Consider the following 288,358-nt stretch of genomic DNA (forward strand, 5'->3'; position numbering starts at 1 on the left):
AAAAGGAGCGTCGCGCTGGGAGGCAGTGAGGCGGCTTTCTGGCTCTGAGTCCAGCTCGTGTGCCTCCTTCTGACTGCTCCAAAGTCACGTCTCGCCTCTGGAGAGCGGGCACCTTGCAGTCGCTAGTCCTGTCAGGACAGGCAGCGCCAGCCGTGGTAAATTGTCCCAAGCAGATATCCCTCTCAGGGAGGCCTCTTGACAGGAGCCGGAGGACCCACCCCGGGCCACCCTCCTGCCAGTCATGTTCACGCCTGTGGCGTGATGGCCGCCCCGTGTTGCCACGTGGATTGACGAGAGGAGCCATTTATTTAGTGAAGTTTTGTGGGACAGTATTGGGGATTGAAGCCAGAAGCATTAAGCATTCTACCTGCAAGCTCTGTGTGTGTGTGTGTGTGTGTGTGTGTGTGTGTGTGTATGCGTGTTTACATTTGTGGTATTAGGGATTGAACCCAGGGCATTCTACCTCTGAGCTACACCCCCAGCCCTAGTTTTATTCTTTATTTTTGAAACAGGGTCTCACTGAGTTGCTAAGGGCCTCACTAAGTAGCTGAGGCTGTCCTCGAACTCGCAACCCTCCTGTCTCAGCCTCCTAAGTACAAGCATGTGCCCCCACGCCTGGCCTACGGCTCCTCTTGAAAGGTTTCTCTGGCTCTGTCCACCCTAGTCATCATTTCCGCCGCTGAATTTCCTGGGTCTGTAAACGCCTGGGCCTGGGCCAGCCTCCCCGTCTCCACCCAAGGCACATCATCCCCAGACGATCTGACCTGGCGCTCTTTCTCTCGCCTGGCGATTCCATCCTACAGACGTCCCACTCTGCCCTGCCCCTTCCCCCAGCCCCCAGCCTGGTCACCACCTCCTCCTGTTCCACACTCTTAAAATCCCTTCTGCAATGTGATCCAGCCGCCCTCCCGCCTGCAGCTCTCCAAGGTGACGCCCGCTGGACGTCAACCGGCCCCCAGCCCAGAGTCCCTGCCGCCTGCCTCAAGGCCGGCCTCGGCCCCTGCTGTGTCCAGCTGGCCTCCTCTGTGCCCGCCATCCCCAGCGGCCTTGACACAGCTGGCTCCTTCTCTGCACTGAGGTCCCCTCTAGTTTCTGCTGGGGTCCACAGGGCCTAGAGGAGAACAGGAAGCAGGTGCTCTTTGTGTAGGGAGGATGACTGAGCCGGCGCAGGGGCGTTACCTCCTGCTGCCCGGTACCTGTGACCGCCTCCGGGTTTGCCTCCACGCCCTGACCATGAGCAGCGCAGGCGAAGACCTGCTCTTCCTGGGCCGGAGCACCTGGGGCTCAAGAGTGAGTTCATGGATAATGGCTTCCCGGGTGTGTTTGGGTGGGAGCTGCCTGGCGCGTGGTCAGGCCCCGGGGTGCAGGGATGGAGGCAGGAAGGAGTGCTCGGGCCTCTGGTCACGACCGAGCACGCGGAAGGGTTGGCTCCGGTGCGCAGCCAGCCGTCCTTCCTCAGTTACACCTTTGCCTGTTCACAGATTCGTCATTCTGCCAAGAAAGTCACAGCTGAGGAGATATTTACAGTCTGGCAAACACTGCTGGTTGTGAAATCGCCAGCCATTGCTCTGTTCTTCCTATCTGTGGAACTTACCTTCAGGAACAGAACATTCCGGATACTTGCTTTCTGGGTTTCCTTTCTGTTCGAAGGTTTTGTGGCACCCAGTTCTGGCCAAGGACGCACGGGGGGACGCACGCCAAGGACTTCTGTTTGTTTTTTGTACATTTGCAGTGCTGGGGGTAGAGCCTGGCCTTCTGCAGGCTAGGAAGTGCGCTACCACTGAGCCACACCCCCAGCCCTGCCAGGGACTTTCTTTTTTTCTTTCTTAATTTTTGGGGTGCTGGGGCTTGAACCCAGAGGCATTCTACCTCTGACCTACACCCCCAGCCCTCCTTTATTTTGAAACAGGGCTTCACTAAGTTGCTGAGAGCCTCACTACACTGCTAAGGCTGTCATCAAACCTGCGATCCTCCTGTCTCAGCCTCCCAAGTACTGGGATTACAAGCATGTGGCACCACCCTGGCTTTTTTTTTTTTGGTGGGGGGCTGGAATTTGGGATTGAAACCAGGGTTGTTCTGCCTCTGAGCTACATCCCCAGCCCTTTTTATTTTGAAACAAATTCTCCCTAATTCAGCTGGCACTGGACTTGAACCTGTGATCCTCCAGTCTCAGCTTTCTGAGTACCAGGATTACAGGGCTGCACCACCGTGCCAGGCCCAATGAGTTCTCAAGTCAGTGCCTCTCTGCTCCTTTGTCTAAGTGAGGAAGAGCAACCCTGAGGCTTTCAGGAGGCATTTGAAGTTTTAATTCCATCTGACTCATGTAATTGAATAAATTTTCTCAGAAAATAGTAACCATAATATTGTCAGACCGGCTGAGGAAGTTATTTAGACAATTATTATTAAAAAAATATTTTGGCTGTCCTTAAAATAGGTTACTCAGTGTGCTGCGGAAACTAAGATTCCTAGAATGTGTCTGGAGTTAAAAGAGTGGTTCTGAGCTTCGTGGTGTGCATTCCAAAGGTAGGGAGATGAGTTGATAAAATGCATGCCTGTGTGTGTGTGTGTGTGTGTGTGTGTGTGTGTGTGTGTGTGTGTGAGTGTGTGTGTTATCAAGGATGGAACCCAGGGATCTTCTATCTCTATCTCCTGGGTATATCCCTAGCCCTGTTTTTTTTTTTGTTTGTTTGTTTGTTGTTTTTATGGTCCTGGAGATTGAATCCAGGGGCATTCTACCTCTGAACTAACACCCCCAGCCCTTTTTACTTTGAACCAAGGTCTCACTAAATTGTCAAGGGATCTCAAACCTGTAATCCTCCTGTCCCGGCCTCTCAAGTACTGGGATTACAGGTGTGCACCACCACGTCCAGGTATAATTCTATATGCGTCCTGTGCAGCACTTGGCAGAAAAGTAAATGGAACCATGCCGAGTAGATTCTTTTGGTTTTTGGTGGTGCTTTGGTTTTTGGGAGAGGGAATATTAGTTACTATCAAGGCCATAGTCAAGGCAGGTTTGGTGGTGTATGCCTGTAATCCCAGTACCTGGGAGGCTGAGACAGGAGGATCACCACGTAGTCAGACTCTCAGCAGCCTAGCAAGACCCTGTTTCTGAAAGAAAGAAAGAAAGAAAGAAAGAAAGAAAGAAAGAAAGAAAGAAAGAAAGAAAAAAAGCAAGCAAGCAAGCAAGCTAGGGGTGTAGCTCAGAGGTAGACTACCCCGGGATTCCATTTCCAGTACCACAAAAGAAGAAAAAAAAAAAACAGCGATAGTTATAGCAAAAAAAGTTACACACACTTGATTTCAACTCCACCTGTCTCCTCCCCGAGGTACTCCTGCACATTGCATTTCCACATATATACCATCTCGGCCAGGCAGGGGCGCACGCCTGTGAGCCCAGTATTCGGGAAGCTGAGACGGGAGGATTGCAGGTTTGAGGACAGCCTCAGCAAGTGGTGAGACTCATCGATCCAGTGAGACCGTTTCCAAATAAAAATAAAATTGAACTGGGTGTGTATCCCTGGGTTCAATTCCCAGTACCACATACACACAAATATATGTATATATATACACATACATACATGGATATATATATATATATACATACATATACATATACACAAACACATATGCACACACACATACATACCATCTCTTGAGTCATTAATTTCAGACTTTAGCTATTGACTTCTTGTGTCATTTCTCAGGTACCCCAGGGAAGCAGAACCAACAGGCTATACATGTGTATACCTATGTATATGTATATTTATATGCATAAACATATATGTATATGTGCTTATGTATGCATATACAAACACATATGTGTATATCTACGTACCTCTACATAGGCATACTGCCATGGTCTGTGTCCCCTCAAAGATCATTGGTCTCCAGGATGGTGGTTCTGGGGGATGGTGCAGACCTCGGGGTGGGGGCTCAGATCCTTGGGGGAATGCTCGTAGAGGTCCTTCTGGGGAGGGGGTTGTTCTGAGAGTCTGCGTTTGGCCCAGCCTTGCTCGCTAACCCTTTGCTTGCTGGCTCCCATACCCGGCCCCTGCCCCTGCTATCCACACCACGGAGCGGGGCAGCCAAGGGACGCCGGTGTCATGCAGCCTGCCTTACGCTGTCTGGACTGGGACCCTCCCAAACCGTGAGCCATATATACCTCTTGTTCTTAATAAGTGGCCTGCGTCCTGTATTTTGTTATAGTGATACCAACCTGACCAACACATACACACGCTGATTGACTTTAAGGAATCGGCTCACACAACTGGGCTGGCAAATCTAAAGTGTGCGGGGCAGGCTGGCAGGCTGGAGACCCAGGGAAGAGGGGATGAGCAGCCGGGGCCTGCAGGGAGTCCAGAGACAGAGGCCTTCTTCCTTGTGAGACCACAGTAAATTTTTTTTTTTTTTTTTTTTTTTTTTAGTACTGGCAATGGAACCCAGGGGCATTCTACCAGCTGCATTCCCAGTCCTATTTTTAACTTTTTATTTTGAAACAGGGTTCCAAAAAATTTTAAAAAATTTTGAAACTGAGCTGCAAAGAGCCTCACTAAGTAGCTGAGTCTAGCCAGGAACAGTGATCCTCCTGTCTCAGCCTCACCAATACTGGGATTACAAGCGTGTGCCCCCACGCCTGGCAGACCACAGGACCACAGTAATTTTTTCTCCCAAGGCCTTCAACGGATTCATGAACCTGCCACATTATGGAGGGTGTTATAGTTGGATAGAAACGTCCCCTAAGGCTCATTTATTAATATTCAGGGTCGATACAGTTGAGTCATGAGGGCTGTGGTCCCAGAAGTGGACGAATCCCTCGATGGACCTACCTGGGCGGTACCTGCAGGGCCGGGAGGGCGTGGCCAGAGGTGGTCCCTGGGGGTGCGTCCCCCCCCTCTTCCCTCCAGCCTCCATGGTGTGAGCATGCTCTCCCCTCTGTGCTCTCCCCTGCCTCCACCATTCCTGAGGCCCGGGGTCCCCGGCTCCACAGGACTGAGCCCGAACTGGAAGAAAAGAAATCTTTCCTCTAGGTTACTGGTCAGAGCTTTAGATTCCCGCTGCAGGGATGCTGATGGGACAGGGGTGATCTACTCTGTGTAAAATCTACTCATTTAAACATTAAGCTCATTGCCGGGCGTGGTGGCGCACGCTTGTAATCCCCGAGCTTGGGAGGCAGAGACAGGAGGATCGATCGCGCAGGTTCTAAGCCAGCCATGCTGGTTTAAGAAACCCTGTTTCCAAATAAAAAAAATAGGCCTGGGAGTGTAGCCCAGAGGTAGAAGGGCTTTCAGGAACCCCAGTACCATCAAAAAAAAAAAAAAGAAAGAAAGAAAGAAAGAAAGAAAGAAAGAAAGAAAGAAAGAAAGAAAGAAAAGTTAATCTCATTTAAGAAATGTCTTCTCGCCGGGCGTGGTGGCGCACACTTGTAATCCCCGCACTTGGGAGGCGGAGACAGGAGGATCGCGCAGGTTCGAAGCCAGCCGCGCGCTCTGGCTTAAGAGACCCTGTTTCCAAATAAAAAAAATGTAAAAATAGGTCTGGGAGTGTAGCCCGGAGGTAGAAGGGCTTCCAGAAACCCCAGGACCACCAAAAAAAAAAAAAAAAAGAAAGAAAGAAATGTCTTCTCAGAGATATCTAGACTGGCTTTGACCACATATCTGGGTATCGTGATTTAGTACGATCGGCATATAAAATGACCATAGTTATAACGATACCTCCTCTCCATTGCGGAGCCAGGAAGTGGGCCGCGCGGATTCTCTACAGATACCGCGCTTCCTTTTCCCTCATTTGCCTTTTCATTATTCACCCTTCTTTGAACCGGTTATTAAGTGTTACAGTTTGGGTTTAGCAGATCGTCCCAAAAGCTCCAGCGCGGGAAGGTGTGGAGTCGGGGTGAGGGTGGAGGAGGCAGGTCCCCGGATCAGGTCAGGGATAGAACAGTCCTTAAGACCAAGTCTCTCCCTCCATCCCCCAATAGGGCATCCAAGCACAGGGCCTGCGGATCCGAGGAAGTCGCAGACAGGGAGGGGGCAGGAGCCTCGCCCCCCATTCTTCAGAAGCCTCTGCCCTGCAGGTGCCTGGCGTGACAGCCTGACGAGCAGGGGCACGGCTTGCTGACAGCGCCTCAGTGCTGGCTTTGTCACCCGCGCGGAGTCGCTGCCACCCACACCCATTGTTACGGCTTGGCTGGAACCCAGTGACTTGGAATTTCCTCAAGACCAGCCAGTCTCGTTAAACTCACTAGCTGAGGTGGTGCTGGACGACAGAAGAGCCCGGGATTACCTGCCGGTAGATCGGGGTCAGCTTTAGTATTGCTGTACAAGTAGCAGGGATTCCGGGGAGGCAGAATCCACGCTCTACCTGGGTGTGGTGGCACATGCCTGTAATCCCAGTACTTGGGAGGCTGAGATAGGAGGCTTGCAGGTTTGAGGCCAGCCTCAGCTAGTGAGTGAGGCCCTCTGCCACTTAGTGAGAACTTGTTTCAAAATAAAAGTGAAATAGGGCTGTAAGTAGAGCTCAGAGGTAGAATGTTCCTGGGTTCAATTTCCAGTGCCATAAAAAAAAAAAAAAGAAAAAGAACCCCACACTCAGTGGGAGGTTAGCTGTCAGGCCCCCAAGACTCACTTTTTGGCCTCTGTAGCTGGCGTACTGGAGGCCCGTGAGGTCCTGCTTGAAGGCGTCCTCCAGGGAGGTTCGACGCCGCTGGAGACTGGCTCTTCTAGTGACCCCCGGAAAGGCCGCCTCGAAGCCCCAGCGAGGCCCTGCCTCTGCATTTGGGGCGCACGATTGTCCTCCTGGGTATGATATGCCGTGCTGACCATCTCGGGGTAGGTGGGCTGTCGGGAAGGGTCATCGCGTGTACCTTCCTGCCCCTGCACAGAATGGGGCTGGGGTCTGGGACATTCCCCACCAAGAGGCCTCCCGCCATGCTGGGCTCATCTCCTTGTTGGGGAAGATCTTTCCATTGCACACTAAGTCCTTGCTCTGCTTCGGCGCCCGCGGCAGTAGCTCCAGACCTCGCTGGGGAGGCCCGCGCTGCAGCGGGAGCGGCGCTGCCAGTCACGCTGCCCACGTGGGAGGCAGAGACCTGCTGGCCGCGGGGCCCCGGCGTCGCGAGGGCCGGATGGCGAGCGCTCTGTCCTCTGGCCGTAACACCATGGCCCTTAAGCCTGGTGTGTGTGTCTATCCCGAGTGACCCGAATCACACTGGTGTGTTAACCTGCCGCCAGCGCACGGCGGGACAGTGTCCACGCTTTGCACTTCTTCGGTTCCTGGGGTTTTGTAGCACGTTGGCTGGGTTCCCCTCGGTGGGCACTCCCGGGGCGGTTCTAGAGACTTACCCGTGCCACGCTTGGCTCTGCTCCGCCAGTTGCACGGACCCCTTGACCATGTTCACATTTTTTTTGGTACTGGGAATGGAACCCAGAGGCATTCTACCTCCAAGTTATAACCCAATTTTCTTTCTTACTTTGATACAGGGTCTCAACAAGCTGCAGGGGGCCTACGTTGCAGAGGTTAGCTTTGAACCTGTGATCCTCCTGTCTCAGCCTCAGAACTGAGATTAAAAGCATGCACCACCATGGCCGGCTGTCCACACATTTTGAGTCAAGGTTACAGGTATTTGGTCTTTTCTCAAGATTCAATCACTGTTATTGTGTCCCCAGCACCAGCCACAGCACCTGGTGCTTAGTAGGCACTCAAACAACTGCTGGAATTTGGAGTCAGGGGTTTTCTGGAAATTCCCTTCATGTTCATGGTTGGGTACGGGGCTAAGGTGTGGCAGAGATGGCCATCAAAGGTGACTGGAATTTGGGTGAGAATTCTAGCGGTTACTTCTAACCTGTCCGACCAGAGGTGATTCATTATCCGAGCCGCGTACGTTCTGTCCTGGGATTTCTTCTCTTCTGCACTCACTGGGCTCTCCGCGAGCACTCGGTCGTCAGCTGGCTGCGCCTCTTCGTGGCCACCTGCGCGTGGCTTTTCCATACACGTCACCTCACAGGGGCGAGCCAAACTCAAGTCATAAAGAAGGGACACTTGCCATGCACTGGACGCCCATGGGTGTCCAGAGTGAAGTCTTGAGCCGGGTGCAGTGGCGCACGCCTGAGATCTCAGCTACCAGGGAGGCCGAGGATCCAAGGAGCCCAGGAGTTTAGGGGTGGCCACACAGACCCCTCTCAAGACCGAGTCCCCGCAGTCACAGCAACCAGGGAGCGCTCGCGGCCATCTCCAGCCTCAAGTCCCCCGTCTGCTTCCCTCACGGCACTTGCTGGGCTGCCACACACTGTTCTTCAGTTATTATTTTGGCGCTGGGGTTCGAGCCCAGGCCTCCTCTGAGCTCTACCCCAGCTCCTCAGTACCCCTGCCTCCCCCACTCACTGCTTTCCTTCCTTTCTTTCTCTCTCCTTTCTGTGGTACTGGGGTCCGAACCCTGGGTTGCTCTCCCTTTGAGCTATACCCTCAGCCCTTTTAATTTTGAAACAGGGTCTCACTAAATTGCTGAGGCTGGCCTCCAACCTGTGACCCTCCTGTCTCAGCCTCCCAAGCACTAGGGTCCCAGACGTATGCCACTGCACCTGGCTTCAAATGTCTGATGAGTCTTTCTTTAGAATTTGAGCTCTGTGAGGCCAAGGCCCCTGTCTGTGCCCAGTACTCACAAGCACAGTGCTCACAGTACCAGAGCGGTGCCCACGACTATTTGTGGAATGAAACTCAGGCTGTTCAATGTATAAGCTGATGATTGGCACTTGTCTCCAGAGCGAGGAACTCTTACCGCCAGTTCATCTGATCTTACTGCCCAAGCGCCGGTGCCCTCTAACCAAATGACAAACCAGAAAGGACTGGATTCTGCGAGCTCTCCTCTGAGGTTGGCTCCTAAGTGGAAAAATGAGCACGTGACATGAAATTAACTTATAAATCAGTTTATTTACAGATTTTTACCTTTTCTTAAAGTACATTTTAGTTAACAAATCTATTTACACAGGTATACATGGGAATCCATCCCAGTTATTTTACAGATCATACTTACAAACCACACCCTTGAGTCTTCGGCGCAGAGCTGCACTGGATGTGACTATTGGCTGAAAATGGCCGCTGACGGGCTATTTACACACAGTAAACGGGTTTGTTTCCATGTCTGCACAGTACAGTACACAGGAGGAGCCTGGGCCCCAGAGAACGCTTTGCAGTGTGTTTGCCGAGAAGGCTTTGCAGAGTCCAGAAGGAAAAGCTCTTACCTAGGTTAATTAAAACGACAGTACCTCCTTTACATCAGTTTACATTTGTTCTTCACATTTTATAATACAAAGATAGTTTATTGAATCGCTGCACAACCAGTTTAAGATGATTTGTAAACATGTAAATTCCTACAATTTGCATTACACATCATTGTAGTTTCTACCATTTGCTCTTTGAGTTACTGTTGTATTCACTAGTATTCTTAAGGTAGTAAAAGAAAGATGTAGGTTTGAATTTCTTGCAGAAAAGTTACGAGTCTCTAATGCTGTGCTACAGAAACCCTTGAGCGAGTGCACACTTGGTTCAAGTATTGCAAAAAGCTAAGGCCACTTTTTTTCAAGACAAGAAAGTGAACAAAATTGTTTTTTTTTATCAATAGGCCACAACACTCCTATGAGCAATGAAATCTCTTTTGAAAGATAATTTCTCAGAGACCTGTAGTCACAGAAGGAATTTTCTTTTAGGTAAGAGAAAAATTACCTTCCTTATTAACTACTTTTGAGTTCTTCCCACTTTTCCCTAGAGTAAAAATTCCTGTTTAGACCTGAAGAGGGAATCTATACCCTGTACTTATTCAATCCAGAGTTATCTGCCCTGGATAGCACAATTGTTTTGGACTCAGAAGTAAATCTGAAGCCTACATGTTGGTTTACTACTAAATTCAGAGAGTGCTATTCTAAAAGATATTACTGCTGATGCAAAGATCTTTTTCTTAGAGGAATTATGAAGACTGAAAGAAGATGGGGCCTGGAGAGAAGGAGTAAAGATTAGAAAGAGGGGCTATTAGGTTCTTCGTTAAGAGGCAGTTTGATTAAAAAGATCCCAATATGGAACAAGTGGCTTGGGACCCACATTTATCATTCCTGATCCTAACAGTCGATCCATTTCAGTTAGATCCAAGTAGTTAAAATATTAAGAAATCTGTCAAGTGTAAATCCCTCTGTTCATGTCATTTTTAGCCAAGAGGACGCTGCTTCTGCTGCATCTGGACGCGGGGTCCTGGGCGGCAGAGTCAGCCAGGTAGGATGGCTGCCACCTCGCCCTTGCAGCGCCAGCCAGGCACTCGTGCCAGCTTGCTGACTCCGCGATGCGGATCAGTATTTTTTTTCCTTTTTATGGAATCATAATGTCATAAAGAGTAAAGATAAACTTTATTATTAAAAACGGATCTTAGGTCCAAATAATGAAGATGTAGAAAAACAACCTATATTCCTATTATAGTATTTTGATAATCATTTATAAAACTTTACAGCAGCTGTAAGGTTTCAGTATTATAAGGACAATGTGACTACAAGCAGCAAAGGGTGTGGACAAGATGCCTCTGTCTCCCGAGCAACCCAGACTGAGAAGTCTTCGCCCTCCCGGCCACGGGCCGCGCCGGTTTCCACGCGGCTGACCCCGAGAGCCTCTGCTTCTCGCTGTCAGTCTGCTCACGATGGCGACTCGTCAGCCGAGTCCCCGCCGGGCACCGCTGGCCGTGCTGCCTTGTGTCAAGAGCTCTCACACCAGTCATTGTGCAAAATGCAAGTATTCCCATGATCGCCTCGGGAGGTTTCTGACACTGACACGAATAAACCGAAGGGGAACAGAAGTGTGCGCAGTGAACACAAGATGTGAAGGTGAGTTTGGAGGGAAGACGCAGAAATGAGCAAATGTGCACAAAGATTATACAATCTTTGGGGTTTCTCTAACAGATTTTGAAGCTACAACATTCCAGGATACTGGGGACTGTGAATCCAGCGGATGTCTCACACCATGCTTCCAATCAGGGCCGTCAAGGTGAAGGCACTGACACTCGCGCCTAAGAGTCTACGCATTCTCCTCGAGCACGCGAAGCGGGGTGTGACTGAGTCGGAGCGGCCGGTCAGGAAGGCAGGTGCTGGGCCCCCGCAGAGCAGCACGCTCTCGGGGAGCAGCTGAGTCTGTCGGTTCAGGGACAGTAATAGTGAGCAGCAATGCCGAGGAGAGGCAGAATTAAACTTTACAGAGCCTGTAAATCATCCTGGCCCATTCCTGCTACTGCAAGTGATCTTGGAAAGCTCATCTTCTCACTGAATTTAACTGACTTCTTCCCAAAGAGGAGGACTTGCTAAAACCATTGGTTTCCTGTGCAAAGACTATGAACCATAGAAACTTTGAGATGGAGGCTTAACTAGTACAAGAAGAATCATTCACTTCTGAATAGGGACATACATTTCCAACTTAATAATTTATCTTAAAATAAATTAAAAAAGTTCCATAGCACAAAACAAGCACACAAACTACAGACAATGTTTGTCTTTGGTGCACACACTCGTTTCCTAAATCATTCAAGTAACAGCGTCTCTGACTTCTTGGGAGAGAGAGGAGGGGGAGGTTTGAAGGCCAAGTGAACTGTTTCCACTTCTGCCGTGCCTGGATGCCTGAGATGGTCCTGAGTGTCTGTGGTTCGGGGAGCAGCTGGCAGAGGCCCAGGACGCGTGAGAAAAGTGCAGGGTGAGCAGGGCAGGGCCAGCCCTGTCACAGTCCTTGGAGCCTGGGCTTCAGCGGGGCATTCCTGTGTCGTGCCCAGAAAGGGAAACTAAACACAATGCAAAGGTAAACAGTCCTCTAGGTGGTGCTCAGAAAGCAAGGCTACCGTGCAGTCTGCTTGGTGCTGCTCAACTGCAAGGATGGGAGAAAATGGTCTTCAGAGGGAAACCAACTCCACATTGGAAATAGGCAGGCATTGTTCAATGTGCCTTTCTTGGAGGTGGTTAAGGGTTTAATACTGTTAAGAGACCATGATGTCCATTCGTGACTTTCATGGTTGAGACCAGGATTACATTTCACGAGTGATATGATGACTGTCTAGAGAGCTCTCTTCTCTCACTTCAGACTCAGGAAACGAGAGAGCCAGTAAGCCCAGAGGTAAGCATGGTGTCCTCGGCCCCCAACTGAGACTAGTAAGGGTGTTAACAAGGGGTGCAAGATTACACTGTGTCTCAACATCCGCAGTGTAACCTTGCCCACCAAAAATAACCAAGTCATCCAGGGGCGGTCCTAAAGGCAAAGGCTGTAATGCCGGATGTACCGCACTGTCCCATGAACTCCAAACCAGCAGTCCACAGGAACAGGCACGAGGTCCGGAAGCACTCTTGCTACGGTGGAGACGGGGTGTCTGTCAGGAGCAGAAAGGCCCAGGACTCGTATTAGCACTCAGTGTTCAATTTATTTGCAAGATGTCACACAAGGAGCACTCTCCCCTGCTTCTCACTGATCTGATTCAGAACGTCAATAGTGTCTTTGATCAAGGTCTCGAAGATCCCGTCAGCCAGCTGCATCTTCACGCACAACTCATCTTCGTCGTAGTTCACCCACTGGGCCTCCTCCTCGTGGAGCTCCTGCACCTGCAAAGCACAAGACAGCGAGGTCGCGCTCAAGCCTGGAGCCAGGGCACGCTGCCTTCCTACCCAGCCACAGGGACACGCCCACGGCAAGTGGCAGGGCCCGCTCCTAAAATGCAAGCAGTCTGGAAAACCTCAATTGTAGAATAAAAGAAATGGCTTCAAGACTATTTTCGATTTAGCAGTATTTCAGTATATACTGTCTATGTAAATGTGAGGGAATATGCAAAGGAATTCAAGGGAGACAATACAAAATATTAGATTTATGGATTTTTAATAAAATGCACATATCCTAAAATGATATTGGTATGATTCTAAAATATTATAGGTGAATAACAATTAGCATTCATTAGGTGTTTTTTTTTTTTGCAGTACTGGAACCCAGGGGCATTTTACCTCTGAGCTATACCCCCTGCCCTACTTTTTATTCTTTATTTTGAAACAAGGTCTCACTAAGTAGCTGAGACCGGCAGCAAACCCAGGTCCTCCTGTCTCAGCCTCCCGAATGCTGGGATTACAAGTGTGCGCCACCACGCCCGGCTCTTTAGAATATTTTGAAAATGTAATACTGTTTAAATTTATTTTTTAAAATCACTGTTATAGCCGGGGGAACCCCAGTACCACTAAAAATAAATAAATAAATAAATAAATCCCTGTCATAAGTCATGCATGGTGGCGCACGCTCGTAATCTCAATACTTGAAGACAGGAGGGTCACAGGCTTGTGGCCAGTCACAGCAACTTAGGCCTCCATAACTTAGCGAGACCCTGTTTCAAAATAAAAAGACAAAAGCAGACAAAAGCAGAGCTAGGACTGTAGTTCAAGGCAAAATGTCCCTGGGTTCAATCCCCAGTCCAAAAAAAAAAAAAAAAAAAAAAAAACCCAACAACAAAACCCGCGGTTATATAATACTTTGCTTTTTGTGTTTTAGAATTTCAGGGTTCCTAGGCAAATGAAAACTAACCAGATTAGAAATAAATGCTCAAGATTTTTGCTTGCTTATAAACAAATTTTTTTAAAGATGACTTTATTAAAAAGAAACATGTTAGCCGGGCGTGGTGGTACACGCTTGTAATCCCCGTGCTTGGGAGGTGGAGACAGGAGGATCACACAGGTTCGAAGCCAGCCGCGCTGGCATAAGAGACCCTGTTTCAAAAATATAAAATAGGTCTAGGAGTGTAGCCCGGAGGTAGAAGGGCTTCCAGGAACCCCAGTACCACCAAAAAAAAAAAAAAAAAAAGAAACATGTTGAGCCGGGCATGGTGGCGCATACCTGTAATCCCAGTATTTAGGAGGCTGAGACAGGAGGATCACAGGCTCAAGGCCTGCCTCAGCAGCTTAGCGAGGCCGTTAGCAACTTAGTGAAACCATGATCGCAGGGGGCTCTGGAAGAATGGCCTGTGCTCCTGTGTTCAATCCCTAGCTATCCCCCACCCCCACACAACAGAAACCTGGGGCGCTCTCACATGTAACAACACTGAGTGGGCAGGAGGCCAGGGGACAGAGTAGACAGCGTGCCCTGAGCTGGTCACAAGTTCAGCAGGGCCAATGGTTATCACAGCGTCTCTAGTCAGCTTAACCACGCTGCCGAGCCACAACATGCTCTCGGCTTGACTCGATCATAGTTCATCTCAAAAGGGCAGCGCGAGCCAGGCAGGTGGCGCACACCGCTAATCTCCCACTTGGAAGGCTGAGACAGGAAGATCGTAGTTTTGAAGCCAGCCTCAGCAATTTAGCAAGATCCTGCTTCAAAATAAAAAATAAAATAGGGCTGGGGGTGTATCTCAGAGGTAGAATGCCTCTGGGTTCAATCCCTAGCACCACAGGGGAAAAAATGTGAACATAAACTGCATTAATAAAAGTATACTACGTAGGAAAAGGAGACTGCATGACTGTACTAACTGAACAGCATGTGGAACATAACATGGCCAGTTCTTGGCCCTGGGGTTTCTCTCCCCTCTGCAGCATTTGGCACTGAACCCAGGGCACTCTATCACCGACTACATCTCAGCCTTTTTCATTTCATGAGACGGAGTTTGCTAAGTTGCCTAGGCTGGCCTCACACCTGTGACCGTCCTCCTCGGCCTCTCAAGTGGTTGTAAGTACAGGTATGCACCACCATGCCTGCTCTGAGCACTCATGTGAAGGGGACACAGGCAGAATGGATGCTGCTGAAGGACTCAGAACCACGTCACACAGTGGGAGAAGATCCCAGAGGAATATTAGAACGGCTTCATTAGGGTGCAAGGAGGAATTAAGCTTGTTTAATTCCCAAAACTGTAGAAGCAAACTGTAATTAATTATGTGAAAACCAAGTTAGGCTTAATATAGGAAAAAGCTTATCAATAATAAGTAGCTATTTAGGAGCTGTCAAGTATCCTACCAGATAACAGGTTGTAAAAGAGATTCAATCATGAGCTACGTGGTTTTGCAGCAGGGATTTAAGTGCAATTCCACCTACAATAGGGAGATATTCCAGGCCACTACACACAAAGGACATACTACAGAAGTCACTGGTTACAAATTCCACAAATGTATAGCTTTGATGATGCACTCCTAAAACAGCTCCAATTCTTAGCTAACCTCAGATGTAGGTTCACAAAAGCCTCTGCGAAAGGGTAAAAGGACGGTGCATGAGAACTAGGGCAAAGAGGAAGAGTCCTTTTTTCTTTTTGGCTAAAAGGATTTATGCTCAAAAGAAATCATTCTTTGGCTGGGTTTGGTGGCAAGCGCTTGTAATCATAGTACTTGGGAGGCTGAGAAAGGAGGATTGCAGATTCGAAGCCAGCCTCAGCTACGTTGCCAGACCTTGTTTCCAAGTAAGAAATAAAACAGGTTGGGGATGAGGCCCAGAAGTAGAAGGCCCCTGGGTTCCATCCTCAGTAACACACACACACACACACACACACACACACACACACACACACACACACACACACTCTTTGTATTATTCTCACTTCAAATAATTCCTGAAGACACATATGTAGTTAGAGTGATTTGGGCCTTTCTCTGCCACAGCAACAGCCAAAATGCCCATTTTCTAATTTGAAAGAAGCAACTATTTATTCTAAAACCTTTTTGGTAACAGGGTCTCACTAAGTTGCAGAGGGCCTCACAAGTTGGTGAGGCTGTCCATGAACCTGAGATCTTCCTGTCTCAGCCTCCAGAGTACTGAGATTACAAGCATGCACTACCACACCTGGCTTTGAAACATTTTTATAAAAATTCATCACATTACAAGGAGTGTGTGTGTGTGTGTGTGTGTGTGTGTGTGTGTGTGTGTGTTACTGGGGGTGGGTGGAACCCAGGGGCTTTTCTACCTCTGAGCTATACTCCCAGACCTATTGTATACTTTATTTGGAAACAGGGTCTCACTAAGTTGCTGAAAGCCTCACTAAGTAGCTGAGGCTGGCTTTGAACCAGTGAGATCCTCCTGTCTCAGCCTCCCAAGCACTGGGATTACAAGCATGAGCCACCATGCCTGGTTACGTTACAGGATTTTATTTTTATTTCTTTTTTTTTTTTTGTGGTACTGGGGTGGAACCCAGGGGCTTTTCTACCTCTAGGCTGTACTCCCAGACCTATTTTCTTTTTTGTTTGGAAACAGGGTCTTACTAAGTTGCTGAGAGCCTCACTAAGTAGCTGAGGCTGGCTTTGAACCTGTGTGATCCTGTCTCAGCCTCTCAAGTGCTGGGATCACAAGCGTGCGCCACCACAACCAGTGTTACAAGGATTTTAAAAGTGCAATAAGGTTTGGTTTGATAAAAGAATCAAACACTACCATCCAGTGAGATTTATCCCTGTGTCTAAAGATGCTTTTACATATAAAAACCAATAACTATGACACACCACATTGGCAAAATGGAAGATAAAAATCACATGACCAAATATTAATGCAAAAGAAAAAGCATCTGGAATGAGCCAACACCCTTTCATGATAAAAACTTTCAAGGGATTAGATATGGAGCGAATGTACTCAGCACAAACACCGTATCTGACAAACCTAGATCTAACATCATTCATTCATTCTTTTTTGTGTGTGTGGTACTGGGGTTCCTGGAAACCCTTCTACCTCTGGCTACACTCCCAGACCTATTTTATATTTTTTATTTGGAAATAGGGTCTCTTAAGCCAGCGAGGCTTGCTCTGAACCAGGGAAATCCTCCTGTCTCCGCCTCCCAAGCATGGTGGGGTTACAAGCGTGAGACACCACACCCGGCTAACGTCATTCTTAAGAAAGACTGAAGCCGGGCGTGGTGGCACACGCTTGTAATCCCTACACTTGGGAGGCAGAGACTGGAGGATCTCGCAGGTTTGAAGCCAGCCGCGTGTTGGCTTAGGAGACCCTGTTTCCAAATTTAAAAAAATATAAAATAGGTCTGGGAGTGTAGCCTGGAGGTAGAAGGGCTTCCAGGAACCCCAGTACCACCAAAAAAAAAAAAAAAAAAAAAAAAAAAGAAAGACTGAAAAGTTCATCCCTAAGATCAGGGACAAGAAAGGATGGTCACTCTCACCACTGTGTGTGTGTGTGTGTGTGTGGTCACTCTCACCACTGTGTGTGTGTGTGTGTGTGTGTGCGTGTGTGTGTGTGTGTTACAGGTGATTAAGCCCAGGGGTTTACTACCTCTGATCTATACCTCCAGCCCGATTTTATGTTTCATTTTAAAACAGGGTCTTGCTAAGTTGCTGAGGCTGGCCTTGAATCTGTGATACTTCTGTCTCTGCCTCCTAAATACTGGGATTACAGCCATGTACCACCAAGCCGGCTAGATAATATTCTTTCCCTTAAAAAAAATTTCTTTCTTCTATAAAAAGGCTCAAATTCTTTACTTATTAAAATATTATGGGGTTATCTAAAGGTGAGATTATCATAATTATTTTTTCTTTTTTTGTGGAACTGGGGATGGAACCCCATCTACCTCTGAGTTATACCCCCAGCCCTATTCTTTATTCTTTATTTTGAAACAGGGTCTCACTGAGTTGCAAAGGGCCTCACTAAGTAGCTGAGGCTGTCCGTGAACTGTGATTCTCCTGTCTCAGCCTCCCAAATGCTGAGATTATAAGTGTGCACCATCACACCTAGCTAATTATTTTCTTTTGATTAATCAGAATTTCCTAATTTTTTAAAATGGGCATTAATTTTAAAATAATTTAAAAATACATTTAAAATACATTTTTAAAAAACTTAAAATAATTCAAAAAATGAGATCCTTTTCTTTTGTACTAAAGGAAAAATTTTCTCTGTATTATTAAAAAAAATTTTTAAATCTCGCTCCCTCTAAAATGCACAACATTAGAATTTGTAAATGCTAGGCTGGCCAATCCATCCATCCATCCATCCATCCATCCATCCATCCATCCATCCATCCACCTGCCTATTTATCTATCTGGTGTTGGGGCTTGAACCCTGGGGCATTCTATCTCCATGCTATACCCCCAGCTCTATTTTATTTTTTATTTTGAAACAGGGTCTTGCTAAGTTGCTGAGGCTGACTGTGAACCTGTGATCCTCCTGTCTTAGCTTCCCTAATTATTGGGATTACAAGCATGAACCACCATGCCTGGTGGACAAATCTAATAGTAAGAGAGGAGACTAGTTTACTTAGCATTTCCTGTAAATAATTAACCTAAGAGCCGGGCGTGCTGGCACAGGCTTGTAATCCCAGGTTTCGGGAAGCTGAGACAGGGGTATTGAGGGTTGAGGCCAGCCTCAGCTACTTAGTGAGGCCCTTTGCAACTTAGTGAGACCCTATTTCAAAATAAAGAATAAAAAACAGGGCTGGAGCCGGGTGTGGTGGCACACGCTTGTAATCCCAGCATTTGGGAGGCTGAGACAGGAGGATCTGGGTTTGTGGCTAGCCTCAGCTACTTAGTGAGGCCCTTTGCAACTCAGTGAGGCCCTGTTTCCAAATAAAAAATAAAAAAATAAGGCTAGGGGTGTAGCTCAGAGGCAGAATGCCCCTGGGTTCCATCCCCATTACTACACACACACACACACACACACACACACACACACACACACTGGCCTAACAAGTTAATATTACCATTTCAGTGGATATTAAGAAGAATGAGCATATAAAAGTCAATACGTATAGGTCAGGTCTCTGTTAAAAATTAAAAAAATATTTTATGAGATATTCATATGTTTTATTATTTACCAATTGCTAAATCTCAATTTTCATGCATATACCAGATCTCACTTTGCATATTTTAATATTTGAGAATTTTCTGATAACTTTTGGCGAGCTGACTCTGTTTACCTATTTGGCATTTGCTGGAAGCCTCTGTTGTTAAAGTACACATACCCTGTTTTTTTGTTATATTTAATAGAGACGCAGATCAATTTGCTTACTATTCATTTCTTAGGTGCATTACTTGTTATTTCTGATTGACAATTCAGGTCCAAATTGTTACTCCCCACTGTTTAATCCTTTCACTGATGAGAAGGTATTTTCATAACCATGTGAAGTAAAAGTCTGTGGCTAGCAAGAGTCCTGAGCCTTTGCTTGTGTGTCATTCTCAGTGGTGTACTACCCCTGAGTTTCCTCGTTTCCTCTGACATGGGCTCAGGCGAGTTTACTAAAGGCATTTTGCTTCAACACCTTTAAGCAGCCATCCTCACCACGCACCCTTCCAGCTGGCCTGATTCTCCACACTCTTGTTTCTTTTGAAACATTCCTCCATGGCTTTTTATAATTGTGAATCTAATCTTATAATTTTTCTTGCTTAAGCACCTAAAACCTTTAACATCACCTAAAAAGTATTCCCAGTATTGATTCTCCCGACCTTTCTAGCTTATCATTTGCCACTCCCCAACGCCTCTCCAGCTGCGCCGACACTTCAGGGCGGACCCATGCACCTCATCCCAGAGCCTTTGCCCGCATGGTTCACTTTCCCTGAGTTGTTCTTGTCTGTACCACAGAGCTCAGTTCATGCTTATTTATCTTTAAGATCTGAGTTCAAATGTCACTTGCTTAGGATGCCTGCCTTAGATCAGTTTCCTCTAGTTAAACTTTTACAATAGCTCCTTATTCTTCCTCCCCCCCCCCCCCCCCCAGTGGTACTGGGGGTAGAATCCAGGGGTTTTCTATCTCCGGGCTATACTACCAGATCTATTTTATATTTTATTTGGAAACAGGGTCTCACTAAGTTACTAAGTAGCCTAAGTAGTTGAGGCTGCCTTCGAACCTGTGGGATCCTCCTGTCTCAGCCTCTCAAGTGCTAGGATTATAAGTGTGTGCCACCATGCCTGGCTTCTTCCATTTTTTATTGTTTAATTTTTAATTACACACTTGTGTAAATTATGTACTCTGGGCTAGTTTCTGCAAGCAAACTTGAAATCAATGAAGGCAGGGTCTATACCTATCTTGCTTACCATTTAAACCTCAGTCTATAATTAGCACAATTCCTGACTGAATGTGTACACAGAGGTGATTTACAAGGGATATGATCAATTTAATGGATAAGTTAGATGAATATCTAATCTATGCTGTTTTTCTTTAATTCCTAAAAAGTAAAGGATGTCCCCCATGGAATCCATAACTCAAATTTTCACACATTGAAGAAACATGGAACAAATTCTTCTTTAGAGGCAAAGATCTATGAAAATTAATTGGTTAATACCTTGGTTATTTACTGAGAAAGTCACTTAATGTCTTTGAAACTAAATTTCCTCATTTGTAAACAGAGAATAACATAAGTCCTTCCTAACTCATGTAATTATTGGAAGGATCCAGTAATATATACGAAATAATGCTCAACTATAAAACACTAAGCACGTTATCTAGTATAGTTATTACTGAGTGAATGAAGTGCTAGAGAGGGCAGCGTAAGGACAGCTGGTAAATTTACGCATCATGCAGGGACATTTTCGAAGGGTCGCTACTACCAAGCATTCTTTGTAGGGGAGAGAGGTTAAAGACAATGTTTTCATTTCTTTTTTGATAAACATTTTTCTAACATTAGAGAAATATATTGCAAAACTGAATAAATCTTATGGAGTTGAGTTCTGGATACGATAACAATGAGACAGCACAAGTTTCTAGTACTAAGTCATGCCTGCATGGAGAACTGCCCTTAAGTGCTTGACATGTGTGATCGTGTGCTGTGTAAGGATATTTTGGTCAGTGACAGACCACATGTATGATGAAGCAATGCATGCCTGTCTATACACGCCCCTTTAGTCCTCGTAATTATTTGGTCAGATGCATCATCATACTCATTTTGCAGAAAGAGAAACGAGGCAAAAGAGACTGAATGAGGGTGGCACGGGGATTCAGACCGGGCAGCCTCCCGCATCCACGCTGGTCTCTAACCCACCGCATTCAACTTTGTTCCACTCAAGTTTTCATTTTTCAGTCTCCATAAAGTACTGGTAATTTTTTTAAGATTAAGCAGATTAAGCTGAATATTCATCTACCAAATACAAAAGAGGTCATTTCCAAATTTGAGGGTAGAAACACAGCACATGACAGCTTTGGGATTGCAATCTCAGACTTCAGGTCAGTTATATCTTCTTTCCTTTCAGAATCTCTCTACGTCCTGATTTTAGAAGATATGGTCAAAATAAAAAGCTTTTGGTTGTAAACACTGACCAGGATATGATCCACTCGGTCTCTTTTCTTCCTTCCAAATTTCATCATTTTCTGCCAATCTGTTTTGTGGTTTGGCTCCTTTTTAAGACTGAATAACTTGAGTACCTCAGTTGTTATGAAGTTCTGTAGAAATAAGAGAAATGAATGAAACACAATGAACTTTCTGAGATTTTTGCGCTTACAATGCAGCAGATTTATGTTAAGAATACAATATTAATTATTGATTTTTTGTGGTACTGGGAATGAAACCAAGGGGCATTCAATCGCTGAGCTACTACCCCAGCCTTATTTTATTTTTTATTTTAAAACAGGGTCTCACTGAGTTGAGGGGCCTTGCTAAATTGCCAAGGCTGGCTTCAAGCCTGTGATCTTCCTATCTCAGCCTCCCAAGTACTGGGATTATAGGTGTGCACCACCATGCCTGTCTAAGAATATAATATTTATAATAAGAGATCACACACATTTCTTCCACTTAAAATTCCACATGGCACTTTAAAGGGAAAATCATCTTAAATATTCAAATTTTTATTCACTTAAAGAATTCCTCTGAGCTGGGGATGGTGGTGCACACTTGTAATCCTAGTACTTGGGAGGCTGAGACAGGAGGATGGCAGGTTTGAAGGCAACCTCAGCAAGTACTGAGACTCTCATCAACCTACCTAGCAAGATCCGGTTTCAAAATTAAAAAAAAAAAAAAAAAAAAAGAACTAAAATAGGGCTGGGGATGTACTTCAGAGATAGTGCCATGAGTTTGTAGTTAGTTCCAGCTACTTGGGAGGCTGAAGTAGGAGGATCACTTGTGCTCAGGAGTTCAAGACCAGCCTGGGCAACACAGTGAAACCCCCTCTCCAGATAAAAACAAGAATAAAAAAAAAATTTGTTTTTTACACAAGATTTAAGAGTAAAACCTGATGAATATTTAAAAATAAAAAATCATAGCCAGGTGTAGTGGCGCATGCTTATAATCTCAGCACTTGGGAGGATGAGACAGGAGGATCGCACAGGTTCAAAGCCAGCCTCAGCTACTTAGTAAGGCTCTCATCAACTTAATGAGACCCTGTTTCAAAACAAAATATGAAATAGGTCGGGGGCATAGCCTGGAGGTAGAGTTCCCTGGGTTCCATCCCCAGGACCACAAAAATAAATAAATAAATAAATAATCACTGTAGAGTTCTCTTAACCCATGAATCACCATTAACTAACTTCCAGCTGGCAAAACCATTAAAGAGAACATAAAATGAATCTGAACTGGAGAAATTCCAAAGAAGTTTTTGGGAACAATGTCCTGTGAGCAAAGTGCAAAAAACTGTCAGGGATAGCTTATTTCAAAGCACCAGTATTCAAATATTTTACACTAAAAAAGTATTAATCAACACTTCAGCATGAGGAGCACTGTAATTTTACTGTGAACAAATATCTGAACTATAACTCTTAAAATGTTACTTTTAAGCTGGGCGTGGTGGCGCACGCTTGTCATCCCAGCATTTGGGAGGCTGAGATGGGAGGATTGTGGTTCACGGACAGCCTCAGCTACTTAGTGAGACCCTTTGTAATTGTGAGAGACTCTGTCTCAAAATAAAGAATAAAAAATAAGGCAGGGGGTGTAGCTCGGGGGCCGAAGCCTCTGGGTTCCATCCCCAGACCCACAAAACAAACAAACAAACAAAAAACAAGAAAAAAAACAAGCAAGCAAACAATGTTTCCAGCTGGGTGTGGCAGTGCATGCCTGGAATCCTGGTACTTGGGGGCTGGAGGAACATGAGTATTGCAGGTTCAAGATCAGCCTTAGCAACTTGGTGAGATCCTGTTTCAAAAAATATATATATACAGCTGGGTGTGGTGAGGCACGCTTGTAATCCCAGCATTCAGGAGGCTGAGACTGGAGGATCACAGTTTGCAGACAGCCTCAGCTACTTAGTGAGGTCCTCTGCAACTCAGTGAGAGGGCACCAAGCAGAGTCTAAATGTGTGTGTGTGTCTGTCTGTCTGTCTGTCTGTCTCTCTCTCTCTCTCTCTCTCTCTCTCTCTCTATATATATATATATATATATTTTTTTTTTTTTTTTTTTTTTTTTTTTTTTTTGCGGGTTTGGGGATGGAACCCAAGAGCATTTGACCTCCAAGCTACACCCCCTGCTCTATTTTTTTTATTCTTTATTTTTGAAACAGGGTCTCGCTAAGTTTCGGAGGGCCTCACTAAGTAGCTGAGGCTGTCTTTGAACCGCTATCCTCCGGTCTCAGCCTCCCAAATGCTGGGATTCAAGTGTGTGCCACCACGCCCGGCTCTACCATTTTTAATATGTTCCACATATAAAGAAAAATTTAAAAAGTAAAGAATAAAAAAATAAAAACAGAGCTGGGGGTGTAGCTTGGAGGTAGAATGCCCCTGGGTTCCATCTCATACTGAAAAATAAATAAATAAATAAACTAGAGGGACTCTGGATAACAGAAGAGAAACCTCAGGGGATCCAGGAAGGTGGTCTAAGGGAAGGGGAGGGGAAAGACTGAGTTCATTAATGGAAATACTACCATCAACTAAGTGTACATATGTGAATATACCAATAAAAAAATCTGAGTACTCTGTATTGGGAAGGGGGAAAACAGGGAGGTGGGGGGAGCCCACCAAGTGTTGTGTGCACATATGTCACTGTCAACATGATTTACATTATGGTGTTAGACTATAATGCACCAATAAAAACGTATTTCAAATAAATAAAAAATAAATAAATAAAATAGGCCTGCGTGTGTAGTTCAGAGGTAGAAAGCTCCTGGGGTTCAATCCCCAGCACCAAACAAACAAATCATCGAAAAAACCCCCACATATCTACAAGGACAGAGATTGGATAATTTCTGTTGTTGCAAAGAAGTCTGTCCCCCGTTTTTCTGAAGATGAGGACCCAGAGTTAAGAGAAGATGCCAGGTGGAACCCAGACCCCACATGCTCATCTGCACCACTGGAGCCCTGCAGCACTTCCTCACTTAGGTAATTCTGGGTGATGCTTTCTGCTAAAGTAGAGTTAGAGCTGTTTTTTCTTTTGATGTGCATCTGCACTGAGCATTAAAATTAAAATGTATGTATCAAGTATAATAAAAAACAAAATGTTCAGATTTCTTGCAGTTTCATGATGTATGAGGCAGTGCTGTTCTGGCCACTGTTAAAAGCTGGTGTTTGCCGGGCGTGGTGGCTCACGCTTGTAATCCCCGCGCTTGGGAGGCAGAGACAGGAGGATCGCGCAGGTTCGAAGCCAGCCATGCGCTGGCTTAGGAGACCCTGTTTCCAAAATGAAAATGTAAAAATAGGTCTGGGAGTGTAGCCCCGAGGTAGAAGGGCTTCCAGGAACCCCAGTACCACCAAAAAAAAAAAAAAAAAAAAAAAAAAGCTGGTGTTTGATTTTGATTAGGTAGCACACTCAGCCCTCAGGCCTTTTACATACCAATAAAAGAAGTTTGTATTCAAGGGGAGGTGCTGACACATCTCACTTGGCTGCATCTTAATAAACAGAAGCAAAACCAAAAACAAACAAACAAACAAACAAACAAACAAACAAAAACAAGCGCTGGGCATAGTGGCGCACGCTCGTAATCCCTGCACTTGGGAGGCTGAGGCAGGAGGATCGCACAGGTTCCAAGCCAGCCTCAGCTACTTAGTGAGGCTTTTAGCAACTTAGTGAGACCTTGTTTCCAAATAAAGTATAAAATAGGTCTGGAAGTACAGCCCAGAGGTAGAAAAGCCCCTGGGTTTTACCCCCAATACCCCCCCCCCACAAAACAAAACAAAAAACCCAAAATGTTCTCAATGGGGGAAAGGGACAGGGGCAGTCTACCTCCGAGCTACAACCCAGCCTATTTTATGTTTTCTTTTGAAATACGGCCTCATTAAGTAGTGAAGGGCCTCATTAATTTGCTGAGGCTGGCCAAGAACCTGTGATCCTCCTGTTTCAGATAAATACTGAGATTATAAGCATGTGCCACCACACGTGGCATGAGGACACATTTATAAATCAGAATCACCTGAGAAGATGAACATATCCAAGGATTTAAAGCTGTGGAAGGAATGGCATAGACAAGTGTGTTTTGATAAAACCATGTATTTAAAGCCAGAATCTGGCAAATTTTTTCTGTAAAGTATCATGTTATCAATATTCCAGGCTTTTTGTGGGCGGTACTATCTTTGTCACAACTAGTCAATTCCATTGTTATAGCAAGGAAGCAACAGCAGATAATATATAAACAAATGAGCATGGCTATGGCTAACAAACATTTATTTATTTATTTATTTATTTATTTATTTATTTATTTATTTATTTTTGTGTGTAGTGGTACTGGAGATTGAACTCGGGGCATTCTACCTCTGAGCTATAATCCAGCCCTATTTTATTTTTATTTTGAAACAGGGTCTCGTTAGGGTCATTAGAGTCTCATTATTTGCTGAGACTGTGCTCAACCCTGTGATCCTTCTGTCTTAGCCTCCCAAGTCCTGGGATTACAGATGTGCATCACCACACCCAGCTTCCAACAATGACTTATAAAAGGACGGTGGGCTGGATGTAGCCACTGAGCCACTGCTTGCCATCCCCTGAGGTGAGCAGATACTGTGTCTCATCAATATCTACTGGCTTCTGGTTTTCTATCGTGCCGGGCGTGGTGGCGCACGCTTGTAATCCCCGCGCTTGGGAGGCTGAGACAGGAGGATTGCATGGGTTCAAAGTCAGCCTCAGTTACTTAGTGAGGCTCTCAGCAACTTAGTGAGACCCTGTTTCCAAATAAAATATAAAAAAAGGTCTGGGAGTATAGCCCTGAGGTAGAAAGCCCCTGGGTTCCACCCCCAGTACCACCAAAAAAAAAAAAAAAAAAAAAAAGCTTTCTATGATAAAATAAGTTTGGAAGACACAACACAACCCATGCTAGTCTGGCTGGGGATGTAGCTCAGTGGTGGGTGCTTTGGTTGCACACTGAGACACACTGGGTTAATCCCCAGTACTACCAACAACAAAGAGCCTTGTTACTCAAGAGTGGAACTGGGAACAAGTGCAACATAATTTGAGAGATGATTCAAATGCAGAACTTCAGATTCTATCCCAGACCTACCAAACAAAAATCTCCATTTTAACCAGATCACAGGATGATTCATAGGCGTATTGGAGTTTGAGAAGTGCTGCTCTGGAAATAAAACCTTTGTCAAATTACAGACAAATGCAAATAGGCAGAGCACACTGTACCCAATGTGACTTCAAGTTCTGAAGTTCGGCCGGGTGTGGTAGCTCACACCTGTAATCCCAATACTTAGGAGACTGAAACAGGAAAAGTACAGGTTCAAGACCAGCCTCAGCAACTTAGCAAGACTCTCAACCTAGTGACACTCTGTTTCAAAACAAAAAATAAAATAGGACTGGGGTATGGCTTGGAAGTAGAATGCCCCTGGGCTCAATCCCCAGTACCACCAAAATAAATAAATAAATAAATAAATAATAACAAATAATAATAAATAAATAAAAATTGCAGTCCTTGTAGGTTCTGAGCACCTAATCTTTTCAAAGGTTTCTTAGCAACAAAATATTTATACATACATGTATATACATAATATACATCACATACATATAATATATAGAGTGTGTATATGTTAAGAGCCTACATATTTCAATACTACATTACCAATGTGAAAACTCCAAAATCAAAGATGGAGAGGTAACGTGCATGTTTCCAGGGCTGGCGTATAGAAATCTAGAACATTACACCTATATCTAAGTTCCAAAAAGTTCACCAAAAACTCCTATGAGCTGCAATGATTTATCTTCCTGAGTATTTCTCAATTTTTCTATAAAGGGATTCCATGAATTAAGTATATATAGAAAATGACTCCCAAGTTAAAAAAAACCCTGAGGACTCAGGCTCTCTTCCGTTCCTGGCCCTCTCTTGCTCGTGAATCACTGAGTCCGCAGTATTAATTGAGTACTCATTACAGGACAGACCTCAAGAACACAGGCTGAGTAACACAGAAGAGCCCCCGCTCCACGGCAGTTAAGATCTGTACTAAATAAAAAGCGAGACCAAAGGGGAGACACATGAGAGTCTGCAGCGTACCTTGATTTCATTAAGGTTATTTGGATTTTTCACTCGTCGGAAGTAACTAGAGTTGATTCTACATGGCTTCATCCAGACAGGTTGATTCAAGTTGGGATCCTCAGCAAATATTTCTTCAAAAATCTCTTTTGTTAAATCAAAAACCGCCTTGATAGAGAAAAGTGCAAACAAGGCTAAGAATCCAAACTTCAGACAATGGGTGAGAATTTCAAAACTCAAATTCACCTTTGCAAGGTGCATACCTGCTTATAGACCCTTTTGCTAGTGCTTTCTATATCTGGCCCCTTCCTGGCACAGCCGAGCAGCCTCGTGGGGACACGGATGCTACGAAGGTCCTGGCCCGACTCTTTCCATTTCCAGAGTTCTTCTGCTGCATCGCGTACAAGAATTTCCACCTCCTCCGTGGTATGTGGAACTGCCCACAGTGTTTCAAATGGCTTCTGGGGTGCTCGTTTAGGTTCTGCCATCAGAGTTACAATCGCTTCTTCTGCCTTATTCTTTTGGATCTTGTGAGAAGAGCTCAAACCAAAGTCTTCATCAAACCAGTCTTGATCATCTCCCAAGGTGCTCAGGAACTCCCGGCTGATCTCAAGTTCAGCAAGTCTCTTAGCAAGCTCTTCCTGCCCGCTGGCACCAAACACTGGGCTCTCCTACAGAAAGAGAATCATTCACATAGGGGACCATGTAGTGATTCAGATTACTTAACAAGAATTTTTTAAAAGAAAAAGTACATGTAGTATTTGTATCATTCATGTTTCTCTATAAATAAACAAAATTAAAACAATATGGTGGCTACTAATGAATAAGAAAAATTTGTCCTGTTCCCACTATCCTACTCATAAGAGTCTTACCATTCAACTTTCATAATAAAATGTTTGTCGATTACTTTTTTCTTTTTTGTATCATTCCATTTCTGAAGGACTATTTCTGAGATAATGGAAACGGGATATGAAATTTCTCACCTTTGGTGATTATCTGGGCTCAAGTTACTCAAAATCATTACTTTTACTCAACTGTCCATGGGCAACTTAAACAGGTTTATGGTCTGAGTATATGTCACAGTAGATAATTTCAGTTTTATCAGAATCAACATCATAACTGGCAATTTCTGCAAGGCAGTCATGACTGAGTAGATATATAAACAATTATCTCACAGGCAAAAAACAATGGGGCTGAGACCCACTAAAAAGTTCCATAGGATAAATTTTTCTCAGTGAATCTGGAAGGGCCCTAATTTGTGGATAGTATGCAGGGGCTGCAGCCCAGCAGCTTAAATGGGTGTTTCAGCAGTTCCTATAACCTGCCAGTGTTTGTGACACCCATCTAGTGACTGCTCATGACATAACAGAGGACAGCTGTACTTGAGACAGAAAATTAGATGCCTTTAAAAGCCAGAATAATACTGGGAGTAGTGGTGCACACCTATAATCCCAGTACTTGGGAGACTGAGACAGGAGGATCACAGGTTGGAGAACAGCTTAAGCAACTTAGTGAGACTTTCAGCAACCTAGCAAGACTCTGTTTCAAAACAGAAAAATAATAATAATTTTAAAAAGGGGATAAGGAAATCAGTAAGTGTCTAAGTAACCCCCAGAATCACCCCCACCCATGAGCAGCTAGCATAGTGAAATTTATCTAATGAATATTATGTCAGGACAAAGGCTATTAGGACCCACACAATTAATGTGCTGCATAGGCAAAGTAAACTGACACTTCTTATGGGTGAAATACTCACAGGTCTAGGACACATATCTGGAGAGGAGATCTCTTCCTTTTCATCTTCTAATTCAGACCCTAAGAAGCAACTTGGGATGCTGGGTGACTGCTCCTCCACATTCAGAGCCAGGTCTTGGGGTGGGGCTTTCTCTGGGTCATCGTCGTCACGCAACTCCTGGTTACTTAGCTGAATTTTCTCATTCCGGGCCTTCTTGATCTGCTGTATCTGACTGACCGTGTCCTTCACGAAGACCCTTAGTAAGCTCTCGGCCAGCAAGCTGGCTGTCTCCAGTGGCTGCTTGGGCTTTTTCTCCTCATCCAGTGATGGCTGCAGCTGGGCTTCTAACTGGGATTTTTCTCTTGCTAAAAGGTCCAGAAGTGGAGTAGAGAGCTTTTCTGAAAGTTCAGAACTTAGGTTCTCTTCCTTTTCTGTAAATTGCTGTTGCTTCTTCAATTCTTCAGAAAAAGTATTATTTAAAGTATCATCTTCTGCAGCACTGGAAACTTTTTCTGTGGCACTAGAAATAACATCTTTCTTTTCCTTGGAAGAAATCAGCAAGTCCGCTAAAGACTGCTGGTGGAAACGGGCCTCGCGTTCCCTAGAGACGTCCTGTACGTCGTCTACTACTTCAAGGCTTCTCTCTCTATCCACTGAGGCTTCTGTGCTGTGCACAGTATGTAAAGATTTCTCATAAAAATATTCACTTGCATCCTTTTCTCTCTCTTCTGGACCCTCCGCATCCTTTTGCTCTTGATTACCATGCTGACACTGTCCATCTGGGTAAGAGTCTTCCTCTTCATTTATGTCTATATAGTCATCAAAGTTTTCGAGAATATGAGATATTTTTTGAGGCGGAGCAAAAATACCATGCTTTTCTTTGCACACAAAATACACAATGCCATCATAGGTTCCATTGTTATTTCCTTCAGGTTTATCCAACTCCACTCCAGCCCAAAATCCTTTAGCAAAATTAGTCTGGCCTTTGAATCGAAGAGTTCCTGGCTGAACATTGCCAATCAACACCCTGTCACCAATGTGGAAATCGAGCAACTCCTCTGGCCCAGACACGGAGGGCAGGGGCGGGGACGGGACGGCCTCCAGTGCGTGCTCCACGTCGCTGCGCTCCTTGCTCTTCATCAGCTCCGTAGGGGACTTGAGCTCCAGCAGCCTTTCCGAGTGCACACCGCTGTGGATGGAGAGGCTCTTCTCGCTTAGACACTCACTGATTTCCTCGTCACTCCCAAAGCCAGAGGCTCGGCTTCGAGAAGTCCTTGCTGGCTGTGACTTATCTCTGCGAGACTCAGGGTCTTGCCCCAGCGACACGAAGGATGACACCTCAGAGTCATCTTTACACAGTTCAGCTGAAATTTCCTTCTTAAAAGTAGACATGTCAAAATCCTCAGAGTACGACAACTCCTTAGGAGCAAAGAGGCGTTCCGACAAGGATGAGTCCTTTTCCTTTCTGTTCGTTTGTTCATGAGCGTCTTCTCCTGACTGGATGTCTGGACTATGATATGAATCTTGGTGTGACTCTCTCTCTTTCAACATTTCCTCTTTCTTATGAAGATTTTCAATGGTTAATCTAATGAAATCTTTCTGAACACTTACAGAATCTAATGGAAGCTCTTTCTTTGAAAGAATTTCAGATGAGTCTCCCTGTTTCAGGTCTAGTTTCAGTAAGACATCGGATTTTCCAGATTGTTTAGAGTAGGAGTCTTCAATCATACCCCCATCCAATTTTGCACTGTCTACTTCTTTTACTTCTGATTTTTTACTAGATTCTTCAATCTTTGCATCAGACACATCAGAAGTTCTAGTTGGGGCATAACATTCCTTGAGAATGGATAATGAAAGTACATTTTCTGGAGAATCTCCAGATTCTGCCCTGGTTTTCCTTGATGATCTAAAAACTGGAGGTGGAGTCTGCAAGTATTCTTCAGTTCGAGTGTCCAATTCAATTATTCTCTTTGCATATGCAGATAAAGATCTTTCTGATATCGATCTCTCAGAACCTGACAATGAAGCATCTTAAAGAAAAAAACATTCCACATCAAAATTACTTAATCACAGTCTTTCAATCTCTAGGACTAAATAAAAAAATAAAAGCCAATCTCAGTGAAGAAAAACTCCGGTCAATAAATATAACCTGTGTTGGTTACCACGTAACTTTTTTTTAAGAGACGATATCTTACCAGTAATATATAGAACACTTAACAATTTCAAATTTGAAATAATTTCTTAAGTGTTGTCTTATTTATAAAGTGAAGAAAAATAAACCTGAGTTTGCCAGGTGTGGTGACGCACACTTGTAATTCCAGCATTCGGGAGGTAGAGACCAGAGGATCGCAGTTCACGGACAGCCTCAGCTACTTAGTGAGGACCTTCGCAACTCAGTGAGACCCGGTTTCAAAACTAAAAAGACTAGCCGGGCGTAGTGGCGCACGCTTGTAATCCCCGCACTTGGGAGGCGGAGACAGGAGGACTGTGCAGGTTCGAAGCCAGCCTTGCTGGCTTAAGAGACCCTGTTTCCAAATAAAAAAATATATATATATAAAATAGGTCTGGGAGTGTAGCCCAGAAGTAGAAGGGCTTCCAGGAACCCTAGTACCACCAAAAAAAAAAAAAAAAAAAAAAAAACTAAAAAGACTAAAAAATAGGGTTAGAGGTGTAGCTTACAGGTACAATACCCCTAGGTTCCATCCCCAGTACCGTAAAACAAAACAAAAACAAAAACCTAAGTTTATGTAGGCATTGTTTGGTTTGATCATTCTCAAATGTAAAAACAGAATTGTATGATGTATATTACACATATTCTTTGAACTGGAAAATGAGAAGGATATTTATAATTCTAAATTTTCCTGGAGACTTCAACTAAGCTCTCAAATTAACAACAACCACAAAACACACACACTCGTTTGCAAATAAGCACTTATTTTAAATAAGCACTTATTTTAGAACTTAATTTGCAAAATAAGAAGGTATGACACAGTATAACAAACCAAGAATTAAGTTTTTAATTCAAATCTCTCTTGTCATGGATGATAAGTATTATGCCTCAGTCTTACCTTTTCAATGAATTACATTTTATTTTCAAGAATTCTCATCTTGTAGTTAAAATGAAAAAGTGCAAATCAACATTTACTACATAATCATATACAAAATTTGGTGAAGGAGGGATTTCGAGCTGATGATCACTCGTGCAGCTATTTGATCTTCATATCTCAATTTTTATCATAAATTTGGGACAATAAAGACTGATTTAAAACAAAACAAAGGCTGGGCGTGGTGGCGCATGCTTGTAATCCCTGCGCTTGGGAGGCAGAGACAAGAGGATCGTGCAGGTTAAGAGACCATGTTTCCAAAGAAAAATATAAAATGGGTCTGGGAGTGTAGCCTGGAGGTAGAAGGGTTCTATCCCTAGTATCACCAAATAAATAAATAAATAAATGAATAAATAAATAACAAAACAAAGGAGGTGGGTGGGCATGGTGGTGCACACCTGCGGTCCGGCACTCAGGAGGCTAAGGTGGAGGACCACTTGAACCTTGGAGTTCAACACCAGACTGCAACATGGCATGACTCCATCAAAATAAATACATAAATATAATCTAAGAAATTCACTTTTTAATGAAAATGTTGTAGGGCAGATTCTGTAGGCCTTTTCACAATCCTTGGGCCATATAGCTACAACTTAATTATATTTGTTAGTAACGTACCAACATGCTCAGCAATAGACTCCAAAGATCCTCTGGAACGTTCTGACTCTGTTAATGATTTCCAGTTTTTTGCTGTTTCAGATCTGAAGTAGAAAAATAACCAGAAATAAATGTGCAGCTAACACTAAGGCAACTCCCAAGCAGCAGCAGCATTCTTTTTTGTTGTTGTTTTGGCGGGTCTGGGGATGAAACCCAGGGGCATTCAACCTCTGAGTTACACCCCCTGCCTTATTTTTTATTCTTTATTTTGAAACAGGGTCTCAGTGAGTTGCAGAGGGCCTCACTAAGTGAGGCTGTCCGTGAACCACAACCCTCCGGTCTCAGAACCACGCCCAGCTGGCAGCAGCACTCCTACACAGCACTTCTTCTTCTCCACAGAAGGGATTCTGACACTCTCAGCAGATGGTTTCGCCTCTTCCTCTACCTGAAACTTCTCTGTAGCATACCTGTCTCAACTGCCTCTCTTGTCTGCAGGGAGGAAAAGAAGAGTCTCTCATGTGTGCAGGGCCAACTTCTAAGACTCAATTTCTCTGCTCTCTGTACTACAATCTTTAGCCATCCATCTAGAGATCCCTCTCCAACCTAAAAAGCTGTCTCCAAACAAAAAGAAAACCACCCGGACGTGGTGGCACACGCTTTGTGATCCCAGCATTTGGGAGGCTGAGACAGGAGGATCACAGATCGCAGACAGCCTCACAGGATCACAGATCGCAGTGATGCCCTTTGCAACTCAGTGAGACCCTATTTCAAAATAAAGAACAAAAAATAGGGCTGAGGATGTAGCCTGGAGGTAGAATGTCCCTGAGTTCCATCCCTAGTACCAGAAAGAAAAAAAAAAAAGAAAGAAAGAAAACTTTCACAATTCCCCCTCAATTCCTATTCCACAAGGCATTCCGCCAGGCTCGGCTCAGAGTGTCTATTTAGCCCCCTTGCCCATTTTTTTTGATTAGATTTTTTGTTTTCTTTGTACTGACTTTCTTGAGTTCTCTGTCTAGTCTAGATATTAGTCCTCTATTGGAGGAGTAGCTGGCAAAAATCTCCCATTCTGTTGACTCTCGGCTGAGGTTCTTGATAGACAGGCAAAAACTTTCTCAACAAGACCCAAAGGCACAAGAAACTAAACGGTGGATCAGTATGTGGGATTGCATGAAACTGAAGAGCTGCTGTACAGCAAAGGAGACTGTCAAGAACTGGGATTAGTGCCATGCACCACACCTGGCTTGAAGGTCGTTTTAAAAAATTTGTGCCAGGCTTGGTGGCACACATTTGTAAATCCCAGCAATTGGGAGGCTGAGACCAGAGGATCACGGTTCGTGGACAACCTCAGCTATGTAGTGAGGCCTTTTACAACTCAGTAAAACCCTGTTTCCAAAAAAAAAAGAAAGACTAATGCACCAATAAAAGTTAAAAAAATAAAAAAATAAATAAAAATAAAAACTAAGCTAGGCATTGTGGCACACATCTGTAATCCCAGTACTTGGGAGGCTGAGACAGGAAAATCGCAGGTTCATGGCTAACCTCAGCAACTTAGGCCTTCCACAACCTGACTTTTTCATACACTATATTGTATATTCTAATGTTGCTATTTAGTATCCACTGTATTTGCTTACAGCTATATAATATTCTATCACCTGAACAGAACCATGGTGGAATAAGCTAGTCACCCATTTTTGTTCATAAAGATTGCTTCCAATGTTTTATGAAAATAAAGAATATTATGATAAACATATCTACACACATAGAGATTTTTTGGTACCCAATTTTTATCAAGCTAATTTCCCAGAAGCAGGATTATAGCGTCAACATTTAAGGATTATAGCCTTTTGAAACATTACCAAATTGTCCATCAAAAGATCTATACTTAGAGCCGGGCGTGGTGGCGCACGCTTGTAATCCCTGTGCTTGAGAGGCAGAGACAGGAGGATCGCACAGGTTCAAAGCCAGCAGCGCTGGCTTAAGAGACCCTGTTTCCAAATAAAAAGTATAAAGTTGGTCTGGGAGTGTAGCCCGGAGGTAAAAGGGCTTCCAGGAGCCCCAGTACCCCCCAAAAAAAGATCTATACTTAGAATGTGTTAAGTGCACTACTAGCTGAATAGCACTATTTTCATTGTTTCTACCAAACTAGAGAATTAAAAATACGTTTTTAGCCAGGTATGGTGGTGCATGCCTGTAATACCAGTGTTTGAGAGGTTTAAACCAGAGGATGGCAGGTTCAAGGTCAGCCTCAGCAAGTAGTGAGATTCGCATCAACCTAGCAAGACTATTTCAAAATAAAAAAATAAAATAGGGCTCAGAGATAGAATGACCCTGGATTTAATCCCCAGTACCACACACACACAAAATGTTTCTAAAATTTCTATAAGTTTAATTTGTATTTATCATATACAATAATGATACTAAAATTATTTTTACTTCTATAATTTCATAGTTGCTTAAAAGATAGATTTTATTTTAAAAAATCTTTCATCTCCAAGCCAGGTGTGGTGTCACATGCTTGTAATCCCAGTACTTTGGGAGGCTGAGACAGGAGGATCACGCAGGTTCAAAGCCAGCCTCGGCTACTTAGTGAGCATTACCAATTTAGTGAGACCCTGGTTTGCAAAAACAAAAATATGTCTGGGAGTGTAGCCCAGAGGTAGAAGGCCCCTGGGTTCCATCCCCAGTCTTGCGCGCGCGCACGCGCGCACACACACACACACACACACACACACACACACACACACACACACACACAGAAAACCCTGCCATTTTCTTTCTCAAAGCAGGCAGAAAATAGCTAAGTTATAAAGATCCCTACCTGTGTAGAGGAAGGGCTTTGATCTTGGGCTTCTCAGATGCTGACGAGAGCACTTTAATCTGAGGTTTGGCCGTTGGTGATGTTTCCAAGTCTCGGCTAAGCTCGGCTTCAGTTTTCTTAATGAATTCATCATATGACTAAGATTAGAAAAATAAGAGGAGTTACAGTGCAGAATTAAAACAAACATTTTAAATTGCAACAGTATATTTAAAAAATTTTAAATAGCATAATTTAAATAATCAACCAGTAAAGAAGATAAGATATAAAAACCTCCCTCCCAGCCCTCTGGGTCTGATCCTAAGCAACACAGGGGAAAAACAATGACAGTTACAATCTACAGAAGTTTAATATCAATGAAGCATTAATTTATACCCTGCTACATTAAAAAAAATTCTTTAACTATGACATTTAAGGAGAATCTTACATCTAGTATATCTTTCATTCTTTTTTTTTTTTTTTTTTTTTTGTGTGTGTGTGTATGGTACTACGGATTGAACTCAAGGGCATTCTACCTTCAAGCTATACTCCCAGCCCTTTTATTTTTGTATTTTGAGACAGGGTCCACTAAGTTGCTGAGTCTTGCTATATTGCTGAGGTTGGCTTCAAACCAGTGATCATCCTGTCTCAGCTGCCCAAGTACTGGGATTACAGACCTGTGACACCACGACTGATTTTAAATCCATACTGTATTTGAGACTATAGCTGATTTCCCCCCCCCCCCCAGGTCTGGGGATGGAACCCAGGAGAATTCAACCTCTGAGCTACACCCCTTGCCCTATTTTTTTATTCTTTATTTTGAAACAGGGTCTCACTAAGTTGCAGAGGGCCTCACTAAGTAGCTAAGGCTGTCCGTGAATCACAATCTTCCTGTCTCAGCCTCTTGAATGCTGGGATTACAAGCGTGCACCACCACACCCCAGCTAGCTGCTGTTGTGTTTTTTTTGGATTTTTTTTTTTTTTGGTAATGCTGTATGTATATCCAGTATCTGTTCACAGTATCTGGCCCAAACTAAGTTATCAATAAATATTTACAGAATGAATGAGTGGATGTTTGTTAATTGTTACAGATCCCTAAAATCTGGGCTAAAATTCCTAGTTTTATAATTCTTATCATCCGGGTTACCTTCACATGAATTCTTAATGTTTTGATAAAATAATTCCTGTTAAGCCGGGCGTGGTGGCGCATGCTTGTAATCCCCGCGCTTGGGAGGCTGAGACAGGAGGATCGCACAGGTTTGAAGCCAGCCTCATCTACTTAGTGAGGCTCTCAGCACTTAGTGAGACCCTGTTTCCAAATAAAATATAAAATAGGTCTAGGAGTATAGCCCGGATGTAGGAAGCCTCTGGGTTCCACCCCCAGTACCACCACCACAAAAAAAAAAAAAATTTCCTGTTATTAAACTTAGCTAGATGGCCTTAACTAGGTAAGGACTAGTTAGGTAGGACAAAAGGATTATAACTAAGATCTGAGAGCTATATTGATATAAGTACAGTCCATTTATTAAATCTGTTATCAAATAAAATTCAATAAAGTTTTCATATGAACTGCTATGCATATTTCTTTATCAGAGAACTGCTATGCATATTTCTTTATAATTTTAAAACTTAAACATGAATTTTTTTTTTTTTTCAGTACTGAGGATTGAACCCAGGGGCATTCTGCTTCTGAGGTACACCCCCATTCCTATTTTTTATTCTTTATTTTGAAACAGGGTCTCACCTAAGTTGCAGAGGGCCTCACTAAGTAGCTGAGGCTGGCCGCAAACCTGGATCCTCCTCCTGTCTCAGCCTTCCAAGTACTGGGATTACAAACTGCACCACCACGCCTGGCTTTCTTTTGCTTTTACTTATGCCATTTCATAAAAAGCTGAGAGTTGAGCATGGTGGCACACTTCTATAATCCCAGCTACTTGGAAGGCTGAGGCAGGAGGATTTCAAGTTTGAAGCCAACCTGACCAATTTAGTCAATTTAGTAAGACCCTTTTGTAAAAACAAAATTAAAAAAATGGCTGAGAGTGTAGTTCAGTGATAGGCACCCTGACTACTCTGCATGAGGACCTGGGTTTAATCCCCAGAAGCATAAAAAATTAAAAAAAAATAGCTGAATAAGACAGATGCTGTGGTTCATCTCTAAGGATCTCTTTCCTGTTAGTGAATATTTTGGGGCAACATTATTTACTCTAATCCTCTGACAGTACTCTATTTCCAATACTAGTCTACTATAATGGCTCCTAATTACTAGACCTATAGGATAAAGTCTCAACTTTTTGATTGGGCTTCTAAGGTTCTAAATATGATTATCTATCTATCTATCATGATAGGAATTAAACCCAGGCCTTGTACATGCTGGGCAAGCACTCTACCATAAAGCTGTATCACCAGTACAATTGATTTTGCGTTCTGGAACAGTCTCACTAAGTTGTCCAGGCTTGCTTGCCTTGAATTTTTTTTGGTCCTCCTTTCTCAGTCTTCTGAGTTTCTGGGATTACAGGTGTGCAAAACCATGCCTAGCTGATCACTATTTTAAAATTTTGTTTCTTACTAACTCAGTAACGTCTAATATGAATTCCTCAATATGTTTATTATATCTTAATTACTTTTCTACTTCTTAACATCTGTGTAAGTTATGCCTGTTCTCTGTATTGTGTACCCTTGCAAATGTTTATTTTCTCTAGTTAACAGGCCTGTTTTCTCTGTGAAGACAGTACAATGGTAAGGGCACAGAATCTGAAGTTAGAACTACATTAAAATCCTAACTTTACTACCTATGAGTTCAGTATCCTCGAATAAATCATTGGTTTTACTGATCCTTTCTTTACCTGTAAAACCATGATAATACCTAAACCTTGATGATACAAAGATTAAATACAATATGTATAATTAACTGAGTTCCTGGCACATAAATAGGCATTTTGATTTGATTCTTGAATGAACAAATGCCGGAAGATCAGGCACTACACAACAGACACTAACGGGCAGAGAGTAAAGACATTTGGCTAAGCACTACAAAGTCGTCTCCAACAGAGCACTCGGCGCTGAACAAGGAAATCAACTGCCTTGGCAATCTGTAACTTGGCATTTCTGGCAGTGTTGAGGCAGAAGCTGGGTGACCTTTCTGTGGTGGGGACGGAGAAGGGTTCTTGTGCTGGGCAGGAGGTCCACACTGATTCTGCAATGTGTACTGTGCCTTAGGACCAACTGGCCTGGCAGGGTGCATAAGGAAGAGCCAGCCAAGGCAGGGACATCTAAAAGGCTGCCGCCAACAGAGGCCAGAGGTCCTCAGGGCCCAAACAGGCTCGGGAGTGTGCTAGGAATGGGAAGGGACAGGGACTGGGGACAGAGGGTTGGGAGTGCAGGCTGAGGAGCGATAAGCCAGGCTTCTAGCATGGGCAGAGCTGCTGAGGCTGCCAGAGCTTATCGAGGAGCCGCCCAGCTTCAGTGTACACCAGAGCCAGGCAAATGACAAGGGGCTGGACTGACAGGCTGTGTGGCGAGGTCGGCATCAAGCACCATGCCGCTAAAGAATGCAGTAACAATTCCAATAGCTAGGATTAATTTATCCAGTGGTTCTTTGTTTAAGAAAGCATGGACGCCAATCTTTCTTTCATAAGCCCAATTATTCTTATTCAGAAAAATCTTGCCGGGTATGGTGGCAAAAAAAAAAGAAAAGAAAAGAAAGAAAAGAAGAGAAAAGAAAAAAAAAAGAAAGGAAAAAAGAAAAGAAAAAAAAAAGAAACTGGAGATTGAATCCAGGGACATTTTATCTCTGAGCTAGACCTCTAGTCCTACTTTATTTTTACTTTGAAACAAGGTCTTCCTACGTTCCTAAGTCTCACTACTTGCTGAGGCTGTCCTTAAATCTGCCATTCTTCTGTCTCAGCCTCCCAAATACTAGGATAACAAGCATGTGCTACCATGCCTGGTGAAAAATTTTATTTGAGAGCCACGCGTGGTGGCACACGCTTGTAAACCCAGCATTCAGGAGGCTGAGACAGGAGGATTGGGGTTTGAGGAAAGCCTCAGCTACTTAGTGAGGCCTTTTGCAACTCAGTGTGACTCTGTTTCAAAATAAAGAATAAGAAATAGGGCTAGGACTGTACCTCAGAGGTGAAATGCCCCGAGGTTCCATCCCTAGTACTGCAAAAAAAAAAAAAAAAAAAAAAGTATTTGAATATCTAAATTTAGTTTTATATTTCTTTATTGCATTTTTTTTTAATTAGGGACTAAGGCAGGGGTATTCTACCTCCAAGCTATTCCCCCAGTACTTTTTTTGTTATTGTTTTGAAATCTGGTCTTGCTAACTTGCTGAGATTATCCTTGAACCTGTGATCCTTCTGTCTCAGCCTCCTAAGTACTGAGATTACAGATCAGTGTCACCAGGCCTGGCTTAAGTTTATTTTAATACTAATTATTTTACTATTTTACACATGATCTTCCTTAGATATCCTCAGATTTTTCTTTTAAAGAAGATAAAGTATGGAACCACACCAATAATGAAAAATGAATCCATGATTTCATTAAAAATGTTTAAACATTTGGGGCTTCACAGACACACTGCCGCGGGTTCCCCCACGCCTAGCTGACCTCTAACTGTTTGATCAGACTGGCCTCTTGGGCTCTCAGCCGCTCCTTCTGCCTTCTCTTCTGCTCCTTCTTCAGCTGGTCCACCACAGACCTTCTCTTCCGCAGCTCGTCCTTTAAAGCTCTGATTCGACCTTCAATGTCACTCTGGTCAGACGTCGTTTCTGAAAGAGAAGCAAAATCTTAAATGTTAACTAACAAAGTTAACTTAGTAGCTAATGCAAAGCTCTACTGTAATACTTCATTTAAATAACATCCATCGAATACTTAAAATTTAGAAATTTTAAATTAAAAAAAAATGTATTAATGGAATGCATCTTTTGTTTTCCCCCCTTGGTTCCTCCTACTTATTTTTATTTTCACTGTGTGTGTGTGTGTGTGTGTGTGTGTGTGTGTGTGTGTGTGTGTGTGTGTGTGTGTGGTGTACTGGGGACTGCATTCTACTTTGAACATCGCCTCGCCCTTTTTACTTTTTATTTTGAAGCAGGGTCTCACTACGTTGCTGAGGGCCTTACTCAATTGCTGAGTGGGCCCCAAATCTATGACCCATTTGTCTTAGCCTTCCAAGGACTAGATTACAGGCATGGGCCATCACACCCAGCTATTTTCACTTTCTAACATACTGTTTGAAAGTGTAAGTAAATCTTGAAGGATTCTGTCTTGGTAAGATATGTAGCTTTAGTTGAAAGTTTGTATATCCTGCAAGAAATTATAAACACACTGAACTGTCTTCCTTAGTTAATATTCTTCATATTTTAAGTCATGTTAAAATAAAACTGGATTTTTTCATTTTAAATTGTGAGTCATTTGCCGATATATTAATATCACATAAAAGAAAGTGCAATTATTAAGAAATATATTCTGCTGTAACCTGTCTTCGAAAGCTCTTAAAATATTTAAAGTTACTGAGCAGAAGCTGGTTACATCTTGTTCTCTTCCCAAAGTTCATCCAGGCATGCAACGTCCAGTCACTGCGATATGTGAAGAGACACTTTATTCCAGTGCCATACACACTGCCATGAAAACCCAGGGAGTACTGAAAGACACTGCTTATTTCACTGTGCATGGAAATTACGTGGTGTAGACTGGACTGCTCCTCACACTCCCTGGAACCGTACAATGGTGCTGTTTCTACACATTAACCCTGAATGAGACATCTAATAACCATACAACAGAAATATTGAGAACTTAGAGGTGTACTATAACATTACATCATAAATCAGGTTTTATTTATTTATTATTTGGTACTGGGAATGGAACTCAGGGACATTCTACCTCAGAGCTAAACCTCCAGACATATTTATTTATTTATTTATTTATTTTGAAAAAGGATCTCAGTAGGTTGATGAATCTAAGTACTTGCCAAAGCTGTCCTTGAACCTACGATTCTCCTGTCTTGGCCTCCCAATACTGGGACTATAGGCATGTGGCACTATACCCTGCATTAAACAGGTTTTTAATAGGTACCTCAAATTAAGTTGTTTATAAACTACTTACAAAATTCATTTAAATAAAAAAAATGCTGTAGTCTCTTAAAAATAGTGTGATCTGAATATCTGGGCTAGAAATAACAAAATCCGAGTTCCTGTCACTTCTATGAAACAAACTTAAGGTTAGGGGGAAAAAGTATTTATTTATTTATTTATTTATTTATTTATTTATTTATTTATTTATTTATTTGTGGTACTGGGGTTCCTGGAAACCCTTCTACGTCCGGGCTACACTCCCAGATACCTATTTTACATATTTTTTTAAAATTTGGAAACAGGGTCTCTTAAGCCAGCGCAGCTGACTTTGAACCAGCGCGATCCTCCTGTCTCCGCCTCCCCAGCGCAGGGATTACAAGCGTGCCCACCACGCCCGGCGAGGTTAGGACCATTCTAACTTGCTTTTCCCAGCGGTGGCTTTAACCTGAGCCTCAGCATGGACAGAGCTCATTGCTTATTAGAATGAAGCAACAGCAAAGACCTTTTTTTTAAAAACTCTAGATCTACTACTTATGTGTTTGACCGTGATTAATTTCTAGAGCTAGTGTCAAGATTAAATAACATAAGGTAGGTAAAACATGTGCCACAATGCCTGGAATATTATAAATATTATAAAGCTCAAAAAAGAGAAAGAGGAATTTCCTAAGAGTGCATCTCAGATGAATAGATTAAAAAGGGGTATATACACAACGGAGTACTCTTCAGTTTATAACGATAAGGAAATCTTGCCATCTCCAGAAATGTAGATGTCCATGAAGGACATTAGATCAGGTGAAAAGGCCAGGCACAGAAAGATAAATACCACACGATCTCCTTTAGATGTGAAACCTAAAAAGCTGAACTCATAGAAGCAGAATGAAAATGGTGGTTACCAGCGCTGGGGTGGCGCTGAAGTGGGAACTGGGGAAATGTTCAAAGAAAACCAAATTCCAGTTAGATAAGGAAAAAAAGCTCAATAGATCTCTTGTACGTTGTAATGAATACAGTTAATAGCCCCTCGGAGTGGACTGTGTCTTCCTCACGACTACATGCGGCCAGGCACGTCATGCCAGTAGGTGGGGTGTAGCATTCTGCAATGCACGCGTTTTTCAAAGCACCACTTTGTTGAACATGAGTAAATATATATACTTCTGTCAATTAACATGCCGGAGCTAGTAGTAATATTAACTAAAACAGCATTTTCATATAACCATATTTTAGGTAGTATATTTTTTTGTTATAAAACTAAATAAGATGGTGATGAGGTAGAACAACTGAGTATATCTCCCTTGTGGCCATCTTTTAATTTCTCAAGGAAAATAATCAGCTGGTTTCAGGGAAAAAAATTTCTGAGTTCTTAGTGCTGGCTTTGTACTGATTCAACTGATGATTAGGGTGGGGTAATCTTTCTAAGATGAAGTATGAACTCACAATTATGCACCTTCTACTCTACAACTATGCACGTACTCCTTAGTGTGGTGAGAGCTGTGTGAGCCGAAAACTTAAGATGTTACTTTGTTACAGGTTACTGCACTCCCAATAATGTAGTTTCAACAATAAAGAAAGCCTATTAAATACGGATGTGAAAAAATTTTTTTGATTTACTATTGCCTGAAATATGGACAACAAAGGAGTATAGTTCAGGATCAAAGACCTTCCCTTTACTAAAAATTATTTTTTCACTTTTTATTAAATGTCTCAAAAGAAAACTAAAAATGTATCCAAAAGGCATGTTTATCCATATGGCAATATTCAATATAGTATTTTTTCTTTTGTGTGTGTGGTCCTGGGGATTAAACCCAGAGGCATTCTACTCTGAACTATACCCTATTTTAGCTTTTATTTGGAAATAGAGCCTCACTAAGTTGCTGGGGCTGAACTTAAACTTGGGATTCTTCTGTCCCAGCCTCTCAAGTACTGGAACTACAGGCATGCACAACCATGCCAGCTTTTAATATATTATTAATCTTATTTATAATTCTGTATAAATTGAACATAGTCTCTCTAGAATTGTTTTCCAAAGTCAGTAATTAAGTCTTTTACAGTAGAAGCTGTTCATTCTTTTTCTTTTCTTTTTTTTAATACTGGGAACTGAACCCAGGGGCATCTTAACTCTGAGCTATACTCTCAGTCCTATTTTATTTTTTATTTTGAAACAGGGCCTAAGTTCCTGAGGCTGGGGTAACCTGCCATCCTCCTGTCTTAGCTTTCCAAGTTCTAGAATTACAGGCACGCACCACCATGCTCAGCATGTTCATTCTTATTTATTTTTTGTGGCACTGGAGGTTGGACCCAGGGGCGTTCGACCTCTGAGTTACACCCCCAGACCTATTTTAATTTTGAAACAGGGTCTCACTAGGTTAATCATAGTCTCACTATTTGTTGGGGCTGCCTTGAACCTGTAATCCTCCTGTGTCAGCCTCCAAAGTACTGGGATTAAAAGCATGCACCACCACACCCAGCTCGTTCATTTTTTTTAATCTATATACTGCAGACACTTGTGGTAGGGTGGAGGTTGTAGGGAAACAGACAATGTTCCATTCATGTGCAATCGATCACGATGCTACTTTTTCTCCTTAAGACTTGTGCCATCTTTGTCCACTACCCTCTCTCTCCTCACAGTTATATTACAGCACTCAAATAGTTAACAGATACCTGACACACGCAATGCAATGTGCCTGCTAGGTCCTGGGCTACAACTGTTAAGAAACTCTCCTGTCCAAGAGTTTATGGTCTAGTCGGGAAGACCTGATGGGCAAAGTGTGGTTATATATATACTATAGAAACACTGACTCAATGCCTGACACACACACAAAAATTAAACAAATGTTTGGTAGAATAAATGCCCACTAACACATAAGAATAAAATACTTTGTCATGTTTTGTGAAATAAGGGATATAATTATCAATGACAAGCTAAGAATTATATGATTTAATCTTGACAAGAAAAAGCCTTTAAAAACGCAACAAAGGATAACACCTTACTAGCACATGGTTAGACAAAGCTTATTAAAGAGGAACTCAAACACAGTACAGAGAAAACAAACTCCTCATTGTCTGCCTTACCTGACTGCGTCATAGAAAGTGACTCATCTGACCAACTACAGCAATGCTGATGGGACTGTCCTCCAGGCCGGTGACCTCCTCTGCTGGACTCCGGCTTTGACACAGATGTGCAGCTTTTGGGAGGTGACTATTGATACAGAGAACAAAATGGAATCATTTTGTGATATCGCTTAAAATCTGAGATACTAGCCAATTAAAGTTAATATTTATGAAGAGTTTTAAATAATAAAATACAAGCCAGGCATGGTGGTATTGTACGCTTGTAATCCTGGTACTTGGAGGCTGATACAGGAGGACTGCACAGGTTCAAAGCCAGCCTCAGCTACTTAGTGAGGCTCTCGGCAACTTAGTGAGACCCTGTTTCAAAATAAAGTATAAAATAGGTCTGGGAGTATAGACCAGAGGTAGAAAAGGCCCTGGGTTCCACACCTCCAGTACCACACAAACACACACACAAAATAATAATAATATGACATAAAAAGTGAAAAGTTTACAAATTCTAAAAAGTATTAGACCTCAATTTTTCTAAAGCATTCTTTAAATAAATGGACTTCTACTCAGCCATAAGGACCAAAATTATGTCATTTGTATGAAAATGGGTGGAACTAGAGAAAATTATGCTAAGCGAGATCCTCCAGTTTCAGAAAATCAAGGGTTGTGTGTTTCTTTCAAATGTGGGTGCTAGAGAGAAAAGTGGAACCATGAGGAATTTTAGAAAATGTGAAGAGGACAGTAGAACAGTGGACGAGCACTGGAGGAGGGAGGTGGGAGGGGAAGGAGGACGGAGGAAGAGGACAGTTTAAAGAATGCCTTGGCAATATACACAGGCATTGCTGCCAGCTCACAACACGGTGAGGGGGGAGGGACGGAATACGAGGGAAGTGCTCCAAGAGCTGTGTTCGTGGATGTTCGTATTACACCGAACCAACAATGATGCTTAATTACAAGGCACTAATGACAGTATAAAAGTCACTGTCGGTGATATTTACCCCCACCCTTTTTGTGGCACTGGGAGTTGAACCCAGGGCATTTTTCCTCTGAGATACACCTCCAGATCTATTTTATTTTTTAGTTTGAAACAGGGTTTCATGAAGTTGCTGAGGTGACTTGAGCCTATGATCCTACTGTCTTAGCTCTTAAGTACTAGAATTAATAGGCATGCACCACCATGTCCAGATTCCTTATTCTTTCAATTAAAAAAACAGGAGGATCCCAGGTTTGCGGCCAGCCTCAGCGACTTAGTGAGTGAGGCCTTCCACAACTTAGTGAGACCTTGTTTCAAAGTAAAGGATAAAAAATAGGGCTTGGAGTGTACCTCAGAGGTAGAATGCCCCTGGGTTCCATCCCCAGTACCCCACCACCACACACACCACTTTAAAACAACACTAGTTTGAATTTCCTTGATTTATTTTCTTAGAAGAAAAAAACAACCTATTTTTAAAGTATCCAATCAGAATCAGCTTGTGGCTATCATGAACCTCAATAATGATGCTAGATATATTCTAATAAATTCATAGAAACTTAGAAAGTAACAAGATTATGTCAAAATGCAAAGTTTGGCTATAAGTTCCTAAAAGGTAGGAATTATGCTACAATTACTTAAGTAAGAAGCCTATTATTTTCATACAGTAAATTTAAAAATTCCCAACATGATAACTTACTTAGAAGCTTTTTATAAACTAAAAACAATTTTCTTTTCTTTCTTTCTTTTTTTGTGTATAATACTGAGGATTGAACCTAGGGGTATTCTACCTCCAAGCTACATCCCTGGCCCTATTGTATTTTTACTCTGAAACAGTATCTTGCTAGGTTGGTGAGAGTCTCATTACTTTCTGAGGCTGTCCTTGAACCTGCAATCCCCCTGTCTCAGACTGCAATACAGCCAGCCTGCCTGGCTGCCTGGCTGCCTGCCTTCCTATCTTCATTCTTTCTTCCTTCCTTCCTTTCTTTCGTGTGGTACTGGAGGTTGAACTCAGGGAAATTCTACCCCTGAGCTATACCTCCAGCCCAGTTTTTTCTTTATTTTGAAATGGGGCTTCTTAAGTATTGGGATTACAAGCATGTGTCACCACACCTGGCCCATAATACGGCGCTTCTAACATAGCATGGAATCAGCTCTGCATGGAATGAAACATGTTTTTCCTCTAAACCTTTTAGGAGCTGTAACACACTGGAATATGAACAATTTTTCAATGGAGCACATGCAGTTAATTCTTCACATCCATATCAAAACTGAAGATTCTAACAACTGTGTGTGTGTGCATGCGTGCATGTATGTGTATGCACACACGCACTTTTTTCCCCTTGGAAACAGAGTCTTGCTATGTTGATGAGAGCCTCACTAAGTTGCTGAGGCTGGTCTCAAACCTATAATCCTCCTCTCTCAGCCTCCCTATATTTGGATTACAGGCATGTGCCACCATGCCTGTCTTACCTTTTACTAGAAAAGAAGGTGTCACTAAATTTCTGAGGCTTTTACTAAGTTGCTGAGGCTGGCTTCAAATCTATGATCCTCCTGTTTCAGCCACGCAAGTACTGGGACACCACCAAACCCAGCTAGGATATTCTATTTTTTTAAGCATAAAAAGACTTCAACAATGTGTGTTCATTAAATATTTAATATTGTCATTCTAACCCATTGATTTTTTTAAAATAAAATCAAGGTAAAAAAAAAAAACAGGTAGGTTTCTATCTTGTCTATGAAGTATAGAACTAAGGGCAATGTAGAACATCTTATTATGATAATGACCATTTTTCTTTTTTTTTCTTTTTTCTTTTTTTGGTGGTACTGGGGTTTCTGGAAGCCCTTCTACCTCCGGGCTACACTCCCAGACCTATTTTTACATTTTTATTTGGAAACAGGGTCTCCTAAGCCAGTGGGCGCGGCTGGCTTCGAACCTGCGCGATCCTCCTGTCTCCGCCTCCCAAGTGCAGGGATTACAAGCGTGCACCACCATGCCCAGGTTCAAAGCCAGCAGCACTGACTTAAGAGACCCTGTTTCCAAATAAAAAGCATAAAATAGGTCTGAGAGTGTAGCCCGGAGGTAGAAGGGTTTCCAAGAACCCCAGTACCACCACCAAAAAAAAAAAAAAAAAAAAAAAAAAAATTTTTTATCATTTCAGATTTGCTTTAAAGAGATGAAGCTATTACTTTTATTCTGAGACAGAGTAGTTATTAACTAAATTATGGTAAATAACTATAGCACTCCAGTATGATTTAAGATCTTACTGTTTCCAAGACAAAAACAGATCTCAGAAAGAACTTGTGCTGTTCTCACAATTATCTTTATTGAAGATTTTAGAAATTCCTATCCTCTCAATATTAATACACTAGATAGCCTATAATTTGTAACTGCTCTTAAAGCTATGATTATGTATTTATAAATCTATGATAATTAATTAAAAGCTTTATTTTTATTCAAATGTTACAACCTGTATGCTAAAATTATGGGTAAGCCAGGTGTGGTGGCAAATGCTTATAATCTCAGTATTTGGAAGGTTAAAACAAGAGGGCTGCGGGGTCCACACAGCCTCAGCAACTTGGGAGGCTGAGACAGGAGGACTGCACGGGTTCAAAGCCAGCCTCAGCTACTTAGTGAGGCTCTCAGCAACTTAGTGAGACCCTGTTTTCAAATAAAGTATAAAATAGGTCTGGGAATATAGCCCGGAGGTAGAAAGCCTCTGGGTTCTACCCCCAGTACCACCAAAAAAAAAAAAAAAAAAAGTATATATATATACACACACATATATATACATACATACATACATACATATAGATAGATATAGATATAGGTAGCCGGGTGTGGTGGCACACGCTTGTAATCCCAGTATTCGGGAGGCTGAGACCAGAGGATCGCGGTTCTCAAACAGTCTCAGATACTTAGTGAGGCCCTCCGCAACTTAGTGAGACCCTGTTTCAAAATAAAGAATAAAAAATAGGGCAGGGAGTGTGGCTCGGAGGTCAAATGTTCCTGGGTTCCATCCCTAGACCCGCCAAAAAAAATAAATAAATAAATAACACATAGACACACACACACACACACACACACACACACACACACACACACACACACGTAAATGTCAATGTTGTCATTAATAGGAATAAGGTAACAGTATACCTTTTAGATAATTTTTTTCCTAAAGAAGCTTTAAGATATAAATACATACTACTTACATGTTTACTAGGAGAGGTAGAAGATTCTAGCTCCTGTGAAAATACCATTTCTTCAGTAAGTATGCTGTGGTCGGCACTCGGGGGCTGCTCCTGCACCATGGATTCAGAAGGTACATACATAGCAGCAGGGCTGCCCAGTTCTTCTGGAATGGAGCTCTCACTGTTTAGAGGAGCATAGGAAGGTACTGGAGATTCCCCCTCACTCATTATTTCTGGAAAGAGGGTGAAAACAAAGAAAAAAATTAATAATCTTGGTCAATGGAAAATTAAACTGCTAAACCTCACATTTGTTTTTAGCATAAAATCACTAGTTGTGTCAGATATAATTTCTCCATCATATCACTTAACATTTACTATAAAATCTGTTAATTTGATTAAGCATTTTGGCTGACACCAACTGAGAGATACTGATCACATAAAATTGGCGATGAGTAGATGTAGAGTAATGATGACTCTTACATTTTCTTTCAGTAGTGGAAACTGGTCCAACCATTCTGGAAAATAATTTTGTATTACTTGAAGAAAGATGAAAACACATTCTATGATCTAGAAAATTCACTCCTATGTATATATTCAAAAGAAATATTGCCGCCGGGCATGGTGGTGCATGCTTGTAATCCCTGCACTTGGGAGGCTGAGACAGGAGGATCGCACAGGTTCGAAGCCAGCCTCAGCTACTTAGTGAGGCTCTCGGCAACTTAGTGAGACACTGTTTCCAAATAAAATAAAATAAAAAAAAAATAGGTCTGGGAGTATAGCCCGGAGGGAGAAAGCCTTTGGGTTCCACCCCCAGTACCACCAAAAAAAAAAAAAAAAAAAAAAAAAGAAAGAAAGAAAGAAAGAAAGGAAGAAAGAAAGAAAGAAATCTTGTTTATATACAGCAAGATTTCTGCATGTTCATTGGCAGGACTGGTATGACAGTCAAAAACTGGAAGAAACTCAAATGTTTATTAACATTAAAATGAAGAAATTGTGATATATTTATATAATGGGATGCTACAAAGCACTAAAACTGAAGGAACTTAAGATGTAAGCATTGGTGGGATATGTTTTATTTAGCACTTTAAGACTTTCTCCAGAATTTCCTATTGTAGACTTTGCTCTTCCTAAGAAAACAAAAAGATGTTGGACAATAAATAATTCTTGCATTCTTTCATAATATTAAAAATAAACACTGTTTTCTTTCTTTGCCTTTACAGGTATAATGCCTCAAAAGGACTTGGTTGATATAGTGTTTGATATATTCAATTTTTGAAAATATATAGAAATTTTAAGGTTTGTAAAAGTTGTTCCTGCCCTGAATCCTATGTTTATTTAACATAAGGAATACCTGTACCCCAAATGATTTTTACTTTAGTAATAAACAAGGAGAACATGCTATTTATAAAAATTTCATTAAAAATTTTCAGTTTTTCTTTTTTGCATCACTGAGGATCCAGTATGGGACCTCATGCAGGATAGGTAAGTGTTCCTAAGTCATGTTCCCTTCAGCATGAACGGCGTTTCCTAAATACTGTGCGTGTACAGCACAACTGAGATGGCAGAGAATGAACAAAACCCAAGTATCATCAAGGATAACTCACCTATGCAAAGATGGTATGTGGAGAAAACTGGAAAGGCTATAATTTTTAGGTAGAAGGGAACAATCACTTTCACTTCCATTTAGAACTCATTTCATTTTGGTTTCATATAGTGACACATACTCATTTAAAAATACAAATCATAGCTGGGCATGGTGGCGCACACTTGTAAACGGAGCATTTGGGAGGCTGAGACAGGGAGATCACAGTTTGTGAACAGCCTTAGCTACTTAGTGAGGTTCTTTGCAACTCAGTGAGATCCTGTTTCAAAATTAAGAATAAAAAATAGGGCTGGGGGTGTAGCTCAGAGATAAAATGCCACTGGTCCCACCCAGCACCTAAAAAAAAAAAAAAAAATCAAACAATAAGCTGGGTGTGGTGTTGCACACTTGTAATCCCAGTACTTGGGAGGCTGAGACAGGAGGATAAAAGGTTCGCGGCCAGCCTCAGCTATTTAGTGAGGCCCTGTTTCAAAATAAAGAATTAAAAAATAGAGCTGGGTGTGGTGGTACATGCTTGTAATCCTAGTAGCTTGGAAGGCTGAGACAGGAGAGTTGCAGTTCAAGGACAGCCTCAGCTACTTAATGAGGCCCTCTTCAACTTAGTGAGATTTTGTTTCAAAATATAGAATTAAAAAAATAGGGCTGGGGTGTAGCTTGGAGGTAGAATGTCCCTAGGTTCCATCCCCAGTGCCGCAAAAAATAAATAAATAAAATCCATTGATGTTTTGTACTCTGAATGAATTTTTTACCCAGGTATAATTTTATAAATCATTATTGGTCACTTGGAAAATAGTGGTTTCCTGAGTTATGAAAACCTTCCAAATGGTGATATATTTCATTATACAATATGAAAGATTACTTTCACTAATATTACCATTCATCATATCAGAAAAATGTTTAAATATTGGGAAGCTATCAAGATCATAGAGAGAGAAACAGCACTTCCAAAATCCTATTTTTTACTTGAAATTTAATCATTGGAAATAACGACTATCAATTGTCTTCCTTAAAGAATTGAAATTACTTCACTTCTTTCTTCTTTTCCTTTTGCAGTACTGAGGATTCAAGACAGGGTACTTTACCACTGAGATACATCCCCAGCCTATTACTTATTTATGTATTTACCTTTATTGTTGTTGAGACAGGACCTTGCTAAGTTGCCTAGGCTGGCCTCAAACTTGCACTCCTCCTGCCTCAGTTTCCAGAGTTGCTGGGATTACAGATGTGTACCACCACATCAGACGTATTTCATTTATTTCTGAGAAACTACTTGCAGAATACCAAAGTAAGAATAAGCTTTGGTATATAAGTGAAAATGGTGCTCCATGAAAGAAAAGAAGGTTCTCATGTGAGTAAGCTTAGTAAGATACACTTTTTAGAAGAACTGACCCGTTTCTTCCATAATTTGAAGTTAGAATTATTGTAAAAAGTTATTCACCATTTTTTCTCAGCACCTGTAGTTGTAGTGTCTTCTCTGCCTTTAACTGTTCACATTTTAAAAGGCAATGCAGTAAATCTTTCAAGTATGTTAGGTGCTAGTTTGCAGCCTGGGCAGTTAGTGTGCATTACCTTTCCGTTCTGTTCTCTGGTCCTCCGCTTCTTTCTTAGGCGTTTTGGGTCTCATGAGCTCTTTGTCCCAGGCAGCCAGAGCCTGCTTCTCCATCTGACGGATCTCCGCTTCCTCTGCATCTAGCCGCCGCTTCCACTCCAGGAGCTCCTCCGCGTGCTGGCGCCGCTGCATTAGCTTCTGCTCGCGCTTTGTGAGAAACCTGCGGCCACACCATGGAGAACAGTGAGGGGAAGACTGTGGCCGGAGATCTCACTACCAAAGGCTGAGCGAAAGCAGAACGTTCACACTGCTCTCACTCTGAAAAAAGTTTGAAATAGTAGTTTTGATATCAACTTATTCAGAAAATGAGAGAATCTGTTTTATTTATAATGGTTTGTAATATTAGCAAAGAAAAGACTGGTAAATTCACACACAAAAAACCTTCAAAACAGCTGGACAATCATGACTGATGTTAATATTTACATATTCACTTTTAAAGATGGTACTTTTTTATAACAAAAGATGTAAGATATATATTCTGAAGGCTCAGACCAGAAAACACAAAAAACCAAAAAAACAAAGACCAAAACAATGAAAAACAAACTTCAAAGCCCCAAACAAGCAAGCAAACAAAAAACATGTTTATGTCCCTTTCTGACTTTATTTCAAGTTCTGTCTGGCTTTGCTTCAACTATAGTGAGTTTGGGTCCTACTGACTCAGAGGTGAAGTGTTAGGTGATAAATCTTTTTCATGTACAGAAAACTGAGTGCCAGTCAGATGTCTTGTGCCTATAAATAGAACTATTTGCTTAAATAAATGTATACGTCAAATGCCTCAAATTTCTCAAATTAACTTGATTTCTGAACTTAAGTAGCCGATTATATCTCAGGCCCAAAGGGTTAGGAGAAATTATAAATTTAGGAAAAATTAACTGATTGTTTCAAGCCTACTAATAAATCTCTTCAAATGTAGATGCCACAGCTAAATGAAAGGCGGGCTGCCCGTACTACAGGTGCTGGATCTGTAGTGGTGGCGAGCCAACCAAAAAGCATTCACACATCTAACAATCAAAAGCACAAGAACTGTCACTTCTGGAACTATTATGTCCAATTAATGTAAAAATGCAAGAGTAAAATATGTAAGACATTTGACAAGAGGTCTCCAAGCTGTTAAAAAAAAAAAGGGGAGGGCGGAGGAAAAAAGCAAACAAAACAAGCAAAAAGAACAGAGCATGCTCTATCAAAGAGTGCACTGAAAAAGGTGCAGTTACCTGACCAACTGGTTGTAGATATACAGCTGGAATTTGGGATGAAGGTTGGGAAAACAGACACTGAGAGAGGCCCAGTGGTGAGACGTAAAGACAGAGAAGAAGCAGTGAACAGGAGAGCAGTGTCTACAAAATAAGGAGGAAGATTTTAAACCAAGAGGTCAGAGGCAGGAAGAATGAGAAAAGGAAAGCATGAGAGTTGAGCCAAGACTTTCAATATTCTCCTGAACATCACAAGCTTCTCAGTTAAAGTAAGTGCTATCCTGCATGTGTCATAAAAACATGTACTTTAGATATTACCAATGATTTCTGAATAAACATGCCTTTCTTTTCAAATGTTGCTTTAAACATCATCTGTATTTTCAGTTAAATTTACTTGTTTGTGAGTAAAGTAATGAGAAGTGTGGGTCTAAGTAAGTTTCAAATAAGCTTTGAACCATGGAGCCAATATATCATACATATACAAGCGTAAACAACTGATTTTTACACCTGTACCTTGTCATGTACTTTAAACTTGAAACAAGATTAAAAAGTACTTTTGCCTTACTTAACCTTACCATCCTGATCTACCTTGAAGATAATAATTCATTAAACCAATTAAAAGAAAAATACTTCAGCCGGGCGTGGTGGCGCACACTTGTAATCCCAGCACTTGGGAGGCTGAGACGGGAGGATGGCACAGGTTCGAAGCCAGCCTCAGCTACTTAGTGAGGCCCTGTTTCCAAATGAAGTATAAAATAGGGCTGGGAGTGTAGCCCGGAGGTAGAAAGCCCCTGGGTTCCACCCACACACACAAAAATACTTCAACCTCTAAACATAAAACTGTTAGTAGGATCTACTGAAAGCAACTTGCTTTAAAACTAACAAAGGCCCACTTAAACAATAATATTGAAATTTAGTGTCCATATCACAAAGTGTCAGGATATATAAGAATGAAATGAGCTAACCTCAATAAATACCACCAATTAAAAACATGCTATGGACAGATCAATCGTAAAGCTAAAGGTCAGAAGCAGTGCTATGTTTTAAAGTTATGAGTAGGAAGAAACTACTTTTCCTTCCTTTGTAGCAGTAAATGGATCCTTACACGTGTACGTGAAAGGATAAGTCTGCTTAGTGGTTCGAGAAGGTCAATTCTCTTTGACAGAGCACGCTCTTGTTCACATGCACACGACAGTACCTTGTAGACAAGGCAACGTTGATTGCCTTGGAAGGGCAAGGAGCAGTATCACCACGCCACACAAGTGAGAAAACCCAGGTATAAATCCAGCCAGTCATTGGGATTTTAGAAAGCATTTATAATCATACCTAAGCATATCTTTAGATGACAGACTGATGTAATGTCTGTTTCTCACACACAGCATTTTATTTCCCTTTTATTTACTTACATACATACACACACATACACATACATGCACACCTGGATTACCTTGATTTTCTGCACTGAAAGTTCAAAGAAAAACATTTTTGCAAATTTCAGTAAGACAATGCAATTTTCCTTGCCATTCATTATGATTGTAAAATAAACTTATTTTGATGCCAATTATCAAAATATCATGAAAAAACAAATGTTCTTGGCAAAAAGTTAAAAAATCTACTTGTAATATTCAAATATCACCCACCCTCTTAAGTATATGGCTGCTAAATGCATGCATGACCTAGTACAAAGAGCAAAAAATTAATTGGAACATGTGAAATAAACTGTAAAACTATGTAAGTTTTTTTCCCAACCCAATATAGAAAACAATAATTTTCTCTATTAGAACAAGAACTGACTTTTTTTTTTCATTTATAAAGACTGAACAATATTCAAGCCAGGCGTGGTGGCGCACGCTTATAATCCCAGTACTTGGGAGGCTGAGACAGGAGGATCGTGAAGGTTCAAAGCCAGCCTCCGCTACTTAGTGAGGCTCTCAGCAGTCTAGTGAGACCCTGTTTCCAAATAAAATATTAAAAAGGTCTGGGTAGAAGGCCCCTGGGTTCCACCCCCCCCCAAAAAAAAAAGGATTGAACATATTCAAAAGCTCTTGTTTAGAAATGAGGAACAAAAAAATGGCTAATACAAAGTGAAAATAAGATAATTTGAGAAACAATCTAAGAAAGATTTAATTTAATTGTAAAGTCAGATTCTCCTTCCAGAAATCTCTTTTCTTATTTAATAAATATGCATTCTGGAACTAAAGTGTCTTTCAAAAGCTTGAATAAGATTGAGATAAAAGACGTGCTTTACACGAGAATGATGGTCCTTCAAGATGCAGCACAGGTAAAAAGCAGTTTGTGAATGATGAACACATGGAAGTCCTGGCATCACCCCAAAGGGCTCTTGTGATTAGACCAGTGGCCTGGCGTCAGATGCACAATGGGTCTACTAGTATGAAAATCACTGTGTCCTAGAGTGCTCGAACTTAAAGAATCGATGAGTAATTAATCTGCTTTGAAAGACACACTTTGACATAAACTGGTACTGTGCTACTATTCAACTCTAGTAATGAGCAATCTAGCATTTTTCCAGTTTCAGCAAATACTCTTTAGAAGAGTAAGTTTCTACTGAAGATAAGTGGAAGCCATTAATGTAATGAAAAGAAACGTTTAATTTGAGGACAAATATGCTAACGGAACTCAGCTTTAACTTGAGCTAGTGAAGTCCAGAGAGCAGGATTCTTTTATTTTTATTTTTTGAAGACTTAAAGAAGTTTATTAAAAAGATAGAAATAGAGAAAATAGAGAAAATAGTTACCGCCCCATGCCAAAATGGCATGAGGGGAGGGTGGCCTGGGCCAACTCACCCCCCAGAGCAGGGCTCCAGTTCTGACTGCTATGCCATTGTGTGTGGTCTGGGACAGGTTACTTAATCTTGGTGCGTCTCAAATTCTTCATGTAAAACAAAGATATTTCCTCAAAAGCTTTTTGAGTTCTACATTTTGCATTCTTTCTCCATTCAAGCACCTCCCATTTTTCTTCACTTACACTGCTAGACCATGTAGCATAAATGAGAACCTATATTTCCCCGCTGGGTCAATATAATAGCGGATACCATTACAATTGATTATAAAATCATGCTATAATTTGAATGAACAAAACTATCTAAATTTTAAATAAAATATCTACATTTAAAATCCTTCAGTTCTAAAATAAGTAAATAAAACAAACAAAAACATACCATAAATGACTTCAAAATTCCTTCTGTATCTACAGTTTGTTTTGTTTTGTTTTGTTTTGTTTCAGGTCTGGGGATGGAACCCAGGAGCATTCAACTTCCTAGCTATACCCCCTGCCCTGTTTTTCTTTTCTTTTCTTTCCTTTCCTTTCCTTTCCTTTCCCTTTCCCTCTTTCTTTCTTTCTTTCTTTCTTTCTTTCTTTCTTTCTTTCTTTCTTTCTTTCTTTCTTTCTTTCTTTCTTTCTGCCTTCCTGCCTTCCTGCCTTCCTGCCTTCCTTTCTTTCCTACCCTCCCTCCCTTCCTCCCTTCCTTCCTTCCTTCCTTCTGGTACTGGGGTGGAATCTAGGAGCTTTTCTACCTCCGGCCTATACTCTCAGACCTATTTTATGCTTTATTTGGAAACAGGATCTCACTAAGTTGCTGAGAGCCTCACTAAGTAGCTGAGGCTGGCTTCGAACCTGTGAGATCATCCTGTCTCAGCCTCCCAAGCGCAGGGATTACAAGCGTGCGCCACCACGCCCGGCTATTCTTTATTTCGAAAAAGGGTCTCACTGAGTTACAGAGGGCCTAAGTAGCTGAAGCTGTCTGTGAACCATGATCCCCTGGTCTCAGCCTCCCCAGATTACAAGCATGTACCACCACACCCAGCTTTACAGTTCTTTAATTCTATATTATTATAAGTAAAGATGACGCATATTTTAAACTTTAAAATAAATTCTTTCAAGTCTTCAAGCATCTTTAATACTATGCTAATAAGAAGCTAAATAAGGATATAGTAAAAGTGACCTAAAAGAAAAGTTTATTTTGCTCTAAAATTTATAGTAATTTGCTATATTTAAGCAAAATAGTAGATATTATTCCTGACCTAGAAACTATACAATACCACAGTATCATGTTATCAGAATTTATTAAAGTTGCTACCACATGTATGTATGTATGTATGTATGTATGTATGTATGTATTTATTTTTGTTGCACTGGGGTGGAACCCAGAGGCTTTCTACCTCCAGACTATACTCCCAGACCTATTTTATACTTTATTTGGAAACAGGGTCTCACTAAGTTGCTGAGAGCCTCACTAAGTAGCTGAGGCTGGCTTCGAACCTGTGCGATCCTCCTGTCTCAGCCTCCCAAGCGTGGGGATTACAAGCGTGCGCCACCACATTTAGATTAGAACTTTTTCTAAGACAATTAAATTTAACCTAAGGCAATGATATTTATTTATTTTTTTTATTTTTTTTGGTACTGGTGATGGAAACCAGGGGCATTCTACCTCCAAGCTACACCCCCAGCCCTATTTTTCATTCTCTATTTTGAAACAGGGTCTCACTAAGTTGCAGAGGGTCTCACTAAATATTAGCTGAAGCTGGCTGTGAACCTGTGATCCTCCTGTTTTCGCCTCCCAGGCAATGATATTTAAAATAATTTTCAAGTGCCGGGCGTGGTGGCACACACTTGTAATCCCCACGCTTGGGAGGCAGAGACAGAAGGATCGTGCAGGTTCAAAGCCAGCCGCGTGCGCTGGCTTAAGAGACCCTGTTTCCAAATAAAATATAAAATAGGTCTGGGAGTGTAGCCCGAAAGTAGAAGGGTTTCCAGGAACCCCAGTACCACCAAAAAAATAAAAAATAAAAAAATAAATAATAATAATTTTCAGATGTTTTCTTCTTACGTGTGTGTGCAGTGCTAGGAAAGGAACCCAGGGGCCTTCTACCTCCGGGCTACATCCCCAGACCTATTTTATTTTTTATTTGGAAACAGAGTGTAAGTATTGGGATTACAAGCATGTGCCACCATGCCTGGCTCTGAGATATTTTCTTTAATAGAATATCAAAAGCCTTGCTTTGAGAATCCTTATTTATTTATTTATTTATTTATTTATGATACTGGGAATTGAATTCAGGAGCAGTCTACCTCTGAGTTATACCCCCAGCCCTTTTTAAATTTTTATTTTGAAAAAGGGTCTAGTTAGGTTGATGAGAGTCTCACTACTTATTGAGGCTGTCCTCAAACTTGTGATCCTCCTGTCTCAGCCTCCCAAGTACTAGAATTATAAGTGAGCACCACCTCAGCTATCCTTAACTTTTTAACTCAGTAGATTAATAGCAAAGATTTCAAAACTGTTTAGACAAATCATAAATACTTTTGTTCAATTTATTTATTTTGGACAGGGTCTGGCTATGTTGCCCAAGCTGGCCTTGAACTTGTGATCCTCCTGCCTCAGCCTCCAGAGTAGCTGGGATTATAAGTGTGTGCCAATGTGTACAGCCCATAAATATGTTTAGACCAAATAATATCATAAATATTATCTGCTTAACTTTTTTTTTTTTTTTTTTTTTTTGCGGGCCTGGGGATGGAACCCAGGGGCATTTGACCTCTGAGCTACGTCCCCTGCCCTATTTTTTATTCTTTATTTTGAAACTGGGATTCACTGAGTTGCAGGGGGCCTCACTAAGTAGCTGAGTCTGTCCGCGAACCGCCATCCTCCGGTCTCAGCCTCCCGAATGCTGGGATTACAAGCGTGCGCCACCACGCCTGGCTTTTAACTTTTTGATTATTCAAAAGAAGTTAATTTTGTCCCTTAGTGGTTTTTTAAGGCAAACTGGGAAGTAGAGAAGGACTATTGACTCATTTTGGTCTACAATGAGTGGTAAAAACAAACAATAGTTATATGATGGGGTAAACCATCCATATACTATAAAGTATTCTCTAACTGAAAAACATTCTTAAATGTAAATACTTATCTACAAGAGCTCCCTGATAGGCTCCTGTCCGCGAAGACGACGCTTTACCTTTCTGATATCCTCAGGCCTACACACGTCCCCAAACGATCCTCCCGTACATCCTTTCTGCCACACAGACCATGGTCCCTGAATGCAGGATTTATACCTTTGTAGCCCTCAGAGTCTAGCATATTCGCACATTACTCAATAAATAACAAACTACTGTCAGCAAATGAAAGAAATCAGCCGAGCAAAGTGGCGAACACCTGTAATCCCAGTATTTGGGAAGCTGACAGGAGGATCGCAGGTTCGAAGCCAGCCTCAGCTACTTAGTGAGACTCTCTGTAACTTAGTGAGACCCTATTTCCAAATAAAAAATAAAACAGGGCTGGGGATATAACCTGGAAGTAGAAAGTCCCTGGGTTTGACTCCCAATACCATGAAAGGAAAAAAAAGGAAGGAAGGAAGGAAGGAAGGGAGGGAAGAAGAGAGAGAGGGGAGAGAGAGGGAGGGAGGGAGGGAGGGAAGGAGGAGTCTGGTATCCTCTTTGAAGTAATACAACTCTTTAGAGTTCCATTTGTTCATTTACAATTTTCCTGAAGTGAAACTGGAGTGATAGCAGAAAGAATCAATTGTGTGGTGTTTTGTTTTTCACGAATAGCTGTTTCATAATTTTTGGCAATCCACTTATCTTACAAATAAAATTTGTCATAGTAACAAACAAAATTCAGATTCCATTTACCAACAGGACCAAAAAACAGGACTTTTTCATCCCGTGGCTTAGATTTACAAGTCTTTTGAACAGTTTTCATTATTACTAATGTCTTTCACACTTTGAATTTTTTTTTTGCTTTTCCCTGTATTAGAAAATGGAAATTATTTATAAAATGTCAACTCCATAAAGAAGTCAGGAAAGCTATATATTGGAATTATAAATTTTAACAGAGACATCATCTCAGTGAAACACTAAAAAATAAAAATTTTCACTGTAGACAAAAATGGTATCATCACTTGTAGGGATGGACACACAGCTCAGATGCAGAATGCCCCTGGGTTCAATCCCCCGTAGCAGGAAAAAAAAAGTCATAAAAACCAGAGTTGTAAGGGAGCAATGATATATAGTAAGAAAGATCTTCCAACATATTAATTTACTGGTAAGTATGACCATTTTTTCACAGGTGTTTTATATTAAAAATAGTCTGTTTGCAAATCTACTGAAAAAATAATATGTCTAGTCACAACATAGTAAAGGTTCATATAATTTTGTTGCTAGTTATCTACTATAGTAAATGAGTGCAAAATTAAGTAACTTCATTTCTTGAGCTTTGAAAGAGCTCTAACTCTAAAGCTTTGGTAATATAAATGACATTAAAAGCTACTTTCTCAACCAAGTGCTTTGTGCATGTATGTCACTGTCAACATGATTTACATTTTGATGTGAGATTATAATGCACCATTAAAAGCATATTTTTAAAAAGCTACTTTTCAAGCTGGGCGTAGTGGCGCACGCTTGTAATCCTCGTGCATGGGAGGCTGAGACAGGAGGATTGCACAGGTTCAAAGCCAGCCTCAGCTACTTAGTGAGGTTCTCTGCAACTTAGTGAGACCCGGTTTCCAAATAAAATATAAAATAGGTCTGGGAGTATAGCCCAGAGGCAGAAAGCCTCTGAGTTCCACTTCCAGTACCACCAAAAAATAAAAAAATAAAAAGCTACTTTTCATATTACATTGTTCCAGAGAGTAAAAAATAGTTCATAGCTGAGTATGGTGGCGCACGCCTGTAATCCCAGTACTTGGAAGGCTGAGAGAAGAGGATCGCAGGTTCGAGGACAGCCTCAGCAAGTAGTGAGACTCTCATCAACCTAGCAAGATCCTGTTTAAAAATAAAAATAAGCCGGGCATGGTGGTGGAAGCTTGTAATCGCAGTATTTGGGAGGCTAAGACCAGAGGATCGTGGTTCATGGACAGCCTCAGCTACTTAGTGATGCCCTCCACAACTCAGTGAGACCCTGTTTCAAAATAAAGAATAAAAAATAGGGCAGGAGGTGTAGCTCAGAGGTCGAATGCCCCTGGGTTCCATCCCCAAACCCGCAAAAAAATAAAAATAAAAATAAAAATAAAATAGGGCTGGAGGTACAGAATGTTCCTGGCTTAATTCCCAGTACCAGAAAAAGGGAAAAAAAAAAAAAAAGTGCCTAACAATATGTTTGTATGGGGGAGGGATTAAACCTAGGAACATTTTACCTCTGAGCTATAATCCTAGCTCTACTTTATTTTTACTTTGGAACAGCATCTTGCTAGGTTGATGAGAGTGTCACTACATGCTAGGGCTGTCCTCCAAACTGGAATCCTCTTGTCTCAGCCTCCCCAGTACTGGGATTAAAGGTATGCACCACCACACCCGCTAACAATCTTCTTTATAACACACTGCCAATCTTGGAAAATACTCGATCTCATCCTTAAATTTTAGTCATCACCCAAACGTTTCTTTTTCACGATTGTACTGTCCTACTCCCACCCTACCTCAAATATCTGCACCGCACCAAACAGCAGACCGAAAAGCCACTGAGTGCCTCAAGACCTAGATCTTCCTAACACATTTCTCAAAGGTCTACTGCGGAAGTTAAGAGTGGAGGGAAGAGAACTAATACAAAAATTCTACGGGATTCATATTATGAGTTCTATGAAATTACTTAAGTAAACTTAGAACGAAGTCAGTAAACCCAACCTTAAATTTGTTACTTAGTATTTTTGAATCTATGACAAATAGAAAATGAACACCACGGAAACTAAAGGATTAGAGTATCATTCACAGATACTGGCAATGAAGACCTTACTGAACTATCAGAGCAAAAATCAATATAGAAATCACCCTCGCAACTGGATTACAACACTGACCTTTCAAAGATATCTGAAGGTAAATATAAAATGTCACATCAGTGACAAAAATGTGTAACAGAGATTTTCTAACTTTGAATTCAAAGACTCTTGGAGAAATATAGCATGCCTCTACAAATTACTGAAAAAATTAAGAAAGAAAGTAAGTAGTACAGTAGAAAGGAAGAAAGCTTCTTTAAAATCCCAAATTTCAATAAATTCTTATTTGAAGAAACCTTCCTTGCTCTATCCCGTGGAAATAATCCAAAAAGAATATTCACACATTAGTAATATTTGGTGTGTGTATTATACACACACATATTTCACCCTCAATAGGGTTGTGCCCCCAACCCTATGTTATTTTTTACTTGGAAACAGGGTTTTGGCCAGGTTTCTGAGAGCTTTGCTAAGTTGCTGAGGCTGGTCTCACACCAGCCATCCTCCTGCCTCAGCTTCCCAAGTACTGGACTTACTATTCTCATATTTTTAAATTTTGTCTTAAAAAAACGTAATTTATAATTTAGCATTCTTAAGTTATGAAGGGGTGTTCATACAATGAAAAACCAATGTGTAATTGCACATACAGGAAGTAAGGGTTTCACTTATAACTGCTTGACTATTTTAAAACTAAATCATAGGTTAGTGTCACATATAAATATAGAACATTACTAAATTTGGTGATGTGTGGCACACTACCAAAAATATAAATCTGAGGTTCAAACTGCTAACTTAAAATAGTAGTCAATAAAAAGTTCTAATGGTTCTTTTTCCCATATTTAGTGGGTTTCAAGGAAGCTAAACACTGGGTAGAGACTACTAAGGCACGGATAGAGTCTACAAGAGGCTAATTTATGCTGAGTGTGGTGGTGCACGCTTGTAATCCCAGTACTTGGGAGACTGAGACAGGAGGATCATAGGTTTGTGGCCAGCCTCAGCTACTTAGTGAGGCCCTTTTTCAAAATAAAAAATAAAAATAGGTCTGGGGGTGTATATCAGAGGTAGAATGTCCCTGTGTTAAATCCTCAATATTAGGGGAAAAAAAGGAAACTTATAATCATATGTAATTAAGCATATATCAAAATGATATGTCATTTTATATAGTCAAAGCTCATATGTAACTGACCTACATCTTAATAGGAGAAGTTTTCTTTAAAATATAATTCTACACTTGTAATCCCCGCACTTGGGAGGCGGAGACAGGAAGATTGTGCAGGTTGGAAGCCAGCCACACTGGCTTAAGAGACCCTGTTTCTAAATTTAAAAAATGTAAAAATAGGTCTGGGAGTGTAGCCTGGAGGTAGAAGGGTTCCATCCCCAGTACCACCAAAAAAAAAAAAAAAAAAAAGAAAAAGAAAAAGAAATTCTTAGAATGTGAGAAGAGTGCAGAATCATTCAACACCCCAGGAAAATCTCAGCCTTTCTGATTCAGCTGAGCAATTCATACCTACTCACAAGGTTAAAATTTCATTCTTTTACATGAATAAGCCTCAGAGCTGCCAGAAAGCCAAAGGATGAGATGCCATGTAAACATACAGTCAGATGTTCCCCAAGTTGGTAGACATGTGAAAATATTGCTGTTTTTTTTTTTTTAAATAGGAAACTTGTGTTAAAATGAGAAAAATCATTTTGTAAATAAGATCAGTTAATTCACTGTTAGGCTGGTCTAACAATTTTGCTAAAATGCCACTAAACCCATAAAATATTTTCTTGTCCCAACCTAGCGAAGTCTATTAGACTATCTGCTGCTACTACCGTCCACACGACTCAACAGGAGACACCATCACAGGGGGAATTACTTCTCGTCCATGCGGCTCCTCATCTTCTTCAGCTTCTGCATGATGCTGCTCGTCTCGCTGCTGGAGACCGAAATGGGAGAAGGACTGCGCGTCTCCACGTCTGTCGGCCCGGGGCTCGCTGCGTTGCTGTCCTTTGTAGCGTCGTCGCTGGGAGAGTCCTGCAACAAACAGGAGCAACCTCTCACTGAGCTTCAAGGGAATCGTGACGAGATCAGAAACACTGTCAACTCAAACAACGTTTACAGTAAGAGGTCAAAGTAAGATAGGATTACTCAAGGGGAAAATAAATCACACACTAAACATCGTTAAAATAGCAAATCTTATAAGAGAGACAGACTGAAAGACACTGACTATGTGGTTCATAATGATTAAAAAAAGAAAAACTCAAAGAACTCCAAGGGATAAAAAATACTTATGCCATTAGTAACCTAGTATCTAAATGTCCTGGATTTTTAAAGTTGAATCACTCAAAAGGTACACAAAATCAGACACTATAACTATGAAACATGTATGTACAGACACAAGAATAGACAGAAGACATAAAACTTTTGTTAAATATACTGGAGACAGTTTTTCCTTTAAATATTCCTTATGAAAATTATATTTTCACAAATTAAAAAAGGTTATAGTGAACAAGAAATCAAACTAATTGCTTAGTATACCTTTCCCATAAATAGTCATTTATACTCCTGAGCATTCTAGCTCTGAGCTACACCCCCAGCCCTATTTTATTTTTTATTTTGAAACAGTCTCACTAAATTGAGGAGTGTCTCACTAAATTGCTGAGGCTGGCTGCAAACTACGATTCTCCTCTGTCAACCTTCTAAGTACTGGGATCATATGCATGTGCCAGCACACCTAGCTTACTCGAAACTTTTTAGGAGATTGGGGTGTAGAAATAATCATTATTCTTTTTTTTTTTTTTTTTTTGGGTGGTGGTACTGGGAGTGGAACCCAGGAGCTTTTCTACCTCCGGGCTATACTCCCAGACCTATTTTATTTATTTATTTATTTTTTTTTTGGTGGTACTGGGGGTGGAGCCCAGAAGCTTTCTACCTCCGGGCTATACTCCCAGACCTTTTTTTTTATATATTTTATTTGGAAACAGGGTCTCACTAAGTTGCTGAGAGCCTCACTAAGTAGCTGAAGCTGGCTTCAAACCTGTGCGATCCTCCTGCCTCAGCCTCACAAGTGCTGGGATTACAAGCGTGTGCCACCTTGCCCAGCATCATTACTCTTTTGATTTTGTTAAAATCAAAAGACAGGTTCAATGACAGCCCCAGCAACTTAGCTGAAGCTCTCGGAAACTTAGTGAGATCATACTTCAAAATAAAAAAATAAAATATGAACGGGGCATGGTGGCATGTGCTTGTAATCCCAGTACTTGGGAGGCTGAGACAGAAGGATCACAGATTTGAAGCTAGCCTGTTACTTAGTGAGGCCCTCCATAACTTAGCAAGATCCTATTTCAAAATAAAAAATAAAAATAGGGCTGAGGGGTGTAGTTTGGAGGTAGAATGCCCTTGGCTTCAATTTCCAGTACTGCAAAAAAAAAAAAAAAAATAGGGCTGGAGGTATTGCTCAGAGGTAGAATGTACCTAGATTCAATCCCTAGTACCACACAATAATAAATGAGTGAAATAAAAACAAGGTAGAACCCTTTACTTCTCATTCTCATTTTGAACAATTTATCTAAAGCCATTAAATGGAGCAGAAAAGGCATGTGTCCATGTGTGGGTAGGGGAGACAAGAGTCAAGAGTCAGATATTAGCTAGGTGTGTTGGTGCGTGCCTGTAATCCCAGTACTTGGAAGGCTGAGACAGGAGGATTGTAGAAGGACTGTAGGTTTGGGGCCAGACTCAGTAACTTAGTGAGACCTTGTTTTTTTAAAATAAAAAATAAGTCAGGCATGGTGGCGCACGCTTGCAATCCCCACGCTTAGGAGGCGGAGACAGGAGGATCACTCAGGTTTGAAGCCAGCTGTGCTGGCTTAAGAGACCCTGTTTCCAAATTTTAAAAAAGTATAAAATAGGTCTGGGAGTGTAGCCCGGAGGTAGAAGGGTTTCTAGAAACCCCAGTACCACCAAAAAAATAAATAAATAAAAAATAAATAAAATAGGGCTGGGGGATGTAGCTCAGTACCAAAAAGAAAAAGTGTGGGTTGGAATCTGAGCAGGCTGTGGGGGAAGCAGAGCCGAGGTGGACGGCAGGGCGTGCAGTGAAGTCCTGTGCACAAAGGCAGTTAGGACAGCCTCCCATCCCACAGAGAGCTTCCTGGCACCCTTGTCAGAGTTCGAAGAGGGGAAGGATGGTGCAGAGAAGGAAGAAGAGATGGGGAAGGGATTGTAGTGGTTATGGGAGATGAGTTAGTTACACAGGAGAAATAATCAAATCATCGATTATATTAAGGAGGATATTAACTAGTTATCCGTGAGAGAAGGGAGTTTCAAAATAGAAAGAAATTAAAATGAATCCTCTGGTGCCAGCCTGGAATTGGAAGTACTTGTACATTGTAGATGCAACTGGCATGGAATCTTCTAATGTGTCGAGGTCATGAGAATTAAGGAATATTTGCAGAGTGGAGGAAACTAAGTTTCCTGAAAACTAAATGCAATATGTGATTTTGAACTTACTTTTTTCTTTCTCCTTCTTGTTTTCTTTTTTTGGTACTGGATATTGAACCCAGAGGCATTCTACCTCTGAGCTATACCCCCAGCCCTATTTTATTTCTTATTTGGAAACAGGGTCTCACTGGGTTGCTGAGAGCTCCGCTAAATTGTCAAAGCTGGCTTTACACCTGCACTCCTCCTGTCTCAGCCTCCCAAGTACTGGGATTACAAGTGTACCTACCACACCCGGCTTGAAGTTACTTTTGATATAAAGAACATTATTGTGGCAAGTGAAGAAATTTAAAGGGGACTTCCGGGATGATGGCGACCGAAGACTTAAGAGCCCCGCTAACAACAAACCTCCATTACCACAAAATCAGCGCCTTTCATAGCCAGAAAACACCATCACCAGTGAAACAAAAAATCACCAGGCTCCAGAGAGAAAGCGGACTGAGAACAGAGCCACAGAGGAGATAACCGGCCTATCGCCCGAGGACGCGGCAGACGCGGCGGCAGCAGCGCCATACTGCCGGCGAATTCACGGGACGGCTACAGCAAGCCGAGGTGAGCCACTGCGGAACAGCCAGGCGGGATTTCTCCACGCAGAGAGCATCTAAAGTTCCCAGTGGCCGAGCTCAGCACACGCTGCAGGGATTCAGAGTGGAAACCAAAACCAAGAAGAAAAACACCAGCCCCACAGCCGAGGGCGTAGCAGCGGCGCCATATTGCCACCAGCGGCAGCAGCACCGAATCCAGCGAGGCCAGTACAGCTACATCTGTGTACTCAAGAACAGTGAGTCAAATTGCGGGCCACAGAGGAGAAATCCCAGTACTGTACTCCCTGGGACTTGACCCAGTGGGGGAGGGGCGGTGGCAGAGATATCACACCATAGGAGAACGTGCAACCTGGCACCCCCCACAGTCTAAAGCAGCCTCTATCGACTCTCTGGGTCGGAGACTCTGTGATACAACCCAGTAAAGGAGTAGTGGGGTCTGAGATAATACAGACTCGAGATCCAGAACACCTTAAGTGAAGTCATAGTGACCCAAGGGAAGAACCCAGAGAAGGCACAAACATCCGAAATCATGGGAAAGAGGAATAATACTGGAGCAATAAATGCCCACAACCCCACAACATCAGAACCCGATAAAACTGAAAATCAGAGATTTCTAGAAGATCAAATCAGGAAAATAACTGTAGAAATAATAGAGGTGCTTCGAAAAGAACTCAGAGAGAGCCAAAAAGAGATAAAGGATGCAATTAATGAAGTAAAGGCCTCAATTCAAAGCACAAACAACCGATTAGAACACACGGAGAACAGAATCTCGCTCTTAGAAGATGATCATTCCAAAAATGAACGCATAGTTTCTAATCTAGGAAAAAATATCCGACAGCAGGAATCTGATATTGAAGAAATATGGGCCCATTTTAAGAGAGCTAACCTAAGAATAATTGGAATAGAGGAGGGAAAAGAAAGTGAAACCAAAGGGATCAACAGTCTCTTCAAGGAAGTAATAGCAGAAAATTTTTCAAACATAGAGCAAGAGGTTGATACACAGGTCCAGGAAACTTATAGAACTCCCTTTAGACAGGATCGGAGAAGAGGATCCCCACACCACATAATTGTCAAAATGACCAATGTGGAAGCCAAGCAGAGAATCTTGAAGGCAACAAAAGCAAAGGGCCAAGTGACATTCAGAGACAAACCAATTAGAATCACTCCAGACTTCCCAAACCAAGTTATGAGAGCCAGAAGGGCTTGGAGTAACATATTCCAAACTCTGAAAGAAAACAACTTCCAGCCAAAAATTTCCTACCCAGCAAAACTTTCTATCAAATTAGATGGAGAAATAAGAAGCTTCCATGACAAACAGAAACTGAAGGAATTTATGTCTTCAAAACCAGCACTAGAGAAAATACTCAAAGAGATTAACTACAAAGAAGAAATAGGTAACACACTCCAGAACTAGAGAAACAAGATTTTCCATCCAACAAACAACTAAGATTGGTTATCTGTGGAGATTCATTATTTATGTTAGTCTTTTACCTATCTCTAAAGGGTATTGTCTGCCTTTATTGTTGTTAATTTCTAGGATTCCTAGTTGGAATATTAATATACCTTCAGATATAGCATTTGGAAATATTTTATCCCATTCTATTAGTAACTGTTAACTCTGTTTACATTGTCTTTGGATATACAATTTTTTTTTTAGGGAGTTTGTATACTCCTCTGTTGCCTGTGCCTTTGAAATCATAACCAAGAAATCACTGCCAATTTCAATGTTGTGAGGTTTAATGACCCAGATTTTCTCCTAAAAGTTTATAGTCTTAAGATTTATATTTAGGTCTATTATCTATTTTGAGTTAATATTTGTATATGGGATTAGGTAAGGGTCCAATTTTATTCTTTTCCATGTAATTATTATTTTTTAACAATATTTAGTTAAAAGATTATTATTTCCACCACCAAATGTTCGTGGAAACCTTGTCAAAAATAACTTGACAATATAGGGAAGAATTTAGCTCTAGGCTTTTATTTAACTCCAATGGTTTATATATCTGCCTTTAGAATAGTACTACACTGTTTCAATTATTGTAGCTTTATATGGTTTGAAATCAGAAAATATATATCTTCTAGCTTTGTTCTTTTTCAAGATCGTTTTGGGTACCTAGAGTCCATATTCCATATTAGGATAGATTTTTTTCTGAAAAATAAATATATAAATATATGATAGTTTCACCTAAAAAATAGAAAAAAATATTCTCTGGTAAGAAAGAAAGCAAAAAGAAATATTGAAATGTTATCTTTAAGTCATCAAAAGCTTGGTATCAGACAAATGAAACTGTTATGTGAGATTATCATTTTTAATTTTAGATAAATTGCCATAATACTAGATGTCAACTACTAAGCCAAGCATGGGAGGGAGGGATAGGGAAAGAATGGGGTGGGGATTGGGTGGGGGCTGACTGGGAAAAGTGTGCATGTATGTCTACAAAAGTATGTATCCTACTATGATGTATGAATACAGTGCACCAATAAAAATAAATAAATTTAAAAAAAAAGAAATTTAAAGGGGCTAGACATCAAATAACAGAAACATATCTATGTTAATCTGTTGGCAACTCAGTGTCAAATAACTCTAGAAGATAGAATTCTTTGTACTATGCTTGAAAATTTCCTGTGAATTTGAGATTGTTTCAAAGTTTAAAGTATATTTTCAAAAATCAAAGTAGAGAATATTAGGGATTTAAAAAAGTGTAATGCTATATAGTCTGGGGTTTTCTTTTTTTTCTTTCTTTCTTTTTTTTTTTTTTTTTGGTGGCACTGGGGTTCCTGGAAGCCCTTCTACGTCTGGGCTACACTCCCAGACCTATTTTTATATTTTTATTTGGAAGCAGAGTCTCTTAAGCCAGCAAGGCTGGCTCTGAACCAGCGCGATCCTCCTGTCTCTGCTTCCCAAGCGCGGGGATTACAAGCGTGTGCCATCACACCTAGCTAGTCTGGGGGTTTCTGACATTATACCAACACTTTACAGGACCTTAGAACAGACCCAGATTCTGTTCTTAACCTCCTTTGACTCACCAGGCATGGCGGCGCACGCTTGTAATCCCCGCGCTTGGGAGGCAGAGACAGGAGGATCGCACAGGTTCGAAGCCAGCTGTGCGTGCTGGCTTAGGAGACCCTGTTTCCAAATAAAAATGTAAAAATAGGTCTGGGAGTATAGCCCGGAGGTATAAGGGCTTCCAGGAACCCCAGTACCACCAAAAAAAAAAAAAGAAACTCCTTTGACTCTTGAAAATCTGAAATATCATATATAGAGCAAAACAGTCTCTCTTATTAATTCTGAGGAATATATTTGGATTCACAAACAAAGCTATTTGTCCTAACTTAGTTCATAAGTATAAAACATGTTAAGTTTCTAAGAATCATATGCCCCTTTCAAAACAGGAATATTTCACAATGGAGGGGGTCTCACACTATACATAAAGGCACAAATATAGAACTTTCCTGGTTCACTATGTATTATATTACACCGTTGGAATGAATATAATCATCATACTAGAAAATAGGGTGTGATGAGGTATCAACAAATAACTAAGACAAAAAAGAACTAATAATAATTTCATGCAATTTACCAATTTATTCTCCCCTGCAGACTTCAACTTCTCCTGTAATTTTATGGTGGTCTGCCGGATCCTCTCTATTTCCTCCTGTTGCTTAAGAATCAGTTGTCTTTCCTTCCGAGCTGCCTTATTGGCTTCTTGAAGACGTTTTATTTCAGCCTACGGTTTAAAGAGTTAGGAGAGGGGTTGAGATTTGAAGGAGACAAGTTCAAAGTCATATTTTAAAAAGAAATATCCCAGAGGTAGAAGGGTCCAGGAACCCCAGTACCACAAAAAAATAAAATAAAATAGTAATAATAAAAAAGAAAAAAGAATAAGAAAAATTCAGGGGCCAGGTGTGGTGGCACACACTTTTAATCCCAGCATTCGGGAGGTGGAGACATGAGGATCGTGGTTACTTAGCAAGGCCCTTCACAACTCACTGAGACCGTTTCAAAAAATAAAAAGACTAAATAAAACTAGGGCTGGGGTGTAGCTCAGAGGCACAATGCCCCTGGGTTCCATCTCCAGCTCCACAAAAAAAAAAAAGAAAAGAAAAGAAAAGAAAAGAAATCCAATGATCATTTATAATATATACTATTTCAAGATAAGCATAGTAGCATTAAAAGTTTCAAAGTAGTGAAGGGTGAAGAGTTACACACAATTCTATAACTAAAATAATTTAATATGACCCCTTAGTTTAAATCATTGTAATTAAAATACACTAATAATTTCATAATCTTTTTTAGACTAACATATCTTTCACATTTCTTATAATGCTCCCTGGTCTTTACATTTACCTGTTTAATAGTTGTATATCAAGTAAACTAATTAGTATAACCATTACTCTGCTGCTTTGTATTTATTTACAAAGAAACACATACTGTTTGGTGTGTATGTTTTAAAATACTTTATAAGACATATCATATGCACATATTTACAGACCTCCTTTGGTGTCAGGATCTTGTACGTTGTAGGGAAACTTCTACCACTGAGTTACACCCCAGTTTAGATACCGCTTTTACTCACACCAGGTTAACTTACACCTCTAATGCGGCATGAGATTATACCAGATAAAAATATGTTTCATTTTTCCATTACAAATGGAGTTCGATTTTAAGGTTGTTTTCTATTTTTTACTACTATAAATAATGCTACAAAAAGAAATTTTATAATTTTTGTTTCCTTGGAAAGGCATATGAATTTCTTTGGAGATGTTTTTAAAAATGTGGCTCACAGACTCCTGGGGCTCCTTTGAGAGCCTTTCAGGGAACATTTTTGGGTCAAACTTTATTTATTTATTTATTTATTTATTTATTTATTTATGTGCAGTACTGGAGATGGAACCCAGGGGCATTCTGCCTCTGAGATACACCTCCAGATCTATTATTTTTTTATTCATTATTTTGAAACAGGGTCTCACTGAGTTGCAAAGGGCCTCACTAAGTAGTAGCTGAGGCTGTTTGCAAACCGCAATCCTCCTGTCTCAGCCTCCTAAATGCTGGAATTACAAGCGTGAGCCACCACACCCAGCAGGTCAGACTAATTTTATAATACTAAGATATTTGCTTTTTTCCATTCTCATTCTCTTATGTGTCTACAATGGCATTCTATGTTTTTTTTTTCTTTTTTGGGTACTGTAGATTACACCCAGGAGCATTCTACCTCTGAGCTGTACCTCCAGACTTTTTTATTTTGAAACAGGGTCTCACTAGGTTGCTGAGTCTTGCTACATTGGTGAGGCTGTCTTCAAAAGTACAATCTGTCTGTGTCAGCCTTCTAAATACTAGGATTACAGGCATGTGCCACCAAACCTGGCTTTTGAATGAAATAATGTTTTAATACCTGTTTCTGTTTCACACTATGGGTTAGTTCTTTAGGGGAGATTCCTGAAAATGGGATAAATAATTCCAAGATGACAAACCATTTTCAGGCCCTTAAAACCGTTTTTCTTTTGGGGGGGGTGGCGGGTCTGGGGATAGAACCCAGAGACATTTAATCTCTGAGTTACAACCCCTGCCCTATTTTTTATTCTTTATTTTGAAACAGGGTCTCACTAAGTTACGGAGGGCCTCACTAAGTAACTGAGACTGTCCACAAACTGTGATCCTCCGGTCTCAGCCTCCAGAATGCTGGGATTACAAGCGTGCGCCACCACGCCCGGCTTCCTTAAACCCATTTTAAAATTTGCACTCAGAAAAGAACTGTCCTGACTACATTGCAGCAATAAAAAATAAGAGAAAGAGCCGGGCATGGTGGCACGCGCTTGTAATCCCCGCACTTGGGAAGTGGAGATGGGAGGATCGCGCAGGTTCGAAGCCAGCTGGGCTGGCTTAGGAGACCCTGTTTCCAAATAAAAATATAAAAAAATAGGTCTGGGAGTGTAGCCCGGAGGTAGAAGGGCTTCCAGGAACCCCAGTATCACAAAAAATAAAATAAAATAACTAACTAACTAATAATAATAGAAAGAAAGAAAGAAAAGAACTGTCTACTTATAGTACCAGAAGCATTAAACTACATGCGTCAGAAGTGGTGGGGATTGCCTTCTAGGATCACAGCCTCCCAAGTATTGGGATTAAAAGTGCATGCTATCATGACCAGCTCTTAACTTCTTTAAAGAATGAAGTTCAAATTTTTTTAAATTCTTATAATTGGTGATGTTTTCTGGGAGAGAATCTTTAAAAAGTCATTTAAGTAATAATCTAATTATAACTCAAATAATCCAGCTTGTAAATCAACTAACAAAGTGGCTATTACCTGGCACCAGCAGGTCAACAAAGGAAAGGAAGCTGGAATCCATGGCGTGCCCTCTGGGAACTGTGAGGCACACTGGCCTCACCGCACTCAGTCCTCACAACCACCAGCAAGTACGGCCCAGTCCTGCAGATGAGGACGCTCCGAGTGTCACCTGAACTTGACCAGGATTACAGGTGCAAGTGACAGAGCTGGGCTTTGAACAGCACCAGGGAACACAGAGCGTTTACTACTGTGGACGAACACTGAGCAGTGAGCATGTGTCAAAGTCTACTCTGAGTTAACTGTATGGACTAACTCACGTATTTTTCCCAACAATCCTATAAAGTATGTTACTATTATTACTCTCAGTTTACAGACGAAGAAACTGAGACAGAGAAATTAAGTAATTTACTCAAGATTATGAAATTTAGTTAGGAGAGTTGGAATGCTAGCCTAGGCAATCTGACTCCGCAGCCTCAAGTCTTTGTGTGTGGTTCTGGGATTGAACCCAGGGACATTCTACCTCCAAGCTACACCCCCAGTCCTATTTTATTTTTATTTTGAAGCAGAGTATCACTATGTTGATGAGTCTCACTACTTGCTAAAGCTGTCCTTGAACCGGCATTCCTCTGAGCTACACCCCCAGACCGATTTTATTTATTTGGAAATGGTCTTGCTAGGTTGCTGAGAGCCTCAGTAAATTGCTAAGACTGGCCATGAACCTGCATTCCTCCTATCTCAGCCTCCCAAATTCTGGGATTACAAGTGTGTGTCACCACACCCGGCTCCATACCCACAATTCTTAATTAACATACTACCATGCTTCCTTTTTAGGATTCAAAACCAAAGTCTAAGCATAGTAAACTAAAATATTTGTCAATATGTAATTAATATGTCATTAAAATATATTTAGGAAAACAATGTCTAAAAAGTTAATCCAAATGGACTCTTTTACTCATCTTAGTTTTTTAAATATGCATTTCTTTCTTTCTTTCTTTCTTTCTTTCTTTCTTTTTTTTTTTTTTTTTTTTTTTAATGATACTGGAGGTGGAACCCAGGGGATTTCTACCTTCAGGCTACACTCCCAGCCCTATTTTATACTTTACTTGAAAACAGGGTCTCACTAAGTTGCTGAGAACCTAACTCAGTAGCTGAGGCTGGCTTCAAACCTGTGTGATCCTCCTGTCTCAGCCTCCCAAGCACTGGGATTACAAACTTGCGTCACCACGCCCAGCTTAAATATGCTTTTCAAAAGACAACTTTATGTATTACAAGAAGGCAGAAGATTTGACTATATTATCAGTGAAACACTTCTAATATAAGAGAAACATGGTAACTACCCAGTATACCATATAATTATACTACTCTAGGCATAAAAGTGTTAGGAATCAACTAAATTCGGTTAAAGGTGATAATAAAAGAGATTTGGCAAAGTAACAGATTCTACAGTTAATTTGCCTATGATCAGCTATTTTAAAGGAATGTTTTTCTTAACATACCTTTTCTTGCTGCAATCTTAAAAGTAAACCACGCTGTTTCTTCCGGAGTGGCGGCATTTTATCATCCTCTCCTTTGTCTCGTAAATGTCTGCAAATAATATTTTTATGGAGACAAGGACTAGATTAACTTCACATAATAATATTCTGGGTACTAAAAGGTGCTAAACCAATTTAACATTTTCTTAAGTTGAAAACAGTTGCTATATTCAGCAAATCATATGCCAGCAAGTACTATATTGAGCATATAATATGTGTCAACTCTAAACTATGTCCTTTGAAGGCTGAAGGACTGAGCAGTTAGGTATGAGATGACAGCATAAGACAATGTTTAGTTAAAGTGGTAAGAGAGAAATAAAAAGAACATGCTACGGGAGTAGGAGGGAGTTCTTCAAAGTAGCACAAATCAATGAATTCCACATTCCTAGCTTGAGAAACGAGGCTGATGAAATCAAGTGAGGAGGGGCCGGGGATAGAGCTGTCTGCTACTCAGCACACACTAGGTTCAATCCCCAGAATCACACAAAAGGAAGTGAAAGCATCTTAAAACATAAAGTATTTCCTTATTATGAAAGACACTGAAGCATGGAAATTAAGTTCACTGAAAGACCTTACTTTTTCTGATGCTCTAGCCAGGCTAACTCAGCCTTCGTTTTCTCCTTCAAGGCCTTTTCCCGGAGACGCAGCAATGAAGACTGGTGAGCCGCCCTCATCTCCTCTTCTTTCATATACTGTCGAACCATCTCCATAGTAAATTTAGAAAAGCTATCTTGACCCCCTGAGAACGGCATGCTCAGCTCCTAAAGGAGAGTTTATTTTCAAGTTTATTATCTTTTCGACCTATTGGTACTAACTTCATTAAAAGAGTTGTGTATTGGCCAGGGGTGGTGGTGCATGCTTGTCATCCCAGTACTTCGGAGGCTGAGACAGAAGGATCACAGGTTTGAGGACAGTTTCATCAAGTAGTGAGACTCATCAACCTAGCAATGCCCTGTTTCAAAGTAAAAATAAAATAGGGCTGGAGGTGTAGCTCTGAGGTAGAATGTCCCTGGGTTCAATCTCTAGTAGCACAAAAAACAAAAGAGGTGCCACTTATAAAAATCAATTATGAGCCGGGCATGGTGGCACACATCTGTAATCCCAGTACATGTAAGGCTGAGACGGGAGAATCACAGGTTCGAAGTCAGCCTCAGCAATTTAACAAGGCTCTCAGCAACTTAGTGAGACCCATTTTCCAAATAAGAATTAAAACGGAGTAGGGGTATAAATTGGAGTAGAATTACCCTCGGTTCAATTCCCAGGACCACAAATAAATAAGCCAGCCAGCCAGCCAGCCAGGAACGGCAGTGCATGCCTATAATCCCATCTTTTCAGGAGGCTGAAGCAAGAGGATCACTTGGGCACACTAGTTTAAGAACCTGGGCAAAGCTGGGCGTGGCTGCGCACGCTTGCAATCCCAGCATTTGGGAGGCTGAGACACAGGTTGGAAGCCAGCCTCGGCTACTTAGTGAGGTGCTTTGCAACTCAGTGAGACCTTGTTTCAAAATAAAGAATAAAAAATAGGGCTGAGGATGTCGCTCAGAGGTAGAATGCCCTGGGTTTCATCCCCAGTACTACAAAAAAGAAGAAGAAGAAGAGGAGGACGAGGACGAGGACGAGGACGAGGAGGACGAGAAGGAGGAGGAGGACAAGGAGAATGAGGAGGACAAGGAGGACGAGGAGGAGGACAAGGAGGAGGAGGAGCAGCAGCAGCAGCCTGGGCAACATAATAAGACCCCATTTCAAAAATAAGTAAGAAATAGCTGGGCGTAGTGGCTCACGCTTGTAGCCCCAGCACTCGGGAGGCTGAGACAGGAGGATCGCACAGGTTCGAAGCCAGCCTCAGCTATTTAGTGAGGCTCTCAGCTAAACAGGAGACCCTGTTTCCAAATGAAATACAAAAAATAGCTCTGGGAGTATAGCCCGGAGGTAGAAAGCTTCTGGGTTCCATCCCTAGTACCACCAAAAATAAATAAATAAGTATAAATAAACAAATTAAAATTAAAATTCATCTGCTCATTTATTTAACCAATAAAATCTTTGTGTGTGTGTGTGTGTGTGTGTGTGTGTGTGTGTGTGTGTGTGGTCCTAGGAATAGAATCCAGGGCCTCACATAGGCTAGGCAAGATCTCTGCTACTGAGTCACACACCCAACCCAGCCAGTAAAATTTTAATGAATAATTTCTGTAAGCCATGTACTGTCCCAGGGATATACGGTAAGGTAAGAATTTTTTCCTGATATCTAAAAGGCATACAATTAGGAAAGAAGAATAACTGACAATTTATTTACTTATTTATTTTGCAGTATGGGGGATGGAACCCAGGGCCACTGAACCTCCAGCTTACACCCCCTAGTCCTATTTTTTAATCTTTTTTTATTTTCTGAAACAGGGTCTCACTGAGTTGCGAAGAATTTCGCTAAGTAGCTGAGGCTGTCCACAAACTGCCTCCCAAATGCTGGGATTACAAGCATGTGCCACCATGCCTGGACTCTAGCCTTATTTTTAATTATTTTGAAACAGGGTCTCACTAAGTTACCAAGGGCTTCACTAAGTAGCTGAGGCTATCCACAAACCACAATCCTCCTGTCTAGGCCTCCCAAATGCTGGGATTACAAGCATGTGCCACCACACCCAGCTGATAATTGACAATTTGTAAATGGAATAAAGAAATAAGAGTAAAGCAAGTGAAAAAGTTATAGAGAAAATACTGACTCAGCTCCTCAAAGGTTTTGTCGTGTGTGTGTGTGTGTGTGTGTGTGTGTGTGTGTGTGTATGTGTGTGTTACTGGGGATTGAACCCTTGAACCCTGGGACATTCTACCTTTGAACTATATTTGCAGCTATGGAAGGCCTCACTAGCTGTGGAGGCTGGCAGTCAATCTGATTCTTCTATCTCAAGCTCAGCCCTTCAAGTACTGGCGTTATAGGCATGTACCACCACACCTACCTTCTTGTCTCATTTGAAGGAGTAAGTTTATATGCTTTTTTTTTTTTTTTTTGCAGGTCTAGGGATGGAACCCAGGGGAACCCAGGGGCATTTGCCCTCCAAGCACACCCCCTGCCCTATTTTTTATGCTTTATTTTGAGACAGGGTCTCACTACGTTGCAGAGGGCCTCATTAAGTAGCTGAGGCTGTCTGTGAACCACGATCCTCCAGTCTCAGCCTCCAGAATGCTGGGATTACAAGTGTGCGCCACCATGCCTGGCTATAAGTTTGTATTCTACTTTGTAAGAAGACTGAAACCAGATTTTAGAAGGAAAATAAAAACTGATTCTTTGAAAAACAATTCTGGTAACTGGCAACTTGTCTCAAATATAAAAATGCACTCTTGGTATCTTTAAGAGAGTGCATCTCCAACCTTTTGCCTCGACAAGCAAATGAAACACACCTTGGAAGAAGACAGTGCAGGCGCAGTCTTGTCTGGGGAAGCTTCCTCATCAGAGTCCTCATGATGGTCCTTTTTCTTTTCCATGTTGAATCTGCGGTGACTCTCAGAAGGCAGTAAAGATCGAAACGATTTTTCTTCTATTTCATCTTCTGTCATGGATTCATCAAATTTCAGGGAATACTCTGTTGCAATAGAAGTTGAATCTAAAAGAACAGGGAAAGGTAGTTGTTGTGGGGCTTTTTTGTTTTGTTTTTGGAGAGTGTGTGTGTGTGTGTGTGTGTGTGTGTGTGTGTGTATGTGTGTGTTTTACTGGGGGTTGAACCCAGGGGCATTCTACCTCCTCTGAGCTACACTCCTAGCCCTATTTTATTTTTTATTTTTGAAACAGGGTCTAAGTTGCGAGGAATGGCTGCAAACCTGTGATCCTCCTGTCTCAGCCTCCCAAGCACTGAGATTATAAGTGAACACCACCATATTCAGCTAGAAAGTAGATTTTATAACTACTCTCAGTAGGTATTTAATTACCAGCCCTTCTGCCTCTTTCTGGGACAATCCAACATAAATACAACTGCTCAGTAGCAATAACTAGGCACAGACTAAGAAAATTCACTTACCTTGCAAACAAGGAAAAGAATTGTATAATAACTAGGAATATTAGGATAAGAAATCTGGTGAGAGTGAATGTACTTCATTAAAGTGCTTTTACAAATCAGTTAAAAAACTACTAATATACCCCTTCTGAAAAATGAGAAAAGGTTATGATCAGACACTTCACACAGAAAATACAAACAAAAAGTGTTTAATGCTACTAGTAAAAAAAAGAAAATAAACTTCTTTTAAAGCAGTTCATTGGGTGTGGTAGCGCACACTTGTAATCCCAGCATTCGGGAGGCTGAGACTGGAGGATCGCGGTTCGCGAACAGCCTCAGCTACTTAGTGAGGCCCTCTGCAACTTAGTGAGACCTGGTTTCAAAATAAAAAATAGGGCAGGAGATGTAACTCAGAGGTCGAATGCCCCTGGGTTCCATCCGTAAACCCACAACCCCCCCCCCAAAAAAAAAAACAACCTGGTTCACTAATTCTGTGCTTAGAGACATAATAGCTCTTTCAGGTAGATTCCCATGTGCCTTTGACAGACTGCAGCCTTTGTCTTATTGAATAGTAACTTTCTACTATCAGCTCATCTGATGGCCTTTTTGAAAACACTAACCAGCTGGCTATTCATTCCAAACATATAACAAGCCAAAAAACATCCAACCGGTGCACTGTATGTGTGGACAATGTGATTAAGAATTCACTATTATGGCTGGGTGTGGTACTGAACTCTTAATCCTAGTACTTGGAAGGCTGTGACAGGAGGATCAAAGGTTTGAGGACAGCTTCAGCAAGCAGTGAGACTCTCATCAACCTAACAAGACCCTGTTCCCAAATAAAATAGGGCTGGGGTTGTAGTTCAGTCCCCAATGCCACACACACACAAAAATTCACTATGATTTGTAATCCCAGCATTCGGGAGGCTGAGACCCGAGGATCGCGGTTTGCGGACAGCCTCCGCTACTTAGGCCCTTGGCAACTCAGTGAGACCTGGTTTCAAAATAAAGAATAAAAAACAGGGCTAGGGGTGTAGCTCAAAGGTAGAATGCCCCTGGGTTCCATCCCCAGTAACACACACACACACACACACACACACACACACACACATTGTTTCAGTGAACAAATTTCAACTTCATAACAATTATAAATACACTAAATTTTTCTGGATAATGCCAGCATTTGGATTTTTTAAAAAACAAGTAAGCCTCGCATGGTGAACACACTTGTAATCCTAGTATTCAGGAGGCTGAGATTGGAGGATTGTGGTTTGCAGACAGCCTCAGCTATTTAGTGAGGCCCTCCACAACTTAGTGCGACCCTGTTTCAAAATAAAAAATAAAAAATAGGGCAGGGGGTATAGCCCAAAGGTTGAATGTCCCTGGGTTCCATCCCCAGACCTGTAAAATATAAACAAACAAACAAACAAGTAAATATCTTATTAATGGGCGCTGGAGAAAGAGGAAATGGCCTTACCCGCTGAACCTGAAAAAGACTAGACTTTTCATCAGGGCCTGTGGTGGCCGGGATAGCTCTGATGATCTCTAAACTGCCCTGGAAGCAAGGCAGGTGGAGCACACCTGTCATTTCAGTATTTGGGAGGCTAGGACAAGAGGATCACAGGTTCCAGGCCAGCCTCAGCAACTTAGTAAGACTCTCAGCAACTTAGTGAGACCCTAAAAGAAAAAAACATTGGGGGCCTGGGCTGTGTAGCTTGGAGATAAAATTGCTCTGGATTCAATCCTCCCTAAAAAGAAACTGGAAATTATTCTTTCATTTTCTTGAAGGATAAGGCATGTATTCAGCCAGAGAAGTTATACTGTCCATCCTATAAAATCCTAGAAGTCTGAATGTCCTCTTTTATTTCATTTTGACCTCCTGTATTCCAAACTGGCAGTGTCCCTGCTGGTAAAATTCTATTTCTGGCTTCTGCTGAGATGTGTGATCAAATCCAAGGGTATTCCTGGTGGAGTTATTACCAATCACATCCTCAGAACATTTTTTTTTTGGGGGGGCGTCTTTTTTTTGCAGTATGGAGAGAGGCTGGGAATTTCCTAAATCTTCACATTTTGGTTTCTTTTAGAATAAGTCCTTCACATCATTATAAGCTATAAAGAGAAACTAGACCAACCTTCAGTACTTTCCTTAGAACACTCTTTACTTAAAACTAAGACTATCACTTTCAAGGTACTTTCCACAAAACACAAGAACATACTTCAGTCAAGTTATCTGCTACTTTCTACCATAGATGACCTGTCCTCCAGTCTCTACACAAATGATTATGCATATGTGCAAGGAAAGTTACCTTTCTCATCAGGAAGCGATGGAATGCTATCGCTTCGTAAAGAAGCGTCTGCAGCAGTCTGAAGCTGTTCATCAATTGAAGTCTCCATCTTTTCACCATGAAGTTTCTTCTCATTTTCCTTACAAGATGGAACTGAAGGGCTTTCCTGATGGCTGCTACCACTACTGCTTCTGTTTATGGATATTATGGGAACAAGCAAAAAAGCAATTAGGTAAGGATCATAACGTGAAATACACTCTTTTGACCAGATGACTGTGCCTGATAACCAAGATACACAGTGAAGAAAGATGCAAAACACAAAACCTGAACAGACATAAACCTGAGAATCAGCTATTTTGAAGAAGATGAGTGTGCGGTAGTATGTTCACTTTGAAATTGTCCCGGAAGGCAACAACTACTCTTAGGTTGTCACTCCTTTTTCTTCCTTTGATTTCAAAGTCAAACTTCTGGCAAAGAGGGATTCTACTGCCGGGCATGGTGGCGCAGGCTTGTAATCCCCGCGCTTGGGAGGCTGAGACAGGAGGATCACACAGGTTTAAAGCCAGCCTCAGCTACTTAGTGAGGCTCTCAGCAACTTAGTGAGACCCTGTTTCCAAATAAAATATAAAATAAGTCTGAGAATATAGCTCGGAGGTAGAAAAGCCCCTGGGTTCCACTCCCAGTACCACCAAACAAATGTTAGTTTCCTTAACCTAGGGTTTTGTTTTGTTCCCATTCTTATTCATACAATCTCCTGCATCCCTGTAACTTCATCTACTGTGTGTGTGTGTGTGTGTGTGTGTGTGTGTGTGTGTGTGCGCGCGCGCACGCGCGCGCGTGTGTGTTGTTAGGCACTGACACCAGAAGTATTCTGCTTCTGAGCTACATATACTCCCAAGCCATCATTATTCTTGAAACAGGGTCTCACTGAGTCACCACACAGTGGCCCCAAATCTGCACTCTTTCTGCCTCGGACTCTCAAGTACTCAGATTACAGGCATGTGCCTCCATGCCCACTTGTGTAAACCACATGTGCATTGTTAGATTCTTCCTCCCCTACATTCAACCTCAAGTATCCAATGTCCACTGAATTTCTCATTTCGGCTCTCCTTTAGCCAGCCAACTAGACGTTTGCAGTAGCCTCCCGAATGCTTTCCTTCCTCCTTGTTTTATTTATTCATTTTTAAAAAACAGGATATAAGAAACCTATCCTGATTCAGGTTTTGAGATTCTCTGCTAATGCTATTTGCTTCTCTGAAATGCTCTACCTTTTGTTTGCTTAGTAATTACTAAATCAAGACATCTCTGAAGTCCTCATAGACTCCCCATCTCTCAAGGAATATCTGGTCACTTCTCTTCCTAAGTTCATACTGTTTTTTCTTTAACCAAAAGTTTACTGGAAATTCCTACTCAGAACACCCAAGTATGATTTTTACTGGACATTTATTAATTGCCAATTTATGTATAAGTTGCTTTTTATTTCCTTAAAAGATTACCCAACACATATCAGAAAAATCAATGTTTCATTTAGGTAGCATGATTAGAATTTAAAATACTGTGGTGAAACTATCTGATAGAATATAATGCAATTGGAATGCAAGCCAGATGGTACATAGTAGTTTTTGATATGTATTTATATGATAGTATCTATCAGAATATAATTGATCTGATTTAATATTCTAATAAAGTTATAAAGTAAAAGATAAAATATGGCAAATAGCAAGGACTTAAAAACAGAAGGACATAAAGTTGAAACCAAATTCTACCATTTAGTAGTTACATGCTAATCCTTTCCTCAATAAATACGTAGTAGATTGTCTACTGTGTGCTAGAAACTTTGCTGGGTTTGTAGGTTGCAGGTGTACATGATCCCTAGGTAGGATGGCTATAATAGTAAGACAGTAACAAGTATTGGCAAGGATGTGGGAAAGTTTTACACTCCTGGTAGGAATGTAAAATGGTTCAGATGCTTTGAAAGACACTTTGGTAACCCTTGAAAAAGTTGAAATTTTTCAAAGAGTTAAACATAGTATGTTACCAAATGGCCCAGTAATTTTATTCCTAAGTAAAAAAAAGAAATAAAAACATATGCCCACATAAAAACCTACATATAAATGGCCATAACAGCATTATTCATAATAGCCAAAGAGTAGACACAACCTAAATGCCCATCAACTGATAAATGGCACATCTACGCAACAGAATATGGCTTGGCCATAAAAATAGTCGTGACACATGCTGCAACATGAATGGACCCTGGAGACATGATGCTAAGTGAAAGAAATCAGTCATTTAGAACCATGTATTGTAAGATGCCACTTAAATAAAAAATTCACAACAGGAAAATCCATAGAGAATGGTGTAGTTGATTCATGGTTGCCATAGTCCATCACTGCTATGGTACTGGCTTTCTTTATAAGGTAATGAAATGAAGCCCTCAAAGAGTTTCTAGTCTACAGTACAAGTGACAAATAAAGGAACGAGGATATAGGTGTGGCCAGGACTATAAGAGGCCCACGCAGAATGCTTTGGGAGATGCTGAGGGGGCCCCTTAGGACAACAAGGGATAGCACTGACTCCTGAAGGACAAGTAAAAATAAACTATATAAGAATGGAGCAGGGATGACCTAGAAAGAAAGAATACACATCACATGTAATCAAACAGAAGACCAAGCCGGGCGTGGTGGTGCATGCTTATAATCCCAGCATTTGGAAGGCTGAGACAGGAAGATCACAGTTTGCGGACAGCCTCAGCTACTTAGTGATGCCCTCTGCAACTCAGTGAGACCGTTTCAAAATTTAAAATTAAAAAAAAAAAAATTGGGCAGGGGTGTAGCTCGGAAGTCGAATGCCCCTGGGTTCCATCTCCAGACCAGACCCGCAAAAAAAGAAAGAAAGAAAGAAAGAAGGAAAGAAAGAAAGAAAGAAAGAAAGAAAGAAAGAAAGAATAAAAATAGAGCTGGGTGTATGGCTTGGAGGTAGAATGCCCCTGGGTTCCATCCCCAGTAACACACACACACACACACACACACACACACACACACACACACACACACACACCAGAAGAAAAGAAAAACATAGCTTTTTTAAAAAAAACTGGATTAGAATTAGTGGGTTATGATAAAAGGAAAAATGCCAAAAGACAGTGCTGGAGATAGACCAAAGGCTCAATTGTAAAGGGACTTTTATGCTATGCTGAGTGCTTTGGATTTGTGTGTGTGTGTGGGGGGGGGGGGTACTGGGGTGGAACCCAGAGGCTTTCTACCTCCGGGCTATACTCCCAGACCTTTTCTATATTTTATTTGGAAACAGGGTCTCACTAAGTTGCTGAGAGCCTCACTCAGTAGCTGAGGCTGGCTTCGAACCTGTGCGATTCTCCTGTGTCAGCCTCCCAAGCGCGGAGATTACAAGCGTGTGCCCCCACGCCCGTAGTGCTTTGGATTTTATCTTGAATGACTTGAGACAATACCAACAGTTCCAAACAACTGAATAACCAAACTGGTTGCAAATGTTAGAAATCATTCTGCTTACCATGTGGTCGTGATTGGAGTGGAGAAGGTCAGAGGATGAGGAGACCTATTAGCAGTGACTACAGTAATCTAGTGTCCTAAATGATGTAAGTATCAGTGAAGGTAACTGTCAGGAAAGGTTACATAAAAGTCACGTAGTTTCAGCTGGGTGTGGTAGTGCATGCTTGTAATCACAGAATTTAGGAGGCTGATACTGGAGAATCGAAAGTTTGAGGCCAGCCTCAGCAACTTAACAAGACCTGGTTTTAAAATAAAAAACTAATTGTTTGGCAATTCTGAGTAATAAGAACCATGCAACTGAATGTATGCCATTTTCAATATGTTCCACATAAAAATTTAAAAAAGAACCATGCAGGAGGTATCAGAATACCCAACTTCAAATTATACTACAGAGCTAGAGTAACAAAAACTGTAGTACTAGCACAAAACCAGACACAGGGACCAAAGGAAAAGAATACAAAACACAGAAACAAATCCTTGCCCTTGTAGCCAGTTGATTTTTAACAAAAGAGTAAAAAATACACACAGATATGCCGGACGTGGTGGTGCACGCTTGTAATCCCCGCGCTTGGGAGGCAGAGACAGGAGGATCGCGCAGATTCAAAGCCAGCCGCGCTGGCTTAAGAGACCCTGTTTCAAAAATATTTTAAAATAGGTCTGGGAGTGTAGCCCGAAGGTAGAAGGGCTTCCAGGAAGCCCAGTACCACAAAAAAAAAAAAAAATACACACAGATAAAAGAACCTTTTCAATAAGAGGTGCGGGGAAAACTGTATATCCATATATAGAAGAATGAATTTATACACTCCTGCCTCACTCTACGTAAGAGTCAGCTCAGGGTAGATCAAAGACCTAAAAATTAGATCAAGACTTTGCAATTACCAGAAGAGGGCATAAGACCAACTATTCAACAGATATGCACTGGGAGACTTTCTCAATAAGATGCTGAAACCTCAGGAAATAAAATTGAGAATCAATAAATGGGACGGCATCAAATTGAAAAGCTTTTGCTTGGCAAAGGAAACAATCAAGAGTCTGACAAGAGAGCCTACAGAACGGGAGAAAATCTTTGACTAGAATATATAAATAATTTTTAAAACTTAATACTAAAAAGAAAAAATAATAACCTAATCAAAATTGAACTTAATAGGTACTTCCCAAGAAATACATAAGGCCAATAAACATATAAAAATGTTCAATAGCATTAGTAATCAAGGAAAAGCAAACCAAAACTACACTGAGAGTCCATCTAACTCTAAATAGAATGGCAGTCATCAAGAATACAAAGCTGTTTATTCTTTTTCATGTAATTATTATTTTTCAACAATATTTAGTTAAAAGATAATTATTTCCTCCACCAAATGTTCGTGGAAACCTTGTCAAAATAACTTAACAGTATACGGAAGAATTTATCTCTAGGCTCTTATTTAACTCCAATGGTTTATATATCTGCCTTTAGAACAGTACTACACTGCTTCAATTATTGTAGCTTTATATGTTTTGTTTTTTTTTTTTTTTTTTTTGGTGGTTCTGGGGTTCCTGGAAGCCCTTCTACCTCTGGGCTACACTCCCAGACCTATTTTTATATTTTTGAGACAGGGTCTCTTACGCCAACGCCAGCACGGCTGGCTTCGAACCTGCGCGATCCTCCTGTCTCCGCCTCCCAAGCGCGGGGATTACAAGCGTGCGCCACCACGCCCGGCGCTTTATATGGTTTGAAATAAAAAAATATACATCTTCTAGCTTTGTTCTTTTTCGAGGTCGTTTTGTGTATCTAGAGTCCATATTCCATATTAGGATAAATTTTTTGTGAAAAATAAATAAATATATGATAGTTTCACCTTAAAAAAGAGAAAGAAATATTCTCTGGTAAGAAAGAAAGCAAAAAGAAATATTGAAATGTTATCTTTAAGTCATCAAAAGCTTGGTATCAGACAAATGAAACTGTTATGTGAGATTATCAACATTAATACTGGATAAATTGCTATAATACTAGATGTCAACCACTAAGCCAAGCATGGGAAGGAGGGATGGGGAGGGAATGGGGTGGGGATCGGGTAGGGGCTAACTGGGCAATGTGTGCATGTATGTCTACAAAAGTATTATTTTTATCCCATTATGATGTATGAATACAGTGCACCAATAAAATAAATAAATTTTAAAAAAAAGAATACAAAGCTGGGCGTGGTGGTACAGACTTATAATACCAGCATTTGGGAGGCTGAGACAGGGGGATTGCAGTTTGTGGACAACCTCAGCTATTTAATGAGGCCCTTTGCAATTCGGTGTGACCCCGTTTCAAAATAAAGAAAAAGCCAGGAGTGGTGGTGCACACTTGTAATCCCAGCGCTTGGGAGGCTGAGACAGGAGGATCACACAGGTTCAAAGCCAGCCTTGACTACTGAGTGAGGCTCTCAGCAACTTAATGAGACCCTGTTTCCAAATAAAGTATAAAGTAGGTCTGGGAGTATAGCCCAGAGGTACAAAAGTCCCTGGGTTCCACCCTAGTCCCACAAAAAATAAAACATAAATTAAAGAATAAAAAATAGGACTGGGCGTATAGCTTGGAGACAGAATGCCTCTGAGTTCCATCTCCAGTACAGGGGAAAAAAAAAAAAAGAAAGAAAGAAAAATACAAACAAAAGTGGAGCATGGTGGCACAGGCATGTAATTCCATCATTTGGGAGGCTGAGACAGAAGAATCATGGTTCACAGACAGCCTCAGCTACTTAGGCCCTTCTGCAACTCAGTGAAACCCTGTTTCAAAATAAAAAATAAAAAATAGAGCTGGGGGTGTAGCTTGACAGTAGAATACCCCTGGGTTCAATCCCTAGTACCGCAAGGAGAAAAAAAAAAGAATACAAACAATAACAAATGCTGGAGGGTGTGGGGAAATAGAAACTCTTGCACACTGATGGTCACTCTGTGACCTAGCTATACCACTCCTCAGTATCTTTCCAAAACAATTAAAGTCAGAATACTATAGTGATAGATGCACATCCACAATTCTAGCAGCACAGTTCACAGCAGCCAAATTATGGAACCGACCTCGGTGTCCGTCAACAGATGAATGGGTAACAGATGAATGGGTATGTATATGTGGAATTTTACTCAGCCATAACTTGTCAAAAATATGGATGGAACTAGAGAATATTATGCTAAGTGAGTTCAGCCAGTCTCAGAAGGCCAAGCATCAGATGTTTTCTCATATGTGGAAACCAGAGAGAAAAGAGAAAACAAAGGGCAGACATTAGACAAGTGCGGGTGGCCAGGACAATAGTGGGAGGGGCAGGGAGAGGGAGGTGGAGGGAACAGGAAGAACTGACGAAGGAACAATTCAAGGATCCCAGTCTGATTCTATGTATAGGGAGCGGTGGGCAGTGGGTGGGACCTGAAGGGAAACACATCAAGACCTGTGTGCACGTTGGTCTGGATGACTCTGAAGCTCACGATGATGCATAATTACAATCACCAATAAAAATATAAACATAAATAAATAAAAAGGGCCAGGAGGATAGTGTGTAAGTAGAATGTTCCTGTGCTCAATCCCCAGTCAAATAAAAGTTACATAGTTTCCCACACATAACAGGTACCTAATACCTATTCCACATGACATTTCAGTTTTTTTATCTCATAAACTGAGTTTCATTACACTTGAGAATGTCAATATCCTACTTATACGAATGCTGGAAAGTAGCTTCTAAAACCTAGTACAAAAACAGAACCATAAATGAGAACTATGGATATTAATATTGTGCCAAATACCAATGACCAACTATTTAATATTTTTTTATAATGATCAAAATTAGTATATAGCTGGGTGTGGTGCTGCATGCTTATAATCCTGGTACTTAGGAGGCTAAGACAGGAGGATCTCAGACTTGTGGCCAGCCTCAGCTACTTAGTGAGGCCTTCTTCAACTTAGAGACACCCTGTTTTGAAATAGACTATAAAAATTAGGGCTGGGCCGGGCGTGGTGGTGCACGCTTGTAATCCCTGTGCTTGGGAGGCTGAGACAGGAGGATCGCACAGGCTCGAAGCCAGCCTCAGCTACTTAGTGAGGCTCTCAGCAACTTAGTGAGACCCTGTTTCAAAATAAAATGTAAAACAGGTCTGAGAGTATAGCCCGGAGGTAGAAAGCCCCTGGGTTCCACCTCCAGTACTACCAAAAAAAAAAAAAAAAATTAGGGCTGGGAGTGTAGCTCCTGAGTTCAACCCCCAGTACTGCAAATAAATAAATAAATAAATAAATAAATAAATAAATAAATAAATATTAGTGTATATGGAAATACCAATAAAAACACGTCCATAAGAAAAAGCCATAAACACAGATACTGGAGCCAGATGAATCGGGTTCCTTGTGTACCACTATCTACATAAAACTTGGATGAATTTCTCAACATCTTTCTGGGTCTCAGTTCCCTAATCTATGAAGACAACATTATTTGCCATGGATGAGTGTTGTGAAGATAGGAAGAGCAAATTATTATATGATTCTTATAAAACTAGGCTCTTAAGGAGTAGTATCTGTATTATTTGGATGAACTATTTTGTAAACTAGATAACTAAATAGGGAAAGCTAATACTTTAAAGAGCAGACATTGGTTCATTTATAGAAATAAGAAGTCAACGAAAAGCAATGTTTAAACCATTTGTCAGAGTCTACCAAACTGTATGAATAAAGAACAATTATCTTTACCTTCGATCATGATTCCTGTATCTTGAAGATTCAGAGTAACTATCATATGAAGCGGAGTACTTCTGACGCTTTGAGTCAAACGTGTCTTCTTTACTTTGTGAAAGTGAAGTAGACTGACTATTCCTACAAAGAAAATAAAAATTGATTAAACATCTAGTCTCCAATAAGACTACTTAATAGTAATATAAGAAAATCTTAGCCAGGCGTGGTGGTGCACGCCTGTAATCCCTGTTCTTGGGAAGCTGAGACAGGAGAATCAAAGGTTTGGGGACAGACTCAGCAAGTAGGGAGACTCTCATCAACCTAGCGAAACCTTGTTTCCAAATGAGAAATAAAATGAGGCTAGGGGTATAGCTCAAAAGTAGAATGACTCTGGGTTCAATCCACAGTAAAATAAAAAACTGAAAAAAAAGAAAAAAGGAAATCTTAACTGCAGAGAAATTATAAAGTAGCTGCTTCAAAATATCTGAGGAGCCAGGCATGGTGGCGCACACTTGGAATCCCCGCGCTTGGGAGGCGGAGACAGGAGGATCGCGCAGGTTCGAAGTCAGCCTTGCTGGCTTAAGAGACCCTGTTTCCAAATAAAAAGTATAAAATAGGTCTGGGAGTGTAGCCTGGAGGTAGAAGGGTTTCCAGGAACCCCACCAAAAAAAAAAAAAAAAAATTGAGGAAAAAAGGCATTAGGAAAGTATACCCAATACATAAATGCCTTCTGTTTAAAGAAAAATAAACATAACACTCCTACTATAAATGAATATAAATAGAGACTTAAAATCTAAGAATTTGATAGTTAAGATATGAGTAAAAAGCCAGGCGTGGTGGCGCACGCTTGTAATCCCAGCATTTGAGAGGCTGAGACCGGAGGATCACGGTTAGCAGACAGCCTCAGCTACTTAGCGAGGCCCTCTGCAACTCAGTGAAATCCAGTTTCAAAATAAAGAAATAAAAAATAGGACAGGGGCCGCGCTTGGGAGGTGGATACAGGAGGATCACACAGGTTCGAAGTCAGCCTCGCTGGCTTAAGAGACCCTGTTTCCAAATAAAAATAATATAAAAAATAGACCTGGGAGTGTAGCCCGGAGGTAGAAGGGTTTCCAGGAACCCCAGCACCACCAAAGGAAAAAAAAAAAAAAAAAAAAAAAGGGCAGGGGGTGTAGCTAGAAGGTCAAATACCCCTGGGTTCCAACCCCAGACCCGCCAAAAAAAAAAAAAAGATATGAGTAAAAAATTGACACAAGTAAGGCCAGGCGTGGTGGCACACACTTGTAAATCCCAACTGTGCTACTTGGGAAGCTGAGGCAGGAGGATCGCAGGTTCACAGCCAGCCTCAGCTACTTAGTGAGACCTTGTTTAAAAAAAAAAAAGAAGCCGGGCATGGTGGCGCACGCTTGTAATCCCCACGCTTGGGAGGCTGAGACAGAAGAATCACACAGGTTCAAAGGCAGCCTTGCTGGCTTAAGAGACCCTGTTTCCAAATAAAATATAAAATCGGTCTGGGAGTGTAGCCTGGAGGTAGAAGGGTTCCATCCCCAGTACCACACACACACACAAAAAAAAAAGAATACAAAATAAGGCTGGGGATGTAGCTCAGAGGTAGAACGCCCCTGGGTTCAATTTCCAGTACCACAGAAAAATTTTTAAATGACACAAATATGCTCATGTCCCCCAGCTCTATCTAAACCCTTTAATTGTTCCTATACTACCGGATCCTAAAGTCTGCAGAGTCCCACCAGGAAGCAGCATCTCCTCCCCTTCTCCATTTAGCTCTGCCTCCAGATGCACTGCTCTTTTCCTTTCTCGTGTTCCTTCTTCTTTCAGGGCTTCTGATCTGCCTATCCTTACCTTCTTCACATCCCTGACTTCTTTGTGTGTGTGTGGGTGGGGGTACTGCCCGTGGAACCCAGGGGCTTTCTATCTCCAGGCTATACTACCAGACCTATTTTATATTTATTTGAAAACTTGGTCTCACTAAGTTGCTGAGAGCCTAAGTAGCGAGGCTGGCTTCGAACCTGTGATCCTCCTGTCTCAGCCTCCCAAGCGCTGGGATTACAAGCATGCGCCACCACGCCTGGCTCATCCCTGACTTCTTAGCCACTAGATTCACACATGCCTCACGTCTTCAGAAACACCTTCTCTGACTTCCTTGCACCTCCAGGCTATTTAGACTTCAGGGTTACACGCCTCTGAGACAAGAGTTCCTTTTTCCTAGTGCTCATCTCAGTTACCTGTTCATTCATACCACTGAATGTCTGCCTATTATTTTATCTTCCACAATAGACTGCATGCCAATAAGTGCACTTCTGGTACACAGAATAGCGAGTGCCTAGGACGTAAAAGATTCTCATTACATATTTTGCGCATAAGCAAGTAATAACCTGTCTGTTTCCACTCTGGCCCTCAATTGTCTCATGAAGTCTGGGAGGTGCTGTCGCTGGTGGTCATACGGTGTTGACGGGGGAGCCCCTGAAGCAGCAATGGCATCTGAGATATGAGATCGCGTCAACTCTGCCATCTAAATACAAACAACAGAAACAAATGAAGGTATGAAAGCTAACATTACAGAAGAACTGAAAAAGAGCTGTGCCTTAGAAAGATCACTGGATTGAAAGCAAGCAAATTGTGCCAGTAAAAGATGGAATGTTTTAGGCAAAACATAGCTTCTTAAGTCCTAGCAGGTTCATCTGATAAAAATAAAGCCAGAATGCATTATTACTAAGGCTTCATCTAACCATAACAATCTAAAATCAGAGAGGAAACCTTTAAGTCATATAAAAACAGTAGTAAACCAAAGTTAAGTCTTCCATTTAAGAATAAATCCAATTACTACTTCCTAAGGCTTCCTTAACAATGTGAAGTACATGTGCCCTACCCTTAATCACTATTGTAACTGCTGTATGTATTATTTTGCATCTATTCAATAACACTTTGAGTTATTCCTTCTATTGATGATTTCAAAGTAGTTTTGAAATCTTGTGTTAATGTTTTCTATTACATTAAAATTTCCTTAAGGGCCGGGCGTGGTGGCACACACTTGTAATCCCCGCACTTGGGAGGCAGAGACAAGAGGATCACGCAGGTTTGAAGCCACCCGCGCTGGCTTAAGAGACCCTGTTTTCAAAAATAAAAAAGTATAAAATAGGTCTAGAAGTGTAGCCCAGAGGTAGAAGGGCTTCCAGGAACCCCAATACCACCAAAAAATAAATAAATAATAAATAAATAAAATTTAAAAAGATAAAATTTCCTTAAGGAAGGAGATTCAATTTTATGCTTAATTGTACACCCCACAATAAACAACATAAAATAAGTTCATAGACTGTGTGTGTGTGTGTGTGTGTGTGTGTGTGTGTGTGTGTGTGAGAGAGTGTTGCTGGGGATTGAACCCAGGAGCATTCTACCTCCGAGCTACACTCCTAGCCCGATTATTCTTTATTTTGAAACAATGTCTCACAAAATCGAGGAGGGCCTCACTAAGTAGCTGAGGCTGTCCGTGAAACCGGATCCTCCTGTCTCAGCCTCCCAAATACTGGGATTACAAGCATGCACCACCATGTCCAGCTGTTCATGTTTTTTTGTTTTTTTTTGGTGGTTTTTTTTTTTTTTTTTTTTTTTGGTGGTACTGGGGTTCCTGGAAACCCTTCTACCTCTGGGCTACACTCCCAGACCTATTTTATACTTTTTTATTTGGAAACAGGGTCTCTTAAGCCAGCAAGGCTGGCTTTGAACCTGTGCGATCCTCCTGTCTCCACCTCTCAAGTGTGGGGGATTACAAGCAAGCGCCACCATGCTCCACGCCTGGCTGTTCATGGACTTTTAATAACTGAGTCATTTCACAAACAGTACTTACTTTTGTTTAAAAAAAATTGTAACTGGCTGGGCATGGTGGTGAGTGCCTATCATCTCAGTACTTGGGAAGCTGAGAAAGGTTAATCTCAGGCTTGTACCCAGTCTCATCAACTCAGCAAGGCCCTCAGGCACTTAGCAATACCCTGTTTCAAAAACAAAAAGGGACAGGCGTGGTGGCACATGCTTGTAATCCCAGTACTTGGGAGGCTGAGACAGGAGGATTGTGGTTCGTGGCCAGCCTCCGCTACTTAGTGAGGCCCTTTGAAACTCAGTGAAACCCTGTTTCAAAATAAAAAATAGGGCTGGAGCCGGGCGTGGTGGCACACGCTTGTAATCCCCGCGCTTGGGAGGCAGAGACAGGAGGATTGCGCAGGTTCGAAGCCAGCTGCACGCGCTGGCTTAGGAGACCCTGTTTCCAAATAAAAATGTAAAAATAGGTCTGGGAGTGTAGCCTGGAGGTAGAAGGGCTTCCAGGAACCCCAGTACCACCAAAAAAAAAAAAATAGGGCTGGAGGTGTAGCTCAAATGTAGAATGCCCCTGGGTTCTACCCCCAGTACATAAAAAAAAAAAAAGGCTGGAGATGTAGCTTGGAGATAGAATACCCCTGGGGTTCAATTTCTAGTACGAAAAAAAAAAAAGGTAACTGCTAAAATAAAATGAAGCTGTTATGTATATATTATAATATAATTTATACAAAAAACAAAACTATTTCTGCCTTTACCTTATTAAGTGCCTTTACTTTATTAAGACACAGTAAAAGACACTAACATCATTCTGAATAAAAAATGAAATATTACCATATAAAGCAGACAGTGGCCAAGATTGAGCAGTGACTGCAAAATGGCATGTAGAAACTAGAAACTTCTTGGGTGACAGAAATATTTCATTCTTGGTTATGTTTTTTTTTTAATAGGGATATATTCTAAGATACCTGCATTTAACTTTTTGTAAATTATACATCAATAAAGTTGATATTTTTCTATCAAAGCTTGCCAGAGCGCAGAAATTTAGAGTTCTTCTCCATCTTTTCTTCTGCTTCTCCAACACTGATATGAATGACACTCATTATCTAATGGATGGTGTCTCTTATTTCAATAAGAACTCTCATGAGGAGTCACTAATTCAAGTTAAGCACTTGCTAGCTGGGCTAGATGGTAGAAGCCCATTACTGGGTGAGGCCAAAGTCAGTCCGATTGACTAGAACTAAAGCGCAAAGGCACGAGTGGCACTGACCTCGCAGATCTGGCGAGCGGCGTCTGTGGTCAGGCGAGCCGTCTCTGTCTGCTGAGCTGCTATCTTACAAGTTGCTTCCTGGAGGACTTCAGTTACTTCCCTTTGTGATTTCACCACCTGCTGTAATGATTCTGCATGGACCTACAAATAAAAAGGGATAAAAAAACAACGTGGGTTTCAGTTCCTCCTACCAAATTAGTTTTAACATGTCAGTTTGTTTTGTGGATTAAATGCTTTATGAAAACAACACTTGACTATAACCTGGATTTCACAGCTCAAGTCTCAACTCCACTGTCAGAGCTGATATGTCTGTGGACAAAATACTACTTCAGCTGCCACTTCTCCAAACTGGGAATAAGTCTTGACTGCTGTTTCATAAAGCTGCACATATATATGTACTAAATGTTGTTTATATCCTTTCTTACTCCATAAAGAATGCTACAGTGATTTGTAAGATACAAAGTTAGGTTCTGAGAAGCAGTACCTGCAGCAAAAAATGTTACCTGGGCTGCTTTGCTTCGGGTTTCTTCTAATTGTCTCTGACACTCTAGAGCCTCTTGTTCGGCCTTCAGTTTCAAAAGGGCCAAATCTCTCTCATGGCGTTGCTGCTGTGCCTTCAAAATAAAGAAATGGTCAATATTAATTGTAAGACATTGAACTCTCTCAATAAACACAGTGCTATGTTTCTTTCTTTCTTTTCTTTTAAATGAGGCCTTATTATGTTGCCCAAGCTGGCCTTGAACTCAGGATTCTCCTGCCTCAGTCTCCTGAGGAGCTGGGATTATAGGTACATGTCCCAGACGTGGCTCGCAACACTGTCTTTCTAATGCAAGTTATTTAAAGCAACCAATTAGAACCTAAAGGAAAGACAGTGAAAGGATAGTCAGTAGACATTTATTAAAAATATTTAGTGACCACCTACTATGTATCAAATAATAGAGAACTGTACAAAATATCAAAAGCTGGTTAGAAAGCAAAAACTAGCATTCTTTAAAAAAGATTTCAAAAGAATTAGGTCCTATATGTGAAAATAAATTGTAGCCTCACATTTCATAATTTTGACTGCCTTGTTTTGACTTTGAAAGAGAGTTTCATTAAAAATGTTGCCACCTAGCCGGGCGTGGTGGCACACGCTTATAATCCCTGCGCTTGGGAGGCTGAGACAGGAGGATCGCACAGGTTGGAAGCCAGCCTCAGCTACTGAGTGAGGCTCTCAGCAACTTAGTGAGACCCTGTTTCCATATAAAATAGGCCTGGGAGTATAGCCTGGAGGTAGAAAGCTCCTGGGTTCCACCCCCAGTACCACCAAAAAAAAAAAAAAAAATGCTGCCACCTGTCAGGCATGGTGGCACACGCCTACAATTCTAGTACTAGTTCTAAGATTACAGGTTTGTAGCCAGCCTCAGTAACTGAATGAGACTAAAATAAAAATAAAATAGGGCTGGGAGTATAGCTCAGAGGCAGAACATCCCCAGGTTCAATCCCCAGTAACACCGACCCCGACCCCCACACAAAAGGCACCCCCAAAAGGTATCCTTTTACCAGGGTCCTTTTTTGCCATACAATGCTAGCTATACATTTATACCTTTTCATCTTTTCTGAAAAGTGTGAAATAACAGGTTCACTAAGGGTGGTTAGGCTTTATATAAAGTCATATACCGTAAGGAAATCTGGAAATCCAGAATTATAATGTATCCTGAAAATGGTAGAAAATCTCAGCACTTATTCAGATTTCAAGCAATAAAGCCATTTCCTCAATCTGATGATTTTCAACAAAACTGACATTAGGCCAGATGTGTTGTGAGTTTGTAATCCCAGCATTTGGGAGGCTGAGACAGGAGGATCGTGATTCACAGCCAGCCTCAACTACTTAGTGAGGCTCTTTGAAACTCAGTAAGACCCTGTTTCAAAATAAAGAGTAAAAATAGGGCTGGGGGTAGAGCTCAGAGGTAGAATGCCCCTGGGTTCCATTCCCAGTACCAAAAAAAAAAAAAAACAACAACAACAAAAACGAACAAACCTTCACACGGAGCATCTGCAAATGTCTATGTAATGTCCACTGTCACAGTGACTGGACAGCACTACTGGTATTTACCAGAGGGGTTGAGATGGCTGAACTCCCTACAAAACATGGAACGGTCTCACACAAAGAACTGTCTTTAGGTATTCTGAGAAGAACAACTGAAAAATGAAACTAAAAAAATTTACAACAGCATCAAAACCATAAAATATTTAGGCATAAAATTTACAATATTTAAGACCTCTGATTGAAAATTATTCTACTAAAAAAATTAAAAGCTGGGCGTGGTGGCGCATGCTTGTAATCCCAGCATTTGGGAGGCTGAGACAGGAGGATTGCGGTTTGCGCACAGCCTCAGCTACTTAGTAAAGCCCCTTGCAACTCAGTAAGACCCTGTTTCAAAATAAAGAATAAAAAATAGGGCTAGGGATGTAGTTTGGAGGTAGAATGCCTCTGGGTTCCATCCCTAGTACTGCAAAAAAAATTTTTTTAATTAAAAACTTAAATAGGAAAATACATCATATTCATAAATTAGAAGATATAATATTGTTAAGATGTGTAGTCTTCCCAGATTAATCAATAGATTCAAGGTCATCCTTATCAAAATCCCATCAGGCTTGGGATGTTTTGGGGGTATAGAAACTGACAAATTGATTCTAAAAGTTATATGAAAATGCAAAATATTTAAGAGTAGCCAAACCATCTTTAAAAGGATGAATTAAGTTGGAGAAATTACAACCCGATTTCAACGCTCATCATAAAGCCATAGTAATAAAGACAATAGGTCCTGACATTAAGTAAACCTACATATAAGTGGTTACTTAATCACTGACAAAAACTCTAATGTACTTTTAAGTTTTTTTAAGACAATGATGAGTGAATATTCAATACCTAAATATTGATATGAAGGAAAAATGAGCCTAGACTTCTTTGCTCACAAAAGCACTAAAATTAGCTTCAGAAGGATCACACATTTAGCTATAAAAGCTAAAACTGAAAACCTTTTTGAGAGTATCTCAACCTTCTAGGGTAGGCAAAGATTTCTTAGAAAACAAAAGGCATTACAATAAAAGATAAGAATGTTAACAGGATTTCATCAAAATTAAAAACTCTGCTCTCAGAAGACAAGTTTAGAAATATAAACCAAGAACTAGAATTCTGTATTTTATTTTACTTTTATTTTATTTTATTTTTTGGTGGTACTGGGGTTCCTGGAAACTCTTCTACCTCCGGACTATACTCCCAGACCTATTTTATATTTTATTTGGAAACAGGGTCTCTTAAGCCATTGCGGCTGGCTTCGAACCTGCACGATCCTCCTATCTCTGCCTCCCAAGCGCGGGGATTACAAGCGTGCGCCACCACGCCCGGCTTAAAATACCGTATTTAAATACAACTGAATATGGCTTCTTTCCAGAATATATAAAAAATTTCTATAACCTTAGTATTAAAAGACAACTCAGGTTTGGGAACAACTGGAATTCTTACATACTATTGTAGAATTACAAAATATCATAGTCATTTTGGAAATGTTTATATTAGTCCAAAGCGGAAAATAAACCAAATGTACATTCACAGGAAAATGGATAAAACAAACTGTGACATACTAGTCAATGGAATTGTATCAGGGGAAAAAACATACCTACTTATATAATGGCATGAATCTTATATTTAGGCTGAATACAATAAACTAAACACAACAGAGTTTGAAGTATACTTTCATTTACATAAAGTTCTAAAGTAAGCAAAAATAGATATGGTACTAGAATTCAGGAGAGTAATGGCCTTGGAGAGTAACTTTCTGAAGTCACGGAAGTGTTCTCTCTTGACTGGTGGCTATAACATACCACCATACAACTCATCAGGACTCATCAAAAGTGCATGCTTAGCCGGGTGTGGTAGTGTACGCTTGTAATCCCAGTACTTGGAAGGATGAGACAGGAGGATTGCAGGTTTGAGGACAGTCTCAGCAAGTAGTGAGACTCTTAGCAACTTAGAGAGATCATGTTTCCAAATTAAAAAAAAAAAAAGAGGGGGCTGGCAATGTAGCCCAGAGGTTCAATCCCCAGTGCCACATAAAAAAAGAAAAGCTGGGGGTGGTGGCGCACACTTGTAATCCCAGCATTTGGGAGGCTGAGAAGAAGTATCACAGCTTCGTGGTCAGCCTCAGCTACTTAGTGAGGCCATCTGCAACTTAGTGAAACTCTTTTCAAAATAAAGAATAAAACATAGGGTTGAGGCTGGGCGTGGTGGCACACGCTTGTAATCCCCGTGCTTGGGAGGTGGAGACAGGAGGATCATCGCGCAGGTTTGAAGCCAGCCATGCTAGCTTAAGAGACCCTGTTTCCAAATAAAAAGTATAAAATGGGTCTGGGAATGTAGCCTAGAGGTAGAAGGTTTCCAGGAACCCCAGTACCACCCAAAAAAAAAAAAAACAAAAAAAAGGGTTGAGGGTGTGGCTCAGAGGTAGAATGCCCCTAGGTTCAATCCCCAGTACTGAAGAAGAAAAAAAAAAAGTTTATTTTGGGGCTTGGTGTGGGGCTTGGTATGTAGCCCAATGGTAAAGCACTTGCCTAGTATGTGCAAGGCCCTGGGTTCAATCCCCAGCACCACAGGAAAAAAAAAAAGTTTATTTTTTAAAAACTCAGCATTAATATTATTTTAAATAGCAAAGAAAAGGGAAAAAGTCCTGAAAGATAAAGAAAAGTGCACACAAACCTTTATGATCTGAGCTAGAGACACACTTTCCTGCTGAGCGAGGGAGATGCCTCTGACCCTTTCCACATCTGACAGCTGGCGTACTGACTCCTCAATGGCACTCAAGTAACTGAGCTCTGCGGCCATGCGATGCTGGAGGCCAGCGGGAGAAAAACGCTGTGGACCTAGAGGGCACAACAAGTAAGTATTAACTGGAAAAGCTTACATGAAATCTATTTCTCATTTTAAGACCCTAAAACAAACCTCCTTTCTTCTATAGGAAAGACAGTAACTTACTAGTACAATGTGTTTCATCAGCTGTTTCCCTTTATGTGTGCAAGCACATGTTTCCAGTGGACATGTACACCTATACACACTCTGGAATCCATATGTGGCATGCATTTTTAGGCGAGTTATGACTAATGCTGGCAACATGGGAAAGGTCATGACTATTGAATCTCTCATGCTTTTCAATATTAAGTGCTTACAGTTTTTGTCTAATACTACTTCAAACAGTAATCACATTTACTTGAAATGACATTTTCCTACGGCTCAACTAAAAGAGAAAAAGAAGGAATTTCCAGGGAAACAACAGAATCTCCTTTTTAGACTGGTAACTGCACAGATCCACTTACCTGGTGCTGACACCATCTCTGAGGCTGCTCTGCTGGTAGCCAGGTTCTCATCAGTGAAAGGCACACCTGGCTTCGATACTGTGGTTGGTGGTACCATTACTGAGGACTTAGATCTTTCTAATGTAGTCCCAGGAAGGTCAAACTGTAACAATTTCTGGGAACTTGGAGATAGAGGAGAAGTTGGAGTCTTCTGAGCTCTTCCTTTGTCTGATGAGACACTAGAAGTTTTGTTTCATAAAGTCATTACAGAAAATAAACTATTACAAATGAACAATTCATAAAAATAACATGCATTATTGTCTTTACCAATATTAACTTTAACAAGCTATGATTTAGGCATTTATTTGTTTACCAATAAAAATTCCATTAAAAATAGATCTCAGTATATTACACAAAGTACTAGAAAAAGTACAAAGTCACGTTAAGAAGAATAAATTGAAGCTGGGTGTGATAGTGCATGCTTGTAATCCCAGTACTTGGGAGGCTGAGACAAGAGGCTCTCGAGTTCAAAGTCAGCCTTGGCAACTAAGTGAAGCTCTTAGCAATTTAGTGAGACCCTGTTTCTAAAGAAAAAGAAAGAGTCTTGCTAAGTTTGGAGAGCCTTGAATTCAGGATTCTCCTATCTCAGTTTCCCAAGTACTGGGATTACAGGCATATTCCACCATGCCTGCTTGTAACTTTAATTCTGTATGAATTACAGTATAAAATATACATTACTTTACCTCACAGAATGCACAGAAAGTTCTTCCAAAGTGTTCTCAGTGTCAAGAGTCTGCTCATAATCTTTAAGGGAAAGTCTGCTGCTGGCCCCAGACTTCTTTCCTTGCTGGGAGCTGCGCTCTGAGCCAGACTGTACTTTTTCCTCATCAACATGTGAGTTTTGAACATCTCCAGTGAATGGATCCAACCCTGTAAAGTAAAGTTCTTATAAAGCGGATTCCAAATATCAGAGTTACTAAGAGATAACAACTGATAAATTATACTGTACCTAAATACTTAAAAAGTGACTTATGGCTGGATGTGGCGGCACACACTTGTAATCCCCGTGCTTGGGAGGCTGAGACAGGAGGATCGCATAGGTTCGAAGCCAGCCTAAGTAGCCCAGAGGTAGAAGGCCCTGGGTTCCATCCCCAGTACCACCAAAAAAAAAAAAAAAAAAAAAGTGACTTATGTTTAAAATTTGTTTTCTATATCTAAAATATAGAAGGTTATTTTTCTACCTCCATTTAAGGAAAATAAAAAATTTTCCATTAATATCCTCTACTTGCTACTAGTAAATTCTTCTTAGCTCAACTAGTAATAAAACATAATAATCATTTAAACAAAAGAGTTTTTTAAGGATAAAATCCAGAACTGGGAGAAAAATGGTTATCAACTACCAATTGAACTACATAACTCTTTTGAAAGAATATATGGCAAGAACTATGTAACTAGAGCCATAAAAATGTTCATATTCTCGGATTAAGACTGGCTTAGAAGCCGGGTATGGTGGCAAACTCTTGTAATCCCAGCACTTGGGAGGCTGAGACAAGAGGATTGCACAGGTTCAAAGCCAGCCTCAGCTACTTAGGCTCTCAGCAACTTAGTGAGACCCTGTTTCCAATGAAAGTATAAAATAGGCCAGGGAGTATAGCCTGGTAGTAGAAAAGTCCCTCGGCTCCACATCCAGTACCACAAAAAAAAAAAAAAAAAAAAAGAACCTATGCGATCCTCCTCTCAGTCTCCCAAGTATCAAGATTATAAGCGTGTGCCACCACGCCCAGCTTCAGATAAGAAAATTTGAGGATTATATTTAATGATACTCAGACTTCATTCTATATTATTTCTTAAAATTTTTTCTTGCAGTCCTGGGGATTAAACCCAGTGACATTCTGCCTCCTAGCCCTATTTTACTTTATATTTTGAAATAGTTTTTAAAAAGCACTTGCAAGCAGAGCATGGTGGTACACGCCTGTAATCCTAGTATGTGGGAGGCTGAGATAGGAAAACTGCAGGTTCATGGCCGGCCTCAGCAGCATATGCCCTCTGCAACCTAGTGAGACCCTGTTTCAAAATATATAAAAATAGAGCCGGGCGTGGTGGCACATGCTTATAATTCCAGTACATGGGAGGCTGAGACAAGATAGGAAGATCATGGTTCAAGGATAGCCTTAGCTACTACTTAGTGAGGCCATTTGCAACTCAGTGAGACCCTGTTTCAAAATAAAGAATAAAAAATAGGGCTGGAAGTGTAGCTTGGAGGTAGAATGGCCCTGGGTTCCATCCTCATACCAAAAAAAAAAAAAAAAAAATACATATGAACTGGGAATATAGCTTAGAGGTCGAATGTCTCCAGGTTTCATCCCCAGTGCCACATTTTAAAAAAGGAATTGATGCCAGGAGTGATGGCACATGCCTATAATACCAGGATTTGGGAAACTGAACCAGGAAGATCACAGGCTCAAGGTCAGTCTCAGATACCTAGCAAGACTCTTTCAAAATAAAAATAAAGCTGGGCATGGTGGCGCACGCTTGTAATCCCAGCACTTGGGAGGCTGAGACAGAAGGATCGTGCAGGTTCGACGCCAGCCTCAGCTGGATTAAGAGACTCTGTTTCCAAATAAAATATAAAAAATAGGTCTGGGAGTGTCTCCAGGAGTTAGAAGGTGCCTGGGTTCCATCCCCAGTACCACCAAAATAAAAATAAAAATAAAAAAGATTGGGGGTATAGCTCAGAGGTAGAATACTCCTGTATTTAATCCCCAGGACCCAAAACAATCAACAACAACAATAAAACCCAGCAATTACAAAGCAATATTATCTACATTTGTTTTTTTTTAAATAAAGTTTTATGTGTGTGGTTTTATGTGTATACTGAGAAAACAGGCAGCAAAAATGTTAATAATTATTATCTCAGAATGATCAATGCAGATTTATGTTTCTTGGATGAGTATTTATTTGTAATTTTAGTTTTTTATCATGTATTCCTTTTGTCTTACAAAGTTATAATGTTATCTATCAAAATACATAATCACAAAAATAAATTTGAAGGCTAATTACACTGTCATAAGTTCCTCTACCTGCTTACCGAATCAAGTCATAATTTTAGATCACTACCACAAAATCACTGGGAAGAGGAAAAGTTAGCATATAGAATTCCACTTACATTCTATCTTTTCCTTTTTTCCTTTCTTTCCTTTACAAGTAGATGAACGAGATGATGCAGCAGAGAGGGTTCCTGATGAATGTGAGGAGGCAGCGTCCAGGGAGGAAAGGTCATAGGCAGGCTTCCTGCTAGGATGGGCTTCCTGAACGCCTAAACTGCTCTCACCAAGACTGCCAACGAAAAAGTGACAAGTGGTGAAAGAAAATACAAAACATCAGAGGGAGCCTGCAAATTCCATTTCAAAGCAGCTCTGGGCCTATGGTGTAAATGCCATGAGGAAAGCTCACCTCTTGAGCTGAAAAAAGATATGGACAAGAAGTTATCAATGAAATTAAATGGTGGTAAACACAATCCCTATTAAGATACCAATTTCATTCTTTATAGAGCTAAATAAAATAAAAAGATAGTCCTAAAATTCATATGGAAACAAAAGACCCAGAATAGCCAAAGCAATCCTGAGCATGGGGCAGATGCCTGTTATTCCAGTACTTAGGAGGCTGAGACAGGAGGACTGCAGGCTCAAGACCAGTCTCAACAACTTAGCAAGGCTCTCAGCAGTTTAATGAGATCTTGTTTCAAAATAAAATATAAAAAGGACTGGGAGTGTAGCTCAGTTGCACAATGCCTCGTTCAATTCTCCAGTACCAAAATAAAAAAAAAAGAAAAGAAAGAAAAGAAAAGGAAAAGGAAAAGAATCATACAGGAGACATCACAATACCTGATTTCAAATTATACTACAGAGTAATAGTAACAAAAACAGATACCCAAAGCCAGGCGTGGTGGCGCACGCTTGTAATCCCCACGCTTGGGAGGCAGAGACAGGAGGATCACGCAGGTTCGAAGCCAGCAGCGCGCGCTGGCTTAGGAGACCCTGTTTCCAAATAAAAATGTAAGAATAGGTCTGGGAGTGTAGCCCGGAGGTAGAAGGGCTTCCAGGAACCCCAGTACCGCCAAAAAAAATATATGTATATATATAATACACAGACCAATGGATTAGAATAGAAGATACAGAGACAAAACCTCACATGGATAGCCAGCTGATTTTTGACAAAGGTGCCAAAACATATACAGGAGACAACAAATAATGTTGGGAAAACTGGAAGCCCCCACGTAGAAGAATGAGATTAGACCCCTCTCACTCTGTACAAAAGTCAAATCAAGATGGATCAAAGACCTAGAAGTTAGACCAGAAATGTTACAATACTAGAAGAAAACAAAGGAATCAACTCTCCAACATATAGGCACTGGTAAAATTTCCTGAACAAGATCCCTAAAGCTTAGGAAATAAAATTGAGAATCAATAAAAGAGATACCATCAAATTAACCCCTGAAAGAAATTTAGATTGTAATCAAAGATGGCATCTAACTGGCTGACATACAAGGATCACAAGTTAAAGGTCAGCCTCAGCAACTTAGTGAGACCCTATTTCAGAATTAGAAAGAAAATAGGGCTGGTGGTGTAGAACTCCCTGAATTTAATCCCCAGTACCACAAACAAACAAGCCAAAAAAAAAAAAAAGGCAACTTTTTTTTTTTTTAATGGTACTAAGGATGAAAGCCAGAAGCTTCCCTCCTTAGTAACATAAAATAATAACTACCTCCAGCTACACCCTCAGTCCAATGTTTTATTCTTTATTTTGAAACAGCATCTCACTAAGTTGCGGAGGGCCTCACAAGTTGCTGAGGCTGGACACAAACTTGTGATCCTACTGCCTCAGCCTCCCAAATGCTGGGATTACAAGTGTGAGCCACAACACGTGGCTTCTATTTTACTTTTTTTTTTTTTTCAGTACTAGGGGTGGAACTCAGGAGCATTCTAACTTCAAGCAACACCCCCAGCCCTATTTTTTATTCTTTACTTTAAAACAGGATTTCACTGAGTTGCAAAGGACCTTGCTAAGTCGCTGAGGCTGTCCACAAACTGTGATCCTCGTCTCAGACTCCCAAATGCTGAGATTACAAACTTGTGCCATCACGCCCAGCTGCTATTTTATTTTTTTAACTTATGACCATAGTCTGGATTCTTCTGGCTCAATTTCATATTGGGGGAAAAAAATCTCAGATGATTTGTTTACTGAAGTGAAACCAATAATTTCAGACATATAAGAGAAAAAATATATATAATGTTGAACACTAGAAAATGTGGTCTCAATTTCTATTTAAATGTGTAATTTTATACAGCATAACTACTTTCCCTCTGATAATCTTATAGAGAACAATAATAACTTTTTTTTGGTGGTGGTAGTACAGATTGAACTCAGGGGCATTCTATCTCTGAGCTACATCCACAGCCCTATTTTACTGTTTTTTGAAACAAGATTTGAGTATCTGAGAGCCTTCCTAAATTGCTAAGGATGGCTTTGGACCTGCGATCCTCCTGTCTCAGCCTCCCAAGTACTGGGATTACAGGTATGTACCACCATGCGTGGCTGAGAAAAATAATTTAATGTGTTCTGTATTAACCTGGAAACAAAACGAACCAAATCATATTGATGACGAGCTGAGAGAGAGAGAGAGAGAGAGAGAGAGAAAGAGAGAGAGACTGACTTTTATTTTATTTTTAAGTCTTTATTTTGAAACAGGCTCTCACTGAGTTACAAAGGGCCTCACTAAGTAGCTGAGGCTGTTCACGAATCTGGATCCTCCTGTCTCAGCTTCCAAATTCTGGGATTACAAGCCCTGTTCAAAATAAAGAATAAAAGAATAGGGCGGGGGTGTAGCTCGGAGGTAGAATGCCCTGGTTTCTACTTACCCCCAGTACCACACACAAAAAAAAAGAATGAAATGAAGCTGGGGGTGTAGCTCTGAGGTAGAATGTCCCTGGGACCTATCCTCAGTAACACACACACACACACACACACACACACACACACACACACACACACACAAATTATTACATGTGACCACGGAGTTCAGTATCTATCTTAAGTGCCTCAATTCTACCAAAGAAAACCACTCTTAAGCTTCTTATATTACTATATCACAGGACAGTTTCTCAATATTATCCTCTACTGTGGACTCAAAGATTGATCTGACGACCTAGACCTGACTTCTCGGATTTCTCGTAACAACTCTGTGAGGAAAGCAGGTACTATTATACCCCCATTTTAGACAAGAAGACTAAAGACGGGGAGGTTAGTAACATGCATAAATATGAGCAATGAGTACTGAAGAGAGCCAGCAGTCTGGATCCAGAGTCCTCTACATGGATCTTTAGGCAAGCAACATCTGACTGCTATTCAGACCACAGTTCTCATTTATACATCTTTTTCACTCTTCAGACTTTATTCCATACTGCTAACATATTCTTACTTAGGTTCGAGGGTTGATTTTCTTTCTGTTGAAGTCACACTCCCTGGTGAGGAGACAAAATCATCTTCATAGGAAACACTGCTTAGAGGGGTTACAACGGCATTCAGAGGCTGAGATGCTGATGCTCCTCTGTCCAATCTGTCTTCAAATCCTGTTAAAAGTAATAATTGACACATGGTTAAAAATAAAAATAAAAATATAAGTAAAATATTCCATAACATGGAGATTTGTAACATGAATTTACTGGCAGTTTAATTTGCTTTTATTACTGCTTCTTTTCAATTTACTTTTTTTATCTAACAATACATTTTAATTTATTAGAAAAAATTTCAAACATACATGAAAATAAAACAGCATAATAAAACTAATATATCTATCATCCAGCTTTAACAATGACCAACATATATGCAATCTAGTTTCAATTAAACCTTCTATTCTCAACTACCAAACCCTGCACACATTATTTTGAAGCAAATCCCAGATATCATTCCATTTCTAAATGTTTCAGTATAATCACAATATCATAATGAAAATCTAAAAATAAAAGTATTGATTAAAGTACTTTGCTTTCATCAAAAAAAATTTTAAGTTACCACCAATACAAGTAAGTGACTAAACAAAAGAGAAATAATTAAGAATCTGTACATGATCATAAAGAAATGTCTAAATAAGTCATATTTGCAGGATTTCAGAGATTAAAAAGGAACTTTAAAAGTTAACTGTCTTGCCAGGCGTGGTGGCACACGTTTGTAATCCCAGCATACGGAGGCTAAGACAAAAGGACTGCAGTTCATGGACAGCCTCAGCTACTTAGCGAGGCCCTTTGTAACTCAGTGAGACCCTGTTTCAAAAATAAAAAGACTAGCCGGGCGTGGTGGCGCATGCTTGTAATCCCAGCATTCGGGAGGCTGAGACTGGAGGATCGAGGTTCGAGGACAGCCTCAGCTACTTAGTGAGGCTCTTCGCAACTCAGTGAGACCCTGTCTCAAAATAAAGAATAAAAAATAAGGCTGGGTGTGTAGCTTGGAGATAGAATGCCCATGGGTCCCATCCCCAGTGTACCCCCCAAAAAATTCTGACTATTAAAGTTATTTTGACAAGTAGTAAGATAGTTGTTTTCATATTAGAAATTTTACTACATTGCCCCTCTCAATTCATGACAACTATATTCCAAGGATCCACAGTTACTGTGTTAAAAAGTTTATAGATTTAAGTATGTAACTATGGCCACAGAAAATCTAGTATATGATATATGCCAAATTCCAAACATCATATACGAATTTCTCTAAACAAGATAAAAATTTCTACAAGTCAACTATTGTTTTATGACAATAACAAGTAAAAACTAGAATTTTAAAGATTAAAAATTAATACTGTAGTTGACATTTGCAGGTAGTTCAGATGACTAATATGAATTATAAGTCTCAATTATTTTTATAATACACAATGAAAAGTATATACTTAATTATATCACCTTGTACAGAAATTATGAAATAATTTATCTTAAAGAAACATATAGCTGGTGTAAGCCTGTCCCATTTTTCTCACCTTTTCCATACAACTGATAGGATTTGGTAAAAATATTAATGACACTGTGTGGACTTCCCTTTGCCAGTTCTTCCCATGGTCCTTTGCTTTGTGTGCCACCTATATGCCCCAAAAGTGGCAAGAATTTCTCAGCTTCCTTCTGAAACTCTTTGATGGGTTCATAAGTATTTCTTTCTCCAGCACAAAATTCCTTTTCTTTTAAGATTTCTGCTACCTTCAAGAGGGGCCGTCCATTCCGGCCTCCCTCTTCCTCAGAGAGACTCCCCTCACTAAGAAGGGGTCCTTCACTGACAGAGTCTATGCTGGAACACAGAGACATTTTGGCTTTTTCTTGAGAACAGGCTTGCATATCAGAACTGGAAGAGTCAGTCTGCTTCTTACACAACTGTGCCAGCAGCCCTCCTGGTCTGGGACCAGCAGATCTCATTCTGAAGTTTGATATGGCACTCTGAGGTCTTATCGTCTCAGGAAGCTTTTTAAATTCACTAAGGTTGCCCACACCAGGAAGATCGTCGTCAAAAGTTGCATGAGATACACAGGTTCCCAGCATCTTTTGAATTTGGGCAGAGAAAACATCTTCAGTATCCTCTTTCACAGGTGGGCTTACAGCCTTGGTCCATGGTCCATCTTCTAGAGGTACTTGCTGCACATCGTACTCAGTGTTCCATACAGACCCATAGTTAATGTTGGCCCCAGCTAACTTTTTGGCTTCGTTTTCAATCCTGCTGGACAAAGAAGCAGCTGTTGCTTTCAAGGCTTCAATACGATCCAGCTTACTCTTATACTGGCTGGCACTAGGTTTTAACAAGGCATCTGGATGAGCGGCTGGTGAGGTCAGATATGTTTGAGGTGTAAAAGTTAATGGTCCTGAAGCCATATTATGATTCTTCCTGGATGGTAAAACAGATTCAAAATCCTTATGTAGAATCCCTACATGCTCTAGATTCAGGAGATGGGAGAGTAAATTTCCAGCTGTTCCAACAAGAGGTTGTGGTTGAGAATTATGAATTCGTGGGCTCAGTCTGTCGGGCTGCATCCACGTGGGTTCCATCAGGTCCTTTCTGGAAATGAAAGTCACATGTTAGTTAACCTGGCAACTCACCACCAAAATACCATTTTTCCCTCTTTTTGTGGTGCTAGGAATTGAACCCTGGCGTCATACACTCTAGACAAGCATGCTACCACTGAACTACAATCCTATCCCAAACCATCATTTTTTAAAACTTTGTGGTTTTTTCTGATTATAAGAGTAATGATCATAGCCTATCAACCAAAAAGAGCTATGTATTTTTACTGGTATTGTTTGCACAAAAATGGGATCCTACCATACACACTGTTTTGCAAACTGCTTCTTCAAACTAATTCAATACATTTTTAAACTATTAATTAGAGAAAAGGCAATAAACCCTTTAAAGTCTGTGGACAAATTCCTTAATAATGTTGGGTAAAAGGAAAATGCTTAAGATTACTAAATACTACTGCAGGCATGATACTGATTATAACAATCAAGATTTTTTTTTTTTTAACTAGGGATTGAACACAGGGGCATTCTAACCTCCAAGCTACACCACCTTTATACTTATTTTTATCTTTTTATTTTCTTGAAACAGGGTCTAAGTTGCTGAGGCAGGCCTCAAATCTGTGATTCTCCTGTTTCAACCTCCCAAAAATGGGATAACAGGCATTTGCCACTAAGCCTGGCTAAGAAATATTTACTAAATGCCTAAATACTAAATTACTAATATTTACTAAATGTCTGGGCGCAGAATGAAGATGCTGTCACCAACATTATGCGTTTTCACCTAGGTTCCCAGACTAGACACACCCTACACATTAGGGGTAATTAGGAGAGTTTATCGGAGGCTGATGCCAGCTACTAGGAAGACAGACATAGCACAAGATAATGTCTGTGTCTTGCACATTATTTTTGGAAGATGACATTAAGATATGCTTAACAAGGTAGACATGGTGGCCCAGGCCTGTAAACCCAGTACTTGGGAGCCTGAGAAAGGAGAGTCACAGGTGTAAGGTCCACTTAAACAACATAGCCAGACCCTCAGAAACTTAGTGAAACCCTGTTTCAAACTAAAAACCAGGATAGTACTGAGGGCACAGCTCAGAGGTGAGACATGCCTGGGTTCAATCCTCAGTACCACAGACACAGACACACACACACACAGAAAGAGAGATAAAGACAATGTATATACAGACTGAAGCATCACACTATGCCTCATAAATACCTATGATATTTATGTGTTAATTACAAATTTTTATTTTAAAAGGAAGAAAGAAAGGAGGGGAACTAGTGCAAAGTAGTAAAGTTCTAACAATAAATTTGTGTTTTATTTATTTTTAAGATTGAATAATCTATTTAGAATTAGAAACACTAGAAAAGGCAAAAATCGAAGACATGAACCCAGTAGACTGTATCTGATAATATTACCATGCATGAAGTCTAAAGTGTATTTACAACCTCCAGTAATCACCTCACTTCCTCCTTGGCTGGGAGGCAGTATGTAGAGTATTCAAAACTCAGGCTTCTGAAGTCAGATTGCCGACGTTCACACCCATCTCTACCACTAACCTTTGAGAAAGTTGATCAGATTCCAGGCCTTGGCCAGGCAAAATACCACACGCATATAATCCCAGTACTTGGGAGACTGAAACAGGAGGATGGCATGTTCGAAGCCAGCCTCAGCTACTTAGTGAGGCCCTCCACAATGTAGTGAGACCTTGTTTCAAAATAAAAGACTAATAGGGCTGGGGGCATAGCTTGAAGGTAGAATGGCCCTGGGTTCAATCCCCAGTACCACAAATAAATAAATAAATAAATAAATAAATAAATAAATAAATAAATCTTTCTCTTCCCCAAATGAATATTATTGCAAAGTATAATTTGGAGCCATGTTATCTTTCACTGTGATTTATCCAACCCAAACTCGCACTGTATGTTTGGCTCAATGAAGGCAAGAGTACTTCCAGTTGTAGAACTGACACTGACATTGGATTAAAGCACAGGCAAAATTTGAGCCACTTAGAGCAGGACATAAAGTAGGTACAGCTACATGCTATACAACTACCCACTAGAAGATATTAATCAATTTCCAAATAAACTTCTTTGTCCTCTTGCTCACAAAGACAATCAACAAAATTCATTGAGCACAGAACACTAGACTTTATAAGACAAAGAGAGTCAGGCATGGTGGCACACATCTATAAACGCAGTACTGGGGAGCATCATAGTTTCAAAGCCAAGCTCAGCAAATCAATGAGGCTCTTAGCAGCTTTTCAAGACCCTGTTTCCAAATTAAAAAAAAAAAAAAAAAAGGTCTGGGGGCTGCAGCCTAGAGGTAGGATGCCCCTGGGTTCCCTCGCCAGTATAACACACAAAAAAGACAAAACATAAAAATAGGGCTGAGGGTATAGCTTAAAGGTAGAATGTGCCTGAGTTCAATCCTCAGTACCACCAAAAGAAAGAGAATAAAGCCAGGCATGGTGGCGCATGCTTGTAATCCCCGTGCGTGGGAGGTGGAGACAGGAGGATCGCACTGGTTCAAAGCAAGCCGCGCTGGTGTAAGAGACCCTGTTTTCAAATAAAAATATAAAAATAGGTCTGGGAGTGTAGCCCGGAGGTAGAAGGGCTTCCAGGAACCCCAGTACCACCAAAAAAAAAAAAAAAAGAAAAAAGAAAGGAAGGAAGGAAGGAAGGAAGGATGGATGGATGGATGGATGGATGGATGGATGGATAAAAAAGATGAAAAGAACCATAATCTCTTTTATCCCCATTTTACCTTGCAAGAGGCTGTGGAGGTTCTGACAGGGACATGTCACTACTGGAAGATGCACTTGGGGGGCGCTCCTGTCCTTTGTTTTCTTTGTCAGATTCTCCAGATGGCTGATACCCTGGTCTGGCCTACAAGAAAAGGACATCAAATTCACCTGACACCTATCATAGAGAAATATTCAGAGAGCTCAGAAGATAAACACAAGTCACTCAGCTTTACACATATCATAAAACCACAAGACTGTTCCCCTCAAACATAAAAATACACATTTAGTTTGCCTTTTATAACCATTACACTCAATAGCAAAACATCATCTAAAATCTAACAAGGGGCCAGGCGTGGTGGCGCACACTTGTAATCCCAGCACTTGGGAGGTGGAGACGGGAGAATCGCAGTTCGCAGACATCCTCAGCTACTTAGTGAGGCCCTTTGCAACTCAGTGAGATCCTGTTTCAAAAATAATGAATGAATGAATGAATGAATGAATGAATGAATGAATGAATGAATAAATAGACTAAAAAATAGGGCTGGGAGTGTAACCCAGAGGTAGAATGCCCCTGGGTTTTATCCCCAGTACCACACACACCAAAAAAAAAAAAAAAAAAATCTAAAAATGGCTCTGAATCCTAACTATAAAACTAGGCAGAAAAAATACCCTTTATTCTTATTTTATTTTAATGTGGAGTGTGTACTCATGATTGAACCCAGGTACATTCTGCCTCTGAGCTATACCCCTAGCCCTTTTTACTTTTTGTTTTGAAACAGAGGCTTGCTAGGTTGAAGAGAGTCTCACTAAATTGCTGGGGCTGTCCCTGAACCTGTGATCATCCTGCCTCAGCTTCCCAAGTAATGGGATTATAGGTACCACTATTCTCAGCAAGTAATATCCTTTATAAACTAAAATTTTTTCACCTGGTAAGTAAAAATAACATAGTACCTACCCTTCTCATGGTTCTGAGGATTTACTGAGTTTAAGCCCATATGTAAAGCCTTTTTAAAAAGTATGAAGTACATAGTGAATAGTTATTATTCATTTTTTTAATTTTTTGTGGTACGGGGGATTGAACCCAAGGGTATTCTACCTCTGAGCCATACCCCCAGCCCTATTTTTCAATCTTTTTTTTTTTTTTTGTGGTACTGGATGTGGAACCCAGGAGCTTTTCTACCTCCAGGCTACACTCCCAGATCTATTTTATATTTTATTTGGAAACAGGGTCTCACTAAGTTGCTGAGAGCCTAAGTAGCTGAGGCTGGCTTCGAACCTGTGCGATCCTCCTGTCTCAGCCTCCCAAGCGCTGGATTACAAGTGTGCGCCACCATGCCTGGCTCTTAAATCTTTATTTTGAAACAGGGCCTCACTAAGTTGCAGAGGGCCTAAGTAGCTGAGGATGGCCATGAACCCGCAATCCTCCTGTCTCTGCCTCCCAAGTAATGGGTTACAAGTACGCACCACCACACTCAGGTCTCTGTATTTTTCACATTACTCTTTGTATGCAATAAATTTCAAGAAAGGCAATAACCAGTATAAATATTATCTGAGCACATCTGAATATTAGGAATGGTGGGTAATTTTTAAATAGTACAGATAGCAAATAAACTTCCCCTAACCATGAATGACTCCCCTTTGTATTTATGTTACTATTATGACCTGTATTTCCTGCGTGACGTGTTGGTTAGCTGGCTCTTCCAGCGAGGGCTTCTCTAGTAGCAACTTGGAGTAGGTTTCCTGGAGCCGCCTGGCCGCAGACGGGTCAGAAGGAGGCACAGTCTTTGCCTTGGTGAATGCTTCTTTCTGTTTCCGGTAGAGCTCCTGCAGCCGCTTGTTCTTCTGCTCGGTGGCCTCCTTTTGGGCCTTCTTCTCTTCATTCTGCTTCCTCTTCCTTTCCTCCTGCTGTCTAACAATGTACTGGCGTACCTCGTCTGTGTCATAGTGGCGCTTTTTGGAGATGACAGGGGGCTCTTCGTTGGCTGCTACTTTGTCGGGTTTCCTCTTCACTGGGCTGTGGCTCCTAGCAGCCGGCCCAGGCACTGATGCCTTCTGATTCTGTAACTCTCCAGTCTCTGGCCTCGAGGTCTGACTTGTGGAATCTAGCTGAAGATCATCAAGAATGCCACGAATTTCTACAGGTAAGAAGTCCTTATTTAAGGCAGCACTCTCCTCCTGTTTACTGTCGGGAAGAGACGGAGCTAATTTCTTTATGTTGTTTTCAGACCGAGCTCTACTTCTTGAGCGTTCTGAGGTTCGTGGAAGATGTCTATGTGAAACATCCAACCTGGGATCAGATTCTGCTCTTCCAATGTGACCCCCTGCAACAAATGACCTGTTAGTGATGGGTTAAAATTCTATATTCATTCCTAAGATTAGCTGCACTAAGAAAACTAGGAAATTTTACTTAATCTTCCATTCAAATTCAAATATCCTTCAGTCTTCTAAAGAACAGGATAAAAGGAAATAAAAACCCTCCCTTTGTGCAGCACTAAAAGAATTACAATCTTCAGAAAAACCTTCCTGGGATCTTTAATGCATCTTTAATATTTCTGGGAAAAAAGATTAATCATATGAATGATATGAATATTTAATATTACTATTTCTTTCCCTCTAGCAAAAAGCTGTTTAAAAATAAGTAATCTGGGCTTGTGGTATAGCTCAGTGGCAGAGCCCTTGCCTAGCATGTTTGAGGCTGTAGGCTCAATCCCTAGTGCGGCAAAAACAAAAGCAGCAAAAATCAATAGTCTTTTTAGTAGATTCTTGATTAGAACCAAAAAAATGGAAAATATCTTACAAATCATTAAAAGATCAATAATAGTTTTTTAAAACTTTGTAAAGATCAGACAGCATATGCCAAATCCAAATAATTTACTGATGTCTCTAAATATTCTAGAACACTGACCCGTTTTATAGTAACATAAAATGACACCATATTAAAAGTTTATCAAAAAATGTCTGAAAGTTTAATTTATATTCTTCTTCATAAACAAAGATTAAAACTGGCCTCATATATGACTACATTCACATTTTAATATCTCTAAAATAAATCTTCATATGTCCCTTCTCTTTCTGTACTTGGCTAATCTCACTTAACATATGTGTTCTCTAATATGCTCAAGCTAGGGAGTAAAAGGGATACCAGAGGGACTCCAGCAAAGCCAGAAAGGAAGGGGAGGGGAGGAAGAAGGCTGAGGTTAACTAATGGAAAAGCTACATTCAAATATATGAATATACACATACATGTGAATGTAACATTGTTAATTGGGAGGGAGAGAAAAAGGGAAGCAGGGGAGGGGAGGGCACCAAGCACTGTGTGAATGTATGCCATTGTCAACACGATCCACACTATGATGTGAGACTACAGTGCACCAATAAAACAAAAAATAAATAAATTAAACAAGTCTTCAAATTGCTTATTTGTTTTTGAGAGGAGAGTCTTGTGAAATTACCCAGGCTGGCCTCAAACTTGAAATCCCCTCATTTCAGCCTCCCATGTAGATAGATGGGGTTACAGGCATATGCCACAGTGCCCAGTTTAAGTCTTCAAATATGTTTAAAGGCTATTTTGCATTTTACCCCATTTCCAAATAAAAAGAATAAACTTCAGAAAGAGGAATATGAAACGCATAATATTCGAATATTATTAGAATGCCTCCTCCATGCAGCCAACAATTTTGACCTATTTTGCTTATTCTGAAGTCTTAGAAAGTAGAGCACTGCCAACTAATTAGATGGCACTCAGTAATTATTTGTTCAATATATGTTAAGCCTCAAAAACTACAAAAAGCCAGACATGATGGTGCATGCTTGTAATCCCAGTACTTGGGAGTCTGAGACATTAGGATAGCAGGTTCATGGACAGCCTCCGCTGCTTAGTAAGGCCCTCGGCAACTGAGCGAGACCCTGTTTCAAAATAAAGAATAAAAAACAGAGCTGGGGGAGCTGGGTGGGATGGCACACACTTGTAATCTCAGTACTTGAGAGGCCGAGACAGGAGGATCCAGGTTTGTGGTCAGCCTCAGCTATTTAGCAAAGCCATCTGTAACTTAGTGAGATCCTATTTCAAAATAAAGAATAAGCCAGGCGTGGTGGCGCACACTTGTAATCCCAGCATTCAGGAGGCTGAGACCTGAGGATCTCGGTTCGCAGACAGCCTCAGCTACTTAGGCCCGCCACAACTTAGTGAGACCCTGTTTCAAAGTAAAGGATAAAAAATAAGGCAAGGGATGTAGCTTGGAGGTCAAATTCCCCTGGGTTCCATCCCCAGACCCGCAAAAAAAAAAAAAAAAAAAAAAAAAAAAAAATCGGGCTGGGTGTGTAGTCAGAGATAGAATGCCCCTGGGTTTAATCCCCAGTACCCCCCCACACACACACACACAAATAAAGCTGGGGTTGAGCTCAAAGATAGAAATCCTTAAGTCCAAGCCAGGCGTAGTGACGCACGCTTATAATCCCTGCACTTGGGAGGCTGAGACAGGAGGATCACACAGGTTCGAAGCCAGCCTCAGCTACTTAGTGAGGCTCTCAGCAACTTAGTGAGACCCTGTTTCCAATATAATATTTTTTTTTAAAAAAAAAGATCTGGGAGTATAGCCCGGAGGTAGAAAGCCTCTGGGTTCCACCCCCAGTACCAAAAAAAAAAGCTACAAAGAATAGTAGTACTGCACTTATATTCTATTGATCTTTGACAAAGGAGCCAAATACGTAAGCTGGAGAAAAGAGCCTTTTCAATAAATGGTAATGGAAAAACTGACCCTCCACTTGTAGAAAAATGGAATTAATCACTTGAGATGGATTAAAGACCTGGAGGTTAGACTAGAGTCTATGAAGCCGTTAAAGGAGGACATAGGCTCAACACTCCAACATATAGGCACAGATAGGAACTCCCTCAACAAGACCCCCGAAACTTAAGAAATTAAAACAAGAATTAATAAGTGGATGGCATCAAACTAAAAAGTTTTTTCTAATCAAAGGAAATCATCAAGAGTCTAAAGAGAAAGCCTACAGAAGGGAAGAAGATTTTTACCAGCCTTCCCTCTGACAGAGGTCTACTATCCAGAATATACAAAGAACTTAAAAAACAAAAAACAACCCAATAAAGAAATGGGCAACTGAAATGAACAGACATTTCACAAAAGAGGAAATACAACTGGCCAATAGATACATGAATAAATGTTCAACACCATTAGCAATCAGGGAGATGCAAATCAAAACTGCACTGAAATTCCATCTAACACCAATGCAGTCATAAAGAAGTCAAATAACAATAAATGTTGGTGAGGCTGTTGGGTAACAGGCACTCTTCTACATTGTTGGTGGGATTGCAAACTAGTCCAGCCACTATGGAGATCGGTGTGGAGAGTCCTTAGAAAACTGGGAATGGATCCACCATACGATCCAACCATACCACGACTGGGTATCCTTCCTAAGGGGTTGAACCAGAGAACTATAGTAAGATATGCATACTCACGTTCATTGCAGCACAATTCACAGTAGCCAAACTATGGAATCGACTTAGGTGTCCAACAACAGACGAATGGATTACAAAATTATGGGAAATACACATAAAAATTCTACTCAGTGATAAAGAAAAATAAAATTATGAATTTCTGGGAAGATGGTGGCGGCCATGGTCGCCAATGCGACAATAGCTGGCAGTGGCCAAATAGCACAGGTAATCCTCTGAGAAACCTTGGACATAAGATTTTGGCTAAATATCTGATTTGGACAATATATAGAGACATTTATAGCCATGACTTCCTAACAAAAATATAAGAAGAGAGAGACCAAGATGGTGGAGACAGCGGCAGCATCGGCGGCCAGTATTTGGGAGAGGTAGATAAAACCAGTCCAACCCACCTTGAACCATTGGAGAAATCTCCCTGAAAGTAGACTGCTCCTGCCCCACATGCTCAGGAATTCTGGACAACATACTATGTAAGAAAAATGCTCAGGAGGAGGGTCAAGATGGTGGCAGTGGCAGCGGCCAGTATTGGGGAGAGGCAGGTAAATTTATTCTAATCCACCCTGAACTTTTGAGGAAATCTCCCTGAAAGTAGACTGCTCCTGCCCCATATGCTCAGGAACTCTGGACAACATACTATGTAAGAAAAATCTTCAGGGCGCATCAAATGGAGCCCCGCATAGTCGGATCGGCCAGCACCACGTGTCCCGGGAGCCAAGGGCACTCCTGGCTGCTGCTTTCTTCTGCGCTGCACTGGGGCTGGGTTCGCTCAGAGCAGCAGAGCCCACTCTCCATGGTTAAGCTGTGGGCCTCCGCTCTTGGCAGGGAGATAAAACACATTGCTACTAAGTACTTGGGCCCCCAACTCCTGCAAAAAACATGTACTGTTTTCTTTTATTAAAAAATATTAGTCAGGTGTGGTGGCTCACACTTGTAATCCCAGCATTCGGGAGGCTAAGACCTGAGGATCGCGGTTCACAAACAGCCTCAGCTACTTAGTGAGGCCTTCTGCAACTCAGTGAGACCCGGTTTCAAAATAAAGAATAAAAATAGGGCAAGGGGTGTAGCTCAGTCAAATGCCCCAGGGTTCCATCCCCAGACCACACACACACACACACACACACACACACACACACACACACACACACAATATATATATATATGTTGAAGAGGAAGGAAGATGGCGGCGGCTGCAGTTGCAGCTGCAGCAGCAACCATGACTGCAGCCGTGATGGTTAGTAGCAGCCAAATAGGATATGCATCCCCCTGAGAAACCCTGGACAACATTTTTATTTTATAGCTGAATGGGACAACACACAGAAACATTTCCAGTTAACACATCCTATCTGAAATATAGGAAAGAGAGTGGAAAATGGCAGAATTAGAGGCAAGACTGCAACATGGCGCCAGCCACTGCAAGAAAAGTGATTTTTGGAGGGATATACCAGAAGAGATCAGAAAACAGACTGCTCCTGCCACCCATGCACAGGAACACTTAACAACATACTCTAGGAGAGACCAAGAAGGCAGTGGCAGCCAGTATTCAGGAAAGGAAGACAAATCCAACCAAATCCACCTTGAATTTTTTTTTAAATCTCTCCAAAAGTAGACTGTTCCTGCCCCACATGCTCAGGAACTCTGAACAACATATTATGTAGGAATAAGTTTTGCGGAGATGTACCAAAATGGCGGTAGCGGCGGCGGCCAGTATTCAGGAGAGGCAGACAGATCCAATCCACCTTGAATTTTTTAAAATATCTCCCCAAAAGTGGACTGCTCTTGCCGCACACGTGCAGGAATTCTGGACAACCATACTATGTAAGAAAAATGTCCGGGGCAAGTTGGAGGGAGCCCTGTCCATATTGCTGGGCCGATTCGCTATGCCAGAGGTCCTAGGAAACCTTAGCTCATGACCACTGCGCTCCTCTACGCTACGCTGGGGGTCCGGGTGTGTTTGGAGCAGGGAATCCCACTCTCCGTGGTGAGGCTGTGAGCCTCCACTTTCAGTGGGAAGATAAAATCCATTTCTGTTATGGAATTGGGCTCTCAGCTTCTGCAAATGACGCAAGCTGTTCTTTCCTACTAAAATATATATATGGAGGAAAATAGAAACCTCTGTAAATGTCACACCCACAGTGACAGTAACCAGAGCCTGCCCCATGGTGAGGCTGGGTCTGGAGCCAGCAGGCCGGGCCCAGAGCCTGCTGTGCGACAAGGCCGGGTCTGGAGGCAGCGGGCTGGGACCAGAGCCTGCCGTGGGACGAGGCCGGGTGTGGAGCCAGAGAGGCCAGGACCGGAGCCTGCCACGGGGCAAGACCAGGTCTGGAGCCAGTGAGGCTGGGCCCAGAGCCTGTTGTGCAGAAGGCCTGGAACTGGGGCCTGCTTCACAGCAAAAGACCAGTGGGTTTCTTCAACTGTGTGGCCAGGAAGCAATAGAAGCTGCCGCTGCCTCACCTAATCTCTAAGCAGATTTTCAGACCCAAGTGACCTCTATTTAAAAAAAAAAATGGCCGGGCATGGTGGCACACACTTAATCCCGGCGCTTGGGAGGTGGAAACAGGAGGATCGCGCAGGTTCAAAGCCAGGCTTACTGGCTTAAGAGACCCTGTTTCCAAATAAAAAAATATATAAAAATAGGTCTGGGAGTGTAGCTCGGAGGTAGAAGGGTTCCATCCCCAGCACCACCAAGATAAATAAATAATTGGTTGTGAGTGGATCATCCTGAGAGCTACTCACCTTCTGGCTTTCAGGTTTTCAGTAAGTGGGAATAAATGTGGAGAAATAGAAGCTCTAATACATTGTTGGTGGGAATTCAAGTTGGTGCAACCACTTTGGAGGACAGCATAGAAGATCCTCAGAAGAAGGAAAACGAACTTACCATATGATCCAGCAATGCCACCTCTGGGTGTCTACCAAAAAGAATGAAAACCACAATACCAAACTAATGCATGAACAACCATGTTCATAGCTGCACAGTTCATCATTGCCAAACTGTGGAATCAGCCAAGATGTCCTTCAACCAATGAGTGGATTTCAAAACTATGGAATATATACACAATAGAATTTTGCTCAGCCATAAGGGAGAACAAAATTATGGCATTTACAGTGAAATGTCACACAAAAAAATAAGAAATCAGATGCTTTTCTTTATGTGCAAAATATTAGGGAGAAATGGGTAAGAGGAGGAGCTCTACATGAAGAAGGGACCCTATAGAGGAGCAATGAAGGTGACATATCTGAGGGGTAAGAGGGAGGACAAGGGAAACTCTTTAAAGCACACGATATACTTAAATATATTAAAGTCAATCAGGAAGCCAAGCGTGGGTAAGTGGGAGAGGGAGGGAAGGGGTTAAAGATTGGGTAGGGGCTGATTGGGTGATGTGTGCATGAATATCTCTAGAAGTTTTTTTTTCCACATTGAGATGTATGACTACAATATACCAATAAAAATTTATTAAAAAAAAGAAAAAGAAAATTACATTATTTGCAAGAAAATGAAGGACCTGGAAAACATTATGTTAAGTGAGATTAGCCAATCACAGAGAGTGAAGGGTCATATGTCTTCCTTAATATGTGCAGGATAGGAAGTATCTGGGATACAAGAGAGACTCCAGATGATGAGGAGAAACCTCAGGGGAGCCAGGGAGGAAATATAAGGGTAGGGGTGTAGGAAGACTTTGGTTCATTAATAAAAATACTGTCATAGATTATGTGTACACATGTGAACATATACCAATGTCAATATGGGTACTTTGTATTGGGAGGAAGGGAAGGAGGGCACCAAGAGCGTGTGCATGGATGTCACTGTCAGCATGATTTACATTATGATGTGAGACTCTAATGCACCAATAAAAGCACAAAAATAAGAAAATAAACTCACAGTGTTAAACTGCTTTGGGGGAAAGAGTAGCAATAAAAATTAAATAGAGTATGTAGAAAAGAAATTATTTTATCATATAAATATTTGTTGACAGATAATTTTAGATTGAGAACAGAGAGAGTTTATTTGCAAAATAAATGAAAGTAAAGAGGAATACATACAAAGTATACATTAACATGTAAGAGTGTGTGTGTGTGTGTGTGTGTGTGTGTGTGTGTGTGTGTGTGTAGTACTGGGGATTGAACCAAGGAATGTACTACTTCTGCGATAGATCCCCAATCCTATTTTATTCTTTATTTTGAAACAGGACGTCACTAAGTTGTGGAGGCCTCACTGCCTGCTGAGGTTGGTGGTGAACCTTCCACCTTCCTGTCAGCCTCCCAAGTTCCGAGGTTACAAGCATGCACCATCATGCCCATTTTACATGCCAAATTATAGGTGTGATAGCATTTGTTACTATAACCATTCTAGAACATAAATTAATTTAGAGCCAAATTTTGATGCCAAAAAAGAAAGTTGGCCTATAACTATCTGTATTTCATTTCTCCAAATTAGCATTTTTGAAGTGCTAATTTGTCTGGTTATTTCAAATAGCAACCAAGAAATTAAAAAGAAGAGCAATGGATTTAAGGACAAACATGAACTTTCAGTCTTATGTCAAATTTTACCAAATACTGCCTACACCTCTCAGAAAAATACCTTCTCTTTCAGAGCCTATTTCCTAATCTGTCAAAACAAGAAAAATCTTGTGAATGTCTTGCCTATATTTCTATATGTTGGAATGAGACAGACTGGACTTGTTCTCTTATGGCCCCTAAGTCTAAAATGACTTTATTAAAATAATGCTATGTGTATGTGTGTGGTGCTGGTAATTGAATGCAGGAACATCCTATGTCTGAAGTACATCCCTACCCATTTTATTTTATTTGGAAACAGAATCTCACTAATTTGCTAAGGCTGACTTCAAACCTGCAATCTTCTTGTCTCAGCCTCCTAAGTACTGGGATAAGAAGAGTGCAGAGCCAGGACCAGCTAAAATAATGCTCTGATATTCATGATGGCTACATGTAATTAATTAAAAAATTTCTTAGTGTAGATGGTTACAATACCCATATGCAGAGATTATCCAAACAAGATCTGTAAAACACTCCTTCTTTTCTGAGCTACAATCACAATTTTATCTATATATTTATTTATGGTACTAGGGATTGAACATAGGAACATTCTACCTTTACTCTGAGCTACACACACACGCGCACACACATACATGCACACAACACACACACGCACACGCACACACATTTGTGCGTGTGTGTGTGTGTGCATGTGCATGTGTTTCAGAGTCTTGCTAAATTGCTGAAGCTGTGCTCTAACCTGCAATTCTCCTGTCTCAGCCCCCGAAGTACTGGGATTAAAAGTATGCACCACCACCCCTGGATCTAAGCAAAGCCCATAGCATTTCAAAGTATTCCACCTTCTCTAAGTACTTACACAAGCCATTTTTAATTATGTTCCCAGTAATTTTACTTCTAGATGCTCACCAGGTTTAGTGGTTCTTTCTCTTCCATCCCTGTCACTTGATGCCGCTCTTGGCTCTTTTTGATCCATTCTGGGCGCAGGTCCCAGAATCTTCTTTACTAATTTTTGTCCATCTCGCCAAGAAGATGTACTTATCAGACGACTGTTACCTAAAATGCATATAAAGTGCAATGAATTTAAAACATAAATTTTAGCTTTAAGTGTTATCTACTCAACCATGAAGGTTTTATAATTAATCTTATGTTTATCTTTTGCTAAGGTCAAAAGGTTTACAATATAAATGTATTTTTAAATCACTAAAAATGGTAACTATTTACATTAATTTGCCAATGTATGTCAAATAAGTGTAAAATGCTTTCAATGTTCAGTATCAAACCATAATGATTCCTGAAACCTCAAGTACCAGGGCACTGAATCCAACAATGTCATTTAGCATAAAACAGGCCCTAGTGACAGGCCCTAGTGATAGGAAGCTAGTAAGCGTTTGTTTTGCTAACACGTAGCATTCCACATAGCATGGGACAAACGTACATTTGCTGAACAAGCACATGACTATACCTAAGAAAAGGAAACTTCTGAGACATCAGTCAACAGTAAATACCCTTGAAGGGGACAGTGTGTATTACTGACACTTTGACATTTTATTTTGCAGGTGTATAGTGTAAATACATACTGCTTTTCTATGTGTAACAACATAAAAAGCAAGAATTATCATCATTTTAAAATGCTCTAGTTATGAATGTTAATAAAAATAAGAGTATGAGCTGGGTGTGGTGGCGCACGCTTGTAATCCCAGCATTTGGGAGGCAGAGAACAGAGGATCGCGGTTCACAGACAGCCTCAGCTACTTAGTGAAGCCATCTGCAACTCAGTGAGACCCTGTTTTAAAATAAAGAATAAAAAATAGGGGTGGAGGTAGCTGGGCGTGGTGGCGCACGCTTGTAATCCCCGTGCTTGGGAGGCTGAGACAGGAGGATCGCATGGGTTCAAAGCCAGCCTCAGCTACTCAGTGAGGCTCTCAGCAACTTAGTGAGACCATTTCCAAATAAAGTATAAAAAAGGTCTGGAAGTATAGCCTGGAGGTAAAAGGCCCTGGGTTCCACCCCTCGTACCACACACACACACACACACACACACACACACACACACACACACACACAAATAGGGATGGGGGTGTAGCTTGGAGGTAGAATGCCTCTAGGTTCTCCCCAGAACAGGAAAAAAAATTTTTTTTTAATTTTAAAAAAGTGATCAGGCTTCTCTTCATTTTCAGCTTGATATTTTGAATCAAAAACAAGCAAACATAAATACACTGTGTTATTTATAAATGTTGGCTTCTGAATATGCTGGGTGATTATTTCTTTTTTTTTTTTTTTTTTTTTTTAGGTACTGGGGATAGAACCCAGGGGCATTCTACCTCCAAGCTACACCCCCAGCCCTATTTTTATTCTTTATCTTTGAAACAGGGTCTCACTAAGTTGCAGCGGGCCTCACTAAGTAACTGAGGCTGTCCGAAAACTGCGATCCTACGGTCTCAACCTCCCAAATGCTGAGATTATAAGCGTGTGCCACCACGCCCAGCTTTGGGTGATTATTTCTAAATTCTGGTTTTTTGAAACAGTCTCATGCAATCACTAGAAGAAAAAGAGGACTTTTATTAGATAAAAAGTATTAATATGGCTATAGTGTATTTAAGGTCTCTTGTCTAGATCATGCCGCAGTGCATATATGGGAATCAGCCTGCCACAAAACCAGATAAATACACTAACAGGAGTGCTACAAGCTATGGCATTCTGTATGTTTCATTTCAAACTATGACCCTGTCAAGAGTATTATATAATATCACATGAAAATGATAATTTTTTAAGTTTAAGAATTAGTTTAGTTAATGCTGAGATCATTCATGTTCTTGCATAATTTTATCTATATAAAACCAATCATTGGAGCTGGGCGAGGCGGGCACGCTTGTAATCCCTGCGCTTGGGAGGCGGAGACAGGAGGATCGCACAGGTTCAAAGCCAGCCTCAGCTACTTAGTGAGGCTCTCAGCAACTTAGTGAGACCCTGTTTCCAAATAAAGTATAAAATAGGTCTAGGAGTGTAGCCCAGAGGTGGAACGCCCTTGGGTTCCATCTAAAAAAAAGGAAAGAAAGAAGGGTCTCACAAAGTTGCTGAGGCTGGCTGAACCTGAGATCCTCCTGCCTCAGCCTCCCAAGTACTGGGATTAGAGGCATGAGTCACTACACCTGGCCATAACTTACATTATGTGGAGTGCTTGTAAGAATTTTCTGGTTCTCACAATAACCCTGTGAAATAAATACTACTGTTTTCCCATTTTACATATAGGAAAATCAAGGCATTTATTCCTCATTTGCCAAAGGAATAAAGCTATTTACAGTCTGTTTGAGGCTGAACTGTTAATCATTGTGGAACTACAGAATTCTTGTTTTCTAGTTTCTTCTGTTCTGCATCCAACTTGGACACTAATGACAAGGACGGCCATTGTTATCATGTACAACATTTCTTCACTTATCAGAATAAAGGAAAAGGCTGAATTAAGACATGAACAATCCCCTTGTATGTAAAAATCATTGAGAGCTGGGGAAACAGCTCAGTGGTAAAGTGCTTGTCTAGTGTGCACAAAGCCCTGGATTCAATCCCTAGTATGGTAAAAAAAAAAAGTCAACACTATAACAGTCATTAATCTGGATAATTTCTATTTAAAAATGACAGAAAAAGCCCGGCGTGGTGGCGCACGCTCGTAATCCCCTCGCTTGGGAGGTGGAGACAGGAGGATCGAGACAGGAGGACCCTATTTCCAAATAAAATATAAAATAGGTCTGGGAGTGTAGCCCGGAGGTGGAAGGGTTTCCAGGAACCCCAGTACCATTAAAAAGGAAAAAAAATGACAGGAAAAGCTTTTTGCCATGTTGAGTATCATGAATGTATGATGAACATTCTAAATTGTAGCTTACTGTGTCAATTACACCTCCTCAATATATACACACTAGTGAAGCATATAATAAACTGAATTTTTTTTAAACTTGTGCCACCATACTCAGCTGAGTCTTGCTAATTTTATTTTATTTTATTTTATTTTTTATTTATTTTTTTGGTGGTACTGGAGGTGGAACCCAGAGGCTTTCTACCTCCGGATTATACTCCCAGACCTATTTTATATTTTATTTGGAAACAGGGTCTCACTAAGTTGCTGAGAGCCTCACTAAGCAGCTGAGGCTGGCTTCGAACCTGCGCGATCCTCCTGTCTCCGCCTCCCAAGCGCGGGGATTACAAGCGTGCCACCACGCCTGGCATAAACTGAATTTTTGAATGTGCCAAACAATAAGAGCATTTGGTAACCTATATCTATACCCACATTGATTCCATTTTAGTAATATGTAACTTTAAAGGACATGACATTGAAAACTGACCTGTTTTGCATTCTGGACTTGATAACTGTGCTACCTTTTGGACTTTTCGTACAGGCTTGATCACTTTCTTCTCTTTACTTTTTTCAGCAGGTTTCTCTTTTACAGAGATATCATCTGGAAAGTACAAACATTTACAGCAATTATAATTCTAATTTCCACCCACCTACTCATCTCCTCCCAGAAAGAAAAACCAGTACAGTAGCCCCTTTTATCTGTGGTTTCATTTTCTGTGGTTTTAGTTAACAAAAGTCAGATGCTAAAGCGGGCTTCAAACCTGAGATCCTCCTGTCTCAGCCTCCCAAGTACTGGGATTCTAGACAGCTGGCTTTGAATACTGATTTCAATTCTTTACTCCATGCGATCCTGGGAAAGTTACTCTGAGCCTCCATTTCCTCAACTATAAAAAAAATGCAAGATTAAGCATCTAGCAGCTTGCCCAAAATCATAGTAGGTACTCAGTACGCAGTATATTGGTACTGTGCTCTCCTAGCTCTTTCTTCCAATCTTCTAGAGCTTCCCTTTATTTGCACTTCTCTAACATTATTCCTCCGTGTGTGGTGGGGGAGGGGGGCACTTGTAATAGACTTGGGCATTCTACTTCTAAGCTACACCCCCAACCTGATTTTACTTTCTTATCTTGAAAAGAGTCTCACTATGTTGCTAAGGGCCTTACATTATTCCCTTTGTGTAATGTTTTTCTTTCTGCATCTAATTTGGTGATTGCCAAATTCGAGACCACTTCAAAGATCTCAAGTCTAGCAGAAGAAAACTTCAACTGGACTATGTTTCCTTCACATCAAGCAGTCCTGACTCCAACAGTCCTAAGGTCTCTCACTCAGCCATGAAAGCTAATTTTAGCCTTGGTTTTTCTCTCAGCCATGAAAGATAATTTTAACCCTGGAGCAAAGCCTAAAGGCTAAGAGAACCTTATAACTCAAAACACTACTATGTTAGTATACAATACAATTAGAAAAGGGAAAATCTCTACTTTGGTGAAAATTTCATGTTTAAATATTACAAATTAGCAGGGCACGGTGGCATATACTTGTAATCCCAGTGCTTGGGAGGCTGAGACAGGAGAATCACCAATTCACAGATGGCTCCAGCCACTTGGTGAGACCCTGCTTCAAAAATAAAAAATAATATAGGGCAGAAGGCATAGCTCAGAGGTAGGATGCCCCTGGGTTTAAACCCCAGTACCACAAAAATAAATAAATAAACTTAGCAATTTAATGGCATACATGATAAAATACTCAAACCATAAAAAAGTTCTGCTGTCACCTGCAAAATGAAGTGCTAAGTCTCGGTAGAGGTCTCGACTCATGGTTTGAAACTCAGCCTCTTGCCACACTTTCCCATCAGGTGTTCGAATCTTGGTCTCTGAAGGATTGAAACCTAATATATACCAACAATACAGAGCACTGTTATCAAAGTTGCTTTTCATTTTTGTTATACTTTTTAAAGTGCTATATAATTAATATACCATAAAAGCATTCTCTAGTTCTTTTCTTTTTGGACTGGGGAATCCCAGGGTGTGCACTTACCAGCAGGCGCTTTGCCACTGAGCTATATCCCAGCCCTAATAAAAGAACTCTCTGGAAGTATGTGTCTCAGCCGGGGATGGTGATGCATACCTGTAATCCCAGCACTTGAGAGGCTGAAAAGGATTGCAGGTTTGAGACTAACTTCAGCAACATAGTGAGGCTTTCAGCAACCTAACAAGACCCAGATTCCAAACAAAAAATATTAATTATAAAAAGGGCTGGGGTGCAGCAGTATAGCTCAGAGGCAGAATGCCCCTGGGCTCAATTCCCAGTAGCACACAAAATAAAAATAAAAGATAAAGTATATATCTGAAGCCTGGTGTGATGGCACATGCTGATAATCCCAGTGTTCAGGAGGCTGAGACAAGAAGATCACAGGCTTGAGGTCTGTCTCACCAATTTAGCAAGACACTCAGCAACTTAGACCCTGTTTTAAAACAAATATAAAATAGGGCTGGGGATGGAACTAGGAGGTAAAATGCCAATGGGTTCAATCCCCAGCACTTCCATAAATAAATAAATACTTACGTAACTATATGTCAGTGGTTTTTAGTTTATTCACAAAGCTGTACAATTAACATTATCTAATTTCAGAGTATTTCATCACCCTAGAAAGAAACCCTGCTCCTATGAGCAGTCACTTCCCACGTGACCCCTTCCGTCCCTGGCAACTACAAATACTACCTATCTATATGAACTTGCCTACTCTGGACAGTTCACATAAATGGAATCATACAACATGTGGGCTTTTCTGTCTGACTTATTTCACGTAGTATGTTTTCGAAGTTCAATCATCACTTACCGTGTATCAGGGTTTTCTTTCCTGTTAGTGCTAATGGTATTACATTTTATGGATACGATAGCATGTTTTACCCATTCACTGAAGGGCGTTAGTTACTTGTGGGCAGCTTTTGGGGGAACTGCTAACTGCTTTCTAACAAAGTAGTGACACCACTCTGCAACCTCACTGCAGTGTAGTAAGGTTCTAATTTCTCGATGTCCTTGCCAACACTTACTGCCTGTCTTTTTTTATCATACGCACTCTAAAGGGTATAAAGTAGCATCTCGTTGTGCTTTTGATTTGCATTTCCCTAGTAACCAATGATGTTCAGTAACTATGCAAGTTTTTTTTTTTGTGTGTGTGTGGTACTGGGGTTCCTGGAAACCCTCTATTTTATACTTTTTATTTGGAAATGAGGTCTCTTAAGCCAGCACGGCTGGCTTCGAACCTGTGTGATCCTCCTGTCTCCACCTCCCAAGCGCAGGGATTACAAGCGTGCGCCACCATGCCCGGCATGCAAGCTTTTTAAAAAGAAATGTACAAGTCAGGCATGGAGGTACACGGTTGTAATCCTGGTACTTGGGAAGCTGAGAGAGGAGGATCGCACAGGTTCAAAGGCAGCCTCAGCTACTTAGTGAGGCTCTCAGCAACTTAGTGAGATCGTGTTTCCAAATAAAATATAAAATAGGTTGGGGGTGTACCCCGGAAGTAGAAGGCCCTGGGTTCCATCCCCAGTACCACAAAAAAAAAAAAGGATTACACAATTAGCTACCACATAAAATACTGACAAATACCATTTGGAAAAAAGTAAGCTTCAATCAAATAAAGCAACATATATTTATTCAAAAAGACTAGAAATGGGGAGGGAGAACTGGAGACATGGCCTAGCATGTGCAAGGGCCTGAGTTTGAATCCCAGTACCACCACCAAAAATAAAAAAGGAAAAAAAAGGAAAAAGACTAGAAGGGAGGAGCACTAAATAATAAAAGAATGTCAATCAAATGATAGGTTTCAGAGACAAAACTACTCTTCTCAAGATGAAAAGACAGCACTGCTCATCCGTCGTCTGTAAAGAGACATATTAATACCACTGTGTGGTTTGCCTATGGCTGAGCAAATGGAGAAGGTGCTGTCTATGTACACGGAATGTGCTCAGTGTGTGAGAAACAGGTCCTTCAAACATACAAGTTCAATTTCTCAAAAAGCATTCCCAGCATCACAGGGCCCTCACCATCAAGTGTTAAACCACAGTGACAGCAAACAAGGGCAGCTCCCAGTCTACCTAGAGTGCCATGTCTTCACTGAAAGATTCCCGTACACTGCTTTTTTTTTTTTTTTTTTTGGAGGGGAGAAGAAACATTAGAAGCAGGTGAGGGACTAGGAAGTAGATCCTGTAGGGATAGTGAAACATTCTTTTGGATGTTTTTTTTTTAATGTTTCCTGCATTAATTTTTGTTTTAGAGTTTAATTTCTTCGTTGACATTATAAGCCAACATGGTTTCTTGAAGACCTTCAGTAAGTCCATTGCTATGGCTTGGATTTCAAGTATGCCTCAAGAATCTTATGTGTTGGTGGCACATGCCTATGATCACAGAACTTACAAGGCTTAGATGAGAGTCCAAACTGAAGGCCAGTGCAGGGGAACCATTGAAAACTTTTAAAAAATAAAACAAATAAAAAGGGCTGGGATGTGGCTCTGAGGTAGTACACGCCAGGGTTCACTCCCCAGTACAATCAAAGAAACAAAACCAAGAAAGGCTCCTGTGTTGAAGTGGGGTCTCCAATGCAGCACTTCGAGGCAGAGGGTCAGTAAGAGGGTGGCCTTGAGGACGGATCTCTCCCGCTGCCTTTGGCTGCCATGAGAAATGTGGCATTTCTCCACCACTCCCTGCTGCCACCGTCTGCTGCCCTTGGACTGACCTCTAAAACCGCGACCACGTGACCCTCTCCTGGTCTAAGTTGCTCTTGTCAGGCACAGTGGTCACAGTGACGCAAGGCTGACTGACACGCCCACTAAGCGTGTTTACCTTGTCATTTACAGGCACTTACTCTGTAATATTAACAAGCCGTCTTCTTTGCCACTATTATCACAGTCACTTGACTCAGAACCAGTTCAGTTATTCACCACTGGTCAATGATCAACTGCAACCTCATTATCAGTGCTAAAAACAACTCCACTTCTACCAGCTCGCTGAGGGACTCTGAAGGTATATCTTCTGTGTATGTCAGGTCAGATCTCTCTTATTTTTCACTTGACATATAGAACCCATCAAGTTCATCACCTTGTTCATTATCATAACTGAATGCAGTTGCAGGCACAGCTGTGGGCACAGTCACCATGCCCCAAACGCCCCAACAGCATATACGGCACCCTTCATGTTAAACTCCTTTCGAAAACCTTTTACACTGACATCTCCATTCATTGCTGCTAGCATGCTGCTCAAGAAAGCACTTTTATAGTTACTCTTCATTGATCTGAGGACACCTGGTGATACAGAGGAGTTAATGAAGTCACCTCTGAGTGGAAGTACATGGCATAAACATTACTTTGTTGTTTTCAGAGTCTTGTGTTGTTTTTATTTCATTGTTTTCGCAGTATTGGGGATTGAACCCAGGGCCTTCTGCATGCCAGACAATCGCTTCATCACTTAATTACCACCCATCCCCACCCTGCATCCCAGCCCATAAATATATTTTTTTTGTCTGTGTGGGTCTGGAGACAGAACCCAGGGGCATTCTACCTCTGAGCTACTCCCCTGGCCCTATTTTTTATTCTTTATTTTGAAACAGGGTCTCACTGAGTTGCAGAGGGCCTCACTAAGTAGCTGAGGCTGTCCACAAACCACGATCCTCTGGTCTCAGCCTCCCAAATGCTGAGATTACAAGCGTGCGCCACCATGCCCGGCTAACAGTATTATTATTATTTTTTTTTAAGAATTTCAGCTGGAAGATGAACAGAACAGCTGTTAAGGAATAACAATATTTTGCAGTCATCATTCAACCCACCATTCAATCCCAGCAGTAAGCACAAGCTGCTGGTATAAATGTGTGTGGAGCCAATCAGAGAAGCTGTCCCAGGTAATCATGCCTGTGTTAGCACAGTAGACTGGTAAGAACTCCACACATTTAAGACAGTGAGGACGGGAGCTTTTCCCTCTGAGAGCAAGTTCACAGGTATGCGTGCCTGCTGCGCTAGCACATCCCAGCAGCTGTTCTGTTTTTGCACCCCTAGTCTTATCAGGTGTAGTTCGTGCCTTCCTGAGGCAGTAACGCCAAAGCAGTGATGTCTCATCAGGACTGCGGACTTGGGCTGCATCAAGTTTGCATCAGCAATGACCCTGGCAAACTAGTCAATGAATTTCTCTGCTACTTCATGAGCAGATGGTTTATCAACTCAAATCCTTAATTTAACAGAGTCTGAAGTTTCTGCAACTAGCCTCTTGAACAGTTACAGTTCCCTTCAATTTCAGTTCATTATGACAGAGTTCTGCTTGTCTCATGATCAGCATATTATCAAGTGGCATGTGTTCGCTGTGATGCTGACAAACCCACTTTCAAAATGCAATCAAGATCTTCATCTTTTGCTTTATGCAGTGTTTCTCTATGTGTGTCTGTGTTACTAAGCATTAAGCCTAGGGGCATTCTACCTCTGAGCTACAACCCTACGCCTTTTTTTTTTTTTTTTTTTTTTTTTTGGAAAAAGGGTCTCACTAGATTTCTGAGATTCTCATTACATTGCAGAGGCTGTCCTCAAACCTGCGGTCCTCTTGTCTGAACCTCCCAAGTACTAAGATTACAGGTGTGTGTCATCATGTTCGACTTTTTTTTTTTTTTTTTTTGTACTGGAGATTGAACAAGGAATATTCTACCTCTGAGCTACAGCCACAACCCTATTTTTATTTTTTGTTTTGAAACAAGGTTTTGCTAAGTTGCTAATGCTGGCCTCGAACCTGTGATCCTCCTGTCTCAGCCTTACAAGTGTGCACCAACCACGCCTGGCTATTTTTCAAGTTTTCATGAAGTTCTGTTCATCACTTTCATCACAGAACTTCAACTGTTCATCCTTCTGATTCGGGGTATACAGGGAGCTTGTTCCAACACCATATTCTTCTGTAAGAGGTTTCACACTCCTATGCAGCCTGAATTTCTGTGTTACTGAGAAACAGAAATGCTTCCTCTTTTCCCTACCACTGTTACCCATAAAAGTGGGTACCTGCAGGACTTCTTTTACATTTCAACCTGAGGACTGAACCCAGGGGCATTCTACCTCCAAGCTTCACACCCAGCCCTATTTTGTTTATTTTGAAACAAGATCTTGCTAGGCCGGTAAAAGTCTCACCATTTGCTGAGGCTGTCCTAGAACCTGTGACCCTCGAGTTTCAGCCTTCCAAGTACTAGTATTACAGGCATGTGTCACTACACCTGGTGAACAGATTTCTTTTAAATATCACTTTTGAGAGAAGGCATAATAATCCAAAAACAATGGCAGAATAAGACCAGTGTTCTTCCAGTTCTCAGAAAGTGGAATTAGCCCTTATTTCTTATTTTTATAACTTTATTTATTTATTTATTTATTTGTTTGTTTATTTATTTGCAGTACCAGGGATGGAACCCAGGGGCATTCTACCTCCAAGCTACACCCCCAGCCCTATTTTTCAGTCTTTTCATTTTTAAAACAGGGTCTCACTGAGTTGCGGAGGGCCTCGCTAAGTAGCTGAGACTGTCTGCAAACTGCAATCCTACTGTCTCAGCCTCCCCAATGCTGGGATTACAAGCGTGCACCACCACACCTGCTTTGTAGTCTTTATTTTGAAACAGGGCCTCACTGAGTTGCAAAGAGCCTCACTAAGTAGCTGAGGCTGTCCTTGAACCACAATCCTCCTGTCTCAGCCTCCCAAGTCTCAGCCTCCCAAATGCTGGAATTACAAGGGTGCACCACCATACCGGCTTATACAACTTATTATTAAATGTTTATATACTAGGTATTAATCTTTGAGAATCCCCAAAGAAGCCAGGCATGGTGGCACACACTTGTAATCCCCATGCTTGGGAGGCAGAGACAGGAGGATCGCACAGGTTCAAAGTCAGCCTCGCTGGCTTAAGAGACTGTTTCCAAATAAAAAAGTATAAAGCCGGGTGTGGTGGCGCAATCTTGTAATCCCCGCACTTGGGAGGTGGAGACAGGAGGATCACACAGGTTCGAAGCCAGCTGCGCTGGTGTAAGAGACCCTGTTTCAAAAATATAAAATAGGTCTGGGAGTGTAGCCCGGAGGTAGAAGGGCTTCCAGGAACCCCAGTACCACAAAAAAAAAAAAAAAAAAAAGGTATAAAATAGGTCTGGGAGTGTAGCCCAGAGGTAGAAGAGTTTCCGGGAACCCCAGTATCACCAAAAAAAAAAAAAAAAGGAACTTGTTAAAAATTCCAATTCTGAAGCAGACTGTGGTTGCACACACTTGTAATCCCAGCATTTGGCAGGCTGAGACAGGAAGATCCCGGTTGGCGGGCAGCCTCAGCTAATTAGTGAGGCCCTTTGCAACTCAGTAAAACCCTGTTTCAAAATTAAGAATAGAGCTGGGCGTGGTGGCGCACACTTCTAATCCCAGGATGCTTGTAATCCCAGCATTTGGGAGGCTGAGACACGAGGATTGCACAGGCTGGAAGCCAGCCTCCGCTACTTAGTGAGGCCCTTTGCAACTCAGTGAGACCTGGTTTCAAAATAAAGAATAAAAAATAGGGCTGGCTGTGTAGCTCAGAGGTAGAATGCCCCTGGGTTCCATCCCCAGTTCTGCAAAAAAATAAATAAAGAAATATATATATATATATATATATATAAATTTTTTGGGGGGGGGCAGTACTGGGGGTGGAACCCAGAGGCTTTCTAACTCCGGGCTATACTCCCAGACCTATTTTTTTAATATACATTTTATTTGGAAACAGGGTCTCACTAAGTTGCTGAGAGCCTCACTAAGTAGCTGAGGCTGGCTTCGAACCCGTGCAATCATCCTGTCTCAGCCTCCCAAGCACAGGGATTACAAGCGTGCGCCACCACGCCCGGCTTATATTTTTAACATATATCTTAAAATAATTTTTATGCAGCTAATATGAGATTCACATCCTGTTCTAATGATGATTCTGTCTATCCAAACACATCTTATGAAAAAGGGGAATAAGACAGGAAGAGAAAAGGTAAAGACTGATCACAAACCTTTATAGGCTGGAGCAGGAGGCGCTGTCGCCACTTTCCTGACTTTGGCTGTCACTGAGCTGTCAACATTAACCGTCACCGGATGGTCACTATGGCCCAGATTCTGGCCCCCGCCGTTTAATTCTTCTGAGTGTTCCCACTGCTTCCTAATCCGCTCCTTGAGTTTTTCCAGCTTAATGTCATGTTGTCGTCGCTTTAAAATATCTAATCTTTGGGAATTAGAAGTACTAGTAGAGGACGGAGAAGAATCAGTCAGCCGTAACATTTTTGGATCAACATCACGGCCCGTGTTACTCACAGCAGGCTTTGAATTGCTCTCATTCCCTTTTGCTTTATTAGGCATTTCTTCCCCAGTTCTCACAGGAGCTCCCATCTTAATCAAACATTCAGAGTTGTGCAATGCGTCAATTGCTGGTCGGTCATTTAAAAACCTAACAACAGTATCACTGATGACAGATGATTGGGAGCTCTCAAAATCACAATGTGTACTCCGTTCCTCTTGATTACATATTATCCGCTTCCCACTCTCAGTCTTGTCTTTATTAACATCTATACAGTATGCATGCTTTGACTCCAGATGGCTGGAACCTAAGTTGGAAGGTGCACCATGGATTTCCCTATAATAAAAATAATAGGCTTTCTGACTATAATAAAAGTATATTGTAGACTTTTAAATTGCTAAGAATAGGTTTTAAGGATTACTGTCACACAAAAAATGGCATGTGAGGTAATACAAATGTTAAATAGCTTCATTTAACGATTCCATATGTATCAAAATATGTCATATATCATGAATATAAATTATTTTGCTTATCAATTTTTAAAAATTTAAAGCTTTAATAAGAGTACAAAAACTAATCAAACAAACCAGTCACACAAACTGAATAGAGAATTCTAATTTAACATTAGAGGCCAACAAAAGAAAACCTAGATAAGTTAAAAATAGTAAAATAACCACACTAATATTAAGACTTAATGCTCAATCTCCCCTATCTCTAGTTAAATGGTAAATAATCAAAATAATAATGTGCAGATTATAAACCAGGTGTGGTGGCGCATGCTTGTAATCCCAGCACTCGGGAGGCTGAGACAAGAGGATCGCAGTTCCTGTACAGCCTCAACTACTTACTGAGGCCCTCCACAACTTAGTGAGACCCTGTTTCAAATTAAAAAGAAGAAAAAAATAGGACAGGGGGTGTAGCTTGGAAGTCGAATGCTCCTGGTTTCCATCCCCAGACCCGCAAAAAAAAAAAAAAAAGTGCAAATCATAAAATAAGCCGGGCGTGGTGGTGCACACTAATCCCCGCACTTGGGAGGCAGAGACAGAAGAATCACGCAGGTTTGAAGCCAGCCGAGCTGGCTTTAGAGACCCTGTTTCCTAATAAAATATAAAATAGGTCTGGGAGTGTAGCCCGGAGGTAGAAGGCCCCTGGGTCCCATTGCCAGCACCACCAAAAAAAAAAAAATTATAAAATAAGAAGTGTGCAAAATATATGTGAAGATATTTTCTTAAGAATTCCAGAAAATATTATAATCTAACTTTGGGTATTGATATCTTTTATGAATATGTGTAATTTATTCCTCTATGGCATCTTAAATACTGGGGAAAAAAGTTCTCAAATACTGGCAGTTCATATGTGCAGCTTCTAAATAATGTATCAAATTAAGTAGACTGGGAGTACAATAAAAAAAACGAGGTACAATAAATATTTTCCTCCACATAGATGTTGTTAGCGAAGTTAACAACAGCACTTTCTGGCAGCTTCAAACTATGTAAAGTAACCTAGAAATTCCAGAGCAAGCAAAGAAGACAGGGCAGAGCCAAAGTGCGCATTCACTGTTCCTAACAATGTTAGCAAGTCTCTCCTCAGAGAGTGCTTCTGTTCTACACATCATCCCATGAGCTTTTGTAGAGGACAGTAGCTTATTAAAAAGGAGGCTAGTGAGAGAAGACTCAGCAGTAAGAAGAGCACGTGAGTTATGAAAATACCCGACAGATGCAGCAACCCTTTGGACCTGGAAGTTTGAGACAAGAGCATCAGCCACAGGCTGCTGAGCAAATAATGCAACACTGGCTCAAACAGAGGGTCTGGAGTGTGAGTTACACGCTGGATTAAAAAGATTTAGGGCCGGGCGTGGTGGCGCACACTTGTAATCCCAGCATTTGGGAGGCTGAGACAGGAAGATGGCAGTTTGAGGACAGCCTCAGCTATTTAGTGAGGCCCTGTTTCAAAATAAAGAATAAAAAATTAGGGCTATTGTTGTAGCTTGGAGGTAGCTTGTCCTGGGCTCTGTCCTTAGTACCACAAAAAAAAAAAAAAAAAAAAAAATTTAGAAGCCACATGCTTAACTGGGCGTGGTGGCGCACGCTTGTAATCCCCGTGCTTGGGAGGCTGAGACAGGAGGATCGCACAGGTTTGAAGCCAGCCTCAGCTACTTAATGAGACTCTCAGCAACCTAGTGAGACTCTGTTTCCAAATAAAATATAAAAAATAGGTCTGGGAGTATAGCCCGGAGGTAGAAAGCCCCTGGGTTCCACCCCAGTACCACACACACACAGAAAAAAAGCCACATACTTGCAATCCCAGTACTTACGAGGCTGAGACAGGAGGATAGCAAGTTCAAAGCCAGCCTCAGCACCTTACTGTGAGACCCTGTTCCCAAATGAAATATAAAATAGGGCTGGGGGTGTAGCCCAGAGGTAGAAGGTCCCTGGATTCCATCTCCAGTACCACAAAAATAAAAAATAATAACAGATTTAGAAACATAAAACATTTTTGTGTAAAAGTACCAAAAATGTTTAAATTATACACTTGTGGCTCACATTAATAGTGCTATTGTATAGCTTGATCTAGACCATGTAACATTAAGGCATAAAACCCTAAATACCACAAAAATTTTGAAAGTCATGAATCTATTACCACATAATGTAGTATTTATGTTTATCATGAGTTCATTAACATGCACACTTTTCTAAGTCTGAAGCTTCATCAGATTCTCACGCAGATCTATGACCCAAAAAATGTTACAGCCTATTTGGAGTGGCTGGTTATTATTGTTTAATCAAAATGGGGCTGAGAAATGAATCCTATCAGTGCCATCAGAAATTATGACTAAACCTGGCATGGTGGTGCACACTTGTAATCCCAGTATTTGGAGGCTAAGACAGGAGGATCGCAGTTTCACAGCCAACCTCCGGATCTTAGTGAAGCCCTCTGCAATTTACTGAGACTCTATTTAAAAATGAAGAATAAAAAATAGGGCTGAGGGCATAGCTGAGAGATAGGATGTTTCTGGGTTCAATCCCTACTACCACAAAAAAAGAAAAAAAAAAAAGAAACTATGACTATATACAATTATTTTCACTATCTTGACCAGATTGCAACAATTCAAAATTAAAGTTATTCAGGTCTAAAATTAGCAAAGTAGAGAATAAAATAAAGCATACAATGATAGGTTGAACCACCAGAATTACACACACAAAAAAAAAGATTGCCAGGCATGGCGGCACACACCTGTAATTCCAGCACTCAGGGGCCTGAAACAACAGGAGGATCACCGCTTGGAGGCCAGCCTCAGCTACTAAGTGGGGCTCTCAGCAATTTAGTGAGATCCTGTTTCCAAATAAAATATAAAATAGGTCTGGGAGTATAGCCCAGAGGTAGAAAAGCCCCTGGGTTCCACCCCCAGTACCACAAAAAAGAAAAAAAAGAAAGAAAGAAAGAAAAAAAGATACAGGGCTGGGGATGTGGCTGTGTTCTAGAGTTCTAGAACACTAGAACTAGTTCTAGAGTACTTGCCTAGCATGCACGAGAGTCCTTAGTTCAAAACCCAGAATCATAAGAAAGAGGACACAGTAATAAGTAGGAAGGATATTGATACTATTTTTTGTGGAAAATAAAAAGTTATTTAGGAGCCGGGCGTGGTGGCGCACGCTTGTAATCCCAGCATTCGGGAGGCTGAGACCTGGAGGATCGCGGTTCGCGGACAGCCTCAGCTACTTAGTGAGGCCCTCTGCAACTCAGTGAGACCCGGTTTCAAAATAAAGAATAAAAAAATAGGGCAGGGGGTGTAGCCCGGAGGTCAAATGCCCCTGGGTTCCATCCCCAGACCCAAAAAAAAAAAAAAAAAAGTTATTTAGGAATATTATGAAAAGCTCAGGAAATCAATTACAATCCTTCTACATATATTATAAGCTACTGCAGTTGCTAACTTTCTTTTCAGTGCTAACCTGTAAGAAACCAGAGGTTCCCGAAATTCCACACGGTTATTTTTCTTCACATTACTCTCCAGGGTGGTAGCTCTGAGAGGACTACGAGATTTCTCTTTTCGTGATTTAGAAGATTTGGAGGTTGGAGCGTTATTAACCCAAGGATCATCCAGGTATCTACCATCTGAAGGAAAGGGAAACTGTGAGAACATGTCAAAAACAGGACTATCTCTGAGTTTGGACAGTTCAGGTATGCATTATTTCTAGCATCTCTAGTATGATACTAAAGAGATGAAAAACATTCAAGTTAAAGTATTACAGTAACTCAGCCAGGCGTGGTGGCGCACGCTTGTAATCCCAGCATTCGGGAGGCTGAGACAGGGGGATGGCGGTTCGTGGACAGCCTCAGCTACTAAGTGAGGCCCTTTGCAACTCAGTGAGACCCAGTTTCAAAAATAAAGAATAAAACATAGGGCAGGGGGTGTAGCTTGGAGGTCAAATGCCCCTGGGTTCTAGCCCCAGACCTGCAAAAAATAAAAAATAAAAAATAAAATAAAGTATTACAGTATCTCAATTTATAGAGGAAGACTGTATTCTGAGCAGACAATGCAAAATAAAAATCTACAGCCAGCCATCATGGCACACATCTATAATTGTACTACATGGGAGGCTGAGACAGAGGATGCAGGTTTGAAGACAACCTCAGCAACTTACCAAGACCCTCAGCAACTTAGCAAGACCTTGTTTCAAAATAAAAAATAAATAAGACTGGGGGTGTAACTCAAGGGGAGAATGCCTCTGGGTTCAATCGCCAGGACCACAAAAGAAAAAAAAACCTAAATACAAAATTCCTTTGTGATAACAACTGTCACTCCACTTAAAAAAGAATTACCAAGTAAAAACCGACAAATTCCCAGAATAAAAAAAATTTTTTTTAAATCAGCTGGGCAGGGATTTCCCTCTCTGGGAACCCCTCCCCTTTGGGGAGCTTCTCTCTCTCTCTCTCTCTCTCTCTCTCTCTCTCTCTCTCTCTCTCTCTCTCTCTCTCGTGCACATGCGTGGGTTGCCTTAGCCTTGAGAGAAGGTGGAGTGCAACTGAGGACACGTGGCCTGGGCTACTCTCGGGTAGTGACCTGAAGGCCTTTGCTGGAAATCAAGGCCGACCAGGGACCCTAGGGGTGACCTGCACTTTTCTGGCAGATGGCGTGGACTCTGGGAGAAAACAGTTTGCAACTGATGGCACGTGGCTCGGGCTACACTCGGGCAGTGACCGGAAGGCAGCTACTGGACACCAGAGCCACGACAGCCCTAGAGGTGTTCTGCCACTTTCCCTATTCCTTTCTGGCAGATTGTGTGGACTCTGGAAGAAAGCAGCTTACAACTGAAGGCATTTGGCTTGGGCTACCCTCAAGTATTGTCCTGAAGGCAGCTGCTGGACTTCAGAGTTCCGACAGCCCCTTTGGAGTGTTCGGCCACTTTTCCCTATTCCCTGCTGCTTCCAATAAACCTTTTACTCCCCCCACCCCAAAAAAAAAAAAAATCAGCTGGGCAGGGGGTGGTCACCAAATATAGTTTAAATGTATACCAAAAAAAAAAAAAAAATCAGCTGGGCATGGTGGCACACACTTGTAATCCCAGTACTTGGGAGGCTGGACAGGAGGATCGCAGGTTCACAGCTAGCCACAGCTACTTAGTGAGGCCCTTTGCAACTCAGTGAGACCCTGTTTCAAAATAAAGAATAATTTAAAAAAGGGGGAATTGGGGTGTAGCTCAGAAGTAGAATGCCCCTGAGTTCAGTCCCCAGTACCACACACACACATAAAAAGAAAGCCTGACCGTTTGTAGAGAGTACTGACTTATAAGTTTTAGTCCATCAATTAAGAAACTACGTACTCTGCCGGACATGGTGGCACACGCTTGTAATCCAAGCATTTAGGAGGCTGAGACAGGAGGATCACGGTTGGAGGACGGCCTCACTACTTAGTAAGGCCTTTTGCAGCTCAGTGAGACTCTGTTTCAAAATAAAGAATAAAAAATAGGGATGGAGGTGTAGCGCAGAGGTAGAATGCCCCTGGGTTCCATCCCCAGTACCACAAAAAGAAAAAAAAAAAGAAAGAAAGAAAAGAAACCACATACTCAAATATGCGAAAAGTAACTGAAGAAAATATTTTCACTGTGTCAATTTAAAATAGTATTTTTCTGAAAGATAGTCCATTTGTGATTTTAAGCCCCCCAAAATACATTATTAAAGCAGCTAATTTCACTTTAAAGGCAATATAATATCCTGTGATCCTGTGATTTTTTTTCTTTTTTTTTTCTTTTTTTTTTTTTTTTTGTGGTACTGGGGTTCCTGGAAGCCCTTCTACCTCCGGGCTACACTCCCAGACCTATTTTTATATTTTTGGAAACAGGGTCTCTTAAGCCAGCGCAGCTGGCTTCGAACCTACGGGATCCTCCTGACTCCGCCTCCCAAGCGCGGGGATTACAAGCGTGCGCCACCACGCCGCCCGGCATAATATCCTGTGAATTTTTAAAAAAAAACATACAAAACCTCAAAAACTCAAAACAACATTCTTATTACTGCAAACAAATGAAAACTCATGCCACAGTCACTGGAGTCGCTGTATTCGCTGACCATGAGGCTCACTCGGAACCACCCAGCATCGAAAAAAAGACTGAACGCCGCGAAGGCGCAGTCTCGGACGAAGAAGCAAGCAGGTGCAGGGGCCGTTAAGAAATATTCAAACAAACTAACATTAAAACTTATACTTAGTGTACTTATATCTTTGGAAACAGCCTGGCACGTACCTTTTCTACTTATTTTTCGGGTAGCACTTGCAGACTTCTTGGCATCCATGACAGAATCAAACACAGCTGTACTTGTCGGGGTTACTTCTAACTTGTTTTCGATGTGTCTCAGCTAAAGGTTAAATATCGTCACAAAGCATACGTTAATTCTATAAATAATCCAGCTGCCATCCATCAGTTTACGTGGTATTTAAAACCATGTTGTAGCCAGGTGTGGTGACACGTTTGTAATTTCAGTACTTGGAGGCTGAAATAGGAGGATTACAGGTTCCAGGCCAGCCTCAGCTACTTAGTGAAGCCTTCTGCAACTTAGTGAGACTCTGTTTCAAAATAAAGATAGGGCTGGGGGTGTAGCTCAGAAGTAGAATGTCCCGAGTTCCAACCCTGTACCCAAAACAAAACTTTATCTTTTACTTTTTTTTGTGTGTGTGTGGTACTGGGGATGGAACCCAGGGCCATTCTACCTCCAAGCTATTCCTCCAGGACTATTTTTTTTATTCTGTATTTTTGAAACAGGGTCTCACTGAGTTGCAAAAGATCTAAGTAGCTGAGGCTGTCTGAAAATACAGATCCTCTTGTCTCAGTCTCCCAAATGCTGGGATTACAAGCATGCACCACCATACCCAGCTTTCTTTTACTTTTTTTTTTTTTTTTTTTGGTTACTGGGGCTTGAACCCAGGGATATGCTAAGCTATACTTCCATTCCTATTTTTTTATTCTGGATTTAAAATAGGGTCTCATTAATTTGTGGAGGGCCTCACTAGGTAGCTGAGGCTGGCTGCAAAAATGAGATCCCCCTGTCTCAGTTATAAGCATGCACCACCACACCTGGCTTTATATGTTAATTTTTGTAAATCAGGCTCTTTCTATTTATGAGTCTTTTATGACCCTTAAAAATTCTTCCAAAACACCCAACAGTTTTTGATGTTGTTTTCCCGAATTGCTGGGGGTTGAATCCAGGGGTACTCTACCTCCAAGATGTACCATACCTGCAGCCCTATTTTTTTATTTTGAAACAGGGTGTTGCTAGGCTGATAAAGAGTCTCACTACTTGCTAAGACGGTCCTCAAACCTGCGATCCTCCTCTGTCTCAGACTCCCAGGTACTGGGATTATAAATATTCACTACCTCAGTCAGCTATATCCAACAGTTTTTTGGTTTTTTATTTTTTGTTTTTTGGGTTTTTTTGGTGGGTCTGCAGGTGGAACTCAGGGGCATTCGACCTCCAGGCTACACTCCTTGCCCTATTTTTTATTCTTTATTTTGAAACCGGGTCTCACTGAGTTGCAGAGGGCCTCACTAAGTAGCTGAGGCTGTCCATGACCCGCGATCCTCCGGTCTCAGCCTCCTGAATGCTGGGATTACAAGCGTGCACCACCACGCCAGGCTCCAACAGTTTTTAAAAACAAGTGTGAGCAATTTAACTGTAAATTAGCTTAGCTCTAAACTAAACTGAGGATAAATAGTATTCCTATATTGTAAATGAATGATACTTGTATAGAAAAGACAGAAAGCATACTGTTTATTCCTAGGGCCAAACTTGACCCTGCATTTGCGATCTTTTCCAGATTCATTTTCAAGAGTTCTAAATAATATGGGACAGAAAATAGCATAAAAGATACTCAATAAAAAGGTCATTCAAATTCAGGTTGTATACAAAAGAAAAAAAAAAAAGGACACGTTAGATGATAATTTGCTTCGAAAGCAAATAAAAAACATAAGTGCCTCCCTTTGAAGGACTATGTATCACCTGCCAAATTTAGAATCTTAAAATCCAGATGAGATTAGACAGAACAGAAATGGGAACAGGTTGCCCACAATCCTTCTTCAGTAGTACAGGAGAAAACAGCCTGTTACTACCAGAAAAAAAGGGTACCTCACAGTCCACTGGAGGGGAAGCTGACTCCTCTCACTTCTTCCTGAACAGGAGCCTTCTACAGACACAGCCTCACTTTCTCCAATTCACCCTCTGCTTAAGTCTTCATCTCAACACACCAATGAACAAATGTGTGAGGGTGAATAAATAGCACAAATCACCTTAATATTTTATGCAAGTGTTAGTGTTCTTGATACTTTAGTGTCCTGTTTATTCCTTTGCTATTTAATAGCTATCATTTATGGTCATTTTGTAATATATAGTACACTAATTCCTACCAAAATGTTTAACCTTATTTTCCTTTCAGAACAGTTCTACAGAAAACATTTTGATCTATCCAGTCATAATAGAAAAGTAAAAGCTGAACTACTTACAGCAGCCTTGGTCTGAGAAAGTGCATCCCACGACGTAGCTCTATCTGCTAGAGTAAAAGTGATATTTACTAATCAGTCTTTTGAGGCCATCTCAGAATGAGTCAGCTCCCAAATCTGCTCAAAGGTTTGACAGCCACTGACTGGAGGGACAGCCACACAGCGAGCGCTTCGTCATACTGAGCCAAACTACGCTTCCCCTCACTACCACTGTACGAAGCCACGCGTCCCAACGCACCTCTGGAGTTAGTGCAACAGGCGCTGTTACTACCAGTCCTTAGGACAGAGGGACCGGCCGCCCGGCAAGAAGCAGCATCCTCAGCTTATCTCAATGAGCTGACTACAGAATGTTGTATTTCACGCTATAATGTGAAATAGCGAGCAAACTGTTCCAGCTTCAGTCTATTCCAGTTTACCCCAACGAGTTGACTACAAAATTCTGTATTTCACATTATAATGTAAAATAGAGTAGCAAACTGTTCCAGAAACAACAGTTATATCTATTTAGTCTTTCAGAAAACAGATTTTCAAATACTTTAAGGCTACACATTTCCCCCAAGTTATCCTTTTCCATGATAAATATTTTCATTTCTTCCCAATACTTGCCATATATGACTTGATTTCCGATCTCTCACAAACTCAATAATCTTCCTCCAAATGTTTTCTACTTTGTCAATCTCTCTTAAATACCACGCTTTATTTTTTCTATATATTTTTATTTATTTTTTTAATTGGTGCAATGTATTCATACATCATAATGGTATAAAGAAAATACTTTTGTAGACATACATGCACACATCGCCCAGTTAGCCCCTACCCGATCCCCACCCCATTCCCTCCCCATCCCAAATAACACGCTTTAAAGTCACCTCTAACATGATTTAAAAAGGAGTTCAATGAGACTGTTATTTTGTTATTTGTGTACTCTAGGACTAGAACTAGATTAGGAGCTATATTATACCACATATTGATATTAAGTCAGAATTTCTGAAAAATTACATAAAACTAATTTTACATATACTAGTTTACTTTAAAAAATAATTTATTTCCTTTACAAAATAGTTTACCATAGAATGCCTATGAAGGTGAGGTACCTTGAATATTAAAAAGAAAAATGAATTATAAAATTATTATTATTCACATTTTATACATCAAAGTTTGTAAACAATTTTCATTTCTTGGTTAGCCCAGGACCTAAATAAGGAAAAAGAAAGAAAGAAAGAAAGAAAGAAAGAAAGAAAGAAAGAAAGAAAGAAAGAAAGAAAGGTCACACCTTGAACAGTATCCTTGTTTTGAGAATTCCTTGGGTTTGGAAAAGGCACCTCTTTTGGTCTGCTGCTCCTCATCCTGCCAATTTACCTGTAACCACATCACCATTACTCATTAAAAGTTAGTATCACAGTAACATTAGTAATGAAAATGTCCTGACTTATCTTGCCCTTCATAAAAGTAAGGGAAGTATTTTGTCATCTTGAAAATATGTCTTTATATCCTCTTCAGAGTTTCTCATAACTCAATAACTGAAATTTTCCTTAGAAAAATAAACCATGAAAAATTATACTTGTGACCACCTCTTACTCATTAGGATGGGTACTATTTTAAAAACAGAGCAGCTGGGCATGGTGGTGCATTGTAATCCCAGTATTTGGGAGGAACTGACAGGAGGATCACAGTTCACGAACAGCCTCAGCTATTTAGTGAGGCCCTCCACAACTTAGTGAGACCCTGTTTCAAAATAAAGAATAAAAAATGCCGGGCGTGGTGGCACACACTTGTAATCCGCGCTTGGAAGGCAGAGACAGGAGGATCACGCAGGTTCGAAGCCAGCTGCCCTGGCTAAGAGACCCTGTTTCCAAATAAAAATATAAAATAGGCCTGGGAGTGTAGCCCAGAGGTAGAAGGGCTTCCAGGAACCCTAGTACCACCAAAAAAAAAAAGAAAGAAAGAAAGAAAGAAAGAAAGAAAGAAAGAAAGAAAGAAAGAAAGAAAGAATAAAAAATGGCAAGGCCAGGCGTGGTGGTGCACGCTTGTAATCCCCATACTTGGGAGGCAGAGACAGGAGGATCTCGCAGGTTCGAAGCTAGCCGTGCTGGCTTAAGAGACCCTGTTTCCAAATACAATGTAAAATAGGTCTGGGAGTGTAGCCCGGAGGCAGAAGGGTTCCATCCCCAGTATCACAAAAAAAAAAAAAAAAAGAATAAAAATGGGCAGGAGGTGTAGCTCAGAGGTTGAATGCCCTTGGGTTCCGTCCCCAGTATTGAAAAAAAAATGTAAAGAAATTTCAAAGATGCAGAAAAATCAGGTGCTACTGGTGGGAATGTATGATGGCACAGTCATTTGAAAATGGTATAGCTATTCCTCAAAATATTCAAAGCAGAATCACCATAAGATCCAGCAATTCCATTCCTGGATATATACCCAAAAGAATTGAAAGTAGAAGCCAGGCATGGAGGCACATGCCTGTAATCCCAGTACTTGGGAGGCTGTGACAGGAAGATCACAGATTAAAAGAAAGCTTCAGCAATTTAGTGAATCCCTTGGCAAATTAGTGAGACCCTGTTTCAAAATAAAAAATAAACAGGGCTGGAGATATAGCTGAGATGCAGAATATCCCTGGCTTCAATCCCCAGAACAACAACAAACAAAAAAAGTAAGAGAATTGAAAGTGGAGTCCTAAAGAAATGTGTATACCCATGTCCACAGTAGCATTATTCAAATCATGGAAGCAACCAAATGTCTATCAACAAGTAAGATGTGACATATACGTAGTGCAGTATTATCCAGCTTATAGCATAAGCCAGCTACAAAAGGACAAACACTGTATAATTCTATTTACACGAGGTACCTGGTCAAAGACAAAGTAGAATGGTAACTAACGGGCTGAAGGGCAGGCATAATGAGGAGCGATTATTTAATGAGTACAGAGTCAGTTCTACAGATAGACGGCTGTGACAGTTGCACAATGAGTTGATTTCATACTAACATACTTAAAAATGGTAAAAAGGGGTTGTGAGAATGTCTTAGTGGTACAGCAATTGCCTACCAAGCATGAGACCCTGGGTTTGAACTCTAGCATGCCAGAAGTGAAAAAGTTAAACCAGACACAGAGGCATGTGCCTGTCATCCCAGCTACTGATGAGGCCAGGCAGGAGCATCACTTGAGCTCAGGAATTTGAGGCCAGTCTGGGCAACATAATGAGACCCCCCACCCCAAAAAAATATTATGATAAAATTTATTCCTGAAAGGAATGATTATAATTTTGTAGCCAGCCTGTGCCCCCCCCCAGTACTAGGAATGGAACCCAGGGGCATTCTACCTCCAAGCTACACCCCCAGCTCTATTTTTTATTCTTTATTTTGTAACAGGGTCTCACTGAGTTGCAAAGGGCCTCACTAAGTAGCTGAGGCTGTCTATGAAATGTGATCCTCCTGCCTCAACCTCCCAAACGCTGGGATTGAAAGCGTGCGCCATCATACCCGGCATTTTAGTGAGACCCTATCTCAAAATAAAATAAAAAGGGCTGGAGATATAGCTCAGTGGTAGAGCACTTACCTAGTATGCATGAAGTCCTGAGTTCCATTTCCCAGTAGTGGGGGGGGGGGGACAGGATTTGAGCTTCATTAGTAAGATGCTAATGTGACATGCTCTATAGGAACTATCAGAATTAGAATGCACAAGGGCAATGCACACGCACAAGGAAAACTGGTATGAAACCGCGTTACCCTGCCTGAGTCCCCTCTAGTGCAGCCCCTAGCTACTGTACCTCTATAAACATTAAAACCCAGACCAAGATGAGCAGACATCTCTCTCTCTGAGATCACCCACAATCCCATCCTCAAGTGGGTACTTTCCCTTTATAGTAAGTCTATTTTGATACCAGACAAGTCCTTAAATTCTTTTCTGCCACAGGTCAAGAACCTGAGAAGAGCCAGGCGTGGTGGCACACGCTTGTAATCCCCACGCTTGGGAGGCTGAGACAGGAGGACCGCACGGGTTCAAAGCCAGCCTCAGCTACTTAGTGAGGCTTTCAGCAACTTAGTGAGACCCTGTTTCCAAATAAAATATTTTTAAAAAATGGGTCTGGGAGTATAGCCTGGAAGTAGAAAGCCTCTGGGTTCTACCCCCAGTACCACCACAAAAAAAAAAACCTGAGAAGTTCAGGTAGGACCACTCCATATGATGATATCTTCTGAGTAGAGGTCCCCTCCACTCCTGGAGACCTCCTCGGACCCCTGTACAGTGACACCACCATGAGCACAAAGGCATTCTCCTCTCCAAATATCTAGCTGCCAATTGTGAGAACAATGAAGCAGCCCTATGAAGAGGTCCACAGCAAAGAACCAAGGCCACCTGTCCGCAGCCATGAGAGTGAGCTGTAAGCAGATCCTCAAGTCAGCCCAATTCAAACCCTTGGAAGACCACAGTCCCATCTGACATCCTGACTGTAACCTAATGAGAGACCGTGAGCCAAAATCACCCAGTACGATTTGCTCCCAACTTTCTGACCTAAAGAAAGTGTGAGTCAGGTATGGTGGTGCACACCTGTAATTCCAATACTTGGGAAGCTGAGACAGGAGGACCCCAGGTTCCAACCTGAGCAGCTTAGGGAGATTCTTAGCAACCTAGAGAGAACCTATTTCAAAAATAAAAAATAAAAAGGGCTGGGAATGTAGCTCGGAAGAAGAATGCACCTGGGTTCAAACCCCAATACAAAAAGAAAAAAAAAAGATAATGCACATAATCTTAAGGTACTAGTAGAACATCAAAATGCATCTTCAATTATAAAGTCATCACATCTGCTAACTGCTTAATCCATAGCACATACAGAAATACATGAAGCATTTTTTATTTAAAGCAACACACACACACACACACACACACACACACACACACACACACACACACAATCATCACACTGAATCCAGGCATGGTGGAGTAAACTTGTAATCCCAGCATTTGGAAGGCTGAGACAAGAGGATGGCAGTACAAGGAAGCCTCAGCTACTACTTAGTAAAGCCCTTGCAACTCAGTGAGACTCTGTTTCAAAATAAAGAATAAAGTAGCCAGGTGTGTGGTGACGTGATGGCCCACGCTTGTAATCCCAGCATTTGGGAAGCCAAGACCGGAGGATGGCGGTTTGCGGCCAGCCTCAGCTACTTAGTGAGGCTCTCTGCAACTCAGTGAGACCCTGTTTCAAAATAAAGAATAAAAAATTGGGTGGGGGGAGAGTTTGGAGGTCAAATGCCTCTGGGTTCCATCTTCAGACCCGCAAAAAAATAAAGAAAGAAAGAAAATAAAAATAGAGCTGGGGGTGTAGTTCGGAGGTGGAATGCCCCTGGGTTCTACCCCAGTACCACAGAAAAGAAAAAAATCATTACATTCTCTCAACTCCACCTGTATATGAGCTTTGTTTTATTTCTTTGTGGTGCTGATGATCAAACCCAGGGCCTTCTACATCCTAAGCAAATGCTCTACCATGGAGCTACACCAGCAGGCGGTCAGCAAGTTCTGAAGACTCTTAAGTAGGTCTTCTCAACTCATACACACAGACACACTCCCAGTGACTCCTATTACAAGTGAGTTTCAGGCCTTCCTCCAGGCAGCTGTAAGCAAGTGCTAAGAGGACAAGTGCTTGAATAATAGACTAAGACAAAGATGCTCAACTCCACCCACAAGGGAATTTATTTACTTTATTTATTTACTTTATTTATTTATTTATTTATTTATTTGGTGGTGCTGTGGATTGAACCCAAGGGCATTCTACCTCTGAATTAAAACCCCAGCCCAATTTTATTTTTTATTTGGAAACAGAGTTCTGCTAAGCAGCTGACAGCCTCACTAAGTTGCTGAGGCTGGCTTCAAATCTGTGATCCTCTTATCTCAGCCTCCCGCCATACTCCGCTTCCAAGAGATTTTAAATAAGCAGGTCTGAGAAAACACCTAAAAATCTGCATTTTTCATAGGTCTATAGGGATCCCAATATACTGCCACCTTAGAGAACTACTGCTCTCAAGATAATTATCTTCAATTCTACTCTTTGAAGCTTAAGCTTCCAAAAACACTGATGACTCCATTAAAATAGGCATCAATGGAAAGAATTAATCCTGAAAACACTAGTCTTCTAAAGTTACAGAATACTTGACAACAACATTCCTTTTAAACCTGAAGCCAAAATTATAGACTTCTCATAATCTATGAGAGGCGATATATGGACATTTAATAGTTAATAATTATGAGAGACAAGGACTGCATTATTTTCTAAACATTACTTCTAGTTGCATACAAACATCAGGCAAGTACCCTTAAATCCACTTTATCAATGAAGAAACTATAAACTACTCCAAGGTCATTCAGATAATAAGTGGCAGAACCGGAATTAAATTCTCTCCTCTCTCTCTCTCCTCTCTCTCCTCTCTCTCCTCTCTCTCCTCTCTCTCCTCTCTCTCCTCTCTCTCCTCTCTCTCTCTCTCTCTCTCTCTCTCTCTCTCTCTCTCTCTCTCTCACCTGAGAGCCTCTAACAGTCATTCCCATAACACCTCTCATACTATTCAAACTCAACCACAGCCCATAACAGGCTCCCCATCCTCTCACACCCTCCTCACCAAAGCCACCTTGCTTGCCCACCTAGAGTCTATCCTCCCTCGGTCCTGTTCCACTAACTTCGCTGCACTTCACACTTCTTTAAAGAATGCTCTTTTAATCTACATGCCTCAAATGTCACCCAACCCAACCCAAAGGAGAAGCCTTCCTCAACGTCCACACATGGAGCTTTCAACTCCCCCTCCTTCCTAAGCAGGGAAGTTGTTCTAGCCAGTCCTCGGAACCCTCACTGCTGCATCGGACTTTACCCTTCTATCCTCTGAAACCGCTTTTCCTCAGTCAGACCCGAGCCAGCCATGCATTCAACATGTACTTATACAGTGGCAAGTATGGAGTGTGGAGAAGAGGAGAGTGCTGCAAAAAATCAACACAGTTTCTGCCCTCAAGACGTCTAAAGGCAAGGCTGTATCGAAGACGCCATAAACCGGATGATGGAAACACGGAAAGTGCAGGTTTACAGGAACATACAACAGAAACAACTCATCTGGGAAGTGGAGGAGAAAGTGCCACTTGAGATCAAACATCAGAATGGATAAAGGGTAGGCAAGAAAGGCCTTTCCATAGAGTAGGAACATATGTTGAAAAGTTCCAAGGCAAAAAAGAGTATGACACTGTAGATGAAATGGAGAAGTCCCACACTGTTGAGGAAAACTGGCAAGAGATGAAGCTGGAAAAATGAAGGTACATCATTCAAGGTCTCTGACATAGCCACATGTGTGGCGTTTTCTTGGAGGGAGGGAAGGGTACGGGATACTGAACCCAAAGCCTTTGCATAAGCCAGGCACATGTTCTATCAAGGAGTCACTCTCAGTGTAAAGGGTCAAATGTTGGCCAGTTCTCTCCTGTGTCCTTGCTGGAGTATCTACACAACTTTACTGTACTTTATATTCTTACTCTACTACAAACTTCTTAAATTCCCTCAAACTTAGCTGGGGGTGGTGGCACACAACTGTAATCCTAGTACTTGGGAGGTTGAGACAGGAGGATCACGGGCTCAAGGACAGCCTCAGCAAGTAGACTGAGACTCTCATCAACCTAGTGAGACCCTATAAGAAATAAAATCAGTCTGGAGGTGTAGCTTGGAGGTAGAATGCCTCTGGGTTTGCCGGGCGTGGTGGCGCACGCTTGTAATCCCCGCGCTTGGGAGACAGAGACAGGAGGATCACGCAGGTTCGAAGCCAGCTGCGCATGCTGGCTTAGGAGACTCTGTTTCCAAATTTTAAAAAAAATTATATATATATATACACACACACACACACACACACACACACACACACACACATATATATATATATATTTTATAGGTCTGGGAGTGTAGCCCGGAGGTAGGAACCCCAGTACCACCAAACAAAAAAAATGCCTATGGGTACAATTTCAAGTACCATACACACACAAAAAAGATCCATCAAACTTAAGAATACCTTTACTATTCATGTAAATGACTCAAAGTTTTATTCTAGTGTCCATTTTACAATGAAGTCAACTGGCATCTTGTTAAAGAAACAAGTTGTTTCACGTAAAAGTCAAATCATACATAAATATGTTTTATTGAGAATAAGTAAAAAATCGTAAAGAAACTGGGCATGGTGGCACAAGCTTATAATCCCAGTCCTTGGGAGACTGACATAGGAGGATCACAGTTTGAGGCCAGCCTCAGCTACTTAGTAAGGCCCTGTGCAACTTAGTGAGACCCTGTTTCAAAATAAAGAATAAAGACTTGGACTGAAGGTGTAGCTCAGAGGTAGAATGCCCCTGGGTTCAATCCTCAGTACTGCCAAAAATACAAATAAGGATGCAACTTTAGAAATGTGGCTGCCTGACAGTAAACATGCTCTAAAGCCAGAGTCTACATTTCAAGTACTACCAAAATATTCACCTCAAGGAAAGAAAGGCTCACAATACTAAAAGCAGCTCAAGAATTAAAAAGAATTAGACTTACCATTTAACTTTATTTCGTTACCATGTAGGTTTACCGTTCATAAATGGGAAGAATGGCCAAAAAGGAAGCAGGTAACTTTTTTTTGGTACTGGAGCATTTTATCTCCAAGCACACCCCCAGCGCACACCTGTAATCCCAGCAGTTGGGAGGCTGAGAAAGGAAGAGCTCAAGTTTGAAGACAGTCTCAGCAAGGAGTGAGACACTCACCAACCTAGTGAGGTTCCACTTAAAAAATAAAATAAAATAGCGCTGGAGGTGGAGCTCAGAGTGTAAAGGACCAAATGTTGGCCAGTTCTCTCAACCCCCGGTGCCACCACCAAAAAAAAATTCAGATGCCAGGGTGTAGCTCAGCGTAGAGTGCGTGCCTACCATGCAAAACGCCTTGCGTTGCATTCAATCCTCAGGACAGGAAGGGGAATCCCTCAAACCAAACGACACACTAGATCCTCTGTTTGCAAAAATATGCTTGTTTGTAAAGGTCTCTTTTACATCATTACTTTTCTATAGCATTTTATATATTTATTTTTTGTGGTACTGGAGATTGAACCCAGGAGCATTCTACCTCTGAGCTATACCCCCAGCTCCATTTTTTATTCCTTACTTTGAATCAGGCTCTCACTGAGTTTCAAAGGGCCTCACTAAGTAGCTGAGGCTGTCTGCAAACTGTGATCCTCCTGTCTCAGCCTCCCAAATGCTGGGATTACAAGCGTGCGCCACCACGCAGAGCTCCATAGCATTTTAAATAACTTATATAAAAATGTAGCAACTATACAAATTATCAGTGATGCATCTATTGTTTATTTTTTGTGTGTGTGGTACTGAGGATGGAACCCAAGGGCTTTTTACATCCCCAGGCTACACTCCCAGACCTATTTCAAATTTTATTTGGCAACAGGGTCTCGCCAAGCTGCTGAAAGCCTCACTGAGTAGCTTCGGCTGGCTTCGAACCTGCATGAACCTCCTGTCTCAGCCTCCCAAGTACTGGGATTACTCCCAAGTACCATGATCCTCTGGTCTCAGCTCCCAAATGCTGGGATTACAAGTGTGCACCACCATGCCTGGCTGCATCTGTTGTTTAAAGTATAGTTTAACTTCCCAGCACTTGGGAGGCTGAAACAGGAGGATCGCACAGGTTCGAAGCCAGCCTCAGCTACTTAGGCTCTCAGCAACTTAGCGAGACCCTGTTTCCAAATAAATTATAAAAATAGGGCTGGGGGTGTACCCCGGAGGTAGAATGCCTCTGGGTTCCATCCCCAGTATCGCAAAAAAAAAAAAAAAAAAAAAAAAAAAAAAAAAATATATATATATATATATATATATATATATATATATATATATATATATATAGTTTAACTTAATTTATAGCTAATAAGAAACAAAGCTGCCGGGCATGGTAGCATCCTAATACTTTGAAGGCTGAGACAGGAGGATCACAGGTTCATGGCCACCCTCAGCAACTTATCAGGACCCTCTGCAACTTATTGAGACCCTGTTTCAAAATAAAAAATAAAATAGAACTGGGGTACCGGGCGTGGTGGTACACACTTGTAATCCCAGCATTCAAGAGGCTGAGACCAGAGGATCATGGTTCACGGACAGCCTCCAATACTTAGTGAGGCCCTCTGCAACTTAATGAGACCCTATTTCAAAATAAAGAATAACGAGAAGAAAAAAAAAGAATAACACTGGGCATGGTGGTGCACACTTGTAAACCCCGTGCTTGAGAGGCGGAGACAGGAGGATCACACAAGTTCGAAGCCAGCCATGCTGGCTTAAGAGACCCTGTTTCCAAATAAAATTTTTAAAATGTACAAAATAGGTCTGGGAGTGTAGCCCGGAGGTAGAAGGGCTTCCAGGAACCCCAGTACCACCAAAAAGAAAAAAAGAAAAAAAATAGGGCTGGGGGTGTAGCTCAGAAGTAGAATGCCCTGGGTTCTATTCCCAGACGTGCAAAAAAAAAAAAAAAAATAGAGCTAGGGGTGTAGCTGAGAGATAATATGCCCCTGGGCTCCATCCTCAATACTACTAAAAGGTGGGGGAGGTAGATAAGGAAGATAGGAATGAAGGATGGATGGAAGGAAATTCAAACTGGAAGTTAGGATCGTTTAGCCTCATGGTTTTCAAATGTATATTTGTGAATCAGTAACAGGAAAAAATATATATAAATCCAATCTGGCAAGTTGGCACTACCTTTTTTGAAGGGGTACTGGGATTAAACCCAGGGCCTAACAAATGTTCTACCACTGGGCTATACCACCACAGCCTGAACTAGCATTTTTTAATGAAACTAAATAGAATCAAATTGAAAATATCAAGGTGTGCTGAAAATAAGGAGGGCATTTGTTAGTTTGCTATATTATCCTGGCTGGCCTTAAACTTCTGGGCTCCATGTTCATAGCAGCACAATTTGTAATAGCCAATATATGGAACCAACCTAGGTCCCCATCAACAGATGAATAATTGCAAAATTATGGGAAATACACACAATGGAATTCTATTCAGCTATAAAGAAGAACAAAATCATGTCATTCACAAGAAGATGGAAAGACCTGGAGAACATTATGTTAAGTGAGATCAGCCAAGCACAGAAAGAGAAGGGACAATTGTTTTCTCTAATAGGCCCAAACCGGGGAGTATTAGGAATACCAGAGGGACTCCAGATAATGAAGAGGAAACCTCAGCAAAGCTAGAATGGAAGGACAGGAGACGAAGAAGGCTGAGGTTGATTAACGGAGGAGCTACACTCAAATATGTGCATACGTGTGAATGCAGCATGGTCAATGTGGACACTCATTGTTGGGCGGGGGGTAAAGAAGCGGGAGGGTGAGGGCACCAAGCACTGTCTGAATGTATGCCATTTTCAATATGATCCACATAAAAATAAATAAATAAATACCAGTGATCCCAAGAATTATATTACATACATAAAAAAAAAAACTGGGTTCAAATAATCCTCCTGCCTCAGCCTCCTGAGTAGCTGGAACAAGAGGCCCAGGACAGAGTTAGGGCATTTTTAGAGAAACTTTTTATGAACATACATATACACACACACACACATGGTACTGGGGATTGAACCCAAGGTTGTTCTACCTCCGAACTACACCCCTAGCCATATTTTATTTTGAAACAGTCTCACTAATTTGCAGAGGGCTTCACTAAAATGCTGAGGCTGGCCACGAACCTGCAATCCTCTCTCAGCCTCCCAAATTCTGAAATTACAGGCATGTGCCACCACGCCTAGCTTCTTTTTTTGTGGGTTACTGGGGATTGAACCCAGGGGCATTCTACCTCCAAGCTACACTCCCAGCTCTTTTTTCTTATTCTTTATTTTGAAAAAGGGTCTCACTAAGTTGCTGAGAGCCTCACTAAGTAGCTAAGGCTAGCTTCGAACCTGTGATCTCCAGACTCAGCCTCCCAGGTAATGGGATTACAAGTGTGTGCCACCACAGCCAGCCAAATTTTCTTACTTCACAGAATCCTTAATAATAATAACCATCAGTGATTTTGTTTTTCATAGTGCCTGCATGCTAAGGGTATAGCCAAGAGGTAGAATCCTACTGGGTTCAGACCTACTACCAAAAAAAGTAACAGCAAACACTTAGGAACTGCTCACTTGGGAAAGGAACACTGACTCATAGAGTTCTCACAATAGTACTGAAAGGTAAGGATTATTACACCTACTTTAGAGATGAGTTTAAGTAACTTGCTAATGATCACAACTGGTACAAGTGGTATACTTGGGCTTTGAACACAGTCTGCTGCATGGTCCATGTGCTGCAGGACATGCTCAGCTGCTTCTCAAGAACTAAATTTAGATACCCCAAAACCTGTTAACAACTGCAGAGCACCTCACAGAATAAATATACTATAATTTTAACTATTCTTCTACCAATGGACATTCAGGACATTTTTTGTTATTTATAAATGTTGACATGTAGCCAGGCATGGTGGCGCACACTTATAATCCCAGCATTTGGGAGGCTGAGACAGGAGGATTGTGGTTTGCAGACAGTCTCAGCTACTTAGGCCCTCTGCAACTCAGTGAGACCCGGTTTCAAAATAAAGAATAAAAAATAGGGCAGGGGGTGTAGCTAAGAGGTTGAATGCCCCTGGGTTCCACCCCCAGACCCAAAAAAAGAAAAAAAAAGTTGACATGTTGTCATAATGCTAAAATGAACAGTCTTACAGATGTATGCTTATGCTTTTGTGTTGAAATGTATATAAGATTAACTCCTAAAAATGACATGATTCCAGAATTTGGAAGGCTGAGATAGGAGGATTGCAGTTCACGGAGAGCCTCAGCTACTTAGGGTGTAGCTTGGAAGTATAATGCCCCGGGGTTCCATTCCCAGTACCGCAAAAAAAAAAAAAAAAAAGTCATGATTCTATTAGAGTATGTACACTTTTAACTTTTATAGGTAACGCCATATTTTCTGCCAGAACGTTCTTCCACTTATAATCCCAATGAGAGGACAGGATTAAGGTTCATTTTTAGGTTAACAAATATCTTTTATTCATGAATTTTTAGTTAATATTGATATAGAAAAGACTACCAGGTTGACCACAATTATCCTCTGATTTGATCATTATCTGACAAACTAAAATGAGGACTTGGCAGATAATACAGAGGATTCTTTCCAGTTATAAAACCAACATTGAGTGAGATACTCCCCCTTATGTTCTTCTATTTTCTTATGTATAAATGTAGGAATCAAGCGTAGCTGGCCAGCTGGGCGTGGTGGCGCACGCTTGTAATCCCAGCATTTGGGAGGCTGAGACAGGAGGATCACAGTTCACAGCCAGCCTCAGCTACTTAGTGAGGCCCTTTGCAACTCAGTGAGACCCTGTTTCAAAATAAAGAATAAAAAATAGGGCTGGAGGTGTCGCTCGGAGGTAGAATGCCCCTGGGTTCCATCCCCAGTACCGCAAAAAAAAAAAAAAAAAAAAAAAAGAGTAGCTGGCCTTTAAGATTTAAAGCTCCTAATGTGGTGATTAAGAAGTGACTTAAAGTCATTACAAGACTATAATTATAGTACTAGCAAAACAGGTTAGGGTCTTAAAGTTTCTGTTTAAATTACAACTATTGCCAGGGCACCTAGACAAATCATTAAGATCGTCAGTAACTTTCAGGCTCCACCTGTGGCTTATTCCCAGCGGCCTTTTAATCTTAGGCTGTCGTTCCCCTGCTACTGCGCAAAGCTGAACATCCTCCGGAGTATTATATTCCTAGGAAGAACTGAGGAGTGCTTAAGAACACAGAACCAGTTGACTGTTTTGTTTTTAAAACATCAATTATGCCAGGCCCACTCTGTAGTCAATTAAGTCAACTCTATTTATTGTCTATCTTACTACATGCTAAGCACTGGGTACACAATGGACTGAAGATCTCTGCCATCATGGAAAGATGAGAAATGCAAATAACACCAAATACCCACATATAAATGTAAAATTACACATATATATATATATATATATATATATATATATATATATATATATGATACTGGGAATTGAACCCAGAGTAATTCTACCTCCTAGCTACACCCCTAACCCTTTAAGTTTTTGCTTTGAAAAAGGGTCTAGCCAGGCATGGTGGTACACGCTTTCAATCCCCGCACTTGGGAGGCAGAGACAGGAGGATCACGCAGGTTCGAAGCCAGCCATGCTGACTTAAGAGACCCTGTTTCCAAAAATAAAAAAATATAAAAATAGGTCTAAGAGTGTAGCCCGGAGGTAGAAGGGTTCCATCCCCAGTACACCAAAAAAAAAAAAAAAGAAAGCAAGCAAGAAAGAAAAAGGGTCTCACTAGGTTGCTAAGAGTCTCACTTAATTGCCGAGGCTGGTCTCAAACCTGTGATTCTCCCATCTCAACCTCTCAAGTACTGGGATTACAGATGTGTACCACCATGCCTGGCTATCTAATTACACTTATAACAATGAACAGAAAACATTAGTGCAATGCAGCATCAGTGCAGAAAAATAACAATCACAACGTAGAGTAAGCTTTTTACATCATCAGCTCTATTATAAAATCACCAGGGTGTTATTACTTTTCAGTTATGCTACTACCGATCATAAAGCTACTGAATGAATACTTTATATAATTAAGAGTATGAATGACAAGCCGGGTGTGGTGGTGCACATGCTTGTAACCCAAGTACTTGGGAGGCTGAGACAGAAAGAACACAGCCAGCCCCAGCTACTTAGTGAGGCACTCTGCAACTTAGTTGAGACCCCGTTTCAAAATAAAGAATAAAATAGAGCTGGGGCAGTTGTTGGAGATAGAATGCCCCCTGGGTTCAATCCCCAGTACTGCAAAAAATATATATAAACTATAAACAAGTGGGGCGTGGTGGTTCATGCTTGTAATCTAGTACTTCAGAGGCTGAGAGGAGGATGACAGCCAGCCTCAGCTGCTTAGGCCCTCCGCAACTTGGTGAGATCCTATTGTAAAATAAAGAATAAAAAATGATAGAACTGAGTGTCCAAACAAAAAAGATAATAAATTCACTACATTTCTTAAAAACCTTTTTCAAGAGCAAGGTGCTGTGGCACGCACCTGGACCCCATTAATTGGAAGGCCGAGAGAGGAGAATTACAGGTTCAAGGCCAGCCTCAGCAACTCAGTGTGAGCCTGCTTCTAAGTAAAAATGAAAAAGACTGGGGGAGCCGGTGTCATCCACACGCTTGTAATCCTAGTGCTTGAGAGACTGAGACAGAAGGATCACAGGTTCAAGGCTAGTCTCAGCAACCTAGACCCTCGGCAACTTAGGAAGACCTTGTTTCGAAATAAAAATAAACTGGGCATGGTGACACATACCTATAATCCCAGTACTTAAGAAGCTGAGACAGGAGGATTGCAGGCTCAAAGCCAGCCTCAGCAATTTAGTGAGGATCTCAGTAATTTAGTGAGACTCTGTCTCCAAATAAAATTAAAAAAATAAAATAAAATAAAGCTGGGGTGCAGCTTCGAGGTAGAATGCCCTTGGATTCAATCCCAGCACTACAAAAATAAAAATAAAAAATAGAGCTAGGGATGTGGCTCACAGGTAGAATGCCAGAGTTCAATCCCAGTACCAAGAAAAAAAAGGGTGTGGGGCTTGAGAGTGTAATTCAGTGGTAAATGCTCCTGGGTTCAATCCCCAGAGCCAAAAAAAAAAAAAAAAAAAAAAAAACCTTGTTCAAGCAAAAAGTACACAGAGAAGTAAAATAATCCATTATAATAGTTTATGACCTGCTAGTAATTAATAAAATGGTATGAAAACACTAATGCTTTCAAAGAACTGATTATTATCAAAATAAGTAGCATGTAAAAAGAAACCAAAATTTTAAAAAATACTTTGAAGTAATACAAAATTCAAGAAACATCTGTTAATATTTAAAATAAAACTAATTCATCTGGGCATGGTGGTGCACACCTGTAGTTCCAACACTTAGGCTAAGACAGCAGGGTTGCAAGCTTGAGGCTAGCACATGGTAACTTAAGGAAACCCTATTTCAAAATAAAAAATAGGAAGCCAGGCATGGAGGCGCACACTTGTAATCCCAACATTCAGGAGGCTGAGACTGGAGGATCGCAGTTCGAAGACAGCCTCAGCTACTTAGTGAGGCTCTCTGCAACTTAGTGAGACCCTGTTTCAAATTAAAGAATAAAAAATAGGACAGGGGGTGTGGCTTGGAGGTCAAATGCCTCTGGGTTCCATCCCCAGACCCACAATAAATAAATAAATAATAAAAAATAAAAAATAGGAGCCATGTGTGGTGGCAAACGCTTGGTTTTTTAGGGGGGATTGTTTTTTTTGTTGTTTGTTTTGTTTTGTTTTTGCAGTATTGGGGATGGAACCCAGATGCTTTTCTACCTCTGAGCCTACACTACCAAACCTATTTTATACTTTATTTGGAAACAGGGTCTCACTAAGTTGCTGAGAGCTTCACTCAGTAGCTGAGGCTGGTTTTGAACCTGTGTGATCCTCCTGTCTCAGCCTCCCAAGTGCTGGAATTACAAGCGTGTGCCACTACACCTGGCTGGAACGCTTGTAATTCCAATACTTGGGAGGCTGAGACAGGAGGAACGTGGTTCGCCACCAGTCTCAGCTACTTAGTGAGGCCCTTTGCAACTCAGTGAGACTGTGTTTCAGGGCTGGAGGTATAGCTCAGAGGTAGAATGTCCCTGAGTTCAATCCCCAGTACCACAAAAAATAATAATAAATAAAATTAAAAAAATAGTAAGGGAGCCAGGGGTAGTGGCACATGCTTATCCCAGTACTTAGGAGGCTGAGACAGTAGGATCACAGTTTAGCATCTAGCCTCAGCAATTTAGCAAGGCCCTCTGCAACTTTCTGAGACCCTGTTTCAAAATTTAAAAATAAATAAATAAAAAGTGTTGGGAGTGTAGCTCAGAGGTAGAAGAACCCTGGGTTCAATCCAAAGGAAGGAGGAAAGGAAGGAAGGAGCTAAAGGTATAGCTCATTAGTATAATACCTCTGAGTTCAATCCCCCAGTACCACAAAAATAAATAATAATACAAAAAATTTTGAATTCTCTCTGAAACAAGAGCAGCAGTCACATAAATACATGAATCTTCTTAGTGTCAGTTTCCACAACTGCAAATAAGGATATGTGCCATGTCTTTTTCACAAGAGTGCCATGAAGACTAAGTAAAATAATGTATGTGGAAGCACACCAATAAAAGATTGGCAGTTATTTCTGATAGTGGCTTTTTTGTTCAGACTATAACTTATAAAGCAATTTAACAAATAAAAGTGGGTAAAGGGACTTCATTTCCTTTCTCCTGTCCATAATATAGTAGTATTATAAAATGGGCAAAAGACTAGTATTTAGAAGCAGAAAAAATATTTCAAAAGCTTCCTAATTCAACTGGGCGCGGTGGTGCACGCTTGTAATCCCAGCATTTGGGAGGCAGAGACAGGAGGATCAAGGTTCGCAGCCTCAGCTACTTAGTGAGGCCCTTTGCAACTCAGTGAGAACCTGTTTAAAAAATACTGAATATAGCCGGGCGTGGCAGTACACGCATGTAATCCCAGCATTTGGGAGGCTGAAACAGGAGGATCACAGTTCGGGGACAGCCACAGCTACTTAGTAAGGCCCTGTGCAACTCAATGAGACCCTGTTTCAAAGTAAAGAATTTTAAAAAATAGGGCTGGGGTGTAGCTCTGAGGTAGAATGCCCCTGGGTTCCATCCCCAGTACTGAAAAAAAAAAAAAAAAAAAAAAGAGGAAGAAGAAGAAAAAATAGGGCTGGGGGTGTCACTTGGAGGTAGAACCCCCCTGGGTTCCACCCACAGTACCACAAAATTTAAAAACTTCATAATTCATACATTGCCTGCCTGCCCCACAGAACACTGGTTGTCCAAGTATTAATTTAGCCCTCTTATATAACACTACAACCAATATAATCTCAGAAAAATCAGAGAAACTCCTTCACATGTGTACAAAACGTTTGCACATAAAACTCAGCATCACTACAAAGATCTGCTACTGATTGAAAAGACAGGATAAACATGTGTTTATCCGCATATATAATGTATTCTAGCCTGGCCTTTTTTTTTTTTTTCTGATCAGAGTATCTTAAATTTACTGTGACAACAGTTCAATGTTTCAGATTTACTTTATTAAATGGGCTAGAGTTTGTCAATTTGACATACTAAAACTAATTACTACACATTCATGGGTTTGAAGTGACTTCTAGCGGAGATCTAACAGCTAATCTCCCCAATTCACAATTCCAAGTTATGAGCATATATAACCTTGTTTGTAAACAATATTTTAAACTAAATGTTTTAAGTGGAAAGCAGCTTGTAGTATCTTATCATTGCGTCTACAAAACTTCTCAGTGTTACCAAAGCCTAAGATACTTTCCTTTAAAACTCTCAAAACACAGGCTCAGGAGGAATGGTTAACATGGCAACATTAACGACCTGTCCAAATTCAAAACAAGGATCACCACCAAAACAAGCTGAGTACATGGATACAGATCATCATTCCTCACAGCTGATTTCTCTCCAAATTTAGAATTTGCTACTACCTTAAAACCGCATCAAAATATATACTTATGTGCAACTTCCTAGCTGAAAAATGTAAAATCCAGGCGAATTCCAACTCATACCTCTGGCATTAGCTAAATACATGTTGAGCTACATTTAAAAGAGGGCGGGGGAGGTGGCAGGGGGTACTGACAACTTCCAGAGCAGAAAGCTTTTACACACACACACACACACACACACACACACACACCCGCAAAATCATCTGTGAATAAACCGGCCGACTACATCAGCAACTGCTGAGCTGGAGCAGATCAAAGTTTTCCCTGTACAGTCTTGGAGAATGTTACCCCCACCGAAAAGGAACAGAAACTGGGCATCCCTACCACTGGAGCCAGACCCCCGGAATTTCCCTAAATATGCTCGATCTCCGAAAGACCAAGGGACACTTCTCTAGAGACCAAAGGTGAGCGGTATCTTGCAGGCCAGAGGAGGGGAGAGAGGGGTGGGGAGCGGCACCGGCAGGTAAGCGAGGAAATCCCGGCTTGGGGAGACACCGGTGGGACTGAAGCCCGGGTCTCAGGGTGACCCCCGAAACGCCTTCGGAGCCGGGAGCCCCCCGAGGGGGTGGCCAGGCAGGGCCAGGCGCCCGCCCGCCTCGGTGGCCGGCCCCGGGGCCCCGGGACCGCGGACAGAGGCGGCGGCGGCTGGGCGGGCGGCGGGCTGAGCCGGGTCCTCGCAGCTCACCTGAGAGTGTCGCCTCCGCCTCCGGCTCCCACGGCGCATCCCGCGGGGCCTGGCGGAGGGTGCGGTGCCGCCGCCCCGACCGGCCCCAGGGCTGCCCGGCCTGGCCTCCCCGCTACCGGGACACCGGTGCCCGCCTCGCACCGGCTCCCGCGACCCGCGGGCTGCGGGGCCGGCAGACGAGGGGAGAGGCTGCCTCCCTGCCCCGCGGCCAGCCGCCCCGCGCCGCGGCTCCGCAGTGCCCTGTGGCGGAGGTCTGCCCGCTCCCCCGCCCCGGAGTCACTTCGGCAGCGGCGGCCCAGTCGCCATTACAGCCCAACAACTGACACGGAGGAGGAGCGGCGCCGGCGGCCGTGGTGGTGGCGGCGGCGCGGGGCAGGGCGGGAGCCGTCCGGGTCCGGGCAAGTCTCGCGAGAACTGTCCCGAGACCCGGCCGCCGGAATGCGACGCCGTGTCGGAGCCATGTTGAGTGTGGCCAGGGTGAGGTCGCCACCCAGCAAGGAAAGGCCGCGCGAGGCGGCCATGTTTGGTGTGGCGAAGTCCGAGCCGGGCCCGACTCGGGAGGAGCCAAAGTGCATCCGCAGAGGAGGCCACCCCCCTTCCTTGCACGCTAATTGGGCCTGCTGGCTGGCGCCTCGCCCCGAGCGAAGAAAACACACCCGGGACTTGACAGGGACGGTCCCGGAGCCAGGGAACAGCAGCTTTCCGGGAGTTTACAGTGTTGCACCAGTTGTCCAAACAAATCGTCACTTCAGTCGGCTTCAGCGCGATGGTGGCTCTGCGGCTGTTGCAGTGGCTGGCTGCGGTCACCGTGGCCGTTTCGTGGGCGAGGGTCGCAGTTCAGCAGCTCAGCAGGCGCTCCGTCTAATGGCTTAAGACCTCCCTGATAGCGGCTGTGCTCTGAGAAACCTCGGGTGCGATGTAGTCTCTCGCATATCGTTGTCTTCTTTTCCCAGTCTCTGCATGGTGAATTCTACCAGCTGTCAGGACTTCTGCAAAGAATGCCACCTTCCGCTAGGTGCTCGCTGCTCCGAAGCTCTCCACTCATCACTTTTCTTCGCCTTCTAGACTGACTTATTTACCCAGAGACGTTCTCATCTTAAAGTACCTTGAGGACTTTGAGGTCTCTCATCTCTCTGTATCCAGTAGGGCCTACCGAGCACAGTAGCTAGGACATTGTAGGTGCTCGATAATACATGTTTATTGGGTAGTCATATCAGTAGAAGCAGAGGGCAGTAACTGGTCTCTCTTCAGAGGGCCGGCAGCTGTGCCTGAATAGGAGTTAAGTGGATGAACAAAAAGCCTGCAAACATGTAAAAATGCAGACGGAGCCTCCTGGAAGATCCTTTGAGAACAGATTCCCAAAGTCGCCATGGGTGGCGGGCGCAGGGTGGTGGGGGAGTAGCTCCTAGGGGGCTTAGAATAAAAATAAAAGGGGCGACGGTCTGACCCAGGGGAGCAATGAGAATTTTTTTTTTCTGAAAAGGGGGAGGTAAACCATTAAGTTAGGAATCTTTATTTTTTAATATCTTTTTTATTGGTGCATTGTAGTCAAACATCACAATGGAATACAAGACTTGTTAGGATATCCAAGTACACATCATCCAATTAGCCTTTATCCAATCCCCACCCCACCCCTCCCCCTCCCTCAATCTTTGCTTTAGTGTTTAACATTGATATATTTGTTTATGTACTTCATGGGCTTTAAAGAGATTCCATCTTGCCCCATCCCATTCCCTCTGATTGGTCACCTTAATTGCTCCTCCATAGGGCCCTTTCTTCCACTAGATTCCCTCCTATTACCCATTTCTTCCTAGTTTTTGCATATTAGGGAGAGCATCTAATTTTTTTTTTATTTTCTGTGATATTTCTCTGTGTATGCCTCATTGCAAGTTCAAATCCCACTCTTGAAGGCCCCAGCACTGGATTGGCCACCTGGGTAGACTCTGATCCCGGCCTCGCTGGCTCCAGCACCGGCCTTGCCTCACAGCAGTAAGGAATCTTTATAACTGGAAAAATGAATAGGAAATGTGGGTATCCCGATCATACAAGTGTTGCGAGAAAACATAAGAAAAGAGTAACTTAGGTTTTCCCCAGCCTTGTCATATACGTTACTTTACTGAATGTATTATAAACCACCTTATTAAGTAAGTATAATTGCCTGGCGGGTACTGGGGCTGGAACCTAGGAACATTCTACCTCTGAGCTACATCCACAGACCTATTTTGTTCTTTATTTTGAAACAGGGGCTCACTAAGTTATGGAGGGCCTCACAAATTGCTGAGGCTGGCTGCAAACTTGTAATCTTCCTGTCTCAGCCTCCCAAGTACTAGGATTACAAGTGTGCACCACCACACCAGGCTGTATAGTCACTTTTTGATAAAAATAAAAGAAGGAAAAAAAAGAAATGTGGCCTGGTAACATACACCTGTAAAACCAGTACTTGTAAGGCTGAGACAGGAGGATCATACATTCAAGTCTTGGCTTCAAACTTCAGACTAAATCACCAGTTAGCTGTTCCCTTATAGACAGCACCAATACCTCCAGTTCCCAAAGGAAGTTTCCATTTTCCTCATCTTCATCCTACAAAGCCATCTCACTTGCTGCTCCAGGACTTCTGTTAATAGCCATCCAGGATCATCCTCCCAAGACCTGCAAGGCTTACAAGTTCAGAAATATCATATGCTCCTTTCTTCCTCCCACCCAACAGTCATTAAATCTGTAAATAACACTGTTGCATATTTCTTGTCTACACTTCCCTTCTGTCCACCTGCACCACTACTCTTCTAAGTGTCCATTTCCACAACACAAACCACTGTTGTAGTCTTCCTAGAGTGCAGCTTGAATTTTGCCCCTGTCCTGCCTCTACCTGAAAAGGTAAATGGAAATTTCTCACCTCAGCCAACAAGGCGTTTCTGAGTATGGACCAGCCTCACTTTCCATCTCCCGAAATATGGCAGTACAACAAATAGATTGGTTGGAAGTGGGGACTGGGGTGTAGCTCAGGGGTACAGCACTTGTCTAGCATGTGTGAGGTTCTGGTTTAATGCCCAGCACCCACACATACACAAAAGAAAGGGGACATTAATGTGATATCAGAAAGACTGATTTCACATCACTCACTTGCCCTATGATCTCTTAAGAAACTTCGCCTAAGCCGGGCATGGTGGTGCACGCTTGTAATCCCAGTACTTGGGAAGCTGAGACAGGAGGATTGCGGTTAGGGGACAGCCTCAGCTACTTATGTGAGGCCCTTTGCAACTCAGTACGACCCTGTTTCAAAATAAAAATTAGGGCTGAGGATGTAGCTCAGAGGTAGAATACCCTGGGTTCCATCCCCAGTACAGCAAAAAGGAAGGAAGGAAGGAAGGAAGGAAGTCCACCTAGTGCTGGGCATGGTAGAGCACGCTTGTAATCCCAGCATTTGGGAGGCTGAGACAGGAGGATTATAAATTCAAGCCTCAACAATTTGAGAAGCCCACAGCAACTTAGTTGTTTCCATAATAATGATGATGATGATGATGATGATGATGATGATGATGATGATGATAATAATAATAATAATAATAATAAGAAGAAGAAGAAGAAGAAGAAGAAGAAGAAGAAGAAGAAGAAGAAGTTGTTGTTGAAGTTGGGCATAGTGGTGCACACTTGTAATCCCAGTACTTGGGAGCCTGATATAGGAGGATAGCGGATGGAACCCAGGGGCATTCTACCTCCGAGCTACACCTCCAGCCCTATTTTTTATTCTTTATTTTGAAACAGGGTCTCACTGAGTTGCAGAGAGTCTCAGTAGCTGAGGTTGGCGGCGAACCATGATCCTCCTGTCTCAGCCTCCCGAGTGCTGGGATTTCAAGCGTGCGCCACACGCCCAGCTTTATTAACTTCTGATCACTATGTAAATAAGCACAAGTCTGGAGATCATTTTGAAAACATAAAGTAAGTTGAAAATGTAACCTATGACCCAGCAATTTCACTCAAAATGGTCTGCTTTCTCAAACTTACTGAACCACAATAAAATAGCTTGTGCAAGGATGTAAATCAGCTACATCACTAAGAAAATATTTAGGTAAACTGAGTTTTTTTCCAAGGCTTACTTACTTGCTTACTTTCTTTCTTTTTCTTTTTTTTTCTTTTTTTTTTTTTTTTTTGCAGTACAAGTACTACGGATGGGCATTCTACATTCAAGCTACATCCCCAGCCCTATTTTTCATTCTTTATTTTAAAACAGGGTCTCACTGAGTTGCAAAGGACCTAAGTATCTGAGGCTGTCCGCGAACTGTAATCCTCCTGTGTCAGCCTCCCAAATGCTGGGATTACAAGCGCGCGGCACCACACCCGGCTTTTCAAAGGCTTTTTGATGAAGGAAATAGTATGTTGATTTATATTCTGACATAAGCTCCTTATCTCAGTGCAAACCTGTATTAAATAGCTTACTGCATAAGAAATTCACTGAGGTAGATAGGGGACAAAAACTTTTATGAAAGCACCATTTGTAATAGCCAGAATTTGAAATAACATGTCCATCAGCAGGAGAATAGGAAAGTAAGCTGAGGAATAGTCACACAATCAAATACTAAGCAGCAGCGAAAAATAAAGGATAAATCTCACAAATACAATTTTAAAAGCAGATTACAGAAGGATACATACAGAAAAATGCTCCTTCTGGGAAGCTTAAAAACATGTGCAATGCTGGTATAGATTATTTAGTAACCCATACAAATGCACTAAAATATTTTTATTTTTTATTGTATTTATTTTTTATTTATTTTTGCAGTATTGGGAAGGGAACCCAGAGGCATCCTACTTCCGAGCTATACCCCAGCCCTATTTTTTATTCTTTATTTTGAAACAGGGTCTCACTGAGTTGCAGAGGGCCTCACTAAGTAGTGGAGGCTGTCCACAAACCGATATCCTCCTGACTCAGCCTCCCAAATGCTGGGATTACAGGCGTGTGCCACCACACCCAGCTTCTAAAATATTTTTAAATGATAAGGAATAAATATACGAAATTCAGAAAAGAGATTGCCTCCAAGGAAGCAAGGGGGAATTAGTGTGAGATTAGGTGAACACAAGAAACTTCTACTGTCTTGGAAATATTTGATTACTTAAGCTAGGTATGGATATTCATATATGTGTTTTATTGTTCATTGTAGCTTTTTATTTCCAAATCATCCTTTTTGGTTTTTTTTTGTTTTGTTTTGTTTTGTTTGTTTTTTGATAGACGTTGAACCCAGAGCCATTCTACCTCCAAACTGTCCCCAGCCCTTTTTAATTTTTGGTTTTGAAATAGGGTCTCATTGCTGAGTGTAGTGGCACACACTTGTAATTTCAGTACTTGGGAGTCTGAGGTAAGATGATCACCAGCTCACAGCTGGCCTCCGCTACTTAGTGAGGCCCTCCAAAACCTAGTAAGACCCTTTTTCAAAATAAAGAATAGAAAATAGGGGGTAGACTGCCCCTCGGTTCAATCATCAGTACCAAAAAAGAAAAAAATAGGGTCTCACTAGGTTCCTGAGAGTCTCACTAAGTTGCTGAGGCCCAAAAATCAAATTATAAATTTTAAAATAAAAGTGAAGCCAGGCGTGGTGGCACACGCTTGTAATTCCCGCGCTTGGGAGGCAGAGACAGGATGATCGCGCAGGTTGGAAGCCAGCCGCGCTGGCTTAAGAGACCCTGTTTCCAAATAAAAATATAAAATAGGTGTGGGAGTGTAGCCCGGAGGTAGAAGGATTTCCAGGAACCCCAGTACCACCAATAAATAAATAAATAAATAAATAAATAAATAAATAAATAAATAAACAAATAAAGTAAATAGCTGAATGTGGTGGTAATCCAGTAATCCCAATACTGAGATGGGAGGGGCTCAAACAGGAGAACCATAGGTTGAAAGCCAGCCTCAGCAATTTAGTGAGACCCTGTTTCAAAATTTAAAAAACAAATAAACAGCCGGGCATAGTGGCGCACACTTGTAATCCTAGCATTTGGCTAAGACCGGAGGATCGCAGTTCGTAGACAGCCTCAGCTACTTAGGCCCTCCGTAACTCAGTGAGACCCCGTTTCAAACTAAAGAATAAAAAAATTGGGCAGGGGGTGTAGCTCAGAGGTCGAATGCCTCTGGGTTCCATCTCCAGACCCGCAAAAATAAATACATACATAAATACATACATACATACATACATAAGTAAATAATAAAACAATTGAAAAGCACTAGGGGAGCCGGGCATGGTGGCACATGCTTATAATTCCAGCATTTGGGAGGCTGAGACAGGAGGATCTTGGTTCGTGGACAGCCTCATCTACTTAGTTAGGCACTTTGCAACTCAGTGAGACCCTGTTTCAAAATAAAGAATAAAATTAGGGCTGAGGATGTAGCTTGGAGGTAAAATGCCCCTGGGTTCCATTCCCAGTACTGCAATAAATAAATAAATAGCACTGGGGGGGGCTGGGCATGGTGGCACACGCTTGTAATCCCAGTACTTGGGAGGTTGAGACAGGAGGATTGGGGTTCACAGCCAGCCTCAGCTACTTAGGCCCTCCACAACTTAGTGAGATCCTGTTCCAAAATAAAGAATAAAAAATCAAGCTGGGTGTGTAGCTCAGAGGTAGAGTGCCTCTGGGTTCAATCTGTAGCACCACACACACACACAAAAAAGCACTGATGTATAACTCAGAGGTAGAGTGCCCCTGAGTTTAATCCCCATTACATATATGTGTGTGTGTGTGTGTGTGTGTGTGTGTGTGTGTGTGTATGTTATTTGAAATGAATAGGAAATATATTTCAGAATTCTAAAACATTTGTGAGGCAGATGATAATTCCAAAAATGGCTGCACCAATAATCTTAGCCCTGGATCCTCCTGTCTCCGCCTCCTGAGAGCTGGGATCTCAGGTGTGTGCCATCCTGCCCAGCTATACTTGCTCTTCTTGTAATGTGAGGCCGGGGTCCCCTCCTCTGGAACCTGGACGGGCCTTTGTAACTGCCTCGAGTGACAGAATTCAGCAGAAGTGATGCCCTATGACCTCAGAGGCCACGTCATAAAAAGCAGGACTGGGTCCGCTTTGTGCTCTCTCTCCAGGGACACAAGCCTTAGAATCCTGATTTGACCCCAGGAAGTTCCCAGGCTGAAAGACTCATCGTAAAAAAAGATGCCAAGAAGATCCAGGTATTTCTGATCCCATGTATCCAAGCCTTTGCAGACAGAATTAATTGTGAGACACGGGATGGAATGGTGATTCCTCGGGATTCCAGTCCCCAGCTGTGTTAGAATCCTCCAGAGAAGCTGTCACAGGACTCTGTGGGTCGGAAAGTCCAACACCGGCAGGATTAACCTGCACCTGGACACCCAGGGAGGACCCGATGTGCTGTTCATGTCCAAAGGTAGTGGTGTACTAGGGATTGGACTCAGAGGCATTCTGCCTTCAAGCTATACCCCCAGCCCAATTTTTTTTAATTTCATATTTGGAAACAGCTGTCTAGATTGCTAAGAGACTCGCTGCTAAATTGCAGAGGCTGGCTTTGAACCTGCAATCCTCCTGTCTCAGCCTCCCAAGTACTGGGATTATAAACATGCACCACCACGCCCAGCGAGGTTTGATACCTTGCTGCAGTGTTTTTAGTGGGCTTCAGTCCACTTTCTTACTCACACTAACAGCCTTAGGAGAAAAACAAGGCAGGAATTTGCCTTTGGTAAAACTGCACCGGGCTGGCTGAGCAGAGTGTTTATCCCTGGACAAACCTGCAGGTGTAATGCATCTCAACAACAACGTGTTTGTCTCTGGGCGGACGCCACTCGGTCCTGGGGTGGTGACTCAGCTGGGAGGAACGGCCCTGGGATTTTGAGATTGTGGGAGGGCGCATGTTGGGACCCACACCTAACCCTAACACAGAACGCACCTGGAAGTCCCTTGACGGTCCGGTCTTCGCAGCCACAGGTGAACACACCAGTAAGGCAACGTGTTTGTCTGCCTCGCAGAAAGGGAGGAGTTCGAGACAGCGCAGAACCTTACTCTTCCTTAATGGAGACGTTACCTGTCCCCCTGGGGAAAGCTCTAGCTTGGAAGAGAAAACATTCTGACCAAATGTGGTTCTATTCACATTAAAACAAAGCACTTTGCCTCATTTAATTTACTTATGACCTCTTGTTGGTAAGTAGTTAAAACAGGGTGGTTCTGCCTTATTATAAGGTAAAAGAGTTATTACTGTCTGGCAAAGTTAAGGCATCAGCCTTCAGGAAAAAGAACAGTGGTTTGGGTTTTTTTCTTTTTCTTTCTTTCTTTCTTTCTTTTTTTTTTTTTTTTTTTTTTTTTGTAGTATTGGGGTTCCTGGAAACCCTTCTACCTGCAGGCTACACTCTCAGACCTATTTTTTTTATTTGGAAACAGGGTCTCTTAAGCCAGCACGCTGGCTTCGAACCTGCGCGATCCTCCTGTCTCCGCCTCCCAAGCGTGGGGATTACAAGCGTGCGCCACCACGCTGGTGTGGTTTTTTCTTGTTTTGTTTTCTTGTTTGGTATTGGGGGGATTTAACCCAGTGACATTCTACCTCTGAGCTGCACCCCCAGAGCTTTGTTATTTTATTTTTTATTTGAAACAGGGTCTTACTAAGTTGCTAAGGATCTCACTAAGTTGCTAAAGTTGGCCTGGAACCTATGATCCTCCTCTCTCAGCCTCTCAAGTACTGGGATTATAAGTGTTTACACTGCACCTGGCTCAGAGAGATTTTTTTAAAAAATTTATGTTGTAGTTAAAGAAATTTAGCAGCCTAAATAAAAGCCTAAATAAGCACAATTTCATTTTGAATTATTTATAATTTATCTTTAAGATTGTAAAATCCAACCGGGTGTGGTGGCACATGCCTATAATCCCAGTACTTGGGAAGCTGAGACAGAAAGATTGCAGGTTCAAAGACAGCCTTAGCAAGTAGTGAGACTCTCATAAACCTAACAAGGCCATGTTTCGGGATAAAAATAAAATAGGGCTGGGGGTGTACCATGGAGGTAGAATGCCTATAGGTTCAGTCCCTAGTACCAAAAAAGAAAAAATCCAAAATCTTCACTCCAAATAAACTATAAATATAATTAACATCGATTTTGAATAAACCATTGGATAATGAAATTCTTGTGGAAAATAGGATATAAAAGGGCTTGAAACTTGCATATTGTAATAGCAGGGCATCATAGGCCTGACCTACATCTGATTCATCACATTTACTCACCATGTCTTGACCCGTAGGTCAGATGAATCAGAATTTAAACTGATAAACTGGGCATGGTGGTGCACACTTCTAATCCCAGCACTTGGGAGGCTGAGACCAGAGGGTTCAAAGCCAGCTTCAGCAATTTAGAGAGGCTATCAGCAAACTAGTGAGACCCTGTTTCCAAATCAGAAATAAAATCGGCGTAGGGGTATAGCCTGGAGGTACAATGCCTCTGGGTTCAATCCCCAGTACCAATAAATAAATAAGTAAACAAACAAACAAACAAATAGACCTATTGTTTGTAAGGATTCTGGTTTTAAGGTATATATCCTAGCTGGACATAGTGGTGTATGCCTGTAATCTCAGTACTTGGGAGGCTGAGATAGGAGGATCATAGGTCCATGGCCAGCTACTTAGTGAGGCCCTTTGCAACTTAGTGAGACCCTGTTTCAAAATAAAAAATAGTGTTGGGAGTGTAGCTCAGAAGTAGAATGCCCCTGGGTTCAATCCTCAGTACCCAAAAAAATGGGGACATATGTAGCTCAGGTAGAACATCCCTGGGTTCTCCTCCTCCTCCTCCTCCTCCTCCTCCTCCTCCTCCTCCTCTTCCTCCTCCTCCTCCTAAACATAATAGTAATAATAATGATGATGATGATATAAAAAGGGCTCAAGGAATACTTCAGAGGTAGAATGCCCCTGGGTTCAATCCCAGTACCAAATAAGTAAGTAAATAAACAAACCTGTTAACACAATGCTATGCATTTAGCTAATAGTTAATGAAAAGTCACTGAATAAAGCCAGGTGTGGTGGTGCGTGCCTGTAATCCCAATACTTGGGAGGCTGAGACAGGAGGATCACAGGTTTGAAGCCAAGGAACAGTAACTTAGCGAGACCCTGTTTCAAAATAAAAAATAAAATAGGGCTGAGGGTATAGCTCAGAGGTAGAATGCCTCTGGGTTCAATCCTTAGTACCACTGCAAAGGGCTGGGGAGTCACTGAATGGATGGATGGATGAATCCATTTCATCGAAGAAGTATACTAGGAAGAAATGGCTAGAAATCCATGCTGAACAAAACCCACTTGTAAAATATCTGGTTGCTCAGATCAGAGTTCTCGAGGTGGTTGCATGATCCAGAGTACTGCTTCAAATCCCACTTCACTTGGGCTGCCTCATCCTCCCTTGAGATGAGCACTGGACGCTCTTGGAGTGGAGCCAGGCACCGGATAGGTAGTCAGCTTCCTGCTCCTCTATTTCTGGGTAAGATGGGAAGTAGACTTAGCACAAACCTAAGGCTGACTTCTTTATTTTGGAAACTGGGGATTAAGCCCAGGGGACATTCTGCCTCCAAGCCACACCCGCAGCCATATATATATGTGTGTGTATATACATATATATGTATATCTCCCAAATGATGAGATTACAAGTATGCACCACCACACCCAGCTCTAAAGCCCTAGTTTTTCTTTTTCTCTTTCTTTCTTTTTCTTTTTTTGCAGCTTATTCTTTATTTTGAAATAGGATCACACTAAGTGTTGGAGGGCCTCACTAAGTAGCTGAGGCTGGCCGTGAACCCACACTCCTGTCTCAGCCTCCCAAGTACTAGGATTACAAGCCCACCATTCTCAGCCTGATTTTTTTTTTTTTTAAACAGAGGTATAGAGTCATAGACTCAGCAGGGTGTGGTGGTGCATGCTTATAATCCCAGTACTTGGGAGGCTGCTGAGACAGGAAGATCGCAGGTTCAAGACCAGCCTCAGCAACTTGGTGAGGCCCTCTGTAACTTAGTGAGACCCTGTTCCAAAATAAAAGATTAAAACCAACTGAGAGCTGGGCATGATGGTACATACTTGTAATTCCAATACTTGGGAGGCTGAGACAGGAGGATTGCGGTTCGCAGACAGCCTTAGCTACTTAGGGGGGCCCTTTGCAACTCAGTGAGACCCTGTTTCAAACATAAAAAGGACTAAAAAATAGGGCAGGGGGTGTAGCTTGGAGATACAATGCCCCTGGGTTCCATCCCCAGTACCGCAAAAATAAAGAAGAAAGAAAGAAAGAAAGAAAGAAAGAAAGAAAGAAAGAAAGAAAGAAAGAGAAAGAAAGAAAGGAAGAAAGAAAGAAAGAAAGAAAGAGGGTTGGGGTGTAGCTTGGAGGTAGAATGCCCCTGGGTTCAATACCGAGTAACACACACACACACACACACACACACACACACACACACACACACAGAGTTTTAAGAAAGTATAATTGAGTGCAATAAATAAATAAATAAATAAATAAAACTTGAGTTGCTTAGTGTGTATAGTCTGAAGTTCATAAAAACATAGTAATTCTGTGGATATGTACAAATATATAATGGTATATAAAAATGGAAAACTCAGAGCCAGGAGTGGTGACACACGCTTGTCATCCCAGCATTTGGGAGGCTGAGACAGGAGGATCGCGGTTCAAGGACAGCCTCAGCTACTTAGTGAGACCATTTGCGACTCAGTGAGACCCTATTTCAAAATAAAGAATAAAAAATAGGGCTGGGGGGGGGTAGCTCAGAGGTAGAATGCCCTTGGGTTCCATCTTCATTACTGAAAAAAAAAAAAAAGGTAAGCTCTGGTAGTGAGAAGATATCTGAATTAGGGTAAGGACCCCTTAGATCATTTTATTGTTACAATTTGATTACATTTTGTTAGCTTTTCTTAAGATTTGGGAATGAGACAACCAATAGATATTAAAACTAAGTACCAGCCGGGCTTGGTGGCACACGCTTGTAATCCCAGCATTTGGGAGACTGAGACAGGAGGATCGCGGTTCGAGGACAGCCACAGCTACTTAGTGAGGCCCTATGCAACTCAGTGAGACCCCATTTCAAAATAAAGAATAAAAGCCATGCATGGTGGCGCATACTTGTAATCCCTGCGCTTGGAAGGTGGAAACAGGAGGATCACGCTGGTTCGAAGCCAGCCTCGCTGGCTTAAGAGACCCTGTTTCCAAATAAAAATATAAAAAAAATAGGTCTGGGAGTGTAGCCCGGAGGTAGAAGGGTTTCCAGGAACCCCAGTACCACAGAAAAAAATAAAAAAGATAAAAAACAGGGCAGGGGGTGTAGCTCGGAGGTACACACACACACAAAAAAAAACTAAGTACCAAATATTTCCTATTTTTCCAAAGTAAGAACATGAGTACTTCTGAAATGTGTAGATTTTGAATGTTCCTAGGCTTTAAAAATTATTTTTCTCTACATTTAATCTCCATGAACCTTTGGCGATCCATTTATTTTAATGGTAAGTGCACTTTCCCCATTGGGATTCTCTTTAAATAGCTCACAGACATGGTAATCCCCGTAGATTCTTCTTTCTTTCTTTCTTTCTTTCTTTCTTTCTTTCTTTCTTTCTTTCTTTCTTTCTTTCTTTGTTTCATGGCACTGGGGATGGAATCCAGGGACATCTACCTCAGTGCTACACCCCCAGACCTATTTTATTCTTTATTTTGAAAGAGAGCCTCACTGAGTTGCAGAGCGCCTCACTAAGTAGCTGAGGCTGGCGGTGAACCTGCGATCCTCCTGTCTCAGCCTCCCAAGTACTGGGCTTGAAGCTGGCGCCACCTCGCTCGGCTATGGTAATTCCTTTAACTATGCAAAGGCAACTCCTTTTCCTTAGAACAGCCTTAAATCTGAAGCGCTTCTCGAGGACATCTCTCTGTTCTGATGCTGATTTATGGCCTAACAATACAAGTGAAATATGCATTGGAATATCTTATAGCAAAAACAGCTGAAATTAAACAGGGCTTCTTGAGAAACACCTCAGAATGAAGTTGTATGTCACCAAACCTGGCTATCTTTTGCAAAGGGTGAGCCACCCTATTTACAGGCAGTGGAAACTTTTGACAGGAGATTTTCTGCAGCCCTTCCAAAAATAAAAACAGGCAGCTGGGTGCCCAGCCTTGAAGACCTACGGGGTTTAAAGGGGCTTATCAGCCACTAAAAACACTCCCGGAATCCTGGGCCTGGGTGCTCCCCACCTGTCGAACAAGGATGAGAATATGTGAGCATTTGGTTACAAATCCTACTGCACTCCCGGATGGCTCACAAAATATAAGAAGGGAAAAGCAGCTGGAAAACCGACAGGCAGAAAGAAGAGCAATGAGGAAAAAGTGTCTGGTTACGGGAATATACATGGTCGCAGTGTGTGTGTGTGTGTGTGTGTGTGTGTGTGTGTGTGTGTACGGAACCCAGGGGCATTCTACCTCTGAGCTACACCCCCAGCCCTATTTCTTATTCTTTATTTCTGAAACAGGGTCTCTGAGTTGCAAAGGGCCTCACTAAGTAGCTGAGGCTGGCTTTGAACCACAATCCTCCTGTCTTAGTCTCCCAAATGCTGGGATTACAAGCATGCGCCACCACGCCAGCTCTGCATATATTATTAAGAATGGATTGATGCCAGGTATGGGGGCACACACCTGTCATCCCAATACTTGGGAGGCCGAGACAGGAAGATCTCGGGGTCCTGTCGCTGCCTCTGAAGTACTGAGATGATAGGAATGCACCATCACGCCCAACTCATTTTTTTTTTTTAAAGAGTGTCTTGCTAAGTTACTGAGAATCTCACCAAGTAGCCAAGACTGGCCTCCAACCTGCAATTCTCCTGTCTCAGCCTCCCAAGTACTGGGATTATAGGCATGCGCCACCATGCTTGGCTGAGAATAATCTTTTTCAAAGGATGCTAATTAAGAACTGCCCCACTCCTTCATGATATGTTCCTCTAGAGATCACGGCATTTTCAGGGCCAATTCTGAGTTATGTGGAGATAGAAAGTATAGAACACCTCCTAGACGTCTCCTGATCAGGCCTGCTCCCTCCCGCAAATAGCCGACGCACAGTAGCTCCCGGGACGTTGCACACTGAGCGCTGTGATTCGCTATGGTCTCAGCAGATCTAAATGGGTTTATTAAATAACCTAAACCCAATGTGAATGCCATTTTGAATCTGGGAGGATTTTATTTTAAATCGCCTCTTAGATTTTTCTCATAAGAAAACAACCATGACTTACAGCAAAAAATATTTCACTGAACTGTTTACAGAAGATAATAATCAGTTTTTAAAGTACATTTGGTAAAAACGTATGCCCATAAATGTCTTTCGGTATCTAGAAAGCTGACCTAGTGATTCAAACAGAAAAGTAGATTAGATTCCTGGAATAAATTTCTGGTTCCATCACCACTCTGTGCATGCTAAAGCAAGTCCCTTAATCGCTCCGTATCTTAGTTTCTCCACCTATAAAATGGGGGTAATAATATTTGCTAGTAGATAATGCCAGCAAAGCCCTTGGAAAGCCTCAGATGAGAGGCGCCAGAAGTATTTGCTATCTGAAGCATGACCTCATGCCGTCTGAGAAATGGACTTTACTACGCTGGCTGATCGTTCCGGCACTTTGATTCCAAATGTTCTCTTTTGCTTCTTGCCTTATTAATTTCTATGTATTTTAATTCTGCTGTTTGTGTTATTCTGAGGAGGGTTGATGCCTTGAATAAATAAACTGAGTTTAATTTTTTTAACTCTTTGATTAAGAGTTTAAGCCAATAAAAAAAAAACAATCTTATGAGAGGTGAGCCGGGCGTGGTAGCGCACACTTGTAATTCCAGTACTTGGGAGGCTGAGACAGGAGGATCGCAGGTTCAAGGCTAGCCTCAGCTACTTAGTGAGATCCTGTTTCAAAAATAAAGAATAAAAAATAGGGCTGGGGGTGTTAGGTCGGAGTTAGAACGGCCCTAGGTTCAACCTCCATTACCCCCAAAAATAATAATTATTATTATTATGAGAGGTGACCACAGCTAGGAAAGCCATATAGTGATAGATTTATGCATTCATTCCTCTTATTTGTCTATAGTTTATTCCATATTATAAGATAATTTATAGCATGTACATATATATTCTTAGTCTTCCATGTATATTATTTATTTATTTATTTATTTATTTTTATTTTTTATTTTGTGTGTGGTCCTGGGGATTGAACTCAGGGGCATTCTACCTCCAAGCTATACCCCAGCCCTATTTTATTCTTTATTTCTGAGACAGGGCCTCATTAAGTTACAGAGGGCCCCACAAGTTGCTGAGGCTGGCTGCAAACCTGTGATCCTCCTGTCTCAGCCTCTCAATTACTGGGATTACAAGTGTTCGCCACAACACCCGGCGTCCCCTGCCCCTTTTTTTGAAACAGGATCTTGTTAGGTTGCCGAGAACCTGGCTACATTGATGAGGCGGGTATTGAACTCGTGATCCTCCTGTCTCAGCCTCCCAAATTCTGGGATTGCAGGATGTGCACCACCACGCCAGGCTCTCCGTATGAACTTTATGGAAAATTTAAGGCAAATGATGAGACTGAGCTGGGTGTGGTGGCACAAGCCTGTAAGGCAGGTACTTGGGAGGCTGACTCAGGAGGGTCACAGGTTCAAATCAACCTCGACAATGTACCAAGACGCTCAGCAACCCAGCCAGACCCTTTCAAGAAGCAAAAAATAATAAGGGCTGGGGATGTAGCCCAGAAGTAGAATGCCCCCTGGTTCCACCCCCAGCAACACACACACACACACACACACGCACGCACGCACGCACGCACGCACGCATGCATGCACACGCACATTGAGATTGCTTTAAAGTTTTATGTTTGTATCCCTTTTTCTAGAGGGACAAGATAACAGATGATAAAAGGGCAACGAATTAGTTGCTTAGAACTAAGTCTGAGCTTAACCTATCGTCCAGCTAGGTAGTACGTGTTGATCTCCTTGAGAAAATGGCAAAGGTCAAAGGAGCTCCTTGGGAATAACCAAGTAACTCAAAACAGAGCTGTGCATCCAAAAACAAGACTTAGCGCTAAGGTCAGAGACAGGAAGCTGGTTGCTTTTCCCAAGGGCAAAACACTTTATTGCCTCTCATGTCTGTCAACCTACTTATCCAAAGCTATTAAAAATAATTCACACCACGTTTTTAATCCCCGCGCTTGGGAGGCGGAGACAGGAGGATCGCGCAGGTTCGAAGCCAGCCGCGTGCGCTGGCTTAAGAGACCCTGTTTCCAAATAAAAATATAAAATAGGTCTGGGAGTGAATCACAAGCTGGGCGTGGTGGTGCACGCTTGTAATTCCAGTGCTTGGGAGGCTGAGACAGGAGGAGGATCACAAAGGTTCAAAGCCAGCCTCAGCTACTTAGGCTCTCAGAAACTTAGTAAGACCCTGTTTCTAAATAAAGTATAAAATAGGTCTGGGAATATAGCCTGGAGGTAGAAAAAAGCCCCTGGGTTCCACCCCCAGTACCACCAATAAATAAAATAAATAAATAAATATAAAAAGACTAAAAATAGGACTGGGGGTGTAGCTTGGAGGTACAATGCCCCAGGTTCCATCCCCGGTACCCCCCCAAAAAAAAAAAAATCATTGTCGGAAACCTTTAGTCTTTTGAATTTATCAGTTACCAAAAAAAAAACAAAAACAAAAACAAAAAAAAAAAACCCTAATTCTTAGCAGTAGTGTACCAAAAAAAAAAAAAAAACAAAAACAAAAAAAAAAACCCTAATTCTTAGCAGTAGTGTGGTGCCTATAAGCTCAGTACTTGGGAAGCTGAGATAGGAAGAATGCGGTTCAAGGACAGCCTCAGTAACTTAGTGAGGTCCTTAGCAATTAAACAAGACCCCACTTAAAAATAAAAATTAAAAAGGGGAGCTGAGCATGGTGGCACTGCCTGTAATCCTTGGGAGGGAAAAAAAAAACTTGAGACTCTGAGACAGGATGATCACAGGTTCAACTACAGGCTCAGCAAATACTGAGACTCTCATCAACCTAGTGAGACTCTATTTTAAAATAAAAATAAGCCGGGCCTGGTGGCGCATGCTTGTAATCCCAGCATTTGGGAGGCTGAGACTGGAGGATCCCGGTTTGCAGACAGCTTCAGCTACTTAGTGAGGCTCTCTGCAACTCAGTGAGACCATCTCAAAATAAAGAATTAAAAAAAAAAGTAGGGTGGGGTATGTAGCTTGGAGGTCAAATGCCCCTGGGTTCCATCTCCAGACCCGCAAAAAATAAATAAGCCAGTGTGTTGGCACATTCTTGTAATCCCAGTGCTTGGGAGGCTGAGACAGGAGATTGCACAGGTTCGAAGCTAGCCTCAGCTACTTAGTGAGGCTCTCAGCAACTTTGTGAGACCCTGTTTCCAAATAAAGTATAAAAAATAGGTCTGGGAGTATAGCCCAGAGGTAGAAAAGCCTCTGGGTTCCATCCCCAGTACCACAAAAAACTAAAAACCTAATAAAATAAAATAAAAATAAAAATAAAAATAGGAATAGGGGTGTAGCTCGGAAGTAGAATATGCCCTGGGTTCAATCCCTAGTACCACAAAAAGTAAATAGGTACATACACAAATAAAATAGGAATAAATAAATAAATAGAAAGGACTCAGGGTTTAGGTTGGAGGTAAAACACCCCTGCATTCAATCCCTAAAACCATAAGAAAAAAGAAAAAAAAAAGGAGGAAAGAAAACCTAATTCTGCTTTCAAAGGTAAATGAATCTGCCTACTAAGATGTTATATTTCACTGGACACAGAGGATCGCAGGTTCAGGTCCAGCCCAAGAAACTTAACAAGCCTCTCAGCAACCTAGTGAGACTCTGTTTCAAAACAAAAATTAAAAAAGGCTGAAGATGTAGCTCAGAGGTAGAACGCTCCTGGGTTCAACCCCCAGTATCACGTACACCACAAAAAGACTGGTCTCAGGAACTTATTGACAAGACCCTGCTTTGAAACAAAAATAAGTAGACAAAACAGGGCTGGGGTTGTAGCTCAGAAGTGGAATGCCTTTGAGTTCAACTTCCAGCACCAAAAAAAAAAAAAAAAAGAATAATAAGGATTATATTTCAAGCAGCATGTATCACACTCCTCAAATGGCTTGGAATATCTGTTGAATGTTGGACACATCGTGGAGACTATACGAGATAAAGACTTTTCTTAAGGAATAAAATACCTTTTTTTTTTTTTTTGCGGTACTTGGGATGGAACCCATGGGCATTTTACTTCTAAGCTACACCCCCACCCCTATTTTTATTCTTTTTTTTGAAACAGGGTCTCACTGAGTTGCAAAGGACCTAAGTAGCTGAGGCTGTCTAAACCATGATTCTCCTATCTCAGCCTCCTGAATGCTGAGATTACAAGCGTGCACCACCACACTCGGCAAACATTATTTATAGCTATTATATCTTTTTCCAGTTTTATAGGATCTGCATTGAAGGAGATTTTAAATACAATCGAGTCCAAACTACACTAAAAAAACAGAACTATCGTAGGCCTTTATTATTAGGAAGGTATTCTTTCTAATAGAGTTCCAACATTATGGCAAGTTTTTTCTTGTACTAGGGATTGAACTCGGGCTTTTCTACATCTGAACTATACCTCTAGCCTTTTTTATTTTTCATTTTGAAACAGGGTCTTGCTAAGTTGGTAAGGCTGACCTCAAATTTGTAATCTCCCTGTCTCAGCATCCCAAGTACTGGGGTTACATGTATGTGCCACTGTACCTGGCAAAGTAATTAGTTAATTAATTTAGTTATTTATTTATTTTTATTTTACATGATTCACTTTATTTATTTATTTGCAGTACTGGGGATGGAACCCAAGGGCGTTCTACCTCCGAGCTACACCCCTAGCCCTATTATTTTATCTTTATTTTGAAACAGGGTCTCACTTAGTTGCAAAGGGCCTAAGTAGTACCTGAGGCTGTTCTCAAACCGGCCATCCTCCTGTCTCAGCCTCTAAATACTGGAATTACAAGCATGTGCCACCTTGCCCGGCTTCAAAATTGATTTTTAAGTGGTGCTATGGTCCACATCTATAATCCCAGTGTTTAGGAGGCTAAGACAGGAGGATCATGGGTTCAAGGACAGCCAAGTAGTGAGACTCTCATCAACTGAGATCCTGTTTCAAAATAAAAATAAAATAGTGTTGGAGGTGTAGCTCTGAGGTAGAATGCCCCTGGGTTCAATCCCCAGTACAACCATAAAAAAAAAAGTCTCATGGTATTAAGCAGGTGGTCCCCAAACTCCTGGGCTGAAGTAATCTTCCTGCCTCAGTCCCCTGAGTAGCTGAGGCTACAGCCGTGTACCATCACACCTGGCTCAATACATATTTGAGCGCTCTGTGTGATAACCACCACCGTGCATACACCTTTTCCTGCTCTTGAGTCACAGGCAGTGGGAGTGTGCTAATGCTGAGACAGGTAATAAAGGACGAATAAGAGCAAGAAGAGGTGGCGCCTGGGCAGTGTACATCACCTTAGTCACTTTAAAAGACACCCAGCAAGGCAGGGTGCTCTCTCCCTCTCTGGGGAAGATTCACCGGGTGTCTGAGCCCTTTGGAATGACTCATTCTCTCCCTGACTGGTTTGGGTGTGGACGCTGCCGGGCCAGGGACGAGAGCTGGCTTGAGTAGCAGCTGGCAGAGGTTCTTGGTCAGGGCCATGGGCGGTTGTCTTGTGATGCTTGGGGTGGATTGTTCCCGTCCCTAAGTCACCGGACCCAGGAACACTGCATTGCTGTTTTTTGGAATTGTTAATGTGTTATTGTTTAAATTGCATTAATAAACAAAAGCGACCTCAAACAGAATTAGAAGGGGAAATAGGGGAGATTTCACTAAAGTTCTGCATTAAAAAAAGAAAATAAACACAAGGCCTTATGAATTAACACCATCAGTGAGGTGTAGTGGTGCATACTTGTAATTTGGGGCCCTGAGAGAGGACGATCTAGGTTCGCGGACAGCCTCGGCTACTTAGTGAGGCCCTTTGCAACTCAGTGAGACCTGTTTCAAAATAAAGAATAAAAAATAGGGCTGGGGCTGTCGCTCGGAGGTCGAATGCCCCTGGGTTCCATCCCCAGTACCGCAAAAGAAAGAAAAAGAAAAAAAGAATTAGCACCAAGACTGCAAGAGGGGAGAGGGCATGAAAAGAGGAAGGATTTCAGTCGGGCGTGGTGGCACATGCTTGTCATCCCAGCATTCGGGAGGCTGAGACCGGAGGATCGCGGTTCGCGGACAGCCTCGGCTACTTAGTGAGGCCCTCTGCAACTCAGTGAGACCCTGTTTCAAAATAAAGAAAAAACACAGGGCTGGGGGGGGGGTGATTCTTGGAGGTAGAATGCCCCTGGGTTCCAGCCCCAGTACAGCAGGAAAAAAATAAAGGGGAAGGATTTTAAAAGCGTCTTAAAGCCGGGCATGGTGACGCGTGGTGACGCACGCTTGTCATCCCAGTATTCAGGAGGTCGAGACAGAAGGATTGCGGTTTGTGGCCAGCACCAGCTACTTAGGCCCTCCGCAACTTAGTGAGACCCTGTTTCAAAATAAAGAATAAAAAAGTAGGCAGGGAGTGTAGCTCGGAGGTCAAATGCCCCTGGGTTCCAGACCCGAAAAACAAACAAACAAACAAACAAACAAAAAAACGTTTTAAGTGTGAATTCTCAAAGACAAGCATAGTATGTTTAGTTTCTAATGCCTGTGTGCATATAGAGCGCAGGGGTTTCTCCCTGTTTATGCCCAAGTGACAGGCTGCATCTTCCATACCACCCAGAAGGGCACACCTGGATTTCTCTGAATCCAGGTCAAAAGAGCAGGCAAGTGGGGCATGATGATGTACAGCCTGGCAATTCCAGTATCTGTGAGGCTGAGCCAGGAGGATCACAGGTTCAAGGCCAGACTCAGCTACTTAGTGAGATTGTTTCCAAGTGAAAAAAAAAAAAATAGGGTTGGGGATGTACCTTGGAGGTAGAATGCCCCTAGGTTCAGTCCCCACTACCACGTGTACACGTGCATACACACACAGTCGAAAGCATAGCTGAGCATGATGGCGCACGCCTAAAATCCCTGTACTTGGGAGGCTGAGACAAGAGGATTGCAGGTTTGAGGACAGCCTTGGCAAGTAGTGTTTCCTAGGAGCTCCCATCAAGGTAGACTCTGGACACCAGTTTTTCATTAAAGTTCCCACGCCCCTTATAGGAATTAGTGATAAGCCCAGACTGTCCCAGATTCTTAGTAATGTAGCAGTAAGGATGGGTGTGGGGTCACTTCGAGATCACTCTGGAATATGAGGAATTTATGTTTTTATGGTACTGAAGATGGAACCCAGGGGCATCTACCATCGAACTACACCCCCAGCCCTATTTCTTATTCTTCCTTTATTTTTTTGGTAGTACTGGGGATGGAATCCTTCTACCTCTGGGCTACACTCCCAGACCTATTTTTTATATTTTATTTGGAAATAGGGTCTCTTAAACCAGCACGGCTGGCTTCAATCCTGCATGATCCTGTCTCTGCCTCCCAAGCACGAGGATTACAAGCGTGTGCCACCACGCCCAGCTTTATTCTTTATTTTGAAACCGGGTTTCACTGAATTGCAAAGGGCCTAAGTAGCTGAGGGAGTCCACGTACATGATCCTCGTGTCTCAGCCTCCTGAATGCTGGGATTACAAGCGTGCACCACCATGCTTATAATCCCAGATTCTATTTTGAGGCTGATGATTTATTAAATTTCTCATCTAAGCTGGTTGGAGGGGTACATACCTGTACTCTCAGTACTTGGGAGGCTGAGACAGGAGATCGAAGATGGAGGTGGCCTTGGCAATTTAGCAAGACACTTAGCATCTTAGTGAGACCCTGTTTTCAGTAGCTGTGGCTGGTCACAAACCTGCGATCCTCCTGTCTCAGCCTCCCAAGTACTGGGATTACAAATGTGTGCCATCACACCCGGCAACCCTGTTTCACAATTCAAAAATAAAAAGGGCTGGGGGTTATTCAGAGGTAGAATGCATCTGGTTTCAAGCTCCAGTACCTAGAAACGAACAAATAAATGTTCTAAGAGGATTACAATAACATGCACAGGAAATAGTTTTAGGTAGCAATTATTTAAAATATACATGACCTTGAGCATCCATACATTCTCGTTGGAGATAAAAATTGATTCATGGGGCACAAAAATACCTATTTTGTAGAAAACATAAAAATATATACAGAAAGTCAGGTGTGGTGGTGCGCGCTTGTAATCCCAGTACTTGGGAGGCTGAGACAGGAGGATTGCAGTTTCTCAGACAGCCTCAGCTACTTAGGCCCTCCACAATTTGGTGAGATCCCATTTCAAAATAAAGAATAAAAAGAGGGCTCTGTGGGTATAGCTCGGAGGTAGAATGCCCCTGGGTTAACTCTCTAGTACCAAAAAAAAAAAAAAAAAAGATCGCTGGTTAGTAGCCAGCCTTGGCTACTTAGTGAGGCTCTCTGCAACTTAGTGAAACCCTGCTTCAAAATAATGCATAAAAATAGGAAATAGGACTAGGGGTGTAGCTCAGTGGTAGAATGCTACTGGGTTCAATTCTCAGTACCACATTTAAAAAAATGATATACACACACAGTGCATAAAGACATAGTGTAAGCTGGGCGTGGTGGCGCACCCTTGTAATCCCAGTACTTAGGAGGCTGAGACAGGAGGATCGCACAGGTTCAAAGCCAGCCTCAGCTGCTTAGTGAGGCTCTCAACAACTTAGTGAGACTGTTTCTAATTTAAACAGAAAATAGATCTGGGAGTGTAGACCAGAGGTAGAAGGCCCCTGGGTTCTATCCCCAGCAACACACACACACACACACACACACACACACACACACACACAAAGACATATAGTGTAAAATTTCATAAGGGGCTACTAGGAAAAATCTAAAATGGTTCTTCGGGGGGAGGTGGTAAATGTTCTTTTAATAATGTGCTGTTATTGGTGCATTATAATCTCACATCATAATGTAAATCGTGCACACAACACTTGGTGCCCCCCTTCTCCATTTCTTCCCCATACAGAGCAGAGACTGATGTTGGTACATAGTCGATGGTGTTTCCATTGATGAACTCAAGTCTTCCTCCTCCTCTTCCCTTAGATCTGGCTCCCTGAGGCGTCATTATCTGAAGTCCCTCTGGTACCCAATTACTTCCTAGCTTGTGAAAACTAGAGAAAACGTATGACCCTTTGTGTGGCTGGCTAATCTCACCATAACATTCCCCAGATCCATTTTCTTGCAGATACATTTGTTCCTTGTGAGTAGAATTCCATTGTGTGTATTTTCCATCATGTCACCCACTCATCTGCTGGTCACCTAGGTGGGTTCTACAATTTGGCTATTATAAGTCGTGCTATGAATATGGAAAAGCATATATTCTGTATTTCTCTGGTTGTAACCCCTTTGGAAAGATGCCCAGGAGTGGGATAGTCAGAATGAATGCTTTAAAACCCTGCTGCAGAGACAAGCATGGTGGCACACGCTTATAATCCCTGTGCTTGGGAGGCTGAGACAGGAGGATCGCACAGGTTCGAAGCCAGCCTCAGCTACTTGGAAACTTAGTGAGACCCTGTTTCCAAACAAAATAAAAAATAGGCCTGGGAGTGTAGCCCAGAGGCAGAAAAGCCCCTGGTTTCCACCCCCTGTACCACCAAAACAAAAACCACACCCTGCTGCAAGGATTCTTTACCAAGTCAGGAATACATAAAGTAATTCCACTTGAATGATAATTCAAAATTTTTGGGTAAAACAGAAAATCAAACTGGGCGTGGTGGCGCACGCCTGTATTCCCAGCATTCGGGAGGCTGAGACCTGAGGATCGCAGTTTGCTACTTAGTGAGGCCCTCTGCAACTCAGTGAGACCCGGTTTCAAAATAAAGAATAAAAAATAGGGCAGGAGGTGTAGCTCGGAGGTTGAATGCCCCTGGGTTCCAGCCCCAGACCTGCAAAAACCAAAAACAAACAAACAAACAAACAAACAGAAAATCATGGCTATTTCTAACCAATTATTTTTGAACTGGGAATTGAACCCAGCTACCTCTGAGGTATAACTCCAAGTCTGATTTTCTTTTTTTAAATTTTGAAACAGGGTCTTGCTAAGTGGCTGAGACTGGCCTCCAAATTGCAATCCTCCTGCCTTGGCCTCCCTATTACTGGAATTCTAGGTGGGCACCATCCTGCCTGGTTTAGCCAATTACTACCCTGCCTGGCTTACCATTACTTGGTGGATGGCTCCAGTTCTTTGGTGTTGGGAGCCATTAAGGCCTTCCCCTAGATTGGTGTCTCTGACTCAGCTGACTGTCCTTCACCCAGAGTCAACAAGTTTTGGGGTTATGGAAAGTTCAAAGAGGTCTGAGAGAGGATCAGGTGGTGATGACACGAGGGTACTGATAGGCCTATCTGTAATGTGTGTGTTTTGTATTGTATTCTGGTGGTGGTAGCACGAGAATGTTGATTGACCTGTAGCTGTGTATAAATACCTCTGGAAAAACAAGGTCGGCGTCGGCACAATAAAGACGAGATTGACCCAGAAGCTGCGTTGGCCAGGAGTGTCCGCGCGATAGAGAATACTGACCCAGGCATAGTCGTAGGAAATATTGACCCATGAACAGGGGTCGACCAGTAGAGAGAGTAGGCTGGCGGCTCCCCCACGTTAGGGTTAAAAACTCTTCATCCTCACGCCTCGCTTCAGAACCCCTACTCTTGCCGGCTGGCTCCGGCACTTTGGCCACTGAAATTGTTCAAGTGTAAAGAAAACACTTGGATTAAAGAAAAAAATGTTAAGTCATTTAAGTTTATAACACATACAGAGTACAAACCAAGAAAGTTTATTTAAATTACTAAAATAGCTCTTAAAGTCATTTATATAATTGCCACAATTATTTTTCCTGAAAGATATAAGTAACACATTCCTTTAAAATTATTTGAATCAGTGAAACATTTAATAAAAACATTGTTTCTCCCATATAATATGTATACACAAAATAAGCCTTTTGAAAACTCTTTTACAATCCTCTGTAGAATAAATCAGGTGATCTGACTTTGGATTGCCACAAAAGGTAGGAACCTTTGAATACTGTAGTCCTCAGGGGAAGAAATCAGATGTCCCCCCACCAGCTGTCAACTCTCAGAGGGTAAATGAAGACACTGGCTCTGTCACTCTAAAAACAATATTCTCACTTAAAGGCTTCTGGGCAATAAAAAACAAGGAAGAGCTAGGCTTAGAGGATTTTTTTTTTTGACTGGAGACCGATCCTGGGGCATCCATCCTCTGAGCTACAGCCCAGCCCTATTTTGTTTCTGTAACAGGGTCTCGCTAAGTTGCTAAGGTTGCTTTGAACCTGTGATCTTCCTGTCTTAGTCTCCCAAGTACTAGGATTACAAGCATGTGCCACCACGCCTGGTGAATTATAAGATTTTTTTTTTTTTTTTGCAGTACTGGGGATGAAACCCAGAGGCATTCTACCTCCAAGATACACCCCCAGCCCTATTTTTTATTCTTTATTTTGAAACAGGGTCTCACTGAGTTGCAAAGCACCTCACTAAGTAGCTGAGGCTGTCCGCAAACCGCAATCCTCCTGTCTCAGCCTCCTGAATGCTGGGATTACAAGTGTGCGCCACAATGCCCAGCTAATTATAAGATTTTTAAGAAAACCAAAGCAATTAAAATGTGAGAGAGCCTAGTTATAAATGTAAAGTTGCAATTAAAATACTATGCGGCTATACAGAAATACACGTAACATTCTTCATATATGGTAAAAGTCACTATCTTTTTGGCTTGAGGCACTCAATATTATTTGTCATGTGCATAGTAAATAATCTTTGTATCATCGGTGATGGTGTATCACTGAAGGACTCAGAGTTCAACAAATGGGCAGGCAGAAAAGAAAATCCTTCAGTAACCGAGGAGGATAGCTGTTTAACAGACTGTCAATTTCTTTTCTTTTCTTTTCTTTTTGTGGTACTGGGATAGAACCCAGAGGCATTCTACTCTAACTATACCCCCAACCCTATTTTTTAATCTTCATTTTGAAACAGTGTCTCACAAAATTGTGGAGGGCTCACTAAGTAGCTGAGGCTGTCCGTGAACCATGATCCTCCTGTCTCAGCCTCCCAACTGCTGGGATTACAAGTGTGCGCCACCATGCTTGGTTTATTTATTTTTTTTAACAGGGTCTCACTGAGTTGCAAAGGGCCTCACTAAGTAGCTGAGGCTGTCTGTGAACCGTGATCCTCCTGTCCCAGCCTCCCAAAGGCTGGGATTACAAACGCCACCACGCCCGGCTGACTGCCAATTTCTGAAACTTATTTCTTAATTCAAAAACTTCTGGTTATGTCCAAATTCAACCACTCTGAATTTCCCTACCCTTAAGACTCAAATGGGCAAATACATGAAAACTTGTGATATACAGGCTTTAAAAATCTTTGGGAGAATCAAGAAGTTAAGAAAGGAAAAGAAGAAGAGTTCAACACAATCCAGTGGGAGAACAGGTCAGATGTTTGACTGAGCTACTTCACAGTGGATTGCTGTAACATTTTTCTTCTTCTTTTTAATGTGGAACTGGAGATTTAACCCAGGGGTGTTCTACCTCTGACCTACACGCCAGCCTTATTCTATTTTGAAACAGGGCTAAGTTGCTGAGGCTGGCTTTGAACCTGTCCCAGCCTCCCAAGGGCTGGATTGATAGGCGTGGGTCACCGTCGGTGTAAGATTTCATCTTGAAGACTCCCCCACCCCAGCTCATTCCCTATTCCTCAATTTCTCTCCTCTCCACTATCCCAAAACAACAAAACAGTAACACAAACACCCAAATGGCCTTTCATTGCTCTTGTTCCTGTAAGCAGACGCTGACTAGGAAAATCAAACCTTAATGGTATAAAAGGCAACATAACCTAATGGGAAAGTGCATGGCTACATCAGGGAGCCGCCTGAGCAAACTGAAAAACCTAAGATACAAAACCGGGACTGCTGCAGGACGAGGCTGAGCTCCCTCCGTGCTCTGGTCTCACGGCGATAACGGTCCAGCCCAGACCAGGACACATCCTTTGAGGGACCACATAGAAATCACTTTCCTAAATACCCCGTGCTTCTCGACGGGAACAGGGGTTCTCTCTCGCCACAGACACGGGGTTGAAGAAATCATTTAGAGTACCGTGCGTATGTAGAACTTAACTTCCTTTAAAAAGAAACCAGTTCTTTCCCAGAGGCTCCAAGTGTTGTCTCGGGACAGTCTGAAAGCTCGATGGGACGGGACCTTGTCCTCCCAGCCCTATAAGCAGACGCCGGTGCTCAGGGCGCCCTCGGGCTGCACGGGCAGCACCAGGTGTGAGATGCGGCTCCAGAGCCCGTTCAGCTTGTCTGGGTCCATGTGCTTGTAGGAGCTGGGTGTGTTCGAGTCGGTGAACTTGACTTTGAGGAAATCCCTCACTTTTTCTTCGAGCTCCTTGAGGCCTAGACTAGTTCCCAGCGTCTCCTCCTCCAGCAGCACGGTCAGGACCAGGGCCACGTCTTTGAAGGCGGCGTTTTCGTGGTCACAGTACTTGTAGAAGATCAACGTGGAGCCCGCGGGCAGCGACTCAAAGCGGTGCACCACCGCTGCGCTCTGGCCATTTCTGAATCCGTTGCTCAGTTCCTTGTCTACCTGGAACTTGACAACCTCGCTGTCCTGAGCGGCTTTGCCTGCCCCGTCGATCCGGATGGCACGGCCACTGCGGGAGGAAGAGTAGGCATCGGCGATTTGTTCGCTCAGACACCTGAGCACGCCCTCGGCCTCGCGGGCTGCAGCCAGCAGCAGGATGGCGGGCTGGGGCCGAGGGCGGGAGCCATTGAGATGCTTCTCCAAGAACGTCTGGCTCCTCTTCCACAGCTTCTCATCTTGACCTTGGTACTTTTTCTTAAGTTGTTTCATCTGGTTTTGGAACTCCTGAACGGCAGTAGTTTCTGCAACAGGAGGATAAGTGAACCAAAGTATCCCCATGGCAACAGCAGCAGCTATCAGACAAAGTAGCCACCAGTTCTTCTTGACAAGAGACTCATTCTGGGGCTGGGCAGCCGGTTCTGATCAGAAAAGAAGAAATCACAGATCATTTTCTTAGATTCAGCAGTGAGTGATTTTAAAATTACTCAACTTTATAACCATTAGGTAAAAGGAGAACTTTAAATGAGAGAGCCAGTAATTTCTTTCTTTCTTTCTTTCTTTCTTTCTTTCTTTCTTTCTTTCTTTCTTTCTTTCTATTTTTTGTGGCGCTGGGGATGGAACCTAGGGGACTTGTACCTCCAGGCTACATCCCCAGATCTCTTTTTATATTTTATTTCAAAAAGGAGTCTCACTAAGTTGCTAAGAGCCTCACTAAGCTGCTGAGACTGTCTGCATATCCGCGATCTTCCTGCCTCAGCCTCCCAAGCACTAGGATTACAAGCATGCACCACCACAGCCGGCTCAGTAATTTACTTTCTTGAAGAAATATAATAATTTAACACATTTTCAGTAAAATCTAACACCCATAGGTTTGAGATTACATGTATACATATACTTGTATCAAGTAGGATGCAGAAATAGCATGTGTAATCCAAAAGGGACGGAGGTGGGAGCCCGAGATGGAAACATCACAGGCTTGAGGCCAGGATGTGGTAACTTAGCGAGACCGCTTCAAAATAAAAGTAAAAAATTAGGACTGGAGGTAGAGCTCAGAAGTCAAGTTCCCCCGGCCCCATGTTTAACTCCCAAATGAAACACACAATGCATATAGCTCTCCAAAGTAAACTGACGGAGCTTCTCTATCTGGGCAGTACGGGGGGGGGGGGGGCTCTCACACATGCTAGACGAGCACCGAACTGCACCCCCAGCTCTGTGATGAAAGGTCTTTGAAGAAAAAATAGAGTCTAAACATATAAAGTGGCATAAGATGGAAGTAATACCATTTATAAGGCAAAACTATTATTACCACTGCTAATACAAATCGTATTATAAGACACCTTATAAATGTTTTTAATCAGAATCTGGGATTTAGGCATGTACCACCACGTCCAGCTAGAGCCAGCAGCTCTTCAAGTGTAGGGGATCTCAAGACTATTCGAGGGAAGATGCTTGCGATTAGCAGTAAAATTTAAACTTAATTTTTGTGATACTGGGGATTAAACCCAGGAGCATTCTATCTCTGAGCTACACGCCTACCCCTTTGTATTTCTGCTAGGGCATTCTACCTCCAAACTATACCCCTTAGCCCCTTTGAAATTTTTTTTTTTTTTTTTTTTTTTTTTTTTTTGGTGGTACTGGGGTTCCTGGAAGCCCTTCTACCTCTGGGCTACACTCCCAGAGTAGTTTACATTTTTATTTGGAAACAGGGTCTCCTAAACCAGCGCGCGCGGCTGGCTTTGAACCTGCGCGATCCTCCTGTCTCTGCCTCCCAAGCGCGGGGATTACAAGCGTGCGCCACCACGCCCGGCCCTTTGAAATTTTTATTTAAATAGGGTCTCACTAAGTTGCTGAGGCTGGCCATGAACCTGCGATCCTCCTGTCTCAGCCCCCAATGTCAGGGATTATAGATGTGTACCAGTAAAATGTTCTCATGACTATCTCCTGGGTTGACATTTGCACTGATGGTGTAAAAGAAGTGATGGAATATTTTGTCATTGTTGCCAGAAACTGAAACTAAGAGTATTCTATCTCAGAGCTATACCTCTGGCCCTTTTTATTTTTTTTATTTTGAAACAGTGTCTCATAGTAAGTTGCTGAGGGTCTTGTTATACAGCCTAGGCTGATCTCAAAGCCTCTGATCCATCCACAAGGTAGTGCAGCTGTCAACTCCAGTACTTGGGAAGGTGAGACAAAAGGATCACAGGTTCAAGACCAACTCAACAACTTAGTGAGACTCTCAGGAACCCGGCAAGACCTCGTTTCAAAATAAAAAAGTCGCCGGGCGTGGTGGCGCACGTTTGTCATCCCCGCGCTTGGGAGGCGGAGACAGGAGGATCACGCAGGTTCGAAGCCAGCCGCGCTGGCTTAAGAGACCCTGTTTCCAAATAAAAATATAAAAATGGGTCTGGGAGTGTAGCCCCAGACACAAGACAGACACAGGCAGGACAAGGTCTATGTGATCTCACACATGGAACCTTAAAATGTGGATCTAGCCGGGCGTGGTGGCGCACGCTTGTAATCCCAGCATTCAGGAGGCTAAGACAGGAGGACCATTCGCGGACAGCCTCAGCTACTTTGCGAGGCCCTCTGCAACTCAGTGAGACCCTGTTTCAAAGTAAAGAATAAAAAATAGAGCTGGGAATGTAGCTCGGAGGTAGAGTGCCCCTGGGTTCCATCCCCAGTACTGCAAAAAAAAAAAGTTGAGAGTAGAATGGAGGTTACTAGAGGCTGGGGGGAGGGGGCGGGGGGGTTAATCAACAGGTACAAAGGTTTAGTTGCCGAGGAATAAACCATCCAGCAGTGGTACGGCACAGCAGTGTGCCTACGTCAACAGATAATGCACTATATACTTTACTATATTTTTTGAAATGCTTAATAAAGAATTTTGAATGTTTTTACTATAAATAAATGGTAGTTACTTGACATAAGTTTAAACCCATTTAGATATTACACAATAAATACAGGTACTGAAATACCCATGATACCTCTAAAGTAAATAATTTTTGTTAAATATGTTAAAATACATTCAATTAAACTGGGTGTGGTGCTGCACGTAATCCCATACTTGGGAGGCTGAGACAAGAGGATGGAAGATTCGAGATCAGCCTCAGCAACTTAGCAAGACTCTGTTTCCAAACAAAAAATTTAAAAAAAAAAAGGTCTAGGGATGTAGCTCGGGGGTAGACTGTCATATACACACAAATAAATACATTTTAAAAATGCTCGTTGGGGTACTTAACTGCAGTAGTGTACAAGGAGGTACTGAGCCCAAAGGTTTGAGAATCACTGTTTCCTTGGCACTCACTCAGGATAACTAGGCTCAGAGAAGAAAAGAAACTTCCCCACAGCATTACACAAGACAAGTGTTCCAACCTGGCTCACTGTAGGCCTGAGAATCCCAGGCCCAGTCACCCTCCTTCTCCACGCTATCTTCTTCTGATTCTGCATGGTTCACTCACTTAATGGTATTAGTAGCTTTACTTAAACTTTAATTTTTGGTCTTAGAGACAATAATGTGAAGGGGGAAACCCTTCACATAGATGTTATTTCATATGGTTTGTCCATAATGAATATCACTACTAGTAAAATACAAAATTTCTTCTCAAGTATAAATTTATATGAATATATATATATATATATATATATATATAGTAAAATACATTTGATTCGTCAAGCAGCATTCTAAGTCATAAAGCTGTCAAAAACACTTCTACCAATAAAACAGAATGCACTTACTTTGGCGGGCGGCCGGTGGAGACGGGTTCCCCGGCTCTGATTTCCAGATGCTGTCATCTGATGATGGGTAATTAAAAAAGACTGTCAGCTCAGGTCTCACCAGTTGAGCATTTCTTTCTCTTTCTTGCCTTCCTTCCTTCTTTTTTTTTTTTTTTTTTTTTTTTTTTGCAGTACTGGGGATGGAACCCAGGGGCATTTTACCTCTGAGATACACGCCCAGCCTACTTTTTTATTTTGAAACAGGGTCTCACTGAGTTGCAGAGGGCCTAAGTAGCTGAGGCTGTCCGCGAACCGCGATCCTCCGGTCTCAGTCCCCCGAATGCTGGGATTACAAGCATGCGCCACCACGCCTGGCTAGCATTTATTTTTAATAAAGAAGAAAGCCGGGCGTGGTGGCGCACGCTTTTAATCCCAGCATTTGGGAGGCTGAGACCAGAGGATTGTGGTTCGCGGAGAGCCTCATTTACTTAGCGAGGCCCTCTGCAACTTAGTGAAACCCTGTTTCAAAATAAAGAATAAAAAATAGGGCAGGGGGTGTAGCTTGGAGGTAGAATGTCCCTGGGTTCCATTCCTAGACCTGAAAATAAATAAATAAATAAAAATTAAAAAATCAAAAATAAAAATAAAGAAAGAAGATACAAATTTTACGAAGAGAAAAGAAGACAGAGCTGGGTGTGGTGGTACAAGCCTATAATCCCAGTACTTGGGAGGCTGAGATTGGAGGACTGCAGGTTTGAGGCCAGCTTCTGCAATTCAACAAAACATTGTTTCAAAATAAAAAGGGTTGGGGGCAGAGCTTGGAGGTAGGATATACTGCAATCCCAAGTACTAAAAAAAGAAAAAGAAAAAAGATAAACCGCGGAGGTAAGGCAGAAGAAGAAAAAGCAGAATATCCAGGTACCATCACACTGTCCACTGAGCACTCCAGAGACACTTGAGAGAGAGCCTTGAGTATCTGAGCTACAACTGTTTAATGGGATTCGTGAAGCTCTGGAAGGAAGTTAACAGGACAAAGAAAATGAGCACATTGCCGGGCGTGGTGGGCACGCTTGTAATCCCTACACTTGGGAGGCCGAGACAGGAGGATCGCAGGTTCAAAGCCAGCCTCGGCTGCTTAGTGAGGCTTCAGCAACTCAGTGAGACCCTGTTTTCAAATAAAATATAAAAAGGTCTGAGAGTGTAGCCCAGAGGTAGAAAGCTTCTGGGTTCCACCTCCAGAACCACAGAAAGAAAGAAAGAAAGAAAGAAAGAAAGAAAGAAAGAAAGAGAAGGAAGGAAAGAGAAAGAAGGAAGGAAGGAAGGAAGGAAAAGCACATCATAACAAAAGAAAACATATTGTACCATCTGAAAAAAATGACCAAGTATTAAACTCCTGGTGAAGGCGCTATAAAGGCAGGACGGGGGGGGGGGATGTAGACTATGGATTACTAAATTATCTGGATAAAGTATTTCAATATAAAACTCAGTCAATACTATTTTCTGCCTCAAACTGATTCAAATATCTCCAATATGTAGTATTTTGAAAATCACATTAAAAAAACCCACAAAACTTCACAGCTTCTCATCAGTCGATGTGGTAGTGGCCCAGGCCTGTATTCCCAGTACTTGGGAGGCCGAGACAGGAGGATAACAGGTTTGAGGCCAGTCTCAGCAACTTAGTGAGACCCTGTTTCAAAATAAGAAAAACCAAATTAAAAGGGCTGCGGGGGAGGGAGGGAGGTAGCACAGAGGTAGAAGGTTCCTGGGTTCAATCACGGTACAAAAACAAAAATTCATCATTTCTGTTAATAGACAAAAAATTCTAAGTTTGCTTTTAAGCAATATACTTCAAAAACTTCGTTCACAACTCCATCAAATCTCTACTTCCATAATTACTTCAGAAGATAAATAATCCTAGTACTTGGGAGGCAGAGACAGGAGGACTCTAGGTTTGAGGACAACCTCAGGAACCTAGTGAGACCCTGTTTCAAAATAAAAAATAAGCTGGATGTAGTGGCAAATGCTTGTAATCCCAGTACTTGGGAGGCGGAGGCAGGAGGATGGCAGGTTCTGACTAGCTTCAGCAAACTTCTGAGGCCCTCCAAAATTTAGTGAGACTCTGTTTCAAAATAAAATCGGTTTAGGAGTTCAGCTCAGAGGTAGAATGCCCCTGAGTCAGTCTGTCTGTCTGTCTGTCTGTCTGTCTGTCTGTCTGTCTGTCTGTCTCTCTCTCTCTCTCTCACACACACACACACACACACACACACACACACACACACACACACATGTTGTTTAGCTTGCAGGTAGAATGCCTCTGGGTTCAATGTCTAGTACCAAAAAAAAAAAAAAAAGAAAAAAAAGAGAGAAATTAAAACCTGTATCCCCCCTTTGCCCCGCCGTTTTTCTAGCGTGGCAGCGCAGGCAGGAGCTGGAGGAGTGGAGCCGGGTCAGCGGGAGGAGCGGCTGTGCCGCCACATGGGTAGGGGCTACGTCACCCTCTATCACTCGCCTGGACATTTATAACTTTGGTATAAATAAGTGATGTTTGTGGTGGATCTTCCTGGTGTTCGTCAACACCTTCCATGTGAGAGCCACGGGACTACACTGGAGGAATAAAACCAGCACAGCTAACATACAAAACTAGCCTCATTTTTTGTCATGATTAAAAAAAAACCCAAACAAGATAAAATGGCATCAACCCCAACTCTAAGAGGCAGATTGCTTTTCAAGGACTAATTTAGCTTGGGAAAGTTCACCACTTAGAAGCTTCTAAGTTGGGTCATCAAAGTTATAACTTATTGCTAAAAAAAACCACCAAGAGGCAAGAGGCACACACACAAACCCCTCCAAACTACTCAGATAATGTTTATCTTGGAAATACTGAAGTGCTGTTTTATTTATTTCTTTTTTTGAAGCATTGTTTTGTGATGTTTATGGATAAGCTATTATTAACTATAATATTAAACACACAGTTAGCATGGTATATATACACACTGCTAAGGCAGGAAATTGCCTAAAAGATAAACCTTACCCCACGTATTGACACTATTAGAGACAGCTGGGCTTGGTGGCGTGTGCCTGTGAGCTCCATACTTGGGAGGCTGAGAGGAGGACTGCAGCCTCAGCAACTTAGCAAGACCCTCTTTCAAAAAATAGCCTACCTTAGATACTATTGTCTCTAAAGGTAAAAAACAAACAAAGGTTCATAAAAGGTTAGTGCCTTGAGCAGGTTCTTTCAATTAGTAAGTAAAGCTCTAGGTCTGGTACCCAAGAGCTCCAGCTGTAGACACTCTTCTCCAGTCACTTAAAAAAATTTTTTTTATTGGTGCACTGTATTCATACATCATAATGGGATAAAAAAAAAAACTTTTGTAGACATACTTGCACACATCACCCAGTCAGCCCCCACCCGATTCCCTCCCCATCCCTCCTTCCCATGCTTGGCTTAGTGGTTGACATCTAGTATTATAGCAATTTATCCAAAATTAACAATGATAATCTCACAGAACAGTTTCATTTGTCTGATACCAAGCTTTTGATGACTTAAAGATAACATTTCAATATTTCTTTTTGTTTTCTTTCTTACCAGAGAATATTTTTTTCTTTTTTTTAGGTGAAACTATATTTATTTATTTATTTTTCACAAAAAATCTATCCTAATATGGAATATGGACTCTAGATACCCAAAATGATCTCGAAAAAGAACAAAGCTAGAAGATGTATATTTTCTGATTTCAAACCATATAAAGCTACAATAATTGAAACAGTGTAGTACTGTTCTAAAGGCAGATATATAAACCATTGGAGTTAAATAAAAGCCTAGAGATGAATTCTTCCATGTGTTGTCAAGTTATTTTTGACAAGGTTTCCACAGACATTTGGTAGAGGAAATAATAATCTTTTAACTAAATATTGTTGAAAAATAATAATTACACGAAAAAGAATAAAACTGAACCCTTACCTAACACCATATACAAATATTAACTCAAAATAGATAAAAGACCTAAATATAAATCTTAAGACTATAAACTTTTAGAAAAAAATTTGGGTCATAAAACCTCACAACATTGAAATTGGCAGTGATTTCTTGGATATGATTTCAATGGCACAGGCAACAGAAGGGTAAACAAACTCCCTTAAAAAAAAAAAAATTGTATATCCAAAGACAATGTAAACAGAGTTAAAAGCTACTGATAGAATGGGATAAAATATTTCCAAATGCTATATCTGAAGGTATATTACTATTCCAAATAGAAATCCTAAAAATTAGCAACAATAAAAGCAAACAATACAATTTAGAGATAGGTAAAAGACTAACATAAATAATGAATCTCCACAGATAACCAATCTTAGTTGTCTGTTGGATGGAAAATCTTGTTTCTCTGGTTCTGGTGTGTGTTACCTATTTCTTATTTGTAGTTAATCTCTTTGAGTATTTTCTCTAGCGCTGGTTTTGAAGACATAAATTCCTTCAGTTTCTGTTTGTCATGGAAGCTTCGTATTTCCCCATCTAATTTGATAGAAAGTTTTGCTGGGTAGGAAATTTTTGGCTGGAAGTTGTTTTCTTTCAGAGTTTGGAATATGTTACTCCAAGCCCTTCTGGCTCTCATGACTTGGTTTGGGAAGTCTGGAGTGATTCTAATCGGTTTGCCTCTGAATGTCACTTGGCCCTTTGTTTTTGTTGCCTTTAAGATTCTCTGCTTGGCTTCCACATTGGTCATTTTGACAATTATGTGGCGTGGGGATTCTCTTCTCCGATCCTGTCTAAAGGGAGTTCTATAAGTTTCCTGGACCTGTGTATCAACCTCTTGCTCTATGTTTGGAAAATTTTCTGCTATTACTTCCTTGAAGAGATTATTGATCCCTTTGGTTTCACCTTCTTTTCCCTCCTCTATTCCAATTATTCTTAGGTTAGCTCTCTTAAAATGGACCCATATTTCTTCAATGTCAGATTCCTGCTGTCGGATTTTTTTTTTCTAAATTAGAAACTATGCATTCATTTTTTGAATGATCATCTTCTAGGAGCGAGATTCTATTCTCCATGTGGTCTAATCGGTTGTTTGTGCTTTGAATTGAGGCCTTTACTTCATTAATTGCATCCTTTATCTCTCTTTGGCTCTCTCTGAATTCTTTTAGAAACACCTCTATTATTTCTACAGTTATTTTCCTGATTTGATCTTCTAGAAATCTCTGAATTTCTGTTTTATCAGGTTCTGATGTTGTGGGGTTGTGGGCATTAACTGCTCCATTGTTATTCCTCTTTCCCATGATTTCGGAAGTTTGTACCTTCTCTGGGTTCTTCCCTTGGGTCACTACGACTTCACTTAAGGTGCTCTGGATCTCGAGTCTGTGGTATCTCAGTCCCCACTACTCCTTTACTAGGTTGTATCGCAGAGTCTCAGACACAGGGAGTCAATTGAGGCTGCTTTAGACCATAGGGGGGTGCCGGGTTGGGCGTTCTCCTATGGTGTGATATCTCTGTCACTGCCACTCCCTCACTGGGTCAAGTCCCTGGGAGTGCAGTACTGGGATTTCTTCTCTAGGGCCACAATTTGACTCACTGTTGTTGAGTGCGCAGATGGAGCTGTAGTGGACTCGGTGATATTGCTGCTGCTGCTGCCGGTGGCAGTATGGCGCCGCTGCCATGCCCTCGGCCATGAGGCTGGCATATTTCTTCTCTGGTTTTGAGCTCCGCTCTGAGTCCCTGCAGAGTGTGCTGAGCCCAGCTGCTGGGAGTTTTAGATGCTCCCTGAACCGAAAAATCTTATGAATTCCTCCCAGCTGTTCCGCAGCAGCTCACCTCGGCTCGCTGTCCACCGCTCCTCTCTGGATCCTGGTGGGCTGTTGAGTGCGTTGGTCTAGAGCCGTCCGGTGAACTCACCGCTGCCGCTGGCAGTAAGGTGCTGCTGCCGCGTCCTCGGCTGTGAGGCCGGCATATCTCCTCTGTGGCTCTGAGCTCCGTTGTGAGTCCCCCTCCTCTCTGGGGCCTGGTGCTGCAAGGGAAGACTGCGCCTGCCGCTCCATGCCATGGCTCCAGCAGCAGCACTGCGGTCTGGTTTCTTTCTGTGTCTTGTTTTCCCAGCCCTCTTTTTCTCTGTCCCTTGTAATGACATTTTTTGTTTCTCTGCTGATGGTGTTTTCTGGCTATGAAAGGCGCTGATTTTGTGGTAATAGAGATTGGTTGTTAGCAGGGCTCATAAGTCCCGCTTTTCTCCGTCGCCATCTTCCCGGAAGTCCTTCTCCAGTCACTTTTGAGACAGGTTCCAAAGTATGCACGTAAATGGTCTGACCTCTCCATAGACATATTTTTCTCGCCGTCTTAGCACTTGATAAGCAGGAGGCAGGAAGGCAGTAGCCCATCTTTCCCACAGGTCAGCAATGCAGGTAGAACGCTGGGCCCAGCCCTTTCCACCCAGAACTGTGCTAACGCGGGGTGGCCAGGATCCAAAGCCCTGGGTTACTGAACACCCCAAATTAAAAACAGCCTTCCCCCTCCTCACCAAAGTGGGCAGAGGTGCATAATTAAAAGACTGAGATGTGAAATTTGGAAATGCAATGCTAAGGAAAAAGAAAACCTTGTGCTGGATTGAAGAGAAACTGTGGCGACACTGTCAGACGAGCACTGCACTCTCCTTCCATCCCACCCGTAGGATTTGCTCCTGCTTATTTTTCTATTTTAACATTTTCATGTGGTTAAAATTCTAAAAATTCAGCCGGGCGTGGTGGCGCACGCTTGTAATCCCCACACTTGGGAGGCGGAGATAGGAGGATCGCGCAGGTTCAAAGCCAGCCGTGCTGGTGTAAGAGACCCTGTTTCAGAAATATAAAATAGGTCTGGGAGTGTAGCCCGGAGGTAGAAGGGCTTCCAGGAACCCCAGTACCACAAAAAAAAAAAAAAAAAAAGAAGAAAAAAAAGAAAAAAAATTCTGTTATATGCACATTTCTGGTATGTTACTTCTATATAACTCTCAAAGCCCAATATAGTACCTGTATATATGGTAGATGGTTACAAGTACTCAAGGTGTAATAAATATATTAAGACAAACGTAGAATGCAAACAGATAAAATTTTAGAAACTAGCCATCAATTTGGAAATTAAGATCTATTTCTGTATTCCAATCAGATGTTCAATATCCTGCATTGTGCAGTGTCTTATTAGAGGAAATAGTTATAAAAACATTTTTTAGCCAGGTTTTGGTGATGCGTGCTGGTGATCCCAGTATTGGGGAGGCTGAGACAGCAGGATCAAAGGCTTGAGGACACAGGGAGACTCAAAGTAACCTAGCGGGACCCTGTTTCCAAAAAAGAAATAAAACTGAGCTGGGAGCTTAGCGCAGAGGTAAAATGCCTCTGTGTTCGATCCCCACTGCTAAAAATGTGTGTGTGTGTGTGTGTGTGTGTGTGTGTGTGTGTGTGTGTGTGTGAGTCTCTCTCTCTCTATACACACACACACACACACACACACACACACACGTCTCTGAATTTTTTTCATAAAATATATGCTGAAACTCATGCATTTTTACTTTGAAGAGTATATTTTAGGTCTTCAGATTTAATTTTCATTTTTTTTATTATGGTTATAAATATACTTCTAATAAGATGAAGAATGATAACAATTATTATAGTTATTAATTATGATAATTCTTGTGTATGTGTGTTTTGTAGTACCAAAGGTACTACAATGTACCTGGAACCCAGGTACATTCTACCTCCAAGCTACAAGTCCAGCCCTAATTTTTAGTCTTTATTTTGAAACAGGGTCTTACTGAGTTGCTGAGGACCTCATTAAGTAGCTGAGGCTGTCCACAAACTACGATCCTCCTCCTCCTGTCTCAGCCTCCCGAATGTTCAGATTTCAAGCCTGTACCACCAAGCTCGGCTTTTAATTATGATAATTCTAATAAGCACAAATAGCGCTTATTTGTGGGGCAAAACATCACTGTGAGAAAAAAATGAGTGTGATTATTTGTATTGATGAAAAAAAAAAAACAAACAGGCTTTGTCCAATTACAGAGTTAAACATTCCATAAGCAAGAGATATACGACGGTGATTTTATTATCGAAATAAAAGGGAACTATCTGATGACCCTGAAACCTACTGTGGTTAGAAGGAAGGGATAGAGGACAAAAGTCACTTAGAGCCAGGGTGGCCCACACCTGTAATCCCAATAAATCCCAATATTTGGAATGCTGAGATAGGAGAATCCAGGTTTTTGCCGCCAGCCTCAGCAACCTCATGAAGCTCTCTACAATTTAGTGAGACCCTGTTTCAGAAATTTAAAAAAAGGGTTGGAGGTATAGTTCAAAGTAGAATGCCTCTGAGTTTAATTCCCAGTAACAAACACACACACACACACACACACACACACACACATACACACACACACACACACACACACACACACACAGCAAAAAAAAAATCACTTAAGATCCCTTAACAGACCAGAGACCTTGCAGCTCCTTGAAGAGGGCAGAGGTTCAGTATATTGGCACAGGTAAAAACTTTCCCAACAAGACCCCAAAGACACAAGAAATGCAAAGCAGGAGCAGTATGTGAGATTGCATGAAACTAAAGAGCTTCTGTAAAGCAAAGGGAACTATTGAGAACCTAGAGCGCTGACAAAACGGCAGAAAATTTTTGCCAACTATTCCTCCGATAAAGGACTAATATCTAGAATATAGAGAGAACTCAAGAAGCTCAATGCTAAGAAAACAAATAACCCAATCCAAAAATGGAGCATTCGGGAGGCTGAGACGGGAGGATCACGGTTCGCAGACAGCCTCAGCTATTTAGTGAGGCCCTTTGCAACTCAATAAGACCCTTGTTTCAAAATAAAAAATAAGGCTGGCAGTATAGCTCAAAAGTAGAATACCCCTGGGTTCAATCCCCAGTATTGCAAAAAAAAAAAAAAAAAAAGACAAGTGAACTAAATAGATACTTCACAAAAGAAGACATTCATAATGGTCAATTAAGCCAGGCGTGGTGGTGCACACTTATAATCTAAGTACTTGGGAGGCTGAGACAGGAGAATCATGCAGGTTCAAAGCCAGCCTCAGCTACTTAGTGAGACTTTCAGCAATTTAGTGATACCCTGTTTCCAAATAAAATATAAAATAGGTCTGGGAGTATAGCCCGGAGGTAGAAAGCTCCTGGGTTTTATTCCCAGTACCATACACACACACACAAAGAAGCAAATGGCCAATAAATACATGAAAAAATGCTCAACACCATTAGCAATCAGAGAGGTGCAAATCAAAACTACCTTGAGATTTCACCTAACTCCAACTAGAATGGCAGTCATTAAAAACATAAACAACAAATAATGCTGGCGAGGATGTGGAGAAGTGAGAACTCTTATTTAAGATATTGTTGGCGAGGTTGCAAATTAGTGCAACCACCTTAAAAAACAGTATGGAGGATCCTCAGAAGAATGGAAATTAATCTACCATATGACCTAGCAATACCTCTTCTGGAGAGCTACCAAACTAATGCATGCATATCTATGTTCATAGCCACACAATTCACAATGGCCAAACTATGAAATCAGCCAAGATGTCCATCAACAGATGAATAGACTACAAAACTATGGGATATATACACAATGGAATTTTACTCAGCCATAAAGAAGTACAAAATTGTATCATTTATGAGGAAATGGATGGAACTGGAGAACATGCTAAGTGAGATCAGTCAGTCACAAAAAGTAAACAATCGGATGCTCTCCCTAATAGCAGAAACTAGAGAGAAAACGGGTTATAGGAGGAACTCTAGATGAGGAAGGAGAAACCACAGATGAGCAAATAAGGCGACCTAACTAAGAGGGATGGGAGGGGAGAAGAGGAAAATTCCCTAATGTACATGATGTATTCATAAATATGCCAATCACTAAGCCAAACGTGAGGAGGGACGGGGAGGAAATGGGGTGGGAACTGGGGAGGAGCTAAATGACTGATGTGTGCATGTGTGCCTCCACCTTCTTGTACTCCATTAGAATGTATGACTACGATGCACCAATAAAAAAATGAAAGAAATAAAAAGATCACTTAAGGCAGAGAGCATGCATGGATTTTTCTTTTTTTGGTAGTGCTGGAGACTGAACTCAGGGGGCATTCTATCTCCAAGCTATATCCTCTATTTTCACGTTCTATTTGGAAACAGGGTCTTGCTAAGTTGCTGAGGCTGGCTGTGAACACGCCCAAGCACTGGGAGGATAGGTTTGCATCACCATGCCTGGCTGGATTTTATTTTACTTTTTTTGCGGCAGCTAATTTCTGTTTTTTATTTTTAATTAATTAATTTTTTTTGCAGTACTGGGGATGGACCCAGAGCATTCTACCTCCCGGCTACACCCCCAGTCCTATTTTTTATTCTTTATTTTGAAACAGGGTCTCACTAATTGTGGAGGGCTTCACTAAGTAGCTGAGGCTGGCTGTGAACCTGCGATCCTCTTGCCTCAGGCTCCCAAGTACTGGGTCTATAGGCATGTGCCACCAAGCTCAGCTCTGGATGGATTTTTAAAATACAAAAAATGTTAATGTGGACACCTTTCTTAGAAATTATTATAGACAACGAGTCCAAAGTATGACCATTTTATCGCACTGATTTACAGGTATTTCTTTTTTAAAGATTATCTTAAAGTCACTTTTATATTGTTATTTTTATTGTGGTACTGGAGGTGGAACCTCAGCAACTTAGTGAGATCGTCAGCAACCTACTGAGACCCTGCTTCAAAACAAAACATAAAAAAGGGCTGGAGGCAGCCGGGCGTGGTGGTGCACGCTTGTGACCCCAGCATTTGGGAGGCGGAGACCTGAGAATCGCGGTTCGCGGACAGCCTCAGCTACTTAGTGAGGCCCTTTGCAACTCAGTGAGACCCGGTTTCAAAATAAAGAATAAAAAATAGGGCAGGGGGTGTAGCTCGGAGGTCGAATGCCCCTGGGTTCCACCCCCAGACCCGCAAAAAAAAAAAAAAAAAAAAAAAAAGGGCTGGAGGCAGAGTGTGGAGGTAGAACACCCCTAGTTTCAATCCCCACCATCACACACATACACAAAAGCCATCGCAAATACTTATCTTACGAGCTAAGTATTGTGTTAGATCATCAGGAAATGCACAGCAGATGAGACTCATCTACTTACCCTGCATCTTACTCCTCATCCTCACGGTTTGTTCAGCCCATTCCTGAGGGTTTTTAGGATACCCTGCGCCTGAGGAGAAGCACACATGAAAAGGTCATTTCACATACGTGGAAGTCTGTACCATGGATCGGTGTTACAATAAATGTACCAGAAAGGAAAAATAAAGTAGGAAGGGGTACCGTGAAGTAAAGGACAGTTTTAAAGGATCATTTCAATGAAGGTGAACCACTTTCATAGCAAAACAGGCAACAAATAAAGATATTATTACCTAATAAGCAAAACTAGTTATGAGTCCTTTGCAGTGGTCTATAAGAATGAGTAAGCTGAAAAACACTTCCCTGTTAAATATTTGAGAAGTTTACCCTTTACACTTTCATGGTAAAATAGCCCTACACACACTTCCCATCACAGCAATGGCCAGGCAGTGTCAATGCAGCAGGTTAAAAAACGCAAAGGGCACGAAATTACTTAAAATCACATTAGGCCTCTTGTCCACAGAGTAAGGCAGGGTGGGAACCAGCTGGAGAGAACAGACACAACAGGACACTTACTCGGTTCTGAAGGCTGCTTATCACGAGCTGAGAAGTCCTGACCTGAAACAGGGAAGAGGGAAAGGTCACTGTTCACGTGAAATAAAAACAAAGACACTACATAGATAGCTTGCATCAAACCTCTTTTTATCACCACTCTTGCATATATACAGTAGTATTTTTTCCCATTTTCCAAACTCCAAAATGTTAAGACATTAGACCATAACAAGAAGTCAGTTTTAGAATAATCACTATTAAAATAATGACTATGAGCCAGGGATGAAGCTTGGTGCTGGAGTGCCTATCTAGCATGTGGGAGGTCCTGGGTTTGGTCTCCAGCACCGACTCCCCACCCCTAAAAAGCAAAATGTTCAATGTTTATACAGTATCAAGTATAATTTTACTGGGTTTTTTTTTTTTTTTTTTGTGGTACTGGGGATGGAACCCAGTGGCATTCTACCTCCGAGCTACACCCTCCTGCCTTTTTTTTGTTCTTTATTTTGAAACAGGGTCTCACTGAGTTGTGAAGGGCCTCACCAAGTAACTGAGGCTGTCCGCGAACCGCCATCCTCCGGTCTCAGCCTCCCGAATGCTGGGATTAGAAGTGTGCGCCACCACGCCCGGCTTAGTTTTACTTAATTTCTTAGGGAAACACTGAAATAGATAACTTTCCTGAGATTACATATCTAGAACTAGTGAGGCCAAGATAAAATCCAGGCAGTATGGAACTACAAATTATACCATATAAAATGGTATATATCATGATATGCACATTTGTGGGGACTGCAAAATTAGCTCCGGAATAAAAGACACTACGTCAAGTTTTGGAGAGGCATTTAACAGCTGATAAGTGATGCAAGAGGATAATTAGAAAATGACATTACAAGCTGGGCACGGGGTGCACCTCTATAACCCGTGCTTGGGAGGCTGAGATAGGAGGCTCTCGTGGGTTTGAGGACAGCCTCAGCAAATATTAAGACTCTCCTCAACCTAGCAAGACCCTGTTCAAAACAAAGATAAAAATAGAGTAGGGCTGAGGGTATAGTTCAGAGGTAGAACACTCCTGGGTTCAATTCTTAGGACCCACCCGCCAAAAAAGGGGGGGAAATGGAAGGGAAAAAAGGCTAATGAAAATTTTTAGATACAAAGATATTTCTAATTCATTACTAAGTCAAATTCTGGGACTTTAATTTAATTTTATTCTTTGTGGTACTAGGGATGGGGGACTTTCTACTTCTGAGCTATACTCCCAGACCTATTTTATATTTTATTTGGAAACAGGGTCTCACTAGGTGCTGAGGGCCTCACTAAGTATGGAGGCTGGCTTTGAACCTGCGATCCTCCTGTCTCAGCCTCCCAAGTCCTAAGATTAAAAGTGTGTGCCATCATGCCCAGCTGGGACTTTATTAAAAAAAAAAAAAAAAAAAGCAAGGTGTGGTGGCACATACTTGTAATCTCAGTACTCGGGAGGTGGAGACCAGAGGATCATGGTTCACCAGCAGCCTCAGCTACATAGTGAGGCCCTCTGCAACTCAGTGAGAGCCTGTTTCAAAAAATAAAAAGATTAAAAGCCGGGCGTGGTGGCGCACACTTAGAATCCCAGCATTTGGGAGGCTGAGACAGGAGGATCACAGTTCGTGATCAGCTACTTAGTGAGGCCCTTTGCAACTCAGTGAGACCCTGTTTCAAAATAAAGACTAAAAATAGGGCTGGGGGTGTCGCTTGGAGGTAGAATACCCCTGTGTTTCACCCCCAGTACTGTACTGCAAAAAAAAAAAAAAAAAAAAATATATATATATATATATATATATATATATATATATATACACACATACACATATAAATATATATATGAATTAAAAAAGTATTTCACTCTAAGAAACACAAATCCACTGTAGATAACCTGTGAAATGCAGAAAATAAGCCAAGTGTGGTGATGCACGCTTGTAATCCCAGTACTTGGGAGGCTGAGACAGGAGGATAGTGGTTTGCGCCAGCCTCAGCTACTTAGTGAGGCCCTTTGTAACTTAGTGAGACACTGTTTCAAAATAAAGAATAAAGCCAGGCAGTGGTGATCCCAGCATTTGGGAGGTAGAGACTGGAGGACTGGAGGATTGGAGGATCATGATTTAGGGACAGCCTTAACCACTTAGGGAGGCAATTCACAACTCAATGAGACCCTGTTTCAAATATAAAATGCCTAGCCGGGTGTGGTGGCGCACGCATGTAATCCCCGCGCTTGGGAGGGGACACAGGAGGATCACGCAGGTTCGAGACCCTGTTTCCAAATATAAAATAGGTGTCTGGGAGTGTAGCCTGGAGGTAGAAGGGCTTCCAGGAACCTCAGTAACACCAAAAAATAAATAAATAAAACGCCTAAAAAAAAAAGAGAGAGAATAATAAAGTAAAAGAAAAATGTCAGGCCGGGCGCGCAGCCGGGCAGCAGCACACTTGCCTGGCATGCATGAGGCCCTGGTTAGGTTCTCAAAAGTGCAAAAAAGTCTCAAATGTTTCTATCATCCTGAACAAATTGTTAGCATTTTCCAATTATTTTTGTGTCATATTTTCTCAATATTAGATTATTATAAACTTCAATGTTTTAAGACTCAAACTACTGTATGAAAGCCAGGTATGGTGGCATATGCCTATACTGGGAGGCCGAGACAGGAGGATCCCAGGCTCAAGGACAGCCTCAGCAAGTAGTGAGGCTCATCAGTCTAGTGCGACCCTGTTTCAAAAATGAATATAGAGCTGGGGGTGTAGCTCGGAGGTAGAAGCCCCGAGTTCAATCCCCAGTTACACACACACACACACACACACACACACACACACACACACACACCCATAAAAAGGGCTGGGGTATGGTTCAGAGGTAGAATGGCCTTGGGTTCAATCCCTACTCTATCAGTCAATTAAACTAAAAGCAAGTAACACAATCATACTGTAAGGAAGGATGTTCCACAAATTCTAGACAGCAGTAGTTTTCTTAAAATTCAAATTCAGGTTTGAGTACAGAGAAGGTAACTCATAAAGTAAAACCCAGAGACAGCTACTGGGTAGGCTTTGTTGTTGTTGTTTTAGCATTCGCTACATCTCTTTCTAGTTTAAATTCAACGGCAAAAGAAGGTCTCCACGTATCAGAAGTGCATCAGGCCAGGCTGGCAGGGAGACCAGCGTGCATGGCCCACTCACCTCGTGAAAACCTCCAAAGCAGTTCTGGAGGCTGACCAGAGGGCCTGGGGGTGAAGTCTAAAACAGCAGAAAGAAAAGAAAAACCCGTACATTAAAAATCAGTTAACTTTCTAAGTGCACATTTTACAAGAGAACTATGAATATTTAACCAAAAGAGCAAATACAGATAAACCACAGAGAATTCCACATATGGGAGTATATTTTATTTATTTGTTTATTTGTTTGTTTTTGAACTACTGGGGATGGGACCCAGGGGCATTTTAACTCTGAGCCATACTCCCAGCCCTATTTTTTATTCTTTATTTTGAAACAGGGTCTGACCAAGTTGCAAGGGCCTTACCAAGTAGCTGAGGCTGTCCGCGAACCGCAATCCTCCTGTTTCAGCCTCCTGAATGCTGGGATTACAAGCGTACCCCACCACGCCCAGCGGGTGTATATTTTACATTAAGAAACAGTTAATGAGCCAGGAGTGGTGGCACAGGCTTGTAATCCCAGTACTTGGGAGGCTGAGACAGGAGGATCACAGGTTTGTGGTCAGCCTGTTACTTTGTGAGGCCCTTTGCAACTCAGGGAGATTCTGTTTCAAAATTTAAAAAAATAGAATGAGGCTGGGGGTGTAGCTTGGAGGTAGAATGTCCTTGGGCTCAATCCCCAAAACAAAAACAAATATAAATCCAGCTCATGTCTTTTCAATCTAATCATCATTTAAAGAAAAAGAATCGTATGATATGGAACGTGGCATAAAGAGGTAATAAAAGAAGAAAAAGGAATAAAAGGGATCACGAAACCTTTGAGGTGGAGAATACCTTGGAATTTACAATAATGGATCTTCTTAACATCACTGTGACCCATTTTGTCTTAAAATATTTTCAAGTGGGCAATGCATTATATACTTTTACTGGGATTTAACTCAGGGGCATTCTGATAGCTCTGAGTAACATCCCCAGCTCCATTTTTATTTTTTATGGTACTGGGGATTGAACCAAGAGGCATTCTACCTCTGAACTACATCCTCAAAGTCCCATTTTATTTAATGATTTTTAAAATTTTGAAACAGGGTTTCACTAAATTACAGAGAGCCTTACTAAGTTGCTGAGGCCATCTGTGAACTTGTGATCCTCCTGTCTCAGCCTACAAGTACTGGGATTACAGGTGTGAGTCACCATGCTCGGCTTTATATGTTGCTGAGGCTGGCCACAAGCCTGAGATCCTCCAGTCTTGGCCTCCCAAATACTGGGACTATAGGTGTGTACTACAATATCCAGCTGCTTCTTAACGTTTATTTTTGTGGTACTAGGGGTCGAACCCAGGAACTTTCCTACCTCTGGGCTATACCCCCAGCCCTATTTTATGTTTTATTTGGAAAAGGGTCTCGCTAAATAGCTAAGGCTGTCCTCGAACCTGTGATACTTCTGTCTCAGCCCTCCAAGTACTGGAATTACAAGTCTGCCCCAATATGCCTGACTTCTTAACATTTTAAAATTTGTTTTAAAAAAGTAGGCCGGGCGTGGTGGCACACACTTGTAATCCACACGCTTGGGATGCGGAGACAGGAGGATCGCGCAGGTTCTAAGCTAGCCTCGCTGGCTAAGAGACCCTGTTTCTAGATTAGCCGGGCGTGATGGTGCATGCTTGGGAGGCTGAGACAGGAGGATCGTGGTTCGCAGACAGCCTCAGCTACTTAGTGAGGCCTGCAACTTAGTGAGACCCTGTTTCAAAATAAAGAAAAAATCGGGCTAGGAGTATAGCTTGGATGGAGAATGCCCCTGGGTTCCATACCTAGTACTACAAAAAAAAAAAAAGTAAGATTACATCTGGGTATAATGGCATATACATTTAATCTCAGTGGTTAGGAGGCTGAGATGGGAGGATCACAGGTTTGAGGCCAGCACCAGTAACTTATAGAGACCTTGTTTGAAAAGAAAAAAGAGGCAGGCGTAGTGGCGCATGCTTGTAATCCCTGCATTTGGGCGGCTGAGACAGGAGGATCCAGGTTCGCAGCCAGCCCCAGCTACTTAGTGAGGCCCTTTGCGACTTAGTGAGACCCTGTTTCAAAATAAAGAATAAAAAATAGGGCTGGGATGTAGCTCAGAGGTAGAATGCCCCTGGGTTCCACCCCCAGTACTGCAATAAGTAAATAAATAAACAAACAAATAAATAAATAAATAAGAAGCTGGGCATGGTAGTACATACTTGCAATCCCAGTGCTTGGGAGGCCAAGATAGGAGGATTGCAGGTGTGAGCAGCTTAGTGAGGCTCTCAGCAACTTAATGAGACTGTTTCAAAATAAAAAAGGAAATAGGGCAGGGGGTATATCTTGGAGGCAGAATGTCCCTGGGTTCAATCCCCAGTACCACAAAACAAGATATGGGGAAAAAAAAGGGTTTGAGGGTGTAGCTAAGAGGTAGAATGCTCCTGGGTTCAACCCTCAGTAATACCACACACACACACACACACACACACACACACACACACACACACACAAATAATAAAAAGCAAATTTTACATAATACCTTTGTATTTTAACTAAAAATATAGTTCCTATAAGAATCATATGTACGTAAAGCAACGTTACCTCCAGATTCAACAGAGTCCCCGGATCTGACCTTAGCAGTGGTGACATCACTGTAAGACGCGTCTTCATCGTCATCTTCAGTCTCCCCTGAGAGAAGTACACCAGACGGGGCAGTCTTTAATGCCCGAAGGCCATGATTCAGCAAACAACTCAACATTAGAATGATGCTTTTGTGTGTGTGTGGTACTGGGGATGGAACCCTGGGGCCTTTTCTCTGCGAACTACACCCCAGCCCTATTTTTTAATTCTTTATTTTGAAACAGGGTCTCACTGAGTTGCAGAGGGCCTCACTAAGCAGCTGAGGCTGTCTGCGAATCGCGATCCTCCTGTTTCAGCCTCCCGAATGCTGGGATTACAAGCGTGCGCCACCACGCCCGGCTCTAGAATGATGCGTTTTAATGATCAGATATAAATTGTTATTTATTTGCTTACTGAATTACAAAGTTCCATGTGAGCTAAAACTAAGGGCATTTAGTGTTCTCTGAGGCACAGAATTAATTCCTAAACAAATATTCAGGGAAATATCTAAAAGACTATACTCTGAGGCTTTCCTGTAGAATCAAAATGAACGAAGAGAGTTAAATAGTGGAAGCATTTTACTTACGGGGGGGAACTATACACGGTTACCGTGAAAGTTAATTCAGATACAAGAACTGTATTCATCTTTGTGTAAAGTGTGTGTTTAGGGAGTAATGTACACATACCCCTCACACAAATCTTTCAGTATGAGATGACCAATTTCAGATTCCGTAGGCTCAGAAATGAACTAAATTTTATAAATGTACTTTTCGAAAACAGATTAGCTATGAGAATTATTACTGTGTATGTGTGTCTGTGGTACTGGAGATTGAGCCCCCAGGTGGCGGGGGCGGGGGTGTTCTACCTCTTAGCTATACCCCCAGTCCTATTTTACTTTTGAAACAGGATCTTACAAGGTTGATGAGAATCTCACTATTTGCTGAAGCTGCCCTTGAATCTGTGATCCTCTTGTCTCAACCTCCCAAGTAGTAGGATTATAGGCATGCTCCACCATGCCTAGCTAAAAAGTGATTATTTTAATGCCCTTAATCAAAGGTGAGCGTATGCCAGAAATGAAAAAAATATCTTTGCTTAAAATTAACTGAAAGAGCTGGGCATGGTGGCGCACGCTTACAATCCTAGGGCTTGGGAGGCTGAGACAGGATTGTGCAGGTTTGAGGCCAGCCTCAGCTACTTAGTGACGCTCTCAGCAACTTAGTGAGATCCTGTTTCCAAATAAAATATAAAATAGGTCTGAGAGTGTAGCCTGGAGGTAGGCGGCCCCTGGATTTCATCCCCAGCAACACACACACACACACACACACACACACACACACACACACACACACACACACTAAAGTAAAATAAAGTGAAAGAGACTAAAAGATAGATGCTTAATATGTACATAAGGGGCTGGAGGCAAAGCTCAGTAGTAGAACATCTGCCAAGCACATGCAAAGCCCTGGGTTGATCCCAGTGAAGCAGTAATAAAAACCACCACCACAAAATTGTACCATAAGGGTTTTTATCACTCATTTTATACAACTTTATCCTAGTTTGACAGTTCAGACAGTATTTCTTTCTTTCTTTCAGGAGAAAAAGATTTAATTTTCTGCTCTCACTGGTTAAATATCTATTAAAATTGCCTCTAACATAATGAAAAAATCGTGGAATATATTGCATGATATTTAAAAGTAAAAATACTGCCGGTGTGGTGGCACGTGCCTGTAATCCCAGTACTTGGGAGGCTGAGAAAGGAAGATTGCAAGTTTGAGGACAGACTCAGCAAGCAATGAGACCCTCATCAACCTAGTGAGACCCTGTTTCGAAATAAAAATAAAATAGGGCTGGGAGTGTAGCTTGGAGATAGAATGCCCCTAGGTTTGATCCCCAGTGCCACTGAACGAATGAATGAATAATGAATACATGAAAATACCTTCTTCAGAGAAATTGACCTTCTGCTGGGTAGGGGCAGCTTCTAGGAGAGGAAAACACACATACATAACCATCAAAAGCCGTGGTGTAGGAAGAAAGAACAACATCTAATTTAAGAAACTGAACACAAAACACTCAATAAACCATTCTTTTTCTGTTGAACCACTAGGAATCTATCATTTCCTTCTAGTCATTTCTGAAGTAAGTCTGATACAAACTGGAATAAAAAATATTTATCTTTCCTTTAGTAGTAGTCTACTTAAACTCTAAAATTTATGTGTATAGAAAACATTCTATCTTACAGAGACGAATACTTTAGTCCCCATACATTTACATATTCTCACTGTTGGATTTTCCAGATGCCCTACACTGCCTTGAAAGCACTGGTGCACCCAGCAAGGAAGTCAGAGAGGTCAAGGCGCCCTCTCTCTCCCTCTAGCAGGGCCAAGAACATCCGTGTCTCAGAGAAACAGGGAATTGCAAGAAAGACAAAAGAAAACATCAAATTTTAGGCACAGTATTTTCCTTTTTTGTGTGGAACTGGGTTGGAACCTGGGGAATTTCTACCTTTGGGCTACACTCCCAGACCTATTTTATATTTTATTTGGAAACAAGGTCTCACTAAGTTGCCAAGAGCCTCACTCAGTAGCTGAGGCTGGCTTCGGACCTGTGCGATCCTCCTGTCTCAGCCTCCCAAGTATTTGGATTACAAACGAGTACCACCATGCCCGGCTAAGCACAGTATTTTCAAATAAAAGGAGATATACCTAATTGCAGGCATCGCTCAATATTGACCAGCCCCCAAAACTGAATGACCACAATGGAGAAATGGCACAATTCAGATGTCAATAGAGCAGAGAGAGCAATGTTTCTTTTTAGCTCCTATTTCTATGGGTTTTAGTCTCTGCCATTTTATTTTTATTTTATTTTATTGTGGGTCTGGGGATGGAACCCAGGGACATTCGACCTCCGAGCTACACCCCCTGCTGTATTTTTTTATTCTTTTTTTTTAAGAAATATTTTTTATTTATTTGGTGGTACTGGGGTTCCTGGAAGCCCTTCTACCTCTGAGCTATACCCTCAGCCCTATTTTATTTGGAAACATGGTCTTGTTAAGTTACTGAGGCTGCCTTCAAACCTGTGATCCTCCTGCCTCAGCATCCCAAATTAAAGGCATGCACCACCACACCCGGGCTCTCGTGTCCTTAAGGGCTTCTTCTTGGCCCAACCCCCTGGGCTGTACCTGGGACCTGACATAACATGTCTGCACTGCAATCCCGGTGATTCCCAAACCAGCTGCTCTGGGGAGCAGACCTCTGCCGCTCCTGTTAGGCTGGCAAGGAAAATGGAACTGTGGCAAGCTGCTGCCAATGCATTAGAGGAAGAACTTGATCAGATTACTATAATACTAGTCAAAGTTTGCACTGTGCTGAAAACACACCTGATAGTGGCAAGTGCAAACCAGTTTCTGAAACATATTTCCCAACATTTTTGTTGGGGGGGACCCCAAAAACTAACCCTGAGAAAACTGCCAAACTTAAAAGTGAGTCTGGAATAGTAGGTGCTACTTTGACCTAGCTTCCTTCACGAGGTTGGGCTTTCATTTTCTCTTTCCTGAAAAAGAGAACTGGAAAGTCAAACTGGCCTCAGTGCTATTTCCTTAAATCTCTTTTTGTTTTCGTGGTACTGGGGAGCCCAGGGGCACTCCACCTCTGAGCTACACCCCCAGCCCTATCTTTTGATTCTTTATTTTGAAACAGGTTCTAAGTTGGGGAGGGCCTAAGTAGCTGAGGCTGTCTGTGAACTGTGATCTTCCTGTATCAGCCTCCCAAGTCTTTCTTTCTTTCTTTCTTTCTTTCTTTCTTTCTTTCTTTCTTTCGAAGCCCTTCTACCTCCAGGCTACACTCCCAGACCTATTTTATACTTTTTTTAAATTTGGAAACAGGGTCTCTTAAGCCAGCGAGGCTGGCTCCGACCCAGCGCGATCCTCCTGTTTCCGCCTCCCAAACGCTGGGATTACAAGCGTGTGCCACCACGCCCGGCCCAAGTATTTCAAGTATTAGGATTACAAGCATGTGCCATCATGCCCAGCTCTTATCTCTTTTAAAATTAATATTTCTTCTCCTTACTGAAGAATCTATTTCCCTTTTGAAGCTTTTTCAATTTGTTCTTTTTTACTTTTTTTTTTTTTTTTTGGTACTTGGGTTAGAACCCAGAGGCATTCTACAACCAAGATACAACCCCAGCCCTATTGCTCTTTCTTTCTCTTGCCCGCCTCCTTCCTTCCTTCCTTCTCCTCCTCCCCCCTTCTCTTGAAACAGTCTCTCTAAGTTGTGGAGGGCCTAAGTAGCTGAGGCTGTCCGTAAACTGTGATCCTCCGGACTCAGCCTCCCGAATGCTGGGATTACAAGTGTGCACCACCACGCCCGGCTTATTTTCATTTTTTGGAACAGGGTCTCACTGGGTTGATAAGAGCCTAATTATTTGCTAAGGCTGTCCCTGAATCTGCAATCTTCCTGTTTAAGCCTCCCAAGTACTGGGGTTACAGGTGTGTGCCACCGTGCCTGGCTTTTCCTTTTTAACTTTTTAATTTTCATACAGAGTTTCACTCAGTTGTCCAGGTTGGCCTCACACTTGGGATCCTCTTGCCTTAGCCTCATGGATTACAGGCACGCACCACTGTGCCCAGATTGAAGTTTTATTCTCTAATTGCCTATCATAGTACTTTATGTTTTACATAGCAATTTTATTAATTTCCATAACTATTCACAAAGCATGCAGACAAAAGATGCTTTTTTCTTCTGCTTCTGGTAATGGAGACTGAACCCTGGGGAACTCTATCTCTGAAATACACCCCAGCACTTTTTATTTTGTAAAGGGTCTTGCCAAATCGCCCAGGGTCTTGGTAAGTTACTAATGCTTGCCTCAAACCTGCAATCCTCTTTTCTCAGCCCCCCCCCCCCAAATACTGGGATTACAAGTGTGTACCATGCCTGGTTTAAAAGATGTTTTCTTCTTTTTTTTTTGGGGGGGGGGCTCTGGGGATGGAACCCAGAGGCATTTGACCTCCAAGCTACACCCCCTGCCCAATTTTTTGTTCTTTATTTTGAAACAGGGTCTCACTGAGTTGCGAAGGGCCTCACTAAGTTGCTGAGGCTGGCCACGAACCGAGATCCTCCAGTCTCAGCCTCCCAAATGCTGGGATTACAAACGTGCGCCACCACGCCCAGCAAAAAAGATGTTTTCTTAAGAGTTTAATGACCATTGTTATCTTCCTTTCTTCCTTGTACTAAGTCTTTAACGTATCTGCATGGTGCTGCTTTTTTTTTTTTTGTGGTACTGGGATGGAACTCAAAGACATTCTACCTCCGAGCTATACCAACAGCCCCATTTTTCTCTTTATTTTGAAACAGGGTCTCACTAAGTTGTGGAGGGCCTCAAAAGTTGGTGAGGCTGGTCCTGAACCTGCAATCCTTCTGTCTCAGCCTCCCAAGTACTGGTGGTACTTTTTTAAAAACTCTTTTTGCCCATTATCTGATTCCTCTGGCATCGTAAGGGAATACCTTCACAAGAAAGGGTCACGATGAATGGTGTGTCTAAGGGTACAGGACTGATGTGATGAAGAGGATTAGAACACAGGCTCTCTCAGTTCCAGTTAACTCTCCTACCATGGCATCAACCTTGTTGACAATTATATCTGGTACCTCCAAGAAGTAGAAAAAAGATTTCATGGCTTTCCACGGCCTTAGCATTTATGTCAGTCACTGACATACAGAGGTAGTTAAAACAAAGGTTTGATGAATGGATTTTATGATCAAGGAATAAAACCTGTGCGTGTCATGCTGAGGATGGAGCCAGGGCGCTACACATGCAGGAGGAACGCTCTACCACTGGGCTAGAGCCCCATCTCCCAATAAAATCTAGGACTTCCACTAATATTTCTCATACTATGATAAGTAACACTGCTTAGCAACTTAAGGAAAACAGTCTGAAGTTGGCTCTCGATAGGTAGACTTCCTAGTTTTAAACATCCAACCTGGTTTCATCTTTTTAACCTAAACTGCAAAGAATGTACACGGCAATATCTATCTGTAACAAAGTAACTGAGGGTGTATCAGTAGCAGTATGACTTCCTATGCTTCAATTTCATTTCCCTCTTTTTCAGCTTCCATGATTTTAAACTTGGCGGCTGCATGTAGAAGGTAAAAGCATTAAGAAGATAACACGCTGGCCGGGTGTAGGGGCGCACGCTTGTCATCCCAGCATTCGGTAGGCTGAGACAGGAGGATTGTAGTTCACAGACAGCCTCAGCTACTTAACGAGGCCCTTTGCAACTTGGTGAGACGATTTCAAAATAAAATAATAAAAGTAATAGTGCTGGGGGTGTAGTTTGGAGGTAGAAAGCCTAGGGTTCCATCCCCAGCACTGTCCAAAAAAAAGATACATCTTATTGAGTTTGGTGGCACATGCCTAAAATCCCAGTGTTTTAGAGGCCGAGATGGGAGGATCACAGGTTCGTAATCAGGTTCAGCAACTCAGGGAGACTTCAGTAACTTAGCAAGACCTTGGCTTTCAAAACTGCAAAGAAAACAGGAGCTGGGCATGGTGGCGCATGCCTGTAATCCCAGGACTTGGGAGGCCGAGACAGAAGGATCACAGGTTTAAAGCCAGCCTCAGCAACTTAGTGAGGTCCTCCACAACTTAGTGAGACCCCATTTCAAAACAAAAGATAAAACAGGTTTGGGGATGTAGCTCAGAGGCAGAATGCTCCTGAGTTGAATCCCTAGTACCACAAAAAATAAACAAACAAATTTTAAAAATAGGGTTGTTTGTGTAGCTTGAAAGTAGAATGTCCCTAGGTTCAATCTCCAGTACCAAAAATAAAAGAAAAAGATACATTTTTTAAAAGGTATTATTCTTTCCTATGTTCATGCAGAAGAGCTTTGGGAAAGTAAATTCTATTTGGAGCAAAAATATCCTTAATAAAAATAAAAATAAAGTTAAACTAGATGTGGTAGACACACCAAACCCCAGTACTGGGAGGCTGAGACAGGAGGATCACAGGTTGAAGGCCAGCCTCAGCAACTTAGTGAGATCCTATTTCAAAACAAAAATAATTAAAAGGGCTGGGAATGTAGCTCAGAGGTAGAATACCCCTGGGTTCCATCCCCAGTAAGTACTGCGGGGGGCGGGGGAAGATATATCCCAAAGAATATCCCTGGGTTCAATCCCCAGTACTCAAACAAAACAAAAAAACAAACAAAAACAACACAAGAAAACATACTACTTTCCAAAGTCCTAGGTATTTTTTAAGAACAGATCACTTAACCAGGCATGGTGGCACATGCCTGTAATACCAGTACTTGAAGGCTAAGAGAGAAGGATCAGAAGTTAGAAGCCAAGCTGGGTGTGGTGGCACACACTTGTAATCCCAGCATTTGGGAGGCTGAGTCAGGAGGATCGTGGTTCACAGAGAGCCTCAGCTACTTAGTGAGGTCCTTTGCAACTCAGTGAGACCCTTTTTCAAAATAAAGAATAAAAAAATCAGGCTTAGGGTATAGCTTGGAGCTAGACAGAATGACCCTAGGTTCCATCCACACACACACACACAAACAAACAAACAAAAAAAAAAAGTTTGAAGCCAGCCTCAGCAACTCAGTGAGAACCTGTTTAAAAAAAAAAAAAAAAAAAGTCGTGCCGGGCGTGGTGGCGCACGCTTGTAATCCCCACGCTTGGGAGGCGGAGACAGGAGGATCGCGCAGGTTCGAAGCTGGCCGTACTGGCTTAGGAGACCCTGTTTCCAAATAACATTATACAAAATAGGTGTCTAGTAGCCCGGAGGTAAAAGCCTTTCCAGGAACCCCAGTACCACCACCAAAAAATTAAAAAAAAATAAAAAATAAAATAAAAAAAGTCTCCAAATATTTTGAGAGCCTAGGGGCTAAAGCGCCTACATTTCTAACATAGACTTCTTCATTTCTAGAGATTTCTCAGATGTGCTTGGCATGTGGAGTGAAGGGCATTCAAGCAAATAGAAACTTTCCTCACTCTGTGCTTCATCTGGGGACAGACGTGAACATATCACAAACGGGGCTGCAGTTCTTTCTCAAAGGATGACGGGAGAGAACTCTCCCCTCCCTCCAGTAGGAAGTGCTGCAATGAAGACGTGTCCAGGAAGTGTGAGCCACCCAGTCTACTCACAACAAATGACAATTTGGCTGTTTGCTGTTTTTGTTTCTGTAATCATTATGAAGCAGAAATCAGCAAACTATTTCCCATAAAGGACCACATAGAAATAGTTTAGGTTGCCGGGCGTGGTGGCGCATGCTTGTAATCCCCGCGCTTGGGAGGCTGAGACAGGAGGATCGCACGGGTTCGAAGCCAGCCTCAGCTACTTAGTGAGGCTCTCAGCAACTTAGTGAGACCCTGTTTCTAAAATAGGTCTGGGAGTATAGCCCGGAGGTAGAAAGCCTCTGGGTTCCACCCCCAGTGCCACCAAAAAAAAAAAAAAAAAAGAAATAGTTTAGGTTTTGTGAAGCATGAAAGGTCTCTATCACATATTTTCTTTTCAAAAACATAAAAAATGGTTCTTAGCTGGACATGCTGGCACACGCTTATAATTCCATTTAGGAGGCTGAGACAGGAGGATCTCAGTTCGTGGACAACCTCAGCTACTACTTAGCAAGGCCCTTTGCAACTCAGTGACCCTGTTTCAAAAAATAAAGAATAAAAATAGGGCTGAGAATGTAGCTTGGAGGTAGAATGCCCCTGGGTTCCATCTCCACTACTGCAAAAAATAAAAAATAAAATAAAAAGTTTCTTAGTTTTTGTAGGCTGTATAAAAACTGATCAAAAGTCAGATTTTACTTAGAGGCGGCAGCTGCTGATCCTTAGTATACCTTTAAGACTGTTTGAGGACGGATGTGGTTGGCACACACTTTTTAATTCTAGTACTTGGGAGGCTGAGACAGGAGTATCACAGGCTTGGCCAGCCTCAGCTACTTAATGAAGCCCTCCACAACTTACTGAGACCTTGTTTCAAAATAAAGAATAAAAACTACAGCTGGAAGTATAACTCGGAAGTAGAATGCCCCAGGTTTAATCTCCAGTACTGAAGAAAAAAAAAAAAAAACACTCAAAAAAACAAAGCCACAGAGCAGGGCTGGGTGTGGTAGCATGCGCCTATATCCTAGTTTTTGGGAGGCTGAAACATGAGAATTACAGGTTTGAGGCCAGCCTCAGCAACTTAGGGAGACCCTCAGAAACTTTATGAAAAATATAAAGAGGGCTGGGGGTGTAGCTCAGAAGTAGAATGAATGCCAATGGGTTCAATCCCCAGTATCAAAAACAAGCCTGGCTTTGGGAGGCTGAGACAAGAGGATTATAGGTTCAAGGCCAGCCTCAGCAATTTAGTGAGGTCCTCTACTACTTAGTGAGACCCTATTTCAAAACAAAAAATAAAATAGGTTTAGCTCAGAGGCAGAATACCCCTGGGTTCAACTGCTGAGAACGTCACTAAATTGCTGAAGCTAGCTTTGAAACTATAGTCCTCCTGTCTTAGCCTCTCAAGTACTGGGATTACAGGTATGCACCTCCAAGCTGCTGGCTTATTTTTTAAAGATTTTTTTTTTTTTTTTTTTTTTTTTTTTGTGGTACTGGGCTTCCTGGAAACCCTTCTACCTCCGGGCTACACTCCCAGACCTATTTTTATACTTTTTTTTAAACTTGGAAACAGGGTCTCTTAAGCCAGCATGGCTGGCTTCGAACCTGTGTGATCCTCCTATCTCTGCCTCCCAAGCGCGGGGATTACAAGCGTGCGCCACCACGCCTGGCAACTTTTTAAAAGTTTTAAAATAGAGTATTCAGAGATGCTCCGGTGGGTAAGAGCCTGTGATAAGCTGCACACTTCAAGGACCACTTTCAGTACTCAGACAATGTGTACCTTGAGGAGTGTTTAAGAAACCAGTCTGAGAGCAGAAGTAAAAAATGAATTTAATACAGAGGAAGTTGCAACAACATATTTATAAAGAAAAATGACAGCTTCCTCTTTTGGTCTTAACCAAGCACATGCAAACCATGCTTTGGTTCTTTTTTTTTTTTTTTGTGGTCCTGGGTGTGGGACCGAGGCTTCCACCTCCGGCTGTACTCCCAGACCTATTGTATACTCTACTTGGAAACAGGGTCTCACTGAGTCGCTGGGAGCCTCACTAGGTAGCTGAGGCTGGCTTCGAACCTGCGCGACCCTCCTGTCTCAGCCTCCCAAGCGCAGGGATTACAAGCGTGCGCCACCACGCCCGGCTGGTTCACTTAAAGCCATAAATCCTGGTATTTCATGTCCAAAAACAAGACAAACAATGAAAAAAATTCAAGCAAGTTCAACATGGCAAAGGCCACTGAACTTGTAATAAAAAAACTTCTCCTATCCCCTCTTTCTCTCTCTTTCTGGCACTGGGGATGGAATCCTGCGGTACCCTTCCAATGAGTTAGACCCCGAGCCTTTTTAAGCTTATTTTGAGACAAGGTCTTGCTAATTTTCCAGGCTGGGCTCAAATTTGCAATCTTCCCGTCTCTCTCACCAGTTGCTAGGATTACAGGCTGCCCTGGGCCTCCACCACTGCCCTGGGCCTCCCAATCAACCTTCTAAATCAAGGGAAAAAACCTTCATTGATAAGTTAATATTTCCTTTCTCTCAGCAGTATAAACTTTACAAAAGCTAATGAAAACTATACTGATTTGTTATTACAAGTTCTTATATGAATGTGAGTAATAGTGTACAATATAACAGCAAACAATAAAAATCAAAGCAATTACGGTAGGTCGCTGCCAGAGGGAGAGTGCCCACAGGCTGAGGTAGCAAAGCAGTATGCTCTAGCCAACAACAAAACATGTGACTCTGGTATTCTACTGACAGTGAGAACCCTCACTGAGAACTCTGTAAGGAATAGAGATAAACGAACCTAATTCGCTCATTTTAGTATTTCCATTTGTTCTGTATGCTGAGTCTGCAAGAGAGAGAGCAAGAAAATAATTAGAGCCCAAAAGGAAACACATCACGTGGTTCTTTACCACAGCTTTGAAACCTTGACAGATCTTTATCATTCTAACACTTAAAAGGATAACCAGCTCTTCCCCCAGTACTGGGGACTGAACCCAGGAGCATTCTAACTCTGAGCAATACCTTCAGCTCTGTTTTATTCTTAATTTTTGAAACAGGGTCTCACTAAGTTGGAGAAGGCTTCACTATGTAGCTGAGGCTGGCCACAAACCTGCAATCCTCCTGACTCAGCCTCCAAGTACTGGGATTACAAGCACGTGCCACCACGCCTGGCTGGTAACCTACTTTTTTCTTTTTTTTGTAGTGCTGGGGACGGAACCTGAGGCATTTTACCTCCGAGCTACACCCCAGCCCTATTTTTTATTCTTTATTTTTTTAAACAGGGTCTCACTGAGTTGCTAAGAGCCTAAGTAATAGCTGAGGCTGTCCGTGAACCACCATCCTTGTGTCTCAGTCTCCCGAATGCGGGGATTACAAGCGTGAGCCACCACTCCTGGCTGATAACCTACTTTTATAAAAAAAAATTAGCCGGGCGTGGTGGCGCACGCTTGTAATCCCCGCGCTTGGGAGGTGGAGGCAGGAGGATCGCGCAGGTTCGAAGCCAGCCGCGCTGGCGTAAGAGACCCTGTTTCCAAATAAAAAAAACATAAAATAGGTCTGGGAGTGTAGCCCTAAGGTAGAAGGGCTTCCAGGAACCCCAGTACCACCACCCCCCCCCAAAAAAAATCATGATTCTTTCTTTTTTGTGTGTCTGTGGTACTGGGGATTAAGCGTGAGGTAGATGGTTTTTACCACTGTGTGACACCCCTAGATCTTTTTTTATTTTGAAACAGGGTTCATTAAATTACTGTGAGCAGGCCTTGAATCTAGATCCTCTGTGTCAGCCTCCCAAGTACCAGGATTATAGGCATGTGCCATCACACCCAGCACAATTCTTTTGTAACAGAAATGACTGAGAAGCAACATATACATAATGTAAAGCTAAATAAGATTCCTTTTTACTTTCATGATAAAGCATCCATAAAGGCCTATAGACACAGAAATGAAGTAGAAGACTGTGTGGCATGACTTTATTAGTTTTCTTTATTAGTCATGAAATCAACTTAAAGCCAGTATGTTTGAAGGTTTTAGTCAAAATGAAATGCAGTTGAGGTATGGAAATTTCATAGCCACATGCCACAAAACCTCAGACCTGAATTTTTTATTAGTAGTTAACTGGGAAGAGTAAAAAGTCCCTGACCTAAATTTAAAAGCATCATGCTAACACAAAAGAACCATGGCAACACGGAAGAAACAACTCTTAAAATGAACGAGGAAGCCTTTATATTGCTATAGAAAGATGTCTGAACGTATGTGAGCTGAGACTAAAAGCAAATAGCAAACATGCCTGGACGCACCCACTAAGCAAGCCAAGGCAGGGCTGCAAGCTCCAGTTGCCTTGGCAACTTAGCAAGGTCCTGTCTCAAAACAAAAATAATTTTTAAAACGTGGGGCCGTAGCTCAGCATTAAGAGCTCTTACCTAGCGCTCTAGAGGTCCTGGGTTTGATTCCCGGTATCAAAAAAAGTGGGAGGGATATAATGCAAGGTTATAAAAATTAAGATACAAGAGTATTAAGCCAAAATTTTTACTGAAAAAGGGAGAAAAAGATTTATATGCGAATTTCCTTAATTTTCCAAAAAAAGATACTTAAGAAACGGGCATTTTTATTTGTATCTATAGTAGTGTGTGTGTGTGTGTGTGTGTGTGTGTGTGTGTGTGTTGCTAGGAATTGAATCCCAGGGCATTCTACCTCTGAGCTACACCTCCAGCCCTATTATTGCTTATTTTGAAACAGGGTCTCACTAAATTGCTGAGGATGGCTTTGAACTTGTGATTCTCCTGTCTTAGCCTCCCAAGTACTGTGATTATAGGTGTGTGCCACCATGCCAGGGAATATTTAAACCATATGAATACATGTACTACTCTATTTAAAAATAAAATTGTACTTATGAAATATGGATGAAACCATCTCTTACCAGATCTGGGGCTTCTTAGAGGGGGTCTACGTAGGCCACTAATAGGATCTTCATTTGCCACTGATATAGGGGGAAAAAAAAACCATTAAGATGTGAAACATACTAGGTTCATAATGCAATCATCCCTTTATTTAGTCAATAAAACTTTATGGAACTTTTCATTATGCTAGAGAACGAAAGACAAGTTTTCTCTAAGAGACAATCTTTTGTGAACTACTAGTAATTGTAAATTAGAGTTGTTTCCTGCATATAAAATTTATGATCTCAGTAGATCATACTGGACAAAGGAATACTAAATAGAAATCTTCTAAATTACTCAATTAAGAACCAAAATCTGGCCGGGCGTGGTGGCGCACGCTTGTAATCCCCGCGCTTGGGAGGCAGAGACAGGAGGATCGCGCAGGTTCGAAGCCAGCCGCGCTGGCGTAAGAGACCCTGTTTCAAAAATATAAAATAGGTCTGGGAGTGTAGCCCGGAGGTAGAAGGGCTTCCAGGAACCCCAGTACCACCAAAAAAAAAAAAAAAAAAAAACCAAAATCTGTATTATAAAACTAACTCAATTATCAATTCCATTTGTATCTTACCCTTCTTACCCTTACCATATATTTATGGTATATTTTAATTTTAGGGTTAAACTTTCAAAAGTTAATTACATAACTTGTGCATGTTCAAGAAATGCCAAGTCTAATCAACTTATTTATTTTGATACTGGGGATTTACACTCCCAGCCCTTTTGTTTTCTTTTGTTTGCAGGTCTGGGGATGGAACCCAGGTGCATTCGACCTCCAAGCTACACCCCCTGCCCTATTTTTTTTTTTTTTTTTGTCTTTTTGGACCGGGGATTGAACCCAGGGCGGTGTACTTGCCAGGCTAGTGCTTTGCCACTGAGCTACATCCCAGCCCTATACTCTATTTTTTATTCTTTATTTTGAGACAGGGTCTCACTGAGTTGCAAAGGGCTTCGCTAAGTAGCTGAGGCTGTCCGCAAACTACGATCCTCCGGTCTCAGCCTCCTGAATGCTGGGATTACAAGTGTGCGCCACCATGCCCGGCCTATTTTTTATTCTTTATTTTGAAACAGGGTCTCACTGAGTAGCTAAGGCTGTCTGCAAACCGGATCCTCCTGTCTCAGCCTCCCAAATGCTGGGATTACAAGCGTGCAGCACCACACCAGGGTCTCAGCCCTTTTTAATTTTGAAACAGGGTCTCACTAAATTACCAAATGCTGGCCTCATTTCCATGATCGTCTAAAGTACTGGGATTATAGGTGCGTGCACCATGCCTGACTTGTTTCAAACATTTCTGGGGGAGGGGGGGAACCAAACAACGTAACAACAACAATAAAAACAAGTGTTCAGCCAGGTGTGGTAGCACACACCTAAAATCCCAATACTTGGGAGGCTGAGACAGGAGGATCGCAGGTTTGAGGCCGACCTCAGCAACTTAGTAAGACCCAGCTTCAAAATAAAAATAAAATAGAACTGGAGGCATAATTTGGAGAAGAATACCCCTGCATTCAATCCCCAGTACAAAAACAACAACAACAACAACAACAACAACAACAACAACAACAACAAAAAGGCATTATGAATTCTGGCCCAGTCACTTATTGTGCTCTTAGAGAAGAATCTTAGATGCTCTGAGCTTCAGTCTTGTCTATAAAGTGCAGGGCACGGTGGCATATGCCTGTAATGCCATCTACTAAGCAAGCGAGGCAGGACTGCAAGCTCAAGGACAGTCTTGGAAACTTACCAAGATCCTGTCTCAAAATAAAAATAATTTTTAAAACGCTGGGGATGTAGCTAAGTGTTAAGAGCTCTTACCTAGCGCGCTAGAGGTCCTGGGTTTGATTCCCAGTATCAAAAATAAGTGGGGGAGATATAATCCAAGGTTATAAAAATTAAGATATCAGCCAGGCGTGGTGGCGCACGCTTGTAATCCTAGCATTCGGGAGGCTGAGACCAGAGGATCGCGGTTTGCTACTTGGTGAGGCCCTCTACAACTTAGTGAGACCCAGTTTCAAATTAAAGAATAGCCGGGCACGATGGCGCACGCTTGTAATCCCAGCGCTTGGGAGGCGGAGACAGGAGGATCGTGCAGGTTCGAAGCCAGCCTCCACTGGCTTGAGACCCTGTTTCCAAATAAAAATGTAAAAATAGGTCTGGGAGTGTAGCCTGGAGGTAGAAGGGATTCCAGGAACCCCAGTACCACCAAAAAAAAAAAAAAAAAAAAGAATATAAACTAGGGCAGGGGGTGTAACTCGGAGGTTGAATGCCCCTGGGGTTCCATCCCCAGAACCAAAAAAAAAAAAAAAAAAAAAAGGCCGGGCATGATGGCACCCGCTTGTAATCCCCGCGCTTGGGAGGCTGAGACAGGAGGATTGCTCAGGTTAGAAGCCAGCCTCCACTGGCTTAAGAGACCCTGTTTCCAAATAAAAATATAAAATAGGTCTGGGAGTGTAGCCTGGAGGTAGATGGGTTTCTAGGAACCCCGTACCACCACCACCACCAAAAAAAAAAAAAAAAAAGCTAGCACTTAGCTAGGCACAGGGGCGCACATTTGTAATCCCAGTACTTGGGAGTCTGAGACAGGAGGATCGCACAGATTGGAAGCCAACCTCAGCTAATTAGTGAGGCTCTCAGGAATTTAGTGACACCCTGTTTCCAAATAAAATAGAATATAGGTCTGGGAGTGTAGCCCGAAAATAGAAAGCCTCTGGGTTCCACCCCCAGTACCACAAAAAATAAAACAAATATTAAATAAATAAAACGGTAGCACTTAGAAAAAACATAAAATCAACTACTTTACCTGGACTGTCTTGCGTTCTGACAGTTTTCTTTGAGACTGTCTGGCTCATAACTGTTTGCGAAGATGGTTCGTCCTCTAAAGAACAGACGTGATAAGAGTTAACATCTTGGTTACATGGGCTGGGAGAGCAGGGCTCTGATTACGCATATTTAACACTATACTGTAGAAGTCCATTTCTTTAGAAATGGGTAATTACATTTACCAAAACTTAGAAATTAAACTCGTCAGAACTCCTCTTAAAACAGAGTATAGTCAATTCATTAAATATAAAAGTTTGCGGCACTACAGATTTAACCCAGGGGCATTCTACCTCCCAGCTATACCCCAGCCCTATTTTTCATTCTTTATTTAGAAACAGGGTCTCACTAAGTAGCTGAGGCTGGCTATAAACCTGTGATCCTCCTGTCTCATCCTCCCAAGTACTGGGATTACAAGCATGTGCCATCATGCCTGGCTCACTGTTGCTTTTTACAACAAAAACACATTTAGGAAATTAAAATGGCTTCTCTGTAAAAAATGTGGGAGACAGAGAATGTTCAAGTCCTTAAATATTAACTAATGTAGAGGTAAGTTTATTAGTTTAAAAAGGGGGGGGGGTGCACGACTATAATCCCAGTACTTGAGAGGCTAAGACAGGAGAATGGTAGACTTGAGTCTAGGCTCAGCAATTTGGTGAGACTTGCAGCAAACTAGCTGCAACCTAGCTGTTTCAAAACAAAAACTAAAAAGGGCTGGGGCTGTAGCTCAGAGGTAGAATGCCCCTGGACTCAATCCCCAGCATAAAACAAACACCTGTGTGTGTAGCCACGCTGTACCAGATCGGAGAGTCAATGTTTATATTACCTCCCATCTGCAGCAACCTCCCAGGTACTGAAAGAACCAGAATTAACACAAGTACTTAGGTCATCACCAAGTATATATGACTATGACTAGATCCTTGTCTTTAAGAAGCTTGTCATTTTGTGCATCTGCGTGTGTGGTACTGGGGACTGAACCCAGGGGCCTTCTACCAGTTTTATTTATTTATTTTTTTGTTTTGAAATAAGGTCTTGCCTGGGACCCGCTCAGCCTCCAAAGTACTGGGATTACAGGTCTGTGCCTCCATGCCAGGCTAAGCTTGTCATCTTAAAGAAGAAATTATCTTTCTTTCTATGCTAAACTGTCTTGTTACACTCAAAAGTAACATACATATCTTTAACATAAAGTTTCCCAAATCAACAAGTCTTCAATCGTGCCAGCACTTTGGAGCCTACTATTGTACTATGAATTGAAAATTCACTTCTCGGAGACTTCCGGGAAGATGGCGACCGAGAAAAGCGGGGCTTAAGAGTCCCGCTAACAACCAATCTCCATTACCACAAAAAGAGCGCCTTTCATAGCCAGAAAACACCATCACCAGAAAAACAAAAAAACCACCAGGCTCCAGAGAGAAAGCGGACTGAGAACAGAGCTCAGGGCCACAGAGGGGACACACGCGCCCGAGGACGCGGCAGCAGCGCCATACTGCCGGCGGCAGCGGCGAACTCAGCGGACGGCTACAGCAAGCCGAGGTGAGCCGATGCGGAACAGCCAGGCGGGATCTTTCGGCGCAGACAGCATTTAAAGCTCCCAGTGGCTGAGCTCAGCACACGCTGCAGGGATTCAGAGTGGAAATCAAAACCAGAGAAGAAAAAATACGCCAGCCTCATGGCCGAGGGCGTGGCAGAGGCGCCATATTGCCACCAGCGGCGGCAGCAGCAGTGAATTCACCGAGTCCAGTACAGCTACATCTACGTACTCAAGAACAGTGAGTCAAATTGCGGGCCACAGAGGAGAAATCCCAGTATTGTGCCTCCTGGGACTTGACCCAGTGAGGGAGTGGTGGTGGCAGAGATATCACACCATAGGAGAGCGTGCAACCTGGCACCCCCCATAGTTTAAAGCAGCCTCTATCGACTCCCTGGGTCGGAGACTCTGTGATACAACCCAGTAAAGGAGTAGTAGGGTCTGAGATAATACAGACTCGAGATCCAGAGCACCTTAAGTGAAGCCATAGTGACCCAAGGGAAGAACCCAGAGAAGGCACAAACCTCCGAAATCATGGGAAAGAGGAATAACACTGAAGTAATGAATGTGCACAACCCCACAATATCAGAACCTGATAAAACAGAAAATCAGAGATTTCTAGAAGATCAAATCAGGAAAATAACTGTAGAAATAATAGAGGTGCTTCGAAAAGAACTCAGAGAGAGCCAAAAAGAGATAAAGGATGCAATTAATGAAGTAAAGGCCTCAATTCAAAGCACAAACAACCGATTAGACCACATGGAGAACAGAATCTCGCTCTTAGAAGATGATCATTCCAAAAATGAACGCATAGTTTCTAATCTAGAAAAAAATATCCAACAGCAGGAATCTGACATTGAAGAAATATGGGCCCATCTTAAGAGAGCTAACTTAAGAATAATTGGAATAGAGGAGGGAAAAGAAAGTGATACCAAAGGGATCAACAATCTCTTCAAGGAAGTAATAGCAGAAAATTTTCCAAATATAGAGCAAGAGGTTGATACACAGATCCAGGAAACTTATAGAACTCCCTTTAGACAGGATCCGAGAAGAGGATCCCCACGCCATATAATTGTCAAAATGACCAATGTGGAAGCCAAGCAGAGAATCTTAAAGGCAACAAAAGCAAAGGGCCAAGTGACATTCAGAGGCAAACCAATTAGAATCACTCCAGACTTCCCAAACCAAGTCATGAGAGCCAGAAGGGCTTGGAGTAACATATTCCAAACTATGAAAGAAAACAACTTCCAGCCAAAAATTTCCTATCCAGCAAAACTTTCTATCAAATTAGATGGAGAAATAAGAAGCTTCCATGACAAACAGAAACTGAAGGAATTTATGTCTTCAAAACCAGCGCTAGAGAAAATACTCAAAGAGATTAACTACAAAGAAGAAATAGGTAACACTCACCAGAACCAGAGAAACAAGAGTTTCCATCCAACAGACAACTAAGATTGGTTATCTGTGGAGATTCATTATTTATGTTAGTCTTTTACCTATCTCTAAAGGGTATTGTTTGCCTTTATTGTTGTTAATTTTTAGGATTTCTAGTCGGAATATTAATATACCCTCAGATATAGCAATTGGAAATATTTTATCCAATTCTATTAGTAACTTTTAACTCTGTTTACATTGTCTTTGGATATACAACATGTTTTTTATTTTTTAGGGAGTTTGTATATTCTTCTGTTGCCTGTGCCATTGAAATCATATCCAAGAAATCACTGCCAATTTCAATGTTGTGAGGTTTTATGACCCAGATTTTCTCCTAAAAGTTTATAGTCTTAAGATTTATATTTAGGTCTTTTATCTAGTTTGAGTTAATACTTGTATGTGGGATTAGGTAAGGGTCCAATTTTATTCTTTTCCATGTAATTATTATTTTTCAACAATATTTAGTTAAAAGATTATTATTTCCACCACCAAATCTTCGTGGAAACCTTGTCGAAAATAACTTGACAATATAGGGAAGAAGTTAGCTCTAGGCTTGTATTTAACTCCAATGGTCTATATATCTGCCTTTAGAACAGTACTACACTGTTTCAATTATTGTAGCTTTATATGGTTTGAAATCAGAAAATATACATCTTCTAGCTTTGTTTTTGCTTCGAGATTGTTTTGGGTATCTAGAGTCCATATTCCATATCAGGATAGATTTTTTTCTGAAAAATAAATATATGATAGTTTCACCTAAAAAAAAGAAAAAAATATTCTCTGGTAAGAAAGAAAGCAAAAAGAAATATTGAAATGTTATCTTTAAGTCATCAAAAGCTTGGTATCAGACAAATGAAACTGTTATGTGAGATTATCATTTTAAATTTTGGATAAATTGCTATAATACTAGATGTCAACCACTAAGCCAAGCATGGGAGGGAGGGATGGGGAGAGAATGGGGTGGGGATTGGGTGGGGGCTGACTGGGCGATGTGTGCATGTATGTCTACAAAAGTTTGTATCCCACTATGATGTATGAATACAGTGCACCAATAAAATAAAATTAAAAAAAAAAAAAAAAAAAAAAGAAAATTCACTTCTCATATGCACCAATGGTCTACCATTAATTATGTCATCCTATTGTGACTCAAATCTCCTGATTTTCACCTCACAGGGAAGGTGTCTTACATGGGGCTAAAATGAAACTTCACCTGTGACTGACTCACTGTTGGAGCTGAGGGAGAGGGCACAGGATGGGAGCGGATACCTTTAAGGAAAATGACTCGCCTGTGACTTACCTACAACCATACACAGTACAGTCACACTGTCTGCATTTTGATTCATTGAAACGAAAACGACCCAACTAATCAACAGTCCCATTTTGTCGGGCTACTTTGTCAGGCTTTAGAGTTACAGTGAGGCCCTCCAAGGTGGGTCACTTTTTAGCAGAGACCACTTGAGAAAGTGATCGGCTGGCGCTGGTCAGACATAAGGGAGCTCCAGTTCAGGATAACGAGTTACCCCCTCCGGCCTAAGGATTTGGAGTCAAGTCTCAAGTCAATCCACTACGCTTATCCTATTCACAAAACCTCCCCTCCGTCTCCCCGCCAGGATGGGGCTGGCACAAGACTAGAAGGTTACACTGGAACCACGATCCTCCACTGGGGACTTGTGGTCTCCGAGAGTTAGAAAAGGAAATAGAGGCGGCTTCGGTAGAATCCGCTGCAGAGGGCACGGAAACGAAACCGAGGCCGGCGCGATCCCGAGCCCCGGGCCGGCCAGCTCGCCGCGCCTTCGGGAAAGCGTGCAGGAGCCGCGCCCTCCACCCTGCCGGGGGTGGGCAGCGCCGCCCGACCCCCAGTGTCCTTCCCTCCCGGGGTCGTGTCCAGGTGGACCGCGCTCGGGCGCCCGCGGGGCCGGGGCCCCCTCCCCGAGTGCGCGCCCCGCGGCGGCGGCTCTACCTCCGCGCTCCTCACCTTCGGAGGACTGAGAGTCCCGCAGCCTCCTCCTGGCCGTGACCGGAGACGAGTCCGGCGAAGGCTGCTGCGCGCGCTGCTGCTGCTGCAGGCGGGCAGCCCTCCGCGTCTGCATCTCCTCGGCTCCCCGGCGTCGCGGCTGCCCCCGCCGCCGAGACCGAAGGTAGTAAGCGCTTTCCCGCACTTCCTCCTCGGCGGATTCCGGCCGGAACTCTTCCGGCGGGGTCCGTTTTCCCACCGGGGACCTTTCCTTGGACACCCGGGGCTCGAAGTCGCCGTACACTTCCGGCGGCTCCTCGGAGAACCTCACTTCCCGCCGGCCCTGGCGCGACGCGGGCGTGCCGTGCGCAGGCGCGTCGCCGCCGCCGCCGCCGCCGTGGGGAGTGGCCGGCCGGCCTCGCCCCTCCCGGATGGGGGCCCTGGGCGTGACGTACGGAGCCCAGCCCTCCCCCACCGGCTCCGCCCGCCGCCGCTCGCCCGCCATGGTTGCTGACGTAGCTGGAGTCGGTCGCGATGGTGGTTGGGGGTCCCCGAGGCTCTCCCGCAGCTGGTGGCGGCGGCTTCTCCGGGGTGCTGGGCGGTGGTCGCGGCGCTCAGGGCGGGAGCCGAGCGTCTCCGGGGCCGCCGCCCGCGTCGTCGCTGCGGTGCCGCAGGCCCGCCTCTGGGCCCATGGTGTGTCCCGAGGGCTGTGCGAGAGGCAGTGCCCGGCTGGGTCAGCTGCTGCGGGTCACTCCCGCCTCCTGGCTGGGGACGCCGAGGAGGAGGAGGAGAAGGGGAGGAGGACGCCGCGGCCCGGCCCGGAGGGAGGGGCGGCCGGCCCGGCGAGCGCCCGCCGCCCTGCAGCTGCTCCGGGAGCGGCCCGGCCCCGGCCCCGCGCCTCCAGAAAAGGACAAGGGGACGAGGGCGGAGGAGACCGAGCCCGGCCCTCGCGCCCCGGCTGGTTGTGGCGCAGCTTCTCGGGGACCTTTTCGGGGCGCTGCTATCTTGACCGAGCCTTTCCGAGTGTCCCTAGCAGGACCGAGAGGTGCTGTCACAGGTGTCAAATCATCTCGGCGAAAATCGTGGCTCGGAGCCCCCGATGGAGGAGGTTACTCCGTTTTAATTTTTAAATCACCTGATGAGGGTGTACAGAATCGTTATCGACAATCATATTCGTTGGATGGATTTCCGTTTGTGAAATATGCCAAATAGCAACCTTATTCTCGATCTTTCACGTAAAAGTTCGATTCCATCAGGCCCCTGTTAAGAAGAATAACGTTATTGGTGCTGCTTTATGCACAGTGAGAATTGAACAGTTTAGAGGCAGCCGCACTGCCTGGCGTTGTAGCGCACGCCTGTTATCCCTGTACTTGGGAGGCTGGGACAGGAGGCTCGCAGGTTTGGGAACAGGCTCAGCAGCCTAGCGAGACCCTGTTTCAAATAAAGAATAAATACATAAAAAAGGGCCAAGGGTGCAGCTCGGAGGTAGGACGCCCCCGGGTTCAATTCCTATTATCAAAAATAAAACAAAGGCTGCACTGTGCTTTTAAGTTGAGATCCAGTATTTTTAGCTTGATTCTGGGTATGGCAATACTACTTTATTTAGTTTACAGAAGAAGAAAGCGTGGTAAGAGACATTTCAGCTAGGAACGCCATATTTACAGATGTGAATAGCCTACAAATATCTACTAAATTTAGATTACTGAGGGAAGGGTGATTAACTGTGAAGTTTGAATTACTCTTGAAGGAAAGCTTAATGTTATCTTTAGACAATCTTGGAGGGTTTCTGTAATTGATTTTTTCTTTTCTTTTTGGTACTGGAGGTTGAACCCAGAGGCATTCTATCTTGTGGCTATACTCCTAACCCTATTTTTTTTTGTTTTGAAACAGTCTTGCTAAATTGCTGTGGCTAGTCTTGAACCTGCATCCTCTGGTCTCAACTTCTCAAGGGATAACAATCCCCAGGAATTACAGACATGTGCCACCACACCCAGCTTCTATGATTGATTTATATTTATATTTTTTATTTTTATTTTTATTTTTTTGGTGGTTCCTGGAAGCCCTTCTACCTCCGGCTACACTCCCACAGGCTACACTCCCAGACCTATTTTTATACTTTTTTATGTGGAAACAGGGTCTCTCAAGCCAGCACCGCTGGCTTTGAACCTGCTCAATCCTGTCTCTACCTCACAAGGGAGGGGGGGACGTTGGGGGGGTTACAAGCAAGTGCCACCAAGCCCGGCTTTATGATTGATTGATTTTTTGTGTGTGTGTGGTACTGGGGGGTGGAACCCAGAGGCGTTCTACCTCCAGCTATACTCCCAGACCTTTTTTATATTTTATTTGGAAACAGGGTTTCACTAAGTTGCTTTGAGCCTCACTAAGTAGCTGAGGCTGGCTTCGAACCCGTGCAATCCTCCTGTCTCAGCCTCCCAAGCGCGGGGATTACAAGCGTGCGCCACCACGCCCGGCTTTTATGATTGATTTAAATGAACAGATTTTAAAAGTTGTGGTTTGGATAATAATTATACTGAAGAATTGAAGGTTCTTGTTTATTCTTTCTAGTGTGTTTTTTTTTTTTTTTTTGTTTTTGTTTTTGTGGTACTGGGGATGGAACAACCCAGGGGCATTCTACCTCTGAGCTATGTCCTCAGACCTATTTTTTTATTCTTTACTGAGGGGTCTCACTGAGTTGCAAAGGGCCTAAGTAGCTGTTCAAGTATTTTAATAATCACTTTAAAATGTTTTTCAGAAACTTATTTGTTGTTCATAGCCACATACACAGTGACATTCATGAGTTAGAGAGTCAGGTAGGTCTTAGCTTAGTTTAGCTGTGTGTACTTTACACAACCTGGCCAAGGAGGAGCAGTAACAGACTGCGTTTGTTTGGTGTGTGTGTGTGTGTGTGTGTGTGTGTGTGTGTGTGTGTGTGTTACTGGGAATTGAACCTGAGACATTCTGCCTATAAGCTACACCCCCAGCCCTATTTTTGTTTTTTTTTTTTGGTACTGGGGGTGGAATCCAGGGGCCTTCTCCGGGCTGCACTCTCAGACCTATTTTATATTTTTATTTGGAAACAGGGTATCTTAAACCAGGGTGGCTGGCTTCAAACCTGTGCTCGATCCTCCTGTCTCCGCCTCCCAAGCCGGGATTACAAGCGTGCGCCACCACACCCGGCTCCCCAGCCCTGTTTTATTTTATTTTAAAATAGGGTCTCAGCTGCCGGTCGTGGTGGCGCATGCTTGCAATCCCCACATGCTTGGGAGGCGGAGACAGGAGGATTGTGCAGGTTCCAAGCCAGCCTCGCTGGCTTAAGAGACCCTGTTTCCAAATAAAAATATAAAAAGTAGGTCTGGGAGTGTAGCCCGGAGGTAGAAGGGCTTCCAGGAACCCCAGTACCACACACACACACACACACACACACACACACACACACACATACAAAAGGGTCTCAGTTGCTGAGGGCCTTGCTAATTTTTTATTTTATTTTTTTTGTGGTACTGGGGGTGAAACCCAGAGGCTTTCTACCTCTGGGCTATACTCCCAGACCTATTTTTATATTTTATTTGGAAACAGGGCTCTCTCACTAAGTAGCTGTGGCTGGCTTCGAACCTGCATGATCCTCCTGTATCAGCCTCCCAAGTGCAGGGATTACAAGCGTGCACCACCACGCCCAGCTCCTTGCTAAATTCTTGAGGCTGGCCAAGAACCTGTGATCTCCCTGTTTCAGCCTCCCAAGTACTAGGATTACAGGCATGTGCCACTACACCCGGTGAGACTTATTTATTTTTGGTCATTGAAGGAAAAGTGAAAATGATATTCTTTGTCAACATGGGTTAGAGTTAGGGAATATATTTGGAAAGTTTGTGAAATGTATTCTTTTCTACAAAATGCTAAAAATATTACTACTTGGTAATACCTGACTTTTATTTATTTAATTTTTTAGTAATGCTTTCTCCATATGGTGGCTATTACATTGTACATTATTAACACACAATAAGTAGTAAAAGTCTTTAATAGACAGTAATTATTAAAGGGCATAAATTTTACAGTATTAGGATACTAAGCCTGTTTTATGAACATTAATGCACATATTAAGAGTCTCTTTAAAATATTTACAGGGCAAGCTGGGTGTGGTGGCACACGCCTGTAATCCCAGCATACAGGAGGCTGAGACCAGAGGATCAGGGTTCACAGACAGCCTCAGCTACTAAGTGAGACCCTCTGCAACCTAGTGAGACCCTGTTTCAAAATAAAGTATAAAAAAAATAGGGCAGAGGGTGTAGCTCGAAGGTCGAATGCCCCTGGGCTCCATCCCCAGACCCGCAAAAAAAAAAAAAAAAAAAAAAAAGACAGGGCAGGTGACTCATGGAAACTTGGACTGTTGGTTTGCGATAGTTAATCTGATAATAAAGAGAGAGCTGCGTGAAGGCTTGCTGGTTCTTCCTGAGGAAAGCACATCTGCACTGGCCGGGGGTATTGGCCTTTAACCCTTCTGCTCTTTGAACTTTCACCATCGTTTCACAGGAGAGTTTCCTGGCCCTCCATCTTGGATTCGACTACATTATCAGTCAGTCCTGCGTCTCCAGCCCTTGGATTTCTCAACCAGCTGTTGGTTCCTGGCTTCTGCACACAGGTGGCCACTTGGGGCTTTACTGCTTTGGACTGTAAATTGATTTGATAAATCCCCTTTTACCTTATACACATCCTGTGACTTCTGTTACTCTAGCAAACCCTGACTAATACATTTGTTAAAATTATGTTTGGGGGACATATTTAAAGTTTAATTATTGCCGGGCATGGTGGCGCACGCTTGTAATCACAGCATCTGAGAGGCCGAGACAGGAGGATCTGGTTTGAAGACAGCCTCAGCTACTATTTAGTGAGGCCCTTTGCAACTCAGTGAAACTCTGTTTCAAAATAAAGAATAAAAAATAGGGCTGGGGCATAGCTTAGAGGTAGAATGCCCCTGGGTTCCATCCCCAGTACTGCAAAAAAAAAAAAAAAAAAAAATAGTTATTGCCTTCATGGTGGTGCATGCTTGTTATCCTACCATTCCGGAGGCTGAGACAGGAGGATTAGGGTTCGTGGACAGCCTCAGCTACTACTAAGTGAGGCCCTGTGCAATTCATTAAAACCCTGTTTCAAAATAATGAATAAAAAATAGGTCTGGGGGTGTAGCTCAGAGGTAGAATGCCCCTGGGTTCCATCCCCGGTACCGCCAAAAAAAAAAAAAAAAAAGTTTGTTTGTGTGTGGTACTGGGGTGGGACCCAGGGGCTTTCTACCTCTGGGCTATACTCCCAGACCTATTTTATACTTTATTAGGAAATAGGGTCTCACTAAGTTGTTGAGAGCCTCACTCAGTAGCTGAGGCTGGCTTTGAACCTGTGCGATCCTCCTGTCTCAGCCTTCCAAGCGCTAGGATTACAAGCGTGCACCACCACGCCTGGCAGGAACATATTTAAATAGAGACAAGAGGGTCTATGTATTGACCAATTAGGATATTTTATAGGTTATTGAGCAATCTGTATACATGCTATGTTGTAATTAAAATGCCTGTAAAGGCTTAGGAATGGCTTTTCAAAGAAATGGATAATGAAAATGAAAGTAGAACAAAAGGCATGCTTATTTTAGCATCCACATACTTATTTAATTAGGATAGGAGTTTTTCCCCTTTTTTGGGGGGGGGTCATACTGGTTATGGAACCCAGGGGCATTTTGCCTCTGAGTTACACCCCCAGCCCTACTTATTATTCTTTATTTTGAAACAGGTCTCACTGATTTGCAAAGGGCCTAAGTAGCTGAGGCTGTCTGTGAACCACAATCCTCTGGTCTCAGCCTCCTGAATGCTGGGATTACAAGCACGCGCCACCACACCCGGCTAGGATTTTCTCTCTCTTTTGTCTAGATTATAAGAATACATGCTGGGTGTCTTGTAATCCTGTAATCCCAGGATTTGGGAGGTTGAGACAGGAGGATCATAGACAGGTTCAAAGCCAGCCTCAGCAACTTAGCAAGACCCTCATCAATTTAGTGAGACCCTGTTTCAAAATGAGAAATAAAGTGCTTGCTTTGGAAGCACACATGCTAAAAATGAGAAATAAAATAAGGCTGAAGGTGTAATTTAGAGGTAGATGCTCCTTGGTCCAATCCCCAGTATCAGGAAAGAAAAAAAGAAAACCCTGCCTAATTATGGCTATAAATAATCTCCTTGCACACCTAGCAACCTTACAAATACCAGACTTTTGTTCCTGTGGGTTAAGGCCATACTCTTGTCAAACCAGAGTCTGCTGTAGATGTTTTTAAACTACTAGAATGGCCTAGAAGAGGTAATATGCAAAGACTCGTCTCATAGCTGATATTGAAGGGGTTTACTGGGCCACTGATACAGAGACCTGAGCTCTGAAGGGTAAACAGTTACTTTGGAATTTGAGAAATATGGTGGATTTCAGTGAATCAAAAAACAAGCTGTGCATAGTGGTGCACACTTATAATCCCCGCGCTTGGGAGGCTGAGAAAGGAAGATCACACAGGTTTGAAGCCAGCCTTGGATAATGAGGCTCTCAGCAACTTAGACCCTGTTTCCAAATAAAATATAATAGAGGTCTGGGAATATAGGCCGGAGGTAGAAAGCCCCTGGGTTCCACCCCCAGTACCTCGCGAGCGCACGCGCTCGCGTGCACACACACACACACACAGACACACACACACACACACACACACACACACACACACGAGCCGGGCGTGGTGGCACTTGTAACCCCAGTACTTGGGAGGCTGAGACAGGAGGATTGCAGGCTGTGGGCCAGCCATAGCTAGTTAATGCCCTCTTCAACTTAGGCTAAAAATAAAATAAAATAAAGGATAAAAAATAGGGCCGGGGCTGGGCGTGGTGGCGCACTTTTATAACCCCAGCCTTTGGGAGGCTGAGACAGGAGAATGGTGATTTGCAGACAGCCTCAGCTACTACTTAATGAGGTCCTTTGTAACTCAGTGAGACCTGTTTTAAAATAAAGAATAAAAAATAGGGCTGGGGGTGTAGCTCGAAGGTAGGATAATCCTGGTACCAAAGAAAGAAAGAAAACCAGGTGTGGTGGCACATGCCTGTAACCCTGGTACTTAGGAGGCTGAGACAGGAGGATCATAGGTTTGAGGATAGTCTTAGCCTGAGGCCCCTGGGCTCAATCACTAGCACCATCAAAATAAATAAATAAATAAATAAAACAAAAATTAAAAAAAAATGAGATTATAGACAAGTAACTTTGGGGTTATGGCTTAGAAAGTGTTAGGATAAGCAGCCCAGTCACACCAAAGACGGCGACTTTCCGGCTTCTCTTCTGGATTTGCTGGCTACCTCACAGCCCATCAAAGGGGGCCATGGGACGCCCAACAACCAGTCCCCTGATAACACACACTGGGTATGAGCCATCAATCAGTAAATGCCCTGTGTTAAAGGGAGCTGGGCTGTCTTAATGAAGCTCTTGCTTGCTTATCTCCGACGGCTGGCCTTGGGTTTTTTCTGCACCGGACTTTTACTTTCAGAAAGGAACAAAGTTATTGATTGCGGAGGATACTGAGGATTGGACCCAGGGGCTTTCTACCTCCAAGCTATACCCACAACCCTTTATATTTTTTATTTTGAAATGGCCTCACTGAGTTGAAGAGGCTATTGTCAAGTTGCTGAGGCTGGCCTCAAATCTATGATCCTCTAGTAATACTGGGGTTACAGGTGTGGGTCACCATGCCCAGCTTCATTTTAATCTTTTCCTTATTAAAATCAACTCTGCTGGGTGTGGTGGCACATGCCTGTAATCCTAGTACTTGGGAGGCTGAGAGAGGAGGATTGATGAGTCTCAGCAAGCAGGGAGACTCATCAGCCCAGTGAGGGCCTGGTTTTTTTTTTTTTTTTTTTTTTTTTTTTTTTTTGTGTGTGTGTGTGTGTGTGTGTATGTGGGTCTGGGGATGGAACCCAGGGACATTCTACCTCTGAGATGTTTTTCATTCCTTATTTTGAAACAGGGTCTCACTGAGTTGCAAAGGGCCTCACTAAGTAGCTGAGACTGGCCACAGACCCGGATCCTCCTGTCTCAGCCTCCCACGTACTGGAATTTCCGGCCTCTAAAAGATATGCTTTTATTGGTGTATTGTAATCACATATTATAAGGAAGTTCAGGGTGATAGGGACATAATACACAGGGCACTTGGCAGTGAACAAAGCAGAACGAAATGTATCTCTTCTTGCTGTGTGTGTGTGTGTGTGTGTGTGTGTTCTCCAGTCCTGGGAATTGAACCCAGGAGCACCCTACCACTGATACATATTTTTTCAATCCCTTTTAATTTTGAGACAGGGTCTCATTAAGTTGCTGAGCAAAACTCAAGCCTGCTGGACATCTGTCCCTTGGAGCTGTATTTTCAATGATAAGAATCAAGCAGCAACAAAGTAAATAAAACTTGGTCAGAAGTGTTATGGGAAAAAAATGAGGAAAGGGGACAGGAGATTTTTTTTTTTCCTGCACCGGGGATGGAACCCAGAGGCATTCTACCTCTGAGCTACACTACCAGCACTATTTTTTATTCTTTATTTTGAAACATGGTCTCACCAAGTGCAAAGGCTCTCAGTAAGTAGCTGAGGCTGTCCTCGAACCGAGGTCCTCCTGGGACAGGAGATTTATAGTAGATTTCTTCTGTGCTGTCTCGAATTGGTGCAGGTCAGGAACAGGAGTTTTAGACGTATTTGATTTTGCCCTTAATTATATGTTTTGGATAAGTCACTTGCCATCCCTCAGTTTTCAGAGTTATAAAGTTAGATCAAAACAGTAGCCGTTTTGGCTCATCACTTATTATCGCTTAGCAGACAGGCCTTGCGTGGAATGTGGCGGTCCCCATTTGACACAGGCGCCAACGGAGCCAGCCCCGAGTCCCGGCGGGCCGGCTCCCCGCCCCTCCGACCTCTCGCCGTGCGGCCCGGGGGTCCCGGCCGGTGGGGGTCGGAGACCCGGCGCCTCGCGGAGGGGGCTGCGGCCACGCGCGGCCACGCAGAGAGGCCACGCGACGGGTCTCCGCAGAGGGCCGCGAGGGCGGGGCGCTCGGGGGCGGGGCCAGACGGGGCGGGGCGCGCGGGGGCGGGGCCAGGCGGGGCGGGGCCAGGCCTCCCCGTCCCAGCATTCCGCGGGCGCCTCCCTGCGGAGCTGGCCGGCGTGTGGGCGGGGCCGGGCGACATTCTGCCGCGGCGGCCGCCGAGCGCGCCGGCTTCGAGGAGCGGAGGGCGGCGAGGGCTCCCGGGGGCGCCAGGCCCGCGACCCGAGCCGCGCAGGGACCCGTAAGTGCCCGGTGAACGCGCACTTCCCACGTGTCAGGCTCTGAATGGGTGTCCTCTCCCTTCAGGAGGTCTTTCAGAAACGGCCCCTCCCCACCCCCACCTCCCGGCGGCGCAAACAGAACGAGGTAGGGGGTGGGGGGGGTATTCGTGTTTGGGAGTAAGAAAAGAGAAGATTTTTTTAACCATTAAGTGGATTATGGGGGGAGTAGATTTTTAGTTAGGACTTTTAAGATGAGAAACCGAATTCCCTAAAGTTTCGGAATGTAAACGGGAATTCAGATCAGTAATGCCGGAGGTGATTAATTCCTTACACCTCATGCATTATAGGATCCCAGCATTCTTCATCTTACTCCTTAAAAGATAAGAGCCTTTACTTTTTTATCCTTAATGGTGCTTAAAAAGTTCGAAGTTTTAGTAAGACCTGCAATTGCCATTTTGATTACGTATTCTACTCTTAATTGAATTTCATACCAAATAAAGTTTACTCCTCTTCCCTCTTCAAGACTGTAGTACTCTCTGTAAGTAGTTCTTAATTGTTAGACTTTGTATTGTTGCATAGGTGCAGAGATGGGTTATCTTAGTCAGATTCAACATACTGGTTTTTGTTTTAACTCTCTTTGGGGTTTTTGTTGTAGTAGTAGGTGGTTTTGGTGCGGGGTGGGGGGGTTGAACCCAGGGCCATTCTGCCTCCAAGCTACACCTCCAGCTCTTTTTATTTGGAAGCAGGGAGGGTTTTGCTAAGTTGGTGAGGCTGGCCTCAAACTTGCCTTCCTCCTGTTTCAGCTTCCCAAGTACTGGGATTACAGTCCTGGGCCGCTCAACCCAGCTCTTTTTTTTTTTTTTTTTTTTTTTTTTTGCGGTACTGGGGATTGAACCCAGGAGCATTCTACCTCCAAGCTACACCCCCAGCCCTGTTTTATTTATGTTGAAACAGGGCCACGAACTTGTGACCCTCCTGTGTCAGCCTCCTAAATGCTGGGATTACAAGCGTAGGCCACCATGCCCATTCCAGCAGCTCTTCTTAACCTCAGTCCTCCTGTCTCAGCCTCCCAGACACTGGGAATATAGGCCTGGCCCAGGCCCAGCAAGGCCTTATTATTATCTTTTTATGAGATGAGGGATTGAACCCAGGGGCATCTACCTCCAAGCTGCATCCCCAGCTCTATTTTATTCTTTCTTTCTTTTTCTTTTTTTGCAGAACTGGGGATTGAACCCAGGGGCATTCTACCTCTGAGCTACACCCCTAGCCCTATTTTTTTTTTCTTTAATTTGAAATAGGATCTCACTAAGTTGTGGAGGGCCTCACTAAGTAGCTGAGGCTGTCCACTAACTGTGATCCTCTGGTCTCAGCCTCTGGAATGCTGGGATTACAAGCATGCGCCACCATACCCAGCTCCTGAATTCTTAAAAAAAAAAAATAAGACCTGAGGATCTGGGTGTGGTGACACTCACCTTTAATCCCAGTGCTTGAAAGTCTGAGACAGTAGAAGCAAAGATTTGGGCCTGCCTCAGCAATTTCGAGACCTAGTTTCAAATTAAATAAATAACTTGGAGGGAGAATTCCATGGGTTCAAGTGCCAGTATGAAAGAAAGAAAGAAAGAAAGAAAGAAAGAAAGAAAGAAAGAAAGAAAGAAGCAAGCCTCGGCAGCTACCCATATTTATGTTTTTTTTTAGGTACACGATTAATTTGTAAATGACCAATGAAAATTTATTTAATGAAAAAAGAAATTTCTTGGTAAAGGAACTAAATTTTTTCTTGGAAGCCTTTGGATTAAAACAGTGAAAAATGAACATTTGCTATGAAAACTTTTATCTCTACTTTAGGAAGGGAGCTAGATAAAATAGAGCTTAAATGAGTCACTCAAGGTTACATGATAACTGCTGTAAGACTGGAAATCAGGTTGTGGACTCTGCATTCAACATAATAAACATTACTTAAGAGAGACTCTCATGACCAGATAAAGTAACCAGAACTTAGCTAATTATTTAAGGATTATTGGGCGTTTTAGTAACGCATTGTATCTTGTGTATAATTTATGTGCCTAGAAGTCATTTTAAACTGCATTGCACATCTCTTTAAAGTGTCACTTAAATTTAAAGGAGAGTTTGCTCAGAGAAGCCCCAGCGGCTTTGTCACACCACGGCTGTACCCTAAGCAGGTGTGAAAGTCCGTAGACCAGAAGGGTCTATAGCCTCCAAAAACTAAGAATGGCTCACTTTGTTTTAGAGCTAAATATTTCTATATTTTATGAGCCCCTTAGTAAGCTGTGTCCACAAGTGATAGCTCAGTATAGTGATTATGCTTTATTATACATTTGTCATAGCAAATCAAGCATTGGGGAATAAGGAAGAGTGTCCCCACATTGGTTAAGTTAGGTCTGGACTCCTGTCTCATTTCCTCATTAGTAATTGTTTATAGGATAATTTGGAATATTAAATGGGTAGTTTAAGGACTCAAGAAGAGTGGAAGCTTAACTGGGTGTGGTGATATAAGTAATTTCAGTACTTGGGAGGCTGAGTTAGGAGAATCTCAGATTGGAGGCTAGAAAGCAGTAAAATTGGGAGACCTGATTTCAAAATTTAAAAAAAGGGTTGGGGGATGGAGCTCAGAGGTGGAATGAATGCCCCTGGGGTTCTGGCTCCCCGGTACCACACACACACGCGTGTACACACACACACACAGACACACACACACACTAGAGACTGTTGTTACTTATTTGGCTACATTCCTTTTTACTAATATTAAAGCGGTTTATTACATGATTTTGGTAATCAAAATGGAAAAGAAAATTCACCTATAATTCCACTATCTCAATAGATCAAATAGTTTTGCCTTTTACATAGTTCTCTTCCATCCTTCACCATAGGTGTACAAAAATTTTAAACCCTAGTTATTTTCTGAAGGTATGTATTGTTTGTTTTTGTGGCACTGGGGGTTGAACCCAGGGGCAGTCTACGTCCAAGCTACGTCTCCAGCCCTTTATTTTTTCTTTATTTTTTACTCTCTATTTTGAAACAGGGTCTCACTAAGTTGTGGAGGCTTCCCTAAGGAGCTGAGGCTTGCAAGAACCCAGGTCCTCCTGTCTCAGCTTCTCAAATGCTGGGATTGCAAGTGTTGGCCACCACACCCAGCTTGTATGTTTGTCTTCTTTTCAGGGTTGAGATTGAACCCAGGACTGCTGAACTACCTTTTCACCTTTTTGTGTGTATCTGTGGTACTGGGGATTCAACTCAGGAGTGTTTTAACTCTGAGCTGTAACCCAGCCGTATTTTATATTTTGAAACAGGGTCTCACTAAGTTACTGTGGCTGGCCTAGAACCTGCAGTCCTCCTGCCTCAGCCTCCTGAGCACTGGGATTACAGGTGTGCACCACTATGCCCTCAGTCTCCATTCTTTTATTTAATTTAATTTATTTTTTTTTTCAGAGGGTCTTGCTAAGTACCTAGGGTGATCTCAGACTTCTAACTTCCTCCTGCCTCAGCCTCCCAAGTATACCGCCACACTAGGTTCTGAAGGTTTGTTTTTTGTTTGTTTGTTTTTGTAATAGTGATTGAACCCAGGGACATTCTATCTCTGAGCTTCACCCCCAGTCCTATTCTATTTATTTATTTATTTATTTATTTATTTATTTATTTAATTTGTGGTACTGGGGTTGGATCCCAGAGGCCTTGTACCTCTGGGCTACATTCCCAGACCTATTTTATATTTTATTTGGAAACAGGGTCTCATTAAGTGCTGAAGGCCTCACTTAGTAAGTGAGGCTGGCTTCGAACCCGTGCGATCCTCCTGTCTCAGCCTCTCAAGTCCTGGGATTACAAGCGTGCGCCACCACAGCTGGCTTTTGAAGATTTTGTTTTAACAACAGAGATAGAGCTTTATGTTTTAACTTTATTCTGACCTATTGGTGAAAAAGCAAGTTTCCTTTAATGCTGAATCCACTTTTCCCAGTCCCAAAATAAAACATCTAGTTGCACTTTTATTCAATAGTTCAAATAATAGTAACACTTTTTAAAGAAGTTTTTGTGCCCTGCAGTGGTGTTGCGCATTACCATTTAACCCTACCTTGCCTCTGTCTTCTGGGTAGCGTTATTCCATTTTGTGCTGAAGAAACTAAAGGTATAAAGAGAATTCAGGTCAGAAGCAGGAGCCTCGACAGAGGTATGGCTTTAGTGAAAGTGCCGCAGTCAGGTTTGTATTCGTTGTATGGATGTTAGGTCTGTGAGTAGGCAAGAGTTGACCTTGGGGGATGACTTGCTTTGTATAAAAGTAACAGTACTTGTACTTCATAAATCATTAGATCATCCAGTGTCAACAACTTAAAGGAAAGTAATGAAGATTTAAAAGTGCCTAGTGCCTTCACAAATGAGGCTCTTTACCTGCAGTTTTATTAGTTGTGGCAATATAAATGTGATTTACAAGCTGGGCATGGTGGTGCACACTTGTAATCCCAGCACTTGGTAGGCTGAGAGAGGATCACAGGTTCAAGGTCAGCCTGAGAAACGCAGTGAGGCCTTAGCGGTTTACTTGTTTCAAAATAAAAATTTAAAAAGAGCTGCGTGTCACTGGGAGGTAGAATGCCCCTGGTTTCAATCCTCAGTACCACAAAAAAAATAGAACTCCATTTACATAAAAGGGAGTTATTAGAACTAAACTTTAATAAAATGGAGATAAACAGTTCACAACAAAGGAAAATACCTCCAAAGGGTGCTCCCAGCCTTACACTTTATAGTGGACACAAGAATCCCCAGCAGCGTTAGAGCATAACTCCTATAGGACATCCTGATCTAGTGGGTGTAGGGTGGGCCCAAGAGTTTACAGTTCTCAAAACCTCCTAGGAAATGTTAGTGAGTTCCAGCTAATAAGTTTAACATAGTAAGGAAACAAATACTAATATTAGTGCTAAGCTGGGCTGGCAGTGTGGGGCTGTAATCCCAGCTACAAAGGATACTTGAGAGGACCCTCATCTGGACCCAGCCTGGTAACAGTGATACCTTGCCTCAAAAAAAAAGGAAGTAGGGCCGGGCATGGTGGTGCACTATTGTAATCCCAGCCCTTGGGAGGCTGAGACAGGATGATCCGGCCTCAGCTACTTAGCAAGGCTCTCAGCAACTTTGTGAGACCCTATTTACAATAAAGTATAAAATAGGTCTGGACGTGTAGCCCAGAGGTAGAAAAGCCCCTGGGTTCTACCCCCAGTACCACACACAAACACACACAAAAATTGGGCTGGGAATGTAGCTCAGAAGTAGAATGCTCCTGGGTTCATTCCCCAGCACCACAAAAATTAAGTAAATACATAAATAAATTAATTAAAAATAGAGCTGGGGTTGTAGCTCAGAGGTAGAATGACCCTGGGTTCCATCTCTAGTGCCACACACACACACACACACACACACACACACACACACACAAAGACAGAAGCCAGGCATGGTGGTGCATGTTTGTAATCCCAGCATTCAGGAGGCTGAGACAGGAGGATCGGGGTTCGCAGAAATCCCGAATGCTGGGATTACAAGTGTGCACCACCACGCCCGGCCTTAGTGAACTCTTAAACCCTTGTGCATTGCAATTGCTTTGATATGGTCAGCCTGGAAATCTGGTGCAAGTCAAGGGGACTGGGAAGGGGAGGAAGAAGGGTAAGTACTCAGAAGATAAGTAGAGTGTCTGAACTGCTCCAGGCGTCCAGTCTCTATGTAAAATGTACTTCCATAAGGAAGTAGGTAGTGCCGTTAACTCCCCTTTTCAAACTCTCTCTCTCTTTTTTTTTTTTTTTGCGGGTTTGGGAATGAAACCCAGGGACATTTGACCTCTAAGCTACACCCCCTGCCCTATTTTTTATTATTTATTTTGAAACCGGATCTCACTGAGTTGCAGAGGGCCTCACTAAGTAGCCGAGGCTGTCCGTGAACCGCTATCCTCCAGGTCTCAGCCTCCCGAATGCTGGGATTACAAGCGTGCACCACCACGCCCCGCTTTCAAACTCTCTTTTAAAAATCTGAAACTATTGCCAGTTAGTGAAAATATTGGGAAATGAATAGGAGAGATGTGAAAAAAAATAGTACTGGGATATTCTGACAATAGATAGAGAAGTGGGCAAGATTTAGAAATTGTACTTGAGCCGAGTGTGGTGGCGCACGCTTGTAATCCCAGCATTCGGGAGGCCGAGACCCAGAGAATCGCCATTCGTGGACAGCCTCGGCTACTTAGTGAGGCCCTCTGCAACTCAGATCCGGTTTCAAAATAAAGAATAAAAAATAGGGCAAGGGTTGTAGCCCAGAGATCGATTGCCCGTTCCACCCCGAGACCTGCAAAAATAAAATAAAATAAAATAAAAGAAATTGCACTTGAAATAAGACACAAATAGCTCATACAAGTATAGAAATGCCTAAGCTTGGCACTGGGCTCCAGGTCTGACTGTTGAAAGCTACATATTAGCCTTAAAGGTGCGTGAGAGGGAGGGAGGGAGGGAGGGAGGGAGGGAGAGAGAGAGAGAGATAGAGAGAGATAGATACACTCAGATTGAATTGAGGGGTGAGCTACCTCTGAACCACACCCCCACCTGTACTGTATTTTTTATTCTGAAATAGATCACAGTAAGTTGCTGAGCTGCCCTCCAACCTGTGACCTTTCTGTCTCGGCCCCCCGAGTACTGGGATTACAGGCATGCACCACCGTCCTTGGCTTCACTGTGACTGTGGGTCTTTTAAATAAAAGTTTAGACAGTATGAACTATGGACTTTTGACCCACTGGGGCAAAGTGGATGGAAATGTGCCAGTAAACTGCTAAAGCAGTTGTTCTCCTCTATGGTTGTCACCCACCCTCCAATACGCATGCTGGAAACGCACACAGGCGTGTGCACACACGCCCCTGCACCTGTTTGCCTGTCAGTTCCTGGAGTGAGAACATTCTGCAGCTGTTTTCTAACCAGGATCATATTTGGTGACTGGCTTATCTGTTCTAATAAGAAAACAGTGTATGTGCTAAATAGTACTGAAGAGTGATACTCATTTGCCTTTTCTTTGACCTTAAGGCTGCCAAACTAACTGTGTGTGTGCGCGGTACTGGGGACTGAACCCAGGGCATTCTACCTCTGAGCCACACCCCCAGCCCTATTTTTAACTCTTTATTTTGAAAAATGGGTCTCACTAAGTTGCAGAGGGCCTGAGTAGCTGAGGCTGGCCGCAAACCTGCAATCTTCCTGTCTCAGCCTTCCAAGTACTGGGATTACAAGTGTGCGCCACCATGCCTGGCCTCCAAAGTAACTCTTCAGTAAACAATTTGAAGACTTTTTTCAGGTGCTTTTTTTTTTTTTTTTTTTTTATTACTGGGGATGGAACCCAAGGGTACTCTACCTCCAAGCTACACTACCAGTCCTACTTTTTTTTATTTTTATTTTGAGTTGCAAAGGGCCTCACTAAGTAGCTGAGGTTGGCCGCGAATCACAATCCTCCAGTTTCAGCCTCCTGAATGCTAGTATTATAAGCGTACGCTGCCACACCCAGCAGGAGCATTTATTTTTATAATCTATCGTCAACAAAGAATTATTATAGAGGATATTTAACTGAAAAATAAGAATGACTTCTTTTACAAACTTTTTTTTTTTTTTTGGTGGTACCGGGGGTAGAACCCAGAGTCTTTCTACCTCCGGGCTATACTCCCAGACCTTTTCTATATTTTATTTGGAAACAGGGTCTCACTAAGTTGCTGAGAGCCTCACTAAGTAGCTGAGGCTGGCTGTGAACCCGTGCGATCCTCCTGTCTCAGCCTCCCAAGCGCGGGGATTACAAGCGTGCGCCACCATGCCTGGTTTACAAACAAACTTTCTAATCTCTTGTCTAGTTACAAAATATAAGGTCCCAAGATCTTATTTTGTATATGAAACTTAACAGGAAACTAATTCATACAAAAACTGTAGACACTTGGGGGTTATTGATTAGCTGTAGATGTAACACTACCTGCAGGAATATTTAAGATGAGAATATAAGGGGGAGCACGGCATTCATTTTGATGGTATACGTCCTGAGGAGTTCAGCTGAGGCTGAAGTCTGAGGGTTTATTGATGGAAAGTTTTCCTAATCTCCATGCAGTCTGAAACTCCTTTATCCCACCACTGTAAAGAACGGAAGGAGCCAGGGGCGGTGGCGCACACTTGTAATCCCAGCACTCGGGAGGCTGAGACCGGAGCAGCACGGCTCACAGACAGCCTCAGCTGCTACTTAGTGAGGCCCTTTGCAACTCAGTGAGACCCCGTTTAAAAATACAAAATAAATAGGGCTGGGGAAGCTACATCCCCAGCCCTAATTTTTTTATTCTTTATTTTGAAACAGGGTCTCACTGAGTTGTGGAGTGACTCACTTGAGACTGTCCATAAACCTGCGATCCTCCTGTCTCAGCTCCCAAGAACTGGGATTACAAGCCTGAGCCAGCATACCTGGTACTTACTAGCATTTATTAAGGAAATAGCAAAGGATGAAATAGAATTTAAAAAAAAATTTTTTTTTTTTTTTTTGGCAGTACTGGGAACTGAACTCAGGCATACTACCTCCAAGCTATAACCCCCCCCCCCCTTTTCAGTATGGGTATGGAACCCAGAACCCAGGGGCATTCTACCTTTGAGTTACACCACCAGCACTATTTTTTATTCTTTATTTGAAAATAGGGTCTCCCTGAGTTGCAAAGGGCCTCACTAAGTAGTAGCTGAGGCTGTACTCAAACCATGATCCTCTCGTCTCAGCCTCCCAAATGCTGGGATTACAAGTACGCACCACCATGCCCAGCCTATCTACCTATTTATTTTGTGTGTGTGTGCGTGTGTGTGTGCGTGCGTGTGTGTGTGTGTGTGTGTGTGTGTGTGTGTGTGATTTTGGGTGGAACCCAGAGGCTTTCTACCTCTGGGCTATACTCCCAGACCTATTTAATTTTTAATTTTTTAATTTTTGCTGGTCTGGGATGGAACCCAGGGGCATTTAACCTCCGAGCCCCTGCCCAATTTTTTATTCTTTTATTTTGAAACCAGGTCTCATTGAGTTGCGGAGAGGCTCACTAAGTAGCTGAGGCTGTCCGCAAACTGCGATCCTCTGGTTTCAGCCTCCCGAATGCTGGGGTTACAAGTGTGCACGACCACTCCCAGCTTTCCAGACCTATTTTATAGTTATATTTTATTTGGAAACAGGGTCTCACTAAGTTGCTGAGAGCCTCACTAAGTTGCTGAGAGCCTCACTAAGTAGCTGAGGCTGGCTTCGAACTTGTGTAATCCTCCTGTCTCAGCCTTCCAAGTAAAGGGAATACAAGCGTGCGCCACCACGTCCGGCTAAACACCTATTATTATTATTTTTTTAATGTAAACTATGTACTTTTAAACACCTATTTTTATTCTTTATTTTTTTGCGGCACTGAGAATAGAACCCAGGGGCATTCTACCTCTGAGCGACACCCCCAGCCCTATTTTTTATTCCATATTTTGAAAGAGGGTCTAATTGAGTTGCAAAGGGCCTCACTAAGTAGCTGAGACTGGCTTCGAACTCGTGATGCTCCCATCTCAGCTTCCCAAGTACTGGGATTACAAGCTTGCACCACCATGCCTGGCCCTATTTTTTATTCTTTATTTTGAAACAGGATCTCACCAAGTTGTGGAAGGCCTCACTAAGTAGCTCAGGCTTGTCATGAATCTTTCATTCTCCCATCTCAGGCTCCCAAGTACTGGGATTATAAGCATGCACCACTACGCCCGGCTAGGATCAAAACATATTTAAAGTAAATATATATATATATTTTTTAATTAATTAAATTTTTTTTGTGTGTGGGTCTGGGGATGGAACCCAGGGGTATTCTACCTTCGAGCTCCACACCCTGCTCTATTTTTTTTTCTTTATTTTGAAACCGGTCTCACTGAGTTGCAGAGGCTCAATAAGTAGCTGAGGTTGTCTGCGAACTGCGATTCTCCAAATGCTGGGATTACAAGCGTGCGCCACCACGCCCGGCTTAAAGTAAATCTTTAATATGTATAAAGCTTTGTAGGATAGTTGATGCAAATTTAGTGGATTAAATAGAACTACGTTTTCTTAGATGTGTAGTGTGTTAGAGTACTAATTTTGTTGCCCTAAATTTTTTCTTAATAAAGTTTCAGGAAGAATATTACTTTAGTTCTCACAAACAAAAATGCTGACTTGTATTTTCTTTTGTGTATAGAATTGTGCTTTGTGAAAGCTGTTTAAGCTTGGATTTTTGTCCACTGTGTTCGGTCAGTTTGAAGTTAAAGGCACTCAGCTTCTTCTGTGGGCCTTCCTGAATGTCCTGTGAGCTCTCCAGGTGATCTTCGTTATATCTTCCTGGAAGTTCTTAGCCTTCATACCCAATTGGTTCCAAATTGGGTTCTGTGGATATCCTGGTCCTGAAAGATTGTTTTGTCTTTATAGTAATTGGAAGTGGGCCTGGAACCTAGTGGCTTCCCCTTAAGCAACTGTTTAGTTATAAGTGGGGCCATGGTAGTTTTCAAGGTACTTTCAGCATTTTTAAAAGCCTAGTGATGCCGGGCGTGGTGGCGCACGCTTGTAATCCCAGTGCTTGGGAGGCGGAGACAGGAGGATCACACAGGTTCGAAGCCAGCCTTGCTGGCTAAAGAGACCCTGTTTCCAAATAACAATATAAAAGATAGGTATCTGGGGGTGTAGCCAGGAGGTAGAAGGGTTTCCAGGAACCCCAGTACCACTAGGAAAAAAAAAAAGCCTAGTGAGTCATACATTTGTACTTATAACTCAACTTTTTTTTTTTTTACTCAACTAATGGAGTTGAGAGAGCAAATTTAGCATATCTAAATCTTTCCAACTTTATGTTAAAATTTTAACTAAGACTGATGGTGGTAGTTTTTTTGTTTCATTTTAGATTCCTTTGGAGTCCAAAAGTATTATATTTCTAGGAAAAAATGTACTCAAATTTTTATATGTAATTTCAGAGGATTCAGAATTCTCTGAAAACTATTCTTTATCTTTTTGTGTGGGCAGAAAATTATGGGGGGGTGATTTCTCCCACCTCCATTCCACCCCAGTACGTACCCACTTGACCTGCCTTAGGCACCTGTGCAAATGGCTTGCGAAAGGACTTTCCATAATTGAACTGTCACTGTTTAAGAAAGCAGTGTCATAGCGATTAAGAGTACAAGCTGTGGAACCAGTCCGCCTGGATTCAAGTCTGGTTTCCCTACAAGCACCAGTGAGATGTTGGGCAAGTTGCTTAATACTGCTTCATAACTATAAAATCGGGATGATAATCCCTTAATGTTATAAGTATTAAATTGTTAATACAGTGTTTAGAACAGAAAGTGACATTCCATAAATATTGGCTTGTTTTTAAGTACTAGTGTGTGACAACAGATACTGTGTACAGCTGAATACCTGGTCAAGTAGGTTCTCTATTTTGCCTGGAGGAAGGGTTTGTTTTTCTAGTTTGAGCAAAGATACCATATGAATAGCAAGTCACTACATACGGGTTCTTTCATGGAGCATGCCAAGATCCAAGATAATTCCTCTTTTTCATCCCAGCCTTGAGCAGGCCTTCTTATCTTATTTCCATGAAGAAATGGTGCCTGTAATTTTAGGAGAAAAATAAAGATGCATGTTTTTCTCTCCGCTCCTGTCCCAGCATTGACACCCAGCACTTGGGATTTTGAAACAGGGTCTCACTGAGTTGCAGAGGACCTCACTAAGTAGTGGAGGCTGTCCGCAAACTGCGATCCTCCTGTCTCAATTTCCCAAATGCTGGGATTACACGCGTGCACCACCACGCCTGGCTATACAGTGAATACTTTCTTCCACCCAGTTAAAAGGAAAAAAGAGTTATCTTTGAAATTCTTTGAGTATATTCCCAGGTCCCATACCTTTTTCTCTTTCATTAAAGGTAATGCTTATTCTGGGTTTGGTGCTTTTCTTCTTAGCTTTACTGTATATGAATCCTTAAATACTATTTCAGTTTTATAATGGAAAGTTTTTAAGAATGTATATATGTATGTATATATATATATATATATATATATATACGATCTCTAAGATGCTGAGAGCCCTACTGTTTATAGTTTAGTGGCAAAAATAAATAAGATATGTAATATGGCAAAATGGTTACATGTTTTTTGAAGGGAAGCAGGGGGAATGGAGCCCTATGGGGATCATAGTCTAAGGGGATGGAGTATACCAGGGAGGCCTGGGCTTCATGTGGTGATAGATGCAAACAGAGATGCAGGTATGAGGTTGGTCCTGATGCTGTTAAGCAAATGGTAGTGACACCGTGAATGTTGCTGGGGGCTAGGGGCTTTGAGAATCTTGCCAGGAACATTTCTGGGGAGTCTGTCTTCACTTACTTAATTCAGTATTGATAAGGCTAAAGAATGAGCGAAGGGGCTCGTAATGGGACAGTGTGAACCACCTGGAGGCCTGGCGTCCCCTTTCACTTGTGCACATCGTGTTTTGAAGGACTGGAGCAGGGTGGCTTCTCTGAAACAGTACAGTGGAGCTTTCCTGAGTGAGGAGTACTTGGGTTCTGGGGCTTGCTTGACTCTGAAGTTGGAGGACTGTAGTCAGACGTAGCCCCTTGACTCTCGTGGATGGAAATGTGGAGTCCTGGGGGAGGGGTGGTTTTGTATAGAAGATGTAGATCTCCCATTCTCGAGTTTTTAACTTGCTAGTCTGGTGGATATGAAATAGTATCTTGCTATGGTTTTAGTTGCATTTTCCTGATTTTACTTTAAAAATCCAAAATTCTTTATTTTAAATGACAGACCTAGGATACTTTACTTGTATTGTCTGCCCTTTTTTTTTTTTTGGTGGTACTGGGGTGGAACCCAGAGGCTTTCTACCTCCGGGCTATACTCCCAAACCTGTCTACCTCCGGGCTATACTCTTCAACCCTGTCACCTCCTCTGGGGCTCCCATCAAAACGTGGTCCCTTTTTAGTAATGCTGTCAGAGGCTCCTCAGTTGCCTTTTCAACTTATTTTAAAATCTGAGAGTCTATAAGGAAAATGGTGTGGCTGACTTAGGGCTGTAACCCCTGCCTCTCAGGCAGTGCTTCATGCAGGTTTACCACTTACACTTTCCACGGTGTCCCTTGCTGCTCTCATATGATTGAGCCCAGAATTGACATAGAGCGGAGGAGAGGCAGGGAATGTCTTTTTGCTATCGTATTTGGTGCTCTTGATGCTCCCCAGTGCTCGTCTTCTTGTCCATGGATCCTCCTCCCCCACCTTGTGTACATGTTACATCCAGTCTCTTGAGGGAGTACAAAGGTGATGGTAGCATCTAGACATTCCAACTGATAGTGCATTTCCTTGCTTTTTTATTTTTTATATTATTTTTGTGTGTATGGAACTGGGAATTGAACCCAGAGGCATTCTGTATCTCCAGGCTACACCTCAGACTGACTTTATTTCTTATTATGAGAAGTCTCACTAGGTTGCTGAGAGCGCCACTGAATTGCTGAGGCTGTCCTTGAATCTGTGATCCTCCTGTCTCAGCCTTCCGAGTACTAGGATTACAAGTGTGCTCTACCAGGCTGGGCTTGATTGTGCATATTCTAAGATTGTGCAGGGCTGTCTGTGCCTTATGTGCCTTCTCAAACTGGCAGTGGGCATCGGCCTGTAAAGATAGGTGTAGATGATGAGACCTGTCCCATTGGTTTTTCTTTCAGCTCCCAAAAGGGTTTTATCCACCTTCGTATGGTTGGCTATTATCTAATAATTCTGTAAACCTTTTCCTGGTTGGATTGAAGCCTGCGATGAAGAAGCTATCATTGTTAGTGTTATCCCACACATTGTGGGGCTCCTCACATCTGACACCCATTTCACAGAGGAGATACACTAGAGATCGCGAAGGCGTACAAGGTTAAGCCTGATTATACAGGCCTGCTTATTCCCAAAGTGCAGAAGGAATAGAAAAAAGAAATATGGTCCTGAAAATTCAAATGAGTTTTAGCATAAATCCTAAATAATCCAAACCTTTTCCTAGGGCCCCGTCTGAGAATAAGAGCTACTCACAACAGGCCGTTGGATTGGGTACATGAAATTGTCGTGGAAAATCCCATGAGACCTTGACTGCTCCAAATGATTTCCAGACCCATGCGTCTGTCCCTCCTTCCGTCCTCTCTCCCTCCCTCTGTGTAGGGTGGAGGGGTGCTGTGGATTGAGTCCAGGGCCTTGTGCATGCTAGGCAACTGCCCTACCACTTAGCTACACGCCAGTCCTTCGAATGCATGTTTCTGATAATATTGTGAGCAACTGCAAAGCCCATATGAGTCGTCTGAAGTTTTATCATTTACAGGTTTGTGACGCAGTCCCAGACCTGCCAGCCAACTCAACGTCAGCTACTTCTCTGTGACTGGGTCCAGATTAAGGTTCTCCCAAGACCGACTTCACTGGATCACACTCAAGAGGATTACCACGTTTCCTTCCCCTCTCTACATCACAGTAAAGTGCCAAGGCCTTAGGACTTGGGTGCGGGTATTTCGACGGCAAGCGTCCAGCGTCAACAGGAGACTCACTGGACCCGTCAGCTCCTCTGTTTACCAGGCTAATAACCCTCCCGACAGCAGAGTGAGCCAAGTGCTGCTGTGTGCCGCCACCAGCTGGTAACACTCAAGGAAAACTAACTTAGACTAGCGCCCTGTCTTGCTTGAAGTGGAGATTTAAAGGAGCTGTGCTGCTAGGAAGTGACTGACAACATAGACTGGATTGTCCCTGAGTTCAGGACTGGGTTCCAATTGAGTGAAGAGTAGACAACGAAACCTTGAAGAATTGCACCAAGGTGCCAGCCAGAGTTAACCCTCTGCAAGTGATTCTGGTTGAACTGAGAAGTTGGTAGACCCCAAGCTGTAACGAGACTGATTGCTCAGTGTGTCTGTCACTGTTACCTCTTGCTGTTCCATTGTGCCTGTGTTGTCTTTTGAAGTCCAGATGTTTTCGGATAATTCCCATTGCCCTGACTGTGGACAGCAGTGGTTTCCTAGTTTAGAACTAGGCCATTGGTTGTACCAAACTGAACTTGTTGAAAATGAGTGTTACCAAGTATTCTTAGACCGTATTAACAGAGCCGATTATTGCCCAGAATGTTATCCTGATAATCCCGCTAACAGAAGCCTTGTGCTTCCTTGGTCTTTCCCACTTGAGTGGGCACCCCAAAACCTTACCAGGTGGACCTTTGAGAAAGCTTGCCATCCATTTCTTCTGGGTCCCCCACTGGTTAGAAAGAGGATACATGATTCCAGAGTAGCTGGTTTTAACCCTGCATTACAATTAATCTTGACCAGAACAGACAAAACCTTGAACAAAAAACTTGGCCAAAATAAGTGACTGTTGTAATGATGGAAATCATGGAGACTCTGGAGGGCTTAATTGCTAGTAGCCCAAGTAAGATAGAAATACAAACTCCCCCTCCCTTCTTCTTCTTTTTTTTTTTTTTTTGTGGTGCTGGGATTGAACCTGGGACCTTGCACATGCTAAGCAAGCACTCTCCCACTGAACTATATTCCCAGCCCTTGTTATGTTTAAATCTGACCCAGACTGTCACTACTTTGGGGAACTGCTTTAATTGCTGGTTCTGCTTCTGTGGCCTGTGTGTTTTGTTCAGCATGGATTTAGGTAGTATTCCAGCCAGACTGTTCATCCAGAACCAGACGAATCCATAGTCTCTGTAAGTGACGTTTTGGAACTCGCCGGCCCCTCCTGAGTATTCCCACAGCTCACTGTTGACGTGTCACAAGGTATCCCTGGAGGGGAGGCCGCACACTGCCGCATCATTGTGTTTCCAACAGTAACTCCTGTGGGAAGGCATTCTCATTATTATTTCATAAATTTTATTAAGAACCATAGTTCCAAATCTCTCATATATCTTCCAGTGATAATGAGATAGATATATATGTGTGTATGTGTGTACATATATATATATACATTTTATTCATATATAGCCACTTATTCTTTGGCTCTGTTTGGCCCATCCTCAGTGTGGCTGTCGGTAACTGGTCACTGTCAGAGAAATCACGTTCTGCTAGGCAGCACTTCCAGAGTTTACACAAAAACATATAAAAGTGCTGCCTGTTTACACTTATAACTGGCTCTATATAACCAAAGACTACCCTGTCTTTGTAGTGACTGAACTTAAATTGTCCTCCCCTGGAAATAGAAAAGTACCTGTACTCTGAGATTTATAACAAAATAAATTATCAAGCTTGACTCCATGTGAATGATGAGCAGTCTAGTGGAAACTTCTTTCTTAGAACTAAGAAAGTTTTGCTGGTCATTGGCCACATTCTGGCCTTATTATTCATGAAAATTATGGACCAGAGTTGGAGTTAGCTTGGAAAATGCTGCAGTAAACATCTGTGAGGCCACCGAACAATTTTTAAACTCCACCTAAGATGCTAGGCAGTTCAGTGCTTGGTAGCAGCTTAACAATGTTCTTCAGCATCCAGGTTCTTTCTGTCCTTTCCCGCTACGATCCTCATGATGTTTGCTCTCTGGCCTCGTGGTTGTTTCCTCAGAATGGTTTGTTGTTGTGTCAGACATTTCAAACCCAACTGAAGGCTGGAAGTAGGTAGTAAAAGGCTTTCTCTTTTCAACCTGTCTTTTATTTGGAAATAAAATCCGTCTCCAAAGTCTCTAGCAGGTTTCTCTTTACCTTTCGTTTAAAGGCATTGGTTCACAGGAGCCTGGGTAACCTGGTAAAGGGGTTGGCGTTACCTGGGTAGGGCACACTGCCTCCGCTGATACAGTCATGATTCTTTTAGGAAGAAAGCATGGGTGCAAATGGCTGTTGACATGTAACATCATACTTACCACATGTTGTGAAACCTAAAGTTATTTGTTAGTCTGTATAAAGAATATACCCAGAGATCCACCCCTGTATCTGCCTTATGTCTATCATGATGGAGGTTCTCTGCTGTTATATTGCTGAATAAACTGTGTGGACTGCTAAAATGAGTGAAGACTAGTTAGTTTCTCATTACCTATAATTAACTCCTTCACTATTTTACAGCTCTTTGTACCTGGGCGTGGGAGCGCATGCCTATTATCCTAGTACTTCGGAGGCTGAGACAGGAGGATCGCAGATTCAAGGACAGTCTCATGAAGTAGTGAGACTCTTAATCAGCCTAGCAAGACCCTGTTTCAAAATAGAAATAAAAATTAGGGTTGGGGGTATAGTTCAGAGGTAGAATGCCTCCTGGTTCAATCCCCAGTGCCACCAAAAAATAAATGAGAAAAATCTTTGAAAAAATGAAAATTAACTTTGCAGTAGTGATTTTAAGGATAGTATAATGTTGCCCCCTTAGTTTTTTTCAATTATAGAATGGTTATGTTCCAAGGATGCATACTGAGAAACATCTTACATAGGTGGAATTTCTTTATTTTTGGTGCTGAGGATTGAACCCAGATGCATTCTACTCTGAGCTACACCCCCAATCTTATTTTATTTTTTATTTTAGGGTCTCACTAAGTTGAGAAATGGCCTCACTAGTTTGCTTAGGCTGGCCACGAACCTGTGATCTTCCTGTCTCAGCCTCCTAGGTACCAGGATTACAAGCGTGCACCACCACGCTCGGCTGTGAAGTTATAATTAGGAAAATACAAGATAGGCTTTTGTTTTTGTTTTAACCAAATTCTTTAAATAATGTCAAAGTAAAATAATTCATACCACTGATTTCTCAGATCTGCACCCAGGCAATACCTGAGAGAACTTGTTTAAAAATGCCAATGTCTAGCCAGGCGTGGTGGCGCACGCTTGTAATTTCAGCATTCAGGAGGCTGAGACAAGGATTACGGTTCGCGGACAGCCTCAGCTACTTAGTGAGGTCCTCTGCAACTCAGTGAGACCTGGTTTCAAAATAAAGAATAAAAAATAGGTCAGGGGGTGTAGCTCTGAGGTTGAGGGCCCCTGAGTTCTATCCCCAGATCCAAAAAAAAAAAAAAAAAAAAAAATGCCAGTGTCTAAAAATTTAGGTTGTTTGAGGGCAGAGGAATCTGCATATTGTAACTAGGGCCCCTCGGCTTTTCTTATGCAGGCACTGCGTGGACCCTACTTTGAGGATCAGCACAGTAGCACATCCACTATGTTTACTTCGCTGGCCTAGAAGGATGGGAGCTGAGTGCTCATCTGAGATACTCCAGAACCTGAAGTTTTTGAGTGTTTCACCAGTGCTTGGAAGTCTTGGATTCTGGAGCATTTTTAGATTTTTGGATTAGGGATACGTGACCAGTAAAGTCTGTGCAAATATTCTAGTCTGAAAATCTGAAATCGGAAACACCTCTGGTCCCCAGCATTTTGGATGGCATATATTCAACTTGTATTTATTATACTTTATTAGAGACATCTAGGGAGATTTAGTGTCAGACTGAAAGTTAATGTTATTGTTTCAGGGCATAACTCAGCTACATTTTTTCATTTTAATTAATTAGGACTGTTCAACTGTCTGCACACACAGTTCTGTGTGGGTAAGAAAAGGAATATAGAGCATTCTACTTTGCCTTCAAACATGATCGGATTATCACACACCCATTATGTGGTTAGCGCTCAGAAATCAACACAGGGAAGAGCTCATAAAATTGAGCAGAGGAGAACATTTTGAAACATTTTGTAGCTTTCGTTTCTAAAGACAAATGATCCGGGATATTCAGGATTTTAAACTGTGAGCTCTATCCGTGCTGTCAGTTGGTATTTACACAGAATGGTAGCATTTTTAAAACGACCATTATAGTTCCTGTTATAGAGATTTGGGAACAAAACATGCTGGGGTAGACTGCGAAGAAAATGTCCACTGAAGAGAGCTTGTGTGGATGTGGCTGACCGAGATAAGATACGTCTCTCAGTCACAGGAGGAGGCGCCCAGGCAGGCAGACGCTCACTCTAAGTCTGTGGCGTTCAGAGACTCTGGCAGGCTACCTGTCCTGGCTGGCTGTGAAGCGAGGTCAGCCCTGCCCCTTTCATCTGTCGATCTGCCCTGGGAATCCTTGATCTCTGTGGAGTTTTGAGGGCACAGCTTAAAAACCGCTTTTTATGGAGGAAAGAAAAAAAATAGCCTTACAGCCGGCTGGGTTTGTGTTATAATCCTGACACTTTATTCATTTGGTACTGGGGATTGAGCCCGGGGCATTCTACTGCTGAGCCACACCCCAGCTCTTGTTTGTGGTAGCATGCTGTCAGATGTCACACAGGAATAAGACAGGTTCAGCGCAACAAGGCAGACACTGGAACTAGGGAATGATCAGTCTTCGTTTTTAGAACAGGGATTAAGGCCTGTTAGAACTTGGTGATGAATTATCAGAAACCTAAATCTCCCGATGAACAAGATTGGCCATGGGACTGAAGTTGAGCCTGTGGCTGTGAGTCAGAGGGTCCTGGGTGTAGAGGGGACGAGGCCTGGAGGGGTGGATGGCTCATGGCAGAACTGTGTCACGTTCTCTCAGCCTGTCTGTCATCTTAGTTATGGCCGATGTAATCATCCTGTGACCTACTGCATCACCGGAGCCTTTCCACAAACTGAGAAGAGCTTAGGGGCATGTGCAGATTCACTCAGGTAACGTGTTGGAGCCTTAGTTCAAACCTAGAGTAAATACTGCAGCATTAAGCCAGATGTGGTGGTGCATACCTCTAATCCCAGCACATGGGAGGCTGACACAGGAGGATTGCGATTCGCAGACAGCCTCAGCCGCTTAAGCCCTTTGCAACTCACTGAGACCCTGTTTCAAAATAAAGAACAAAAAATAGGGCTGGAGATATAGCCCAGAGGTTAGAATGCCCCTGGGTTCAATCCCCAGTACCTCATATGCACGCGTGTACGCGCGCGCACACACAGAATTCCACTATTTTGTAGTATATTTACTCTGAGCCTTATTTTTTGTGTCTTGATTAAAACATCAGGTGCCACAGTGAGACTATAGTTTTGTTCAATTTGTAACTGCCCTTGCTATAATCATGGGAAGGGCTCTATATGTATAGTGTGCTGGGGATGGAACCCAGGGGCATTCTACATCTGAGCTAAACCTCCAGATCTATTTTATTTTTTATTTGGAAACAAGGTCTCACTAAGTTGGTGAGGCTGGCCTCAAACCTATCATCCTTCTGTTTCAGCCTCCAGCTGTCAACAGGTGTGAAGAGTTCTCTGTATCTCCAATCTGACCACTATGAATTAGGGTAGGAAGAAAACCCTCCTTGTAACATAGGGCGATTAAAAGGAGCTGAGTTAGCTGGGCGTGGTGGCGCACGCTTATAATCCCCGCGCTTGGGAGGCGGAAACAGGAGGATTGCACAGGTTCGAAGCCAGCTGCGTGAGCTGGCTTAAAAGACCCTGTTTCCAAATAAAAAGTATAAAAATAGGTCTGGGTGTAAAGCCTGGAGGTTAGAAAAGCCCCTGGGTTTCACCCCCAGTACCACAAAAAAAAAAAAAAAAATAGGGTTGGGGGTAGGTTGGAAGTAGAACCCTGGATACCACCAAAAAACAAACAAACAAACAAACAAACAAACAAAATGCAAGAAGAGGGGAAGTTTCAGGGTCGCAAGAGCCTAAAGAAATGACATAAGAATCCTCTAAATCTGAAATATGTTCAGTCACTGCACCAGAAAGAATGACCTGTCCCTGCTCCCTGCCTTCCCTTCCAACTGATAGGCCCATCACTGTTCATTTTGTGTTCATATGCTGTGTGTGTGTGTGTGTGTGTGTGTGTGTGTGTGTGTGTGTGTGTGTGTGTCTGCCGCTGGGGACTGAACTGAGCCTCGCACTTGCTAGGTGAGCGCTCTACCGCTGAGCCTCAGCCCAGCCCTTCTCAATGCTTTCAAAGTGAAATACAGAGTTCCTCACTACACCCCGGCACTGTGCGAGCCATTTGGAATTTAAAGTTTTAACCTCATTTTTACAGGTAACGGACACTAAGTAACTTACTGATCAATTTCTATGTGATTAAGATTTAACTATAAAATGATTGCATTTTTACTGCTTATGAGTTGCCTTGGGTTTTGATTGTTTTGTATAAAGCTCATAATTTATCTGTATTCTTTGAGTATCGCATAAGAGGGCACTGCATAAAGGGCTCATCTGTCTCGATATTTTGCCAAAGAATGCTTCGAAAGATGGGCTGGAATACCTAGCGTGTACTTCCAAGTACCTCAAGTGCAGCCAGTCGTAGTCGCAGGCAGTACCCAGGCATTCTTGGTACGGTAAGTAAAAGCCGCTGCTCTGCTATGAGAAGAAAGCATGGGACAGAAACTAAAAACTCTTGAGACGTTGCATCGATCGCCTCAACAGTGAATGAAGTTTGTCTTAGAAGCAGTTTGTGTGTGTGTGTGGTATAGGGGTTAAAACCAAGGGCATTCTGCCTCTGAGTTACATACATTCCCCAGCCCTTTTTAGTTTGAAACAGGGTCTTGCTAAGTTATTGAGCGCTGGACTTGAAACTTCGATCCTCATGTCTCAGCTTCCCAAATACAGAGATGACAGGCACGTGCCACCACGCCTGGCTTAAAAGTGTGTGTGGTACTGGGGGTGGAACCCAGGGGCATTCTATCTCTGAGCTACACTCCCAGCTCTATTTTTTTATTCTTTATTTTGAAACAGGGTCTCACTAAGTAACAGGCAGTCTGTCAACCGCAGTCCTCCTGTCTCAGCCTGCTGAATGCTGGGATTACAAGCATGCACCACCACGTGCAACTCTAGAAGTATTTTTTATTTCAGTCTCAAGAGCTCTTTAAGATTCTGGTCCCTTGGTCTTTTTACACTCTTTCAGTGACACTGGACTATATTAGGAGCTTGTGATATCTATGCAAGGTTAATAGTCTGGAGTTTCTTTCATTTGCAGCCTAGGATTTAGATTATGAGAACCCATGGAAGCTGGAAAGCAATTTTTCACTAAAAAAGTGTTAGAGCTGGGCACAGTGATACACACCTCTAATCTCCGTACTTGAAGGCTGAGACTGGAGGATTGCAGGTGTGAGGCCAGCCTCAGCAACTTATAGCAAGTCCTCGGCAACTTAGCGAGACTCTTGTTTCAAAATAAATAAAATAGGGCTGGGGTGTAGCTCAGAGGTTAGAATGCCTCTGGGCTCAATCTGTAGTACCATCAAAAAAGAAGAAAAAAGTGCTAGGAAATACTACTCAAACTAAAGAGATTTAATAAAGCTGAAATTGGTGTTTTACCCTTGTATGAATAAAAAGTCATTTACTTATATTTTTATTTTGTTTTAGTCACTGCATTGCATGCCTTATTTCTTGGGTCCTCGGGAAGCATGAGTCTGTTGGGACTTCAGGAGAGAAAACTGGATACCTTCACAAGGAAACTCGGACACTAATAATAGTATCCCAGACTCCGAAGCTAGGACACAGACATGGCGGACAGTGGACTCAAGGGCGCCCTGGAGGGTAAGGCTGCTTGTCCTGCAGTGAGGTTTGAGGGAAGCTGGGGCGGTGCCAAGAGAAAAGCTCTGATGACCAAAACCACCCTTTAAAAAAATATAACCAGAAGATCTTTATCACACCTGAAGGGTGAAGGGTCAGGCATCAACTATCTGGCGGTCAGATTTTCCTGGTTGCCTCATAATGGTTCTTTTTTTGTGTGTGTGTGGTACTGGGGGTGGAACCCAGAGGCATTTCCGCCTCCGGGCTATACTCCCAGACCTATTTTATACTTTATTTGGAAACAGGGTCTCACTAAGTTGCTGAGAGCCTCACTAAGTAGCTGAGGCTGGCTTCAAACCTGTGCGGTCCTCCTGTCTCAGCCTCCCAAGCGTGGGGATTATTCTGGTAGCCTTAGAAGCTTATTGAATGCTTTATCATTGTTTTACGGAAGACCGTACTTTTTACTGCACTGTGTTGGGAGGTTAATGATGGCTGGTTTTCTCTGCTTTTGTGAGGTTAAGATTGATTGGTGGACCAGGTGTAGTGGCACATACTTATAATCCCAGTACTTGCATGATGGTTCGAGGTACGTTGGTAACCATTGCCTTTCACTGGAGGATAGGATTTATTTAATTTATTTATTTGTGGTGCTGGGAAGTGAAACCAGGGGCATTCTACCTATGAGCTACACCCCCAGCCTTATTTTATTCGTTTGTTTGGAAACAGGGTCTTGCTAGGTTTCTGATAACCTCACTGAGTTGCTAAGGCTAGCTTCAAACCTGTGTTCCTCCTGTCTGAATCGCTCAAGTACTGAGATTATAGGCATGACCCCCACCACACCTGGCTGAGAAAAGGATATATTTAATATAATCATTTATAATTATCATAATAAATGTAATTATTTCTTTTTTGTGGTACTGAGGATTGAACCCAGAGGCATTCTACCTCTGAACTGCACCCCCAGCCCTATTTGTATTCTGTTTTTTTTTTTTTTTTTTTTTTTTTTTCTGGTACTGGGATGGAACCCAGGGGCATTTTACTTCCAAGCTACACCCTCAGTTCTATTTTTTATACTTTATTTTTTGAAACAGGGTCTCACTGAGTTGCAGAGAGCCTCACTAAGTAGTAGCTGAGGCTGCCTGCAAACCACGATACTCTGGTCTCAGCTTCCCAAATGCTGAGATTACAAGTGTGTGCCACCACTCCTGGTTATTTTTTATTCTTAATTTTGAAACAGGGTTTTACCAAGTTGCAGAAAGCCTCACTAAGTAGCTGAGCTTGGCCGCAAACCTGTGATCTTCCTGTCTCAGCCTCCCAAGCACTGGGATTACAAGGGTGGGCCACCACGCCTGGCTCAAATGCTAGTTTAATCATTCAGAATTGTTATATTAGTATTAGTTGTTAGATTTATTAACATGCTAATATGTTTATTTTAATTATCTCCAGAGGGCTACAAGAGCGATAATGTTTAGAGGAGCACACCTTGTAAAGCCGGGCGTGGTGGGCGCTTGTCATCCCCGCGCTCGGGAGGCGGAGGCAGGAGGATCGTGCAGGTTCAAAGCCAGCCGCGTGCGCTGGCTTAGGAGACCCTGTTTCCAAATGGAAAAAAAATGTAAAAATAGGTCTGGGAGTGTAACCCGGAGGTAGAAGGGTTTCCAGGAACCCCAGTACCCCCCACACACACACACACATACACGAGTACACCTTGTAAATCATGAAAATCTAAGTAAATATTCATTGGGGCCTTGTTAAAATATAAACAATATGGGAAAATATTTTTTTCTGATACAAATTATGAGTTTTTATCTCAATAGAGGCTCAGAAGGATTCGGAAAGTGGTCCATCTGTCAACCCTCAGGCACAGGAGGTCGCAGTGACAGCAAGCACCACTGAAGAGGCCCGGAACCCACAACCTGCCCCTGCTCCCAACACAGACCCGGTGCCTGAGGCGGGAGGTCCAGAAAGTCCAGATACAGCTGAGAAATCAGAAAGTCCAGATGAACCCGACTTGGGGAAGCACCCGGAGGACAGAGAGCCCGAGCACCGCCCAAGCCTTCCGGATGGAGGACATTGGCATCGCCTCCCTTCAGAAAGTCTGGGTGAAGACCCCGCCGACCTAGAGCCTGCTGCTTCTCAGAGCGACGGGGCAGGAAGAGCGCAGGCTCCGGCGGGGATCCTTGCTGCCGCCCTCCCCGAGGATGCGAGTGGCCAGGCCAGAGCCTCTCCGGAGCCACCTGCCGCGCACTCACCCGAAGCCCCCGGTCCTGGTCCCGGTCCCGGTCCCAGTCCCGGCAGCGCAGGGCCTGAGAGCCAGCATTCACTGAGGAGGAGGGTGCCCGCGTCAGGTGAGAGGACCTGTGTCTTTCAGGAATGAAAAGGCCTTTGGCCTCGCTTCAGGTCACGCAAAGCAGTGTGACACCTGAATGGGGTTTCTCAGCTAGAGTGGCTCTTTCCGCCATAGTTCCTTCCCACACACAAACTTCACTTTTTCTCCTACATGTGTGTATATGTATGTTGTGTGTGTGTGCGTATGTGTATGTGGTACTGGGGAGTAAACTCGGGAGTGCTGTGCCACGCAGCTTTTTATTATACATTGCCAGCCCTTTTTATTTTTTACTTTGAGACAGGATTTTGCCAAGGCTGACCTCAATTGCAGTCCTTCTGCCTCGGCCTCCTAAGTTGCTTGGGTTATGGGCTTCTGCCACCCTGCCCAGCTAAACCTCTTATTTGTTTTTAAACCTCATTTTTAAACATTCTTTAAAAGGGGCCATGATATTTAGATATGTACTTTTTCTTTTTGGTATTAGGGATTAAACCCAGGGGCTTTCTACCGCTGAGGTGCATCTCCAGCCCTTTTTAATTTTTAAATTGTTTAATTTTTTTGTGGGTCTGGGGAATGGAACCCAGGGGCATTCAACATCTGAGCTACACCCCCTGCCCTATTTTTTATTCTTTATTTTGAAACAGGGTCTCACTGAGTTGCAAAGGGCCTCACTAAGTAGCTGAGGCTGTCCGCAAATCACAATCCTCAGGTCTCAGCTTCCTGAATGCTGGGATTATAAGTGTGTACCACCATGCCCAGCTTCAGGGCTTTTTTTTTTGTTGTTGTTGTTTGTTTTTGTAGTGCTGGAGGTTGAACCCAGGGCCATTATTCCTCTGAACTGCACCCCCAGCCTGATTTTTTATTGTTTATTTTGAAACAGGGTCTGAGTTGCAGAGTACCTCACTAAGTAGCCGAGGCTGGCCACAAACCTGTCTCAGCCTCCCACGTACTGAGATTACAAGCGTGTGCCACCACACCCAGCTTCCTACTTCAGTTTTATAGAACTTTGAACAAATCAGCTCATTTGTGTACCTGATTTTCCTTGCTTGCATGTGAGGGAGATGGGTGTGTTCCCTGATGGACCGAGAGAGGTGGCGTGCCGAGTCTTTCCCCGGACTCCTGGCTCTTGCACCTGGTTACCTGGGTGGCCTCAGGCAGTTCTCCACTTCCTGGTCCTGAAGCTCCCTATGCAGCGAAGCAGCAGGGTGAGGCGATAGCAGGGTCCCTGCAGCAGGGTGAGGCGATAGCAGGGTCCCTGTAGCTCTTACTTTTTATTGTATGTGTGGATTTTACGTAAACGCGTGTGTCTTATACGGATTCTGAGGACTGAGGCTTTAGTGTCCATTAGTTGATACGAAGGAATATGAGATGCTCCCAGCAGGGGCCTGGCCAGCGGCTAGTGACCCACGGTCGCTGCAGGCGAGTGACTGACGTCAGCTGAATGTTTTAGTCGTTAGCTGAGAATGGTCTGAAGACAAGGGATGCGTCCTGTCCTGCCGCTGTGGATCTGCGGCACCTGGCACATAGAAGCAACTTTATGAATAATTTGTTGAAAGAATGAATGGATGTGATCGTCAGGAGGGTCATCTGCCATGAGGACCTCAGTGTTATGGAGGTTCACTGCTGGAAGGAAAGGAAATGCTGGGTTTAAAATGTGGTTTATGTGTAAGAAAGAACTAAGAAGGAATGAGCCTATCTAAATCTTGCTCTGAAGGAAACTTGACAAAGCGTAGAAATCTCACGGTCAAATAATTGGGTGAGAGGTATAAAGGCATGCCCACTCTTACTAGTGGACGTCCAAAAATAATGTCGGTCCTCTTCCCTCAGAGGCTGAAAGCCATGAACCTGAAACTCAAACGTTGAAAGAAGAGGAGGAGATTGCACAGGATGCCGCCAGAAATATTAGTAAAAGGAGTGTTTGGAGCTACGGTGAGAACAGGCCTGCTTTTCTTGCAGTGTTGATGCACATTCACGAGTCCTGAGTGCAAATGCTTGGAAAACAAGTGTTGAAAGGGTTTTGACATTTGCTAATGGTTTAAGGAATGTTTGCTAGTGACTCAGAGTGAAGTACTAGGATTTTTCCCACCCAGGGGTGCTCCCTCGTGCTTGCTTAACAGATGGAAAGTCCCACAGTAAGAAGGGCTTTAGAAACTAAAATGAAAACTGCCTTCAAGGAGCACTACTAATTTCTCAACTGGCAATTTTATGTGTTTTTTTCTTTTCTTGGTACTGGAGATTGATTGCAGGGGTATTTTACCTCTGAGATATACCCCCAGCCCTATTTTTTATTCTTTACTTTGAAATAGGGTCTCACTAAGTAGTTGAGGTTGGCTGCGAACCTGTGATCCTCCTGTCTCAGCCTCCCAAGTACTGTGACCACAAGCAGGCGCCAGCATGCCCGGCTTTATTCATTATTTTGAAACAAGGTCTTCCTAAGTTGCAGAGGGACTCAGTAAGTAGCTGAGGCTAGTCGTGAACCCATGATCCTCCTGTTTCAGCCTCCCTAGTACTGGGATTATCAGCGTGTGCCACCATTTCGGGCTTATGTGGTAGACTTTATTCATGTATTTATTTATTCACTTATTTATTGTGGTGCTGGGGATTGAACCCAGAGGCATTGTACTTCTGAGCTACACCCCTAGCCCCATTTTATCTTTTTGTTTTGAAACAGGGTTTTGCTAGGTTGATGAGTCTCACTCACTACTTGCAGAGGCTGTCCTCGAACCTTCTGAGTACTAGGATTACAGGCATGTGCCTCCACACCCGACTGTGACTGACCTTTTTTTCATGTCTGTGGTACTAGGGATTGAACCTAGAGGCATTCTACTTTTGAGCTATAACCCTCAGCCCGATCTTATTTCTTATTTGTAAACAGGGTCTCGCTAGGTTGATAACTAGCTGGGTCTGTCCTCAAACCTGTGATCCTCCTGTCTCAGACTCCCAAGCACAGGGATTACAGGCGTGCGACACCACGCCCGGCTCTGATAGACTTTAATGGTGAACAGTTAAAAAGGAATTTGCCGCTCCCAGTAAAACCTGACCATTCTCCCCCATGTTGGCTCAGCACAGGCTGTTTTGGACGCGGGCTGATCGCTTTCTACCGTCTTCCTTTGACAGGCTGCTTCTTTCTTGGATTCCTGGTCGCGGCTCTTGTGCTAAGTTCTGTTAGTAGCTACTATTCCTCTCCAGCCGAGCAAGTGCCCCAGAACCTGGCGCTGGAGGCCTTCTTGGCTCAGTTCAGCCAGTTGAAGGACAAGTTTCCAGGCCAGAGCTCCTTCCTGTGGCAGCGAGGACGCAAGTTTCTCCAGAAGCACCTCAACGCGTCCCGGCCCACCGAGCCGGCCACCATCATCTTTACAGCCGCCCGCGAGGGAAGAGAGACCCTGAAGTGCCTGAGCCACAGGGTTGCCGACGCCTACACCGCCTCCCAGAAAGTCTCTGCCATCACGCTTGACGGGGACAAGAGACCCTCGCAGGACAGCGACACAGTCAAGCTGTGGGTTGACGTGGAGCTGAGCCACGGCTTCGAGAACGGCCAGAAGGCTGCCGTGGTGCACCGCTTCGAGTCGCTGCCCGCGGGCTCCACGTTGATCTTCTACAAGTACTGTGACCACGAAAACGCTGCCTTCAAAGACGTGGCCCTGGTCCTGACCGTGCTGCTGGAGGAGGAGACCTTAGAAGCCAGTGTGGGCCCCAGGGAAACGGAAGAGAAAGTGAGGGATTTACTCTGGGCCAAATTTACCAACTCCAGCACCCCCAGCTCCTTCAGCCACATGGACTCAGACAAGCTGAGCGGGCTGTGGAGCCGGATTTCACACCTGGTGCTGCCCGTGCAGCCGGTGAGGACCATAGAAGAACAGGGCTGCCTTTTGTAAATGGGCACACAGGTTCACGGAGGGCCTCGGCTTAGGAGCGAGTCAGTTTAAAGGCGTTCTGAGGAAGGAGGTCGATAAATGTGAGGGAACAGCCTGAGAAGCCCACATGAGCTTATTTTAAGAAAGCTTTTTTCTTCTCGCAAAATTTTCCCAATCTACACTTTGACAAAGCTAAAAATTGACCTGACATTTTTTTTCTTGGCCTTTTCAAGCAAATCAGGTTTGAGACATAGGATGGTATATAAAATGAGGATTTGCACAGGAAGATATTCTTCTAGGAGTAACTACGAGTGATTTTTGTTTTCTGTGTGTGTGTGTGTGTGTGTGTGTGTGTGTGTGTGTGTGTGTGTAAGAGTGTGTGTATGCTCGCCTGGGGAGTTAACCAGGGGCGCTCTCCCCCTGAGCTATAGCCCCAGCCCACTTTTATTTTTATCTTGAAACAAGGATCTTGCTAGGTTATGGTGCGCTGGCCTTGAGCCTGTGATATTCCTGCCGTGGCCTCCCAGCACTAGGACGCACCATTGGGCCTGTGGGTTTTGTGTTTCTTTAGTGAGACTCTAAGGGGCCTTTTAAATCGTGTCTGGCTTGGAGTAAAGCAATCACAGTCATGATGCAATGGTCATTTTTAGAAAACTTTTTACTATCGCATGGTAATTTTTTCTTTTTTGGTGGTCCTGGGGATGGAACCCAGGGGCCTTCTACCTCTGGGCTCCACTCCCAGACCTGTTTTATATTTTTAATTTAGAAACAGGGTCTCTTAAGGCAGCTGAGGCTGGCTTCGAACCTGAGCGATCCTCCTGTCTCAGCCTCCCAAGCACGGGATTACAAGCGTGCGCCACCGCGCCCGGCACATGTTAAATATCTTTCAAACTTGCTTTAATCACCTAGTTGTGAGATTACATCTTAATTTGTACCTTTTTTATTTTTTTGTGGATCTGGGGATGGAACCCAGGGGCATTCTTCCTCCGAGCTACACCTCCAGCCCTATTTTTTATTCTTTCTTTTTTGAAACAAGGTCTCACTGAGTTGCAAGGGGCCTCACTAAGTAGCCAAGGCTGTCCACGAACCGCAGTCCCCCGGTCTCAGCTTCCTGAATGCTGGGATTACAAGTGTGCGCCACGCCTGGCTCGTAACTTCAGCTTTCTTGAATGAATCAGAGCAGTGATTTTTCACTATGTCTATTAGTATCCCCCGCCCTTTGTAGCAGAGTAGTTGTGCCCTTTTTCTTTTTTATGTGTGTGGTACTAAGGATAGAACCCTGGGGCAATTCTATCTCTGAGCTACACCCCCCAGTCCCATTTATTTTTTTTTAATTTTGAAACAGGATCTCACTAAGTTGTGGAGGGCCTCACTATGTTGCTGAGGCTGGCCTTGAACCTGTGATCCTCCTGTCTCAGCCTCCCCAGTACTAGGTTTGCAGGTATTCACCACCATACCTGCCTTAGTTCTGCTTTTGACAGTCTTGTATAAGATCTCACTGGGACAGAGATTCACTGATACTGAAGTCTGAAAACCGTCCGTCAAGTGAGGAAATGAGTAGGAACATGGACGTGCTGTAAGCTCTGCGTGGGGGGGATGTGGTCCGAGTGTGCGGAGGCCACTCACAAGAGACAGCCCCCGTGCGTGCTAGCGTAACTAGCATGTTTCTGATGCTTTCGTCCGTTTCAGTTGTTAGTCATCGTTTCTGTCTCCCCTAAATGGAATTTGTCATTGTCTAGGATGGGAATTGTATCATTTCGGAAGAACAGATTTTAATAGCCAATTTAATAGTAGCTTTTATGCAGGTATTTTGGCACAACTTCACCATGCTCTGCTGTGCATTATGTAATTCAACAGTTCATTTTTTGGCATCTAGGGAGAAGTACCCTTAGGTTACGAATTAAAGAAACAAAAGAAGCTGGGTGTGGTCGTGCACACCTGGAATCACAGGTTCAAGGCTGGCCTCAGCAACTTAGGGAGACCTTGTTTCAAAATAAAAAAATCAAAAGGGTGGAGCTTGGAGGTAGAATGCCCCTGAGTTCAATCCCCGGTACCATCAAAAAAAAAAAAAAAGATTAAGAGAAACATAAGGAGCCGGGCGTGGTGGCACACGCTTGTAATCCCCGCGCTTGGGAGGCTGAGAGGAGGATCGCACAGGTTCGAAGCCAGCCTCAGCTACTTAGTTAAGGCTCTCAGCAACTTAGTGAGACCCTGTTTCTAATATAATATAAAATAGGTCTGGAAGTATAGCCCGGAGGTAGAAAGGCTCTGGGTTCCACCCCCAGTGCCACCAAAAAGAAAAAGAAAAAGAAACATAAGGGATGTTCTACTTCATAAGCAGAGATGGTAGGTTGTTGGAGGTTTTAATGGCCGATAGGAGTTGTTGAGCCATGTTCTGAGATTGTAAGAGAGGTCGAGAACACTATGTGTGGAGACAGCAGTCGTTGATTAGCATGTGAATTCTGAAAGTGCAACTCTAATAACGTGCTCTTGACCTCCACGGTCAAGATCACCACGGTCCCGGGGGTCTATCAAGGCTCCGGCCTCCCCTTCTGTAGGAGCCTCCGTGTGTACATAGTTAAGAGTTCACAGGACTCAGCATGGAAGGATTCTAGGAAACACTAAGAAGACACAAGGATACAAGGATCACAAAGACACAGGAATCCTTTCGATACACGCCACAGGGAAAACACAAGCTGTTTGACCAAAGCCTTAAGTATATCGGGTTGCGCAGAGGCACACCCGAACAGTATGCAGTTGAGGCTCGGAAAAGGCCTGAACACAGGTGAATCACAGCCAGTGTCCTGCCGTGTCGATCCGGAAGGCGGGGGAGCTGAGGAGGATCTCTGCCACTTCAGTTTTTTCAGTATCTTTAGATCTCAGAGGCCAGCACGGATCAGGCCCCACGGCCCTCCGCGCTGGCCCACACCGCCTCGGCTCAGTGTGCAGAGCTGGTCTCCGTGGGGCTCGGGCTGCAGCTGAGACACAGGTAACTGCTTCTTAAGTTGAATATGGTTTTCTATCACTTGTTCTGAATATAATGTAGGATGACAAATTTCTAAAAGTTTTAAATCCTTTGTTTACTCTTCAGCTTTTGTTATACACCTTCTTCCTTCCATATGTAAGTGCAGTTGCCTGAAACTATTGTCCATTTTCTGTCCACTATTTCAAAAATAATTTTTAAAAGCAATGTATTAGCTCTGGGAATAAAATGGGTATTTTTAAGGCATAAAATCATATTTTTTAAAATGTGCAAATAAATAAAGTCTATTATCTAATGTACCCTCTTAGGTTAATGTCTAGTTCATTATTTGTTTTTTTTTACAGTTCTTGTTTTTGGGCTTTTGTGTAGTTCATCTTTCATGACTGATAATTTGCTTATCTGACTCAGAAAAATGAGTTAGCATCTGAGACTACACAGGATTCCTACACATCACCACTTAGGCATTATCCGGAATTACGTCATGTGTCCATGTCAAGCGTTCCTTGAGTAACGGAGGTGTAGAAACAAGTAGGGGAATGAGAAACTCTCACTGGACTTGGTTTTTTTTTTTCCCCCCTTAAGGTAAAATTTATGTTTTCTAATTAGTTTCCAAAGATGGCACCAGCCTTCCTTTAATTTAGAAGTTTTGGTGTTAGTCTATAACAAATAAGTGTGAAAATTAGAATAACCCAGGAAGATGACCTGACCAGCAGAGTTATTTGCATATATCTGGCCCAGATGTTTGAACACCTGAATTTTGCTATTGAGTCTTTACAAAATGTACGGGCTTTGCCAGTATTAATGTTGAGCTTCTTGGCCCTTCCCTTCTTGTCTAACCATGTCTGTGTGTTTGTTTTGTACTGATGTTGAATGTGCCTTCCTCAAATTAGTTGCCTGATTGTTTTAAAAAACAAATGTCCTTAATTTTTCTCAGCTGATCAAGTTTCCAAAATAGTGAGTTTATAGAAATGGACGTGAGACTAGACATGGTGGCACACACCTGTAATCCCCATACCCTGGAGGCTGAGACACGAGGATCGCAGGTTCAAAGACAACCTCAGCAACCTAGTGAGACTCTTGTTTTAAAACAAAAACATAAAAGGCTGGGGGTGTAGCTCCGAGGTAGAATGCCCTTGGTTCAATCCCTGTATCATAGGGGAAAAAAAGAAAAAGAAATGGGCATGTGGTGTGGTCAGTAGTGGTGGGAAAGGAAGCTGCCTTCATGGGCAATCAGTTCAGGAACCAGTGAGTCCCGGGAGGGTCAGGAGGCATTCGTGGCCACAGGTGAAGAAGTGCAGTGCAGACACTGGCTAGAATCCACAGCAGCACTCAGCCAGTGCTTTTGTGCTCTTCGTACTCGGCCAGCGGCAAACAGGGAGTTAAGTGCAGCCCTAGCTGGGAGTCGTGGAACACACCTGTGACCAGTACTTGGGAGGCTGAGGAGGAGGATCGTAGGTTTGCGGCCAGCCTCAGCAACTTAGGGAAATCCTGTTTCAAATAATAGAAGGCAGGTGTGGTGACACACACCTGTATCTAGTCCTTGGAGGATGGAACAGGAGGATCGCAGGTTTGAGGCCAGCCTCAGCAACTTAACACGACCAAAATAGGGCTGGGGATGTAGTTCAGAGGTAGAATGCCTCTGTACCAAAAAAAGTACAGCTCTGTTGCTCCTAACATAGGGTATGCTGACTTGGGAATGTGTTTCATAAGTGTGTGCGCCCACCCTCTTGTACGTGGGAATTGGGGAGGTGGGTGTGTTAAGAATCTCAGTCTCTGAATGTTGTTGGCCCAGAATTAGCAGAAACACCTGGGTACACTCAGCTGAGCCCTCACCAGCCTCCTCCCTGTGTCCACCCCACTTGGCCACACTCAACTAAAACCAGAGGGTTCATTGACACGTTTTACAGACTAGTTTCCTATCAAATATGAACTAAATCATGAGAATAGAAGATTTATTCTTCTGTTTATAAAAACAGCAACTCTTGCTAGGTGTGACGACTTGCAGTTTGCAATCCCACAACTTGGGAGGCTGAGACAGGAGGATGCAGGTTAGTGAGGCCCTCTGCAAATTTGTGACACCCTGTTTCCAAGTAAAAATAAAGCCAGGCTTGGGGTGCAGCTCAGGCAGAACGCCTCTGGTTCCTTCCCCAGACACCCAGCACCTCCCCACACACACACACACACACAAGGAGCTCCCAGAAGTCACAGTGAACTAGAACCTACAGCTCACTGCAATGTAGTGAACTGGGCTAAAGTCAAGCAGTAAATGAGCCTGAAGGCAAAAGGCGTACAGGATTTCCCAGTGTTCATTCCCAGCGTCCACAGATTAGCAGGAGAATGTTTAACATGCTGTCCTTTTTTTTTTTTTTGGTACTAGGGATTGAACCCAGGGGCATTCTGCCTTTGAGCTACACTACCAATTCTTTAAAACATCTTTTTCTTCTTTTGAAACAGTTTTGCTCAGGGTTTTGCTAATGTACTGAGGCTGGCCTCAAACCTGTGATCCTCTTGTCACAGCCTCCCAGTACTGGAATTCCAGGCCTGTGCCCCCACACCTGGCTTTTCCTGTGTGAGTGTAGGCAGGTTTCTGAGGTGACTCTTGGTTGAGGGATGTTCTGTCGTAAGCCGACCTTCACTTCAAGATGGGTTAGGGCTGCTTGGCCGGTGCTAGGCAGCTGGTGCTAAGACAGGGCGCGGGCAGCCGGGCCTCCAGGTGGCTCTCTGGCTTTCTAACTGCAGGTGCTGTGGTGCTCACCTGTGGGGAGCCATTAAGCCTTTCCCCTAAGTGAACATTTCTGACTCAGCTGACTCCTTCGCCCAGAGTCAACAAGGTTTGGGGTTATGGAAAGTTCAAAAAGGTCTGAGAGAAGGTCAGGTGGGATGACGCGAGGGCACTGATTAATCTGCCTGTAGTGTACGTGCTTTGGATTGGTCCTTAATGTATTCTGGTGGCACTAGAATGTTGACTGACCCGTAGCTGTCTAAATATCTCTGGAAGAACAAACCCAGCGTCGGCGTCGGCGCAATAAAGATGAGATTGACGCAGAAGTAGGCGTCGGCCAGGAGCGTCGGCGCAATAGAGAATACTGACCCAGGCGTAGGCGTCGACCCGTAGGAAATATTGACCCAAGAATCGGGGTCGGCCAGTAGAGATAATAGGCTGGCGGCTCCCCCACGCTAGAACTGAAAATTCTTCATCCTCACGCCTCTCTTCAGAACCCATACTCTTAGCCGGGCGCGGCGGCGCACGCTTGTAATCCCCGCGCTTGGGAGGCGGAGACAGGAGGATCGCGCAGGTTCGGAGCCAGCCGCGCTGGCTTAACAGACCCTGTTTCCAAATAAAAAAAGTATAAAATAGGTCTGGGAGTGTAGCCCGGAGGTAGAAGGGTTTCCAGGAACCCCAGCACCACCAAAAAAAAAAAAAGAAAGAAAGAAAAAAGAACCCATACTCTTGCTGGCTGGCTCCGGCAGGTGGTGGCCCGTACGGGCACAATTCTGAAACTGAGGATCCCGTGAAGGACACCGCTGAGTAAAAAAGGAGCGCGCTCGAAAGATTTTTGGTAGCGGTGAAACGTGGGAATTTTGTAATATATAATTGGTCACTAAAGTAAAGCTGTGCACAAAAGAAACGAAGACAGAAAATGAAGAAACTAAGATAGAAAATGAAGGCGCCTAACATGTAAATAGGAATAGACGATAGGTCAGAAGATTAGTTCCTAACGTGTAAATAGTAATATACAATGGGTCAGAAGATTAGTTTTTTGTTTTTCTTACATAGGCTTTTTGTTAGAGAAACCAGGAGGGAACAGAGGGCGCTCTGCCTTCGCTTCCTGAAGAAGAAGAAACTTTAGATACTGAAAGAGAGGAGTATCTTGCGGAAACGGCTGCTCGGTACATAGAGATGAGCTGGGGCTTATCCAGACATTCCGAGAACAGTCACCGGAGCCCGATTTGTGTATAAAGCAATTACCAACAGCCATAGAGACTTTAGTTAAACGAGTAGATCAGAGAGCTCCTTCAAATAGTGAAAAGGGAGGACCTCAGCAATATCCTCCTATTATCAGAGACGCAAGCCTTCAAAATTCTCCCCCTGTAGCATTTGCTAGACAAAACAGTGAAAGACACAGCTCTTTATCTCCACTATCACTGCTTCAAGCAGCTATAAATTAGGCTGTGGAAAACGGAGAAGATACTAGAGGATTCAGAGTTTTTCCGGTTACTGAAGACCCTGATGGTCAAGGAGGTGTTATTAGGGGGCACAGGCCCTTTCCTTTCAAACAATTAAAAGAATTAAAAACGGCTTGTGCTCAATATGGGCCAACGGCGCCTTTTCCTCAAGCCATGTTAGAATCTCTCTCCATGGAGGCTCTGTGTCCTTCTGATTGGAAACAGCCCGAGCTTGTTTATCAGGGGGTGATCTTTTATTATGGAAGTCTGAATTTGCAGAACAATGCCAATCCGCAGCAGATTTGAACACAGCTCAGGGAATACCCATAAACTTTGATATGTTAGCAGGAGAAGGACAGTTTAGGGAGACCGCTCAGCGATTGAAATTTAGTCTGGCTTCTTACGCTCAGACCAGTGCTGCTGCGCGTCGAGCATGGAACAGGTTGCCTTCTTCAGGAAAACAAACAGAAGATCTTTCAAAATTGAGACAAGGACCAGATGAGCCATATCAGGAGTTTGTAGCCAGGTTATTACAGGCTGCTGGTCTATTGATAGGCGACAGTGAAGCAGGGCTGCTGCTCATAAAGCAGTTAGCCTTTGAGAATGCTAATGCTGTGTGTCAAGCTGCCTTACGCCCTTTTAGAAAGGAGACCTGTCTGATTATATTTGGCTATGTTCCCATATAGGACCTGCATATACACAGGGATTAGCTATGGCTGCAGCATTACAGCTGTACAAGAAATCCTTTTCCAACAACATAAAAAATCGGGACCTAAGAATAATATGGTTAAAAGCTATGTGTGTAGACAAAATGGTCATTTAGTTAACTGTCCACAGAGGCAGAGTGCTAGTAATAGAGCCAGGCTTATGCCCTCGATGTAGAAGAGGGAAGCACTGGGCTAAGGAATGTAAATCAAGGACCACCTGTCAGGAAATGGGAGGAGGGGCCGCCCCAGGCCCCGCAGCAACAATGTTATGGGGCGCTCCAGACAGCTGTACCACAGCAGGGCTACCCTCAACAGAACAGTCCATTCAGGACTTACTCAGAGCAACCCCAGGCAGCGCAGGATTGGACCTCTGTGCCTCCACCTACACAGTATTAACTCCCGAAATGGGGATGCAGGCCCTTCCTACTGGCGTTTATGGTCCGTTACCTAAAGGGACAGTAGGATTGTTGTTAGGACGGAGTAGTGTCACCATGAAGGGAATTATAGCAGCCCCTGGAGTAGTTGATTCTGACTATGAAGGAGAAATAAAAATCATGATACATTCTCCTCAAGGGATAGCTGTTATTAACTCAGGTCAACGACTGGCACAATTAGTATTGCTACCTCAGGTGCAAACTAACAATAGTGCTCAGAGACCTAAATGGGGTAAAAAAGGATTTGGCTCATCAGATGCCTTTTGGGTCCAAGCGATTGGAACTCAAAAGACCAGAACTGAAATTGTTTATTAATGGGAAAGAATTTTCAGGGTTATTAGACACGGGAGCAGATGTTTCTGTCATAACAGCTGATCTATGGCCTAACAAATGGCCTAAGCATTCTTCCCTCACTCACCTTAAAGGCATAGGACAGACGCAAAACCCCGAACAAAGCAGTGACTGGCTTACTTGGGGAGATGAGGAAGGCCATTCTGGAGTTTTTCAGCCCTATATTGTTCCAGGACTTCCTGTCAACGTATGGGGCTGAGATGTTATGCAGAACATGGGGGTATATCTTTATAACCCCAAACCTTCTTGACTCTGGGCGAAGGACAGTCAGCTGAGTCAGAGACATTAATTTAGGGGAAAGCCTTGATGGCTCCCCTCACTCACCTGAGTGCCTCCCCTTCCTCCCCTCCCCCTCCCTCACACCTGAGCACTCTCCGCTGTGTCCTCCCTCCTCCCCAGAGGCCACTTCTGGCAGAGGGGAGCCAGAGAGCAAGTTCTGAGTAAAGCCCAGTGCAACCAGGATGGCCCTGCCAAGGGGAAGGGCCGAGGGCCTCGTCCTTCTGCACCTGCCTTTTAAACCTTAATCTTGAACTTGGGAACCGAGGAAAGAGGAGCTCAGCCACCTGCGGGCTCTTGGGTGTGATGACTGTCCTTCATTCCTCAGTCCCTGGGGCAGGGGAGGCAGCGAGGGAGAAGGGAAGGGAGGTCTGGGAAGGCTGGGGCATTAATGGAGGCGGGGAGAGGAGCGGAGCCCAGAGGCACCTTCCGCCCTGATTCTGAGCAGCCCCAGCGTGGGCCCCGCTGCCTCCAGCAGGCAGCTCGGGGACTAAAGAGAAAGCGGCACTAAAGAGATGCGAGCCAGGCATCAGCTCCCTAATTTTACAATAGACTACAGTGGGCATCCTGACACCCAGCTTACAGGTGGAGGTCCGAGACAATGCTGAAGTCAGTAGGAAGTAGCGGAACAGGCAGGGTTCACCCTCAAGTCTAACTTAAAATCCTCCCTTTAGCCAGGCAGGGTGACGCCCGCTTGCAATCCCGGCACTTGGGAGGCTAAGACAGGAGGAGTGCGGTTCAGGGCCAACCTCAGCTACTTAGTGACGACCTCTGCAACTCAGAACCTGTTTAAAAATAAAAAATAAAACAGGGCTGAGGGTAGAGCCCAGAGAATGCCCAGAATACCTCTGGGTTCAATCCACAGTCCTGCAGTGAAAAATAAAAACCAACATCCTCCCTCTCAGCACTGCCACTAGATTGTCTGATAGTCTGCAGGGTGTGTCTGTCAGAATCACGGGTCATACACGTAGAAGAAGGAAGATGTATTTGCTCACCGTTTGTTGGAGATTCCGGGCTCAGTCCGTGTGAGGCTGCGGCCAGAAGGTCAGGGCGTGGGGCGGGGGTGGAAGGGGAGGAGCATAGCCTCAGCCCACCCCTCCCCGCAGGACGCCTCCTTGGCAACCAAGCCCACTCCCAGCATTGCCACCTTGTTTCTGGGAGGGCCAGGGGACATTCTAAGTCCAAACCACTTTGAGGGGTACGGGGTCCCAGGGAGAAAGGGGCCTTGGGAGCCGGGAGCCGCTGCTCCCCTCCCCTGTGTCCCAGGCAGTGGCTGCGGGCGAGGCTCAGAGGGTGCCATGTGCCCTGCAGGAGGACTCAGCATTTCACAAGAACCCCGGGCACCCTGGGACACACTCAGAAGCCGCAGCACGTTTTGGGAGACCATGTGCTCCCAGGTTCTCCGCAGCAGGAGCTGATGGGCATGGAGGAGCCACTAGAACGGCGGATTAGAGGCAGAGAGGGCCAGAACCGGGAGGAGGGCGAGGGGCTGCTCCCCTGTGGCTGAGAGGCAAGCTGGGGGCAGGCCGGGGGCCGGGCCCCAGGAGGCCGGGCCTCTTCCTTCCTGTCAAGCAGCGCGGTGGAGGGGCCTCCCTTGCCCCTTCTGCTGCGCCAGCCCCAGGCAGTCACCGTGTGGGGAGCTCCTCTCAGGAATTACCCCAGCACTGAGCAACGTGCATGAATCCACACAGAGAGCCGCTGAAGCCCAGGCACAGGGACCTGGACTGGCACAGTGCAGACGATGTGGCTCATGGTGGATAGGGGACAGAGCTCTGTGGGTCAGCGGAGCCCGTGGGTGCAGGTGACGGCCCTGCGGTTCTGACCATGGCTTCTGCCTCCTTTTCCGTCTTCCCCATCAGGCCTAGATTGTGCAGTGGCCTGAGCTGAGGTCCAGGGATGCCAGGGACAGAGCTGGGCCAAGGCCTGCGCCGGGCCAGCCCTGCCTCCCCCGGCCCAGGTGGGAGGGCAGAGTCTGGGTGGGTGGGCAGGGGCTGAGAGTCACCTCGGGGCCTGATTTCTGTTTCTGGAGAACTGTGGAGGCAGCTGGGCCTCCTGTTCCCTGGGCTGCTGCCCCGGCTAGGGACAACTGCTGCAGTGCGGGGGGCTGGGGGCCATCGACTCAGGCCAGGGGCCCCGCCTCGTGGCTGGAGTCATAGGTGCCTGGCCTGCCTCCCTGCCCCGCCCATGAGCACATGCACAGACACGTTCTCTTTTGCACACACGACGCTATTCCCTGGCTCTTGGGTTCTCTGCCCCCCCCCCCCCCCCGTCCTGTTTGGTATTCTCTGCCCAGCAACCTTCTCTCCCACCTCCCCACACATCGCAGGGCTGGCTGAGTGGGATTTGAACCAGAGCTGCAGGGTGGGTGGAGAGACCACAGGTCTGCGGGGGATAGGAGGGTGGAAGCCGGGGTCTCAGGCAGCACGGCTTCAACCCGGAGGGGGGGGCACTACTCCACTCTAATCCCTTTTCCCAGTAGATCCCCCAGATGGGAACTCCAGCGAGGGGTGCCCTGCCGCAGGTGAGTGCTTTGTTGAGGGGCCGGCGCGGGGGAAGAGAGGAACCAGGTGGATGTCGGTGCTGAACTAGGTGTCGGCATGGCGTATTTGCTCTTAAATCCAGGCCCAGCCGCTCCCTGCCCTGGACAAGAAGAGAAGAGCCTTGTGGAGTTTCTATTTCAAATTTCTCATTTATTCTGACATTCACTTGGTTGTGACTCCAAGTTATCAAAGATGCGAGACAAGAAATATGCAGCCAGAGCAGTGATGTAGAGGCAGGAAAGATGGCAGAGAGGACGGTGCCCCCTCCTCTTCCTGTCCAGGGATCCCACTGAAGAGTGTACAGTGTCCCCAGGCACAGCCCCGCGGCCGAGGACCGTGTGCTGGGGAGCGAGCGGCAGTGAGCTCAGCCTGGGCCGGAGCCTGCACCCCGAGGCTGGGCCAAGCGGGGAGGGCTGGGCCCATCTTCTAACACCCTGGACCTGGCTGTGGACACGTGGGCTAGCAGCACGTAGGTGGGAAAGCTACAGGAGACAGAGGCGCAGGAGCCTTGCGTTCAAGGACCCAGCAGATCGGGGCAAGAAGCGGGTGATGCCTAACTGGGTTGTCCTGATTTTTTTTTGAGGGCAGGAGGTACCGTGATGGTATTTTTAGTGAGGAAGGCTGTGGCCCCGGCGTGGATTGGCTGTGGAATTGCAGGGGCGCAAGGCACTGGGGTTGAAAGGTGGGGAGATCTTGGGAAGCCCTCGCCTCCGGGAGCACTAAAGGGCCCTCAGACTCTATCTGGGCAAGCCTCGCTTCCCTGGAGTCTCAGAGAATATAAACTGGTCCCAGCGCCGATGAGCGCCTGGGTCTTCTGCTTCTCTACCGAGGGCCATTAATTGTAGGCTGAGATCGAGGTGCTGCGTGCCCTGTGATCCAAAGGCATGCGTTTCCCTCCCTTCCCAACCCCCTCAGCTGCATCATACCCTCTTGAATGCAAAATCCAGGTTCCTGCAGAGAGGCCAGCCGCTTCCCTGCACCACCCTCTGCAACATTTAACGACTCAGGGATGGGTCAGTAGGTCACTTAATGACTTAGAAGCAGGGACAGCCAGCTAGGTACAGTGGCACACACATGTAACTCAGTACTTGGGAGGTGGAGACAGGAGGATTGCAGGTTTGAGGCCAGCCTCAGCAACTTAACCAGACCCCCAACAACTTAGCCAGGCCCTGTTTCAAAAAAAAAATTTAAAAAGGATTGGGGTGTATAGCTCAGAGGTAGAATGCCCCCCTGGGTTCAATCCCTAGTGCCACAAAAAACAAAAACAGAAGAAGGGACAGTCATCTTTCACTGCAGAGGCAACTGGGAAATTCTTCAGGCATACTTAAAAAGCATAAGGCCACCACTGGGTTATAAGCAGGAAGTGGGACGAACTTGGGCCTGGAGGGAGACAGCCACGAATGGCCCTTCGCCAGGAGTCTGGGGAGTGGAGGCCGGGGGGCAGCAAGCATGAAACCCAAGTGCTGACACGCTGTCTCAGGAGCTCAGGAGCGAGGGCTGTTGCTCCTCAAGGGACAGAGTGGCTTCAGTGTCACAGGCACACACCAGGCAGGGTCCAGTCTCTAGAGCAGCTCCTGGGATGGCTCAACCGTGGCGGCGTTGCCCATGGAGATGCCAGGCTCCTCTGTACCAGCCGGCTGGTTGCCATGGGGACTGGCCCCCGTAATCACCGCCATCACTCCTGCCTGGGGCTCCAATCGTTTTTCCTAGTTGGTACCCCAGGACCCCACTCTGAAGGCTGCAAAGCCATCGCACATTGGCTATGGGGATGGAGGGACACCCTCAGCCTGATGGACCAGGGTGACAGTGCAACCTCCCCAGCTCAGCTTGTCCAGCAGGGCAGCCCGAGGATGTGGGGGAGACGAGGTTGTAGAGTTGCGGAATGTGTGTGGACCGTCCCGACACAGGACCAGGGGCCGGGGGCTTTAAAGTCACCTTGATGTGATCTGTGAGGAGGGGACAGGTGCAGATGTGGCAGGCTCAGGAGGCCACCTCCCTGCCGGAGCGGCCACGGCGGCAGCACTCTACGAAAACCAACGGACGAACCTAGGCCGCGAGCTAGCGCATGTGCCTTAGCGCGTCCTGAGGAGTCCCGCTCACAGTAGCCCTTCTCGCTTCTCACGTTCTGGAATGCCTGGGCCTCCCTTCTTGCCTGTGGCTCCCTTTCTTTCAGACATGGCCACTCCATCTCCCAAGGCCTCTAGAAGCCTCCAGAGCCTCTGCCTGCCTTTCCCTGGCTCTCCTTTCCAGAGCCCAGCAAAGCCAGGGTTTGGGATAGTGGAAGGAGGTGGTGCTGGGGCTGGGAGAGGGGGAAGTCCAACAGAGAGGCCGGGACCTTCCCCCTCCTCCCGGGTCCACCTCTGGGCCACCGGGTTGGAGCCAGGCCTCCCCTGGTTCTCAAAGACACAGCAGCTCCAATCCTGGTGAACCGCTCCCGCTGGGGCCGCCGGGCGTGGGCGCTGGCCCGGGGTGGAAGGGGTTACACGTCTGTACTAATAGCCCTTGGATTGGTGAAGGCCTCGTGCCCAGGGCCCGGCCAGGTCACCGGGTGACTCTGGGGCGCTGCCAGCTTGAGGGATGGGGGCCCCCCCTCCTTGTAGCATGTGGGGGCCAAGGAGAGCCTCTGGCTTCCACCCCCGTTGGGCACCATGTCAGCTGTCCGTATGTAAAAGGGGGCGCGGTACGGGGAGCAGGTGGCGCAGTGGCCGGCGACCCTGCAGGGCTGGCTACAGGGCTCGCCGGTGAGGGGCGCCAGGCTGCCTCTGCCGTCCAGGGCTTGGGAGCTGCAGGCGTTGCAGGCGGGGCCTCTGGGCTGCGCGGGCGGGCCCTGCTCCTCCTCCTCCTCCTCCTCGTCTGCATCTTTGGCTGTATTCTTCTCACAGCAGTAATACTGTGGGGAGAGGACCCGGCGCCTGAGAGGCGGCCTGTGCACCGCGCAGCCCCCATGCTTGTGAGCGCACGTGGCGCTCACACCGGCTCCACAGTGCACCTCTGCTGGGGCCGAGCAGAACCAGCACCAGAGCCGTGGCCAACAAGCTTCATACATATTTTCTTTCTTGTTTTTTTTTTTTTTTTTGGTGGTACTGGGGGTGGAACCCAGGGGCTTTCTACCTCCAGGCTATACCCCCAGACCTATTTTATATTTTATTTGGAAACAGGGTCTCACTAAGTTGCTGAGAGCCTCACTAAGTAGCTGAGGCTGGCTTCGAACCTGTGATCCTCCTGTCTCAGTTTTTTGTTTGTTTGTTTGTTTGTTTGTTTGTTTGTTTTTTACTGTGTGTGTGTTTGTGGTACTGGGGATAGAACCCAGGGGCATTCTACCTCTGAGCCACACCTCCAGCCCTATGTTTTATTATTTTATTTTATTTTGTAACAGGGTCTCACTGAGTTGCTGGGGGTCTCGTCCAGTAGCTGAGGCTGGCCGAGAACCTGTGATCCTCCTGTCTCAGCCTCCCAAGTCCTGGGATCGCAGGCGAGGCCACCACGCTGGGCTTGCTTTGCCTTTTCTTTCCCTGTTTCTCAGTGTTCTGACTCCAGATCATGGTCAAAGGGGGCAGGGGGACCGAGGGGGAGGGACATACTCACCATGCCAAGGGCTGGGGTGGCCAGCGGTCGTTTCAGAGCGTCCCCAGAACGGTGGTCTTCCCACCGCTCCTGAAATCTCAGAGGCGAGGGCAGGGGCCCAGTGTCTTCCCGGCACAGCCTCGGGCACCAAAGCTGCAGGCGTGTGTGGATGCAGCTCCCGGCCTCCCTGACCTCCGCCCCCGCCCGCCTGGCTTTGGGCTCGGTTCTGCTCCTACACTGAGGTCTGCGGGTGGCCGCAGCCCGGGACCCACCTGGAGTCTGCAGTAGCACAGGACGGCGATGACGCAGAGCAGGATCACGGTCGCGAGGATTCCGCCAGTGATCACAACCGTCCCCGCGCTCATCCGCCCGGCGCCCCATCAAACTCTGCAAGACACCGGAGGGCACAGCTGGAGGCCGGGGACCTGCGGGTACCCAATGGTACTGAGCCAGGGTGGGGCGGGTTACGGCTGCCAGAGGGAACCCAAGAGGCCAGGGTCTCTCCATGTTAAAGGTTTTTGCTGTCTAGTCTTCTCCCCTTCCACCTCTCCTTCCTCCTTTTCCTCCTCCTTCTCCTCCTCCTCCTTCTCTTTGTGGTACTGGGGATTGAACCCAGGGGCATTCCACTTCTGAGCTATATACCCAGCCTTATTTTATTTTATTTTTTTATTTTTTGGTGGTACTGGGGTTCCTGGAAACCCTTCTACCTCCTGGCTACACTCCCAGACCTATTTTTATATTTTTATTTGGAAACAGGCTCTCTTAAGCCAGAGAGGTTGGCTTCGAACCTGTGCGATCCTCCTGTCTCCGCCTCCCAAGCGCAGGGATTACAAGCGTGCGCCACCACACCCGGCTATTTTTTATTTTGATACAGGGTCTCTCTAAGTTACAAAAAGCCTCACTAAGTTGCTGAGGCTGGCCTCGAACCTGTGATCCTCCTGCCTCAGTCTTCCACGTACTGGGATTACAAAGCATGTGCCACCCTGCCAGACTTCTTTCTTGGCTTCCCCTCCTCCACGGCTCCAAGACACAGAGAATACTAGAATAAGAAGATCTCTTCTGAGTCCTCACAGCCACCTTTTGGGATGGTTACTGATCAACCCTCGTCTTGCAGGAGGAACCGAAGCGTTGATGCGTTTGGCTGGGATTCCGCGCAGCCTGGTTCCTCCCAGGGCCCGTGCCCTTTATCACCGCTCTCCTGGGCACAGACGCCAGTGGTCCCTGACAGGGCTCTAAACTCAAAAGTTCTGCCTGGTTCACTCTGGCTCTAACCCCGAGTCGTGCGTGCGTGTGTGTGTGTGTGTGTGTGTGTGTGTGTGTGTGTTTGTGTGTGTGTGTGTGTGTGTGTGTGTGTGTGGGTGGTCTCTCTCCTCTCCTTCATCTTCATGGAAAACGAGGGCGAGGGCGCCCGCAGGCGGTGGTGGGCACCCTGGCTGGGGATGCAGCAGGTTGGGGAGACGGGTCCTGACCCGTGCAGCTGAATGAACAGGATGGAGGCAACCTCTGGGCATGGGGTGTCCGGGTCTTGGGCAGGTCTGTGAATGGGGGTTTCTGGGCCTCCCAGGCACATGGGACCAAGGGAACAGGATGGCGGGGCCTTGGCCTCTTGGGGATGGACGAATGCCACAGTACTTACGTTCATAAAGGGAATGGTGACCTGCAAGACAAACAAAGGGACAGAGATGTGAGCAGAAGAGTGATACGCTGAAGACCCCCGAGCTTGGCGCATCCTCTGACCTCCACCCTGCTTGCTTTGCGTGTGTGTGGTGGTGGGCATTCTACCACGAGCTCTATCCCCACACCCAGCCCTTTCTATTTTTCTTCTTATATTTTGCGGTACTGGGGATGGAACCCAGGGGCATTCTACCTCCGAGCTACACCCCTATTCCTACTTTTTATCCTTTATTTTGAAACAGGGCCTGAGTTGCAGAGGGCCTCACTAAGTAGCTGAGGCTGCCCACAAACCGCCATCCTCTGGTCTCAGCCTCCCAAGTGCTGGGATGACAAGCGTGCACCCCCACGCCCGGCTTCAATCAGACTTTTGAATCCTCAGATCAGTGTTTGGCCAGTTAGTATCCTTGGCACCCCAAGCCGGCTGCACACAATGGCTTCCTAGGTAACCTCCCTGGCTTTGTATCTGAGCATCCTTCCTCCTGCGAAGCCTGGCCTTTCGTGGCGCGCCTTGCCGCCATCGCACAATCTGCAGGATACATAGCTCTGGGCGCAGACTTCCAGACAGGCCTCCCAGCCCTCTCTCCTCCGCCATCCTCCTGAGCCGGGCCGAGTTATCTTTCCCTGTGCACCTGCTCTCATTCTGGATGAAGCCTCTGCCCTTGGGGATGAAAGACGCTCCTTGCTCCCTTGTACAGGTGTTAAGACATGCAACCCCGCACAGGCAGGGGCTCGGACGCAGGAGCGGCAGCTGGACACTGGGGAGAGGTTCCCTGGACAGTGTTACACTTGAGCCAAGTCCTACCAGCTGCAGGAGATGGAGCCACCTGGGGTAGGAAGAACGTGCGTGCCGGGGGGTGGGGGGCGCAGGGACCAGGAACGGTGAGGGTCTAGGAAGGCCGGACAGGCCAGGGGTGACGCCGGGAGGGGGCTGTGCACGAGGCGAGGAGCTGGGATTTAACTCTTGGAGATGATCCGGTTCCTGGGGGGGTCAGCGAGGGACCGCATGCTTCTGTCTGTTCAATCCTGCGCATCCTTCAAGGCCCAGAGAGTCCTCCCCTGAATTCCCGCTCCCCGTGCTCTAAGTCTGGATTCTCCTGCAGTGCCTTTCCACGTTCTGCGCTTCAAATCCTACTTTGCTGGGATGCTAGTGACGTTTCATGTGAGACTGGCTTGATTCTTTCCACTAAGTTTTAGGTCCTTTGCAACCCGGGGCCGTGTCTGGACTTCTTTCCCCTCCCCCGCTCTAGTAGCTTTATACATTGAACACACAGAAAGTTCTTTTTTTTTTTTTTTGCGGTACTGGGGGTGGAACCAGGGGCATTCTACCTCCAAGCTGCACCCCAGCGCTATTTTTTGTTCTTTATTTTGAAACAGGGTCTCACTGGGTTGCAAAGGGCCTCACTAAGTAGCG

General features: G+C 43.1%; 5 protein-coding genes across 6 annotated transcripts; 2 read left to right on the forward strand and 3 right to left on the reverse strand.

The window, feature by feature from the left end:
- Positions 1-12,437: 12,437 nt before the first annotated feature.
- On the reverse strand, positions 12,438-144,878 carry CEP350 (centrosomal protein 350; the record flags this gene model as incomplete). Of its 2 annotated transcripts, none has more annotated exons than XM_080698608.1 (37): positions 12,438-12,602; positions 21,194-21,316; positions 27,273-27,419; positions 27,515-27,922; positions 29,008-31,016; positions 32,706-32,788; positions 35,503-35,639; positions 40,087-40,247; positions 44,616-44,742; positions 48,790-49,001; positions 51,941-52,140; positions 63,741-63,898; positions 70,488-70,634; positions 74,690-74,777; positions 75,302-75,486; positions 78,116-78,318; positions 81,012-81,178; positions 89,217-89,339; positions 91,592-91,728; positions 94,294-94,434; positions 94,797-94,901; positions 99,026-99,195; positions 99,646-99,863; positions 100,368-100,554; positions 102,791-102,960; positions 106,103-106,253; positions 107,651-108,711; positions 111,442-111,563; positions 113,084-113,742; positions 122,310-122,456; positions 125,738-125,851; positions 127,019-127,132; positions 134,268-134,884; positions 138,499-138,661; positions 141,286-141,397; positions 143,536-143,579; positions 144,806-144,878. In XM_080698608.1, 37 exons carry the CDS (start codon positions 144,876-144,878, stop codon positions 12,438-12,440), a joined length of 9,348 nt encoding a protein of 3,115 aa, XP_080554734.1. The 2 variants fall into 2 exon arrangements, with proteins under 2 accessions (XP_080554734.1, XP_080554733.1); XM_080698607.1 differs by having other exon boundaries at positions 81,012-81,181; positions 143,536-143,582.
- Positions 144,879-190,110: 45,232 nt separating this feature from the next.
- On the reverse strand, positions 190,111-232,898 carry TOR1AIP1 (torsin 1A interacting protein 1; the record flags this gene model as incomplete). Its single annotated transcript, XM_080698767.1, has 11 exons — positions 190,111-190,898; positions 194,215-194,271; positions 205,331-205,399; positions 205,882-205,923; positions 209,053-209,109; positions 211,613-211,714; positions 213,582-213,623; positions 222,538-222,582; positions 224,653-224,712; positions 227,461-227,535; positions 232,415-232,898. 11 exons carry the CDS (start codon positions 232,896-232,898, stop codon positions 190,111-190,113), a joined length of 1,821 nt encoding a protein of 606 aa, XP_080554893.1.
- A 23,752-nt stretch (positions 232,899-256,650) lies between these two features.
- Positions 256,651-257,046, forward strand: TOR1AIP2 (torsin 1A interacting protein 2; the record flags this gene model as incomplete). Its single annotated transcript, XM_080699484.1, has 1 exon — positions 256,651-257,046. One exon carries the CDS (start codon positions 256,651-256,653, stop codon positions 257,044-257,046), a length of 396 nt encoding a protein of 131 aa, XP_080555610.1.
- A 7,018-nt stretch (positions 257,047-264,064) lies between these two features.
- On the forward strand, positions 264,065-270,272 carry LOC308265176 (torsin-1A-interacting protein 2-like; the record flags this gene model as incomplete). Its single annotated transcript, XM_080698768.1, has 4 exons — positions 264,065-264,098; positions 265,889-266,419; positions 268,225-268,326; positions 269,515-270,272. 4 exons carry the CDS (start codon positions 264,065-264,067, stop codon positions 270,270-270,272), a joined length of 1,425 nt encoding a protein of 474 aa, XP_080554894.1.
- A 13,916-nt stretch (positions 270,273-284,188) lies between these two features.
- On the reverse strand, positions 284,189-285,638 carry FAM163A (family with sequence similarity 163 member A; the record flags this gene model as incomplete). Its single annotated transcript, XM_080698526.1, has 2 exons — positions 284,189-284,599; positions 285,546-285,638. 2 exons carry the CDS (start codon positions 285,636-285,638, stop codon positions 284,189-284,191), a joined length of 504 nt encoding a protein of 167 aa, XP_080554652.1.
- Positions 285,639-288,358: the final 2,720 nt, after the last annotated feature.

Source organism: Muscardinus avellanarius (genome assembly GCF_963383645.1).
Source record: "Muscardinus avellanarius genome assembly, chromosome: 7".
Taxonomy (NCBI): domain Eukaryota; kingdom Metazoa; phylum Chordata; class Mammalia; order Rodentia; family Gliridae; genus Muscardinus; species Muscardinus avellanarius.